Source organism: Mya arenaria, chromosome 10 (assembly GCF_026914265.1).
Source record: "Mya arenaria isolate MELC-2E11 chromosome 10, ASM2691426v1".
In the NCBI taxonomy this organism is placed as follows: Eukaryota; Metazoa; Mollusca; class Bivalvia; order Myida; family Myidae; genus Mya; species Mya arenaria.
The window spans coordinates 32773530-33061887 of NC_069131.1; the positions used below are offsets into that span (position 1 = coordinate 32773530).

General features: G+C 33.2%; 5 protein-coding genes and 1 long non-coding RNA gene across 7 annotated transcripts; 3 read left to right on the plus strand and 3 right to left on the minus strand.

Annotated features, from left to right (window-relative positions):
* The first annotated feature begins 11462 nt into the window (after window positions 1-11462).
* Window positions 11463-14118, plus strand: LOC128204602 (tyrosine-protein phosphatase non-receptor type 20-like). Its single transcript, XM_052906006.1, has 6 exons — window positions 11463-11562; window positions 11821-11897; window positions 12129-12263; window positions 12876-13033; window positions 13329-13464; window positions 14035-14118. The coding sequence occupies exons 1-6, from the start codon at window positions 11463-11465 to the stop codon at window positions 14116-14118; spliced, it is 690 nt and encodes a 229-aa protein (XP_052761966.1).
* A 15423-nt stretch (window positions 14119-29541) lies between these two features.
* LOC128206777 (receptor-type tyrosine-protein phosphatase alpha-like) lies at window positions 29542-38442 on the minus strand. Its single transcript, XM_052909472.1, has 12 exons — window positions 38363-38442; window positions 37822-38034; window positions 37065-37218; window positions 35810-35945; window positions 35245-35376; window positions 34277-34379; window positions 33128-33204; window positions 32375-32494; window positions 31966-32094; window positions 31590-31747; window positions 31310-31445; window positions 29542-30764 (listed from the first exon to the last, which is right to left on the minus strand). The coding sequence occupies exons 4-12, from the start codon at window positions 35843-35845 to the stop codon at window positions 30666-30668; spliced, it is 990 nt and encodes a 329-aa protein (XP_052765432.1). The 5' UTR covers window positions 35846-35945; window positions 37065-37218; window positions 37822-38034; window positions 38363-38442; the 3' UTR covers window positions 29542-30665.
* A 36-nt stretch (window positions 38443-38478) lies between these two features.
* Window positions 38479-48990, minus strand: LOC128206759 (platelet endothelial aggregation receptor 1-like). 2 transcript variants are annotated; one of them, XM_052909441.1, is made up of 10 exons: window positions 48885-48990; window positions 42693-44120; window positions 42171-42279; window positions 41957-42042; window positions 41564-41710; window positions 40962-41125; window positions 40703-40790; window positions 40440-40504; window positions 39094-39130; window positions 38479-38953 (listed from the first exon to the last, which is right to left on the minus strand). In XM_052909441.1, exons 1-10 carry the CDS (start codon window positions 48943-48945, stop codon window positions 38757-38759), a joined length of 2382 nt encoding a protein of 793 aa, XP_052765401.1. In that variant the 5' UTR covers window positions 48946-48990; the 3' UTR covers window positions 38479-38756. The 2 variants fall into 2 exon arrangements, with proteins under 2 accessions (XP_052765401.1, XP_052765399.1); XM_052909439.1 differs by having other exon boundaries at window positions 42171-42291.
* A 25771-nt stretch (window positions 48991-74761) lies between these two features.
* LOC128204603 (E3 ubiquitin-protein ligase RNF213-like) lies at window positions 74762-175338 on the minus strand. Its single transcript, XM_052906007.1, has 71 exons — window positions 175241-175338; window positions 173889-173964; window positions 171373-171599; window positions 170523-170745; window positions 169385-169443; window positions 168438-168633; window positions 163533-163622; window positions 162361-162468; window positions 161916-162114; window positions 159992-160105; window positions 159458-159703; window positions 156487-156704; window positions 156171-156320; window positions 155246-155413; window positions 153822-153888; window positions 153077-153307; window positions 152694-152832; window positions 151887-152029; window positions 151299-151373; window positions 150714-150820; window positions 148183-148327; window positions 147858-148050; window positions 147316-147559; window positions 147102-147226; window positions 137817-138014; window positions 136907-137029; window positions 136549-136669; window positions 135888-136126; window positions 134274-134379; window positions 134022-134132; window positions 133649-133741; window positions 133165-133310; window positions 132665-132847; window positions 132208-132430; window positions 130918-131088; window positions 130690-130752; window positions 126881-126990; window positions 126399-126542; window positions 126003-126165; window positions 124819-124880; window positions 123751-123892; window positions 121322-121515; window positions 120808-120963; window positions 119483-119600; window positions 118809-118983; window positions 111024-111174; window positions 109409-109574; window positions 107236-107416; window positions 105630-105802; window positions 104723-104953; window positions 103914-104095; window positions 99896-100025; window positions 99089-99363; window positions 98194-98302; window positions 97772-97891; window positions 97078-97173; window positions 96292-96345; window positions 89600-89697; window positions 89086-89236; window positions 88678-88852; window positions 82655-82765; window positions 81915-82105; window positions 81647-81752; window positions 79492-79578; window positions 79087-79276; window positions 78504-78717; window positions 77261-77335; window positions 76948-77127; window positions 76565-76663; window positions 75836-76041; window positions 74762-74933 (listed from the first exon to the last, which is right to left on the minus strand). The coding sequence occupies exons 1-71, from the start codon at window positions 175336-175338 to the stop codon at window positions 74762-74764; spliced, it is 10605 nt and encodes a 3534-aa protein (XP_052761967.1).
* A 53591-nt stretch (window positions 175339-228929) lies between these two features.
* LOC128206789 (uncharacterized) lies at window positions 228930-234639 on the plus strand. Its single transcript, XR_008256569.1, has 4 exons — window positions 228930-229056; window positions 232697-232804; window positions 233685-233728; window positions 234426-234639. It is a non-coding gene; the product is annotated as an uncharacterized LOC128206789 (long non-coding RNA).
* A 33254-nt stretch (window positions 234640-267893) lies between these two features.
* Window positions 267894-275431, plus strand: LOC128204604 (receptor-type tyrosine-protein phosphatase epsilon-like). The gene is made up of 7 exons (XM_052906008.1): window positions 267894-267992; window positions 269156-269304; window positions 271630-271765; window positions 273817-273948; window positions 274257-274414; window positions 274674-274809; window positions 275318-275431. The coding sequence occupies exons 1-7, from the start codon at window positions 267894-267896 to the stop codon at window positions 275429-275431; spliced, it is 924 nt and encodes a 307-aa protein (XP_052761968.1).
* The last annotated feature ends 12927 nt before the right edge of the window (window positions 275432-288358 follow it).

Sequence of the window (288358 nt, forward strand, 5' to 3'; positions counted from 1 at the left end):
TACATCTAACAGTTTGAGTCATTACAGTAAAACATGGATTATAAGTGAATTATACGCGTAGGAGAAGATTTTCTGTCGAAAAAACTAATGTCAACAATCAGCATGGAATTGGGATATTCGTATCAAAGTGCTATTCATGTAAGTATCCGTGAGTAGTTGTGTAAGTTTATGTGTTAAAAAATGTTTGTTTTTTAATTTCTTTGAAATTCTTAAATCATTTTTATTTCAACGTTAAGACAGCGTTTTAATATTTCTACATGTACTATAAATATACATGTTACATACTTTACATCTACTTATAATGCACCAGTCAATTGTAACCAAAGCCCCACCAGGTCCGATGAATAGCTGGGACTTTGACTTTCTGTCCAGCCAACCCCGGGTAAAATCCTCGTCCTGCGGGGACGAACTGATGGTCAAATCCTCGCCATATGCCCCGTACCCCAGGGAGCCTAGGTAAGACATATTCCCTGCTATATCTGGAACAAAGACAAAACCACCGTATTCACCCGGCACTGCGAGGCCACCTGAAAGTTAAAAACACAGCCCATTTCCCCGGCATATCCCCAGACCCGGAGGGCCGTGGTTACAATTGACTGGTGCATTATGTACATGTTACATATTTTTAAATGTACTTATGTACATCATTTATGTATATGATATGAGTATGTAATCTTTTATTTGATTGTTTTATCTTAGAAAAATATTAGACTTAAAAGAAAAATATTAGACTTAAAAATACCCATTATTTGTTTACAAACTGCATATTTTCAAAATAAACCTGTATTAAAACATGTACATGGTTTCGGGCTGGAAGCCACAACAGCTTGGACACAAGCGACATTCATTTGCTTGGTGTAGGTCTCATTGAATCATTATCAATTATATGCACAACATCTACACATTTGTGCCTACCAACCCTTACTCTTGGCTAAAACGGATATTAGTGCAGAATGTATAATTAATACATGTGCATCTGTATTTTACGGTTGTAGTTTCTGTTGGTTGATAATCAGAAGTCTAATTTCTTTCAGGCAGGAAAAGGACTGAATATTACTATTATATGAAGAAATCCAGCCTGCATTAATTACTTTGTTGGATCATTGAGACAGATTTGACATCCATGTCTATCCACATCTGATAGAGATGATGTGAGTATTTCATATAAAATATATTTGAGTTGGTGTTTGTTGTTTTATAAACTCACTGTTTTCAATAATCCAGTGGTTGTGGTGGTGGTGATGGTGGTGGTGATGATGAATTTTATTGATAAATTTAGTAATTTTCTTTATATCATATACATGTATGTATCAGCTTATTGTTGTTGTTTTTAAATAATGTTGAGAAATATTAAACTGTTAATATTTTATTTTGTATATGTATGGCAGTATTATTATCTATACAAACTAGTTAGAAAGTATTTTTTTTTCTTTTACAGCACTAAACATTCTAGATGGGTAAATCAGCATTGACTCAGCATTGAGTAATTTTCATCTGTGCAGACACTACAAGTACAGACGCATGGGAACAAACCAAACTTCAAATGTTGAAGAGTGAAGAATGATTGTGAAAAGTTCTAAATGTTAGAATACCATTGACTAAATAAAACAAATAGACATCGATTACCAGCAGAGACTGTTTACATGTTATAATATTAAAAAGACATTAGTTGAGAACTTTCACTCTGACATTTTTGGAGGGGCATTACCGCCTACTTAGTGTTCTTGTTTCTTTACATATTTTAATTTAAAAGTACATTCATTGTTTTTAAATCTGAATTCTGAGTTAGTATCATGAGTAAAATTCATTTTTTGAATGATTACATTTTATGTATAAGTCCAATTGAGCTTTTTACAAGAAAAAGGTTGATTTTTAAGCATTTTATTAGTTATAAAAATGTATAGTTACATGACATTATGTATATTTTCTTCAAAACTGAACGTTAAACTATCATAAATTGTCTTTTGAATTGTTCATTAGACATCATAGAAAATATTTAAATGATTTCAGCAGGTTGTCTTATTATTAACTATGTTTTATGAATTTATAAAACTGCTATATATTTTCAAACATCGAAATCCTGCTCTGTTCCGAAGACTCACAAGATCAATCAAAATGATATTTTTCCATGTGTATCAATAATATGTTCGGTTGAACGTATTTTTTCTGTTAACTGAAGTTTATTTTACCAGAAACTGTTGTGTTTATTTCATAATCTCTGATAATGTGAAAAAAAATCAAATAAAGACAAAATATTTTTAATTAACAATAAAAAATCTTCAAAATTTGGATTAAAGTACCATAGTGTACCATGATAATAACTATGTTGTCAGTAAAAGCTTTATAAAAGTGTGTATTACTTATACCTTAATTCAGTTCAAATAATTATGGCCTTTAAGGATTTGTGTTTTCATAATTATATAGATTTCCTGTTATATTGAGCTTTGTCAATTTGTGTTGATGTTTTGTTTTATGTACAATTACTACTTCTATTTCCTAACTTTTGTCTCATTTGTCAAATCGAATTGTTACATATTTAAGTGAAAAAACACACACACTATTTTTTAAGATGCACTCTTACTCCCCAATAAGATTTATGATAATTAATATTATTGTTTTCATGTTTCAAAATGGGTTGATAGATGTCAACAACAATGTTTCTAATGAAGGAGTTCAATTTGCTAATAAGAATGAACTTAAAACATGGTATTTCTGCCTTGTGATACTATAGTAGACCACAGTAAATCTTTTAGCAATCACCAATTGATCATTTTATATTTGTCATGCATTCTGCTATTATAAACAGGGTGACAAGCTTGTTATCAGTAAACGATATTTCAGTAAATGCATTATTTAGTAAGTAGTTATTGTTTTTTCACTCAATTTGATGTGTGTTATATATGCAATTATATGTATTGATTTCAAATAAGAGTTTCACTTTAAAGATGCTCATTTAAAGATAATGAACAGACACACAAAACTAGACACATTTGATACTAATTATACGAATGATTATTGTTTTATATATAGGTGACCTCTGATTTGTTTTGGAGATATTCATAAATGGGTGTTATTCTTTATTGTTTTCAGTTTCTTATACATTTAAGGGTTTTTATAATTGCTTTTCTTGTATATATTACAATGTAATTTAATGCAAATGAAAACACACTTTAAACTGGACACATTTGATACTAATGATATAAATGATATTTGTTTACATGAACTCTTATTTGTTATGAAGATATTCATAAAGGGGTGTATTTCATGTCATTATACATTTTGGACTTGATTTAGTATTGCTTTTCTGGTATATATTCATTTAATGCACAAAGAAATTATTTTAAGTGTTCAGTATCACTTTCACACATTGTTTACTATTATTTTTTTTTGCATATTTGGCCTATTTATGCTTATATGTGCATTGTTGTATTTCAAAACCTTTGTGAAATATAGAAACAGTATTATTTCCTTCATACATAGTCTGATACATATTCAGTTTGAATGCGTTATTTTTATCATATTTGAAAAAATTGCCATTGTCCAATAAGGCACATGCTGTTTTTGTGTTAATATCAACTAAAACATCCATTTTCTACTCTTCTTTACTATGTAAATGAAGAAGTTAACATTAGTGTTATTAAACAGCTAAAAACAAGGCATGTTATGCTATAAATGCATTTCATCTAGTAAACAATGTTCACTTTTTATATAACAGTTCAATAATTATGTTCTATTTATGTTTGCAACTTTACAGTTCAATAATTATGTTCTATTTATGTTTGCAACTTTTGGACGAAATGATAATGTTTATTAAAGTACTACACAAATTGTTGAATTGTTATTTCATATCACTTCTTCATGATGAATGAGGTAACGTATTCTTCCCTACAAGTTGTCATTCCAGCATGGTGACGTTGCCCATTCCCCCCTATATGATTAGAACTGCAGTGTACATGAACAATTACTCTATTTCAGCGTATTGCAAGAGTTATTCCCTTTGTATCTTTTCCTGTCCGGAGCATAACTAGAAAACTACTTTTTTTGGAATTTCATTAAACATCATTCAATGGTATTTAGCACAACGAGAGGAAGTGCAGTGCACAATGACTATAGCTGTTTTTAAGCTAATTACATAATTATTGCCCTTTGCCGCTTTTTCTTGACCAGAGCATTACTTTAAAACTACTTATGGTATTGAAATAAAACTTGGTATATGGGTATGTGGCAATGACAAAAAGTACAGTGCACAAGCACCCTAATTCTGTCGTGTTCATTAATGTACCCCACCCCTAATGAAATGTTCAACTTGAAAATCTTCAATTTCAATGCTTTTGCCTATGTTGTCATGCAGAAAACTACAAACATTTTGAGAATTTCATAGATGCGGTTCAATGCACCATAATATGCTTGTTGGCCTTGACATTCCTTGTTTGTCAACATATAACAAGTGCATAAACTATTAAACGGCGCCCTTTGATGCTTTGCATCAATGGTCTTTCTTGTATTATTTGTACAGGAAATCCAGGTGAGTGTAAGAATTGCGGTTGCTGCGCTACCGGACGATCGAATAAATGTAGAGTCGGAGATTACTGCAATTATGGCTGCGTAGATGGATATTGGGGTAAAAAGTGTAATAACAAATGCAGGGACACTAATTGTGCCAAATGTGTAGCCAATAGAGGACAGAGCTGCCAAGAGTGTCAAACTGGCTATTATGGCTTTAATTGTGGAAATCGGTGTGGTAGTCAGTGTAAAACCTGTCAACAAATGACAGGTTGTACGGAATGTAATACCGGATATTACCTTGATGGTGAATGCATTAAATGTAAAAACACTGGATGTACATGTACGATTTCCACACAGTGTAATGGGTGTGTTCAGGGTTATTACCTTAACCCAGAACTATGTTCAGAATGTCCTAATTATTGTACATCGTGCATTAGTTCTACACAGTGTACTTCTTGTTCGGATGGTCGTTTTGGAAATAAATGTCAGTATCTTTGTAAAGAAAACTGCGTTCACGGTATTTGTTTGTCAGCGAAAGCTTCTTGTCAGTGCAATATCAAATGTGTCGGAAATAAATGCGATTCTTCAACGGGAAGATGTCTTCAAGGATGCATAAATGGATATTGGAACCAAACATGTGACAGAAAATGTGAACCAGAATGTTTATCTTGCAATCAAGCAGATGGTTCGTGTTCAAAATGCAAGAGCAGTACAAGATATGGACCTGGATGTAGACAGGAGTGCAGCAATACATGTAAAAGATCAGAATGTGGCATTTATGGAACTTGTTCAAATGGATGTGTTGCAAATACTTTTGGAAATCGATGTGAACACACATGTGAAGTTTATTGTAAACCTAAGGACAATAACACTCTTTGTTCTGAAAATACTGGAATGTGCTTATACGGTTGCAAAACTGGATATAGCGGGAGGTTTTGTCCTCAAGGTACAGCACTATTTCATTGTTCAATTCATTGTCTGTACATTATAACTAATAGTATTTGTCCGTTTTCTGACATGAGTGTTTTACGGTTGTGTTTTATCGCCCAAAGATAATGTATCTGTTATGCTCGGTATAACATGCATAGTTGATATTTCATTTACTTTTCGTTTCTCCCCTTTGTTTGAAACAGAAGCGGACAAACAAACTTCATCAACTGCATCACTTGGTTTGGGTATTGGCGGAGGAGTTGTTGTTCTTTCTGTCATTGTGATTGTTGGACTGTTTTTTATTCTACGAAGGTAATAAACGAAATGTACACATTTGTTATAAGCAAAGAAATTGCATGCATCAATTAATCATACATATCTTAATAATAATAAACATACAACGGTTATGAAATGACCATGCATTTTCAGAAGAGTCAATTTGAGAAATAGAAGCGAAACGCCCGTCAGAGAACCTGAGAATTTGTCCGTCTTCTACGCAACTGTGAGCAAAGGAAGTACGTACGTGCTCTGTAGAGTCAGTAATGATATTATTGTGTACTCGTAATAAAATTGAAAGATTCTGTTAGGATTTAGCACATTATGTTTACACTAAATAGACAATAAGAGATCATTTTATTATTAAAATAGCTTTGCTGTTGAATGAATAATGATGTAATATAGCAATCAAAAACATGTTTATAACACAATGAACAATCTAAATAAGTATGAACGTACTCCAACCTTTATTTGTTTCACTAGGAGCTTCCCAAGTAGGGTATGCCAATGGGGATACCAACAATTTGCACTTTGTCAATAACGTGGAAAACCACACTTACCAGACTCCACCTCCGAGAAGGTTTGTCAAAGAAAGGACTCCTATCATTTCAGAAGAAAATCTTGAAATTGGTAAGATTGTTATCTAATTAGTAAATAGGTAATTTAATGTTTCTACAAAGCTTGCGTTAAATCAAACTAACAATTTGCAAGTCGATTGGTTTGCCTTTAAATTATAAAGCTCGTATTTAATTAATCTTAATATATCAAGCATGACTTGTGTTAAATGAAGTTGCCAGACGGGTATTTTAATAAAGCTTGAATAAATCTGAAACTAACGAGATGCAAGACGGATAGGCGTTTCCATAACTCTCGTGTATAATCAAATAAATGTTTTTGCAGACAAATATATAAAAAAACATATTGGCTGAATATTACAATATTGCAGACGAAGATGTTGCCTTTTCAAGGGAAACTGCTGTAGTATATGAGGACAATTGCCGTGTTCATTATAACAACGCTAACAAAGTGCATGTAGCTGATCTAGCGGAATATGTTCAGACTCTATTGTTTAAGGACATAGAAGAGGAATTTCAGGTATAGTGCACCCCGTAGACGCTCATTTTTCTGAATATTTTTTTTTAAGTGACGAGTTACGTGAAAGTATGTCATATTGGGATGTTTACTTAATATACTCAATTATAAACGAGTTGTCATTAAATTAAAATCTTTAAATGTTTTTTTAACTTGCATACAATTCCATATGGTCTAGCGAAAGCATATGAAGTTTCACAAATGAAACTCAACATGCACAAAAATAGGTACAGAAATATCTACCCATGTAAGAAAACCTATTTTTTACATTAAATTACATGTGTTTGCATTGCATAATATTAACATTATCCTAGTCATTTTATGTTCATACTGAAAATGTCAAGCAGTTATGATTCCATTGTTTATCTCAACATTGTGCTCTTATGATTTTATGTTTAACGTGACATTGTTTAGCCAATAGTGCATGCAGTAAGACTTATCGTCATTTCCTTTATACAAACGCATTTTGTCGAAGACATTGGAGCACGCTTGCAAATATCACTGGATATGCGAGCAAATTCTAAGAGTTCTGCACCTTTTTTGTGCGTTGCAGTAATTGATCAGAAGCCTAACTTGTTAATTTTTAGATGATGATACGCGAGTGTTAGTTCGCGGTGGAGAAACAGACTACATCAATGCAAGCTATATAGACGTATGTTGTTTCTGAGTATTGTAAATTGTATCTGCTACGCTGTGTGTCTCTTGCTAATTGTCTGATAAGTCAGAAACGTATGCCTCTATCGCTGTCGAATTGTTTCAGCCATTACTTCGGTAACAATTTACTGCATATTTGATATGGAGTACATATCAGCCAAAGTATTTTACTGTAATTATATTTACCTTAATTTACATTTCATTTCAGAAAGCGGAATGCATATATTGCTACTTTGGGTAATATGACGTACTCCAATAAGCAAAACCATTAAGTCATGTCTGACAATATGATATTAGAAATATTTATTTGTAAATGTTTACGACCAATTTTGTGGAAAAATAATTAAGCTCATATTCAACCGAACTGTTTACGATTTATAATCTTTCATGTGTATATAAATACTAAATCAATAATGAACTTATAAGGTCCAATGGCTAAGCAGCTTGGCGATTATGGCCAATTCTGGCAAATGGTCTGGCAACATAAAGTGGAGAAAATTGTCATGATGACTAAATTGAAAGACGAAAAGGTAAGGGGATATCAACATGCATAATGTGACTTTCTGTAAAAAAATTGCAATGTGGTTTTAGTTGATATAGGTTGAGGCACGATAACAGTTTAATTTAAATGGCCTATTTAGTATGTTATGATTTTGTAATGATCTGAAAACGAATAAATTTGAACTCTGCATGAACAATAACGAACTGAAATAAACAGCAACGTTTTAAGCTTTAATTTTCCGAATATGATTCCTCATATATATAATTAAGTATAATTTTCTGCGCGTTTAATAAATATAAAATACGTATGAAATTGTTATTTTACTGAAGAGCCTATTTCTTGTGTAAAAATACTTTGGAGTTGCGTCTCCTTTGAGTTCATAAACTATTTGGTCCATGTATTCAACAGTAGTTATTATATGCATATATTTCTTTGCAGAAAACTCTATGCGAGCAATATTGGCCTGATCAACATCAAAGTAAATTGTACGGCGATGTAGAAGTCGTGTGTAAGGTTGAAAAACTGTACGCAGATTTCATATGGAGACATTTCACGCTTTCGAGGGTACATTCAAATTGGATACTATGCATCGGTCAATAAACAGATAATTAAATAAAAATTAAAGGCGGTTAATCGGTGTATTCACACCTGGACTCAAATGACCAAACGTTTTCCATCACATATGAAGTGCAATTCAAAAAAGTAGTCTAATATTGTTATTTTCAAATTTTCTCTGGAAAACGCAAACAACAGCATAAATGACATATACATGACATTTATACGAAGTATACATTCGGCTGAACGTAATGAGTTCAGATGTGTCATCGACAACGCATACAGTCGAAACCCGTTGGTTTGATATCGCTTGCTCGAATTCCTCGTTAGCTCGAACTTGATGTAAAATACCGATTTATTACTCCATGCAAGCATGACCTCTTTGCATGAGCTCGGAGTATATTGACCGATCCCTGGGATATCGATTCAACTGGTTTCGACTGTACATGTTATGTAATAAAGCGAAATTTGACCAGTAAAAACGTCGTTTTTTGTACTATCTAAGGTACTTGAACCATGTTGAGTTCATCGTTTTATGGATATGTTTTCAACAATGAAAATGCAATAGGATTGTTAATTGGTATTGTACATTATCATGAGATTTTACACAAAATCAAATATAATTTAACAAAATAGTACTCTAAATTAGATAAATGCAATTGTAATAGCTGAAATAAACTAAGGACAGTGTTTTAATAGTTGCCTAACCATGCACTTAGCCTCTTAACGGGTGCGGAAATTTATCGTTTTATACATTATATACTAGTTATGCTTTGAATAAACTTCCTTTTAATAAAATAGATAAAATATATCATACTTAAGTTTGACTATCGATATTTCCCGTTTACCGGATAAGATGTTAATTGTGTGTGTAAGTGTATCAAGGTTTAATGATATCAACTAAGTGCTTTATGAGAATAATTTCCTTAATGCTAAATATTGTGCGTTAATTATAGGTAATACATAACTCCTGTTGAATTAAGCTCTGAAAAATATATTATTTTACTTTTGTAATGAGTAGAATGTCCCCTAAATTTTACCTAGGTATTTTGAGGGGTAACGTTAACATCTGTAGATGCTCTAAAGCGCCCAGAGAGCTACCCGCCAGAAAACAATGTCTGATCGATAACCACGAAACTAATAATGATGATTTTTAGTTAATTTAAATTAGTGCCGTTTTTATTCTTTGTACACATTGTCAGCTTATGAACAGACTTGTAAGCATGTTTTATTTCAATATTAATTAGGTATCACTAATCAAAGCAAAGGCATGCATCGTCGATATAAACATATTCATATCATTTTAAACATGTTATTCATATCAACATTTTTTTAACTTAATACTCTTGTTCCCCAAAAATGGAAACAGAATTCCGAAGAAAGAAAATTGCATTATCTACAGTTCACAAGCTGGCCAGACAATGGCATCCCTGACGACGTCACATCAGTTACAGAGTTTAGACAAAGGGTAAACGCCTTGCCGAGTACCTTTGACGGACCAGTTCTTGTACATTGCAGGTTTGATTAAAAACTTTGGGTCAGAAATACTGATTATAAGCGTACATTTCCCAGTTTAAAGCGAATGAGATTGACAATGAATAATCGAAAATAATATGAAATCAAAACATAATAGGCTCATGAGCTTCAGTGTCGAGGTAATTAGATACAAAACATTTATAATAATATGTAAACGTTTACAAAAATAAGGCCAACAAATAAGTAAGAAAATCAAAAGAAACCCTATAGCAGAAATCGAGCCGTACAATACTTAGCCATAGGTCGAGGACCAAAACAAGATGCACCACTGTAAACATTTTTTTTCAAACGTTTTAATCTTAAATGAAAAAAAACAACAACAACACAATTCACAAAATCATTTTGGCAGAATATGACATTAATGCAGCGGTGGCTGTCAACATTCAAATATATAATGCTCTCTTTTGTTTACCAAAAATAATTTTGAACAAATTTATTAACATGCTTCCCTTCTAATCATAAAGTTAAAAATACGTGTCCCAGAATCGTCCTGCAAGAAGTAATTCATTATTGGTTTGAATATAGAAACACATTCACTGATCATAACCAAATTTTGGAGGCAACATATAAAAAAGAAAAACATATACTCAGTGTTTATAATATAAATCCATGTCTCATTGTGCCTGTTTCGTGAAAGCAGCATAACTTCTTCATGCAGATTCCATGCTGATTATTTTACAAACATGTTTTTGTCATAGGTTGAATTTGTGAACTTCAGTGCTGGCGTAGGAAGAACCGGAACCTACATAGCTCTAGACATTCTGACCAAAGAGGGTGAGGTGGAAGGTGTTATTGATATCCCGGGATGTGTTCACAACATGAGACAGAACCGACCCAACATGATTCAGACCTTGGTGGGATGATTACTTACGTGTATATTGTATAAGATTAGTTTTACCTTATGACGTCTATTTAGCACACCTCCCTATAAGTTGAAATAAATCATAATCGGGTCCGTTCCAGTGGTAAAAATACTTTAGCAGCATTCGAGCCAAAACATGTTTAGTTCAAAGGTTGGCATCTATACCACGAGACAAGTCTAAGCTTTGTGTCAGGATTACATCAATATTTATATTGATGCTACACTTATAGGTAGAACATTACCTGCATTCATTCATTGTCCGTCAAAGTGCCGCGCAACAAGCCTTGTTTATTCATTTATGATTGCTATTTTAGAGTCAATACAAGTATCTTCACCACGCGTTGGTCCATACATTGACTCTTGATTGTTTGACAATAAGAAGAGAACATTTCAGTGAATATATGGAGAAATCAAGCAAACAGGAGATACAGAAGCAATTTGAGGTAAGATTATTTTCAAAATATTGAATGTGAATACAATGCATCAAATTATATACAATGCATTATCATAATTCAAACATAATGTTGCATTCGGAATATACTTTAGAAAATGCAATTGAGTCATGAGAACAAGTCGGATAAAGAACTACAAGCTATTGCAATGAATCGTTTGATGACAAAGAAGAACATGAAACATTCGGATGTACCAGGTACAACTAGTGTTTCGACAGCACTTTTATCTATCTTTGAAGTATACTTTTTACATCCCATTCAATTATGCAAAGAATAAAACACAGTCATAGATAGTTAATTTGATAGTCTTTTCTATAAATTCAGATAAAAATTTTGAAACTCTAATAATTCGCGATTAACATGTTTTGATTTATTATTTATTTATCAAGCTTTGTTTTTTGTAGTTTTCATAATATTTAAATGATTTATATTTTTTTGTTTCTGTGTATTGAAAGGTGATTCCAACGAACCGCAATTTAATCTGGTTCTGAGAACAAGCGAGTCTGATTGCATCAATGCGATACACATCAACGTAAGCGAATGATTTGCATTAAAAAAAGATGCAATGTACAAGTTTGCTTTATTACTATATGTTAGTTATCCAGTCCATTGGCTTTAGAATTATACTACAATGTAAAGTATAGAGACAATCCCATAAATAACAGCTAAATCATACAGGTATAAAGGCTCAAGAAAAGGTCTATAAAACTAAACGAGAAAAAAGCAAAACCTATAATGAAATTTTGACACATCTCTTTTTCAGAGTTTAAAAACAGAACACCGCTTCTTGGTTGCGCAAACACCTCTGCCGGACGCAGTTGCTGATTTCATTGCATTTGCTGTTCAAGAAAACTGTTCATGTATCATTAATATGGAGGCACAGTTGGAAAAGCATCAGGTAAAAATGGACTGGGCAGATATTTTACTAGAGTACAATGAACTTCGGTTGGTACTTTTGCAATAACCCTTAGGTGGAGTTTACAATGAGTTTTTATTTTATATTATTACTACCTTTATACAAAACATGACGTAGCCAGAGGCGGATCCATTAATTGACTTGCGCCCCTCCCTTAGTACTGAAATAAATTTGGTTGAACGTTTTGAAAGGGTGGTATATGGGTCCTCCCCCAAGCAAATTTTAGCAATTTCTATTCTGAAATGGTGCATTTTATTTTGGGCGTATGCTATTACTTTTCGTCTCCTATATTGAAATAAAAAATATTAACTTGGACGATTTAAGGTTGTGCTTCCCCCAGAATCTGCTAGCGGTAGCATTATGGGATAGCATCTTTAGATATTGTATTAGGCCTAGGAATCATTTGTATGGCAAAAAAAAAATTCTTTTTTTTATTGAAATTTTGGAAAAACACGTAGTTTGTTGTATGAACAAATGAACAACAATAAAAACAACAGCAAACATCACCGCAAACAACAGTAACAACCAATTATTCATTGGCGGAGTGGCTTAGCAAACGTTGTCTATATATAGAATGTTTTCATTGGAATATAGATCAAGAGAGATGTGACAATTCCACACTATGACTATTTGGACTGGGATACGAAACACAATGTTCCTATGTCGGCACAACACTTTGTTGACTTCATCAAAGAGGTTGAAGACGTATCCAAAGCATCTCTCTTGAAGGGACCGATACTGTTGCACTGTCTGTACGTTGAAATTTTGCTTTAGCTTCCATACGTCTTAAATTTCGCCTTAGTGGAATTATTATCAATGCCTTCGTAGCTTCGTTATCTCTGAAATAAAAGCTTTAATAACAAAAACCTATGGATATTGCATAAATCGAATCTCTTGTTTGTGTGGTAAGATAATTACTAATCCCATCTATGCAATAAAGGAACATTGTACAGATATTGAAATGCATACATTTAAAGAGATAAAAAAAGCATTTGGTGTTACTTTCTAAGATTATTTTCCTGACATGATATAAACTTTTTGTGATAGAAATGGGGCTGGAAAAAGCGGCCTTTTTTGTGTGGTCTCGACATTACTTGAACAATTGAATGAAGATAATGAGGTCAGTGTGGTCAATGCCGTGCAGAAAGTCAGAGCTAGAAGACCACTCGCTATTCCAAATAAGGTAAATATAAAAAACTTCTTCAAACAAATGGTTCATAGTGCATGATGAATTAATCTGCTTGGTAGTTGGTTTGTATTACAATGATACAATTAAAACCACAGCGACAAACGAAGCAGGAAGATAATTATTGATGAGTCTATTAAGAGGGGTTCAGGGTTTAGCATACACTGAATAAGAATCACAATTAAGCTATACTTGTTCTATATGAATGATCATGAATCATATAAATATTAAATGAACAATAATAAAGAGTTTATTTCACTTTACCTTTTTCGTCCTACATGTATGTGATATATAACTTAATATCTGCACTTAAAGTTTTCAACGGCATATTTGGTAGTATTTATGCCAAAGTAACCATTAAATTGTTTAATAAAATGTAACTTTGTCGGTTCAAAGTCATGACGTGCTGTTTTTAAGACGTTACTAATTCAAATGTATTCTCTCGCTTTTATCTGGTAAAGACTAGATAAAGTCGATCAATATTTAAAAAGTGAAAGTTTTTTTTCATATTTATAATCAGTTGTTCATAACGTAAGATATAATTGCATTGTGTATGTTATCTTTTAGGAACAGTTTTACTTCTGCTACGAGTGTGTTCTCCATTCCGTGAACGCAATGGATAACGCTGTGTATTACAACATGAGGGTATAACCAGAGGGAAATAAACAGGCTGACAAATTCGGAACAATGACACACGTAGGGTTACCTGTGACACGAAAACATAAACGTTTACATTGGATAGTAATGAAAAAAAAGGTATGCTAACATAAAGTGCAACCATGATGACAAGTTTTTCAACGTAACTGTATTGCCATTCTGCTTCACTTTTATGACCTGATAAAAAGAACAGTAGTATTCCATCAACCAAATATCCATAAATCTTTGTGGTGTGAATATTATTGTAATTATTTGCATATAGTAATGCTTTTATTATTTTTACCATATTGCTGAGTGTTTTCATGCTGTTGCTTTTTATGATTCTCTTATCAGAACGTTTTCAATTATGCGAGACTTTATGTGCAAGCGTTTAGTGTAAATTGATAAGTTACAACTCTATTTCAATATATGCACGCTACTAATTGCATTGTCTATATGTAACATAAAACATATAACATTAAACACTCGTGAGTGAAATAATCTAAAGCTTTGCGCTTGTAATATAAAATTTCAATCTAGTAATGGATGTAGTGGATGCAACTTTTTAATATATATATAATATGATTGAATTGTACATTATTATTATTATTATTATTATTATTATTATTATTATTATTATTATCATTATTATTATTATGATTATTATTATTATTATTATTATTATTATTATTATTATTATTATTATTATTATTATTATTATTATTATTATAATGCTGTTAACTATATATATATAATTATATTCCACTGTGTTTTGTATTGCCTACATTCAACTTTGAATACACATTAAATTTGAAATATGTAGAAACATGTCATAACGATTTATTTTTTGATACTTTCTGTAATAAATCGAGCTTAGAAGTATGATTGTAGGTGTTGTAAGCGTTTATAAGTAAAAGAGCATTTATTTTTAATCTTCGTAAGTGTGTTCTTTTCAATCTGGAAATGTGTTTAATTATATGAGCAGATTTGAACGTAATTGGGCATTGCATTGAACATGTACACCTGTGTATTTCTAGTGTGTGGTATTGTTCCTTTACACCTCATATTACTATTTGTATAGTAGTTTGTTTCGTCTGTTTTGTAAGATATTATTCACCTGATATCCTTCATTTTCTAGAAACTTGCATTAGCCCAAATCATGAACTAAAGATGATTTCTATAATTAAGTAAACTATAAATAGACAGTCTCTCAGTGTTCAAGACAGTCATCGATAAAACCAAATACATAACATATTGATTTTATTTCTCAAAATTGTATTCATTTGTATGCTTGATCAGCGATCATTATGACATCATTAGAGCCTATTATTATTATTATTATTTGTTTTTCAGTTCTCCCAATAAAAGTTCTCTTTCTGTGTTGTGTTTTAAGTGACATTGAAGGTTAAAATGTAAAGCATAGCATTATTTTTTGCGGCTCATCTTACTGAATAACACCCACCCGACCTGTAGTTATGTGACTTGAGCTGTTTGCACAGCTTAATAATTAATAAACCACAAACTATCAGTTCAATGTAATCAGTCGTGGTATGTTGCAATATAAAGCTTTCAGTGTATGTAATACTTTAAGGTATATGTATTATCAACTTTTATCTTTAGAATAGGTAACGAATATGTTTTATTTTCATTTGCGACACATGCTACGTTTTCACGACTCAAACAACATGATCATTTAAGTAATATATTGAGTACCGATCATGTTGGTACATGTTTGCTATACTTACTTAGTACTTAGTTTATCCTCTCCTTTGTGTAAAATTACATGGACTTGAAACTTAACTTTTAGGTTATTCATGGTGTTATCTACGTTTGTGTGTATATATGCTTAGATTTACTTGCAAATTTCAGTGTATTTCACTAAACGAACATTACCTGATATTTGAAAAACTGAAGGTAAAAGATTTGAACGTATATATTGCTGGCTAAGTCCCTAAAATGAATTCAGAAGGTGAAAAAGCTAAAAGGTTTAATATTTTCTTGTGGTATGTTATAAACTCAGCCATGGTTGTTCCAATTATAGTATTTCACTAAAGAAGATATTGAAACATTCATTTTGAAACAAAGACGTGCCTATGAAAAAATGTAAGCTGTAGTTGAGATTTAATCGATGCAAATATGCGTCGAAAAACAGTCGAACTTAAGTACATTTCTGGATTTAGTTGTAAGCATCACAATAATAATGTTGTGGTCAATAAATTGCTATAAAGCCAAATGCAGGTTGAACAATAGATTGCATTGAAACTTATTCAGAGTTAAATATGTTTATGGACTTCGTTAAAGCTTCATTTACACGCACATTTTATGCCTTCTCAAATGTATCACATTTCCAGGTTTGTTACATTTATTTATAATAATATACAGCACACTAATCAATTACGTTTTTAATAAATATAACCACACTACAACACTTATAACATATTAGAATGATTTTTCGCTAGTACAGGTAGTAAAGTCACCATATGGGAAGTATAAACAACACAATCCATTGTAACCATTTATTCTTCAATATGGTTAATTTAAATGATTTCATATATTTCATAGACAATCAACATTCACATTATATGTTATGGAAGTACATTTATTTTAACCTTAGTAAATGGTTTTTATTGTGTTTTCTTTATAATATACAGGCAAACTTTTTCACAGTCACAATTCTTTGTCCTAAGAATGACACAAATATAGGAATGTCACAATATAAGAACGTCACCAACATTAGAAATACGTCACCCTAGCAATGTCCCAACACTATTATAATAAGAGAGACACTTGCATAAGAAGCCATGAGAGTCTCATCACAACAATAATGAGAGAGACACTTGCATAAGAAGGCATAAGAGTCTCATCACAACAATAATGAGAGAGACACTTGCATAAGAAGGCATAAGAGTCTCATCACAACAATAATGAGAGAAACACTTGCATAAGAGGGCATAAGAGTCTCATCACAACAATAATGAGAGAGACACTTGCATAAGAAGCCATGAGAGTCTCATCACAACAATAATGAGAGAGACACTTGCATAAGAAGGCATAAGAGTCTCATCACAACAATAATGAGAGAGACACTTGCATAAGAAGGCATAAGAGTCTCATCACAACAATAATGAGAGAGACACTTGCATAAGAAGGCATAAGAGTCTCATCACAATAATAATGAGAGAGACACTTGCATAAGAAGCCATGAGAGTCTCATCACAACAATAATGAGAGAAACACTTGCATAAGAAGGCATAAGAGTCTCATCACAACAATAATGAGAGAGACACTTGCATAAGAAGGCATAAGAGTCTCATCACAACAATAATGAGAGAGACACTTGCATAAGAAGCCATGAGAGTCTCATCACAACAATAATGAGAGAGACACTTGCATAAGAAGGCATAAGAGTCTCATCACAACAATAATGAGAGAGACACTTGCATAAGAAGGCATAAGAGTCTCATCACAACAATAATGAGAGAGACACTTGCATAAGAAGGCATAAGAGTCTCATCACAACAATAATGAGAGAGACACTTGCATAAGAAGCCATGAGAGTCTCATCACAACAATAATGAGAGAAACACTTGCATAAGAAGGCATAAGAGTCTCATCACAACAATAATGAGAGAGACACTTGCATAAGAAGGCATAAGAGTCTCATCACAACAATAATGAGAGAGACACTTGCATAAGAAGGCATAAGAGTCTCATCACAATAATAATTTTTAAAGTTAAACTATGTATCGCTCATGTCACTCTGTCAAGCTGCTGATGGTGTAAAGGATGATGTGATTTGTTCTATCCTGACTGGTTGTAGTATAAAAATAAATATGTACCTGTAAGTAAAACATACCAGGAGCTTAGGATAACTTGAATGTATTACCGTTGCTCATAGTCAACACAAGCTTAACGCCTGAAATCGTACACTGAAAATATTCAAACTGTTAAACTTGTCTTATACTTGTCAACAACGTTTCTCAACCAAAACTACTTTTTATAAAAACTCTGTACGAGACGGCAAAAACATCTTATGTATAAAAAGGTATGATATAAAATTCAAACAGGTACATTATATACACAATTTTATTGACAATAAAGTTGCATACGAGTCATTGTTGATTGATATTTCTTGGCAACCTTTGCAGAAATAACACTCCATAAAAATGTTTATATTGTCAAAATATTTTCCCTCCCTTGCAATCACTACCACTTTATATTGTTGATGATAAACAAATTCAGGTGTTAATTCAAACTCATGCTGAATATGGTGAAAATTTGTCAATGTATCAGTATGTTGAAAGCAAACCGTCCCTACACGTCGTTGTAGTCATTGTTAGTGATTGCGATTGGGGTGAATTGTTTTCAATATTTCAGAAAATTCATTAATAATAGTCAACGCTTTTGATTTTTTGCAAATCTCTGTTAACCAACCCTGGTGCATATATCACCAGGAAGTGGAGGTATAATGACTCTTGATTTATCTCAAAATAAGTTTATTATACTTTTTCTACATTATATATATTTCATTTCAAATGATATACATTGAATATCATTAGAAATGTAAAAAAAATTGATTGCAAGGTGAAACTGACATGCCCGCTTCATTTCGTACAGGAAATACATCATAGCATTCAAAATAGCAAGCTCTGTCTGAAACAACTGTGAAAGAGGTACCGCAGGGTTTTAATACCGAATTTTAAAAATTCACGCAAAGAATATAAAACAATTCACCGTTTAAACATAACAGAAATTGAGTTAGCGTATGTATTATAAGTTGTTATCAGTTTGGCATCAGTCGTAAATTTTCTTCAGTAATATGTCGTAGACTGACAGGCACATTGCTCGTGTAGTTACACAAATATAAAGGATTGTATCAGACAAACGTTAAACGCCTTAGATATGTAAAACTCAAACTTTCAATTCAATTTTATTTGGCCTGTAGACAGAAAATTCTCATAGTTTAAACCGTTAACAGGCGTTCATCCTAAATTATTCAGCGAAAATCTAATGTTGTTGGGTTAATATTCAAAAAGATGCATACTCTCTTGTCGAAAAACTCTTAGTTATCTAACGTTTTAATAGAAATGGCGTCTTTTCACAAAATCTAAATACGCATTTTTTTTAACTACTCGGTTTGTCTGTTTGCTATAAAATTCATTGAATTCATTTGTAGGTATTCTGTACCGGCTACTACATGATTGATTCTTTTAGTAAAAAACATTGGAAATGCCAACATATTTGATTTTATATCAAGCATGTTAATAAAGCATTTTATTAGTAGTCCAGTTCGTATGTGTTTACATTTAAAACGAAGGTCATCCAAAATAGCCGTTGTAGCCGATATTTGATTGACAGGCAGTATATTTCTATGTATCTTGATTATTCGGCGTGTGATTTCCGGGTATAAAAATGTTTATTTTCAGACGCAAAACAAAATTCAAATGTGGAACGATGTGATGCTGATGTCCCATACACAAACACACATTTGTATCGAGTACATTTATATACATACAATTCAATATAAGTCAATCTTTACATTGTTAAAGAAATTTGTTTAATCAAACGTATTGAATTATGTGAACCATATGAAGACAACTTTATTTTATAAAAGATATACATGAATTGATATTGACTGAAGTGTTAAGAACAGTTACAATCTGAAATGTGGCAATGCGGTGTAAATCATTTATTAATTCCAAAAGTGTATAACCTTGCCAATGGATTTTACTATTTGTTCATACTACTTGTTACAAAGTATTTACGAATTATTATACAACTGTTTTACAGAAAGTCGGAGCACATACACCCCGATAATTGTGGATGTATATTGTTAGGGAAATTTACTACTAGTATTATAAATGGACGACTTTTGCTAATATTTAAAAAAAATAGACAGCCCTAAACTGGGTTTAGAAAGAGGCACTGTACCAATGATAAAACATTCATTTTGATATGATTGATACACAGTTAAACAAAAAGAGGCGTTTAATCAATCTGAGGATCAAATATCGCCCTAGTAGGTAGTATATTACTCTAAGCATCAATTACATGTTTACCTTACTGAACACAACATCAAAAAATGCTGTTGACAACTTAGCACTGTTTATTTACTAGACTTTAAAATAAAAGAAATAATTCTAAAATAACAAAAATTGTGTAAAGAACACCATTATTTAAAGTTATTTTTCATAAATGTATATATTGTTTTACTTCTTTGTTTCTGATGCTAAATATTTAAACATGATATTATATGCATATTTATCATGACATGTTTTTCAGTTAAATATTGAATTTGAAATAAAACTTGTTATCACCCTTCAGCTGTTATTGTGTAAAATTTATATGTCCATAATGACTGCTAGTGTCGTTGGCCTTTATCAAATAGAATACTTGAATAAGTTAAAAAAATAAAGGTATTGAATGTGTGTGTGTGTTCGATTTTGACGTCCTTGTACAATAATCAATTGTGCTCAAAAGAAAGATGGTGGACTAAAACAGGTTGTTCCAAAATGCAAATAAATGAAAATGATAAATGTTGTTGAACTACTCACCATCATGGAATGAGTTGTTGGTATGTAAATCATCATGTTCCATGTTTGACCTTCGCCTGAAATGAATCATTTGTCAACATTTGTTTACTCGAAGACAATATAGTTTGCTTTATACATCTGGGCTTGGTACATTAAAAACTACCAGACACCGTAGGATGTTTTTGGAAAAAAAAATTCAAAGTAGAATTGATATTGTTGTTAACAAACTCGCGTGCTTTGCAGGACGTCTGTAGATTACCATGTTAGAATAAGAGACTGAAAATAAAATACACGTCAATGACGTCATTTTGTATACATGCATGCATAAATGTTAGATCTCGTTTATTAAGGGAAAATCACTTTATGCGAACCGGTTTGATTAGAATGCTTGTCAGCGTAGCATATCACCGTGAAGAAATTGTAAAAGTGCCACCTACGACATTAATGAAAGTTTCAAAAATGAAGTGTCTTACATTCAGGAGCATTTGGAAACATACTAAACGTTAGTGAGCTTGTCCAGTTCATGGCAAAAATCATTTGAAGAAGGGCATTTTCGATGAGACATCTGAAAAGCAAATTACTGGACCATGTTGATGATAATATACCAAAAGGTACTCTCGTAGAAAATGAAGTCAATGTGAGTCTGAGAAGAACAATTTCCAAATTGCTGACACGCATTCTAAAGATGAATATGGGTCCGATGACGAAACAAGAAAGAACATTATACTAGACGCAGCAAAAGTTATCAAAACATTATTGCAGTTTGAACGAAAAATACGTTCTTCCGAAATTCTTGTTCCAATTTTTCTACTGAATAGAACAAGAAGTATATACCCGAAAGTCGAAAATGCTTCCTGCCGTCCATGTTCTCAGCTTCTGACGCTGTCAAGTTGGCTTCCATTGGTCAGACTATCATCCAAGCATGTCGCCCAAGAAATTTTCTTGCCCCTTACAGCTATGCCTAGTGGTTCAATACATCATAGGTTTGGATCAAGATACTTGGTTGATCTTCTAAACAAGGTGGGATTGTCTGCATCGTACGCTAAACTCCAGCAATTTAAAGCAAGTGCTGAAGCAGGTTTGAACACTGATTGCTTGATATTTTTTCATGGACAACTGTTACAATTTGTAGCTGACATTGGTGACCATAATGCATGCACATAGGATAGTCATGGTAAAACCAATGAATATGCATTTTAGCTTGTACAAGCCCTGTATCAGCTGTAAAGATGCCAATACCAAAAAATAAATCCTAGTCTTTGTTGTTTTTGTTTTTTTTATTTCATCTGAATTAATCATAATTTATCTTTTTTATGAAACACTATACATATCCTAGCCATTTGAATTCATCTATATAATAACGTGCTCATTTTAATAATTGTAACTGTAACGAACCTTTTACGAAACCAAAACATTCCAAGGACTGCAATGATTACAAGCACCACAAAATAACCAATGAGACCCCATTCAAGATATGCTGACAATGTTGTCTGTTTTTCACTTTCACTTGTATTTCCAATATCGGCTGAAACAAGATTTTAATATCAATATACATTTTTTTATCTGAGTACCATTCAACAAACCAGATTATAAACAATGCTTTCTCTTTCTAAAATATATCCACTCTAAATAGATGACTATATTTTTGCATTGACATTTAACTCATTTGTTATCAATTATTGCAGTATATTTTTATGTGTACAACAGAGGCAAACGAATGCATACGCTTTTAAAGAAGAAAACACATAAACGTTCGTTTGATTTATTTAGCAGTAGACCAAACAAACAAAACACATGTATTGAACAGCATTACTGGTAAACCAGTTTTGGACAATAACATTTCAAATTATTTCCACTAAAAGCAGTTGATTAATTGCGTAGGAATCGAATATTATACAATATACATCAAAGTCAATTATAAAGCAGCGGAATAATATGAACAATAACTAATAATTTATCTCGAGGACAAATTTCTCTTAAATTGTATCAAAAAGCTTTGCAAAAGAGACACACTTTCAAAGATGGCACTAGCAACAATCAACGTCAGTTGCAAAATAGGATGTTTTTGTACATTTGCTGCAATCTTTAATTGACACACATACCTGTTATATGTGTACAGAGTTTCTGTATGTTTGAATATCCAGGTTTACACTCGGAACATGACCCGTTCTGGTCACATGATTTACATAACTGCGGGCAATGTTACAGTATCCTCCGAAAAACCCACCTCTACATGACAAACACGACCCACTCCCTTTATTGCAAGTACTTTCCTGACACCCACCAGGACAGTGTATTTGACAGGATTTTCCAAAATATCCGTCATTGCATGATGTGCAATTATAATCGTTTTCGCATGAATAACATGTATCAGGACATCTTTTCTCACATGTTTGACCATGATGTCCGGGTACACAAACATCACAATAGCCTGTTGATGGTGTTGCAACAAAACTATTGCTTATGCATATGCAATGTCCAGATTTGTTATCACACTTGGCATTTACGCAGCTTTTCCCACATCTGAGTTGGCAGTGATCACCATACCTTCCAGATTGACAAAATGTACAGTTATATTCCCCAGTGCATGACAGACAATTACTATTACATTGCTCATTGCACATGTCTCCAAAGTATTTATCGGCACATGTGTCACATTTATCCCCTGCCCAACCGGATTTTCATGCGCATGCCCCGTCAATCCGATTGCACCCGTCAGAGCAGCCTAAAGAACACCTCTGTGTGCAGCCGTTACCATAGTACCCCACCAAACACTGGTCGCATGTCTCACCTGTATAATAAGCATTGCACTGACAAGAACCTGTCGTTGAATCACAATTACCGTGTACGCAGTCATCGATACACTTATACAGACATGTACTTCCAAATCGACCATCCGTACACGAAGTGCACTGTGTAGGACTGGTGCACGATGTACAGTAATTTACACCACATTGAGTTTCGCAAGTGGTTCCATAATATCCATTTTCACATGCCGTACATCCGTTCTCTTTATTACAATTAGCACAATGGTCTCCACAATATTTTTCACATTTAGACCCAAAATACCCCGTATTACATTCTGTGCAGCCTCCCCATCGGAAACACGTTTTACACTGATATCCACATTCATTGTTGCAACTCTTTCCCCAGTATCCATTCACACAAGAACTACACTGACCATCTAGTCTTTGACATCTTTCACAATTAGGTGCACATGACGATCAACACTCATTGTCATAAAAAACCATTCTTACACTCAGAGCAGTTGAAGCCATCATTCCGTGCACATTTTTTACAGTTGATATACTGGCATTCGATATAACACCTATCACCCCGATATCCATCTAGGCATCCATAATTGCAGTAACCATTATTACTGCATGTTTGTACACCGGGCACACAGCAACCACAGTTTTGACACTCACTTGAAATGCCTGTGCAAAATAAAGAAAAACAAAACAAAGGAAGATCAAACATTTTTAATATTAAGATAATCCTTAACGTTTAAAATGTACTGTTTGCATTGGACGTCTGTGACATTCATTTCAATATGTGTGCATGGGTAGAATATATTCAGCCAGCCTAGGAACAGTTACATCAGAATTTATGCTTGAATGAATATTTGGTTGTTATATTTTATTTCAAACCTAACTTTTTTAAACTCAAATTTATGATATTCATAAAACTTTCAAATAGAGCGGAAAAAAGAAACAAGTTTGAAAGCAGTAAATTGCATAACTGTATCTAGTTTAAAAAGCTTGTACATGAAAATGGTGTTCCTCTTATATTGATGTGTATTCTGTTTTTTTTAAAAAGCAAATTAACAGATTTATGTGATTTATATTTGTTCTCTGTTCAATAAAGTTTTTGGTATTATAAAAATAAATACATATATATATATTTGATAATTCATCCGATTATAGCTGATTAATCGAAAAAAACAACAACACATATATACTTACCATGAACTTGCACATATATCAGACAAAGAACCATCACAATGTAGCATATCCCCATGATTAAGGTATATATAAAACACAATTAAAACTTTATGGTCATGTTTTTAACTTCATTACGATTTTACAAAACATCACTATCTAAATATATTTAAAACCAATCTAACCCAGACAAGATCTAAATGTTTTGCTGACGGATAAGGAAGTGATTACAGATACGTGTATACCTGTGTACACAAACAAAAATATAAGCTTAAGTGGTTTATTGGTATTCTTTATCACTCTGTTCTAGAAATATTTGATAAAAATTTAAACATGTGAAATTGAAATGAATGATTTGATGCGACAATGTCGTATAGCCATATATAAGTTCATTCTAACAATCGATTGTTGAAGTTGTTTAAGTCAAAGTGTAAACAAACCACTTACTGAGCCAGCCGCTATTCATACTTACCGTTTAACATGATTAAAATCATAAACGGTTGCCAACTGATTGAGTGAAAAATATGTATCGGAAGACTTGAGTAATAAAGCCTTCTCATAGGGATAGATATAATGTTGACCACTCATATGGGAAAAATGGCTTTTTATAGAAATTAAATGCAATTACTTGGATTGACGATGGTATAAAATATTATCATTATAATTATGGAAATAGTCTTGGTTTATTTCGAAGGTTTAAAAGTAACTAACTTTAATAATAAAAATAGAGCAGGATAATTTATATTTTCAGAATAATTGTTTTAGGTAAATTGTATAAATAGAAATGTAGTATGGTTGGAAAAATAGAAACGTGTCCATAAGGAAGATTATTTGTAACGTATGGTTACATGAAAACATAGGCATTGGAGAACGATAACTCAACCTTAGATCATGATAAGCCACGAAGTTTTACTTCTCTTTGCTGAAACCGTCGCGAACGTCAGGATGATACGGATGAAAATGGGGCGTTGAAAATCAAACAAAACGAGTATGAGATGAATTTCAATTTTGTTCCTTAACCGTTGAAACCTTAAATGCCTAGATTATTTATTTGTAATAATCACTTAAGTATGATTTAATTCAGGTTCGATATCATCCTTACAACACATTCACTTAAATGATATGTACCAAACTATTAATCATTTTCTGTCGATTTTGGCATTCAACCGAGGATGTCTTTTGGTCTGTAAAGCAATATTTTTGTCATGAGTAACTTATGTTTATTAAGCAAAAGAGAAAGGACAATCTTGTTCAAACCGAAATTTTGTAAATTATCACAAGATCAAAAGTGACATGACAATACAGGCATGCCAAAATTGGTTTGGATGAAACAAGATGCAGCAATGACTTGTTTTAGATAAGTTATTCGTACCCATGACGTTTGTCATATAAAGTTCTGACTGGAGCGTAATAAAATACTAAAAGGTGTCGAAGACGATATTAAAAACTTATGAACAGAACAATTTCTTTTGGCTAAATAAATTTTATGGTGTTATTACGGTACCATCCCTGGAGTAGGTCTTTGTAATGGAAGTTGAACGTTATTCAATTCCATTCCTCGTGGATACCGGATAATTCCGTTATTCATGTCGCTTATTTCAATCAGTGAACATTAAAAGATAAGTAACAACTATGTAGTTGCTTGAATGTTTTACTAAAATGCAGAGTTGGTAACTTATTACCCTATATGAAAAGGGCGTTAACTGAAACCTGTATTATGTTGTAAGAGCTTCGTATTTGGCAGCAGACGATCATGGACAGCAGCATCGTATCCCGACAATAGTTGTCATATATTGTACTGCACCATAGACCTGGTACAAGTGTGCCTCGGTGAAAAAAACCTTGTTTAAAACACGAACAATAATGTTTCGACCAAGGATCGTCAACACCATCTTCGTCACCGGATCGTCGAGACATATATGTTGTACTTTACTATAAAAATTGTACATAAATAGCCTCGATAAAAAGAGTCTTGTGCAAGTCATCTACAATACTGTACTAGCATTGTCATGAACTGTTGGAGAGTTTTTATCAGCCATAAATGTTTTTTCCCATTAAATTGCCAGACATTTTTGTTGGGAACCACTTGAAAAAAATCAATTAAATATAATATACTTAGTTATGAAATTAAAAAATACATATATCTCTGTAAAAGGAGAAAAATAAGACCATCCTTTATTGGTTTAAAGAGTAGTTTAAAATTTGCTTGGAATATTTATGAAAAATCAAATATTAATGAAACAGAACTTAAAAATTGGTCAGTTGTAAAATTGTTTATCTAGACCACATACGTTTTAAAAACAGTAAAAACTTATATACTTTGTACAAGAACATAGTATTTATATTTTCTTTACTTTTTTCACCTCTTTGCTTTGTTTATATATTAATATAGATATATGTTTATGTGTGTGTATGTGTATGTATGTGTGTGTATATATATATGTATGTATATGTGTATATGTATATGTATATATGTGTTTGTGTATGTATGTGTATGTATATGTATGTATATATATATATATATATATATATATATATATATATATATATACTTAGATGTGTGTTCACCCTTTTAGTTATGTCATACTTGTTTTAACATCTGAAATAGAAATAAAAAGACAAGGATGTAATATAATAATTCAAATTATAGATGATGTTTTGTTTAAGATGATATCATTATTGATAGAACTGAAATTTAATACACTAGTATGTATAAAATTCCCTATCTTTATGAAATGTGTTGTGAGGTATGTTCATGTGGTGTGCCCCGAACCACGCATACCATAAATGTACGGGGACAATAAAAGGTAACACACTAAAAAAAAAAAAAAAAAAAAAAAAAAAACTGTTGGAGCATCCAGAAAGCAGGAGCTGATTTATTTGGGTGTTTAAGTTTTCCTATCTAATGAACTATAATTAAACTTAATTCATTGGATGATGAGTTTTTCCAAATAATTATCAAATAAGCATTGCTTTACTAGTAAAATATTTAGCAAAATGGCACCGATCTCGGTAGCGTTTATAATCATTTCAATGGTAATTTAACCTTTTTAATCATATTGATAATGATATTAGGAGGGAGTTGTGTAATCCACTGAATTAATACCTTGATAAATACATTTGGGACAAGTTATTGTTTGTTGTGGGGGACAGATTTGAATATTAATTGACGGCTTAAGACAAACATTTTCGTGTTATTTACGTTTCCCGGTCGTGGCAAGGTTTTAAAATGGGATATTCTAAATTGACATGGTTGAATAAATTTCTCGTGGACCTCTTGAAATAAAATGCACTTACATTACGCTATTACATGAAATACGTATAACAGGAGTGATCCGTGAGACTATATACAGTCGTTCGTTAAAGAACCTGAGAAGCTCTTACTATGATTATACTGTATAGGCATACGATTGCCAATGCCCTAGCCAAATATATATTAAGTAATACAACAACGTTTAATTTACCGGTAGCGTGAATGTCGACCGAAATACATACAGAAACACGATTCACAAAAGAAAAACAAGTTGATCGAACAAAACACATAATTAGTATAACTATTTCTGATCTTGAAATCAGTCCTGTATTCCAAGGTGTTTACTTAATCAAGTCGATCAGTTTGAGGATGAGGGATTTGAGAGGAAAAGTTTAACCTTGTTTAATTTATTGAATTTGAATTATTCCTGAATAGGAACATTTTCATTGTGTATTCATTTATTTTGTTGCTAAGATCTATATTTAAAACATAAAGGTGAAGCGTGAATTATGATTTTTATCAGCGGTCCTTGATGGCCTTATATTCAAATAATTTACAGAGCGGTTGTAATATCCTAGCATCCTAATATCCTAGAATTTTCTTACATTAAATATCTTACCTATCTAATGTGCCAAATTGCAGAACCACACATACGTCCAATTTTTATTTTTGACGTTCTAAAACTGTGTTGAAAATTAATTTGTTGTCGAACAAGAGATAAACAAAATTCATTTCAAAATTTAAAGCGGAATATCGCTCGTCTCGTCCTAGGCGCAAGACGGTGGTGATCAACATATTAATATTGTATCGATAACACAAGACTATACAAATAGAGACTTATAATAGCACACACATTTTTGGAAGACCTCAATCCCACATACTAATTTAGGGAGCGATATATTACAAAATGATAAAACATTGGTATTTCTAGAAGCGGTTATTTTGGTAGTTGAAATGAGTATGGAAATCATACCACTAGACACTGTAGCTAAGCTTCAAGAAGATTTGATAATTAATTAAGAAGTTATTGCCTGAACACGATATACATACATGTCGATGGGGAACAATTATGGAGTTGTTTGATTTTACCTTTATAAAATGACGACTGATGCTGCATATTTTGCTGGCGCTGCCGCATTCGGTCAACACTGTTGAATAACGTATTGTGTCGCATTTATAGACGGGGGAAAAAACTAAATGTCGCCTTAATGTATTCAAAATAATGTTAAGAAAACCTTAATTTGCACAGCTTTATAGCAAAACTCGACATCAAAATCAGTAAAGAAATAAGTAGTAGTTACGGCACCCACAAACAGAGTTAATAAGATTGCACAGGAGTGTTTTCGAACAGGTGTGTGCCTTCAATTATGAGGGCTTCGGTTTTGTACTATGTAATAATTAACGTGTTGTATAACTTAATGATAAATCGACATAATAATATATATTAGCAGTGGACCGACAAACATGCTTATTCGTCTATTTTTTAGGAATACATTTATTTATAACATGATCACATATGATATAGTTATAATGGTGTATACAGCTTTATCTATTTAAAATCAGGCAATGTATTGTATCAAGAACATACTTATTCACTTCCCGTTTTTTTATGTTTGTCTTTACTTGCTTCAAGCTAATCTTTGAACCTCAGGAAGTGTGTTATTACGTCATAGACAAATGATCTTGATCCAACAAGTCACATAGAAGAATATATTTTATTCGTTATAAAAATATATACAACATATTTTTTTGAATAAGGTCAATTTGGAGCATTATAAAAACATTTCAATACATATAATGCTTTAATACAATGTAAAAAAAACAAACGTAAATAAAGTAAACAGACAATACTCCTGTTTTCAGATTCATCCTTACACTTTAATATTCATGTCATATAAGTTTGAGTGAGACATGATGTTTTTGTACCATTGGACATGTTGACCATTCCACGTTTTGCCTTTTGATAAATGATAACACTTTTATTCATATATCAACTGTTTTATAGTATACATATTATTTGAAGCCAATGCAAGTTGGTAGAAAACATAGATTACTATCAGAAAACTATTTTTAAATAAAAATATAACTTCTATAAAAATATATATATATGCAGTTATGCAAATGCTTAAATATTTAATAAAATATAATGTTACGTGCAAATCTTCTCGTACAAAACATTTTGTCAATAAAAACCTTATCAACGCCAAAAACATTTAAAATACTTAATGGCTCGTTTAAATACAACATTTTTTTTTATAAAAATGAAATAAAAAATGTTTAATTGTATGACGTCTTTGTAAACGTTTCGTATTCATTGTGTATTCAAAGTACCTTCTACATCCGGCATAATGCAACACATATGTAATGACAATGATAATGTACAATGCGTTCATTAATCATTAAAGCAGCACTAACTGCGTTCTTACATCAACTTAACGACTGAAAGTATACCCCACGCGCACATTGAATGTCGCTGAATCTTATCAAATGTTACCTATTGCGCGATAAGTTTGCATTTATGCCTCTCCTATGGGATCTCGTTTCGATCAAATACAATACACTACAGTATGACTCAAATAATGAGTGCAGTAAGTATGCAAATATTTACAATGACAGTCAAAAAACAATGTTTAGATATACATATAAACACTAGCGTTTTGTAAATTATGTGATTACGGTGATGCAGAACTGCAATCATTTTACGTTTACATAAGTCAACATAGCAAATTATACGTAATGAAGCTGAAGATTACATATCTATCCATGATGTTAATATTCATGTGTTCTTGAAAAGGGCAACACATCGACGTCTTGTATCACAATGGTCAGTCGTGTTTACTTCCTCTTGATATTCGCACTTGTGTTGTAGTACACAGCGTCATCTGTTGTATTCAAGGATTGGAGAACACACTCGTAGCAAAAGAAAAACTGTTCCTGAAAAATAAAACCTGTATGCAAAAACAATGATCATTATGGATACACAGTTTTAAAAATATAAAAAAGACGAAAACTTCCAATTTAAATATGCGAATCGATAACAAAAACAACGTCATAAATAGGATACAATCTAGGCGAAACAATAGCAACGTTACTTATTTCATTATGCAATCTGAATGCCAACTTGGCAATTACACTACCAAATATGTCGACCTTGAAAACAAATGAACAAATATTAAGAAGTTTAACAAACAAACATATGATGGACTCAAAACGTCAACCGATACAAACTATTAAAATTTATTCGTGTGCAATAAATATAAATATCATTCATGGACATTCGTATTAAAGAAGCAGTTGTTATTCAATGTGTTTCTCGAACAGTGTATGTTAGGTTTTGAACTTGGCGCCTCTCTACAGGCTTATCGTTAAAATAACTACTGGTTAGTCATCGTGGTTTCCATTGTGCCATTGTGATGCAAAAATAATACCAAGTATAAATTATATAAAATGATTTGGTTGAGAAAGTATTTTATATTTACCTTATTTGGAATCGAAAGCGGTCGTCTTGCTCTGACTTTCCTCACCGCATTGACCACACTGACTTCATTATCTTCACTCAGTGTTTCAAGTAATGTCGAGACAACACATAAAAGTGCGCTCTTTCCAGCGCCGTTCCTGTCACAATGATATTATGTCAGGTAAAGATTGGTATCTACGACCGTATTAATTAGTTATTTTCTTGTGATATCAAAGGTATTTTTAATATTAACACTAAGACAAAATCTGAAGGCGACTTTGCTAATAAAAGGGTGTACGTACATACAATGCACCAATATCGGTCCGTTCAAGTGAGATGATTTGGATGCGTCTTCAACCTCTTTGATGAAGGCAACAAAATGTTTTGCCGACTTTGGAGTATCGTCATTTCTATCCCAGTCCAAATATTCATAGTGTGGTATTCTTATCTCTGGCTTGGCCTAAAATCCAACGAAAATACTAATGTTGTTGTTGTTGTTGTTGTTGTTGTCGTCTTAAGTGCTTTTGTTATTGCTGTTGTTTTGGTTTATTTCATACTAGAAATCACATATTTATTTCCACATGAACAATAAGAAACTTTTAAAATTTCAACTTTAAATAAAAGAGAAATTAGCATTTGCTGTGTTTTCAAAAATAATCATACAGCCCTCAATCGAACCTTTTCGTCGGGTTCAAAATGCAGCTTTCTTTTAACAAAGTGTCTTGAACTTTGATCTCTGGCAGAACGTATGGAAATCACACCTTTCTTCATTGATAGGTTGTCACCAGGAGCATATAAGCCAATCCCCTGCATTAAACAATAAAAGTAACAGGAAACCCGTTTCTTCATCTGAATAATATACAGAGGATTTTACATAACTGGCAACTCGATACCGCATTTATTATGTTTTAGGCTTTATCGAAATGAACAAGTAATGAAATAATAATAAGTGCTTCTACATAGACATAGCTAAATAATGAAGAGTATAACTTAACACAAGCTATATATCGCTTTATACGTGTAATATCGTACTTTCATAATTGCTACATTATTTGTTGTATGAACAAGATAATAACAAAAACAACACCTGTGCCTCCATACTGACAATACAGGAACAGTTTTCTTGAACAGCAAGTGCAACAAAATCGAAAACTGTGTCAGCCAGAGGTGTTTGTGCAACCAAAAAGCGGTCTTTTGTTTTGAAACTCTGAAAAGTGATTTAAAGTGACAGAAATGTATTAATAGTAAGAAGGGAGTTTTGTCGCTCTCGTTTAGCGTATGTTAGGCATTAACGTTAGGCCTTTATAAAGAGTATTATAAGATTTTTTGTCTTTACGTTCTCCCTGTAGTGTACATTGTATCTTTATTGTAAAAATGAATAGTCCATTTACTGAATGTAATGGAAATTTCGTTTCAGCGAGTCAACAAATTGTATGCAGACTATCCAAATACTTATAGAGCTATCATTTCAATTCAAATACTTTTAGAGCTATCATTTGAACATGCGTACGGCAAACTATCGTAAGATCAACAACTTCAATAAAAGCGTTTGTCAGTGTTACTATTTCAGTTAGATACTGTATTTCCGTGATAAAGCATACAGACTCATATCACTAATCATATTCTTAATATTTAAAGTTATTTTATGTGTTTTTTATGTTTCTTATATGTTACAAAATTTGTTTGAATTGCAAATTTGTTTTTGTTAATATTGTTTGATTTTGCAAGTTACAATTTCAATTTCATGTGTGATAGCCATTAATTAACTGAAATTCCTACGTACGTCTGTTGTTAAGATTGAGGCAGAATTTATGATTAAATATTCATCCTACATACTTACGTTGATGTATATCGCATTGATGTAATCAGATTCGCCTGGTTTTAAAAACAGATAAAGTCGTGGTCTGTTGGAATCACCTAAAATACACAACACTAAGAATAAAGATCATGTGAACAAAAACCACTTCAAAGGACGGGATTTTCAAGTTGACAGAAGAGGGCGCTTGGCAACAGCAGACACCTCCGACACGGAAACAGGTGGCAAATCAAAATCAAAGGAAATATTTTACCAACGGTCATGAAGACGGGTACCGGCCCTTTGAAAATATGGCAAACGTAATAAAATATTAGCACAGTTAAATGCATGTGGCTGGACTAACGATAACCGAGTTTTGCGAAAATACGGGATGAGGATATGGTTTCTATTTGTGAGACACAATTTGGAGAATTTGGCGCTAATTGAAGAAAAATAATATACATGGCTAGGATATAATAAATTGGAAATGGGGTTACAAAACCGTCTGGCGCGATATGGCTACTTGGTAAAGATTGTGGTTATGTGTAATACAATTCGAGAATGAAATTTAGTTTGTACTGAAATGTCCATTAGATGTTAATAATTAAATTCTCAATAACCCTAAAACCAAATCAAATTAACTCAGGCATTTAATGCCAATGTACCCTAAAGCAAATGCTCATTCATTGTAGCTGCATTCTTAGGGTACAAAATAGCATTACAATACATATGTTTAATCAGATTATGGATTCTAAATCATTTTGCCTATACAAATCGAACATAAAATATATAGAAAATGAATTATATGGTATAGTTTTTGTTTTAGAATTCCATTATGTTCAACTACTTTTACACAATCAGCCAGTGTTTAAGTGTTTAAACTTGGTGATTTTTCCTTTGGTCCGGGTGTTATTATTGTTATCTAGTGAGTCCATTTATATGTATTTGTATGATCATGTCTGTATAAAGCACATTTAACGTTACTTACTTACTTAATTTTAATGTTTTAAAATTATTGCCTCAAAATCTCTTAATACCTGAAGAGAAACTAACCTGTCATATTTTGTTATTTAGTGTATGCATATATGTTTATAACATGTTTATTCGTCTAAATAGGCGATTTTGAGATAAATGCCTTTTATATATCTAAACCATTTAACGAATGCTGCACTTTTGCAATAAAAATAGTGGTACCTGGTATGTCTGCGTATTTTCTGTTCTTTTTTGTCAGAAGCCGATTTCTTTCCATAGCCTGCAGTTCCTGTTCTGACTTTCGCTCTTGATTCAACTGCATTTTCTAACGAATAATCAGAACACAACATTATATATGCATAATATTAATGTAAATTTTGATACGAAGTAGTTACATTAAACATTAAAACACCGTTAATCCGAACACCGTTTATCCGAATTTATCTTTGTTTCTTAATTTTTATTGGTCCCGATTTTTATCTTATTTTTTTATTAAAAATTTGATCAATTAACCAAATTTTTCGCTCTTTTAAAGTCAAAACTACTGTCCTAAGTTTATATCAATTATCTTTCGTAAACTGAAATCTTGAATGGAGCCTGTCGGTCATCTCATAGTTTCACAAGATACTGGGATAGCATGTGTGCTTCGGCCTGCGGTGATAATGTAGCATAGTAAGGTAATACTAAAGAATGGCATTGAGCACTGGTATGTAACATACGTCGATGTCAGATAATGAGCGACTTATCTTGGATGAGTGATATTTGTTTATAATCGTTGGTTTACACGGTCTTAATATGATTTAAAATATTTATCTTACCGAATGCAATCGCCACATTACTCTCTCGACTATCTGTCGAACTATCCGGCGATAAGTTCATAACGTTTTTTAATAAAAAGTTAAAAAAAAAAGTTTGGCGTTCTTTTACAATAATTCAACATAACTGTATACTGAAAACAAACATTCATAAAAAATGTTGATAATGTGTAGCCGACATTGCAATATTAACCACGACATATTTTACGTCACCAATGATTTACGAACGCTGTCATTGTCGAAAAAGTGATAATCCGGATTATCGTTAGACGGATATCGTTTATTTAGGTCCCGACGACTTTGGATTAACGGTGTTTACATTAATTTTAAACATTAATTCACTATAACCTTTGATACCTTAAGTAACACTCCTACCTCAAACTGCTTCTGTATCTCCTGTTTGCTGGACATCATATTCATATATTCATGGAAGTGTTCTCTTTTTATCAACGAGCAATCAAGTGACAATGAATGGACCAAAGCTTCGTGTAGATACTTGTATTGACTCTGAAAGTAGAAATCATAGTTATTAGATAAAGAGTGGTTTTAGTGTATGGTTTAGTTACTTTCGGGCGTACTGCTGGAATACTTTATAGTATGCATTAATGCCACACTTCCTTGAACTGCATTTAGCATAAAAATAAGATGTAAACATTTAATCAAATTGGTAATGATTGAAAGAAACAATTAACTAGCAAGGAATAAAATATAAAAGAAAATATTCAATCTTTCTTTTGTCCTATAAATGCATAAATTTCATTTATATGGACACAATCGCACTTTTTACCTTCTCATTATAAAATAGTATTTTAGAATTTATTCCGTGAAACCAATGAATATCGAACGCTGCCCTACTGCGCTTATCTATTAACGGACCACGCCTTTTTGCGCCTATTCATTTAATAATCTTATACAACATATACATTAGCAAACATCTAACTAAAGTCTGAATCATGCTGGGTCTGTTCTGTCTCATGTTGAAAACACATCCCGGGATATCTATTGCTCCTTCTGTTTCACCCTCTTTGGTCAGAATGTCCAGAGCTATGTAGGTTCCTGTTCTTCCTACGCCGGCACTGAAGACATATAAAGCTCAATGACTTTCTATTGTGTCTGCCAAGAAGAGAGCATAAAACATGCATTCTTTTACTCAATTATATTAAGTTTGATTTGCAAATACCATAATTTTCAATATGTTTAATTTAATACTTTTTTTGACACTCTACGATAGTGTACCTGTTAATCTTAGAATGTATCTGTATCACTTTTTCTGGCGTCATCATACTCAATACACTCAGACTCTCAGACTAATATGATGTGATAAGTAAATTATTTGCATGAGGGAAAGCAATTTAATTCACAGACATGATAATGCTTTTTATACTTTTGTATGACAAACTATGCTAAGGTAAGGCCGGTGACTTTTATAAATACACGGAATGCAAATGTACGACTTTGATTGCGGTTTTATATCAAATAGTTTGAGGATACGTTTTAACTACATACGTTTAAGACGTTATCAATCTTAGTTCATAAATGCACTTGTCATTTCGTAGTGTAGTGCAGTAGTGGTTGCATCGATCCCCGGAAATGTTTGATGTCAGATCAAGATTGCTGGGACAGTCCTCGTTATAAGAATATGTCTTATAGTATGTCTGCTGATTTATTTTGCTAATAGCGAAATGTAATACCGTTTAGTAGTCTCTATACCGATACGATGAGAAAATACTAACTTTTAACTTTCACATCACGTATTTATATATATATATATATATATATAAATATATTGCGTATGGAATAGTTTTAGGAGATTACGTTATCGAACGATCCGGTTATTAATAACAGAAAAAAACGGTCCAATCAAAAGTGTAATGATAGCCAAATCATTGCGGCGTATTTGAAACCTAGCACCAAACATTTTTCTTGTTTATTTTAGTATACATCAAATTCAAATACACATTTCCAAGCGAATGCTATCTGATTGTTATTTTATTGTCTTTTACAAAAACCTTTTGTTTTTTAAACTAAATGCACTGCAAAATCAATCAAGAATCTCATATGAATCGCTTCTCATGTTGTGTTTTATTTCGATCTAAAATGCTTTAAATTGATTTCCAAACATGCATTTATTTCATCAATCGTTGAAGCTAAAGGATGAACGGTGAAATAAGATAAACCACATCTTGACACCCTACCTGCAATGCACTATCACTGGTCCATTAAACGTACTCGGCAAGGCGTTCACTTTCTGTCTAAACTCATTGAGGTGACGTCATCAGGAATGTCCTTGTCTGGCCACGCTGTGAACTGAAGGTGGTGCAGATTTCTTTCTTCGAAATTGTGTTTACCCTGATTTGAAATAAAACATAAATATAAACAATGCACACTGAAATTCGTTTATCATGTAACTTTTCTTAAAAGAAGACAAGTTTGTCTTTGTTGAACACATAGTAGGTCGAGGAAAGAATGCAACTAAATACATAATACATTTGTACATAATTCGAGTTCCTTTTCATACGATAAATGATACGAAAGCGCAATGTAAAAGTATTATATTTAAGATAAAAAATCTCTACAAATGTAAATTATATTAAAATGGATATGGCATTTAATGATTGTTTTTGTTGTTGTTGTTTTGGGGTTTTTTTGCATTTCGTACTTTGCTTATTACTGACTATCATGTTTGCACTACTGTTTTATTTAAGTTTGTTTTCTTAACTAATAAGATAATAAAAAAGCCAATGTGGCAAAGAAATCGGTTAAAACGCAGTTTTGTGCTTGAAATATATTGAAGTATTTACAAAGAAATATCAACCTTTAAGGAAGTCATTAAAGCGCTTGTTTGATCCCGTAATACCTTAAGGGCACATACTTAATTCGAGATCTGATGGAAACTTATTTTCAAGTGGATGAATATGAAGTCAATTGAAATAATTAGATGTTTTAGCCTACCTTCCTGAAATCACACTTATTCAAAGCAGTGTTTCCTCCATATTTCATTGGAGAAACTTCCACGTACAATAAGTGATGACATCTTAACTTTAGAAACTATTTATTAAATCTATTTTATCTGAGCTTCTTCTGCCTAAGTTTCTTTAATAGTAAGATGTATAGTGGAGGCTTTGCACGCTGGAAGCCACATGTTGAAACCTAGACCGCCTCCTCCTAAAGACAATAAATATGATATATATCCTTTACCTGACGCTGAGCTTTTGGGGGGAGTACTTGAAAACTTTGAGTACTCAGTACTGATAACTGATTTACAGGTGAAGGATGGAGTGTCATGAAATGGGTAAGTTGTGCGAATCCGACGATGCGCTATAGTACTCCAAGTCACTAATTGTGTAGTCATTTGTATCACGTATAGGTTATGGTAATATTAATCAGAATTTGATTATTTGATTATTAATAAGCGTAGCTGCACAAACTCCATCAACCTATGTTTACGTTTATACTCAAACTACTGGCGGTGTCCAAGTAAATTAAACTTTACCTTGGATAACGTTAACTGTCTCCAAATGAAATCTGCGTACAGTCGTTCAACCTTGCACACAACTTCTATATCGCCATATAGTTTTCTCTGACTTGATCTGGCCAATATTGCTCACATTTGGTTTTCTGCAAAGAAAAAAACATTAACTGATTATTAACTATATTGACATAACGTTGCACTTCAGAATTATAATTATACGTTATGTCAACGACACTCTAATGCCAGAGAGGTAAAAGTGAAAGTATATGATTTTTCAAAATCATTCCCCTCTTTTTCAATATTCTCAATCCCAATAGAACATGATATTCCTACTCAATAATGTTGATGGTATTCATAATAAAATACCATATGTCAAATTATACTGTTGTTGCTTTAATCCTCGTTGTAGTTATAACTATATATGTATCATTTTCACTTGTTGTCCATTCATCACGAAGCAACAACACTCATAGAAGGTCATACACTTGTCAATTGAAAACCGCCTTACCTCACCCTCTACGAAATGTGTCACCATGACAATCTTCTCCACTTTCTGTTGCCAGACCATTCGCCAGAATTGGCCGAAATCGCCCAGCTGCTTAGCCATTGGACCTTAATAGTTCATACTATTTACCATATACGTTTACATTATTATATAATTAGCATTATTTTGAAAGTTTATTTGTTTAAAGTTTGTTTTAAAGGAGCTAATATTATTATAAAACAAACGCTAAATACATGCATCATATTACCTAAAGCAGCTATGTATGCATTTCGTTTCCTGAAACCCTGAAAAAAAGAATTTGTGTTAATTATACCTACGGTAATTCGATTTAATGTATTTTCAATTTGTATTCACAAATGCCAAGAGTTCAAATATTACGTTTGTAATCAGAAACAGCGATGGCTTAAAACATTACGTTTATACGAATGGACTTTTAAATTATGCAGCTGTAAATGCAATCCAATATCATGTCAACAAGAAGAGCAGACACAATTGCAATACAACTACTTCTTCTATATCTGTATTACTACAACTACTACTACTACTACTACTACTACTACTACTACACCTATTGCTACTACTACTACGACTACGACTACGACTACGACTACGACTACTACTACTACTACTGCAACTGCTACTACTACTACTACTACTGCAACTGCTACTACTACTACTACTACTACTACTACTACTACTACTACTACTACTACTACTACTACTACTACAACTGCAACTACTACTACTACTTCTACTACTACTGCTACTACTACTACTACTACTACTACTACTACTACTACTACTACTGCTGCTGCTGCTGCTGCTGCTGCTGCTGCTGCTGCTGCTGCTGCTGCTGCTGCTGCTGCTGCTGCTGCTGCTGCTGCTGCTGCTACTACTACTACTACTACTACTACTACTACAGCGATGGCTTAAAACATTACGTTTATACGAATGGACTTTTAAATTATGCAGCTGTAAATGCAATCCAATATCATGTCAACAAGAAGAGCAGACACAATTGCAATACAACTACTTCTTCTATATCTGTATTACTACAACTACTACTACTACTACTACTACTACTACTACACCTATTGCTACTACTACTACGACTACGACTACGACTACGACTACGACTACTACTACTACTACTGCAACTGCTACTACTACTACTACTACTACTACTACTACTACTACTACTACTACTACTACTACTACTACTACTACTACTACTACTTAAACTACTACTACTACTACTACTACTACTACTACTACTACTACTACTACTACTACTACTACTACTACTACTACTACTACTACTACTACTACTACTACTACAACTGCAACTACTACTACTACTTCTACTACTATTGCTACTACTACTACTACTACTACTACTACTACTACTACTACTACTGCTGCTGCTGCTGCTGCTGCTGCTGCTGCTGCTGCTGCTGCTGCTGCTGCTGCTGCTACTACTACTACTACTACTACTACTACTACTACTACTAATAATAATAATAATAATAATAATAATAATAATAATAATAATAATAATAATTATTATTATTTTAAAAATAATAATGGACTTACGTCTATGTAACTTGCATTGATATAGTCTGTATCTCCTCCACGTACTATCACACGCGAATCATCATCTTAAATTGACATTGATAATACAATTAAGCACTAGAGGCCATTGTTATCGTGTTCAATAACGAAAAAATGTTATGAACGCCTGAAACATACAGAAAGTATTCGGAAACAAACTAACAGTGTAACACTTCTACAACCGTACGCATCTAAGAAAACAAACACAAGTCTCCTGATTCAGAAAAAAGGGAAGTGGTTCTTACAAGGATATATTCCATTGTATCTGTTTCTGTTCATGTTTAGCTTCGTTTGTGAAACTTCATAAGGTTTCACAAGACCGTGTGGTACTTTCTGTAAATTGAAAAAAAAACACACAAAAACAATATATAAATTTAAACAATTAATATATTCAAAATTGAATACGTAAATGTTTACATGAATGTGTACCTACAACTAAACTGACTGTGTTTCCTGTTTAACGACTAAGAATCGTGAATTATACATCAAGGCAGTGTACGGTACCTGAAACTCTTCTTCGAGATCCTTTATCGATTTGTTTTGTACATATTTAGGTAAATCGGCCACAGTCAGTTCGAATTTGCTGATTTCTCTTGCGTTGTTGTAATAAACACCCCCATCTTTCTCAATCATGTTTGTGAATTCCCGTGCACAAAAATCTTCGTTATCTGAAAATCGTAAATTCAAGTAGAAATTGTTATTGTCAAATTACATAGAGGATAATTGTTCGGTTCAGTGTAAGATCGTAATGTATTCCAACGCGCACCAATTCTTACATTACGAGCAACAAAATTGAAACAAATATTTTTGCTTTTTATTATAAGCTTAAAAAAGGAATTAAAAAGATGATAATTAAACGGATTTAGAATAACGCGACAATTTGTATGCGCACGTAACGTCATTTCAAATATTACGTCGTTGAAATTGTGTCCCAGCCCTGAACGCGCTGACGTTTGATATGGAATCGAGAGTGGGTTTAAATTTCAAAACAGTGAAAAAATATCAAATTGATAGTTTTACTATTTGAAACCGGTTTATCTGATAAATCTTTATAAACCACCGGAAAGCATTTAATAAAAAATGATGTTACAATTACGATAACTAACCAATTTCAAGATTGTCCTCCGTTAAAATAGGCATGTTTTCCTTCACAGAGCTCTGCGGTGGTGAACTCTGGTAATTGGTGTTTTCTATGATAGTGACAGAGTGAAGATTGTCGGTATCTTCATTGGTATAATCTGCTTGGGAAGTTCCTATAGACACGTAAAAGCTTAATAATATTAACAAGACCTTCCTTTTAAGGTAATCAACATCTAGTGGTCCTTTCAGTTAGACATTTTACTAAGCGCACAACAAAGTACATGTACATGCTTTTTCACCCGTGTATGTAATGTTTAGGAACATTAACATTTAATAACATATTTCATACACATCCGTCAGAATATTGCTATGAATATACAAAATACATCATCAACATGCTACACATAACGCGTACGTACTTCCTTTGTTCACCGTTGCGTACAATGCGGATAAGTTCTCAGGTTCTGTTTCAGGTGTTTGTCTTTTATTTCTCAAATTGACTTTCCTGAACATTCAAGAGATTCTATTTCAGTTTCAAGTTTACAATCATTAATAATAAAATAAACAGTTTGATTATTTAAAATGCATGTAATTTACTTCACTTAAACCATACGTATATAGTTAGTTCATTACCTTCTTCGAAGCAAAATCAGTCCAACCACCAGAATGGCAGCAAGAGCTGCAGCTCCTCCGCCAACTCCCCCAACAAAGACTGCTATTGAAGATGTTTGTGTTTCTGCCTCTGTTTTAATAACTTCGGACATTCCAAAAAGTATGATAAAAAATAAACCATGCATATAATATGTTGAAAAACACTTAGTTTTGTACTTAAAATGTTTTACTAACCAGAAATCTTATTACTGCATATAAATATATTCTAAAGTCAATTATAGTAAAGTTGCAAATAAAACCTTTTGGACCACTTTATTCAATTCAACAATATCAATATCATTGTGTCATCTACATTGTAAGATGTACAATTGTCCGTCATTGATTATGTACTATTGCTAAGGTTTGGAGAAGAACTGTTTAAGATATATTTATCTTTCGTTCTAATACTTTTCTATATTGTACATGTATTTTCTGTTTGTCTTTATGTTTTGTTTAAATACGCTGATGAATAAAATATGTTTAAACTAAATAAGACCTTTTTACCTTGTGGACAAACTCTTCCCTTGTATCCAGTTTGGCAGCCGTATAAACACATTCCAGTTTTTTCAGAACAAATGGTTCCGTTGTCCTTCGGTGAACAGGAGCCATCACACTTGTTTTCACATTGCTTTCCAAACGCATTTTGAATGCATCCATTCATACAATTCCCATTATTGTCACACTTGGAGTTCTTACAGGTGCTGCTGCATTCGCTTCTACAGTTAGGTCCAAATTTTAAAGTGTTCTTGCACCGTGTACACAATCCATCTGCTTGACTGCAAGATAAGCATTCTGAATCACACTTTCTGTCACACGTTGGGTTCCAGTATCCTTTAATGCATCCTTGAAGACATACTCCAGAAGATGAATCGCACTCTTTATTGAAACAATATGCATTGCAAAGTTCACACTTTCCATTAATTTGAGGATAGTATCCTTGTTTGCAAACTTTGCAATTAACAGTATCCAAAGCCTTAGAGCAGGAAACACAATTATCTACCCTACATAAGCAGCAGACACCACTATTTGCATAAAAAGAAATATTTGAGCATAAGTCGCAATCAAACTGATTGACGCACATGTTCCTCTTACATTCAGTGCACGGATGACCCCAATATCCATATTCACAAGATAAACATCTGCCGTTCCATTTATCGCATGCTAAACAGTGATGACCACAGGGTTTTTCACATGTGTTTCCCCAATATCCTGAAGAACAGGACAAACAATTACCATCCGATTTACTACACGATGCACAGTTTTGCGCACAGTTTTCATTACATGTACTTCCCCAGTATCCGTCATGACACGATGTACACCCACTTGAGCCACACTCTGCACAATGATAACCACAAGTGGTGCATTTGCGATAATAAAGGTAGTATCCAGAAACACAGGACAGACAACGACCCGATTTTTTACAAGATGCACAGTTTTGGGCACAGTTTTTATCACATGTTCTTCCCCAGTATCCGCCATGACACGATATACAACCTCCTGAGCCACATACTGCACAGTGTGCACCACAAGCGGCACATTTGCGATTATAAACGTAGTATCCAAAAGCACAGGACAGACAATTACCATAGTATTTATTACACGAAACACAGTTGTGCGTACATTTTGCACCACAAGTGTTTCCCCAGTAGCCGTCATAACACGAGTTGCAACCGTATGAAGAGCATGATTGGCATTGTGGTCCACAGTCATAACAGTTATGGTTTTCCAAATAGTATCCGGGTATACATTTTAAACAGTTATTACCATAATGTTGATCACAACTAAGGCAATTCTGAGAAGTACATTTGTAGTTACAAATTTCTCCATAATACCCGTCTATGCATCCGTTATTACAGTAGCCTCTACTAGAACATTTTGGGTGATAGCCGTCTGCACAACACTGACATGTTGAACACTCCTGTGTACAGACAACTGTGAAAAACAAAAATTATTATTAAATTGGAATTCTTGATATTGCTTTTGGGTGCTGTATATCTTTCCAAAATAGCTAGAAATTAAATTAAAAGGTTTGAACTTATCACAAACGCATTGCAAATAGGTCTTTATAAAACAATGATAAATTATGGAAATAATACTTGTAGTTCCTCAGAGAAAAACAGTGTTGTTGAAATAAAATAAAAATATTGATCCAATGTATCAGATAATTTATACATCAACAATGTTACTCTAACTTAAAAACGTTTTTAATTAGGTGTATGTTTTACAAAGCATGTGTTATTATCAGTAGTTTTAGTTGGTATTATTTCGTTCATATATGGACCATTACAGGCAACAAACGAGTGACGTGCCTTAGTTTATTACGCACTATACGTCGTATATGTTCACTCAAAATAATCACTAACCTTTAGAAATCGGGATAAAGTCAAATGTGATTATACATAAATGAATTTCGAACAGGTTAATAAATGAATATATAAATTAATTTTGGTCTTTTTTCGTTTTCATCAGGTATGACTGCACAGTCTGATGGTTAGCCATTGTACGTACATAAGGTAAGTTTGGACATACAAAATCAAATAGCTTTATTTGCTGGATAATATGATTAAATTTTACATTACAAATCATAGTTCAATAATATATGCACTTGATATTTTGAGAAACAATCGCATTTTGTGTGGATTTTTGTTCAGACCTGGACCGGGATTCACATACCATATATGTTTTGAAGAAACAAAATATGTTTGACATCTGTATGTGTTATCTTTTTATTTATATATACAACTAAAGGGCTTATGTTTAAACATTCGGCTACATAACTTGTTTCTGAAGTAGTTCATATAAATAATATTACAAATATAACGTCCAAAATATTATGTATGGTTATATGGTTTTAAACTGTAGTTTAAGAGAGTGTCAAGGTATTTTAAATTGTGTATTACCCTCGTCTATACAGTTATATCAATTCATCATTTTGTTTTATTTACTCACGACAGCATCATTTCAAATGTCTTAAGGACATTTCAATTTTAACTGACAAACTAGTATGTTCATTCGGTTAGTTTCGGTTTCCCATAATCCTTTGCGAGCGCACGACTTCCGGTAAAATGTCTACCCTAGATATCGATAATGTATGTGTGTGATGTTGACCAGTGAAAAGGAGAGCATAAGTGGCAAAATAGATTGATAGGTGAGTAAAACATGTTAGGAACATCAGTTTGTATGTTTTTCTATAAATTTCAACCGTGTTTTGTAAATGTCAATGAAGTTTTCGACGTTTATACCCAACTTCAGTACACATTTAAGTGGGTGGGATAAAATAACAAATATAATGGTAAATACTTTCATAGCGGTTCTTAAAGGTTCAAATACATATTGATTGTTATGCATAAAATTGTGGTTTGTTGGGTTTGTTATTAAATTAAATGAATAATATTTTGCAATTAGTGTGAAATTGTTAAGATATGCAGCTTTAAAGCAGTCAAGTAAATGAAGCTTAAAGCATAATGTGATTTTGAAGGGCATTTAAATGTTGCCTGCTGTGCTGGTATAAACAATAAACAGGTCTTAGAATAACAGCTGATAAATAATGTACTAGTAAATTGTAACTATTTAAATATCTGAATGATTTTAAAGCTGCACTCTCACAGATTAAACATTTTGACAACTGTTTTATTTTTTGTCTTCGAACGAGCCATTTATGCTAACGTGCAATAAAACCAGTGATATAAGGCTGCTGACAAAAAAGATCGGATCACAGATGTTCATATTTAAGTAAAAACAATATTTAAAAACATTTTTCTTTAAGCTGCACTCTCACAGAAATACCATTTTACAACTTTTTTTTTTATTTTTGTCTTGGAAATAGCAAGACAACAAATAAAAAAAGTTGTCAAAATGGTAAATCTGTGAGAGTGCAGATTTAACAGCCTCTGTAGAGTCTTTTATATTTTATTTTTCTGGTTCACTTGGATGATGATATAACTATTTTATTTAATTTCAGAGATGTTCATTGTGGCTGTTTGAGTCTGCCAAGTTGATGCTGAACAGGAGTAGGCAGTTAATATGATTGATCTGATAGCAGCTATATCAGTGGTTTTACAAGATATTTTTGTGCAAAACACAAAAGACTGAATTCGGTTCAAGAGCAGAGATAAAATAAATGAAGTGTGTCAATATGAATGAAAACTTTCCTTGACTGCAAGGACTAAAGAAAAAGATAACAGCCGAACAAGCTAGAGATTTTTCAAAAAGAAGCAAGATGGTTTTTTTTAACCCTTGGCAAATGAACCTTTAAAGGGATTATTTCATACCAAGGACAATTTTTATTGTTATTTAATTATATAATGGTATTATTAAATTGTAAAAAATGCTGTTGTTATCAATATGATTGTCTATGTTCTTTTTATTTCAATGACTGTTTAACTCCCATGGTAAATATTAAAGACATAAAATCGAGTTAACGTTTGTGGGCAATAACTAGCCAACCGGTTCACTTAGTTTGTAGGAATGCTGTGCTAGTATACCGGCAGCCCTTGGTTCGAGCTTTTTCCTATCATTAGTTTTGTTATAGTCAATAAGCCTAGGTGTCGTTAGCGTACTGTAGGCCGAATATTTTCTTGGCCCAAATTCAAACAACCTTGAGATTTAAATTAAACTTGGTACACGTGCAAATTTCCGTAAACAATATGCTCATGTCCAGCAAGATTCTACATAATATTTAAAGACTTGAATGATTAAATACATCTGCTGCTACTGTATTAAAATTTTCATAACTAAGATTGTTCATCATTGTAAATACAGTGCTCAAGTTTAAAGCTGCATTCTCACAGACTGACTGTTTTGACAAAAAAAAAATGTCTGAAAACCAGTGATATTAGATTGCTGATAGAAAATCAGGGAACATTTTTACATATCTTGACCGTTTTGACAAAACAGTATGTAAACCAGTGATGTAAGATAGCTGATAAATCAGTTAATCTGTGAGATTGCAGTTTTAAAGGTGCAGGTCCCTCAAGGTCAGTTAGTAGGAGATCTCATCAAATTCAACGAAGAATCATACATTCAATGATGCAATTCAACTTATTCATTTTCATAAGAATCCGCATATAATGAACACCATGAGCTCTGTTTGTTTTTTGTTTTTTTTGTGTGTGTCTTTTTTTTTTTTGGGGGGGGGGTAGGATTATGACAAATTTATTATTTCTGTAGAAAATGTCTGATACTTACATACAAATTATAGCAAAACAAAAACAAATGGTTGTATAGAATCAAAATATTAATATTTATTTAATTATCTATATAATAGAACATTATAATGCACATTGTAAAACGTAAATGTTAAACGTAAATAAAGTACAAGGACATAAAAACATTTAATTATATATATATTTATATGATTATTAAATCAAAATATCTCTTATGATAATAATAATAATAAACATAAAAAATGTGTTGAATACTTAGCACATAACATATTATATATGTATGAATATCAATAATAACAGTCAAAAAAACAGTTCAACCAACAAAAGAGATCCAACAAGTACTAGCATCCAACAAGTACTAGCAATGGGAATCCAACCAATATGACCTGACAACCTACAATAGCGGTTCAATCATCACTTCGTTGCAGTCAAATCAGGCTCAACTAGATATTCATCCATTAAATGCAGTCCAACCAACACTTGTGGTCAAACCAACACTTCTTGTCCATCCATTGAAAGTTGTTCAACCAAAACTTGTAAATCAACTGATTATAGCTGTCTGATAAACAATAGCTGTCTATCCAACAGTGATTCAAACAACACTAGTTGTCATCACACATTCTGTCAAACAAGCAGTCCAACCAACGATGATGGTCCAACCAACACTTCCGGTCCAACCATTTATAATTGTTCAGCCAACACGTATGGTCCATCCAATATAGCGATCCAGTAAGCAACAGATGTCCAACCAACAATAGTGTTTCAACAGGCACTAGCTGTCCATCACGTTGCTACCAATCTAGCAGCCCAACCAATTGTAGTGATGTTCTTCATTGAAAGTAATGATCTCAGAAGATATCATCAGCACATTTGAATCATATCTGTAAAGAAAGGAATGGATCATAAAAAGTATATTTTTTATAAAAAAGGTAAGTTACTCACAGACTTATTTATGGATGGGTTTTAAGACAATTTAATTCCAGGCCTGGGTGTATGCGACTAGCCCGGTGGCCATCATAATATTTAAACATAACTAACTAGTTATAAATCATTCAGAAGACTACACAGGTGACAGGATAACTTTTATATAAATATTCAATTTCATTTACGTACATTCACAACTCGACATATACGAAATCTGCTCTGCAAATTTACTCCACCCACTTAATAAATCTAGGGTGTGATCGTGTACAATGGGTTAAATCTTTGATTTCTTCTACAAATATGAACTATTTATATATATTTTATTCTCACCATATCGAAAGGCGGTACTTTGATTGGATTAACTGCATCTCTGCTGTTGTATTTCTTCAAATTTGCTAGCGTCATCCTTATTTACATTTTACCGGAAGTCATGCGCGCGCAAGGGATTATGGGAAACCGTAAAGTCGCGAATAGGCAATGAAGTGTATTGGGCTATAATACAAATAGTGGCTATACATTATCAAAGATTTGCAATATAAAAGCAATATCTACATGCATTTAAAAATATTGAAATAGATATGAGTTTTATGACAAGAAAAAAACTTACCTCGAACAAGTAAAAACAGAACAGCAAACGTTACCATTTTGCCCGGGATCATCTTTATCATAAGTTTTCAAAACTCCTGATTTAAGGTAAGTTAAATAGTCATAACACTTCATTTTCATCGTATGAATAAACATTGTTATAACACAAAGCTTGCAGGCCAAGTATGAAATGTAAACATATCACACACGCATCTAGACACGCTATTTAATATACAAACCAGGAAGTTCAGTATACCCATGACTACATATTAACTGAAACAAAGACCTGTTGTATTTCTAAACCATGATTTAAAAATGAATTAATCCAAAATGCTTCGTAAATGCGCGACTGTTGAGTCTCTTTCATTCTAGTATACTACGACATTGAAATTTGGAACCAATGCGAACTTTTCAAACGATTGATAGTTTATGCTGTAAAACTTCAAAAAGATGACTGTAAGTACACGACCTAAGGAAACTTGAATTGACTCAACGTTGTTCACAAGAGGCCTTAGTAAATTACTTCTGAAAAATGTCAACGCGACAAACACATATAGGTGTAAGTTAAATTTTCATCCATGTTGTCAGTAAAACAGCATGCTCTTAGTTAGAGGCTACTCGTCAGTTTTATAGAAAAACAAATCAAATATCGAGCATAAACGTCCAATGGCTTTACCAAAGTCAATCATACAAAGTAATAAATTAAAGTCATTCAAAAACATTCTGTCATATTGTCGTCAAAGAAAATTAAAGGTCACACAAATAAACGATAGATAACAAAATGACCATGTCCTATTCCAAAATATATATTTACATATTCAGGCTCATGCCTTTGCCAAAGTAATTGTCAGACTTATTCACACTTAATTGTCGGTTTAATGATGCAGATTTCAACCGCCAAATTTCGATTTCGATATTAATTGGTTTTACCTAGTTGGTTACTTAGAAGCTTGCCCATTCGCTAGCTAGTATTAAGCTATTTCGGGCTCAAGACTTATAAAATAAGTAATACTATTTTGAATAAACACTATCATTAGCAGATGATCAATTGAACAAATGGCGTTCCAATTCCATGTACATATATGGTCATTTTGAATGTGTTCTCATATCTTGTATAATATCTATGATAAAAGACATCCGGATAACGTTCCATTGAATCTGCTTTCTATATATGTGTTATCAATAAAAAAAGCCATGACTACAATAAGTTATTTCAAACCTTATACTCAAGTAGAAATTTAAAAACAAAATCGATGTTTTTGCTCAAAATCGGTGAAACAATTTATGTAGAAAAGTCTCAAAATACTGTCGCTGTATATAGCGGCCATATATTCCAAATATATAATGCTAATGTTGTTGTCTTGATCGTCACTTTAAAAGACGAAGACACCGCCATACCCCTTGAAACCCGTGTTTGGACTGGAATCCAGAAAACCGCTTAATATTGATCTGGAAATCGGAATACTACACATTAATAATAAATATAGAAAAAGTATTTTTCAGTATTTAAAAGTCGTAGTACATCAGGACAAACAACATGTGAGTGCCTAGCATGGTAGAAGTATGTTCACGTGAGCCTGAAATGAAAATAGCGTTGTACGTCAGTTTGAGACTAAATTAAAATCTTTCCCGGCTTAATATGATCTGATAATTTAGCACAATCATGAATGAAGAAGTTTAACCTTGTGTTGTGTTTAACCATCGTGTATTTTTCTGTATTACTCATATTTAATGTCACTTTCCTGAAACTATATAGGTCATTAAATATATAACTCTGCACGCCTGTAAACAATCTAAATGGAACAACTTCTTGCTCAATTGGTACAATTTAAGCCAGTCGTCCGTTCATTTCTCATTTAGTCTTATGATACTTTGATACAATGGTTCATCATCCATTTTAATCATTAGAGGAAAGCGTGATTATTTCAACTGTTTTCCTCGAGTTGATAACTTTTCTTCAATTAGTTTATTTTTCATTGTAGACAAAAGGTCCGAATTGAGTTTGATCTAGCGATTTCTGTTTTGTGTCATGATTGATGGTATATGTTAGCTTAGATATAGTAAACACAAAATAACATATAAAGCCAGCCAACGGGAACTCTGGAACCCCGGAATTTTTATGGATTGTAAGTATGCATAGTAATTTTATAAGTATGTCTGAACTAATATCTTTTTCTCTCCAGACTGAGTATATCTGGAGAAATCAAACAGTTTGTATTGTATCGCTATTTTCGTTTTTTGTAATTAGATCTATAATAAGAAAATCAATGTTTAAACTTAAAACAATCTTAAAAATAAAATGAAATCGAAATTTAAGGATGTGTCGAACGCATCACCTGAATATGCAATCACGAGAATTTTTTTATTTGAATATTTCAAACCGTTTTCTGAAATATTAAAGTTAGATTAATCATATAATATTTATCATCTAAAGTACCACATTGCGCGTTCCACATTAACATAAAAAACTATACCATTTGCATTTCGATGATTTTATTAACTAGATGTCATTTAATACGATTTTGTAAAAAATAACTTGAATGTGATTTCGTGAGAGAAGTTTGTACTTGATGAATCCAGTCTTCTTCCAAATTCGTCGGCGTATAACTGAGGCATTTGCATTCAAGAGAAATCACACATCCGAGTGTTCGTCAGCTTTAATTGTTGTATATAACCTTTAAAAATATTTTAAAAACAAGTCATAGTTAATATGACTTAAAATATTGTTAGGGGGCTACCTGAGATCCGCAATAGTACTTAGTAATAGACATAAATTTTAACTGCAGACACCAGCTACAATCGGCTGACCATTTCAGTAAGATTCCACTCTAGGCTGACCACCTAGACTATGCTCTTAAAATGTACTTCTTTTGATAGTGGTGCATTCGACAGTTATATAGTATGTCCTAGTTCCAACTTGAACGCAGCTTGTAAGCTTGTATTGAATTCAGGAAATATATTAATTGAAATAGCACTTGAACTGAAAATAATTACTCAAATAGTATTATATCCAGTTAGACCACATCTTGTATTAAAGATCACATAAAACCATGTCCTTTATTCTTGCGCACATTCCATAAATGTCGAATATTAAACGATATTAGTTCATGCTTTTCTGCTATGGGCACTCTTAGCGTGATAAAATACACATGTCAACCTACTTGTTCATAATTGTTATTGACCTTGGTTACCGCTTATATCCATGTTTACTCTATACATGTTATATACACAAATTTTATCAAAATTGGACGTTCGTAAAAATAAAAGTAAAATGTATATTTTTTACACATTTAGTATTAATTGTATTTGTTAATGTCAAGCAAATATAAAATGTTATCGTAGTAATTACTTTGTTTATTCTTGCCTGTACCAAACGTAACGTGGTTCTGCTCTGAACAATGGCTTGAATCAAACTCCCTTCCATCAAGTATCATGGCGTTTTTATACTTGTGCATCTAACGTAAGCTGGCGAAAAGCTGCTGCTTCGAAAACATGATGGCAGTGCCATCGAATATTGGCAGTGCCAAGCAAAATGATTGCAATACCAACACATTGAATGGAAGACTTGTGATCGCCACAACAAAAGAATGTTTGAAATAATTAATAATGGCAGCCATCTTGAAAAAGTACGCAACTGACGCAAAAAAAGGCTTTGAATAAAGCATTACGTTTATAAATAAGTATAAACATTAACAAATGTAAAGGATGAGTCACAGTATATATGACTGATCTTTATCTTAATAGAGGAAGTTGCACATAATTACACAATGACTGACACCATGCGGTTGCAGAAATCGTACGACGGATGAGGAAAACAAATGCATTAGAACAAAATCATACCCACGGAAGCTATGAATAACCGTTTTATATCTTGGAGCATGCTTAAGTTGAATATAGGTTCACTTCATGCTTGTCACTACCGGGTGGGGTGATGTCTATTTGGAGAATTATAAGGGACCCATCAAAGTATGAATCTACATTCTGTTTCGTGCGATTCAAGACATATGCATACTTAATAACCGCATTTGTATATAAAACATGTTACTGTAAGTCATCTCAACAGTTATAAGATATTGGTCAACTATCCCTTTGCAGATACCGTTGCATACTTTACCAAACGATAGCAATTATTAGTTCGAGTTCACAAAACTATTTTATCTAGGATAAAATGGCCAACCTTATCTATAGATTGTGTTTAATCCTGTATGTCTATACACAATAAACAACATTGAAAACATAAATCCAAGAATGACGCCCCAAAGTCCCAATAACTTGGATATGTGTTATGAATATAAATGGGGTGTTCAATTTGCAACCAATATTACCAGCGACCATTTATTTGTGCCAATATCAATGATATAACAAACAAGGCGGTTGTAAGATCCTAACTATAATGCAAAAACATTAAAGATTTAACCTGTCGAGGGCATCAGTCTTTGCCCATTGCCACTAAACCGGGTTTATGTTTTAATTTTTTGGTACTGAGCATGTTTCTGTAGCGTTTTGCATATATGTTGTCAAACCACATATACTCCAAATCTTAAGGTAATGGGAGCAAAACTTTGTTGTGAATTAATCATGGTGTCTGTTTGCTATCGCCAAAACAAAAAGAAAGCCCACTGTATTTCAATGTATACATGAAAAACGCTAGTCTTAAATCTTAAATAGGGGATATAATGATAGGACATTTTTCTGGTGACCTGTATTACGTCGAGTTCGGTGTGTAAACACGTATCCATCGATACCGCAACCATTATATACCTGCTTATTTACTTCATCCTTTTTAGTTTTCGGTTTCAATTTGATTTAAATTTACAACCATCTGTCAAATGCGCGTATGAATTTGAATTTGTTAAGTAGTTATGTGTAATGAAGTCAAGGGAGGCTACTACAGCGAAACGAAGTTAGAAGTTACAAAATTCACTTTATTGAGCCAAATAAGAACAAAACGAGAACAATAATTTAATGTCACAGCACAAAATAACAACAACAAAAAGGTACTTATTTTACGAGTATACATTAATCGTCATTTCATGTAGCCGTAACGCGGCCATTTTTAACAAAAAAATAATCATGGGATTTTTTGACGATAAGCAGACTTGAGAGAGTTCGTGAGTCAATCGCTATTTCTCTCAATGACGCAAATTCGCCTTCTTCTTTGTATTGGCGAGATGCTCATATTTATGATAATATACATGGATAATGCAACAATTGATGGAGTTCGAAATGGCAAACAACTAGATCACTGAAGTAGCTGCCTAGGTACATTGGAAGTGTTCACTGCTTCATGCTTATCCTCATGGTTCTTTGAAGAACATGACAACAATTTTCCTGAATATTTACGTCATTCTGGAGCGTAAGTATAGTTAGATAATTTAATGTATTGAAAAGTTGACAGGTATTTTTTTGGGGTTACGTTATTTTTAGCAACGCGAAAGTAGTTCCGAGATTACACACGGTACTCGCATGATACGGAATCAGAAAACGACAGTATCATGATACGGATTTTTCAATACGGCGAGCTGTTCTTCACTGTTGGATATGCAAACTGAATTTGATTGGCATATAAAAAAATGGTTAAAATTGTCCAAGAACGTTTTCTGTAGGAAGTTGAACTATGCCAATATTAAAAAGAATGCACAATTTTAGACTTTTATTACCACAGATATTTTTTAAGGAGGACCATAATCCCACACACCACACGTCTAGAGGCTTTATCTTTGATTCCTTGGGAAGGTGGTAGGTGGAGGGCGTACTGCCTAAGTTTCGCACCTCCAAGTGGTCTTACGTACCACCCTGGTCCACCTCAGTTACTGCGGTATTGCAATTGACTATCTAACTTGATGGTGATTTTATGATCCCAAACACTGTCACCAAGCTTCAAGATGAATACATAATAAATAGCTTGTCTGTCGAAGATGTAGGCCCTTTGTTTGTTTGTATTTTGATTTAAAGGGGCATAATTCTAGAGCTGTTTAGTTTTAGTAATAGTTAGGTGACATGATACTTTAATAATTAAGATTTGGCGGAGTGAGCGTAGCGAACGAGCCCTCCGTAACCATTAAGATGTTACTTCAGGTCATTAAACGGACTAAGAATACAACTTTATTGCCTGACATATTGCTAATCACACAGGGAAAGTGTATCGGATGAGTTGTAGTAGGCAGATAAACACCCACGAAAGTCGAAATAATTTATGATTTAGCATAATACTTAATGAATTGCAATTACATTAACTGAATATAAAGGTTGTATTGTAATCTTGATTAGGTAATGAATAACTCTGCCCACATGGCTGAAGCTCCCAGCCTGATATAGAAATTAACAATAAAACCAAACAAAGAAAAATATTAAAATTGTTGAGAAAGGGAGACGTACTTATGACATCTTCACACTTTATGATAGGAAAACAATGGAATTGTAAATTGTATCTAGATATTTACTTATTGTAAAACATGACAAGTGGTTAAGATCACGGAAGCGTTTTGTGCAACATGCATCGCACTCCTCTAATAACTTGTTTATAATATTTTACCACACTGAACTACCTACTTCTGCAATACAGCAATCTAGAAGCCTTATAATGGAGACAAATGATAAATGCCGCCAATTATAACAAAGTAAATTAACGGTCAAACATTGGTCGCGAACAAATAAACCGAGCCCGGGACCAATTCTGAATAAACCGAATAGGCTAGATTTGATTGTTGATCATTAAAAACTGACACTAGGACGTTTCAGATAAAAAAAATACTCTTGACCTGCATGAGATAAGCTACTTTTGAGTTTAAACGATGTCCCAATAAAACTTACAACTCAACCAAAAAATATAATCGGTATCAGCCAACTAGGCATACAAACAAACAAAAACTCAAATGAGTAGGACTCGTACTGCTTATATGGACAGGAGGTAAATTGAAAAATTGATGACCTCAAAAACAAATAAAAACCTGCAAAGGAAGAAATAGTAATACATCAAAATATGATAGGTTGTGCTTAAAATGCATTCTTAGAATGACAGTGAATACAAATTTCTTCTCGTGTGCCCTAAATATACTGCACTTAGACGAAACACATGCGACCACATTATTGCCGCCTTTCAAATCATCAAAAAACAAATGATAACTTATTAATACAAAAGATAGTTTAGTGAGATTCATAAACTATGCAAATAAACTAAGAATTTATAATCACAGTAGATTTTCTGAAAGGAAATCATCTCTAAATGCTCAATTACAAATCGTAAGTGAATTGAATTTAACCTTTTATTGTTTTGTCAAGTCTATGAGCAAAACAACAGTAACATTTATATCAAACAAAGCAATATTAAAAGCTAATGACAGAAGCATAAAGCAATCACAGTTTTAAGTTATTTCCCATACTTTTTGGTACTGAATGTGTATCAAAGTCTAAGTAATACTCTATACAGAAAAATATTTATACACCTATTATAAATCTTCATTGGTCCTACATTATGTGACAAATACATGCAAAATATCATGTCGTCACACATTCCCTCTGTTAACCAATCCGAGCAAGGCATTTGTCATACATATTGTTGAGTGTTGCAAGCAACTGTGAAGCCTCGTGCCGTCACCCAACCCGTATGTTCACCCATTAGAAGTCATTTCAGAATGCTCTGAATCATTTTAAGACTCTGAATTGCAATACAAATACCTTGACACATTAGTACATCGTATGTTTCTTAACGTATGATAAGGTTGGCAATTGGGTCCTTGAAAGCATTTAAGGCAACGGTTGCACTTTTTCTTCTTCGATAAACATGAACATTTTCCATCTTCATTGCAAGATCCACCCAAAACATCCGTTTGCAGAACTGAAACCACACAGGTAACTAAATGTTTAAAAAAGCTTTTCAACAGAAATACGCTTTATGAACAAATGCAGACTTCGTTTTCACATGTGTTTTTTCAAGTTATATATGGACCGTAGAATTCCTGTTTACAGGTTAGACACCCTCCGGTATCTTTCTGACAAGTCTGGCTGATTGCCTACCAATCGTGCATACAGCGCCGCAATTAATAACCGCAGTTTGTTATACAGTCTTGTGAAGTGAATTGCTGATTAAGACAATGAGGTTTTTATTATAAATTGGAGTAATTGGTCAATAAAGTAAATGATATAAAGCATAAAGTGTTACTCTTTGGTGTTTAATGTGTACCACCTCTTATCATGCATATAAATGAGTGCACATACGTTAAACGATATTTTATTTTACGCTCATAACTTATTAAACGCTTTTTGTAAGCCCTAGTTATTGAAAGTATACATCTTTTAATCTTGCAACACTTTTTCTCCTCAACTGTATTGGTTATGTCTTAAAGAATGAAGAAAACACTGTATATCATCTGTTGCTGTCCGGATATAATAAAACCGAACCGAAGTCACGCGCGTAAGCCGGTAATGATGCTTGCCTATCCGGTTTGAAGACAAAAATGCAAATGTGTTGTTGTTTTGTCTAATATGTTATACAACGCTAAACTTCTGCATTTAAATAGCAAAACTTTATGAGCATAAGCTTTTAATAGTGTACACTTTACTTTTATCGTTAACATTTCATAAAATAACTACATTGGTTTGTTTCCATAACGTATTGCATGTATAAATTAGCACTTTCACAGATGCATCACAAAAACACTTGTAAAGGGTTGATGTGCAAGTATTCTCTAGTGCATACTTGATATTTTTACTTAAATGTTGTCTAGTTCAAGCTAAAAAAGCAATTAGGATCGACAACCAGGAAGACATTTTTTATTCAGGAAGAGAATAAAAGCTGTAACGATTGCTGCAATTTATAGATAACGATCCAATCCCTCATCAGTTCATCGTGATGTTATTATGACTGCATTGCCTTTAAAAATAAATGAAATTTAATATTTTCTGTAAGATTCGATACATACACTATGATATAAGGTATTACTTACGCACATCGTCACCACATAATAAGCATGCTTGCCGCAAAAATGAGCATACTTGAAATTGGAAAATATTTGAATGCTTCCATCCGACAATCACCAAGCTAATGAACGCCCATTATTTAACAAGCACAATGAGTGATTGCAAGCGACCAGGACGCTCCAGAGTGACAAGGCCAAATCAACATTGCTAAAGACGTGTGATGCATTTAGTAGAGAGGTTCGAGCCAACAGCAAGGAATACACTTGAGGTTAACAACCACAAATAGCTGCCTTAACAGTACGCAGACATTTGGCTAGTTGCGACTGATTTACTTACCGCTTGAACTTGTTGACACATGAGCGTGGATAGAAAAGCAAATGTTACAGCACGAATTATTCGGGTACCATTTTACCCCTCTAGTAGTCGCAGCAGACGCAATGATAGTTCGTGGTATAAAGACTACTCTACTACGGTTTGTAATAATTCACCAAACATTCACTGTGTTTAAGCAGTACAACGTTCGACCTCACTTTGCACGGAAACCAAATTCAATGTCTTGTCATTGCCAAAGATTATCCCGATCCTATGGAGCACATTTAGGACCAGCCATGTTTGACGATGGACGTTACATTGAAAACAGCGCCAAAGTCGTCACTGCCCTCACACGAGAATGGTCCCCATTTTGAAAAATAAACTCCAACGACTTACTCGGAAAATGAGATACCGACGCAAGAGTTTTAGGACATAGACGATATTTACGGATTGTAATTATGTGTTATTAAAAAACGATTTTATAGTTGCAATTAAAACGATCTGCATTCTTGATTTATTTCGTAATGATATCAATATTATTAATGAATATTAATATACAACTCATGCTATTTGTCTCCTTGTTGTAAAAAGTGGTCTGTTTTCTCACCCTGAAAAAGTAAAGTGTTATGTCGTCATTAAAAGTATAATTCAGTGGTAAAGTCATGATTTATAAAGCAAATTCCTTTCAATCCAACAGTTATTGTAAGCGTTAAACTTTTTTCTTTGTATTGAAACATGCTATATGTTTTTGTTCTTTTGAAGTATAGCGATAATTTGTTTTAAAAGAGTTCGATGCTAATTTCATTAAATCAGTTCCGGAATATTTGTCCTAACCCAAGTTTACATTGTCTGTTTAGGCGGTGAATAATTTTCTATATAATGAATGTCGATGTGTTTTTCGCAGAGTATTTAAGGCAGTGGCTTTGGAACAAGTGTCTGTTATGGCCGATGTTTTCGCATTTAGGCAGCTACAACATCTGCTAAACTAGGTGTTTAAGAATGCCAAATTCAGGGAATGGGTCAGTGGTACTCATGCACTTTAACAGTAATTGCATAACACATAAACAGGATTACGTAATAGACGGTACAACATAAGTTTCGACTCTGTTACATGAAGTTTTTAAGGGCTTGGCCAATTTAATAAACAATTTTATCACAATTACATCTATGGTTTCTGTATTTTCATAAATATGAATTTTGTTCGTGAATATTTTATAGATTTAGTTGTTGTCGTGTTCAATAAGTGACTTATACATGATTTAATTTGAGAAGTTTGTGGTATATATCTGTTTTGTCAATAATAATTGGTGTAGTCAGCAAACAGTTTACACTTGATAAAACATGAATGCTTTCCAATGATGTCCATTTCCCAGTAACATTGTCACTACATGTTGGGAGTGTTTAACAAAGATAAGTTGTGCAATACATGCTGTTGGAACACGATCTAAATTTGAAGATATAAACACCATTTTTCAAAATGCTATTGCTTATAATTTCCAAATCAATAATTTCCATGTGTATGCGTTTCCTAATTCGGTACAATCTATACGGTTTCCTTTGCGCATGCTTTTAAAATCATATCAGGAAAACTGTTAAGGAATATTGTTTTACTGCTTTTCGCTGTCTTTGTTTACCTGCTCAACAATGCTCAGTTTGGAAATCTCCTCACAATTTCTAAAATAAATTCAATTATCAAATGGAAAAATCCTAGGCAATATTTTCAGAAGTTTCAAGAAAAACATATCTGATGATAATCAGTCCTCGATTTGTACTGGCAAGCCACGAAACAAACGCGTACAAAAAGTACGCGTTTGTTTCGTGACTTGCCAGTACAAATCGTAAATAAAGGAATTGAAAATCACTGATGACTGACGCGGTACCAAACTCATACCTCTCGATGACGTATAGTGTATTATATTTCAATGTATTTTGTTATTCATAGGACGAAAATTCTTAATTAATTTTAAATCATTAGAAGTTATGAGTCTACTAAACAGCGATATGAAAATATATTTACTATAAAAGATTCTTTGATGTACAAATAATAGTGCACACTATTAAATAGTTAATAAACATATTATTATATTATTACCTTACGTGCTTTAACATATTGAAATATTAGTGGACAGTATTCAACAATGATTGTTACTACACTGATGTTTACAATATATAAACTACACTGATTGATACATATATCAAATTTGTATTGATACAAATTGATATTAGTGGACACTTTTCAACAATGATTTATACAAACTTATCAACAACACTGATTTTACATATATTTATTCATATAAGTGCACATTATTCAACAATCAAACATGAAATATATTAACATGTAGCCATTACTTATTATAAACATACATTGCTTACTCCAGCCTTGATCATTGTTAAAGAGAACACTTTTGTATTGTTCAATATTGAAGATTTCATCAACAAATCCCTTTTGTGGCTACCTTTTTTGAAATACGCAGAATTTATAGAAAAAGTATTTATGGAAATAACTTAAAGTATGTTTGTATCTTGATGTGATGAGTTATCAGTTACACTGCTATTATAATAGAAAATGATATTTTATCGACATATATGGTTTCATTTGCCCACTTTGTACACACTTTGTACATTTAATACGTAACAATATTTAAACAAACTTTAAGTGTTCTTACATAATAGTTATGCATTAGAGCTGTATATTGATGAAAAACAGTTTCCAACATCCTCCAATATAATTCCTCAACGCGATGTTGCTTATTTTAATCAGGTAGAAAGATTGTTAACACTGACTACACATTTCTATGATTTATAGGCCTAAATCGACTCAGATTTGAGCTGAACCAGACAAATTTGATATTAATTACCATTTTGCGATTCTAATATTTAGCACTGCCATGCATTAACATGGTAAACTAAATTGCGAATGAGTTGTAGAAAGGGCTCAAGTATGTTTGTGATATAAGAGTCAGTGTGCTGTAACCCCATCAGCAACCAATTAGTTATATTTAACCAATAATGCATGTCCTTGATAAGATGTATGTTTCAGCTTATGGTAAAGGTGCTTTGTCAATATCTATGTAGAGGATAATAGTTTGTTTCAGTGTAAGATCGCAGTATATTTCATCGCGAGACCACCAAAAGCTTTATTTAGCCACTCGTTAAATATTTACTGTGATGTTTAGTAGATGATTTAATCTGATATATTTTTTATGATCAGCGTGAGAGTTCTATCTTATGACGAAGATTAACAAATTGTCAGTTTCTTAAAAGCCCACGTTACGAAAATGTTTGTATAAGTTGAGTTTATTGAAAAATCGCGTGATATATAAAACTTGTTGACACCATTTCAATGCCCTCATTTCAAACATGTTCACACCGGCATAATGGACACTAAAACATCTTTATTAAAAAAATGAAACAAAGTTCTGTGCAAGCAGATTAAATATCAACTTAAAATTTCCACTGCAGACTATAGAGGAGAATTGTTTATTTTAGGAAAAGGTCGAAATATATTTCACAGACTGAGAAGCAAAAGCTATGTTTCTCGGTTTGCATGAAAACGAGTGAAATATTTACTCATGGTGTACACGGGGTGAGACATATTGCGATTTTTCTATGTAAACGTCATATCGGAAATTACGTCGTTAAAATTGGCTCCAATCCCTGTGCACGCTGACGAACAATTCGGAAGTGAGAGCGGGCTTAGATTTCAAAAGGTGCAAACATATCAACCTATTTTAATATGGGAAAGATCAGAATCCAGTGTTAAGAAGCATATGGTTATTGGTTTACACTTAATGAAAGGCGCGAAACATCATAGTAAAACACATACGAAATATATTGACATGAACAATATTATCAAACATATGCTGTTGTTGCAAAACGTTGAACATTACGATCAGAACGATCATTAAAATCAGAAGTTTGCGATTTTTCAGGCACAACATATACCAGTACATCAATCTATTTAGTGTTTAAAGGTTTTGCGTATTTGCAAGATTCATCGTTAGCGTAAGTTGTTGCCCCTTCTCCGTCAATTCCGTCGGCGTTGCTAGGGAGCGCACTTTCGCCCTAACTGCCCCATTGAAATAAAAACACCATAAGAAGGGGACATTGGAACATCGCCGTCCAAGAAATTAATCAACCAATTAAGCCAAGCCATCCAGTTTGTCACACAATTTTATGGTCAGTTGTCCATCTAAATCTACAAGTTGAAGATCTTAAAACGAACCAGATCAGACGTGTTCGTTTTGTTATAATTGTGAAGGATATATAAGATTGATATCAACAGCAAATAATGGATCATCCGTGTTTGGATCATCAAATTATCTCGAAGTGTTAATCAATTTCTGAAAATGGTCGAAATCGCCAGTTTTGGACATAATAAGCATTTATTTAAAACTAGTTCTAAACAGTGTAAAATATATCTGCGATAACCATGCATAGCTAGCTGCTAAAAGCATATCTATCATTTGTCTATCTAACACTTTCCAAGAAAATAATCATTCATGAAATAACTATCTTGCGGTTCACATGCATCAAAAGGTGTTGGCCTGAGTGTGGTCCGATTCATATCTTTTTTGTTGAAAAACAGGGATAATGAATTGTCATACGTTATAATTCAGTTCATAGAATACAGTGTTTTAAAGATGGTATTCAGTTCCTAATTTATATAAGCTTTTATTTTTAACTTCTGAAATCTAGTCCAGAATATTGTTGTCAATAATTATATTTTGATTTGATTGTTTCCATTCCCCTTTAAAGCAATAAAAAGTGTCATTTTATAGCATCAGTCCATGTTCAACGTATTGTGAATCTATATCTTACGTATCTGATGTTCCTTTTCCCTTTTGACACGTGTACATAGTCAGATGGTGAGTGAATCATCCGAAACACGAAGATTCCCATACGTAAGATTGTTGAGTTCAATATCTCGAAAGATTGTTAACTACTGTTTCATAATTCATTTGGTCTGAAACATACATATAGTTGTTGATGTTATTGAACCTGTAATACGAATTTGCATCCCTTACCCGTGCTATTGTAATTATACATGAGCTCGAAGTATATAAGTGAATAGAGTTATATTATATTCGAACGTAAGTTATTGCACCTTTATCCAAACTACTGGTTGCAGCGACTACGAGAGTTAATAAATGAGCGAAAAAAAAGACAACACTCCCCATTATGGTACAAAAACCAATTTCTGCTAAAACAAAACACATGAAGTAAACAAAAGCTTTCAATGTATATGAATATGACGTTGGCTGTAATATAACACGCTTAATACATTTATTACAAACATTTAATCGCATCTTAATATTTTGATATCGTATTCATATGCTTACCTCCACTCACAGGGGCGTCTAAATGTAGTTCATTTCGTTCAATGTGGAACAGTCGCCTGAAATGAACCGATCATTTAAATCAAATCGTAGAAAGCATTGTAGAAACACAATATATTCTTTTTTGTCATATCTCTTTCCTAACGTGTACTTACGTGTTCCTAACGGACTTTAAGCTACTTTTAGTATATTTAGGTAAATACACATTTATTTGTTCTATCCAAACCTTCTTCGAAGCCAAACAAATCACAGCATCGAAACAATGATAAGTCCCGCAATGCCACCTCCAATGGCTCCTCCAATGCCACCTCCAATGGCTCCTCCAATGCCACCTCCAATGGCTGCTGCCAATGTTGTCGTATTATTCTTTTTATTCACAATGTTTTGACTCGCCATATCTCAAATACGAAGCGTATTAGTATTTATGCATCATCTAGCATAAACGCATGTTAATCATTATTAACTTATAAAACGGTTCGAGGAAAATATGTCTGTATTTTAATTCTAACAAAAATGTACTTTCTAATTAAGACATGTGTTCCTTTCATAAATTTACCTCTCAGAGTTTACAAATGCTTGTGTGTTTTATATGTACGTTCAGTGTCGTTCAGGCCCTTACCTTGTACCTCAAATAGGACTTTTTCTTGATTGCTTGACAACTTTGCATGTCCATATAATATTCATTATAATAATACAGCTGTAACATATTATGTAGTTCACGCATTACCTGGTTAACAAAACTCTCCTCGGTATTCAGCAACACAGCCGTATAAACACATTCCCGTTTGTTCAGAGCACAGAGTGGCGTTACCATTCGATATACAAAGACTATCACACATGTTGTCACATTGCTTGCCGAATGAATTTGTAATGCATCCATTTGTACAATCCCCTTGTATGTCACACGCTGAGTTATTGCATGTCTTTTTACAATCCAAACTGCAATAAAGTCCATATTTGGAACTGTTCTTGCATTTGATGCACATTCCATCGTTCTTACTGCAGGTGAGGCATTCTGGTATACACTTGCTCTCACAGGTCATGTTCCAGTATCCATCAATGAGAGCTTTCTATCATTTATTTTTTAATGACCAACGAAACATATACTAGAGAAGAAATAAACATGAAAAGTACGCTACCTCATACTTTAATACCACGTACGAAAAACGGAATGAATATTTCGTTATGCAATGAATACCGACCAGAAACACGATAACATCATTAAGATACTTCTCTATTAGTTCTCACTGCTATTTTTGCTTTGTATGATGTATAATACACATATTAAAAATACTTACATCTCATCCACAACATTTCCAGCATGTGGTACATAATCCTGACCACCGATTTGAGCTCCGCACCCCGTACACTTAGCAGCCGTAATGGCGCCACCACACTGATGAATAACGATTGTTTATAAGTAAGTTTTAGTATATATAGAGGGTTCGTGATAAGGTAGTAGTCAACCTCAAACTGGTTATATATCATGATTTACAGGTCCTCCACAATTAAACGTTACGATTTCATCAACTGCTTTGTAACACAAAAACCTACAAAACTTATTTCAAGCATTTGTACATATGGATAAATTATGTCATTTCACATAATCTGCTAAAACGTCAATACATGACTTTAATTGCAAACACATAGAATATTTTGGCTGTGATTATACATAGGGTACTTACATTTCCAATCACATACGGGTGACCATTTGGACATCCTACAACAATGTGAAAGTTAAAACGAAATGTTTTTAAATAATAGAAAGACCTAAAACTCGAGTTTCATTATCTGTAAACAAGGATATATTTAGGAAGTTGTTTTGTTTGTTATATACGAAAGATTACTTATGAAAAAATATTAAAAGGAAAAACATCAAAAGATGACTAATGTTAATATTCACTAGTCGTCTGCAATATTCATATAAATTCGGAGATTCATGAGCCCGAGTTCATCTTCATCTCTTTTCAAGACAGCTGTTATAAACGATTACACTTGTAACTTAAGTAAATATGTTAAAACAGAAAAGGATACATACACAGAAAAAACCTACACTTACACTTCATAATAAGAAAAAACAAGTGTGTTGAAACTTAAAGCGTAGTGACATAAAAATGAAATGATTATCCCAGGTACCGCTTTGAAACATTCTGTCTCACGCCAGTGTTTGACGAATTCTGTTAAAGATAAGGCATGTATTTAAATGAATCTCTTTTATACGCCACGTAACGCCTTTACTGATGTTGTGTAGAGTACAGATGACATCGATCCAAATAACAAAGATTATACAAGGTATTTTTCGTTGAGGCGGTTGGATTTAAATGTGTAAACCATATGTGTTCTAGCATAGATGTTCATAGAACGTTAATTCTAAAAATTCTTATTCGTAATTAAAGGCTAATGCATGCCGAAATAGTGATTATGCATGCGGTACAGAAGAAAAATTGCGAAACAATACTACTTAAAGTTCATGTACTTTTTAATATTTCAAATATTAACAAATGAAACGTGCATATCGCTTAAATCGATGGATGCTCCCGGGACGCACATGAAACGGCAGCAATTGTAATTTAAATATTTCCTTAGAAGTTGAATGGTTACAGGTTTAGTTTTAATAGGTTGAAACAACTTAAAATATGCACATAGATTGGCACATTTCACAATAAATTTCAAAAAATGAAAACAAACATATAGCAGCAACATATATAGGTAAACGAGAATTCGTGCTAGCATGTATATATTTGAATATTTTACAACCTAAAATAAATTAAGGATACACTGCAGTATATAAACTTTACAGCAGATTAAAAAAAAAATCACCACTTTAACCATTATTAATTGAGTATGAATATAAAAAAGCAGAAATGATGTTAAAATACCATGGGTTACTGTTGTAATTCACGATATGTATGCATATATGTATGTAGGACTTATTTCTGTTCTGTATCGTATGAATAAACTGAATAAATGCACATTTAAAAAGGCATATTTAAAAAGCCAGCGTGCTAAACAGGATTATGGTTCTAGCGCACTGCACTTCTGCATAATGCCCTTTGTTATTTCATTTAAATCTAACAAGTCGTTTATTTTCCGGAAAATAGTGTTACGTGTACCAGTCCATACTTATTATGGTAGTGATGACATAATTCAGCAAATATGGAAGGTAGGATTAAATATAGAAACATAGATTTAAGTTCTTGCGCACTTAACTTATTTTCTATATTTGAAGAACGTTTAATTTCCTTTAGTTTATGTTGGGATATGATTCAGGGAAGCATCTTCCTTACTCCTAAAGGTGGAGATCATTCAGAAATGACAGATGTAGGAGAATTGTTATTATGCACTTGTTCTGGTAAACGACAATGTAAAACTTGAGTCGTACACCAAGGAGTCCTGAATCCATGTTGGATCTGGTAACGTGCATCATTAACCGTGCGAATTTCAGGCAAACAGACCATTGCCATATGGTCGCCGTCAACATTGGAGTTTGGCTACCCCTATTCGTAACCTTAGAATGTTGATGGAAAGGCAAACGTCAAGTAAACATTGAGAAGCTGCGGTAAAGGATTTCGACCATTTAAACACAGGACAGCACTGCATAGGGAGTGGAATGTCCCTCGAATACACTGTTTGACTTCGAATACCATGTATGTATGCCTCGATAAAGTGCCATTAGTGGGTAACGTCACTTCAGAGTCAACGTATATCATTATCCTCCTCCATAAGTCCATTTACATTAGCCTCGAATTGTGACTGACACTTATCAAACGCTTCCTCAACAATGTCTTGCCAAGGATCAATATCGACAGAGTCCTCAGAGGTAACAGATACGTCATCGTCTTCGTAGTCGCTGCTATCGGAAACGGTTTCGGGGACAGGTCCAAAAATATCCTCTTGAACACTAGTATCCGACATCGCGTCTTCTTCAGAGTCCACGTCGGAATGAGCAGACTTTTTGTGTCGTAAAATATTATCTCGCCTTCTAAAATATTTTAAACAAATATCGCACTGGTGCATTGTCCTCAACGTCTCGAACGATACTGAGGAGGAGTCGGGACAGCATTCAGCTTAATATTTCTCAAATGGTTGTGATGGACTCAGCTTGTTGGAGTTCTGCCTGGGCTTTACTTCCTAAAAGGACGCCTTTTTCCTAGATCGCTTGTTGTTCTTCTTACGAAATCTTTCCGACTTGGCCCCGGGACATTTGCGATTTCGTCTTTTACTGGCTTCCACCATTGGCTGTAACTCCAGATCTATCAATGTCCGGGTAGGCTTTGACTGACGTTCAAGCATACTCTTGGCGATAGCCGTCGTCTGCTCAGCTGGTAAAACCATTCTTATAACAATTTTAGAATAAGGCACCTGATTTGTTTTGCGAACATTCTTTTTAAACTTCCTGTTCGCCGTCTTGTTATTTTTATCGAACAAATTCATTTTTAAATACACGTCTTTACCTCTCGACATCCGCCAGTATTGTGTCACGAGTAATTAGTTTCCAATCTAAGTTTCAAATGATCAAAAATGTTCTCTTGAAACGTTTTATCACAGCATACGCATTTATTAGAATAATACGCGCTAGTATGCCATATTCTTAAATGATGCAAAACATTTCTCTAAAAGAAGAACAGGTAGGCGCATTTGGGACATTGAAATATGCTATTTTCTTGCGCATTTCGTTCCATTTCTGCGGACGTTTTCTATCCCTCAAAAGTCCATCTCATTGTTATGATGAAACAATGAGAAGGCAATGAGGAGGGATGAGGAGGCAATGAGGAGGCAATGAGGAGGGATGAGGAGGCAATGAGGAGGGATGAGGAGGCAATGAGGAGGTATGAGGAGGCAATGAGGAGGCAATGAGGAGGGATGAGGAGGGATGAGGAGGCAATGAGGAGGGATGAGGAGGCAATGAGGAGGTATGAGGAGGCAATGAGGAGGTACGAGAAGGCAATGAGGAGACAGGCAATATAGAGCCATGCCTCGCTTCCTGACCTCTCACTCCTTAACTAACCTTATGCTTCCTCATAAAGACTAAAAACGTTTTATATAACATAACTGAGAAACGTCTTCGTTAACGGGACTGAAAATGCACCCTCCTCATACATGCACATAATTGGTAAAACTGTAGCTGTAAACATAAGATCAGATATCGTTACTGTTTTAAACTAATTCATCTTTGTATGCCCTTTGTGACACGATTAATATCGCGAAATCAATGTTAGTTGCGTCATTCCATCATGTTATAACATTAAAAATAGGAAAACCGAGAATATTATTAGGAAATTATGAATTGAATACAAATGACTATACGCGCGAAAACGAAATCATAAGTATCGTTGAGTCATGAAAGCTTATCACGCGAATATCATTCTGAAATACCAAATACTCGATTCGAAATGAGACGTCTGATTTGGTTAATTTATTATTAGTATTAACTTTAGCCTAAGATACGTTTTAAACAGCTGTATAATTATGTTCCTTTATTATACATAAACCCGGAAATAATACCCTTAGGTTAATTTAAAACGGCTGTTTAGATTCCACTATTATACATTGCATTTTCCCGTTGTTAAACGGGAAACAATCGCTTATATTTTACCATAAACATTAATTTATAATAACTCGTTCAATCCCTTTCAACCGAATCTGGTTTTATCAATGAGTAAAGAAACTTAACACTGTTAAGTGTTTAAAACCAAGGTAAATGTAACCGTAAAAAGTAGTATGAATAGATAACATGACAACTGGGTCAATACACATTTTACAAAGTATGACTAATACTCAAAATACTATCTCATATTCTTCAACCCTTTGCTATTGTATGACTTCGTATGAAAAAAGTATCGCATCATCGCCCTCGTTGCCTCTTAAAATAGTTTCTTCATAGCGCTTAAAACCCCTTTTGCAGTCTTCCTTTTTAGCGGTTGCACCCAAAGCCTTCTCGATAGTATGTCAATTGCACAAAACAAATATCGAACGTCATCATTCTGCTCGGCTAGGTTAAACACCGACAAAAGATCTATATCTAACTGACACACGTACATTTGCTGTCTTAAATTTATAACGTCTCGGCCTCTGGAGAGAATATGCATCCGGATCATTTAACCATTGTTTAATGTACTTCTTCGTAAAAATTCCAGGATGCTTTTGCTCAACCACGTCAAACAGCTTCTGAGGTCCAGCAAATGCGGCAGGGTTTCTACTGTTAAAATAATACCGTCGTAAAATATCACCCCTTTCTGTGTCAGCCATGTTCAACGGTATAATGATGATATTGCTGACTTATATCCCAGTTATATACCGAGTCAATGAACAGTAGAGCTCTTAAGCTATATGATCTAAGATAAGCGACTCTATCGCGCATAAAGCGAAAACGGAGTATCGAGTTGCCTCCCCTGGTATAGCGCTCGTCATGTATGACAATAAACACCCCACCTCTAGGGTTAAGGTCGAGGTTAAGGACTCGAGTAAGGGTTAGCTCGACTACGTCAGTGGAGATTTGCTTTAAAAAAATCCTGGTTTTCGGCCCCTGGTTTATGGCCCCTGGTTTATGGCCCCTGGTTTATGGCCCCTGGTTTACGGCCCGTGGTTAATTTACCCCCCCCCCCCACTTCCTAGCTACTTTAAATATAATAAAAAATGAATATGTATATAGTCAACAAATAACTAGATGTATAAATGTTAATATTGTTCTGTTCCTAAAATCAAAAATGGCCTGGTGTCTGTACTATGCTTCATTTCATAGATTAACAAAAACTAGAGTATGTGCGGTATTTCGTCTCGTTTACAAGATAAAGGCTAGAGGTCTGTACTTGGTTTAATTTCGGACGTAAAGAATGGCAGTATCTCTGAACATGGTATCATTTTTCACGCACTGAAAAGCAACACGCAACAGAAATACCTTAAGTTCTGAACTTCAAAACCGAAACTTATAACTGCTGAATCGTTTTCTCATGAGAGTTTTCCAATACCATATAATCCATTGTGTGATACATGTCGGTCCAGCTTCCTCATACTTAGAATTGTCCTACTTATAATAGAAACATCACATACATTTTGTTCCGTTTATTATAGTTGGATTTTGAACTGAATTTTAAAGGGAATGAGCATTTATCAATATCATTAAAACGATAGAAATGGCTGTCTTTCTGTATAAATTTGCCATTTCATTGAAATATATACGAAAATGAATTATTATATTGTAGTCAAATAATTAGATGTAACAATTCAAATAGTGGGGATATAAATGTTCTGTTCGTAGGTGTCTGTTCTATGCTTCATTTCATAGATAAATAATGACTAGAGTGTGAGTTGTATTTCGTCTATGTTTATAGTATTAGTGAATAAACGATGTTTGAGTTGAGTTGAGTCTCGTACAAAGGTCAAGGCTAGACGTCTGTTCTTAATTTAATTTCGGACGTAAAGATTGGCAGTATCTCTTAACATGGTATCATTTTTTACGCACTGAAAAGCAACACGCAACAGAAATACGCTTTTAAAAGTTCCGAACTTCAAAACCGAAACTTATAGATGCTGAATTGTTCTCTTATGAGTATTTCCGAATACCATTTAATCCATTGTTTGTAAATATCGGTCCAGTTTCCTCAAACTTAGAACCATTAACCAAAGCATATGTCTTTAAGTCAACCAATTTCAATCAAATCTATGAGTCCGTCTCACACGCTTAATGCTAAACAACATTCCCATGACGAAACAAGTACACATGTCAAATACTTTGGAGATAGAAGTACGCGAGACAAACTGCTCCTGAGAAGTCTTTAAACATTTTCGAAACGTTAACTTACTGAAACACTCTTGCAAGAATAAAAACACACAGCTAAATAATGCGAAACGATTTATTGTAAACATCAAACATGGTTTATATGACAAGCTACAAAGGAGGACATGCTAGCATATTGCTATATAGATATAAAGAATTGTTATCAAAATAAAATCTAAGGTGTATTACAATTGCTTGTCTTAACTACAACATATGGACCAATACGTAATATATAATGATCCTATAAAAGTACAAATACTTAATACAGAAACATAGTCTTTATGATAAGAAATGTCAAGTACAGCTTCGACACGCACAATAATACAAGTCCTAAGATTAATATAACAAACCATAGCATACGATTTATCGATTCGATGCCAGTGGTGAGCTTATTTTGACAATAGTTCTTATGATTTAACAATACACGTCTCTTTGAACTATGTTGACACATTTATGTATTCAATCAACCATGCCTGTGAGTACAAGTTTAGATTGTTAAATGGGTTTAATTGTATGTAATCATTGTTTTACAAATATATGAAAATAAAAAGATAATACATCGCCAAATGTGTATCCTTTACCATCCCTATACATTTAGCATTAGACATGTATACTAAACCATTTAAACGGTTTGTGAAATGCATGCGCCTATACTCACTTTGCTATACAGATATACGGCGTATTTATCATTAATACACTAATAAGTGTGTTATGTTCCTTTATTTACATTGGACAATACACCTCACCAGTGCGGTACATAAACCAGCCGAACGATGATTTAAAGATATTATTATAGAAATTATATATTATTATTATAGCAATCTGTTTGTAATCTAAATTATATTCAGCCAATCTTAATCTGCTTTCATACGACATTCACCTTTATTACTCTGTCAATCAATATCCATTCAATTCGATAATATAATGTGTAAACAGTAATCTATTTCATTAAATAAAAGAATTATAAGCTAGCGGAATTTAAACAAACTATCAATATGCGGTTACAAACAACGTTTAAGAGTAGATAGCACGCAACCATTGCTAATATAGCCACAAGCTCTGATATAAAAGAATCACGCGGATCGAACCATCATAGCTTTCTACAAAAATAAAACTATCGGCGTACATTATCTTCATTATATATATGTATGGCCAGGTTACTGCTAAAAATGTATTTATATTCCGATTATATCCATAACCATTGCCTTTTCAGCAAGAAATAAAGAAAAAGCATAAATATATATGATATTTAAAACGAACATTATATAACATAATATACTTAATTAAAAGTGTCACTTTTGTGCTGTAAACAAGCGACTGTAAACAGAAAATGACACTTTGTCTATGCAAGTTTGTTCTGATTATATCTCCAATCACGGACATTCAATGTAAAGCATAGTGAACACACATTCAAAATTCATTTTAACTGTAGGTCTATTACACGATACTGTTTTAAAAATACCTTTTCTCAAATTCCTGCCAAATTCCTTTCAGAACATATGAAAAGCATTACTTATTACAAGTAATATCGAAATAAGTCAATTTACATGTCATTATTTGTCACTTATATACACAAAAAATATTCTTAGAGATACAATTCTTAGATACACCTCTGTCTTTCTGCTATTCACACAATACCATTTTCTCATTCAGCTATACACTAATATGTCTTTCTCATTCCACTATATCGAAAATATGACTCATAAAAACGACCCCATCTGTAATCTATGTACATTGCAAAATTGCAAACAATAGTGTTAAAACAAAACGATCTCATTCAACATAGCGGCATTGAATGCATTGCATACGGCAGTTTAACAAAGGCAATGAGATTTGTACTAACGGAATTATATTAATGTTATCAAATTTAAGGCAAAAAATGTAAACACTGATTTGCATCTATTTGCAATTCCTAGACATTACTTTTATGAAAAAATATTTGAATATAGAAACATGTCAGAGACAAATAAAATCATTGTATTCTAGATTACAAGTGATTCATACATTTAAAGTGCAATGGCGAGGATCCACTTTTCACACAGTTAGATTAGCATTTCAAGCATATGCATGAAACAGAGCAGGTGTAAAATTAACAAACTGTCAAACAACGTATCTTTTTTAAATTGATAAAACTACATATTACACAATGAAACACATAGTTGTAGTTATTCAAGAAAGATCATACAAATAAATATTCAACAAACAACACACACACATGTTACACACACGCTTATTGGAATGCGTATAGAAAAAAAAAATCCTCGCCAAATCGCCTCCGGAAAAGTCAATACTTAAATTTGAACTGCAACCCTTTAACGAAGTACCCAACTCTGTAGTTATTGACTTAATGATATGAATTTGACAATATACACAACAGAATTTAAGTGATACAACGAGTAAATAATATTCATCGTGAAACACAATATTCATTACAATTTCCGCAAAATACAATCAAATCAAACTTCAACATGGTGAAAATATATAGCCAATTCATAACAATATCTGTAAAATACAATCAAATAAAACATCAACATGGTGAAAAAAAAACTGGAAAATTGTTAAAATATTCGCAAAATGCAAACTAAGTATACGTCATCATAGTGAAAATGTCTGGGGAAAAATAAAACTATTCTCAAAATACCACACTACATGGCAAGACAACATCACCAAAGTGAAGAAGTCTGGAAAAAATAAACAACATTTGCGCAATACCACATTACAATGAAAGGAAACATCACCATGGAGGAAATATCTGGAAAATTCATAACACTATTTGCACAATACCACAATACAAGCTAGTATAAAATCATCATATTGAACAAGTCTGGAAAAATAATAACAATATTCGCACAGTACCACACTACAAGCTAAGAAAACATAACCAAAGTGAAGAAGTCTGGAAAAATAAGAACAAAATTTACAAAATACCAAACTACACGCTAAGGAAACATCTGCATAATGAAAACGTCTGGAAAATTCATAACATTATTCGAACAATACAACAACACAAGCAAGTATAACATAATTCTAGTGAAAAAGTATGTTAACTTCATAACAATATCGCTTAATACAATCAATAAAACATTATTATGATTAAACAATAATTTGATAAATTAAAATCAATGCTAACAAAAATAAATCAAATCAAACATTACCATGGCGAAAACAATCTGGAAATGTCAATAACAATACTCGCAAAATGGTTCATCACAAGCTAGTTAAGCATCATCATGGTGAAAAGGTCTGGCAAATTCATAACACTTTTCGCACAATACCACAATACAAGAAAGTATAACATCAGTGAAAAAGTGTGTACATTTCATAGCAATATTCGCACAATACAATCAATAAACATCATCATGATTAAGAGATATGGAAAATTAAAATCAATATTAACAAAGTTAGATCAAATCAAACGTCACCAATGCGAACAAAATCTAGAAATCCATAACAAAATTCGCACAATACCACAACAAAAGGTAATACAGCATCATCGTGGTGAAAACGTCTTGCAAATTCATAACAATATTTGAAATTGTATCCTACTGGTTTTCAGAATTTTTGCACGTGTCGTCTTGTAATATACAGTTTTTGATTGTGTGCAATGTACGCTTTGATCCAAACGCAAACTGTATGGATGTTCAAAAGCCCTTCCGGAAGATTTTGCAAAACCTCTTCTGAAACATCTGGAGTATCTTTGTAGTATGTCAACGTGTCTATGAGACTGCAATGAAATGAATCACGTTTGAGGCAGAAATTTGAATGTTATTCAACGTGACATTGAAACATTTTTACGGCCCAGCAAACAAATTTAGTAGTGGGTACATTGGTGTTAAATATGTATGTTTGTTGGACAGGTGGTCTGGTCAAAAAAGGTTTGTGAAATCATCCTAGATATTTAAAATTTGTTGAAGCACCCTTTCATTGAATTGTACCTAAATGCAATATTAAGTTTCTTCGAACGATTTTTCCACAGGGGGATTGGTCAAAGTCGTTTCACAGACACATATTATGATTTGTTTTAGAATTATCACTTTTGAAACTGGTACCTATTGTGACAATGAAGTGTACACGTCCAGACGATTGCAAACAATTTTCAGTTTTCCATTTTATGGCATTTGCTTGGAATCCTGACTTACTTTACTTATGTGTATGCCACATCTTTACAATTTTGACAGTAGTGCCAAAATTTATTGAAGTCCTATTATATCATTACATTTTACATTCTGGCCTACTGTCTTATTTCGATCCTAAATTATTTATAAATATACATATCTTTTTTACAGTTTAGTAAAACAAAAAAAAAACTTATTGACTTTGACATATTTTTTTGTGAAGCTATTTTTTCTTGATGTTTTGATAACTCTGACATCATTGCATATACATCACTAGTATTATTTTGCTTTATTAAGTTTAAAGCATCTTGAGTTATCATTGTTCTTTTAAATGAGTTAAATAAATTATGATTTAAATTTTAACATCTAGCTGCACACATAATAACACCCTGTCTACAGGCGGCGTGTGAAGGTAGTCATCACTTGTAGTTCAGCTCTATTTTAAATTGACATACAACCTAGTCACAAATGAATCAAAAATTACAATTGCTCATAACGGTAAAGCATGTACCTTTGTCCAGATGTATCATAAAAATCCTCTGGATCAACCCCACGAACATCTGATGTGGCAATGTGTAGTAAGAGACACTCATGTAGATACGACACAAATTTGGCATGCGTGTCCTCTGGAAGTCCACTAACGTAGGACTGGAACGCATGTGTCAAGTCCTCTGGTATAGTTTGGTGATATTTATCATCGATATGCTCAAAAACCACCTATATAAAGTAGTATTGCGTAAATAAACATTAACATCCAAGAGAGGTTTACTATGTTCCTTGTAAGACATGGCATTCGTCGATTATGTATTTTTGAATGTTGCGGAGCTGATTTTGTACTTTATTGCCACGGCGACTTATCTTATTACAGCATGAACAGAAATACAAACTCAAACTTTGCTTATCCTTTGATGCTTATCCTTGTATGTTGAACAAATATTTGTCACAGCATTACAAATATAAATACATAAACATGATCAATTGTGAAATTGACTTAATTTCGTTTTCATTGTATTAACAATGTAACAGAGAAAATAAAAATAAAATTTGATACTTGGGTATTTTTCAATATAAGCTTAACTTGACGTTAAAACTATCTAGCCAAACACTATTCGGATTGTGTGGTATATATAGCACACGTTTACAGTACAAACGGTCACTAAGTTTTTACCTATTGTAAAGTGGCCGCCTTGAATACCACCCATAACGTAAACAACATATGAACATAAAAAGAATTGCTTACCTCATGTTGAAAATGGCGATCAACCATTAGCTTCGACTTCCGAAGAGAAAGGAGCAGCCACAGAGATCGTACATGTCCGAGTGTGCATACTTGTCTTGCCTAAAATATTGCATATCCATGCGTCAACTTAATACGTGTGATCCGTCAAAATACGCAAAAGAAGTTTCTTTAAGTCTGAGATATGGAATTGGTTTAACGAAAACTGCGTTTATAATAATAATAATAATAATAATAATAATAATAATAATAATAATAATAATAATAATAATATTATTAATAATAATAACATGTGCCCCTTATTTATATTTAGTGATAGTTAAATGTAACAACACGACTGTATAATTGTTGAGTTGTTTAACATAATATAATGCATGTAAATGAACCTTTTGGCTACATAATGCAGTTTTTTCCAATTGAAGCGTCTTGGTCATGAAAGCGTTCAAAAAGTTGTCTGGATTACCACCCATTGTCCTTAGGAAGCTTATCGTGACCGTCAGTTGGTCTATCGAGTTACATAGGTCTGGTAAATCGTGCAATTCATCGTTGATAGAAAGCATGTGTTCCTCTTCTAAGTCAACCTGATCAGGGAGACAAATGTGAATTTAGATATTTCTTAATAATAATTATTAATAAGGTATACATTTGGTTTGGAGTCATGCGTATGAAAAATGCCATTCACTTCCACTTCCCACTTACTTGTGGTATTTTATCCTGTAAGGCCATGAACACGTCCGCCCTTGTTACTTCCGTGGCATACTTCATCGTCTCGATCTATAATATTTTTCGGATACAAATTAAATAAATGTGCCTAACTAGAAATGAAATAATGGCATGAACGCATTACTGTAAAACGCAATAAATGTCTGGTTTGCATTGATATCAAATGGGAACTTCTTTATTAAAAAGACAGTCGATACAACTTCAAATGTTTTGGTTCAGCTAGTGGGCACAAGAAAACATTTTACTTAATATATAAAGTGTAAGCCCCAATGACCACTGCAAAATATAATTAAAATACATGTTGAATTCGACATGGTTGTTTTGTTCTGTTCAAACAGATTAGTCCAAAATTAACATTATGTATAGGGATAAATATGAAGCATTTTGTGTAGTTTAACATAAACTTTATTTAAAGCTAGTCCAATTTTCAATTCATTAAGATTGTTAAAAATAAGAACTATTAATACGCTAATTCACTACAACATAAACACAATATCGCGTCAACGTCCAAAAGCAAAAGTTTTTATAGAAATGTCATATCAAGATAAAAGTTGACAAATGTAAATGAGTAAACTGTTCAAAAGTAATCTCTAGAAATGTCTATTTCCCAAATTGTAGAATAAATAATTTAAAAAAATGAACGAGATTCAACGCCAAATTAGTTCTTCTTCTGTTCGATTTAACGAATACATTTCTCATTTTTTTTAATTTAGAAATATAAGATTGATACAAATGAATCGATACCAAAACACAAACTCAAATGTGAGAGTTACACAGTAATGTGCATAAACTGTAGAATTTATCCTAAGCTTTCCACTCTCATAAACTTCGTCAACAACATTATGTGCTATCGTCTTGTCAGAATCATTGACATCACATTTTAATTCATTCACAGGCGTTTTACTCCGCACGTATACTACATGCATTTTCACATGCATTTAAATGTTGTTTACCTCTGAGTGTTTCCATAGTGTAAGCTATCAACTTATACATACAACAAATTTGTCGATTATCCTTCAGACAAGATTAAATCGGTAGAGTTATCTTAACATGGCCACCAAAGGTAGAATAGACACTATAAGTACATGTATCTAAAATAAATAACAAACATATCAATTTTAGTTGATGTTAATCGCATTGATCTTTAGTGATCAGTAACAGTCAAATCTTAATTTAGAGTGTTTTGTACGACAAATCACGACAATTGTATTCGCCTTACCTTCAAGTATGGCTCAAATTTGACCTTGGACTTCGATATCAGATACTGATCAACAAGCTGCCTTTCTAAGCTTTCGAAGTCGTATTCAATTTTGTTTTCCTGTCCGACTTTGAATGTGCTTTGACAATTGGCAAGAATCAGAGGTAAAATATCATTTTCATGGTCATAGCTGATCAAATGTGCAGTTGTTAAACCAGTTGGTTTTACGCTTTCCCTAAAAACACATTAAATTAGATAAATTTCAAAACAAGATATTTCTATAAAAAATCTTTATTAAATCCAACATAAACTGACGTTTGCGAAACTGCAACGGACAGTGATGGAATCTTTGCAAGGCATTGGTTTACCTAAACTATTGAAGCAAAACAATAATTTAACATCGAACCGACATCTTGACAGCGATTAAACCCTAACAATATATAATGATCAAATTATGTTGGACAAGTCAACACTTAATCACTATTTTACATGATCATGATTATTAACAAATGGCTCCAATATATCAGTCTATTTTTCGTGTTAAGGCACCGCGTTTACGCAAAACCCGACAAATATCAAGTAAACAAGATACAACCCTCGATACCTTTTCCCAATTCCACAATCATCTAGAAATGCATTTTGACTCCGTAACAAAAAATCGAGGAGCGCATAGGAGCAAAGTCCCTGACCTTTTGTTTCCGGAAGGAATAATGACAAGGGCGTGTCATCTGTAATTGGCTTAGCACATAAAGCCAATTGAGCGACAACTTGTCCTTGGTCTTCTGTGTTACACACTGTAATATGTATATTGAAATATAATTGAAAATGGTGAACAGTGGCACAATATATCGCTGAACGTCACATTCAGGTGTGCAGCTGAACAATACAAATTTAGATCGCCCTACCCAGTGTGCATTTCCCCAATCGGCGGAGATTATCATATCTATAATTGCATTGATAGAAAACTGATTTTTTTAACTAAATAAAAGTCAAACACGATTCAACGTACAGTGCTTTTGTAGGTAGTGCCTTGTAATCTCCCATGCGTCAGCAAAATCTTTTAGAAGTTGTTCGGTATCTGGCCCAGCTACCTTGTCTGCAATATATTGATTGATTGCTAGTTGATGAACGTTTTTAATAATTATGATGAACATAACTTTGAATTGAACGCAACGTGATAAAAGGAATTTGAGTTTCAAGCAGTGTATGTTGTCCATACAGAAATAATTACCGATTTGCTTATACTACTTATTACCAAATATGTACGGTCCAAGATTCACTTTCCGAACAGCAATTGTATATTTGGCAATAGTTTAAAAAGTAATATTTCTATTGTACAGTGTTTCTATGACACCGCACTTGACTTTCTTGTGATTTGGAGAAAGTGGTCCTTTTAAATTTCTATATAACGGGTTCACGAGGTTCGGTTTGGAATTCTGAACAAGCCTTTAAAATACATTATACAATAACTGAATTTAAAATAAATATATATATATATATATTGTGAACATTATATAGTCTATTGTAATGTTAAAAACATGAAAATGATATAACGTCAAAAATATAGTGTAATTCGAATCATGCAAAGCCTTAAAATTTTCATATCTGTAGAAAAATTTGGCATTCCATATATAAATCCAGATTTGATAAAACAAAATAGTGCCTCATCAAAAGTAATAACATGCATATTATTAATTTTAACATTAACTTAAATATAAACTGATATCGAGACAAAATTGTAATCTATGAGAGACACCATGTCACTCATGATTAATTTAATTCAACACACGCCATCCAATGCGAACCTTATATGTTTTTGTTTATTGAAATACGATATGGAGATTGGTTTCAGGAAACGGTTAGTTTGAATTTATAATTAATTCGATTAAATTAGTGGAGATAATAAATAGTTAGCAAGTTATTAGATTCTAGTGTTTAGCAGTCTTTCTAATTGTTGAAACTTAAAACGCTACCATAATAAATATTACAAAAGCTTTCACAGTATGTGACGAATGCCCCCAGAAACACCACATGAGACCCATGCATGGTCACTGTAATATGTCAGTATTGTTGTTGGTCTTTTGCCAACAACACCAGAGAAATACATATGGTCAAAATCAGAACCTATTTTTCAACAAAATTTCACTTTGACATGACGAAAGAATTTTTTTGTATTTCTTATTTTTGATCTAAATTTTTCACAACTGTTGCTTCTAAATAATAACTTTACCATGAATAAGGTTTGGGTTTTTTGACAATCGTTTTAAAGCTTTACATTTTGTTATATGCATAGGAGGATAGAGAGATAGGTCTGATTTAAGACACTATTCAGAGTATTTGTTTTTGACTTTATGCAAAACAAAACTGTCAAGATTTTGAGAAAATTCTAATTATATTTTTGTGAAGAATGGAGTTTCGGTTTCGATTTTTGAGATGTTTTTTAATTCTGAATTATTTATTTCACAAACATTAAGTCAAAACGCAAAATAAAACGTTCAATGACCTGTCAGTCATATAATTATATGTAGATTCAACAGACGGATAGCTCAATATTGATTCCATTGGTGAATATCACATCATATTTGATAACTTATAATACCATAAGTGTATATTAAACAACATATTGTTAATATGAACAAGCTTAGAGGGATGTGCGATATAATCGATAAACCCATATATTGTGATAGAGAACATAAGTGATATGGATCGATACACAGGAGCAATAATATCGAGATTTTATTCTCTGTTTATGTCGTTTGCATACAATTTTTGATGTATTTCAACAGCTAAAATAGGAATATTTATTGGCATATGTATTATAATGAACAAAATAAACAGTTTGTTTATAGTACCTGATTAGTAATTGTCGTAATTTTATCGTTATTATGTATCATATGTACAGAATTATAAACACGTATTTTTAACAAAATGTGATATAATGATGATACAACCGGGTTCACGACATTGATTAACCTGCGTTATATATGCTTACTTTCAAACAATATAATGCAATACGTAACACGATACGTTAATCTTATATCCTACCACTGTTACTTGTTTGCCAAAAATACCCAAACCCTAGTAGCTAAATAATAACGATGCTGTTACACGCGTAACTAAACAAAAATACAAAAAAACACCTGATTTCATGCTTTGTAATGTACGTCGTTTCGCTGCCGCTCTGTCGAGTCTCATGTGATACTTTTGTAGAAGAACTCGATGTAATTTCAGTATGGCTGGTACAAACCGAACGGCTTGCAGTACATGGTCCTGTAATGAGGATAGTGTTATTATTCAAAATAATTTACATGCATGTATGATATGATATTATCGTATTCATCATTTTGACATATGCACATATCTATGTACAATCCAAGTCATAAGCCCATGCATGTATGTCATCATCAAAAAAGAAAAAAACGTAAAACCAACCTCTTTAAGAAAAATGCTCAAAACCGTAAAAGACGATTTGTCTGCAATCCTCTTCTTTTCTAGCTCTTGTTGAAGATGTTCCATCGAAACAGGAGTTCTGTAACGCCACGTCTTCGATATTTCAGCAATTTTAGTCGGGTCGTCCGTTCCCTTCGTCCTATCAATGTCGTGAATGATGCAGTGGAATGGGTCTGCAAGAATCAGGTGTGTGTGTGATTACGATCCAAGAAATAATCACATTTGATAGGTATGTTTTTAGACAAAGTTATATGCTTGATATAATACTCTGCAATATATGTTGCATTTAAAAAGTGGCAATTTATCTACCACCATTAACATTATATGAAACATTCTTACATACTAAGTCAAAAATGTTTATTTCAATCCATATCACCGAAGGTGAAAGAACACATAAATGTCAGAAAAAACAAATTACGAAATACTAAAAACAATACCATCAGCTGCAAGCTCTTTGTTTAATCCCTCAAGGATTTCGTTGGCTCTCTGAAGAAATCATCATAACGATTCGACAAAATGCCTTAATTGGTAGCATAATTTCAGTCATAAGTACCTTTCAATTAATATGCCAACGTAAATAAGTATAACATAGCGCCTTACACAACATACTTTAAAAGAAGGATTATTAACAAGTGCTGATGTTTTTAAATGTTGATGCAGCTAAACATTCACAGTATGAGAATATTAAGCATACAAGAACACGAAATGTATATTTATAAAACCAGAAACCGTCAAGTTTTCATCCAAGACAACACTGGTAAAAATTATTTCCCATTCCTGCCTGTCCTTTTTGTCAGTAAGTAATGCTTTGTTTGGACCAAAAGCTCCCGATTCTGAAAGTAAGAAGAGAAGATACTGGATATAACAGCATAAGTTTGCAAATCCGTTTTTTTAATATAAAATCTCATTTTCAAAAGAGGCGAACAGTTTGTTTGCACGGTAATATAAAATATTTTTAGTAAAATATAAAAAAAAAGAAATGTTTTAAGAAATATGAAAAATTTAATTCCATAATTGATTTCTCCCGTGGGATTTTTGGCAAACTCCAATTGGAGCATTTTCCATATAATCCGAAATTGGGGAAACAATCTGGAAGAGAAAATACTAATTATATTTATGCTATTAGGACTCGATTATTAAACACTATTCAAATTTATACGAAAAATCAGAAAATTTGATTTTGTAAAAACAGTTCTCCAATAGGGGAAAATTCTCTATAAGAGAATTCCTCAGGCAATTTCTGTAGATTATATCTACCAATTGGATATAACAGAATTTGGAGATTTCCACAGTATCACAGCTGCTGGGGAAGAATAAAGTTGGGGGGAAATTAAGTTGGGATATCCACATAATATTGATTGTTAATTACATGATGGAGTGTTCTTAGACTATATATTTCAATCACTTGAATCAAGTTAATAACAATATGTAAGTTGTAATATGATATCTAAAACAGTGACACTACATACAGTTACATTGTATACAACTGCGTCAGATTTGCGATAAGTGATGCTTTTCTAAAGCCTTATGGTCCTAGATGCACGAAAATATTACATACTTTAATAAACAATAAATTTTAAACCTCCACTTCCTGGTATGCTCACTTCATGACTTTAAGATAATCCAATGAACTTAAGAACACCCTCTAATTGTCACTTGGTATATTAACTTATGTTGACTTTGTGCCAAACTTTTATTCACTCCCAATTAAATGAAGATTTGTTTTCTTTTCGTTCTATATCCTTTAACCTATGCATAAGTAGCTTCTTTTTATAATTCACATTTCATCACTCACGGTTTATTGTTTTTCGTTAAATATTCTGCCTTATCCATAAAATGAGTACATATGTATGTTATCACGAATCTATATAGGTCCGTGATGTTATTTATGAATGTCCTGTTCAAATGTGTATTAACTTAATACTTCGTAGCAAAACAAGATAAACTATCATACTTTATTTTAGAAATCGCCCACTTGAAATGATTCAGTAAACAGGAGCCATTTTCTCGATTAACTTATTGTCAGGATTTAGGAGCCTTAGCATTGACTCTAATCTTCGTGTACACTCTTTAAAAGGTGTGCTTATTTATATTGATCAACTGCCGTACTAACTGAATTATAGTTTTATATTTGTAAGAACTATTTTATGTCGATTATCACCCATTGTTGTAGTATTTCGGGTATATATTTTGGGTTCCAAGCGACAATTTATATTTATAACTTGTTGCAAAGTTGTAGCTCTTCACGCATTAAATAAAACTTAAATTCATGTCTTGAATGCCATTATCTCAAAACAATTATATGTTTTAAGTATAGGAATGAAATTGTTAATATTGTTTAGTTTTGCTTCTTGTTTGCATGTTGTTGTTTTTTCGTTTACTTAATATACATATGTACTTTTCTTATTATGTCCCTATTCATGTATGGAGGATAAAAGTAATAAAGATTCAAAGATAAATAATAGAGGTTCAGAACATAAAACACGATGATAAAATACTAACAGATTTTTAAATCACATTAACACAAGTTTAAGAAACATTTTGTGATGGCTTACATATTTGCTACAGTAGGGGAGGTTACTGCGTAGGAGATAAACAATTTATAAAAGCGGTTTAACAGTCAAACCAAGTACGACTTACTCAGAAGACCAGCATAACAGACGAGATAATTAGTGTTAAATTTGTTTTTAGGAAAGATTGAAATGGACAAGCATAAAATTTTGCATCGTGGACTTACTGTGAATACTGTTTGGTAAGTCTAAACGCCTTATGTTTTAATGATAGTTTAAATAATCAGATGTTTTATGTTTTTTGTTCACGGAACAGGTATGCGGTGCATTGTTTTGATCACCAAATCCCCAACCCCTTTATCCCCCTCCCCTACGAACCACCATTTGTTTCCAAACATATCTGATATCATTTAATAAAACATCACACATTAGTGATTACACCTATCTTCTGACTTTCACCCATCTGTGACAAAGTAACATGTGCCAACGACATTCTAGCTTGATTCAGCAGATCTGAATGAGTTAGCAATAGCCTTTGGTGGCGTTTATTGAATAAGTTTGATAGATAAAAAAATACAATTATACCCCACGTGCCCTGTCCGTGTTAAATTCCCATATAAACGACATATATCAATCCGTACTGTTACCCTGACATAACGCTTTTAATATTTTTAATATTACCTTGCGTGGGTCTGAAAATAGATACTTTGAATTTCAATTAGATCGAGTCGACTTTTTGCAGAAATAAACTTTTGGACCCATTTGGAAAAAACGACTGATTGTGAACTGATCAACAAACGGGTCATATGATCTGTCATTAATCTTAATATTTATGAAATTACTCATGTTGTTAAATATTCTTTTTAAATGAACCAGTAAATTTGTTGAAATTGAATATGTACACATATACAAAAATGAGCGGGAGGGATTTTGTCGGGGGGAATTTTGTCCGCCTCCCGTTAATGATATACACAGAATTGTGTCACTGTTTCCCAAAAGGATCATGAAAACAATGACAAGAACTTTTCAAGGAATGAGTTCTATAAGCAATATATAATTAAAAGAAAAAAACACTTGTAGAGAGTGTTTATATAATTGTAATTGTTCACCCACTTTAAGGTTTAAATGACATACTATTAGTTATTATAATTAATAAGGCTATTAGAGGTTTCTTAAGTGATAGTAACCTAATAATGACCACACTTTAATATATCAAAGTTACGTGCAGTTAAAACTTATCTTTAACAGTGTATTTCAAATCATCAACATTGCGTTGTATTATTGAAGCTTATTTCCCTTTCTCATTCATGGATCTTAATTTTCTCTGGAGCCTTTGCTGGTTTTGAAGTGTACAGTCACAAAACAAGTTGTGTAGACTAAGAATAATGAATAAATTCGCTAAATTTCAGCATGATACAGCTTTTTGATCTAAGTAAATGATTCTCATTCAACTGAACTTCAGAATTATGGGGACTATAAGGTTTGGTTGAATTTCTTAATTATTAGTCACAAGATTTATAGAATAAACCATCGTTTTTAAAAGAAAACTATAAAAGTACTGTCTTGCAAATGTCTTTTTTGACTAAGTGGACATTTTGACACTCAAGCAGAAGCATTTTTTTTTCGGAGGTTGTTTTGTCCTACAATGGTTGAAAAGGCAAAGTTTGTGTACAATGTCAAATGACTACGTCATCTTTTGTTTTTACTGCAGTATATATGCAAAATGCTACAGAAACATGCTCATTCCCACCAGGGGTACTTTCTCATGACCTCTTAAAAATAACACAGTACAGGTGATGCTCATAAAACGGACTCGAGAGTGATCTTATAGGCTATTCGCTTTCGTCACAATGCTAAAGGAACCATGGAGTCTCTACGAAAAGAGCTTGGACCTTCCTTATATCCCACCCTTCTCTCTTCCGCGTGCGGTCCTTCGGCAAAAACAGAGTACCACGTTGAAAATAAGTGCTTGCACTTTCAAGGGTTATCTTTGACCGAGAGATCTAATGAAATAAATTCATTGTTCTCTAACCTTCAATCGATTAAAATACAGTTTCAGAAGCGAGCACAACATGAAGTGCTGATGAATAAATGTGAAATTAAGCAAATAATTTTGATTGTTTAGATTTGTAAGGGAAATATGCATTTGGTTAAAACAAATTTTAGAAAACAAATAATAAGAGTATACATCTGACACAGTTGTGTATAATAAAAATATTTGATTATTTTCTTATTTACTATTTCCCCAATTTTGGCTCATATGGAAATTGTTCCAATTGGAGTTTGCCAAAACCCTGCGGGGGATCTAAAATTCAATTGGTGGCCAACGGGAGAAATCAGTTTTGGAATTAAAATGTTCATACTTCTAAAAACATCTATTTTTTTTTTTATTTTACTGAACGTATATCATATTAACCATGCAAAGTTACTATGCGCCACTTTTGAAGATGATCATAAATAATAAAAAATAAGTATGCAAATAAACCGGATTTGCAAACTTATACCGGATGCTGTTTTATCATATGAGATAATATATTTCATTTTTGCAAAACGAGTTCTATATAGCGCGAATATACTACAGTTAATATGCTTTGTATGGGCCGTCTATAAGGGGAAATTGGTATATCGTATACCGGTAGTAATTTAATTTGCTCATTAGATATTTACCCGGCCTGTTCTTAAAAGGGCATAGTAATAATTATATTAACTTAAATTAGTGCAGTTGTCATGTTGCATCGTCGATGACAAATTCAAATAGAAAAACAATTATGAAACGGGTTATTAACATACATTTCTTACAAGAAGATTTTTGCATAAACATAAACTATAAATATTTATGAGGGTTATACCAAAGGAAGATGGACTTTTATTATGAAATCTTTTTGCGTCTTTCTGATTTTTTGAAATTCCCAATGCTTTACATTAAGACATTTGTTCAAGTTGAAAAAACAGACCACACTTTACACCGTGTGCTTAAAGATTTGCGAATGTTTGTGATAAAAATTCAACTTGCGATAATGGATTATTAATGGATATTTGTAACGGTATAGTTAGCAATCTGCACTAGGTATTGTTGCATATGACAATCATAAAAATGATGTTTGACGTGATTCTTAACAGTGATCTTATTTTACAAAAAAAATATAAACTTTAGTAAATTAAACAAAAAATGTAGTAGTCAGATCACAATCAAAATAACAGTGTTTTGAAGATATATTGCATGACTTTCAAATTGAAATTCAATCTTATAGAGGAATTTGCATAATATGTCAAACTGCCAAGCATTTATAATTGGCCAGGAATATGAAAAATGATAAATTGTTATTGTAAGATGTTTGTGCCAGTTCCATATTTGAAAACAAAAATTGAATGTGCTTGTGATCATATAAAATAGGTTCAATCATGGAATGCTTATGTGAAATACTACAGAAACAAGCTCAGTAGCCAAAAGTTTAAACATAAACCCCGTTTAATGGCACAGAGTAAACGCGAAAGACATAGAACACAATAACAAAAAATCACAAACAAGAAACATGGAACAACAGCACAAAACTCCACAAACAGCACAGTGCATAATATACTATGTAAAAACTAGGTATGTTTATCAGGGTTTTTCGATACCGCCTTGGAAGTCAAATGACCTTAACGTTTCAACTCGAGGTAAGGAACATCGACTCGGTACTCAGGATATTCCGGTATGATTGTTTTTTTTTTTTAAATTAAAATTCGTTTTTATCAACCATATTGAATGATGATGTGCATACCTCTGTTATTATAAAGTCTTCGTAGTCTTTTGTTAACCCGCGTAAAGGGATTTAAAAATCATCATAAGTACTTACTATAATTATAATTTTGTCAGAGCTCCTATTTATGTAGCATTGGATGTATACAACAATTAATATATGGTTCATGTTCAAAAACTGTGTTTAAAATAAAACAAAATTAGATATTTTAATGGTATACCTTAAGCATATATATGGATATATGCCATATGTAGATATGCTGACATGGTAACTATTATACTAAGTAACTATGAGCAATACGGCTCAAAAAAAAATAAGATGTTTCAAATATATTCCTTTACGGATATATGTCTTTACTAAATTCATATGAAGCAATATCGATCGGATAGGTAGATGTTTAACAAAAACAAAAATAACCAATTAAATGCATCTTGTGTATAGTGTTTGAAAAGAAAAGCAAACGAAAATAACACAAAATATAAAATGACATACCGCTTTGTGATTTGTCTATCATTGAACTGATCACTGAATGCATCAATAGCACTGCATCATCGAAACTTAGCCTTGTAGTTTGCCGTAGGTCCTCAATATCTTTCTGAATGTGCTTCCAAAGAAAGTCCTCGACAGCCGTTGGGTCGATCACAGGCTTAATGAGACTGCATATCGTCTACAACAATAACACATTTATAGCAGGCACAAAACCTCTGCATAACAATTACTTTATTAAAATGGTCGGTTCTGCAATGCCAAAGGCTAATCCGGCTTTTGATTATGCCAATCAACAATAAAAAACAATCAGCAGAAGACTATCGAAATCGATAAAGGAAATAAGGTTGGGTAACTGAAATTGCATAAATGTAATGGTACACGGTTAGATGTGTTTTCAATGAGATCAATTACCTCATTGTTTCGACCTGCTCCTCCTAAAAGAGCCATATGAAGAAATAGCCTAGTGATCGAAAAGGCTGTCGCAGTCAGATTTCTCTCTGGGATAGGTGGTCCCCTATTTTCTGCTGCTCCAATGACGTGACCCGGTTTTGTTTGGTCTTTCCTATTTCAAAATGAATAAAAACAAAAATAAACGCAAACCGTATGCATATATATATATATTTTTGTTGTGAAAAAATCACTTATATCGTATTGTTATTTGTGCAAAATAAAGTTCGAAAAAATCGTCGAGAGCTTTCTATCATTTATTTTTTAATGACCAACGAAACATATACTAGAGAAGAAATAAACATGAAAAGTACGCTACCTCATACTTTAATACCACGTACGAAAAACGGAACGAATATTTCGTTATGCAATGAATACCGACCAGAAACACGATAACATCATTAAGATACTTCTCTATTAGTTCTCACTGCTATTTTTGCTTTGTATGATGTATAATACACATATTAAAAATACTTACATCTCATCCACAACATTTCCAGCATGTGGTACATAATCCTGACCACCGATTTGAGCTCCGCACCCCGTACACTTAGCAGCCGTAATGGCGCCACCACACTGATGAATAACGATTGTTTATAAGTAAGTTTTAGTATATATAGAGGGTTCGTGATAAGGTAGTAGTCAACCTCAAACTGGTTATATATCATGATTTACAGGTCCTCCACAATTAAACGTTACGATTTCATCGACTGCTTTGTAACACAAAAACCTACAAAACTTATTTCAAGCATTTGTACATATGGATAAATTATGTCATTTCACATAATCTGCTAAAACGTCAATACATGACTTTAATTGCAAACACATAGAATATTTTGGCTGTGATTATACATAGGGTACTTACATTTCCAATCACATACGGGTGACCATTTGGACATCCTACAACAATGTGAAAGTTAAAACGAAATGTTTTTAAATAATAGAAAGACCTAAAACTCGAGTTTCATTATCTGTAAACAAGGATATATTTAGGAAGTTGTTTTGTTTGTTATATACGAAAGATTACTTATGAAAAAATATTAAAAGGAAAAACATCAAAAGATGACTAATGTTAATATTCACTAGTCGTCTGCAATATTCATATAAATTCGGAGATTCATGAGCCCGAGTTCATCTTCATCTCTTTTCAAGACAGCTGTTATAAACGATTACACTTGTAACTTAAGTAAAAATGTTAAAGCAGAAAAGGATACATACACAGAAAAAACCTACACTTACACTTCATAATAAGAAAAAACAAGTGGGTTGAAACTTAAAGCGTAGTGACATAAAAATGAAATGATTATCCCAGGTACCGCTTTGAAACATTCTGTCTCACGCCAGTGTTTGACGAATTCTGTTAAAGATAAGGCATGTATTTAAATGAATCTCTTTTATACGCCACGTAACGCCATTACTGATGTTGTGTAGAGTACAGATGACCTCGATCCAAATAACAAAGATTATACAAGGTATTTTTCGTTGAGGCGGTTGGATTTAAAAGTGTAAACCATATGTGTTCTAGCATAGATGTTCATAGAACGTTAATTCTAAAAATTCTTATTCGTAATTAAAGGCTAATGCATACCGAAATAGTGATTATGCATGCGGTACAGAAGAAAGATTGCGAAACAATACTAGTTAAAGTTAATGTACTTTTTAATATTTCAAATATTAACAAATGAAACGTGTATATCGCTTAAATCGATGGATGCTCCCGGGACGCACATGAAACGGCAGCAATTGTAATTTAAATATTTCCTTAGAAGTTGAATGGTTACAGGTTTAGTTTTAATAGGTTGAAACAACTTAAAATATGCACATAGATTGGCACATTTCACAATAAATTTCAAAAAATGAAAACAAACATATAGCAGCAACATATATAGGTAAACGAGAATTCGTGCTAGCATGTATATATTTGAATATTTTACAACCTAAAATAAATTAAGGATACACTGCAGTATATAAACTTTACAGCAGATTTAAAAAAAAATCACCACTTTAACCATTATTAATTGAGTATGAATATAAAAAAGCAGAAATGATGTTAAAATACCATGGGTTACGGTTGTAATTCACGATATGTATGCATATATGTATGTAGGACTTATTTCTGTTCTGTATCGTATGAATAAACTGAATAAATGCACATTTAAAAAAGCATATTTAAAAAGCCAGCGTGCTAAACAGGATTATGGTTCTAGCGCACTGCACTTCTGCATAATGCCCTTTGTTATTTCATTTAAATCTAACAAGTCGTTTATTTTCCGGAAAATAGTGTTACGTGTACCAGTCCATACCTATTATGGTAGTGATGACATAATTCAGCAAATATGGAAGGTAGGATTAAATATAGAAACATAGATTTAAGTTCTTGCGCACTTTACTTATTTTCTATATTTGAAGAACGTTTAATTTCCTTTAGTTTATGTTGGGATATGATTCAGGGAAGCATCTTCCTTACTCCTAAAGGTGGAGATCATTCAGAAATGACAGATGTAGGAGAATTGTTATTATGCACTTGTTCTGGTAAACGACAATGTAAAACTTGAGTCGTACACCAAGGAGTCCTGAATCCATGTTGGATCTGGTAACGTGCATCATTAACCGTGCGAATTTCAGGCAAACAGAGCATTGCCATATGGTCGCTGTCAACATTGGAGTTTGGCTACCCCTATTCGTAACCTTAGAATGTTGATGGAAAGGCAAACGTCAAGTAAACATTGAGAAGCTGCGGTAAAGGATTTCGACCATTTAAACACAGGACAGCACTGCATAGGGAGTGGAATGTCCCTCGAATACACTGTTTGACTTCAAATACCATGTATGTATGCCTCGATAAAGTGCCATTAGTGGGTAACGTCACTTCAGAGTCAACGTATATCATTATTGGTGGTCTATAATTGAGACACTCTAAACGGGGTTGTAGCTAATTGTCATTTGAGTGTCATGTGTTCAGTGGAAGGGAAAGAAGCACAGCATTGTCCGCCTTTGTCGCGGCGCTGATTCCCCTATATGAAGTGCATGATTACGGCCCTTAGTGACGTTCCGGGTGTATCGGGAGGGGCTCATACACGTTGTTGTTAAATAAACTCCTGGATACATTTTCAAATGTGGCGTTTATTAGTTATCATTCACTGCAACGCTGTAGAATTCAGAAAGAGATTTGCAATTTACACCTCTTAAATAATAAACAAGACCATTTGGAACATTTTACCCTTTTTAATTATATGTTGCATGCTTTTGGACTTGACGGAAGATAATTCGAAAGGCGTGTCATTATTGTATGGTCATTAAGTATCGAAACACGATTTAGCCACTAGGCGTCGAGAACTAGCCCGGTCACTTTTGGGATAGGAGTAGCTCTTTCTCTTTCCCTACATTCATACCAAGGCAAGCTCATTTGGAAGTAGTCACTTGTCAATAGTCCGAAGAATGCATCGATAAACAATGGTCTAACAAAAATTGAGCTGTTCATACACTAAATTGTCCAATGAGCCACTTGTGTTGCGGGGAAGGGCTTTTACTATCGACCCGTGATCATCTCGAGTACAGACTTTGGATGGATATGTTCGACCTACCTAAAGTGCATCATCGGTTAATGATTTTGGTTTATGACCAAAACACATTATAGTTGTTTTCCTTTCACTACATTTTCTGGTGCTCATTTATGTTCTAACGCCAAAAAGTTTATGTTTAGAGAAGGATGTGGACGATGTTTAATTGCTTTTTGCTTTTGAAGCGCTAAAAAAACAGGTCATTTTTTGGTAATAACTGTCATCATTCGAATTCCGACAATGTGAGTATGCGGTGCATACTGAAAAAAGGTTAAGGACAGAGCCCGACGGCCACAATAGCACACCATGAGCACGTATGACCAGGTGAGATGATAATCGGACAAGTAACTGACCTAACAAATTTCCATACGATGTTATTTGTATGATTTCGTCGATCTAAAGAAAATTAAAATGTGAGAAAACTGCTGCACTAAACCGTTTTAAAAGAGGTGATTATTAACTGTAAACAATTAAATTATAGTTAGAAAGGTACTAAAGTGACAATGCACCTGTACTACAACAAGGCACTGGGTTGAATAAGTGTTTTAATAGGCATCTCAAATATTGAATGCGAAATAATGGAAACATCAAGGTTTAAAAACAACACCAACTAAACCTTTCTTGGACCCAAACGTCCATATAAAGTAAATGTAACTCTTTAAGGGGTATACATATTTACTTTTCGAAAATATGAAATATCGTTTAGGTGAATGACGTCAATGTTGCTTGGCTCTAACCTCGCTGAAGTTATTTTAACAGATTATTTGCTTGAATGTATAATAAATAACATATGTGTACGCACGGTATATTTTAGCATTTTCGCCAAACCCTTGAATGGCCTTTTTCACATCTTCAATTTCATCTTGCGGCATCGTCGGTAGGAATGTTGTCTGAAAATAAACAGTACAAATTGGCATCCGATTATAATCTTCCATTTTAATATAATCATTTTAACTATTGGAGAATCATCCTTGATGTGTTTTTTTTTTTTTTTTTTTTTTTTTTTTTAATCTGTGTTTATATCTATATTCCAGCCATTTCAACTATCTAATGTTTGAGGTTTTTTTAAAAAAGACATGTTGAACAGGTTTTTTTGTTAAATATCATAGCCTCTGAGAGCTGATTTTCAAAAGACTACTGCCTATGATCTAAATCGTCCTGTGCATTGATATATTGTCTTTAATACATTATAGTTGATAGTGGCCATATCATCATTTAATTTGATCTTGCATTATTTTGTGGTCAAAATTTTCATAAGATTTTTTACCATGACTTTGACAATTGACGATCTACAGTCCGATATTTGCAAACTTATATTCCCGTTCTGTTGCAAACTGAACAAAATATCAGCATCAACATGGGCATTATTAACTGCAAGGTTCTCTATAGATGTTTTGAAAACAAAAAGACCTAGACCCCAAAAATACCCCTCATGATAATTTGATCAAAATAGTATGAAATCAACGCACTATAATTAGATCATTTCGATGTTTTCCCCTATTAAAATAATCAGGTTGATTCGCAAATTATTAAATGTTGGTATTATGTCAATCATGCAAAAGTAAGTAAGTTATGGCAATCAATACTTAATGTAATAGACATGAAAATGATTTAAATACACTGCGATAAATATGCACTATTATTAATTAACTATTAGATATTTGACGCGATACGGGGACGGACATTCGGTACCAATACCAGACAATTGAAGACAATATATGCCAGAACTCGCTCAATATCAACCAAACTCGGCCAATATCAACAAAACTCGGCTAACATGGGTTTCCTCCGTTTTGATTTGCTACAAAACTCGCCTTATATAGGATCTGAGAAATGGGTCATTTTCATTGGTGGTCGAAACTCGCCTAATATTAAAAATATGCTGGAAATTAGTGTTAAAGGTAGCCATTTTGTTGTCCGTTTTCGGACTGTTTTGAAAAATTGTGCTTCGTATAAACCTATTTGGAATACTTGAACCTACTGAATGATTGAACCACTTTGTACGGTTTGATATTAGAGTTGTATTTAACCCGTTGGTGGATTTAACGACTATTATGATTTTGTACACCGACAAAATGGACTACGAAGGTGAAACATTTGACGTTTTGGCAAACTATTTACGAAATAAAGACGAAAAGACATCCTTCCTTACAATGTACAGTGCATTATTCATAAGTATGTGCAATGTCAATTTAAGGATGCATGTCAAGATCAGCAAAGTGAAGTCTGGAAAAGCAGACACTATGAATGAATAAGGGATAAATACGGCTTCAATGTGAACTAAAGGTAAGTTATTAGAAAGTTTTTAACCAAAATGGTAATAGATAATTATTAAAATACTTATTAATTAGGTGATTTCATATTGTCCAAGTTATTTGTCCTCGGTCAGCTGTATTTGCCTTTGCCTTTTCTGGCAGGCAAATACAGCTAACCTCTGACAAATACCTAGGCCAGTATGAAAAGACCTAATTAATAACATTATATTATAATGCAGTACTCGCACACTATTCACAAATAATATTTTCATTTTACGTTTGTAGCAAAAGTGTCGGCATTGCCTGATAAAGTAATTCAAATTCAAACCTGTATTTTTCTCTCCGCTTTCGAAAGTAAAACAAATGTGTACATAAAGGTTCCTGCCCATTGAACATTCTCCAGACTTTGTAAAAAGTGTATAATCAGGCATTTAACACCCTTTGTTTTAACACTTTCATCAGCCTTTATGCGTAGAATCTGTGGCTGCATTTCGTTTCTCAATACCTTCAGTGAACTCTCCTTTATGAAAAAAATATGTGCAAACAACATTTTAAAAAATTTAAAAGAATTTTTATGAATTGTAGTTAAAATAATAACAGTGTGATTAAAAAAGGAAAACATATGTACAAACTCGAAGAATGGTTTTGAAGCATAAACCACAAAATCAACTTTGTTAAGCAGAGAATAGAACTAAAAATATAAACTGTTTAGAAGTCATTACACTTGTAACGTACCGTGTTCGATGGATAAGTATTAGTAGCATGGCGAAATCCATCAGCATATAATTATGCTAAAATTATTGATTCTGTTTTACTTTAATTAAGATTTTAATCCGCATGTTCAGGTACTTTTTTGCGAATTGCAATGAATTTAAAGTTGTCCAGCGGAAGTAAATGTTATTGTGTAAACAGAGAACAATTGTTAATATTTTATTAAAAATGTCCTTGTCTGTTTAAAAGCATTGCTACCTATAGAAATGCTTTAAGCAACTCATTGAAAATAACAAATGTGTTGATATGTTACTTCTATGATGAACCGAATATAGCGACTATACTATTTCTGTCGAAGAACTACTCGCCTTCTGGTAGTCAAAATTATTTTCGATTTTCTCTATTATCCTTACTGCAATATTCCACAATATTAATTGATGAATACATTCATTAAACCCGCTATAGTCTAAAACCAATCGTTCTCGAGACCAACTACTAAAAGCCTGTTTTTGAGGGTTGTTTCCAAGTGAACGTGCAATTGGTGAGGATAACAACGCACGATCTTTGGATGAGAGGCAATAATAAAGAACATTATAACAATATTCAAATTCAATTTCGTTATAAAGAGGTTAAATAGCATTTACCTTTGTTTCCGAAGCTTTATCCCCTTCAATGAAGTCGGTCAGCTGCTGAACTCGCTTAAAGAAACAGAAAACCGTTATTACTAAGCAAATCCTTTATTTAACCTTCGGCCTTTCAACAATATAAAGACCGCCCTTGGCTGTTACAAAGACCTTGAAACGGTGAAAGAAATCTGCTCAGCCGGAAACCGACTTTTTGGTGAGGAACAATTTCCAAATAATATGTGGAGGGTAGGGATTTGAGTTTGCATATAATATTGATAGATAAGTGTTAATTATATGGCAATTTAATTTAGCAATAACGTATTACACCCTTTGATATGGTGACATTTTCTCAGCTCAAAACAATTGAAGACATGTTCAATACTGCCAATGCTCCTACATGCAATTGAGAACCTGATATTGACAACAATGCCAATGAACATTATTTTGAAATATAAGAATTGACATAACTTAAAGCATCCATTTCATATCTGAACAAATTTAAAAACTAAGTATATTTTGTCAAATCATCAACTTTCAAATAACAAAACATTCTAATCATGTTAAACCTTTGATTGAAAGCATCCATAAGTACTTGTTTGTCGTTTTCAACAAGTTAATATTACAATTATGTTGTGACTCTGTTGAGTTAATGAAGCATTTGTACAACTAGATGTATAAGAGTGAAATTGATATATATTTCAGACAATTCTTTTATCACGTTTCAAAAAAGATGAAGTCAAAGGTTTATCAAAATAATCAACGACTGATCGCAGTACATTTTCTTTAATGGCATGCATTCCATACTTCTTTAACTGTTTCATCGATGAGGACACACGTCACCTCCTTAACTACAGATAATTGCACGAACAAGTCACGCAGACTGGAATCTGTTTCAACTGCCTGCAAAGAAATATGAGGAAACACAGTTTAAATATGTGTATATGATATGTTGCGAGTCATATCATACACATATGTTATTAACGAGTCTAGACAATGTGCTAGTTAGAAAGCTTTTGGTGATCTTATAAATGTTTCCACCGGAAGAGTTGAAAACAATTTGTATTTAATGACGACTATGGTTTTGCTGTACAAAAATGCAATCGAACCCTTATCGTTTGCATCCTTTACCGCTACCACCAAGCAATGCCGTAATATTACAAATGAATGACATTTGCCTCTAACTTAGATGCTTTTAACACATTTTTAGCGATATATATTCTAACAAATAGAAATAGAGCCAGTTTAGTTATGATACAGTTTTGCTATACAACAACTATCATTATGGTTGTATTTAACTAACTATGACCAAAGCATCTACCTGATTGCATGAATTAATTATGTTATAGATGCCATGTCTATAACATAATAAATTCGTATGCAAAAACCATTGAATGATTTCGAATAAAGGCAAATTAATAAAGCATGCATGAATAAAAATAACGCCACATAACCATTTTACCCTTACGTTGTTTTGATGTAAAAAAGATCATAATTATACCGAAACGTCACGCCATGTGTCTTCTAAACTCCTCTCGCCGTGCAGAAAGCTTAAAAGGCATTTTCGCACTTCTTTGTATGGCTCACCACAAACGAGAAATCGGTCTACGGAGATTATGTTCTGAAAACATTATGAACACTAGTTAAAGGTATACTAGTTATTGACTGTTTTGTTGACTGTTCTTTTAATTGGTCGATTTATGTTATGCGACATATGCATCATTAAACCAGAAGTTTCAGCTGTAAGCCGATTCAAAGACATTAATGTGCCAAGAAAGAAAGATATAAGTATGGTGGTAAAAATAAAACGTAATAAAATCTTTTCATGGTGTCGTTTACAAATTACACTGGATTGAAAATATGAATGCGATAGGTTTCTATGTTTGTTCTGTCAGGTAAGTTGGTAAATAATTATAAATGTACCTTCTCCTCGTGTATCTTAATCCATTTCAAAACGTCTGCATTTGAATCACATAACGTCATGTAACTATCAAGTCCATAAGTTCTGCACATGTACTTGACAAGAAATCGCCTATAATAATATTAAACATATAAAGTAACTATGCGCTGTTGTTTACATTATTATACCAAAAATGACGTGTCCATCATTCTAACATAATGTTTCGAAGCATACCTAGTGTCATAACTGTTCATGTGACGTCATAAATGAATAGCGTAGATAATTTGGGCGCTTTATAACGAAGATATATGGTGACGCTTCATGTAGTTACCACTCTAATTATAAAATACGTATTTATGGTATACATATATAGAATATCACATTCATGGTCATTAAATACGAAAACTATTAAACTCGTTTACTTTAATTAATAAAAAAAACAACACTGATCTTGTTTATCAAATTAAGAAAAAAATAATCAATAAATTCTGTAATTAATAAAAAGTGATGTAATATCGCCCATGCATTAGCTGCATTTTTCATGTAACCAAACAAAATATTTAATTTCCATGAGCATGTGAATTGCATTGATAAAGTAAGATTAAAACACTGATTTATTATAAAGATTAAAATTCTAATGTATTTCAGGATCGTATGCCGTCTAGAGGATTACTACAATTTAGTTACATGACACGAGCTAAAACTTAATACAACCACACACAATACAAATATATTCAACGTGAATAATAAAAATCATTGTTTACACAAGCAGCATTTATATCATTTAATCATTCAATGAACATATACTTACATTGAACAAGCTCATACTCAATGAATAAATAGATTTTTTATTTGGCGAAGGAAATATAGCCCGATTTATTAACCTAATAACAAATAATTAATAAATTACAATTTTACCTTGCATGTCCCGATTTTTGGTCGTCACACAAACGACTTGCTGTAGTACATAATCTCCTCTCTGCGTCAGACAAAAGCGATTCACTAGTACCCTTCTGTACTATTCCATTCATGTGATCAGCAACGTAACGCAAGCCGAGTCTAGCTTTCGCAATGCTGTATACTTTATCCACATTCAGAATGCTATTGTTGATGAATTTTCTAGCACCATTCAGCAACTCTTCAGCGTATGCAGATCTATTTTCCTCCATAAACGCCTTTTGTATAAGTGAATCCTTAAAGAAACACACCGGATGCAGTTATTTTCTGAATAACGTTCTCACAGTATATATAGCAAAGAGTATATAAATACTCTGTAACATAGCGCTAATCGGATTAAGAGGAATTTATGTTTATTAACTATTGAGAATAAAGTGTTTTAATGCGTATGAATTGTTGATTTTAATTGTGTGCTGAGTTAATCGTGTTCAGTTTAAACTCGCTTTTAAATTAACATTGAAAAAACACAGCACGAAAGGTTTAAAAACATGCATTTAACATGCGGAACAAAATCTGTTTCAATGCTGGTCGTGACACACTTCATATTCATTCAATACTGTTACACAATTTCATTAACGTATGCCTTAGTATAGACAGTTTTGGTAAGTAAAACTTAAAATGATTGAACATAACCTTCTCAGTCAAATATACAAATTTGTTATATATATATATGTATGTATACATGTTGTTAAATGCTAAGTTATTTTTTGTTTCCTTTTATAAAAAAGGTTGTTGTTTTTTTATTAATTTTACTATGTACACTTGTACCTCAAAACACTGTATAAACAGTAAGCACAGTTCGGTTATATCTGTCGTCGAAATATCATCACCGTCACCTTTAAGGTACTCTAAAGCTTTTTCAAAATACTCTTGCAAATGGGAGGTTATGGCTTCTCCACTAAAATGATAAAATAAAATAATTACAAAATATTGACTATGTTTAATTTCACGTACAAGTATAATGTTGTAAACGAATTTCTTACACATATTTTTTACACGTTTAAAACCACGCATATGCATAACAAGTTAATCGGTTACATGCTGCAGTCGATTTATATCAAATACATGTCGACAGTGTATGCATTACAGTTCGAAATCATTCATATGACAAAAGAAGGTTATATTTCGTCAACAATTACTAGCAAACGCTTGTATTGTCAATAAACGGGATCATATGCATAATATAAATTATATGTCAATGTAGTATACAAACCTGCATCGAACAAGAAGCTGTATGAGGTAGGATCTGAAGATTGGGCTCCTGTCAATTCCTGTGTTAAACATGGACATTTCCTTTGTAAAGTGTGCTTGCCCCTTCTTTTTCGTACACGTAATATATCCGAATATTTTTTCAATAACTTTCTGACAAGGTACTTTGTTTTCCAAAAAACAAAGTTGTGATATTACAGCCATCAGGAAGGAATTGCATTTTTCTTGATAATTGACAAGTTTCCGCTTTTCGTCACTGTAATTAGTGAAGATAGTATACGAGACCAAATTTACTCTATACTATTCACAACAGATTTAATGTGTCATATTCTAGAATGCAATTTATTCAAATAGTTTCTAAGATTATAGTACAGTAGAAATGCATGTATTCTTTATAGAATGCATACCCCTGCTTTATTAAAATCATGTAATGTTATTTTATGCTTTTCGATGGTTTATAAAATGTTATCAGTAAAATAAAAATGATATTTCACAGTTTCAAATTAAGCCCGTTCTGCTACTCAAATCAAATATCAGCGTAAAAATGGACTGGAACACAATATTAATGACGAGATTTGCAAAATAACGTTACTTATACGGATTTGCTCATTTTACTCATAAAATGCATTTTAATTGTCTTTAAATACCACTTGTATGCATATAATAAAGTAATTTTGTTTCAGTGTAAGACTGCGATATATTTCACCTCGTGAATACCAAATATGCATTTATACTCGAGGCTACGCCACTCGTGAAGAATAATTTTTGGTTCCTTTTCGGTAAAGATATATTACGGTCTTCCACTGAAACAAGCTATCATCGTCTATATCATTATGCATATATATATATACGGAATTTAATTTACCGTTTTTGTTCAATGTCCTCAGGTTCCCAGTCCTCTGAAAATTCTTGGTTACACAAGTTGCACCGATTGCGGTTTAATGCTCGCATATCTTCATAACAGTTGTCGCATAGTAGATGGCTTTTCAAACAAGGTAGGAAAACTGGAGGAGTTTCAACTGCAATTTCGCACTCAGTGCACTTTTTAAAATCAGTTCTGAAAGGGGACGATAACATCTGCGAAGGTATTCACGTAATATATTTTCAATGTTTCATTTCTTATTTCTGCTCGTTAGCATATGCTGCGTTAATATGTCCAATATTTGCTTTTTTAGATCAAAATTTGTATCTGGGTAACAAGCCAACGAGGATAATTTGATCCTGGTTATTATAACACGTTATTTGGCATTGAAAATAAATCATAACTTCAAAAGTGTAATGTATATTTTGAAGCTTATTACAATAACGGAAATAGTTAAATTAGACGAACACTTTGTTTTAGAACACGTAACTTACATTCTAAGTAATATATGTCCGAGGAATATTGACAAAATATTAAATTAAATAAAACATTATGTATTTTATAACAATATTATTTCTTTGATATTGCAATTATGTCAAATATCTACTTCAATACTTTTCCAAAATCGATATCGCCCCTGTTTATATTAGTATTTCCATCAAACATAAACTATCCATAGGGCAAATTTTATCGATAGTAAATTTACCTTTAGGTATTTGCGTTTAATTGCAAATAAATGCAGGTGGGGTTAAGTGGCCAAATGGGATACATTTTAATATATACACGTGGAATTATAATTTCAACACGTTTGCATATAGAAAAAATACGCAAACGTATTTTCACTCGTAAACGATTTACAAACAACATATGCCGATGTTTACATGATTATAAGCACATTTATACTGGAATAAATCTGTTTTCTTTCAAGTATAAACAAAACAATTATTACATCTGATATTTATCAATCGATTCATTATTACTGATAAATACTCTAAGTGTTATATAGTGTGTCTCCAGTTTTGCATTTGTCATTTGTTTATAATCTATTTTGCCGCTAAACATAGTTATATAATTAATACATAATTATATCATCATTTCCAAGATAATGGTTCAACGATTGAACAAACGGCGGATGCAGCGATTTTGATATCTTGAAAGATTATTTCTTAAGAATATATATTGCGAAAAGTTAAAATATGCTTGAAATTTACTGCATTTTGCAACGTGTGTATAACAATACCAAAGTTCTATTTTACCAGGTAAATCTCCTTTGAGGCGAAAAAACACCACATAATTAACCGATACAGAATTTATAAAAGCTTCATCATTATAATACATTATTAAACCATGCACTTGCTAGTAAGAAACAAACAAACAGAGAACATTTGTTTTAAGACAACGCCATTACGCATTTAGCTTTCAATTTTATAAAAGAGCACTTTTGTTAAAAATTAAACATACCGTTTTCGACCTTTATCGGGAACGTACAAAACGTACATCGGACGTACATCTTCACCATGTAAATTGTTTACCTGATCATCCACATTAAAATCACAAAAAAAAATCAGAATTTCCGCCGTTTGTTCAAGTCAATTGAACACAATGATTAATGTTACATGGCGTGTATCTGTTGTGTTTCTCTATTTCAATACAATACCTAACATTTTCAGGGTAGGTTGACCATATTGGTGTATGCGAGCGTATGAATAACGTTTTCGATACACATTTAAACCTATAATGTATTGACTATCCTATAATAATTACAAAATTGACTCTCCGTGTGTTTTAATGAAAAGGGAGCTGAATATTGAAGGACATCCTAAAATGTATATTATGGTCCAAATTAGTGAATGCACCGATTAATGAGATGTTAAATGTCTCCCTATACTGTTGCATTTCTTTATTTTGTTGAATATATGTTGTTATGTATTGAATGTTAATAAACGCTTTTATTCATCCTAATTGACATCTTAAATAACTTTTTCGACGTACCCATAAAAGAACTGGAAAGCCTTTCTGTTGCAAATCGTCAAATACCTTTCAATTTTTTCAAACGACTGAAGTGTTGTGAAGTCTAGGTCTCCTTCTAAAAGCTAAAATAAATAAGAAGTCACATTGAAACCAAGTTCATGGACATAACGTATGTCACAGTACAAAAATAACTGTTAATTTGTGCAATCAATAAAAGCAATAACTTACAGCCCATAACAGGCTACATCGTTTCCATGTAATCGTACTGTCAGTGCTAGCATCTAGTGGGATGCAAATGTGCTGCATAAACAATTTCAGTGCCATAACCCGATTCCAAGTATGTCTAAAATAATTGATAATTCATATTGTCGTACAAATAAGGCATACATTTTTGACACTTTCCATATTCTTATCCTAATTACAAAGTTCTTTATCGTATGATCTAAGAAGTGTATGGATACATATTAAAATTAGTTTGACAACTTTAATTGAATTATTTCAAGTTTTTATTTGAATCAAACAGTAATTATTTATAACACGTATCGGTGTTCATATGCCATTATAATTGAGTATTACATATTTGTATTGAATCACACACGTAAATAATTAATTTGTAAAACACATAATGTTTCAAAATGTCAAAGCAATGCTAGTGTTTCTGTCTAAATCAAATAGTTATTGATTATAAGAACAAAAGACAGCGCTAGCGTAATTATACGAAACATTTTTTGTTTCAAACCTTACTTTGCCTGATTAACAACGGCGTTGCCCTCTGCAGAATCACTTTTCTGAGAACTTTGCACTTTCTCAATAACCGGTCGGACTAAGTTTACCCTATCTAACCATTGCTTCCATGTGTCAATGTGTTCTTGTTCGCCTGGCTTTGGTGTCAAGCTATCGATCATTAAACATAGCGCTGGAAACACCTAGAAGCAATTAATTATTTATAGTATGTGTTTCCTATTTGGATCTAAAACAACAACTCAAGGGTACACTGTCCATGTTGACGCTAAATTGTTCCTCGAAAATGATTTACTTAAATAGTTATATTTTAGTCGTTTCATTTTTGGTGTAAAACTTGTGTATTCAGCTGCTCTCATCTCAGATGTCATGACTTGTTTGTTTAAATAACTTCATAATACGATAATCATGAAGTGGTGCGATGTTGCGTTTGATTTAGCTGGCATGTATGTGCCAGACGAAAACATATTCAGCACGGTCATATTAACCGGAAATACCTATCAGGTGTAAACGAAATAGGGTTATTTATGTATATGGAGTATTACGCAGGCAAAAGAGAATTCTCTAGAAATAGTTTACTATGAATAAACCGAACCGAATTGCTTTGAATGTGTTAAAAACCTAGCACTGTTCGAGTTGACACTTGATACGCCTTTGCTATGCATGTATGTTTGATCGAATACCCGGATCCAATAGGACAAGTCATTGACTGAATAAATGTTAAGTGTATAATTAATTGTATTATTTTGTATTTATACCGGGTATGGCTCATAATGTTTTTTGACAAAGCAACATCATTGAAACCCACTTACAATTCCATGTTCTTTTGAAGAGAGGAAATGATTTGGATTTTCCGCTCGAAAGTTCTTTAGTGATGAGCTGCATTCTGGCCATATGGAGTTAATTGATCTATAATCTGCAAACGAAAAAGACACCTTTTCGAGGGCAAAGTGAGCACAAACAAGACCGCCAACAATGTCCAGGTGAATCTTTGTTTCTTTTATCGTGTGCAAAGTTTCCTCCCAGAGGACCTCTGTCACCATCTGAAATGATTTGGTGTAGTTCATGATATTGGAATTCATAAAAGCTAGTATTTCATTGTGATTGGCAAAGACATTAGACCGTTGTAGTTATTGATTTTCAGAAATTGACATGTTTTATACATTCGTGGTTAGTGAATTGTATCTAAAGTCTTGACTTGCAAATACGCATTGTGGTTATATGTAACATTTTCTCGAATTGTTCTGTTAAAAGGGTTAACGACAATAATTATTGCCGAAAAACAATAATAGTCAAAATAGGTCAGTGATTTATACAAATAAAAATATACATGCAGAAGAAGAAATTTATTTTTGTCAATCTTGGCTTCAGTCGTTATAATAGTTAATGCCTCCCCCCCCCCCCCCCCCCAATATAATAGAACCAAATTTTAGTTTCATCATGTTTATAATATAATTTTAAGAAGACGTATCTCAGTTGTTGTTTTCGATTCATCGACATAGCGTACTGTGATTGTAAAACTTGAGATTTTGTACGCAACTTCTTTAAATGGAATAACATTGTGTAGGATGATTGGAATACACAATAAAAGTGTGGAGAAGCTACTTAAGTAGCAACAGTCATATAAAAAATTGTTAAAAAAATCGATAAAATGCAACTAACAAAACTGTGCATGCATGCATGCTATGTATAAATAAAACCCTATATTACATATGTTACCTGAAATTCAGTAGCATCGAGTCCATTGTACGTCGTGTGCAAAAAGTCTTCTACATAACTATACACTATGCTTTCATAGTCTTCATCATCAAATTGCATGTCCTGTAATGCTTTCCCCACACCATGTTCCAAGACTAAAGTTTTACAATCCATAACATTCTTTGCCATGTCATCTGGTGGGATGTAAACATAAATCAAACACAATAAAACACAAAAATCCACTACAGATAAAATACAGATTCGCCTTTACAAATCAAACACACGACGAGCTTAATCGGAATAGTGCAATGTATTGGTATACTATCATTACACGTCCTATCCGCATACGTAGGTTACGACATGTTTCTTGTTCATGTACGTGTACGTTTGCATTTTTATTTTGCTTTGCAATGCATGTATGTGTACATAATATGCGATTGATGTTTTTTTTTGTGATATATAATAATAATGGAAAAGAAGCTCATATTGTATCTATATATGAATGTTTAAATGGTACAATATAGTCCAATGTTCGATATTTATTTATAACCATAATGAAAGTTGTTACAACACTGAATGTCAAAGGGAGATTAAACCATTAACAACGTGGGGACAGAAAAGTTCTTAAAATTATACACGTTAACAAAACTCACACTATGAACACTTTAATGAATGTTACATCAATATGACGTTTTGAAAAACATGTGTGTTCAAATACATATTGCAATCAACAATTACTTTAATACTATATATCAACATATATGAACTTATACGAACAGCTTTGTATCCGAGAATATGGGTTTAATGGTGAAATTTAGTAACGATTTTGAACTGTCTTTACATATTAAATTCCATCAACCTTTTTTTTATATCCAGGCTCTGTTTCACATTCAGTCATTGAAATCTATTTGATAAAAAGGCAAAACTACATCGCTGAAGTTCTTAAACAAGAGTATTTGGCCATAAAAGAAGAAAAAAACTCAAGTTTAAAGAGTAGGCGTGTAATTTCTCCTCTTCGTTACAGGGTTGGCAAAGGCACATTCAAAGGAGAAAGCAAAACTACAAGTATTTACCTGTCTAACGTTGAACCATCAAATATGTCGTCTTTTATTGGATCGTAGTATTCATTTTATTCCTTAAGAATTGTTACATTTAAGTATAGTGTTTTGCCGGTATTCTTAGGCTAAATATGTTAAACAATCTATAAAGTGCTAAAATGCACAGTTGTTTAAGATATAAACCTTCTTCCTAAATATTGTAAGCCCAATGAAAGTCATTTCCTCTTTTTGCAATATTTTTCATAATTCGTCAATATTTCAACAAGAGTAAAATACTATGTCATAATGAAATTTATTGTAAATCTAAGGACATGTATAATGCTGATTTATTTGATTGTTGTAAAGTTATCATCAGAGCATATTAAAAGATGACTGACAAACGGTCGAGCCGTGATTACAAACTAGTGAACAACAAACATAGGAATAAATGTATGGGGTACGTTTCACTTACATTCCTTATGTTATCGCGTATTTTTGATACGGACATGATATATACCCATTATGTAAAATGTGAGAATATTGTTTGAGATCTATGAGCTCCATCATGTTTCTGTTATAAACTAATTTACCTTCGCTTCCACTTAAAGACTCGTTTTTGTGCTGCAATTTCGTTCGCATGTCCTCAATGTACCGTACAATCAAGCATGAAAATGGGAACTTTGCCCTGAACGAATGTCGTTCGTATCCAGAGCTCCCTGCTGTGATTTCACTTGAGTTCCCATCTTCTTGTGTCGACCAAAAGTCATCAAACTGGCATATATCAACACAAATTCATTTATGCATGCATGTTAAAATTACTTGTTACAATGTTCCTTATTTTTTTTCAATGTTCCATTGTACGTCAAAACAACAATGCATTCGGATGTTTAGAAAATTGAACACCTTATTGTGTCATTTTATCCGATAAAATTGTTTTCAAAAATTATTAGAGATATAGGAGTTATACGTGTAAAGGAGAACAGTCAAATATGATTACACAAATATCAAATTGTACGCACTAAATCAAAATTCGGCGAAAAAATATTTCGATTGTAACCTTTCTTTCTAAAGCAGTCCTAACCAATATCTAAATATCGATAACATCTTTACGAAGCAAATCTCTCTTTTTATTGGTCTTTAAAATAATAAAAAAAAAACAGATATTCACCAATACTTTATCTTTGCTTATACGTGTCTTCAATCTTGTATTTAATTAAATTATTTGTGCGGATTACATTTCTACTTTTTATGGAAGTGTTCTGAAAATTGCTGGATTTAAATAGTGCTCATATAGAGTGCTCAATATTTCATGAGGATTTATTTCTGTTTGTTTAAAAAAATACATGGATCAGTAGAGATATTTTTCTTAACATTCACTTCATTGAAGGTATACAAATTTTGATAATTCTTTTTGTAAAACTTTCAAGAAATAGTATGCATTGTTGTTTTTAGTTTGATGCTGCTTTCTCCGTCTCTGTAGCATTTTAATGTCGTACCACACTTTATTTCATTACAAAGGAGCGAAATAGATTACTTATAAGTATTTATATGTTAAGTTTATAATATTATAAACAATAAATTTTAAATAAGTCATTACATCCATTACGCTTTGGCTGAGGATAATATGTATTAACAGTTCTGTGAATTTATATCCATTGGAAAATGTAATTTCATTGCTGGCAAGAAATAAAGACAATTGATTGTTTCAGTGTAGGATTCCCTTGAGTTAAAATATATTCTGTTTGTGTTCAAGATACTCTTTATGTTAAGTTCATGTTTCAGTAATTAAACAAGAAATTTATTTGAGATGCAACGGAAAATTGGCCGAAGATTTGCTTAATGACGGCATACATTTTTCCTAGTGGAACAGGCTATCACGTCAGAAACAGTAAAAATATTATTTGTTAACTGTTGTTTGAAATTCCTAGTTTATCATGTAATAAGCCAACTTGATTTTTGAAACAAGTGAACATCTTGAATGAAATGTGTACACGATAATTTCCGGAAAGGTTCGGCTTAGGAGGAGTTTGAAGATTAATTAAAGCGATTACAATACCGTACCTTGCGCGGCTATTATCAACATTTAAACTATTAACACATATAATGAAATATTACGTAATAAAAGCGAATGCATCAAAAATCCTTTCAAAACCTTAAAACTATAGTATTTGTTCAAATAGAGTCAAACCTTAAAAACAGTTCTGTGCAAACAACTGAAGGATCTTTGTAATATTCTATGTAGTATGATGTAATCGGATCAAATTCATACTGCTAAAATATAGTTTGAACCCAAATAGGACTTGGTAAAGACACCTCATACGTATTCAACTTATCTCGTTAGATTAGATAGGGGCTTGGTCAGTAATGAAACTATTTTGCTGTTCTTAAAAAGATTTATCAGTGAAATACAATAACATCATTTTAATAATATATTTCATTGTTGTCTATTTAAGCCCGTTGTTAAGTACGTCCAAATCAAAGACTGGGATACATCTTCAACGACGCTTTTTTCGAAAATACGCTACATTTGCATAAAGTTTAGCGAGCTTAAATAATGCAATCGTCATTTCATGTCCTTTTAACGCATATTTTAAAAAGAGCAATTTTTCGTTTCCGTGTATCGTCCTTTATTTAACCTTGTGATACCCCAAAAGTAAATATGTTTATCGTGAAATATATCTTTTGGTACTCACTTCTGATAGCGAACTTACACCGAAACAGACACTTATCATCTTTACCATAATATTGAGTTTTAGTTCAAACCTTAATGTCCGTTGCTCCTGGTGTGTTAACATATTGTATCCACAACTTTCTTTTCCAAGGTTCCGCTGCTTCAAGTAAATCTAAGTTGCTGTCTGTATCCAAATATGCAATCAGACCAGCAAACAGTGGTGTTACTTTTTCACATAGGACCTGATGGCAAGAGCTCCTGGAAAAATAAAAATAAAACAATGTACTAGTGTTTTTATACATTCATGCATATTTAGATTCAGCTTTCTGACATTGTGTTTGGTTTCGACGGTTTTATTATACAATTGATACTAAAGGGACAAGAATAATTGTCAAGACCAATACCCGGTTAATAAGCCATTTGAGCTACAAAAGCGGTGCAAATATCGCTCACATGAGTACCTGAAGAAACTAGTGTCAATGCAAAAATGTTGACTTTCGTGACAAGGCCAATTTTGACCCTAGGGTCATAATTTGAGCAATCTTTGTAGAGGACCACTACACGATGTAACAGATATAATATCGAAGTTCTGGTACTTGTGATTTTGAAGAACATGATTGTTTATCTTTTCTGTTGAAAACACATCATTAATAACATTTGGAAGGATTAATCTGTCAAGTGTAGTGAAATTTTATTAATCGAAATACATGGAGATGTTGGTTTTAAGAATGTGTGGACCACAGCCGACGGACGACAAACGCTGACAATCCACAACAGCATGTATCTCCCTTAAGCACTTCCAGCTCAGGTGAGTTTAGACAAATAAAAAAAACTATTTTCATGTACAAAGATGTGCAAATGAATGCAAAATATTATATCATATAACATTAGATTTCAGAGTGAACGACCGGAAAATCATTTCATCGAACCAACAAGTGTACAATAAACATGTTCAGGAAATTTACTCATGTGGCTCCTATTGTAATTAGAATCTATAAGGGACATTCTTTAGAGGGACAAATAACAAATAATATCCAAAGTTTGAGACAAAGCCGTTTCATTTTTTATAAAAACAGCTTATTGACGGCAATGAAATATTTAAAATTGTCAATACCCCTTGACTTAGGCTTAGGCTGTTCTCTAGTTTCAAGAGTGAAACATTAAATGATTCCGAAATAACACTTCAGACTGTTTCAGTGTTTAAGAGGACGTCCGACACACATATATTATAATTTGCATAATTGATAGATATAAAACTCAGCAATAAAGTACTATTACATGTGAGCAAATCATTCAAACCTACGTATTTTATCTGAGTTATGTGTGATAAATATCAGCAAACATTAAATGATGAATACAAATACAGTATACAAATCATAAATTATATATATTATTATTATTATTTCATAATTATTATATATACGTCTTAATCAGGAATGAACCACTTGCGGTAAAGTCGTGCGATTAATTGTACTGTAAGCAAGATCGAACTAAGGTAATCTAACCTACTAATTAGTTCATTCAAAATAAAACAAAAGTACATGTCCAGAACGTAAGTTGCTGGACAATCAAAATGAACACATTTGTGTTTCCCTGTACGTTCGTCATATATCGTTTTAAAAACAAATAATGTAAGGCAGTCTATTTTAGCTTACTTTGATGACTTAAAGTGTAATTATTATTTGACATATGTAATAAATACAGAACCTGAATGTCCCTGCTTTATTTATTTTTCCAGTCGCTGCAGCTTCCTTTGCCATCCAGGCTTTTGCTAGACTGTCTATTCCAGTTGACTGTTCCTTTTCGGTCAAAAGTTTTGCAAGCATCATTTGCACTCCGTGAAGAAAATCGTACTTGTCTTGAGAAAAAAGTTAGAGGCGTATAGTACAAAATTGTCAATCCAATCTTAATAATAAAACTGATTTAATACATGGGGACAAACTCATTATACTTAATATTTCGCAATAAATTTGAACTATTACACCCTACCATATCCTGTTGAATTGTGAATATTTTTCAATAATATGTCAACTCTTCTCGCACCACGTGACGTGTCTAAAAGGTCTCTGATCAATGCAACTGACGATTGCACACATTGAACAACAATTCCTTTCACTCTTATTCTCGGCACCATCTCAAAACAATTATCGATGTCGTCTACGGAAACTTCCTCTCCGCCTTCAATCGATTCTTCATCTAAAGATTGTCCTTCATTCTTTAATGTTTGCATTGATTTTTTATTATTCATTTCACAGTCTTCCAAACACGAATCAGTCTTTAATCTTTCTTCAGATACAAAATCACCGTTTGGTCTGTCTTTAAGTTTGTCTTTTTCATTATCAGCTCCTTGTTTATGCTGTGTCATTAGAGAAGGTCTTGTAAAGTTTTTAAAATTGTCTTCGAATTTTCTGCAAAATTACAATTTATATTTTCATTTTTCAAAACAATCAACAATAAGGAAATACTGATTACTGCTTCTTCAAAACATTTAACACAAGTTGATCACGGTTTGCCTCTAAGAATATGTGTTGTGGCTTTGATGGAATTAAGATTTGTGATTTAAAGAATGCCAACATCATCATATATTATATATCATATATGCAAACTCGTTTTTATTACAGATTTAGGTCGTAAATAAATGTAAGCTTAGTGTCATATTCTCGATCATTTGCTGTGAATGATTATTTTGATCTTAAGCTAGTATTTACGTTGAAAACAAGTAAAGTAAGCAAAACAAAGAGTAGTTGCGATCTTTGAGCTTCCTACAGAGCAAGAAAGTAAATTGATCCACATAACACACATTGGATGTTTTTTTCAAAATATTCATATGCACAGAAGCCACATCCGTCGCGATCTGTTACACACGCTACTTTGTTAATATATCAATCGCCTTTTCCGGTGTTTATCATGCTAAATTGTTTGTCCGTTATCAGCATTTCGACTTAAAAAGGGCGGACATATACAAAAAAGAAGTTGATTATAAGTGATTGAATTTATTTCAAATTGTAAGAGTTTAGGGTCGGAGGAATTGTATTACTCGTCTGAACAAGTGCATGTTTTTGTATAATATCCTTTTCATTGAATACTCTTCATACAGAAAAAAATAGTAGCTTCGAAATAACAAAATGTACGTACTGAAAAAAAAACTAATAGATCAGCAAGCTAAAAACTAAAGTGCGACACTGCAGTTGCTAAGGTCATTGCTAAGGATACCACCGAATAATTCACGAATTGAATTCATAACAATCGTGCACTAGTCAAAAGTGCTCACTTTATATATATATTTAGGTGTGATTTTGGCATCGGATACAACATCATCCCACTGATATTTTCAATGGACTGCAGGACATGAGAGTATGGGAATGTTGTGATAATCAATTGAATCAATATCAACTCTATTTGCGTTTGCATACCACTGTTTGTAGAACTTTCAGAAATATCGAGATAGCAATGTACATCAGGCTTGCGGCCATTCATACAGCACTGTTTATTTCTACTTAAGAAAATGGTGTGACAGTATACTTGAAAATGCGTGTTGTTCGTGTTGGGATGTGTGAATTGACTGCAATATGGTTTGGCATCACCGCACCCCTCAAGTACGTTAAATAGAATATTGTGAGCCGAAAGTTCAAAATGTATCTGTTTTTTTTATCAAAGTTTAAACCCTTAAGCTTGATTAAATCTTTATCGTTGCATAACGGAGAGAAGAGAAATAAAAGGGTCTTATAACGGTTAATTGAAATTAACCTGATGAATTTTGATATGCCAGTCTATATTCCACTGATCATCATTTTACTTGACGTTTTTAAAAGGACATCAAAGATTGTTTATCATTAATGCTGAAAATATCAGTATGGTAAGGACTCGAACATGTGCATTGTTGTACAAAAATAATTTGATTCTGCTTAGCTGAAGTGGTTACATAAAGTTAATTTAAAGTGGAAAGCTTATTCAAAATCAATATATACACATGCATAACAGACATAAATTTTGAGTGATAAACCTTTAACTACTTACTAAATGATGCATTTATGGAAAATATTAATTACTGATGACAAGATTGTAACCGTGTATTTGATAGCTCAAATGCAAACATATTAAATAATGTATGAGTGCTAAAAGTTTTACTGTTGTCTACAATTATCGTCTCAAAAGGTAAAATTACCGTGTTTTCAGCACCTTTCTTTCAAATTTAACACGGTATCCTTCACAAGAACCACTATTTTCGACATTTATTCATTCTTGTTGTTATATTTAAACAATGTTTTAATTGTGGTGAATCTTATTTGGGAACTGTAGGGAGGCACCATTGCAGCACATACTATTGCAGCTACTTTGGGCCAACCTAACAAACCAGCATTGGTAGTAGGTCGTGCGTTTAAGGGAAGTAACGCAACGCTATCTATGCAGGAATCGGCAAGAAGACAGCATTGAAAACGTGGGTTGTATTTTCTAATGTCACTGATGTTTTCTCGTTACTCGCTGCCGACCCTCAAAGTATACTTGTCAGCACATTTGGAATTCTAGAGAAATACGTTATTCCCTTGTACGAATAAAACATGTCAACTGACAGGAATAAATGAAGAAAGGCATCATTTCTTTTACACGTCGATCTAGAGCCTTGGAAAATAGCCCTCTAACAGAGACCAGCCTATCTATCATAAAGGGCATGTTTGGGGGCAATCACTAAAAGTAACCCATATATCAAGTCCTGCAAACTGGGGATGGCACCAAAGTGATGGTTCATGGACATCGAAAAGGACCGCCATTGGTCAGACAAAAGACGTGTTATGAACTAATAAATTGTCGCAAGGCATGCTGGGGTTTGTACGAATGCAGCAAGGCTAGTGTACGGCCTCCAGTGTACGGCCCTCTGTCGGTGTGGAGGCAATTGTTACCAAGATTGACTATAAATGTATATGTTTGGTAGTGATATAAACTTTAATTCATGACACTTGTGAGACGTACAATAAGCGACGAATGCCGTATGTATGAAAACCCTAAGTATAATGTTTTCACACAATAACTTGTAATGTTGCTCGTACTGGACGTGTATAGTATTAAATCAACACTGTTATTTGCTGGGGCAATAACGATCCTTTAACAGTTCGTTATACCTATTTGGTAACATAATATGCATATGTGGAATGATTAGTTGATTGGCATATCTCAAATAGTCCTTACTATTTTCACTACTGACAATAGTACACTGGTTGTATAAATGGCCATTTTAAATGACCTAAAAATTATCAAATTATGTGTGTGCCCAATGGATTTCTTGGCCTAAAATCTGTATATTAAGAAACCATGAATATGTGTCTATGACATTGGTTATAAAGATAACAGCATTTAAAGAAATTGGCGGACAGCAGGGGCGCTGCTGATTAGGGTTCATATCTTAATATGGTCAGTAGGGGATGTTTTATGTGTGCAAAGTGTCATGCTATAAATCAAAAATGCACGACTTACCAGAATTGGCCCTAAACAGGCCCACTAATAGAAGTTACGGGGCAAGCATCGCTTCCGCAATATATTTTCTTCTGCAGTACTACTCGAACCAAGTTTATTGAATATTTAACCAGCTTAGTTTCTTTCAATGAATTTGTTTTTTTTAATAAATGACACACTTTTTATTTAAGAAGTAAAAAATAACCTTTTTGGCATTTTTCCAACAGAATTTCCTTCGATTGCGATATGTCTTGCTGGTAGTATTGACGCCTGAAAAATCATGCTGACGGACTTTCCACGCATTTCATGGAGTTGTGGCATTTCTATGTCTTCTGAATGCAAGTTATCTATGTGAACGGACTCCCAATTGCCACACTTGAAAATGTAAAGAGGAACACTTTTGAATACGAACATCGGACATTTCAACGTAAGTGGATGTTTATGCATTTTAAACACAATCAAAATTATTTAAGGAATAAATTAATATGTACCTGAAATCCAAGGAAGCAACCGCCGGGTTTTCTTCGAAGCTGAACGATGATAACACAATGTACAGTGCCTTTGTTGTGCATGTTTTCGTACAATTTGTCCATCTCACCAAGGACGCAAAATCTTGCGCAGTCAATCAGATTGGCGTTTTGTTCACCAGTAGCACATTGGATCAATATCAAGCTTGGCTGATTGCCTTGCTTTAAGAGGTGTTGTCTAAACACATATATTATATTTTAAATACGTATGTGAAAAACTACAGAAACAAGTTCAGTAGCCAAAAGTTTAAACATAAACCCCGTTTAATGGCACAGGGTACACCCTAGAAACAAAGAAAAAAAACACAAACAATCTCAAACAAGAAACATGGAACAACAGCACAAAACTCTACAAACAAAGTAAACTTTACGGGCCTCTATACCATTTAAGGTTACATATACCTTTACATAAGGGTCAGAACATTGAAGCATTATAACTTATATTTCGCGAGGATTTCATTCGTTTTGTTTCCTTCGATAGATATATTTACGTAAACAAACGGATGTACATTGTATTCAATAATTTAACCCTTTCAAAAAGGAGTTACTAAAATTTGTCGATGTGAAGGGCAAGGAAAACGCGGAAAATGCATTTTCCACGCGCCAATCAAAACGTATGCTACCGTAGGCTTTCCATCCGATACAGTATTAAATATAACCAAGAATAAGGTGCCAGATTGACGAATACCTTTTAATGGAAGTCAACTTTTTATAACTGTCAATTATGTTTTTGTATTTTTTCGGGTTGACGGAATACGAACCCTAGTGTTCTCCATTAGTAGAATATGAAATTCTAACCTCCGCATCCGGATTACTTTTCTGTACTAATAGAGGGGGCAACACCCTCAATTCTTTACGTGTCGATAAGGTATCTTATCTTCCAAAGTTTGACTTTAAGTAAAACGTTTGCTTTGATATTTTCTTTTTGTCGACTCATATAATAGTTCTATTGTTTTCATCCGTGTATTGACTATAATTCTATACTTTGGATTCAAATCAATTGGCAAGCAGAACACTCACTTTACATCACAAACATTGAAAATAGATTTCAAAATACTTTTTGTGAAACCACTTTGAATCAAAACGTTGATTTAACACTTGTAATCTCCGGAGGATCAAGACGTATGTACGGGTGAAATAAATGTTCGGATAACAAGGCATTATGCAAACCGCTTGCTTATTACATGTTCATCAATTATAGTTTATATTGATTTAACTTATTTCGAACTGTTTCTAAGTTTTCATTAATTATTTTTAAACAAAAGGCCACGTACTGAATTCTTCTTGTAAACTGCTGTTCGGTTTCCAATGAAGACAATGCCTCGATGAATAAAATGTTTTCCAGTTCGATCCCTGTTGCATCTCTTATCGTCTCTTTGTGATGAATCCCAGACAATAGTTTCGAATGTGTGGTTACCTAAATAGAATCATCACAGTAATACTTAAAATTCATCGGAGATATATATTATATATCCTACCTGTGTTTGCATCAAAGTTTGATCCAGGCCTGGTCATAGCACTATTTTAATATAATAAAAGAGATAGCGAGACACACTGCACAACATTTTTTTTGTAAGAAACAATTATAGGTTTTACCGAGCATTAGCACCATCATTACATCATCAACCAAAAAAAAATGTTAACTGTATTAGAATTTAATTGCATATGTAAACTAGAAGCGAGCTTAACAATTGAACTTGATTAACATTTTACTGTGCGTTTGTTGTCTAATGTTTAAGTCTCGTTAGTAACCTGATCACAAATATTAATATGTCTCAATAGTTAGGGTTAGGGTTAGTGTTTCATTATTCTGGAATATATCGGACCGAACATTGTCGTCCACCGACCTTTTGTATTGTTGAAAATGTGAAAGTAGAGTCTGCTTTAAGAGAATATGCAAAGAAAACTAAATAGTTTAATCACAGGCGTGGCTTGGACTGTATAAAACGTTATTCGGGCTTACGAAAGATTCGAACATATTTTGGTCTTATGTAAGGTTACATAGTTCGCCTTACGATGAAGTAGATAGCAATATTTTCTATTGTATAGAAATGACGGTATGTGTTCTAATACTTTTGGTACAGCTACTTTGTTTGATGAAAGCGACAATGTATTGCTAGTGGCAACCAATTTATCAATAGTTTTCCAATGACCTTATTTTTCAGCCATGATACTACGATGTGTAATGCAAGATAAACTCCATTTATTTGTTTTTAAAAGTAAAAATGACATTAAATATATAACATATAAACACCGCTATTTCAATCACCCTTAATCCGAGATTATCGCTACTTTGAACTTATTTTTCAGTCCTGATTTTATTTATTCTTTGTCTAACTAAACTTTTAATTAATAATCATAAATCTCTTTTTCGAAAAAATCATTAATAAGAAGTAAAAATTACGGTCCCCATTCGATATTTCACACCTATTTATTAATCCTTATTTCGAACTCGGGTGCCTCATAGTTTTTCACACCATACTGCGAAAGCACTCGGGCATCTGCTTTGGGTAATAATGAAGCACAATTAGCGCTTGTTACAGAATGACATTCAGCACTCGTTTATTACAAACATCGATGACAAAAAATGAGCGAATTATTTGGGTGATGTAGTGTGTATATAATTGCTGTTTAACAAAATCGGAATATGATTTGAAAATGTATAATCAAAGTCGATCGAAACATTACTCACTCGACTCGCTACCGAACAATCCTGAAAAGGACCCGGTAACCAACGCGGGAGTATATCTGGATCGGTAATTAAAAGAATGGGTGTTAAGCGGCGCCAAGATTCGAAAAGCTACCGGGATAAGTCATTTATTAAGAAATATTTCAACAAATGTGTATATTGAACGATCACCAAAACCAAACACAACATGTTGGCAATCTGTAACCGATGTTGCGATCTTCACGGCTTAATATTTTACGTAATCTATAATTCGCTAACGCTCTTATTTTCTTAAAATAGCATCCGAAATATCGTTATATCGAAATTTTTATCTGGATCCCGACAAATTCGAATCAACGTTGTTTAAATGTATATTAAGTGATGTTTTAATGTACGCTCATGCTGTTACGAGAAGTATGTACGGCTGTGGTTTAGATTTTGGTAGTACCCGTTCACTTATGTATATCTATTCGGAACCTAACGTTGAGTATGGAATCTATTTGGCACTGTTTGAAGAAGCACAAAAATACGTTATATCTACAAGAGGAGGTCGTGTGTTTATAAATTTAGCAATCAGCGACTGTGTCAGACTTGTAACGTACAGGAGGCAGAAGATCAGTTTTACTTTCCTTTGTGCGATTAATGGAGAAAACAAGTTAGAATTCTCTATCGTGTCAATCAAAGCGAATAATGTCAGTGGTATTATGTGCTTATAATTTATATAATATGTTTTAATAATAAGGAGACATTATTTATAAATTATGGCAATAAATGTTCTGTTCCGTACGGTTCATAGAATATGAAAAATATCATTCGCTGGATTCTACAATATTGCTTGTCATTGCTTACCTGGGCTAGAACTGTTTTTTTTCGTTTGTATTTTGGCAACAAGGAATCCAACTAGACTGTCGTGCTTCTGACTATCAAAATAATATCCAGCAAGTTGTTTTTCTTCGCTCTCTTTTCGGACAACGCATTCAGGTGTTGCAGAGGATAGAAGAACTAGTTTCGATTTCTCAATTATCTGTGAACACCAACAAGTATTTTATTACTTCCACTCAAAGCTAAGTACCATTATATTTCAACTGTCCTTTACTTTGGGTTTTGAGAATATATTTTGATTTCTTATTATTCATATTACTTTTTTAAAAATAATATGTTAGGTATTAATATTCTGTCTGTGTAACTATATATATATTATAGTCTTACTATACATTATGGTGTGCAAGAAAGTCTAATCCGCTTAGACTATGCTTAATGTATGCCAATTTCTTTTAGCGATTGTGACGAAAGCTAACCAGCTGATAGAATCACGCTCGAGTTCTTTTCCTGGGTAGGAACCAATACTGCTGTTCATTTGAAGAGACTATGGGAATGTACACAAGCTGGGTATTGAACCCAAAACCTTGGGTTAAGAATGTGGACACCTATACCATTATACCACTCTCACCCAGACTATAATAAAATGATATTCGCCTAAGATTGTACCTATGCATTTTGAAACATAACACATTATTACTGACTTCCTTATTTGTCGCATTTTGATTCTCAACAGATATGCGCAAAATTATTCCTGAACATGTATCTTCATTATAGCCAATAAATCCATCTTCAATTTTCGAACATACGCTGCCTCCTGACCTATAAATAAATATAACTCAATATATGCTTTTAACATTATAATTAAAACATCGGAATTAATACAGTACCTTTAACATAAATTATTGCTCATTAATCATACAATTTAATCCAATCAGTTAAAAACACACAATTTGAATATGTGTAAATTTACCTATACTATCATAAACATAGTATCAGATATAATAGGAATAAATGTTGTGTTTCTAAAGGAGAAAGAGTCTGCTAAGAAAGGCATTATTTTCAATGAAAATCATTTTTTAAATAATAAGTAAATGTTTGATAAGGGAGTCATCAGTTGTTAAGGGAGTCATTAGTTTCGAATGATGCCATTTGTTGCTATTGATGAAGATGCTTGGTAAAGAACTCATTTGTTGATGACGAAATCTATTGCTGTTTAGGGTGTTAGCTGTTGCAAATTAAGTAATGAGCTGCTTAGGACTGATATATTGACTGTTAGAATAACGACTATTATTACTTATTCATCTACTATTGGTCAACATTAATTCGCATATTTTAGGAGCAGACTCGATAAATGTAATCGTAAAGAAATGGTCCGCATGCGAATGAATATAATTGTAATACTTGTTTTGCATAAATTAGCAATATTCACAGCCGAATAATTTTCTATGTATACTCGCATATGTTCTTATAATTATACACATGATTATTTGTTATTATGGACATATTACTATTATATGTTAAACAATATGATATTCAATTATCGATTGGTGGTTTATAGCGCTTGACTTGATGAATAATTACGTCTGTATATGGAACAATATTATTTATAGTTAATACCAATACTGAAACTATCATTATCTTAACTATATCGATTGCTTAAATTGAATTATATTTTGTTTGCTTCAAACACATTACAATTAATTTCTAAACCTGCCGAAAATGTTGAAGTCAAACTTGATCTTAATTTGTCAGCACTATGGTCGGTGTGGCAATGTTATGAACGAGCGTACGACAAAATTTAATTATACGATACGACCGTTTATAAGAGGACCACTGTGTGTTTATGCTACTTCAAGACACAATATAACAATATGAAAACAAAGTAAATGTAATCTAGCAATGAAACTTAATCGTCCAAGGAAACGTGTATCCTAGCAGTATTCTCATTTAAACATATTTAAACATAAAAGTCAGATTCGGGTTAAGTGTAAGTACAATATATCAGCTTTCAGTGTAACAGACTTACACGTATTTGAGTGCCCACTTCTTTAGCATGGTTGATAATTTTTGCTGTCTGCAATCAAGCAAGCAGTCACTTGTAAGAAAGTGTTTTTCCAGCCGATTGATGAGTGGAATCGGAAATCGTTTGTAGACCGTTGACTTTTCAGCTACTACAATCAGTCTGAAAGAGAGAAAACAAGTTTATTTAATTATGTCACGTTTTAATAATACAAATACACAATTGCAAATAAAGCTATAAATAAGACTAAGCTAATAATGACAACCTTAACAAATGTACAGCATCATGTTGTTTGTAATAAGTATTGCCTTGTGCATGTATAAGTGCAGGAAGATTGCTTACGAAAACATACACAAATGATAAACAGGTGTAAATGTCAGCACATATAATTTAAATAATGTTTCCATGAACTGGCTGATTTCTTATTTTTTCTTCGTATAAATGGTTTTCTTTTAAATCGTAACATGTATCTATAGAATCATTTTAAATTTAGACAAAAGTCTAAGAATGAGTCTTATACCTGAAAAACGGATGGACCTGACATTTCACCCGATGTGTTCCGAGTCCAAGGTCAATAAATCGCTGGCCACCAAAGTACGTATAGTACTGATTTAAGGCGTCATAGAGACTGACATACAGGTTCTCCAGATTCAACAACACTACAGTGTTTCCAGTTTCCATGCACACTTTTATCTTGTTGATATTTCTGCATATCTAAACACGAAATATTCAATGATGAACATGTGAAATTAATTAATTTTAACTGATACTATAAAAATAAAAAGAGACTTGTTATTTTGATATATATACGTTAAAGCTTTTTATTGACTGAGCGAGATTCCCGTAAGGAAGTGACGCTATTCCCGCTATGATAACTTAAATTACTAAATCGATTAATTTAAATGAATAAAACAACAAATGTATGTGAATTTCGTATGCTTGATGATCCCTTTTAATTTTGGTTTCATTTAATACAAAATTGTGTGCACAAAGAAAGAGTTAAACATTTACAATATAATATTTTGGGACCATCAACGGTTGCAAAATATGTCATTTATGTCCAATTTCAGTTGACAATAAGTTGAATATATAGAGGATTCACGTGGAAATATGTTTTTTATGACACTTGTGAAATAAAATACGATCTTACACTAAATTAGACAGATGTTCTGTTTCTTTTATGCTTATTTTCCTACTTTTATATTATTTCATTTTTTTTTCTAAATTACCCCCCTTTTTGAAAAGAGTGTTATTTACGCCGCTATCCGCGGGACGCTCCTCACGAAAGAATGTTGCTGGTGACGTTGCTGTCAATTATTTATTTCCGGATTGTTGAGAAATCGTTCTTTGATATTATTTTTTTAAATTATCATTCGCTCGTTTTTTAGTGCAAATACATTATATAAAGTTATAAATAAAGTATTTTAAGTGCATTTATGTTCTAAAAGTTAACGAAAACATTTTTATTTTAAGCGGGGCATGATTACATAACCAAATTACTGCGCCGCCATTTATTGAATGAACATTTGAAAGGCCGAATGTGTTACCAAAACAATTGCGGATAATCATTTGATATAATCTATATTTCTTTGTTTTAGGGTGTTTCATGATACATGGATATTCAGTTATCTTACTGTCAGAGACCAGTCTGTTTCGCTTGAAGACATGTCGTTTTTCAGGTAATGATGAGGACAACGCTAGGTTGTTGACAAATTTTGAGGCGTGAGTTGGGTAAAGGAAATAAGTTTATCTGTACTTGGTTGTGTGAATTTTCCGGGAAGTTCGTATTACCAATTATAACGGCACAAAGTTCAAAATATATTTGAACGATGATATAACATTCTATTTATGTTCGAACAGTTGTTTTCGTCTGTAATTTGTTTGGTATGAAAGCAAATGTTTGAACACTCAGCTTCAATATCAAGAAAACGTTTGAAAAACGAGATAACCATTTTTCTAATAAACGTTGTTTATATCCTAATATATGTTTATTTAACTTTGCATTTTAAATATTTTGCCATCATTTTCTGGTTTAAAGTAATTTGTTTTGATCAAGTGAAAGCTACTACAATGGATTTTAAAAGTAGTTCTGAAATTTTCACTTCTTATTTTGCAGTGAAATTATTGAACTGATATTTGCACTCTCGTTACTTCACTGATAAAACGATAATTTTATCGAAAAGCATGAAAGAAAAACTAGTTATAATCTAAAAGTTATAATCTAATGTATCGTGTACTTTCGGATTCCTTAAAACATACAATAAAGTTATATGACCGTTATATTAAACTGGTCACGTATGCAATGCCACCCGTCCCTTATATATATATATATATATATATATATATATATATATATATATATATATATATATATATATATATATATATATATATATATATATATATATATATATACTAGGGAGATGGACTAACATGTAGACTGCAAGCGGGAAGAATAACACACTTTTCTCCATATCATGGCGTATGGGAATTTTATGTAAAATACGGTTGCAATTTTCAAACAATATACAGCGATTTTGTTGTTGAACAGAGTAGGGAAAACTGCAAACACATTATATAATATATGCGGCATGCATACACCGACGTAGTCAGCATATAACTTATTTATTGTAGTATTACTGTAAATTTGTTATCGGTTATATTGTGTTACGCTCGCTAGTGATATAATCTATAAAATTTAAAATATGAACGATTACTTATACATACCGCTTTATATGGTCAATAAATCGTGACGTACACATAAGACTATAACTGCATGCAATATGAATAAATAACTGATATATTATATATTGCAATTAAATATGTTTAACATATAAACCTGGGCGTTGAGTTTGTACAGCAACGTATGTACTGTTCGTTGCATTAACATAAGGATTAAGAATAAACAAATTTATATCAATGTAAGATTAAACAATACTTTATATTTACTTGTGTGTATTCCTGGTCGCCCTTGAAACTGCTTCCAAATATATAACAAGGCCTCAATCCTTTTCCGCTACTTAAGATATGTTGCTGCATCAGCGAAACGGCGCCAAAATTGTCAGCCAACAAAAGCGGGTATCGACTTTCCCTACATTTTTCAGGAAAAGCACATATTTTGCATATTTGTCTCTAGCAGTTTATAAAACAAACAGTTATGATTATGATTCATCTCCTGGAATGATAGCTTTCCTGTTTATTGGAACATTTAACAAGTTAACTGTTCTAATAACATTGATATAACTAGGACCAAAAATTAGTAGATAAAAAACAAACACAATGTTTTACTATTTAATTTTAAGAAATGCTCTATCATTATTGCTATAATATTATAATGGTAGTGAATTTCTAAATATTAGAGTTACTCGCATATAAATTAAAACCAGTCCGATACGAAATTGAATTTACAGGTCACCATGTCATAATTACACCATCTCGTTTATGTGCGTGTGAATGTCGTGAATACAGTCTGCGGATTATTATCATTTTCGATGTCTTTAGAAGTTGATAGTGATAATTGTCTTCAATCGTTAAATCAGAATTGTCATTAGATTAGGGGTAACCGGCGCTAATTTGCCAAATAACATTGTGGGACTGTGCGAATATGAATATTTAAACGTAAATAAATATTGGTGTTTTTGGGATTGCGGCGATGAAATGCGACAAGATTGCCATCGGCACCGGCTCCACCAATTGGAGAGACGGAACGAACAGGTTTCGAAAACATGAACAGTCCGATTGTCATAAAAGGCGGTGAGTTTTATATCTAATAACTATTTTAACCGAAACAAGTTTAAAGAAAAACTTGACAATACGAACTGAACTCACTGGAAATCAAGCTTTTCAATGCTTAAAATTGAAGGAATATCTTAAGCCCAACCCTTCCACGGCCTCTATCTTAATTTGCTTACTTCGAGACTGAATAGCATAAGTTAAAGATGTATTTGTGAATGCTAGCAAAGGTTTAGTTTTTTTATGTATCAATACAAGTTGGTTATACAAATGATTGTTACGTACCTGTCAAAAATGCACGCATTTATAAGTCCCGAATGGCTGCAGTCTGGATCTGTTTTCTGGGGCTACACATAAAGTTATAATAAGCACTATATATGTTCATAAACTTTGTCGCATATTGTAATAAAAGATTAACATATTGTCTTAGCCGAAGATAAATAAACTGTCGAGAGTATGCTTTTACAGAGTACGCAGTTACTAATGCTTATAGCCATTGCGATCTACAGAAAACGACCATTAGTCAAGAAAGACAACTTAAATTTCAATTTTCCTTAACGCATTAACTGGAATAAATTTAGATCGCTAAAAAGCACAATAATATGTGATATGTTAGCATGGTGCATGGGTAAATGGGAACTGGTCGACTGGTCAAATAATATTTAACGACCTCCAATTTGTGTTTGCAAATCCTAGATTTCGCAAACTCAAGTACCCTTTAAATACGCTGTAATCGAATACTGACCTATAATTTAGTTAGAAGGCTTCATTAAGGTGTGATTTTGGTGTTTTTTGTTTGCGAAATAGTTTTGGAAGTTTGTCTAATTGACCCACCAACTTCGGGCCCCAGCGGGGTTTTTGCAGAAAAACACGGGGTTTTTCACACTCCCGCGGGATTTTTCTCCCGTTTTTCAAGAGCTGGGGAAAAATCCCGCGGGGTTTCAATAATACACGATTCAAATTATTTTAGCTCAAAACAACATCTTATATCAAAAGAAACATTATGCTTCGACACCGGAAGTGAAATAACGCGAAACAAAAAAGCCCGCTTTTTAGTACGGGGTTTTTCTCCTGCGGGATAAAATTCCTACATTTTAGCAAAAAAAGAAATCAATTCAAGCTTTATGTTTTTGAGATTTTATACATTACTTTAATGTAAATACTAATTTGAATGACTATTCTAGAGTCATTTCTTTCATTTGAGAAATCTATTAATTTAATGCATATTTTAAGGGAGAAAAACCCAGAAAAAATCAGGAATGCTATTTTCCTTCAGTAAAACAATTTCAATATATTCGAAATTTCAACATAAACAGAAAACAATCCGAAAAATATGTGAATAATAGACTGGTTTTATATGTTCAAAACGAAATTATAGAAGTTGAAATCAATTTGGTTAATTTTACACATAATGAAACACTTACAAGCTTAATGTTCAAGTATTCAATTTATCAAAACTGTGTCCTTACCTTTTTACGTATCTGTATATGGCGATATAAGCGTGCTCTAAAACGTTTGACTGAATCCACCTGTTGCAGTCCCCCAAAATTACGTTTTATGCAGTGCTCCAATTCAAGCCACGTTGGCTGACTTCGTGACCGCTCGATGAAGGCAAATACCATCTTAACCAAGCTGTCACAAACGTTTGAATATTAGGTAAGTCTATATTTCATATGTACATTTTTTATTTTAAATACGGTTGTTCATTTGTTGCCTAACGGTGTAGTCAAACATGGCAAAGCAGTATTTCAATTACATGGATTAAAGGAACGGACAGCAAACAAAAAGGCTGTAGCTGTTTTAGATACCATGTTAAGTTCCAGTTTTTTGTATGTATAAAATAATACAATTAATTTAACAATTACCTGTAGAAGTCTCGCAGTCCAAAGAATTCCCGCAGTACACGTGTTGCATCATTGTAAACTTCTAGGTATGACTCGGCAAGTGGTTTTATCAAAGGCTGCATTATTCGTTGAAGGTCCTTGTCATTTGATGACGCACATATCCCTCTGTAATATGAAAGGATTATATACTACTCCATTGGATGTTATCGAAACAAAATATTATTAACGAAATTTTATGAATAAGGTAATACTAAGAAAACGATAATGATTATTTGTGCAGGTTAACAAAAGTGAATATAACTTTTGGTGAAAACATGAGATTCAAATTACAAATAATCAACAATATGAGTTTTATATGTTACGTTTGTGCGATTCCGTTTTTTCCTTACATTCTCTCTTCAGTTATGCTGGTATTTAACCATAGCAATTGTTATCAGGTCAAATAGGACAAAAACAACAAGAATATCACAACAACACACAGCAAATTAAAACAATAATTGTACCTCGCCGTCTCAATTAATTCCCGTTCGTCAGGGACATCACGCTGCACAAATATTCCACGATTCATTTTGGCTGGATCCAGAGCCCAATTTGAGAGGCCAACAAAAGAGACCTGTAAACACATGTTTTTGTTATTTGTTTGTCACTGTGAAATTAATTCAACATTTAGGTTTACATACAACACTTACATCTTGAATGTCATACGACTTGTTGTATTACACACTGTATAAACATTACTATTTTAACTTTTCACTGAGGGCATGCTGTTTTAATGACCACGTGTTGTGGTATGCATGTTTTTTTCCGATTTTCAAACTAAGCTCATATACTTCTTGATGGTGTTACTTGAACAGAAGTATACACACAGTGAATAAAATCTATAGTGCAGAAAAATATTTCCTGCTCTGGTGTAACGCCGATATTTTGATGTAATTGAAAGTGTAATTGTTGATGTCTTATGGCGGTGTTTATACTCAATGTTTCATCTATCGGTGTATACCGTCTATCGATGTAATCCGAAACATGCCGAATATCGATCACGTGAACGGGTACCTGCACTTCGGATTGTTTATATTCATTCGAGAGAACTGTCAGCTGCAAACATTTGAAGATCATGTCGTTTCTACGTGTAAGTATAACCCAAAAATTAAAATATATACGTAATTACTTTTTTTTCTATTTTCTAATTCAACTTTCTAAGTGTAAGCCATTGCTATTGCTAGAATCTCGCAAAACCCAGATCGGATTTTCCGATTTCATCTAATTATATATATGCTGATGACGTCACTGACAGGTGCTTCTTAACAACGTGCATACTCGCGGTCACGTTACCTCCATGTTTGGTATTGTTATATACTAAACTTTTGATGTTGTTTAATATTTTTTTATTCATAGGTATTTTTTTTTAAATTTGAAATGAATTGTTAATTTCAGTTTCCAACTATTTACAAAGTAAAGAGGCGACAACATGATGTTACACTACTTAACAGAGCTTTCAGTGATGTTAAAGAAAAGGAAATGTCAGTGTACAAGGCCAGTAGAGTGTATGGGGTTACAGAATCTACACTAAGAGACAGGACACATGGACTGCAGCCTACTGGGGACTTGCCATATGCCGGTCCTGGGCCCTTGTTTTCTAAGAATGAAGAAAGCCAGCTTGTGGAACATGTAGCATATATGGCTAGGATTGGAAACGGCTATTCACGGCAAGAATTCATGACTCTGGCAACAGATTATGCCATCAGTTTAAAAAAAAAATGGAGATGGACTCAACACTTGCTCCTTTCTGGTTTAATGGTTTCAGAAAAAGAAACCCAGAAGTGACAATGACAAAACCACAGAAATTGTCAGTAATTCGGGTAAAGTGCACATCGGAAGAAGTTCTAAATAACTATTTCAAGGAGCTTGACAAGGTGTTGAAGGCCCACAACCTTCATGAAAGCCCTGAATCTATTTGGAATATTGATGAAACTGGGTTGCAGACTGAGCATTCCCCAAGGAAGATCCTCTGCATGCAGGGAGAAAAGGCAAATACAGTAACTTCCAACAGAGGCCAGACAGTTACCTGAATAGGCTGTGGAAGTGCTGCAGGTGTGCATGTCCCCCCATACTATGTCTTCCCTGGGAAAAGATGGAACGATAACCTGATGGATAGGGCTACCCCAGGATCTGCTGGCACAATGTCAGATTCTGGATGGTCAAACTCTTCAGTCTTCCTCAAGTACCTTGAGAATCACTTCCTTCACCACGTCAACACCAGAGATCGCGCAGTGCTTGTTTTATTTGATGGTCATAAATCACATGCCAATTTAACACTTGCAAATTTGGGAAAGCAGCACAATATTGTATTTTTTGTACTGCCTCCCCACACGTCACATGTAACACAACCCCTGGATGTTGGCTGTTTTGGCCCTTTGAAAAGCTTTTACAATTCGGAATGCCAAATATTCATGAGGAAGAATCCTGGGATGCAGCTAAACCGGTACAATGTTGCAGCCATATCGGGGAAGGCGTATAACAAGGGTGTTGCAGCACAGAATTTAATATCTTCATTCAAAAAGGCTGGAATTTATCCCATGAATCGGTCTCAGATACCCGTAACAGCAACAGCACCATCAAAAATTTACAAAGAAAACACACCTCCCGAATCAGAAAGTTTCTTTGATAAAAGAATGATAACATCCATTAGTCAAGCTTCAACAAAAAAATGAAAATCACCTCCTACAATTCAAGGAAACCTTTTGTCTCCCACAAAACAGGCACTGCTGTCTGAGGCCCCACATTTGGTCACTGATGCCCAAGCACCAAAAAAAGCAAAGAGGATTATCTTTGAACCTGTCCCTAGTACGTCTGGTCTAAATGTCAGTGTCCACAATCATCATCTGATTCTGAAGATTCAGAGGAGGTGCCTGAAGAGGACCTTTGCTGCATTTGTAAAAGGTTCAGCCCTGCCAGCAGTGCCTATCAGCTGGACATTGTTAACTGGGGCCAATGTGACAAATGTAGCCACTGGACACATTTAAAGTACTGCACCCCAGTAAGGTGTTTGAGAAGGGATAGTGAGTTCCTGTGCACTCATTGCTCCCCATAAACATATGATTACCATTGTTATTTTGATAGAAATGTTGATATGTTCCATATTTCACCACATGTTCAACAGTTTTGGTGTTTGCAGTTGTTATCTTGTTATACTGTTGTTATATTTTACTGCATGCTTTATTTAGTTGCTATTTAAAAAAAATACTCACTCAAATATACACCCAAACCTTATAAAGTAGTTGTTATTTATTCGTTTGTGTCAGAGTTTAGCAAGAAGTTCGGTTCAGTACCTGATCATGTGACATGGGTCAAAATGTCATATACACCGGTTGATTGTACATACGTCACAAAACAAAATGGCCGACCCCTATGTCAACAAATAGGTCAGGTGTCGGACATATACTATAGAAATACTTTTATGGCCACATAATTTTAAAGGTAATTAAATCCTCAACATATATGTATTAAAAATTATACATTTATATCCACTTCGATTTAACAATATGCAAAAGAAGTACACCGATAGATGATACACACAGGCTATCTCTCGTTTGATGTAGGCTTTGTTTTAATCCTTCTAATTTATTTAAACATGATACATTTCAGGCTTTTTGTCTTGCCCTTGTAGCTTCGAAACAAGACACCGATGCTAATGGGCGTAAACAGTATTGCAAACACAATCGATGTCAATGAACGTTAATTTATTTGAGTATTATTTGCGTTTGGAACATTCTTTTTTAAATTATATAAGACAAAATTAAGTTACATGCTAAAGTCACTGAAAAAACATGTCCAGAACATTTTCATCTACCCAATTTAAGTCTTATCCATAGAGAAGTGATTTAAGTGCATTTTCACTGTTAGCAATATAAGTATTCTTTTACTTCTAATAATTTAATATACTTCATATATTTTGTAATTGGTTCAACGTGAATAAGTAGCATTAATTAGCACAAATTTATGTTTTTTTTTCTGTAAGGTTGGGCTCAGCAAATTTCAAAACCTTTTCCCGATACTGGAAATTAGTCCTTAGAATGATTGCCTATAACCTATTTGTGATTCGAAAGATTTGGGTGTCAAAAACATAATGCTAAATTGAATAACCGTAGTTTTTTTGAAAAACTTAAGTTTTGATACAATCTACAATTATCATAGATAAAGATGATAGTTTTGGTTCTAGGTAGTGAGCTACTCGTGTCGATTTAACGTTGCAATAATTATATGTAGCTATCAATAAAGTGGAGCCATATTTATTGCAAACCAATGTGTATACCTTCATGTTTTTTTCGGGTCTTTCATCACCTTGGCAGCCGTCCTCAAGGAGTGGGTGCAATGTCTGTAATATGCAAATGAGCTTTTATTATTCATTTAAGCATTAAACCACATGATGATGGGTGGTTTTCTTTTCAAGTAAAAGATAAATGTGTGATCTACAATCCTACAGAAAATATAATATGACAGGCTGAAACTATTGAACCGGCTGCGATGGCTTATGTATTACCTTTAGAGGCATACGCGGACTGTCCTCAGCTAGTCCAACCTCATCTAGTACCACTGTGGACACAAACGTGGATAAGTTCCTATCTTTTTGGAATTGTGCACATTGTCGGAATGTTGCCACTATTCCTTCTGGAGATGATAACGGACTGCATTGGAAGGACACCATCCGGGTCTGTGTGAATCATAAAGGTACATTCATAGTGCCATTGAATCTAACTAAATGTTGATTACAAATAGTTGTTCCTGTTAATTCTTTATATTGACATATGTACCTACTTATTTTAAAGTTGCTTCTTTCGATTCTTTACATTGAATTATACCAAAAAATTATTGATAAACATACCAATTATTTATGTATATATATAGTATTTATGCACTATGCTGTTTGTAGAGTTTTGTGCTGTTCTATGTTTCTTGTCTGTGATTTTGTGTTCTATGTCTTTGGTGTTTGACCATTGCCACTAAACCGGGTTTATGTTTAAACTTTTTGCTACTGAGCATGTTTCTGTAGCTTTTTGCATATGTATTTATATAAAGTTACGGTCTCATATTTTCTTGTTAATAAAATTGTCTAGATGTAGTACAATCGTGTTATTTAATTCCATCGTTCTCAATAAGTTAATCGAATTCAACGCTTTAAAATTGAAATTTCTGTTTCAATTGATAAGCACTGAGAGTTGAAAGTCGTTTACTGATGGATAAAAGGTACCAGCCAACTACTAAACTGCATTATTAGAGTTGTGGCCTTGCACATTGTTCACTATGGTGAGCCCTAACAAACAGATCAGAAGGCGTTTGGTGTTTTATGTGACACATCAGTTTCATGAAGCATGCATTGATCTCAAGTACGTAAAGTGTTTTCTGTTCAATATTGGCTGTGGAAAACCGCTTAGTATGCCAAACCAGATTTGTTTAATTATATGATTGAAAATACATGACTATAAAGTATTTCATGATACTGCAATAATTCAACTCCGATAAAAAGGTCAAATAAAAATTCACTGCTTAAAATTCTTGATTTTAAAAACGTATACGAACATCATTTAAAGTAACAGTGGCAAAATTAGAAATCACATATTTAACCTTCCATTTCTCATTGACACATTTCCAAAAGAGAAATATGTATACCCATTTATTATTGTAAACCCATTGAAAGGCAATGAAAATAACACATTTAAGACAACATCACTGGCTATGCTGTTCGTAATGTTGCTAACCATGCAATAAAACACTGCAAGGACACGTGTGAATTTTGTTGTACAATAAGGATGGTTTTAAAATTTTAATTTACCTGTTTGAGACTCTTGAAAAGATTTCTATATGAACTTTTCCCTTGCAAAGTGTCAGATACGATTGTTTTTGCAACAGATTTTGAACTTCCGGGCTTTCCGACAAGAAAGAGGGGAATTCTGAGTTCAATGCAAACTACCATCATGAACACGTTTTCCCTCAACGCAGCATTGCGCGCAATATTTCTTGCCAGATTCACGTTGTTCAAAATTGCATGTTGACAGCTGCAAGCATTTTAGGTAAATATTATAACAAAGAAACTTTAATAATGTCCCACTGCATAAAACAAACATTGCAATCAGTGCAACGTTCAACTCATTGTTTGAATCAAACGTTCTAAACATAAACATTCAAGGGAAGTGTGCCATGAGTTTTACCAACATCAGGTATTGTCCGATTCCACTAAACTGATACATAATGACTTTTCACTATACTAATTGTGATATGTAAACACCTACTTTTCAATTTCATGCAGTATTTGACTAGCGCCATGATGTCTTTCTAAAGCAAATGGTGCTCTAAAATGTTTTTCTATTGCATGTCGGTACATTTCCCTGGACTTCAAGCGAGCATGATAGCAAACACCAAGTGAAAGTATTAAAGACCTGGTGAGTTCTGTAATGTTCTGAAAATAAACAACGCTATCTTCAAAAATAACTATTATTTCGTGGGCTGCAACGGTCCATTTAGTGGGTTGAAACTATTCATCGGTCGTCATAGCAGTTTTTGAACCCATTAAAGATATGTATGCATTCGCATGATTGTACCTAACGTACAACATGACGATGACGATGATACTTAATCATTAAGACTGATGAAAATTAAATCAAAATTTAACAAGATGTTTTAAACATTTATTTTTCGCTGCATTACATTTGCTTTAAATTGTACTTGTTCATGCAATTTATGCAGATAATACACACAAAAGGTTAAGATATGAACACATAACGGATAATACCGTTTGTTCAGTGTCTTGTGTGTGTAATTTACCTTATTTTGCATGTCCATTATTGGAAACAAAAACTCGCTCCCTTTTGAGAAAAACCATGACATGACAAACAAAGCCCTCTCAACGTCTCTAAGCGACACGAAGCTGCATTCATCCTACCAAAATACAATTAATTGAGTGTGTTATACTTCATGAGTTTTACCGAAAGTATGTTTCAGAATGAAACACTGGTATTTTGATAAACTTTTAAATTGTAGAAACAAAAAAAGTAAAATGAGTCACGTGTTATGTAATGATAAATTGGTAGTTATTACGTTCAATAAAACGGCTACTACGTGTATGGCCTTATCTATTAGCGGAAACCTTAGTAAGCGAAAGAAACACATATCATTTTGAAAAAGCCGTTTTTGCCATGATTTCAGGGCTGGTTAGTTCCATCATTTCAATTGACGAAACGAGCTTATTTTTTTGCAAGGGACTCGATTAAACATACCCTCTGTTGGCGCATAAAAGTCTGGGATTCCGTCAAAATTTCACTTAATACAGGGATCAGGTTATACGTTTCTGGCAGCTTTCCTTCACTTACCTGAATACAAACATATATAGATATCTTTAATATACTGAAAATCTAAGAGAGAGAGAGAAAGTGTGTGTGTGTGTGTGTGTGTGTGTGTGTGTGTGTGTGTGCGTGCGTGCGTGGGTGCATACCTATAAAAATTAAGTTTATGTACGATATAAGCTCATAGTGAGTTTGAGAACATATGTTGTGTTTTAATATTGGTTTTATATTCAGCAACGACATGTGTAAAATACATTACCACACTTAAGCTCAAGTAGATAAGTGCAAGAAACAAAGTTATACTCACATAACGCTTGACCATTTGCGTAATGTACAATCCTTCAACGTCTTTCGTCAACTGCCCAAAATCCCAGACTAACGACCAAAGACTTTGAGGTAACGGATGTACTCTATAAACCTAGAGGGAAGTATTTTCATTATTAAGTGCGTGAACATTTTAAATTTACCATTACTCGTTTAATTTGACATTTTAATCATGTTTTGGTGTGTGATAGATTCAATTATATTGAAATTGTGATACATAACACTATATACTTACAAGCCTTCTCAAAGGAATTTGTCCAAAGGTGTCTGTTGTTTCTTCGGCGTTTACGTGGTATCCAAGGCCAGCTTGTTCTAATTTCTCAACAAGTTTCTTTGAATGCCTGTACATAAATACAACCTATTAATTATGCATAATATTTTGTTTTCATAGAAAAAAAATACGTTGAAGAAAAACATTTACACGTTCCTAAAATATTTGCAAATATCCTTGGCCCCTGCGCCCATGGCAAGTATAATATAATTGCCTTTTCAAGAAGTGGGCATTCAGTGTTACGTCGTGTATGCTTTTCACGGAAAGTACAATCAACGAGATAAACTTTCACACTACTTCTGGATGTCCGATCACAATAAGGTACCATCAAGGTTACCGAGACCCAGCGTTTTCGCCTACTTTCAAATATCGGATGTTGAAATGCGTTGTCACTGAACGTAGTTGCGTCGCGCACAACCGTGATAACGCGTGTACAGATTATTTGGGGGGGGGGGGGTTCTAGCGAATTTAGAAAATTAACTTGCAAAACTGTTTCTAGTTTTTTTGTAAAGTATGTTTTTTAATTAAATTTAGGGAAGTGGAATATAACACAATTTGATGTCATTGAAATATAAGGTAACCTACCATTATTGACAACTTGTTTTATGTTTCACAACTGATAATTTCACTGAAAAGGTGGTTTTTACTTTCAATTCAATAGATTTAATGTGCTCTATAATATATTAATAAATAAATTGGGTGATGTGCACTTGAAACTTGTAAGAAATAAATATATGGCTGACTTGGGGCTCTGATTAATAATTTTACTGGTAAGACATAACTACGCTAGTGATAAAGCCTTTAATTCAATACCGGTGTTTTAATCAGTCAAAGCCACCGAGCTCCAATATATGACCATTGAATTAATTTTAAATACCTATGATAAGCGATATCAATAAAACATATATTTTTAAAGATATTTAAAAGATTTCGATTGTGTTCATATACTTAGTGAGTTTAACATTAACGTGGTGTTATAATATGAACAAACGTACTGTCCATTTCAAAATAAAACATTTTGGACCAAAAATGAAGTCATATTTTAAATCAGTATCGAATAAAACACGCGCTGTTGTTTATTCAATAGTATGGATTATAAATCTGGGTGTTTTTTCTAAAACTACCTAGCGCCGGTAACATCTTTCCTTAATTATTCGGTTCATTCCTAAAACTCGTCTGAACTAAATCACGAATATTATAACGAACAAAAATGTCACACAAATAATGGCGGTGTTGCGTACCTTATATATTTTCGTAGCGACAGATAAGATTTTTTGTGTGCTGACCTGGAACTTTGAATAAGGATATTTGTGTCAAAAGACGTAATCATTCAGTATGCGCATGTACTTAAATGAGTCTAAAATCAAATCATTTAAAGTACTTTGGAGTTGGAGAGAGTGATTGTTTGTGTGTATTATTTATTATTGGCCCAAGACTATCCAGGTATTTTCTATTTCTTCAACGACCCCGTGATGAAAATATGCGGATTTGAAAGATAATGTGTTAAAGGTAGCCTAAACCACAGTGATTTCCATCATATCCTCTACAAGTTATTGATTTCCCCAAGATTACTTATACCTTCGATATGGATTGCACGCGGCTACGATTTTCAAATTTGGAGAAAGATTTAGCGGAAGTCCACGTAAAGTTCTGTCGCACATAATCTCCTTTAATAGACCTATCGCCTCTGTTGTGTTTGCCTCGTCGAAAAAGAGCACAGTGTAGATATTCAGTCCGTGCTTCGAATTTTCTCTTGCTAGATTGTCCGCTTCGTTTACTTTCCTTTCGATATCAGCGTATGTTGTACCTCCATGAACCTACAAATAATTTCTAAAGAGTAGCATACATATCAAATTGTATTGGATTATGATAATTATGATATCATTGTTAGAACGGTAAAAACATGCATTTGAATGCACCAGACTGTATGCGCTTTTGGTAAAACCACAAAAACTACAACAATCAATATTTTGTTTTAGTTCAAAATCCAGCCTTTGCATTTGTGATTGCATGGGTTTAATCAGTGGTAAAAAAAGAAAAGCACGCGATTTTGACAACTCATGACGGATGATACTGGACATGCATTACATTTGAACAAACTTAACATAAATTAGTTTTCATATGCTTCGCGTTTGCTATGCTATAAACGCAACGTTTATTTCTAAAATGAATACAAGGCACACAGTGCTGGAAATATATATATGACCGTTGTATTAGAGTATACATATGCCGACAACACCTTCATAACAACTGTATTTTGAAGCTGTCGATCTTCCGGAACTTGCAACGAGCACATGAACTTGATTAACCGAGTTTTTCCGCAACCAGTTTCTCCCATCACAATGACTGGAATGTCGCACCTGAAAAAAGAAAACATATCCATATACAAATGTAAAAGTCCTGATTTGGTATTTTATTCCTTCAAAATCTTACTATTTCAATCTTCATGTCTTTTTTTCATCAACAGTTTTTCTCATAATCTGATAAAATAAACTATGCTTATTATTTCGAGATGGTAGTAAACGGTTTTATTTTTGGAATGTTGCACACTATTAAAAAAATAAATTTGTTAATACATTTTGTATGATATAACATACTTGAAACGCATGAAAATTGCAAGTATTTTCTTAGCGTTGTCTGTTGTAAGCTCGTAAGTCGGGTCGGGATCTTTTATCCTATAACCACCCATAACGTTTGCGAGTTTTTCAATTCTGTGACTCCTGAAATAGGAATGTGTATTATTTCTTCCTATTACGTACTTCAATTACAACAACTTACATGAATTCAATTAAATATACGTGTTATTACAATTATTCACACAGTGCGCAACCTTAAAGTTAAAATATATTTATAGAAATATTTAGAAAAGAAGAGAAACAAAATAGTGTATACGATTGACATAACACCTGAATTTGAACGGATTCCGGGTTTCATGATATTAATAACGCCATTGTCCATATCAAGTATTATTTACCATGCATCCCAGACCCCAGTAACTTTATATTTTTCTGACCATTCCAAGGCGGCACCTAACAATCCTTGATAAACACCCCTAGTATTATTTATTATATGTGTAGTGTGTCTGTGGAGTTTTGTGTTGTTGTTCCATATTTCTGGTTTGTGATTGCTTTTTGGTTTTTGTCATTGGCGATTACCCCGTGCCATTAAACTGGGTTTTTTGTTTAAACTGCCGACTACTGGACTTGTTACAGTAGATTTTCATAAACATATTCACGTACTTCCGATACATAATGGAGCAATCAAAATTGAAGCATCAGTGTCAGCATTGTTGACTCAGTATATATAACATTAGCTGTACAATTCGATACAATAAAGAACATATTTTATTTTGGGGCCTGTCATAAAATATCTTAGCATGCGGATGAAAGGTTTATGGGCGAATACACAGGCATTAAAAATACCCTTTAATAACGCAGTTCTTTCGCGCTAATACAGATTAAAACCATCATTTAAAAAGCAGTATTATTAAGTTAAAAATTGAATTACCTTGGTAGTTTATCAAAGTTTTCTTTGAGATCTACTTTATTTCTAATGAGAGCTCGAAATAAGCTCTCATCCATTATGTTTTTCTCCAGTACGATTTTTCTTTGTTGATCAATTAGATTTCCGCTATATGGGTCCACATTGAATCCAAGAAAAGTGAATGAAACCCCATCACTGTTGAAAAACAGAAACGGATGTGGGCTGAAATAATTAAATATAGCGTGTTTATATTAATTCAAAATATTCTACCTTGACCATTAATTTGCCTTAATAGTCCATTTAAATGTGAGTCAAGTTCGGTCAGACCATATGTGTTATTCCCGTAAAAGAATTTAGAACAATACAGAATAAGAACATAAAAAAGAACACAAATGAGCTTAATACTGTAATATAGTATAACTTACATAAGTATGTTTATTCTTTTCTTTAATAAATGGGAGCTAGCCTTTAAACAGTGTTATTTTAAACATGTAGCTAAGTGGACCTTATAAATAATATAGGCCTACTGAAGACTAAGGTATGTGCAACCGTTATGATTTAACAAGACAATTGTTTTTACGAGCTGCCAAAATGCTGTCTGATTCAAGTCGTTCGAGTTTAAAAGTTAATAGGAAGAACATAAAGACTACAGCAGCAGATATAGATACAAAAAGGACAAACAAAGCAACAAAAAGTGCTGAATCAACATTCCGCCAGTAGGTGGTAGAAAAGGACAATGACACTGACTTTGACAACTTTGCCTGTCAAACGTTGGATCGAAAGTTGAGGAAATTTTACTCAGACCTACGGTCCACCGAAGAAGAAACTTACACAAGAAGTGTAATGCTTGCAACTTGAAGTGGTACCTAACCGGTAGCGTAAATGATAGCTTAATTGAAAGTCATGATACAACACTACTGTATTGCGTAGAAGGTGTATGGCCGTTATTTAAAAAATGGGAGTTGACATGAAGCAGCTGTATTAACCTACTATTATGGCAATATTAACGATTAATAGCAAAACAATATAGGAACATTATCAGCTAGTAGTTTTGGATTGCTAAAATCGCAATTTATTGGTGGAGCATTCGCTTTGGATGCAGTCGCGTCAAAGAGTATTTACTTTAATATTGGATTATTTCCGAAATGTATATATGCTTAAAAATATAAGTATAAGGTTTCTTCAATATTTGTATTTGGATGAGGTATGGAATTGTAGCTATTTCATTTTCTTAATACATTTTTAAGAACGCAAACATCCAGTGGGAATTATTTCCTGTAATTATCTATAAAAACAGTTATATCTACAAACTGACAACTATCTAGGTATAGATGCGTAAAGCAATATATACCGTTGCATTTAAGTTTCTCGTCTTAAACAATGTTTGCAGACTTTTGAGAGTGTCTTGAAAATTAAGCTCGATTAAGGCAGGCCACAACACCGTTGATAATGTAGATTTGAAAATATGTTATATAACACATGTTTTGTAAAAAGAACAAATTAAATGATGCCTCATTAATTTTTGGAATGTTTTAAAAGTTCTGAGAGAAGCAATATTTGGCATGTGTGAAGCTTCAAAAGAGTCAAAGCAAACTTTTTTAAGTACATACGTCATACTTCTGTTGAAACACATAAAATATGAACTGAGGTCGTATTGATTAAATACAGAACTTTATTGGTCTAAAGCGGGCTGTTTATGATTTTTTATTTGTTTTCCCTTTTTTATTGACGCAATAGTTAAATTTAAAAAAAAGTAATATCAATGGCAAACAGTTACATCCATGTATTGATAGTTTGTTTTACTTATGCTTGGTGACGACGTAGCAGTATTGATATAAAAGGTAGTAGACTTTCATGAACTGAAAAAATAGTTAAACCGTTCCTTAAGAATTGTCATTATCCACGTATGACTTACTTTTACACCTCAGTCAGCTTTTAATTGCATGTCTCATGAACTATGTATAAGGGTAAACGTGTTCTAATATCATGATTAATAGAAATAAATGTGACCAATTTATGGTGCACAACTATGGGACGTCGGAGAATGAAATGCCATCAAAAGTGCTGATATCTATTTATATAATCATTTGTGTGTGCAACGCTATTTACATCAAAACTTATGATAATGATTAGGTGATTGTGGTAGGTACCAATTATGATATGATGTAAAATGACGACTTCCATGGAATAACAAATTAAGTAACACAATAAAGTATGTGTCTACAATCCACAGAGTTTGGATACATTTTAAATAACCATCAAATTGGTTCCGACATATTTTAGTAAGGTCGTTTACAAATCGGTTGTGTATAAACAAAACTGATATGTTTTAGTTAGTAATATTAGTTTTTATGTACACATTACTCTATAAATTCAATTTTGTCTATACAAAAACGTTACGTTTATACTTAATATTGTTGAAAATGTCTCAACATATTGTTTTCATTCAGTTTAAGAAAAGACTTGATAAATGGAACTATCAACATGATAGTATTTATCCCTTTTATACTACTGATGTTTTCATATTAAACCAAAAGTTATTGTACCGTGGCTCATCCATCATATCATATTGTATAGTTGTGTATATTGCAATGGACTTGTGACCTTAAACCGAATTCATGTTTGTCATTGTCTGTGAAATGAGGACAACGTATCTAATATATATGTTTGTTTAATAACAATCGTTACAATTGTATTGGTCTTCTTAACGTTCTTTTCGAACTATATATTTCTGAGAAAAGATATAAATTCATCAAAATGGAAACAATCTAAGCCTGTCAGTTTTTATTAAAAATTACCTTTTTTAGATTTCATTCGATTATCAGTAGCAGGCGCTGGAGCATCATCAGTACATAATTTAGTCGATTGACAACAGAATGTCAAAGTTTAAAGCTATTATTTATATTCAAAGAAAGACATTTTTGAGTTCAGTGTACGTGCTCATTATTATGCTGATTTATTAATGAATACGACCTATGTACGGACATATTCATTTCATTTGTCTGAAATTGAAAAAAATACCAAAAAAGCCGGTATTCCATGTTCACTGTATCCGCGTACACTCTCCGTTAACATAGAAACAAACGTATTAACTATCGTTTAAGATATATGAGATAAATACCGAAAATCATGATCGTTAAGCAAAGGATGCAGATTATAAACCTATATTTGTTTATAAATATGTTTGTTATACATAAACATTCTGATAAAGCCTGTTTTGCAAAGCATAGCAAGTATGTAGAACTATGTTTTTTTGCGATTATTGCAATACAGACATTACTAACAATACTATTTTTTTTGCCAACATATAGTTTAGGCGGTTTCCGTTTTGAAATGCAGACACGTAACACAGATGGGAACTACGGATGCGAAAAGTGTATACGTGGAAATCCGGTCTTACATTCAAATACATGATCACTTGTTTTTCAGGGTGGTGATCAATCAGCTTCTCTCAGCCCTTTGATCTTTGTGTATTCTCGTACGATCTTAGATATGCATATGGTGAATTATGTTAACAGCTTATTCTATGCAACATATCAAATACATTATACATACATTCATAAATACGTTTTGAAGCAGTTTGCTATATATACCTTTGAAACACACACACACACACACACAAACCTGCTTTCCCATTTTCTTCTGAATTCATATTTCCCTAACTCTGTCCGTTGGTCACCAGCGTATGATTCGTCACATATATTCAAAGATCGATTGGAGAAATCCTAGCATATGAAAGAGCTATGGTCTTAGTATTTGTGTCATTTATCACATTATCTTTGTTTTAAAACATTAAGCGATTTAACATAACATTTTTTATTTGACATCCTCACCAAGAGTGACTATTATTAAAAGTTAAATACCAATAAAATGATTAAATACCTTTGACATCAGGATTAGAAACCTTAACACAAATTGTCCGAAACCAGGTAAATCTCTGACCGCAACTTCTCCGACAAATGTGTTATTCTCAAATCCAACGAGTTGAGTGTTAAGGAACCATACAAAGTGATGAAGCTCTGCCCAAGTGGGGTTTGGAATTCCGCAATGTCTAAACATAAAGGCAAAAACTTCAAAATATTCACAAAATAATAAATAAATAATTAGATAATTAAAAACAAATACATAAATAAATTACTCAATCAATAAAAGAATCAATCAATAAATGAATAAATAACTAGCTAAAATAAACGAATGATTGAATCAATGAATGGATGGATAAATGAATGTATGAATGAATGATCGAACGAACGAACGAATGAACGAACGGACGAATAAATAAATGAATAAATAAATAAATAAATAAATAAATAACTGTCTTTAATGGTGTGAATAATTACTGTATTGCTGAATGGTTCAATATTCAATCGGCATCACCTTAAAAGAATCCCAAGACATTCAGACTGGTTCTCTATTTGGGTTGAGGTTTTAAACTTTTCAAAGTTCAATTTACTATCCAATTTACTATCCAATCCTTTAAGATAGTAGTATGGCCTCTGGAACACATCACTCTTGAATTCTTGTTCATCAAATCTTTGGACTGCAAATGAATAAAATGTTTCATTAGTTTTTAATTAATGAATGTTTGCATTAAACGCCTGAGTGTATTCAAAATCTCATACATATAAATGGGTACAATTAAACCAACAAATTTATTTTTTGCTATCTATCTGCATTACAATTGAGGATTATATGTCAAAAGTAGAGTTAAAACATACACATAAATACTTCATTATAAAAAAAATGATAAAGCAATCGGCTAATGTTAATTATACGGACATTTAACAGTTCAATATAAATAAAACAACTTCTGTTTCATAAGCCAAAAATAAATTCTTATATTTCGATAGTTGTTGATAAAAAGGTGAATTAATGTATGATTGTGTTAAATATGTACAATGCATTTTATGCTTATTGTTTTACAGCTTAACGTTTTGCCGTGTTTATACATTGTATGATGTTAACGTCATTAATTTGCTATGGTTGTTTTGTTATCTTTAAATGAAGCCGTTTCTAAATGATTAGATAAAAAAAGTTTCAAAATTAACGTGCTTGGGTGATTTTTTATATATAGGTATCTCAAATAATAATTATACTCACACAAATGACAAATTAGTTATGAATTGTTTTGAAACACTAAAATAGATTAAAACGTATGTGAGTATATAAGTTATTGTTTCACATTTTGCTTTTTTTTTGCAGAATTATACGCGATTTCGGCCGGCGCAAGCTCGATATATTGTTTTCGTAATGGGCGAGTGCATTAGTGGACCTGCGAACGAGGTGTCCGACTACAATAAATGTTACTTCAATGTTTTATCGATCGAGAACAGATAAAAATGCAACTGACAGGTAATAAGTTTTCATCATTTAACTCGAAGGTTACCGTTATCCGGACTGAAGAAATAGGACAGTTAACACGACAAGTTTAAACATTATTAACGGGTAGGTGCAATGACCAGAAGAGCTGCAAAGCGACGAACCTAGGTTTTCATATTGGCAATTAGGAATTGTGACCATTTCTTTTGTTGTATACGTTTGAAAAGAGCAGCAGCCTTTCTCTTTACTCTGATGAAAAAAGACATGACTGACAAAGTATGCTGTTAAGTATCCCCTGTGTTAGATTTCGCTGCAACAGTCATACTTCGATTCTTAGTTTTTTTTTACCTTGACTCCTATCCCTTCAAAAACAATCCAAGCTAGCTCTTGAAATAAGCTATATACACACCATTTTCATAACTATCCACCAATCCTAACTTGTTTTGTTGAACGGAAACCACTTTTTCTGTTTTAAGTAACAATAACATCGACCCCTCAAAGCAATCCTCCGCTACTTCTTCAGAAAAGCTAATTCCACACTAAATTTAATCAATCCTATCTACAGCTATTGGTCTCAATTTCTTGTATATTCCTAGTTATCTTGCCATTTACCGTGGCCCCTCAAATGCATTTCAAAGCTAAGCATTCACAAACGCTACCTGTACATAAAACTGTTCATCAGCAATTGGGCGAAAAATATCACTTTTTTTACTTTAAGGTACAGTGACATTCACCTTGAACTTGACCCTTACCATATGAAATCAATATTAAGCTGGTTCCTCACCTTAGCAAAGTATACCCAACATAACCATAGTCATGTGGCGGATAAAAGTAAAAAGTAACATTGACCTTGACCCCCGGCCCTATAAAAAGTTAAAATTAATAATAATACAATCCAAAGCTAGCTCTTCACATACATAACACACACATCAAAGTGATACACTTATACCATTAATCCTAACTAAAGTTTGGTCGGAACACATTTGTTTTAGTATCCTTGACCATGATCTTGATCTTACCCTACTAAAAAGCAAGCTCTTCACAAAAGCTACCCACATACCAAGTTTATCACTATCAATAAATCTTATCTAAATATAATTGGCGGAAACCATTTTTTTCTGTTTTAAATAAAAGCGACCCCACCTCCCAAAAAAGCAATTTCAAGCTAGTCTTTCACATTATCTACATACACACCAAGTTATTGGTCGACAAACTTTACTAGCCACCTTTTTAGCAACCTTGACCCCAGTCCCAACCTTATTTTTCACAAAAGCATCATACTTCCAAGTTTCATTAATATCAATCCAAACAAAAGCAATTGGTCGAAAACCATTTGATATTTTAAGAAAAAATGAATTTGACCTCGACCCCGACCTTCAAAAAAGTATTCTTAAGCCTAATCTTTACATAAAGTACCTACGAACTAAGTTGCATCATTATATATCAATGTACACTAAAGTTAAAGGGTGGACACGGAGTTTAACGCCCGACCGTGCGCCTGGCCACCTCCTTCATCATTGAAATAATTCGGTTCTTGTTGAAAACCTATTTATAATGAATTCTTGCAAAGATCCTGAAAATTCGACCTTAGAAACTGTAAAACTGTTCTTTAGAAACGTTGTATTTAATGAGTTGATATCAAATTATTTTCAATGACGAAGCATAAATGCAGAAATTTAAGTAAATTTCCGAAAATAACGTCTAGATCCACTTTATACAACAAAAGGAAAATGATAATTTCAGCACGTTTTCATTCACAACACGAATAAAAAAAGGAAACGTGAATTGAAAGTTTATGTTTTGTTGCTCCTCGCCATTATGCGACGATCGTTTGCGGTCATCAAATCATTATTGAGATCTACGTGTGATTATCGCATACTTGCGAGTAGAAATCAATCGTTGATTTCAACGTTTTAAAAACAAAAAAACAATTACTTAATACTACAACAAGACTAAATGCATAAAAAACGAATGTTAAGCAAAGGTTATACCTGTTCTTTCATCTCTTTCACTGATGATAAGACAATCGGATGGGGATAAGCATGTTACTTGAGGCAAAATGCGATACATCATCTCAGCTTTTGGCAAATCATCGTCCTTGATAAAGATATAAAGAATTTTTTTTCTACAATTTCATAGATTTAAGGTCACCTCCAACAAATCACACAACATTTGTATTGAAAGTGTTTTTGAACAGACAGCTCAGTGTCAAAACAAGTAAAAGTAATGCGAAGGCTCTATGTTACGAAAACTAAACATGTGTATCGAGCAGAAAGATTATACGATTGGAATTACAAACACAAGTACAGCAGTAAAATATTAAGCTATGCTGTTTTTTAAGTGAACGCTATTAAAACAAACAAAGATATAACCTCAGATACACTCAAGCAGAGACACATGGGGCCAGAAGACAATACTTATTGGTTAAATGGCTTAGTGGTGTTGCAAGGTATCATAGACGCAGATTCGTTAATGACCTTATTGGGGACGGTATGTATAGTCATAACTTAGGTCCATCGATTATTATCACTGTTGAACAGTGAAAGTAAAGGTCAATAGTTTTTGGATTTGTGACAACCGACTGATTCAAATGCTTGAACAAAGTATAATTCCTTATTAAAGATATTTAGTATTGAGTTATGTTCTTTTTTATCAAATGTTGACCTATTTTGCGTTGTCTGTTCTTGACCATTTTACACCATTGACTTATATGAAATGATTTACCTTTTAGCGCTCTTGCGATGCTTCAGTATATACCATTAAACTCAATATTCGTTTCCCTTACATTTCCATACTCCAGACTGACGAAAGTTTTTATTTATGTGATCTTAAATATGATATACCCAGCCCATCTTATAACCTAGACTGCACTAACGTCAAGATATGAAACATGAATCTCTGTATCATCCCATGGCCATTTAATCATTAATGAAGATAGTTTTCTTTACCACTTAACCAATTATATCTGCCTCTCAAAACATGACAAATTCGGTATCATCTTACTATTAATAAAAAAATAAACTTAAAGTTTACTGCCTCTCCATAGTTACTAAAACTCCGTCAGCCGTACACCATAAGTTACACAGGTTTAATGTGTTCAATGTTTGAAATACTGTACTAATTCAATAGGTATTTTTGTGTACATCAGTTTGATCTTTTTTTTATTTTAAAAACTCCTATTCTAATGTTAAACATTGCTTTCTATCCTATTTTGTGTGGTCGTACACGAACAATGTGCGTTTAATTAAACTAAAATAAAATGCATTTATTTGAAGTTGGTTTTATTCAGATACATTTACATAAGTTATGTCATCATTGTTTATTATAGTATTGCGATCCGACTGAATTAGAAACCAGTCATTTAAAACAGTTTTGTTTGAGACAGTGTGTTAATAACTTTTGTCTTAAACAAAAATATTCATAGCCTAAAACGCATGCACACTCCTTGCCTCGTCAAATAAATGCCACGTGTGTTTTCCTTTTATCTATGTTATCTAAGATCGTCCGTTGACATGTACACGTTTATTTCTTACCAAATTTCAGCGAACAATTATTTGTGAACATGGTCAATTCGCTTAACTTTGACAACCATGAAATGATATTATCATTTACAAATGAAAATCAATATACCAAAATATTGCTGGCAATAAATTATTCAGGCCCGTTTCATTAATGGTTTTTAAACTTAACTTTATTCATCTTTAATCTATATAAACGGCAGAGATGGCAACACCATTATTTATTATATCTAATATAGCGAAATGATGAAAATATGACTCTAGAATTGATTCAGATCTTTATTAAAATGGCCCATAAGTTAAGTTTGGTAAATATCTGTACCTGATATTAACCTAATACCTGTTCAAACATTTATCAGTAATAGTATCAACTGATAAGTACAGCATCAATTTGTATAAAGCAAAACATAAGGCGACCGTCAGCTGAGTTTACTATAATATTTAGTTTATACTGACATTTCCAGCGCTATACATCCTAGGCATGTGCTCAATTAGGTATATGTCAGACACGGAACGTTTCCATACTAGCCCCGATTCGTCCTTTAAGGAGTTGAGGACGAGCAGATTGAAAAGTAGATAGTCGATTCCTTCTTGTACCTGTAATATGTAACGTCAAAATGAAACTTCCATAATTAAACACTTCAAACAGATTTAAAGATGTTCTCAGTAATATTGGATGTACGTACCTCATGTGATATATCGATATGAAACAATCTGGCTGTTTTAATCTCTGGTTCAGTTGCATGTTTAAGTAGACTCTGAGTTACATATTCCATGTTCACAGACCTTTCCTGAAGCGGCACTGTAACTCTCTCAAACGTAGTTTGCTCTTGCCTTGCAACATGAAAACGTAATTTTTCTTCAACCCTTTTCACAAACAAACTCTTTCCAACACCTGCTCTTTCTGACAAAACGATTCTGGTATTCGACCTATTGAAACATATGCATACCAATGACATGGTGTGTTTTTTTTCGACGAATAACTGATGTGGTTCGCATTGTGTTGCCTAACGCTGCCTATCTTGCCACTACAATATGTTCTATTTACTTATTTCTGCAGCTATTGTATGAAGTGTGTCTCTCGTTCAGTGTCTGTAAGGACCTAACCTTGCGTCATTTAAACACGTTTGGACTCCCTGGCTGGCCTATGTTGTTTATAATATATTATGCTTTATATATAATTGGATATGCGTCGTAGTTGTTTAATTTCAAGACTAAAATTGCTTACTTTTCAAAATCCACATCTGAAGCAAACGTCTGATCCGTTCCGGTGTTTACAGCAAATTTGGTCAGCAGATACTGTGACAGTTTTTCTGTCTCAACAGGTATGGCAGGTCGGATGTACTTTTCAAGTGAAGACATTAAAGGGGATCTATTTTCGTTTTCGCGACAGCAGATTATAACCATCCCGTACTTGTTCTCTACAACGATAACATATATATTAAATTGATCAAATTCCAATAACGAGTAAGTGTAAATCAGAACATCATCCTTTTGTCACCGATCATTTCCTTCTGCTTCGTGCATAAAATAATTATATATAAATTACATACCTTTTTGATAATTTTTTTCTTGGTTGCATTCATCAATGAAGTGACCAGCAGCTTCACTGACATCAAAATCAAGAAGGTCTGCGTTTACAAGACAGTGCAATTTACCCTTTTCCCCAAACATCGATCTTCTGATGAATATTTCAACCTGAATGACAATGCGAATATATTCTTATCAATTAATAAAGTTCATTATTCGGGACATTTGTTATTCTACTTACTTTTATCTGTCAAAGAACATGTATGCTTCCAATTAAAAACAATACGACCACAAGAACGTGACCAATGCCTCCGAAAGGCCTTATTGGATAGATAGCCATACGTATTCTGGCCAACATTGACAAAAAGCATTAACGAAAATCTCTACCATTAAAAGCAATTTACAAACAATGATCGCTAATATTTTTAGGACTAGACACGACATGATAAGTCAAAACAAGAGACAGTTGATGTCAATTCATGTATTGTGTACTTATTTTATTGGTGTGCATTATTGAACAAGTATGCATGTGCTCGATTTTCCATAATGTTAGAGGTATTTTCCAGGTTTCAAGTTTGTAGTAAAAACAAACAAAATGTTATGAACAGCCTTCATTTTAACTGAATCATGTAGGTACGTTACTTGAACATGATAACCGCATCTAGATCCTGCTATCCATTATTCACTGTCAGATATAACTGTTGTGAGGGTTGAAATATTGTTACTCTTATAGATCTGTTCTACATGGACCATTAAAGCTCAAGACTTACATGTCCCCTACATATCTCATAATAAATAGAGGTCATCCTCAGGAAGTTATTAGACTGCCTACCAAGTAAAAGGCTCATAAGCAGAAGTGTTCATCCGTTACCTTAACCCTTGACCAATTGACCTTTTCACTTAATGAAACGGATCCACATCTCAAGGTCACCACGGCCTAGACCCTTGAACCATTGACATCAAAGTCGTTCAACTACTGGTGACCAATGTGAAACAATCGCCTTTAGAGCAACTTGTTCATCAATTATATTTACTTCCCCTTGATAAAAACTAAACACCTGCACATTTTGCAAAAAATATGCACATGTTTATTATAAAAATAGTTATCGTGTTTCTCTCGAAACAAATTACAGACGAAATAAACTTCCCAAACCCAAGTTCGATGTTATTTGCTATCAAATATCTCTTTACAAAGTATGACATTGTAGTACGAACTTCCCGTCAAATTCACACAACGATTTACTGATATATGTTTAACCCCACCACGCCTAAAATATTTTCAAGAACAAAGCGTTGTATTATCTCTGTATATCGACAACGACCCGTCTTCAAGCGATTTAAACTGATTGCTGACATTGACATTTGAATACAAATTGATCGTGAAACAAATTCTAAAACTTGTGAAGATATTTTAAACAAATGTTAATCCGCATTCGTTTTGCTCAAACATTTGACATTTTAAATGTTATTTCAGTTAATTTCGACCAGAAATTTTACCTTTCGTGAACCAAGCCCTTTGTCATGTATTCATTCCCTATTCCATTGAAAATAATCGTTCATTTACCGTCATTATTTGGAACAAACATGCCTTAATAAAAGTTCATTGATGAATTTTCATAAAATGTTTACTCGAAAACACGAGTAAATGATGTAATACAAATAAATCTTTGAAAACAATTTCTCCACGAGCCGACTTAAAAATGCCACTTATGTCTTCTGCCATTAAACTTTTGCGCGAGGGGCGTCCCACAGGTGTCAACGTAGTTAATGCTTTTTCAAAAAAGGGGGAATTAAAATACCAATAAAACTCCAAAAATCAACATAAATAAAACAGAACAAATGTTGATTTTCTCTGACACCCGTGAAATAAAATACAATCTTATACTAAAATCAACAAATACCCTCTACATCATAAAAACGAAATGAGCGACGAATTCAGTAGATTTTATTGTATTATTGCTTAAATATAGCAAATCATGCAATCCTTTTTGTCCAATTCACTGCTGACAAACATTCAGAGACAAATATATTCTGACCAATAGCAATATAGCCATGCTATTTTACACATGTGTAATACAAACGATACGTTATGAGTATATACAACCGAAAACAAGGTAAAGCATATGGCACATAACCATATGCGTCGTAAGCAATCTATAGCTTAGAAAGATTCATTTTATAATAAAAGCGAATCATGTTGTTCTTTTCATTTCGCTCCACAATTTGTATATTTCGATTTAAAACATAGCTTTTAGTGTTTTCACAAATCAAACGTAACTTTACAGGTTTTCTGTTTACTTGTATCTCGAACATAACTGCTGTTTCATTTTATCTTCTTTTGTATTAAATTCATTAATGGGGTTTGAAATAAACCATAAACCTCCTGTGATGTATTAAACTTTAATTAAACTTTTATCTTTATGTGTACGTAGCATACTGATTAAAAGCCAATCGCGGCAAACCTATATAATCAAAACAAAATAGTCAACTATTATTTTTAAACTTATACTGACTTTGAAGTAAGAATAATCCTACATTAAATATCATTTACTACCTCTTCCTTTTTTGTTGTAGATGAACATAGCAATACTTCGTCCGAAGATGGCAGTGGCTGCTCTTTACTCTGCATGTATATGGACAACGCTGTGGTAATGGTTTCATCTAAAATGAGATATAGCTATGAATCACATTGTTGGTATTGGGTATTTTGAGTTAAAAATGATTAAACATTTCAGTTAGATATAATGCGATGATTAGAGAGTTTGTGAGTTATCCATGCTGGTAGAATCATCATATGAATTGCGAGCTTGAACTTCACTTGTTACCCAAGAGAAGCTTCATGCGTTTCTAAGCATATGATATTTGGTTCTAAGACGTAGGATGAGACGCAAAATTAATTTTAAAAAAAGATACATTGATCATTGGCATGAGTCTTGCAATTCGAGGGCGGATTTGTAATGTGTCCTTTAATTTGCACTGTGTGAGGTATATGAAACGGTTGTTGTATAGTCAATATATTATGGAAGTTATCCGAGCCGGTTTGTTCAGTTGGTTGAGCACGTAAACTGCAAGAAGGTTTTTTGGTTTTTCATCCCGACCAATTGCGTTTATTAATGGGCTTATGGCGTGTATTACGTACCAGATTTACAAAGAATCAAATTAGGTTCGTTGTTAATACTGAAGGCAGGAAGCTCCCTCTTCACTCTAACGTCGTCTGAAAACAACGCAACATTAAAATACAGCATATATAATAAGTATTGTTATGTGATCTAAAAAATATTAAAGTAAGCCATGTTCATTATTCGTGCGCATCCGAATTTCACAATGTCAGTAACATACAAAACCGGCACAGGTACAGTAGCCGTACGTATATGTGAAACTTTCTGTGTTATAATGAAACATGCGCCAAAACACTTTCCTTTTCCCCGTACCCTATGAATATCATTTTAACTTTGTTCCATGAATGGAATAGTTTCAATTATTAACAACATTGCTACTTAAAGGCTGTTTTTGTAAGCATTTATTACCATTGTTTGCATATAGATATTTTAATTCTTGTTTAAAAAAAAATTATACTACGGGTTTAACTATAAAAATGCAACAAACTAAACATCATGATAGTTTCAGTTAAATCGCAACTGCTTTTTTCTAACTTTGGATGAAATTCCTGCATTCAAAGCATCTCCCTTCCATAATGTAGTTATTTCATTTTTAACGTGACACTTACTTCGTGCATCTAAATGTTTCAGAATGATCCCAAGGTGAACAAGATTAAGGTAATCGCTGGTTCCTGTTGAATCGGTTATCGCGGTCAGGAAAGATCCCCAAAGGTCCTGCAGTGTTTCAATCAAAGCACCTATACCATGTTCACTGAAACAAAGCAATTTGTATCAATAGCTTTCAGCCATAATTGAATGCCATTAGACACCATATATATATTTAAAAATGTATTCCATATCCGTATTTCTGTAGTTCTCAAACTATTGACAATAATAATTATTTGTATCGCCATTGACAAAAAGCATGTTTAGTATTACTGCACTTCTAGATGCGTTTTTTTGTTTCTTAAAGATAGGCGTATAAGATTTATTGTCGAAGCCATTTTTGTAGTAAACTCTTTAACATGTCTATTAGAATATGCTTTCCTGTTGTACTCCAATGTAGCTTTAGTGTTAATTTTCATCACATCTAATGCTCTTAACAAATAAATTCAAATATGATGTTGGGTGGTGTATGTAATAGGCTTTTCAAGTATATAATACTTTAGACAGTCATTTGAATACTATGCCCGTCTTTCAATAAAATTTGAAACATTTTCAAAGTTTGGCTGTCCTTTGTATAGCGTTGCCATGTACACAATGTTTGGTTAGGTAAAAGATTTAGTGGAGCGGCAGATAATACAACACTATTTAAAAAAGAAAGGTTCCAATTAAAATATGCATACTACAAGTATAATTACTATATATATACTATAACATTTTCTAAAAAATTAAACTGTTTCCGTTGTCTTCATTGAGTGATGAATTAGAATCACCTTGAAGAATCATAGTGTTTTATTTTTTCATTCCATATGGATGACAACGTTTGTCCTTCTGAACACCATTTTGAAATTTCTTCAGCAGCAGGTGTTGTTTCCGCTTCCTCATTCTGGTTTTCCAAGCACCAGTAGATTCCTGAAATATGTAAAAGTTCACTCTGATATGTATAATGCTGATATGGTTGATATATATATATTGTGTTTTGATGCAAATCTGTAAAATACCAAAAGCTTCTATGGTTATGAAATTTAGCATGCCACAGACTGTTAAGTTTTAGAAAACAATGATGTTGATGATATTTAGACTATAACATAAAAAAGACTTCAGCGATTTCGTTATCTGCTTGCTTGAGAATATAACATATTATGACAAATAATACCGTCATCAAGTGAACATGCAGTTATATCTTTCTGTTCGTCTACATATCGCCTCACAATGTCTTCACTTAAACGTGCCTTTTTTACAAGATTGTTCACAAATTCCTCTCTTCTTTGCATATCTATTTCATCTTCCTCTGTTGTTTCACCTGTCTTTCCTAATTTACGCTCTTTCACTTTTTCCATTGTTTGTATATCTTTCTTTGCTAAATCCATGGCTTTTACAATATCAGCTAAATGAATCAAAAATAATGTTGATTATATAACGAGCAATTGACTTCAATTAATTGTAATTTATAAAAAAATCAACATTACTATGTTTGAATTTCCTACGATTTCATTTTAATGCAATATCCCTGTTCTCAAATGAATTTAAATCCAGTGTTATAAAAGAAATGTTTAGTTTTTGTCATATATTAAAAATTATAATTGTTACAGTTTATCGTTACAGTTACAGTATACAGTTCAGTAGGGATATATTCAAAATCGTATTACTAATTGTAGTTATCATAAGGATAAGCTTATCATAACCTGCATGGTGATACACAGTGTACCTAGTTAACATACCAAGACAGCAGTTTGACTTTACAATGGAAAGCAAATGATATATTGCTGACATCGGTTTATCCGTTGAAGAAATTTGTATCAGCTCCTTTTGCAGAATCACCAACTGGTCAATTGTGAAAAAGTTCAAATGGAAATACTTCTTTCGGGTTTCTTTGATGTACTTATGCCATTGTTCAATACACTGCTCCATAAATTCCGCCAAAGCAGGTATCATTTTGTCCAAACTGTCTTCATCGCCTTTACGTCCCTGGAATAAATCGGTAATCTATTTGTCAATGTATTCAAGTTTATGCTTATACTTTGAGGTATGAAATCATCCCTTTTACTTGATTGTCATTGTGTGAATCTAGCAAACTGTAGCAGAATATTCCCTCTTATTCAGTAAATTTAATATATCATATGTATTGCAATGCAATGAAGTTAGAAGAAGTTGTGCATCATGAATCTAATTGACTGACATATACAAGACCACTAATAACAGTAAATTACCTTTAGGATAGGATGGTCATATTGCCTTCCGAAACGCAATGTTAAACAAACAGGTTTCGCTTTGTTACAACAAAATGTTGCCTTTAACTCGTTGTAAAATACACATCCGGCAGAGCACAATTTGATGAACGCGTTTCCAAGACGGAAAAGGCTGTTCAAAATCTATAAAACAATATCACAAGTTGCTTAGTCATACATTTTGGTTTACACAAAGAGTGAAATATCAACGTCCTTCTTTTATACAAATAAGAAACACCTTTGTTCGTCACCAAAATATATTGTTCAGGAACAAAACAGTTCAAATGAAAAAAAATTAAAAGGAAAAAAAAATACACTACATGAATGTACATACAATTACATGTAAACTTCCAATTAAAATATGTATGATTATATAAAACACAAATATTTGCAACTTTCTATGCAAGATAGTTGACATACATACAACAATATTGTGTACGTTGTAACTAACGATTATAAACGGTTATACAAATATGTTGCCGGCATCCATATTATATGCTACACTGATATATGCATTTATGTTTCCTATTATTAACAGAATGTACTCTTTTTCATTGAAATAATAAATGAGTAATCAATTTCAAAATTAAATATAACCTTAAGGATATGCTTTCATGTACCATTTAAAATCAGTGAAATTAATTGATTAACATTTGCTAAAATAAATAAGCTAATTACGCTAAAAATATGTGTCGTGTCGTTAAAATTAGTATACTTATTGAGCATACGTTTCACTTTTGCTATGTAACAACTAGTCAACTGTATGTACAAGAAAATATTTATTGAGTCACTAAAACGCTTTTGAATTTCTTAAATGGAATGTTGTCTGCCTTGAATATGTTTAAGATGAAGATACTATTTTAAAAGTTTATCACATATTTTGGACCGATATCGATAGCCTTAGAGCTGTTATCGATCTAAACATATAATAATTTAATGGATTAAACAGTCCGACTCGGGACAACAAATTTGATATATTTGAAAATAAAAGGTTATCTCATGGTTTACGCACGAACAAGGAAACGGTCAATCGGATCTCTTTAGAGCCACAATAGTATATGAGTTTGCCTTATAACCCATACAATATAAAGCCTTACGTCTACAAATTTGTCAACATCAGTGTTGCCCGCTTCCGTTTTCCCCATAACGAGCATCAGTCTGCTTTGAAGATCTTTAATATCTGAATATGAATATTCCTTTACTTCATGGCCTTTCTTCACATCTTTGTCCACGACAGTAAGATTGAGCACGTTTTCGACTGTCATCTGCGAAATACATACACATCAAATATATGGTGTGATGTTCACCAATGGAGGCAACCCAAGCCATGAATATCATGTATCTATATATGTCATAGTTTCAGTCTTACTTACGTGTCTTCATAAATGATGATGATCGCCATATCCTAAAAGCAGTCTGACATAATTATAGTTAAGGTAAATTTGTCAATAGCGATAGTATCTCATACAAATATGATACTACCGCTTATGCATGCATGCATGTTTATGTTACATCTTTTTTTTTAAAGTTAACCTTCTTTAGTGCGTCAAATTGACAAAAATACATATTGATACATTTTAGATTAGAATATAGTTCGAATAGAAAAAAAAAACTGGAGTTAAACGAATCACGCCGGCTTGTCCGAACAATTAATTCCTGAAACATATTGAGCCGATTCGTGTTGGAAAGAAATAGAGCGTTTCTAAACCAATACATAAATTATCGATGGGTAAATACAAAAGCAATAAATTATGCAACATTTATACATTTTAAAGTGTGCACGCGGTAAATTCGTCAGTATTTACTTATATTAATACAACATCCATTTAGCCCAGATATTATAGATGCAGATTCGTGATAAATCTTGTACCTAACATATTTTCTCTGTATAAATTGATTTTAAAAGTTTGATGTGGTACTTATAACTCGTAAGTTATTGGTCAGAGGCTTATTATTCATGATCAATTCAGTATTGTTATCTTGTACGAAAACGCATCGCTGAAAGCTCTGAAATTAAAATACCTGATGGTATAGACCGTGTGGTATGCCGGCTTCCAAAACGTATGTGCCATATTTGTTTATAGCTTCGGCTTGCATAAGCGATGTAGTTTCTACAGCTCCATGAATGTTGCGAATTTCTTCAAGCCAGTGTTGTTGGTGAGATGTATCCCGCTAAAATGTAGAGCATTTGTAATACTTATTATGACAGGTATACTTGTATTTCCAGTATTGAATCTCTTCTATCTAGTGCATCTATATACTCGTACATCGTTTCGGAAAAAAGTGTTAAACAATTGTATTTGATATAGTTGATACAAGAGTTAAGATATAAAGTTACCAGTTGCTTCGGCATCCTTGGATTCTCATCGACGTTCTTCCAAACATCTTTGCACTTTTCTATAAGTTCCAAGTAGCCGAAGTGTTCTTGCAATTGGAACAACAATGGAGCATAGCCAGTGGCAGAAGAATGCAAACATTGAACCTTTGCAATGTTAATTGGCTCCTCGCCAGCGGACATCATGGCAAGATCGACAAAGACATTTAAGTCTCTTCCACCTATTTGTTTTTATATGATGTAATTACTGACTGAAGTAAACAACTTGTTAACTAGATTTTTTTCAGAACATTTTTAGCTATTTGCGAGATTAACTTACAATTCAACCTGAAGAAATCAGATGTGTATTCCGAAAAATCATACATACTTCTTCAACAACGACCTCCTTTCTTTGAACACACGCATAACCATATATACTGTCTAAAACAAGATTTATTTGTCCAACATTATGCCCAAAGAGCGCCGCTTTGTCAGAATAATGTAGACTAATGAATAAAGGTGTTTCAAGAAGGAATGCATTTATTTATTCAGGACAGTAAAGACAAACATTTCGACCTTTGACCTGCTCATTGATTGTCACAAAACTGTTGAAGTAAATTTGACCTTGATGTACTTATCCCCTTCCTACAAATATTTTTATATACTGGTCAAGAATATACCGCATCGTTCTAGTTCAACCATTACTCAATATAGCTCGTGCACAAAATTCATTTGATCGTAAACTTATTATTAAATATTCTGACTTCAAAAATAATCGGAACATCTTCAAGTCGAGGAAAAACAACCACAATTAATTCATGATCCAAGAATGTTGACTGACCTTGATATTTGACCTTCTGACCAAGAAAGCATTAGGAGTCATCTTCTGGTCGAGTTCAACCTTCGACTGAATCTTCATAGTCATATATTAAACCGTTCTTGAGTTGTAATGCGGACAAGACCAACCCTTTTGCAAAACCTTCTTCACATTTTAAAATAGGGCATTAAAACGATAAATGATACCTTCTTCCATCGTAGAGCGAATCCATTGTACAACTGTATTGCATTCAATAAATGCCTGCAAACATTCTGCTTTAGTATCATCAAACAACTCTAGAAAATTGATCACGTCTGGTTTTTGCCATTGTTTCATTTTCAGCTTCGAGTAATTCTAAAAGAGATTCTGGTCAAAATCAACAAACAAAATATCATAAGAAATTATAGCGAACTAGTCCAATGTTATAGAGTAAATATATAATGGCGTGCATTAAAATGCAATATTCCATAGCAGACGCTTTCTAGTGTTCACGGGGTCTAATCAATTTCAGAAAATAAATGAAGAAGACTTTAAAGAATCAATATAAATATATCAGACAAAACCTAACGTACAAGTGTCACACAGCAATTCGGACATGATAAAACTATTTTGTTCGTGTTTGGCTCTGTGGATAATTATGATATTATAAATCATGGTCTTGGAAGTTGTATAGTATCATGTGGTATTGATTAGTTTAGAAATATTCACTAAGGCGATGTACATAGGATATTATCAACCATGATATTAAAAACAGGTACATAAGTGATTAAGCAATTGATTTCATTCATTTTTCAGAATGACAGATTACTTGAGACAAAAAGATTAAATTTATATCACATATAAGTCCCATTATAACGACAACAACTAGTAGAGTATGTACTCATACTTATATCATTAGCGACAACAGGTTTAAATACATGGACAACTGAAAAGTAAAATACTTACCAAAAAAATATGTTATTACCAAAAATGTTCACCTTATCTGTAATTTATGATAACCTATACTTCCTATTTTTTATGACTATTTCTTAAGTAAATCAAGCCAAAGGGTGAACACGCAAAATATGACAAATAGCAACATTAACATACCAATGACAACGTGCTACGTTCTCGTAAATAATAGTTTGAAACGAAGGGGCTGAACGGCGAGATGTTTGAAATGAATTAAGATACCAAACTTTGAGTTATTGAAGAAAGGAATTACACAACAGTGTTTTTAGGTATAAGTTATTTAAAGCCACACAATTGCCTTTGTTCATTGCCGAAAAAATAACAACATTAGGCCCGATTGTGAAAATGTCTTGGAATAAAAGTTGATTTGTTTCAAAAGTATGTTTTCTAAATTTCTACAGGATAAACATGAACTTTTGAATGTTGACAACTTAAGATGTTTATAAATTCCGAACTTCATCTTGTGTTCTTAATGTCGATGTATGTGAATATCAACATTTCGGAAATGTTTTATTCATAACACTGTAATGTATGTGTGTGTTTTACTAGATGTGTTAAAATGTGATAATTTTCAAACATGACAGATTGTTGTACTGCCATTTTATTTTGTTCAACGTTTCAAAAGTTTAAACGTTACATATATCTGATGAAGTATGTGGTATTTATATAAAACCTTTAGTATTCAATATACATGATAGCATCAAATCTCATAAACTAAACTAACCGCAATAATGTCTTCAAATGGTTTGAAATCTCCTTTGAGATTGTTTTGTTGACGTATTTCAATGATGATTCGTGCAGAAGACCTGTAGGTTACCATATGATTCTTTTCAACAAGTTGATGAATTCTCTGTTTAACTGTCGATGATGGAATGCCACACATCAACAGTTCTTGTTGAATCAATTTGGCATGTTTCAGTGGGCTGATGTATTCCTCAAAATCTTCAAATTCGACATCCCCTGATTCAATTGCATTTTTCATTTGAAAGTATCTTAAAGAATAAAACAGTTATATAAATTTGTGTCGACCAACCTTTGGAAAAAAATGCTATAAAACATAACATAGAATACTGTAACGAAATTAACGAGTTTGTTTGCGGGACGATATGTTTAATCGTATATATAGTTACGAGGTATATCTTTATACAATTTAGATCATATAATGCAGGTTGCCTACTGAAAAATAGTACCTTTCGGAAACAGGTCTCCATATGCAATCTAAAATACCATCAATAGAATCTATGCTGGCACGCACTTGATCACATTTGAAAGACCACCATGCTTTAAATAATCTTCTTGTAGAAAGTGTTGCCATCTGGGGTAAAACATCTAGCAATCGCTGATCTGCCGTGAAGTATGTGATGTTTGGATCTGGAACCATTTCATTCTCTACTCCCGACGGCCTACACACTTCATCCAAGAAAAGCACTTCACTGTACTGTTTATGCATTCTTGAAACGTCCTTTATTGTTTCTGAAACCCACCCCAAAATTTTGCTTTTTGAAAAACAGTGCGTATACGATGTTATCAAATACATACCCAATTAGCGTTATTTCTATTAAAATATCATTTCAAAGATTACGGAAAAAAGACCTTCGAATTGATAGCAATGGAGAAGAAAAATCGTGATTCTGTCTCGCTGAACGTTGCATGCATTCACTTCTTTCATTCGTGTATCAAGTGTTAACTTAACAGAAGCAATATCTGTTCCGCACACAAGCGAAATTACTTCAATAAGTGTTTGTTGTTTTTTCTGCATACTCCTCAGTGTCCTTATACGAATATGGCCGTTCAGCAAGTTTTCCCACACTTCTTTTACTATAGACTCGGATAAGTGTGTTTTGTTATCCTTGCCCATCAAAAGGGCGCCAGCTCCTGCGAAAACATTATTAAAAGTATTTGTATTACTTTCGAATAAATAAGGTTGTGAAGGAACATTATCTTGAAACTTAAGTAGTGTGGCCAATATGTTGCATTATGAAATAAATATGTACATCAATAAGGAAGTTATGAGACAAGGAAGGGTTAAAAATAAAGTTTATGGATATAGTCAAAATCTAAATTCGTTTTTAGATGGTTATTGCAATTTAAATGAAATAAAACAGAATAAAAAGAGACGAAATAATGTCGATTTGTGCATAGAGATATATTCTTCTTGATTAACACATTGAAATTTTGGAAATAATTATATTTAGTTAAAAACATCGCAAGCAGGCACAACCACCCATCTGTTGATTTATCACTGACACTTGCATTATTCCAACCAACCCGAAATCCTATGAACATGAGCTTGCTTAATACCAGGTTTATTACACATAGTTCTTAACTAAAGTTATTGAGCAAATTGCTTTCCAATCTGTAGTATTGCAATGGCCAATTTACCAAAAATACAAATTCAAAATACGTCTATACGCTTTCTTTTATCAGAGTTTTCAAGCGATTCAACAAAATTTTATGTTCTATATTTATAGCAATAGGGACTTTGTTCCCACTTCATGCCTTTATATAATGATAACCTACGTCTCAACTTCCTAAAATGAAATTGCATCACTATACCCCATTCCTTTTTTTGCAACAAAAGTGACGTTTACCTTAACACCATCACCTCAAATCCACTTGACATGAGCTAGCTATGTTCCAAGGGTATATTAATTTCTACTCTAGTTATTAGGCAGAAACCGTTTGTCTAGTTAAGTAACAACATCATTGAACCAGTGACTGCTAAGTCTATACACAATAGTATGTAATTTTCACAGGCCCCTCTAAGATTCCCAATGTTATCACCACATGTTATTTACGTCAATTCGAATTATTGAGCGAAAAGCTATTTTCTACTGTAGTAATTGTACACAGCAAGTACACACCGATATTGACTCCACAAACCGCTGCTACGACATACAGAACAATGTTCACATCAATTATATATATAGTGATTGTATATTCGTAGAATATTAGGAATACATTCACATTGAAGCTTCTGACGTCAGAAGCTTTCCAAATGTATGTGCTCATATAACCTTCCTTCCCATTAAGTTTCCTTACTTTTCGTCAATTTTAACAAAGGTTATTTAGCGATAGACCTATTCTCTTTTACAATGACCTTGGCATTGATACCAGTTACCCCAAATGAAGTACAATACAAACGTGCGTCTCCACAACGACTAGCTATAATTCTAGTTCCACTAATTACACAGCAACCTTGTTATAAAACCGTCTAACCCAAAAAACAGTTGCAAGGTACAAATTTCACCACGAGCCATCTTTTTAAGTATTGAGCAGAACTCAAATGTCAACAACTTATTGAACATTGCTAGACTTGTTTATGTTGTCATTGTGGTTGTGCGTACAGTGTTTTTGTTTTGTTTTTTTCATCGAATGGGCATAACTTGACAATTTTTTCAACCAAATATATTTGCATTACATTTGCACTTAAAATATGGTTTTCATGTACGAAATAAAGCAGTGTTATGTTCACATGATCTCAAGTCGAAATTTCCCAATTAAGAACACTTTTATATTCATTGTGGTCTTACATTGAATGCAAATTCATTTAAACAGCCTTTCGATTTTGAAAATGTATATCTCGACCATTGTAAACCAATCAGCAATCTTTGACAACACTCGTTTAAGACAAGATAACACGCAAAAAATATTCGTCAAAGAACAGCAATACAAACATCCATACCAAGGCTTTTGTAGAACAATATCATTTCAGGCCATTCGCGCACTTGCTGCAATATTTTGTTGTGAATGTCGGAATCCTCCTCATACCCAATGTTTTCACTCCATTGGCGTTTAAAATGAGCTGACAAGGTTTGTTGGACTTGATTTGCTAGCTTCTTCTGGAAATCGTTATCATATGCTAACCGTCCAGTCTTAGTGGCCTGTAATTATAACCAGACAAATATAATTTCTTAATATTGATTTACGTTTAGTTTCTTTGAGAGTCGTCAAAACTGTATGCAAACACCATATCCATCTTTGGAAGCATATACCATGTTAAGTCGGAAATAATACTAGGTTTTCGCTTGATTAGATATATGAATATCAAATGCAAATGAAGTAGCAAACTAGCCTTACTCTTTTTGTTTCATTATGATAAAATTCAAGCTTATTCATGTGTGACAAACCTGACACGCAATTCCTGTCAATATTGTTTGAAGTCTATTGCTGTAAGTGCCAAATTCGCTGCAAAATATTTTCAACAGTGAGTGTTCGTAACCGTGAACTTTTCTGACCTGAAAAAAGGCATTTGTTTCAAACATTTTTTTTGTAATAATATTTGGTATGGTTTTAACGAACGTTTTATAAAAATGTCATTATAACACATATACAAATAGGATAATTGTTGTTATATTTTTAGAGTGGTATCATATTTTTATCCTATGCTTTACCTTATCTCCGACGTAATATAAAAGTCACGTATTTCTCTGTATAACAAATTTGTAATAAAACAATTTGAGTCCGCTTGTTTGTAAAACATTGACGCAACACTTGCTTGATTGATATTACGCAATTTTGCAACGAAAAGCACAAGCATAGTAATCGAAAAAAACAACATAATCCCTGTTTAGGGGCACAAGGCCAGGGCCCAAATGACAATTAACTGACGACACAAACATATTAACATCACATCATAATGTTACAAACTAATAAGGCATCTAAACGGGAGTGACGTCAATTATATAAGAAAGGGAATTTCGTTAAAGGTATAGTGTTTATGTTTGATTCGTACTTGATATAATCTCAGTTTTCATTCTACTTATAAATGAATTAAAATGATCGGGTATACATTTTGTTTTCAATTTGCCGGGTACTACATCCCAGCAATGCTTGTAGCTCGAGAAATAGCTTTGCTTTGCCAGTTTATGGTATTCAGATTATCATCAGCGCAAATGAAACTGGTACTGTCTTTTTTGAATAACAAATCATGTGGAACAAGACCACAACACTCGTTATACAATTTCATTCAACTTGTCTACGAAATATATTTCCTCATCTCATCATCAAAAAAATGTGTAAAGTATGACAACTCGTGATTGATCCTATTTTGATGTCATAAGTGGTCCTGTAAGAAGCAAAGCGTCCTTAAGAACTTCTTGATTTCATCTGTGATGTTCCACACTTATGGACTACCTTTTTCATGTAGGCAAGACTCACTTGCTTGCATAAAATTCAAGTTTGCATTCGAATTAAACATAAAGCTTTATTGACTACCTGCCAAACAGCAAATCCTTTATAAAATGGTACGTAGGTTACAGTAGCGACGTTAATCATTTTTGATTATCAGATTAAAATATACCTCTCTGACTACCTCGGCTTCGATATCTCTGTTCCATTCCTCACCTAAGTTCATTTTCAAATCATTCCGACAGATAAAGGCATCGACATGCTGAAATGTATATGTTATTTAAAAATGATGTAATTTAAAAACCAAATAAAAATCCATTGTCAGCGATAAAAATTTGCTATGCTATGGAGTGATGACTTAACTTTCCCACGTTATGGAGAAATTATATTAATTTGAAAAACATTTAATTACTATTTTTTTTTTTGCTTTTTAAATGTTTAAATAGCAATGAGACAGTCAAAAGGGTTTGGAAGCAATTAATTCCCGTTTTTTAATATCCAAACTTTGAAAAAGTTATTAAATGTGCGTTCCAGATAAATACTCCATCAATGGGAAATTAATATCTAATCAAGTGAAATGATTCACATAAATCGTACTAATACTACAACAACAACAACATCAACAAAAAACAACAACAACAACAACAGTAATAACAAAAAAATAATAGAAAGGATAATAGAAATAATAATAGAAATAATATAGAAAAAAGTAATAATAATAGTAATGAAAAAATAAAAATTATAGAAATAATAATAATAATAATAATCATAATAATGCGTAATAATACAAAAAATGGTAATAATCAAAATCATTTTTACATAAGTATTTTAACATTTTAGGGTTTTCCTGTCATTTACACTTAGATATACGATACAAAGACGGTCCTGGTTGGTACATCTTTACATTTAGCTGAAATTCGTTGTACCCAATTTGGTGAATCTCACAAACGTTGTTAAGTTTGAAATAAACTGAAGATTACTTCAATAAAACTTACCTCTACGTTATATATCTGTTAACGTTTACCTAATTGTTGTTGCCAAGAATGACTCAGTAAATAGTTCCAAATAAAGATGGATTGTATATTACTAGCACTATCATGAATTGTGAACAATTGTGTGATAATCCGGAGTTTTAAGATACATTGTACTAAACTTGTAGTACGAAATGTTGAATGTTTTATTTTTCATATTTAAGATTTTCTATTCCTGGATATAACCGAATACACTCATATTGTTATGTTCACTATATATTTTAATTTCATGTTTTCCTGTTGTAGATTCGTACCCCTATTCGCCGACATGTTTTTATTTCTTCTTTGTTTTATTTCTCACACATAGTCAACACATATTTTAACTGCTTAGTCGGAGAGATTAATAATAACGAATTATACTATTACCTCCAAAATCATATATTTAATCACGAGAACGCATGGAACCCAATCCAACTAGAATATGTGTTTAATTGGACAATAACTTTCAACTTCATCATTAGATTATATTATCAAAAAAAAAATATGTATAAATAAAACACACGAAAAAAGGAGCATTGCCACAATGTCAAGTACGATCGGGATTGGGTCCAAAACCTAACACATATTTTCAAAAACTTATGGAGCAGACCAAGGATTTGAATAAGATAGGGCTCAAGTTTTTGCGCACCTTTAGATTATGGATCTAGGCGCTGTTTAATGGATGTTGGGTGATCGATCCCAATAAGAATATTATTAATTTTAGTCTTAATAAAGTACAGTAAAAACATAAAATGGGATAGCATGATTATGCATATTCAATTATCTGATGGCATGTAAGATTAAGATATGATGTACAAAATGGTGAATACTAAATAAATTAACATCATATGACAAGGAACTAATAAGACTTCACTTCATAATAAGTAAGTAATAATGTCAAATGTTACAAACATGTATGGATATGAACAAATAAGTAAAATTCACAAGTTATTGTGTTTTCTTAGTTATGCAATCATCGTTTACTCTATATTTTATGTTATATGTCGATATTTATTTTCGAGTAACTAACATGAATAATGGACGTTAAGGACCACCAATCACTTCCAACATCACTGGTACTTTTCAAGATATGGCTTGGACATGCACTCATTTTTTTATTAATGATAAAGATAACAATTAATAATGCAAAGTAGAATATAATTATTGGGCACTACACTTCCTCTTTTGCAGTCTCTTTACATTTAACGTTCACACCAGTTGTCCAAGATACAAACATCCAATTAAAATTATTTAATTATTATGAAAAGGGAGATAACTTATCAACATTTGACATGATAGTGGTTCTTATGCAATGCATGTTAATCCCTTAAGAACCTTCAATGAAAAGGCGCGGACAAACACCGATTATGACTAAAGGTTGAAAGGGAGATAACCTTATAACTTCGCATGATAATTGTATGGTTCTTTTGCACTGCACTTACCCTCACTGCAATCTATCGTTTTATTTCAATACCATCAGTTCCTGTTAACGTTTTTCAGCATATGAAACCCTTTTGGGAGGTTTTAACACTTATATTTGAATTGAAAAAGGTGTTCAATATATTAATCTTTAAGGGCCTTTAGTGATAAGTGTCATTATATGCAAACAATGAACGATTTAACTAGAACTTGTAAAACATATTCCACAACCATTGGCTCAGATAGTGAAAGGAATTCTCAATGTAGTATGATAATTCCATTTATTAGTGATCATTTAACGGTGTTTCTTCAAACGGACATTGCTATCCGCAGACCGAATTGCTGTTATCCTCACTGACAATGTTTACGAAGCTTGAAACAGTCTTTAATCTATCTCAATCTATTTTCATGTCAATTAGGTTGATGAAGTAAGAATTAAACAACGGACAGAACTCTGGATAAGTGATTATATCTGTATGTCTATTAAAAATAATCTGAGACAAAATTTCATTGTATTAAACAGTTGAGAAACAGAACATTAGATCTTATCATAAAGGGTAAACACAATTATTTTACAGCTCAATCGGAAGAAAACAAATCCCATTCTAAATCTTTCAGGAAACCTTTATATTAAAAGAATTTGGTCTACCTTCAAAAATAAAATAAAATAATACTTCGTCATGTGATAGTATTGGTCTAAAAATAATGATGATATTTGTCGGGGGAAGTAAAATGTAGAAAATCTTTTGTTTAACTTCTATACCATTGTACACTTTAAACTTATTGAGAAACTATCATTGCCTTATCATAAATCGAGTATTTTTTATCAGCATTCACAATGCTAAGGATGTTGAACCAAATAGTTTTTTTTCTTAAACATTACAAAACAAAGTTTAAAGTATTTAAATAATTGAAGTGCAAATAAAGCTTCTGGTTTTGATGGTTTTCCTTCCCAGTTTGTTATGGATAATGCTACCATAATTGCCTGCCGCCTTTCGCATTTAATAAATTCAAGTTGTTGTTTTTTAAATTTGGCAAATTTTGTTTTCATTTATCGACCAGTTCCCATACTTAGTTTTATTTCGAAAGATATTGAAAAGGGTAGTTCATAATCAGGACGAACAGTATGTTAAAGATAAAAGGTTACTGTGAAAATTTTAATCTGGCTTCAGAAGTAGTTATTCAACAGACACCTGTCTTAAAAATATTACTGGCTTTATTTCGCTTTAAATTGATAAGGTTTATTTTGTAGACATGGTTCACATAAACAAACATGCTTCTTCTGGATCTGCAAAAAGCTTTGGATACTGTAGACCAGTCCAGTATTCACATGAAATTGGAAGCGTAAGGACTCGAACACAATATTATCAGATGATTTTAATAGTATTTATCTAAACGACACCAGCTTGTGAATGTTGCTGGATATTTTTATCATTTCCTAATAATTTATAACATGTCGTGTTCTGCAAATACATATTTTAGGCCCACTGTTATCTTCAATTTATGTCTGCAGTGGTAAAAAACATTTTTATGCAGCTGATTATGGTTTAATTGTTGCAGGTAGAACTATGTATTATATTGAACAGGTTATTTCAGGTGATCTGGAATAAGTAAATAAATGGTTTATTGGTAATAAATTGTCTTTTCTCTTTGGAAAAACAGAGTCTATGTTGTTTAAACTGGACCCTGCTCTAAGTATTAATTACATTGGCACCCTATCTGTCAAAAACCTAGGTGCTATTTTACATCAAACAATTATTATGTGAGTTCGTGACCCGTTTGGTTAAAAATAAAGCTAATGCAATCGTAATGGTCTTTGGAACAACCTACAATCATTCATCAGGAAAATGAGTAAAGGTGAGTTTAAGTTTGTCTTTAAAAGACACTTGCTAAGCATTTAAGCATTTGTATTAATTATCAGGTAACAGATGAACATTTGTATTTGAATTAATTTATATTTTAGTTTTCCTGTCTTTTTATGATGTGATAAACATTTTGTTTTAATTCTGCTTTTATATGGTTTTCATTTCACGTTAAAAACTTTATAACTATTGTTCATTCTTATGACAAAAATAATTGTATTTGAATTGTTTTGCCTGTGATGAAATTTTGGATATTTTTGTCTGAGAAATAAAGGTTCATGCCTCTCTTTTTCATGCTTCCCATAACAAGGACCACAATGTGAATAGGGTATATTGTTTATGTAGTTTTCCTCCTTTAAATAGTTCCGCTAGAACGTGTATTGTTATGCATATTTTATGTGTTGCTTTCAATAGTTAACACAACCAAATCAACTCCTTATCCTAATGCACATCCCGAGGTTGGCCCGGGAAGACGTACAGACAGACGGACGTACAAAGCGGTAACAATATGTTTCTCCCCTCTGGGACATAATGATAGATTGGAAGGGAAAGTTTTCATTCGATTCAGTTTTAAACGATTGTATTTTAGATACAGTTTAAAATGGTTATGTTCTCACTTATAATGTATCGCTAAAAGAAAGTGCATTCATTTATAATGACCTCAGAAAGAAATTATTTACCAGAATTGCATGACATGAGCATTCGATAAAGTCCTTTTTGGCATACCTTCAGATAACTCGGCATTGAATGTTTCGCTGAAGAATGTCGTTGAATCCAGCCGAATACCTTGCCTTTTACAAACTTCACAGTTTCGCTTAATTCGTCTTTGTTCTTTTTGGTGTACTTCATTGAGTACTTTGCAGTTGAAGCCAGGAATATGTGCAACCAGTTTACAATACTTTCTAACCTGCTCAAATTCCGCGCACTCTTCATCACACCATCAAGAGCCATGTGGTAGGTCATTTCCAATGAAGAGGACGAACTAAAATATAGTAAAACATGATGACATGTCTAAAACCAATATAATAATATTTTGAGCCCAAATAACAGACTGCGTGAGTAAATAGGTGTTGCAACGTTTAACAAACTTAGATAAATACGATAATACGACATTAACGGTTACATAATTAAGTGCGGTAAAGTTCAAACGATCCATCACATCCATTTAATTACATATACGTAAATTAAAGCTTAGAGTTAGTATTGAGAATCTTGTGTCTATTTGTAAACGAAAATGTTATGTTCACGGAATCACAAACAATACATTCAGAACAATCATATCACTACCAGGAATTCATTGGTTCAATAATCAATACAAACAACGAAAGCCGAGACCTTCCATAGCGATGTCGTTATTTATGCATATAATTCAGTTTACAGTAGACAACTTTACTTTATTGTAAACATTAATATGCGGGATGTATTGTATAACTTATCATGGGATTGTCACGCATCGCAATGCTCTTTGCAATATTAACGCAGGAAATATAAGATATATCCGTTATGTCTTTGCCTGAATTTGAAAGTTATGTCTTTGCCCAAAGTTGTAGATGAAACCGGACCGGTTTTGATGGGATTACTTTTTTCGGCAAGTTTACATTATTTCGCATTCAAAATCTTGTTAATTTTCACTAGATTACAATGATTTGTTAAAAAACGTACACATGCCTGTTATAAATGTTTCAGTATGGTTCTTCAACAACATAACACAAGTATTCTTTAATATTACTTACAAATATTTGATATCTGAGAAAAGCCGATTTCGCACCTTATCCAAGGATTTGTACAGCGCCTAAAAGTAAGAACGTGTTGCAATAATATGGTACATGTTGTTTTTTGGAGTACAATCGTGTGGGTTTGTATTCATCGACACTTTAGTTTCAACAGATTAAGGTACGTGAATATTGAATATGCACCGCAAGGGCAATTTGAACGGTCCTCAATGAGTTCATTTTAAAATTAAAGGTTCAGATCGTTGTATTTGCCAACCCCTAGTTTACCAAAAAGGTGTTTACTGCAAATAAAAAAATAAAACTAAAAAATATGCAAAGTTGAAGAAATCTCAAAATTTGCATGTACAATATATTGACAAATAAACACACGGTTTTTTACAGGAATAAAAACATCACACAGATTGTCCAGTTTAAATAAAGTTATAATCGCTTAACACATCACTGAACCGCAATATTTTGAGATAAATGGCCCTCGTATCGAGAACTTCACAACTACATATTCGGCCAGTGTGTTACTTTTGAACGTAACAACCCGGCTCCGCCATATATCTACCTCTAAAAATGGCTTGAATTGTTTCGTTGGCTACACACCATTTGAGTACATATACCCCAAAAATCCCTTTTTACCATTTGCAACATAAAACAATGGTATTGTTCGCTCAAGCAATACAAATGGTGGGTGATTTCTGCAATCTGCTTAGTAAGTACAAGAACGAACGACAGAACGACAACATAAAGCACGAATGCGCCATTTTTGTTAGGTTTTTAAGTCTTGCGTGTATTAAAATGTATTATTGACGATCTTATTTAAATCGGGCGTGTTAGTGAGGTGGCAGAAATAAGGCACGACGTTAAACCTGTTTGGTTAACTTGTTTATGATGTGAAGACTGTTGGCCTGACTACTGGAACTACACATAAATAAAAAAAAACATTTCTAAAAACTTCTTGAAATACCCTGTTTTTTTGGACGAGATGACATTGAATGATCACGACCTTGCCTTAAAATCAATTGATTTGCAAATCAATTGATTTGCACAAGAATACATATTTAGTATACATTTAATATATGGCATTTTTATCGTTGCTAGTACAAATTTATAATGACTAATTATGTTAATTTGATAAAAAGTGACTAACCATCTCATGAACGGTGCCTGACTGACCTAAGTCTGCGGTAAACCCTGGTTTTAAAATGTCAGTCCAGAAAAAAAGCGAGGCACAACAGGCTTCCAATGACAGCCAATCTACTCCAACAACATGCTCTAGCTCTTGTGGTGTTAAACAGGCAAGAACGCTTCGTGACAGATAGTAGTCCAATTCGAAATATGGCTTCAATGTCCGAAGAACTTCATTCATTGGTCTGCAATTACATTGACAAGTGTAAACAAAATACTAGTAGCTTAGTAGAATGTTATTACTATGATATCCGTTAGTTCACTTTCAATATTTTATTTCATAAAAGGCATTGTATGGTACTTACATACACCAGGCATCCCTTGACTTTTTGAAGCATTGGACTGTAACATCTATTAAAGTTGTACCCGACCATTTAAGAAAACTGTCCTTGTGGGTCAAGTCGGTTTTAGGCATTTCGTTTGGTGCACACAAATTGCTGCTAAAATGCAACAAAGGCAGGAGATACAACCACGATGGATCCTTACCCAATCTTGAATATCTTGTGATGTATGTAACAAGTTGCTTTCGTAGAAATCCATCTCTGAAACGGACAACTTTAATGCATAAAATAATGGAGGCTTGTTTTCTAACATTTTGAACGCCGACTAAAATAAGTGTGATTTGTTACGAATTTAGCAATGAAGTGAACATCTAATATATAATATCGTCCAAATGGTTATAAGGTTAAACATTCCTGCGTGTTATATATATATATATATATATATATATATATATATATATATATATATATATATATATATATATATATATATATATATATTATATGGCAGTACACTATGTCTGGCATTACCGTTCTTGTAAGAAATCTAATACGTCATTCAATTCACTTGGCTCGTTCACATCAGGAAGAAGGCACTGGCATAAAATCCCCCGCTCTTGAACACTTAGAGTGACATCCACGTTGATGCAAGCGTCTAGTATTGCAAGAGCTCTGAACTGACTATAACTATAGTCATCGTCACTGTGTTTCGTTTTTCTCAGGCTAACTATAGCAGGTTTAAGCAGTTTGGAACATATCTAGATTAAAAATAATGACTTGTATTCAGTACCAAATTATACAACATGTATGCTTTAATAAGGTCAATACGACCCAATGATTAAAACAAAGCAATCAATACAATGAAAGTCATATGTTTGCTTGATGGACAGACGATATAACTTTTCATAGAATGTTATGCTTTATGAAAGAACTTGTTCATTTTACATTGTATTAATCAATAGTTATCAGTAGTACAGGCTCAAAATCCAGCAAAAAGCCATGGACTTTCAGGTCCTTTAACGGTCCCTGTATATAAGGGACTACTTCCATTTTTTGGCGGTTTGTTGCGCTTTAAAAAATGGTCACGCTAGTGAAAACCAGAAAAAAATTGTCATTCTTTATTCATATATGGCATGCAGGCCAGCAACAAAAGTGTACATGGTCAACAACAAAAAAAGATTCAAATCAATACAAAAATATATATACAAAAGGTTATGTTGTCAAGAGCTCTAGTTTCAGTCGGTTTTATGTTTAAATCCACTTCAACATATTATGAAACATATAAAACACAATAGCTTTTGCCATAAAAATGCATTTCTAATAACGAGTTAACAAATTACCGAGAATTAGTTTGAATAAAATAAAATTTGTATGAACTAAGAGTCTCAACGACTCCCAAGCCAAAATATGAAGAGGTCGTGGCAATATCGGACTCCAAGCATCAAGTTAGTTTCGAATCTCGGGAAGACTTCTTGAAAAAACTAATGATGCTTCCGAGAAATTCTCTATTCGACGGCTGTTCGGACACAAGCATTGTTATTTTTAGTATCAATTTAGTTATGTAATGTTGATCCATTTTATTTAATAGTAACCTTTTTCAGTTTATTTAAGACACCAATTATGAAGATTTGACAACTATTTTTTACTTAAACATTGCCTAGGAAACCAAAGGTATGAAACACGGCACGTCGATGTGTTGAGGTTATTCCGAACCTATATCCCTTATACCTGATCCGTTTTACATATGTCAAGAATGTCACATGGTTCCTCCAAATTAGGTTTAAATTATACCCAATAATTATATGAAAAACTACAGAAACATGCCAAGTAGCCAAAAGTATAAACATACACCTCGTTAAATGGCAAAGAGTAAACGCCAAAGACATAGAACACAAACACACAAAAATCATTATGCATAGTTATATTGTATTAATCCATTATTCAGTACCAAAATACTACTTCAATGACACATGTGCATGTCCAAAAGATATTTTTATCTGAGCGATCATTGGTAAAACGAGCATTTTCATCACTTACTGCCATATAAATAGTTTTCTCCCTAGCAAAAGTTTTTTCGATAAGAGGAGTCAATTTGTTTAAAACTATATACTGCCGAATAGATGTATAAAGCGTTGAAAAGTCATAAGTATTAAGCACTGAGAACTTATATCGTCTACTTTCAAAGTCATTAACTACATGTAAAATGTGTTGATGACCCAAAAGAGATAGTCCAGAGTTCTCATAAACTTTGCTATAATAATTATGTTTCACATGCATTTTAATCGCAGTTAAGCAGGATGTAAGTCAAATCGAAACCTGTTTAGTAGAACAAGAAATGGAATTAACTATCAATTGTGATCTATACCTTTTATTATGCATTTTATGTAACCAGTGTATTGTTGGAATGTTTTATTGATCATCATTCAACACAACTTGAAAATTAACATTCGAATCAATATGATTTTTAATAAAACTTTGTTAGTCGAGTTGGCCAGGAAGGTAAGTTCTAGAAGATTGTAACTCTTCAATGATAGTATTTTGCATAATGTAAACGTCAAACTATGATTTCATTAACAGCTGCTTTTTCAGCTGAACGAATAACAATATTTATGTAGGGATTTGATATCATTGATCATAAATCTACAAATATTTATTTAACGGTTTAGGGAAATGATGCTGATTCAAAGCCTGCACCCTAGGTATAGGTTTTTGGTTTCTTTTTTAAATATTGTATTCATTAATTTTGGTAAGAATAGCCACCTAGTTTTATAGAACATCAATATGCTGTACATTATGTTAGTTTTGAACCAAAAGTTATATCATCTTCAAACAAGGAACACAAAAGATGAATTTGATGAAAATTTGACTTACTACAGTTTTTCACCTCAGAAGTCATATTTCAGCAAAGTATATATTTATACACTATTGTAACTTGACTTTCGACAGTTTTCCACCTGATGTTATTTCAATTTGAGAAAATATATTTTGGCAACACTGTAGCACGATTTTTTGATAATGGACAACTTTTATATATGAACCATTATTACATCCATGTAGTGCATCGAGTTGAATAGAGGTGTAACTTTACACCTAGATAATGGGGAAGGGTCAGGCTGTATGAGCCTTAAAACAATGAAGCATAAATTAGAACAAAACACAGCATGACTGTATTACTTTTGAACATACTTTTGAAGATGCATGATTTATTCATAAGTTCAAAAGCAGCTTTAATTAACATCATTTTCGCAAAGCACCATTTCAAAACTGTTATTTACTTTTGAAATACATTTATTTTATGTTCTTTACTTTATAACAATAATTCCTATATAACAGACAAAACTCCATCTGACTGTCCAATTAAATTTCATTTAAAAATCAGCAAAAATGTTTTTAAAAACATCCGAAAAATTAACTTTAAACAGAATCTAATTATGACAATATTGACCATGTTTTTAAATGTTTGGTTTGTTTCCATAAAGGGGAAGTTCTTATTGTTGTACACAAGTTCACTTGTCCTATGAGCTCTACTAAACTGGTTCATAAACACTTTAGGTCATTGCCAGAATTTATGTTTTATTCAAAGCAGCATTATACCAAGTAATGCAAGAAAAACAAACTTGCTTCTTCAGATGACTTTGAAAACTTATGTACAGTATATAAAATGTGTGGAAATCAGTTGTTTCTAGCATCAATACAAGACAATAAATAATATTTTCTAATTTGACATGGCTACCCTGGACTTTGACACATCAAATGGGAGTCGGAAGCAAAAGGAATGGTGAACATCTGGAATGATCTGCTTTTTGCACAAGCTTATCTTCCTAAAACACACATCATCATCATCATAATCATCATCATCATCAACATTAGCATCACTGCCGTCACCCCAATCAGCATCATAAAAATTACTATCACCTCCATCAAAATCATTGCTATCAACTAGATCAGGATCATAACCATTAACATCTCTCCCATCAACATCATTGTCAGCAACCAAATCAACATCATATCCATTACCATCTCCCAAATCAACATAAACGCCATCAACCACATCAGCATCATTATCAATCAACATCATTGCCATCAACCACATCAGCATCATTACCATTAACATCGATCTCCCCAATCAACATCATTGTCAGCAATCACATCAGCACCATAACCATTAACATCCCCAATCAACATCATTGCCATCAACCAAATCAGCACCATATCCATTAACATCTCCCCACTCAACATCATGTCTATTAACCACACCAGCATCATTACCCATTAACACCATTGCCATCATCCACATCAGCATCATTATCATTAACATGACCCTCATCCACAACATTGCCATCAACCACATTAGCATCATAACCATTAACATTTCCGCATCAACAGCATTGCCAGTTACCACATTAGCATCACAACCATTAACATCTCCCCGTCAACATCATTGTCATCAACACCATCAGCACCGTAACCATTAACATCAATCTCCCCAATCAACATCGTTGTAAGCAATCACATCATCATAACCATTAACATCTTCCCCAATCCAAATCATTGCCATCAACCACATTAGCATCATAACCATTAACATCTCCCCCATCAAATCATTGCCATCAACCACATTAGCATCATAACCATTAACATCTCCACCATCCAAATCATTGCCATCAACCACATAAGCATCACAACCATTAACATCTCCCCCATCAACAGCATTGCCATGAACCACATTTGCATTATAACCATTAACATCTCCCCGTCAACATCATTGCCATCAACACAATCAGCACCATAACAATTAACATCAATCTCCCCAATCAACATCGTTGTAAGCAATCACATCATCATAACCATTAACATCTCCCCCCATCCAAACATTGCCATCAACCACATAAGCATCACAACCATTAACATCTCCCCCATCAACAGCATTGTCAGTTACCACATTAGCATCATAACCATTAACATCTCCCCAATCAACTTCGGTACTGTTTCGATCTAAAGTTCCACGCATTTGATGTTCCTTTACAGTGTATACAGAGTCCAGAACATCAGGAATGTCATCTGTTGATCTGTATGGCCTTTATAAAATTGACATTGCTATTAAGTTTGTCACCCCTTAATATCAAAATTTCATCCACCGTTTGTTCATTCCAGCGTGTTTTTGGTTGAATTGTATAGGATGTTACTAATGCACACAACGACTTTGCTTCACAGTGTCTCCCTCTGCCACAAAACACTTTGTTTGATGCCTAGTAGCTTTTGCTTGGAGGATGATGTAAAATCTGAAGACTGATAACAAAAGATTTGACAAGAACTGTATTTGAATCAGCTTTAATTGATCCCTAATCATTTTGACTTATCAAGTTCAGGGAGCAAAACTTCTTATTTAAATCACAATATTTTGCCATAGGTATTTTTTCGACAATATTAGATTTCCAATACCACATCAGAAATGCAAGGTACTTTCACTACTAAAGTTATAGTGAGCCTCATTTATTTATCAAAATGCTACAATAAATATTCTATAAGTTCCATAAAAATAAGTTATGGAAAAAGTCAGTATAGAAGGCTAAGACTTCATTCACTTCCTCAGTAAAAATGTCATTGGAATACCAGTGGAATACCACTTCATCTCAGTGGTAGTCAGAAATGCACTGGTACTGTTATTGCAATGAAATACCACATAACACCAGTGGAATACAACTGAATTTCAGTAGAAAACATACTTACAATGGTATTACACTAGTAAGTAATAATCAGTAGTGGTAGATGCTACTGAAATAACCTCTATCGCCACGGAATATCAAATATTAAGACAATCACTTTACTTATCTAAGCACAAGTTACAATACATAATAAGGACAAGAAATATTTATAAGTATTTAAAAAACAAAACAAATAAAAATACTTACAAACTGTTATCTTCAGATGTGGCGTAAATATATATTAAAAATTCTTTGTATTTCATATTTTTACATGTACATGAAAATGTTTACTGTTGTTTTCTTTTCTGAGAAAAATGACATAACATCACTATAACATCATTGTTATGACATCATTTTGTTGAAATTCATTGAGTTACTACAGTGTTGCAATTTTTTTAAATCAAACTAGGCATAGTTTTCAGTGCCACACTGTATGTTACTCCAGTTACGACAGTGTTGCATAAATGAAAATTGTCAAATTAAGATACGACATTTGGACCACTTCATTTAAAGTACTTAAAAATCAATATTTTCATGACAAATGTAAAATCGTTAAAACATGTGGAAAATGCAAAAAAAAAATATTTTTTTTTTAAAAATGAAGTTACGACACTATTGCGTTTAGCACTCGCAATGTAACTATGAGAAAAAACTTCTATTAAAGTATTATGTAGCTATGCCCGGATTCCTAAACAGTGTGAACCGACTGGGCCCGACTCTCAGTTGTTAATAGGATGTTAAAACGCAACACAATCATCACCTATATGACCAGATATGTTTAAGTTATGATAAATTAGTAGGGAGCATTCAATTTAAAGAACAGACAATGTTTTCTTACGCTACCATTATGAAACAATACACATTTAATGGCACTTAAACGTGTGTTCTTAAAAAGTGACCTCTCAAAAGAAAACGATTTTGAAACAAATCTTCTATGGTTACAGGTTGATGAGTGGCTATGGGTTAATTTATTTAAAGAAACTTTTGCTGATGCGCGAAATTCATTTCATTAATTTGCACCAGTCAATTGTAACCACAGCCCCAGTGCCGTGGAATAGCAAGGACTTTGACTTTGTTTCCAGCCATTCCCAGATTAAATCCCCGTCCTGCAGGGACAAATTGCTGTTAAAATCCCTGCCAAATGCCCCTGCACCCCAGGTACATCCTGAAAACAAAACCACCACATTCACCCGGCACTGCGGTGCCACCTGGAAGGTAAAAACACGGCCCATTTCCCTCCCCTGCTATCCCCCCGGACCTGGGGGGGATTACAATGGACTGGTGCATTATGACCAGTGACATTGTGGCGCATGTTGTCGAACCAAATGTTGTCCCTTATGGAAGGTGTCTGTAACATATTATTTACAGGTAATAACTTGATGGTGTATGCTGGTAGCATTTCAAACAAAGTTGTATGTTGAATGATAATGTAGCAAAACAATTAGTAGTGTTAGTCAAAGTGGTCTCTAAATGATATGTTGCTTTAAATATAAAATGCCTGAACTCATGGCATTTACTGTTGCGTATATTGTTTAAGTTTTTGATAGATTGTGAAGACAGCTCTGTGGCCTGTTTTAATCTCTCGAATCCGCTCCTTTGGAAGAAACCATTACTAGTGTCCTTTTTGTGAGGAGGCCATGTGAAAGTACCCCTGGTGGGGAATATCCTACGACATCTCGTGTTAGAGACAGGCATTTATCAATTAGGACACTCTCATATCTCCTACAGAAGCTATGTTTTAATTTAATTTCTTTTTCAGATACACGCCTGTGAAGACAAAAAATGATTTGTTATTGTAAATCGTTGGACTGTTGCAATTTTCTTTCATTAAACATTATTTAATATGATTTGTCTTTCACTGTGTCAGGCTTGAGAAAGAAGCTATAAGGCGACTAAATGGGGTTGAATGATTGTATTCTATGCAAGGTTACTGCAGATGGGGTTGTTCTTGTTCCAGGTTTTAAAGATCTACATTTTTGTAACGTTTCAGACTAGACTCATGTAAGTTGGGCTTTTATTTACGATATGATATTTATTTTCCTCGGTCAGTGTCCGTGTCATTATGTAGGCATATGCAACTCGAGAAAAATATTTCTCATCAATCTCTAACGTTTCGTGGTAGTTACTTGAATCATAACACAATCGTTTCGAAACGTTAAAGTCTAAGATACATACCAGTCTGAACTATGGCTCTATTGTAAGTGTTATTTTGGATTAGAAGTTACTCTATCAAGTTTGATATATCTTATGTTTTTATCTTATTAACGAGCTTATTTCAATTGATATGCTGCCGGATGACTCTCGTCTTAATATTGCCTAACAATAACCCATACAGTGTTTCCATGACGCCACACCAGTCTGATATATGGCTCAATTGTATGGTATTTGTGTTAGAATGTATTCTATCAAGTTTGAATATATCTTTTTTTGTATCTTATTAACAATATTTTAATTGATCTGCTGCCGGATGTCTTTCGTCCTAATAATGCGTAACAATGACCCATATAGTGTTTCCAGGACTGGTCAGTCAGACAAACACGATAAACTTGAGTAAACAGAATATTTATAAATCAACTATAACGAAACTAGAAGGAACTATTTGAGAAGTAATATCATTTAATGGTAACAACATGCTATTAAAATCCCAAATGAGTAAAATATTATAACAACATTATAACAAAATGAAAAGTCAAACAAACTTTTTTCAACTGAAGAAGCTCATAAAATGTGTACGTCCAACTGTCACATTGCAACTTTGTCAAATATAAACGGTATTGATAAGTGCATCATACTAGAGACACATATATCACCGCAACATAACATTTTTATTTATAGCTTATTTGATCTGATTTAAAAAGAAAACCTTTGTTTGCAGGACAGGATACATGTTCTGTCTTGTTGTCAAATTTATATATGTTTCAATAAATTTACGTGAGAAAACAAAACAATCTTTATATACTGTCTGCGCATTTTTTTTATAGATATATGTACCATTTAGTGTAAGACAAAATACTACTATGGACCAAACTTATTTAAAAACAACAAGTTTTTACTTGCAATATTGTAACACTAGCACAAACGGTATGGTGATACAAAAGTATTTTTATTTATAGAAATGTGTGGAGATGGAGATGTTCCTAGTTCACAATCATATGGTATTTTTATTGCACAGTTGATAAGATTCGCTAGAACATGTACAGATGTAAAAAAGTTCAGCTCTCGCAGTAAACTTATGACAAAAAAACTTCTAAAATAGGGTTTCACATATTATAATTAAAGGACAACTCAAAATTTGTTAATGGTCATTTAGATTGTATATCAAAGTGCAATAGTAGTCTTAAATCGCTGATGGCTAGTAGTATTGCTCATCCCGATGTTTATGGTGATGTTTTAAAGAAAATTCGTAAAATTAAAATGTTTCCAGAAGGTAGTTGGGCCGATAGACTAAAATAATTACTTGGATTTTATTAAAACCGTGGATATAAAGGCAACACTTTGAAGAGTACCTGCCTTCTAGTTTTTGAAAAAGAATTCCTGAAACAAAATAAAGGGTTGAATATAGCATCCTTATAATAACTAAGCTTTCAGTCCTGTGATTTTATGAAAATTTGCACATTCATGTTATCTTTAAAACCTTCTTTGGCTGACTCTACTATTATGGCTTTCAGTCCTTCGATTTTATGATATTTTTGCAGGTTCATGTTATCTTTAAACCGACTTTTGTTGGCTCGGAGTGTTTTGGCATGTGACCTCTTTTTCTTCATATATTTTACATAGGTAATCATTTGGAAGAAAATATTATCTTATATATGTCGCTTTTATTTTTAATAATGTTTTCTTTATATGTTCCCAGTTTAAGTACAATGATGCTATGTATTATGAAACTCTATGATCACACAGTTTTAAACTTTTATTTTATAAGACAGACTAGTGTGATGCTCAGAGTTTCAAACAATGACTGCATCGTATCTTTGAAAGGATTTGCATTAGGTGCTCTGAATTGTATTATTATGTCTGCAGATAGACTTGGGATCTGTAACCATTGAAGTACTTGGGGTTTACCTATTCGTTTATTATTACTTTTTTATTATTATGTTTCCTCAAATAATGCATACTTTGAACATATTTACGTTTTACGTTTTTTTTTCTTTATTAAGGATTGTTGGGATAAGATTGCGGTTTGTGCACGTAAACTGGTTGAAACCCTCAGTAAATTTCTATTAACAATCCTTGATAAACATACTTAGTTGTTGGTTTATATAGTAAATATTCACTCTGCTGTTTGTGGAGTTTTGTGCTGTTCTTCCATGTTTCTTGTTTGTGATATTTAGCTCACCTTAGCCGTAGGCTGAGGGTGAGCTATTAGGATCGATAATTGTCCGTCGTCTGTGGTCCGTCCACACTTGGTTTGTTTACACTCTAGGGGTCGCATTTTTGCCTCAATTGTCAGGAAACTTGGTCAGGATATTTTGCCCCAGTAATTACTCGGACGAGATCGAACATGGGTCATCTGGGGTCAAAAACTAGGTCACAGGGCCCAAATATGGAAAAACCTTGTTAACACTCGAGAGGTAACATTTATAGCCCAAATATCCTGGAAATTTGTCGGAAAGTTTGTTTTAAATATTTCTAGCTCGTGTTCTACGAGTAGTATGGGTCATTTTGGGTCTAAAACTAGGTCACAGCCCAAAGATGTTAATACCTTTTTAACACTCTCGAGGTAACATTTCCAGCCCAAATATCCTAGAAATTTGCTATAAAGGTTGTTTTGATGATTTCTAGCTCAAGTTCGAATAAGGATAATCTGGGGTCAAAAACTAGGACACAGAGCCCGAATATGGAAATACCTTGTTAACAATCTAGAGGTAACATTTTCAGCGCAAATATCCTATAAATTTGTCAGAAAGGTTGTTTCGATAATTTCTAGCTAAAGTTTGTATATGGGTCATCAGGGGTCAAAAACTAGGTCACAGAGCCCAAATATGGGAAAACATTGTAAACAATCTAGAGGTAACATTTACGGCCAAATATCCTGGAAATTTGTCACAAAAGTTGTTTCTATGATTCCTAGCTCAAGTTTGGATATGGGTCATCTTGGGTCAAAAACTAGGTCACAGGGCCCAAATATTGAAAAACAATGTTAACACCCTAGAGGTAACAATTTCAGCCCAAATCTCCTGGAAATTTGTCAGAAAGGTTGTTTCGATGATTTCTAACTCAAGATTGAATATGGGTCCTCTGAGGTCAAAAACTAAGTCATAGAGCCCAAATATGGAAAAACCTTGTTAACACTCTAGACGTAACATTTTCAGCCCAAATATCCTGAAAATTTCTCAGAAACGTGGTTTCAATGATTTCTAGCTCAAGTTCTATTATGGGTCATCTGGGTTCAAAAACTAGAGGTAACATTTTCCGCCCATATATCCTGGAAATTTGTCAAAAAGGTTCTTTTGATAATTTTTAAGTCAAGTTCGAATATGGGTAATCTGCTTTTTATTGTTATTTATTGTTTTAAAATCATTGAAGGTACCAACTTCAAACTTCATGAACTTATTTACAGTAAACTGTGATTTTTGTGACGAGTTATATAAAATCCAACCAAAATATTGTTAGAGTTATTGCCCTTTGTATTTTTTTAAACAAACACATATTGGTCATGTGTTTAAAAAAAGCTGGATATATAATAGTTCCACCTATGGTGTATGGAAGGGCAGACAGGCACCATCCAGTATGTAGTCCGATTAATTACTTTTTAACGCTTTGTTCAATCATGACCAAATTTGGTCTGAATGTACATGGACGTGTTTGATAAATAACAAAATTGCTGTAGTTACCCGAGAGTTATTGCGGTTTAATTATAGAAATTACCTAAAATTGCTCTTGTCCTATCAATAACTTTTTTAGCATTTGTCCAATCATCACAAAATTTGGTGAGAATGTGAATGGGCATAATACATCAGAGAAGCCAAATCCCTGTTATTGCCCTTTAATTATCAACAAGTCCATAGCACAAAGTTTTACTGAGGTGAGCGATATAGGGCCATCTTGGCCCTCTTGTTTGTTTTTGTGTTCTATGTCTTTGGCGTTTACCCAGTGCCATTAAACCGGATTTATGTTTAAACTTTTGGGTTTCTGAGCTTGTTTTTGTAGTTTTTCTCATAAGTATTAATCATTGCAAATGTTCTAAAATATGATAAATAAGAAATTGCTGTAAAAGTTTGTGTTGAAAGCTCCGGCATGAGATAAATTTTAAAAATCAATATTGGTTGGGAACTTTATGGTAACATTTTTATGAAAACTAACGAAATGTTTTCGATCTTGACACTTTTTCTAAATGCACTAAAGAGGATTTTCATAAGCATTACGCAACCACGATTTATTTTACAACAAAGAACTTGAGGACAAAAACGAAAATAAAACACACACGCTTAACATGATATGTGAATAACAATTAAAATGATGGAAAAAAGCATCAGTAAGATACAGCATAGTAAGGATATGTGCAGATAACAGTCTTTGAATTAAATTGTACTTTAAATTTCGACGCAATGAACTGTCAAAGTGTTCCGTTCCAAAAGGGGTGGCTTCCATTCAGTAGTTTTTAATGAAATATCGAAATATATTTCTTTGTCACAAATATATTGCCCGATGTGTTATATTGATAACATTTATAATATTTGGAATAAATTTACTCCTGTCCACACACTTTACCAACATATATCGTAATAGTACATGCAACGATTAAGATTTGACTGATAAGGTTTATTTCACTGAATGGTCTAAAATGGTTTATTCTTTACTGTGTGTTTCAAAATTGTTTATACGGGAGGTGAACGCGTCTCAATCCCTAGACTCCAATCACGTATTCATAGCTTTAAATGAAAAAGAAGCCTAGTGTTTAGTTGAGTATAGTTTCTATACAGCTTTAATATTGGTAAGGTACATATAATGTACTAAACACATTTACTGATAGTTAACGTGCACTTGTATGTTTAGTAATATAAACAATAACATGGAAACTTTAACTTAAAACATGTAATTGCTGATTTTAGCATAAATCACTTTCTCGTGCTCGTACATGTATTTTTTAATTTCTACAGTTTACATAGCCCTGGATGGCATAGTGCACAGATAGCTGTTCTTACGTACACGGGTCCCGTACAAGTAAAGTTTCGCAACCTCTAGCAATACCAGTTTGATTTTTTTGTCATAGAGGAGCACTCTAACAGATTATCTTTCATTTAAATTGATCTTTTATTTAAAGCATTTACCGAAACTCTCGTTATATATAACGTTTCCAATGTACTTGAATGTTCACAAAACTGTTACTTGTAGTGATTAGTACAGTTCTCTACTGCATTATGATTAAATGCAAGAGGCATTGTCTGAACGTTATAGATTAAGACTTCAAATACCGTCACCAAATATAATATTAAACATCTGTGTAAAGTAAGAAAGGTTTTGTTAAGCTCTACATTATCATCGTAGAAGACAGGGTTCTGTGAACAAACTAGCAGTTGTTAACACTTGCAAATTTTCGAAATCCTTTGACCTGTAACACAATTTGAATTGTGGAACTGTGGTGACGTATTAACTCATTAAATGTAAGCCCCATTTTTGCTCTATTAAATCAACCTATGAGGGGGGTCTAACCTTATTCGCATGATAATCAACGCCTCGTTAAAGACCTTTTATTTTCTTGATTCTAGTCAAAACATTTTTTATTTTTTTAAATCTAAAAACCCTTCCATCCCAATAGATAGCTGTGCTAGCCTTTGTCTAATTTGACACAGTTTTAATGTATTTTATTCAACAATAATTACTTACATCAGAGACTAAAGATGCCGTGTCATTCCATACTCTGTTGTCTCTGTAATAAACCTTCTTCAGCCCAAAGATAAGACAAATCATTTTTTCGGACGATTCCTCAAATGACTCGGTGAAAGTGAAATCAGAACTGAATTGTTTCAACCAAGACGGACAAAACTCCACTGCAAACATTAATGCGTTTTCACGCAGATTTTCAGATCGAGGTTTCCTCTTTGTAAAAAAAGACCTCCAGAAAGATGATGATGTTGTGTCAGTTGTTGCTTCACCATCAAATTGGTGCCACACAGCTGCATAAAAGGGAGATGAACGACATTGCATTTCAATATTGCATAAACATCATTGGAAATTCTCAGAAAAAGGATCTAAAATAAAATAATACAGAATACACGTTTATCTTATTAGTGTTTTCATATTTTAGTAAAGACATACTAGTATTTGAGTTATATTTAAACAATGTGTTCACCTTACCCATTTTTGTAGTTATAGGTAAAGGGCCTATACACCTTGTCTGTTCCTCTTGGTCCTTAAAATAGTAATCTTCCTTGAACGGTTTTCCACCTTTGTCGACAAAATAATTGTACCTTACGCTGTTGTTGGAAAGAGTTGCTCTTTTGATCTCCATTTGAAACTCAAATTCAACATATTCTGTGTTCACTGATCTGAAAAACATAAAAATAAAAGTTTGATTTTCACATAATGTCTCTTCCGTTATGAAATAAATTTGTAAATTCATCTTAAATGGTGTTTCAATACTATATTATACTATGTTAATTAGTATTATTAACAATGTACTATAATCTTTACGAATGAGATGGGTTGTACATGTGAATCTACACACACTGTAGTACACTCCGAGACACAAGTGTGTATGTAACTGCAAGTTTTTGAACATGTTCCTATGAGCGGCTGAGATTCGCTTGATAAAGTCAGTTGGTCACGTGACCAGTTATGCGGACTATTTTAGAAAAAAAATAATCTTGAAACATTATTTCGTAACCAAAAACGGAACCTAGCAATAAAATACACGTTTGAAAATCAGGGACAAGCATAGTAATAAAAGAAAACCTTTACCATTTGTTTTGTTAAGAGGCCCACATTCATTTCTATCTGATTACATTGAGTGAATAGGCCAGTTATCTCATTTGCCTGTCGCAGTAAGAATTCAGCGTACATTTTTCAAGATTTTCAAATTTCGAGGTGATAACAGCCGAAGAGTGGAGTATCCGTTTTATTTCTAAAAAATGTAGATATAAATGTAGATATGAAGCCAAATAATTACTGGAAAACTACTTAAACATCCTAAATGATGCTTCGAAGGTGAGTGTTACGTGACAAGTAGTTTTATGTTAATGTCAAAAATTGGATGAATTAGTTCTTGCTTTTATTTGCTGGGTTTTATCCAATTGTTATCAATTGCTAGATATATTTTGCGATATCGACACTTTATTGACTAAATACTACGGAATTATGTAAGTATATTGAGTTTAGAGCATTAAAGGTACGTACGCTATATATAGGAATATCTATCTAACATGATTCAGCTTTAAAATTGTCAAATTTGCCGAGCTATTTCTTTACAAGGTGTGTACTATTTTATAAAAACAATGACTTTAAAAACTTATTTAGTTCATTCAATGTTTCGTTGAAATAGCATATTTGATTTGAAACAAATTGTAAAAGGATAAATGGAATAACAGTTTTTGGCTCAACCCATTAATTCCTAGGCAGTGCCTGATAACCACTATATCTAGGCACTAATATGTTATATTCTATATTATATTAAATGGACAAAAGTTAAATTGATCCCAACAATCAACGGGTTTTGAACTACTACATGAAGGTTAGAAAAATTATTGCTCTGTATGATGACATTTATGTTATGAGTATATGATTTTTATCTGTTACTCTTTTTTTAAGGTTTATTTTGGTCACCAAAAGTTACATTGAAATAAGCAGGACTAAAATATATTCTTCTTGTATACGCTATTCAGTAAGATCGTATAGCTTATGTTCTTATTAGAAATGGTATATACTTTCATCTTTATCTATAATATTTAAGTAATTTAGTCCTTCTTGAACATTGATGTAAAATCATTTCCTCTTAAAGGTAACACAAATTAATAGAATGTAATTGTAACATAAGTGTATGTGTGTAACCGGCAATACAAAGGCCGACACTTTGACTGACCAAGGTTTTATCGAGAGTCATTCATATATAAATATGAAAGGACGATGCACAGAACTATATGGACGCTCAAAGACTTTTAGAAGAATCGAATATCCTTAAAACTAGATTCTCAACTGACGCTTTACGCAACAAATCATAAAAACGGGTACCAGTGCAGATCGTCAAAAAGACATATTTGCTTCTTATAAACAATTTTAACTTTTTATCAACAAATGCTATTTCACAGCTGTACGGTGAAGCCTCCGCAGGATCAAAAATAAAATGAACACAACAATTACAGTTGAGCCTTGTCTAGGGGTAATGCATCGCAACGGACGTAAAAACGAGATAAAGACTAAACATATTACCGAATTCATCAAACTGATGAAAATAAGATAAGCGTTGTATTTGCCAGTAAACGTTTCTATTATCATATACTTGAAGAAAGCAAGAATTTTATAATGAAAAAAAAACATGCAAACTCAACAGATACACACGCACGCATACACGCACACACATACAAAAGTTACAGGACCATTTCGAAAAGTGTACAAATACAAGCAACCTTATGTGCCAGATACCGAGCTATGACCATTATTTCGGAATTAAAACGTTAAGTACAAAACACATGATCAAATTAAGAAACTACTCAATTAGTACCTTAGAAGAAGTACAAATTCCCTTTGAGCTCACCAGAGCACAAAGTGCTCAAGGTGAGCTGTTGTGATCGGTCTTTGTCCGGCGTCCGTACGTCCGTCCGTCAACAATTGCTTAAAAACATCTCCTCTGAAACTACTTGGCCAATTTCAATGAAACTTCACTGGAAGCTTCCTTTGGTGACCCTCTACAAAAATTCAAAAAGGGGTCACGATTGATCAACAACAACAAAATGGCCGACTCCCTGTTTTGCTTTACAAAACATCTTCTCTAAACTACACTCCAATTTCAATGAAACTTTACAGGAAGCTTTCCTGGGTGACCCTCAAAAAATACAACAAAGGTCACGATTGATCAACAACAACAACAAAAATGGCTGACTTCCTATTTTGCTTCAAATTCTATGTAGCTTTACAGGACGTTTCCTTGGGTGACCCTCTACAAAAATACAACAAGGGATCACGATTGATCAACAATAACAAAATGGCAGACTTCTTGTTTTGCTTTAAAAAACATCTCCTCTACCAGTCCAAATTCAGGAAATTTTACAGGAAGCTTCCTTATCTAACCTTCTACAAAAATACAAAAAGGGGTAACGATTGATAAACAACAACAACAATAAGGCCAACGTCCTGTTTTGCTTTAAAAAAACATCTCATACCAGGCAAAATTCACTGAAACTTTAGAGGAAGCTTCATTGCATGACCATCTACAAATTTACAAGGCATTGAGATTGATCAACAACAACAACAAAATGGCCGACAAATCTCCGAAACTACCAGGCCCAATTCAATGAAGATTTACAGGTAGCTTCATTACATGACCCTTTAGAAACATAAAACAATGCATCGTCATCAGTAAAGATATGTTTAAATTGCAACATTTTTATAAATGCTTTATCACAGAGTTGTGGCCCTTTCCTTAGGTTAGCGTTTTAGGGCCATCATGACCCTCTGTTTCATTGGTAACCGGGTAGACACCCTCAAAAATACCCATTAAAGCAGGAATACTATTAATTTGGACAAAACTGCAAAATAAAGATTCTAAAAAATCATATTCAATGTGTTTTGGTGCCAAGCTTAACTTAACCGCAACTGACAAATGGTTGCGAAATGTAATAAACTGTAGTCTTTCATATGATTGTTTAAATTTACACGCAACAGCTGAAAACTTGTCACAGCCTTAGTCAAGTAAATCCTAAAAGATAAATTCACATTAATAAATAAACACTAACAAATTGGTATAAAAACGATCAGATATTTCAAAAGTGAAAACAAGCAGAATAAGTCCTAAGAATTAGACCTTGGTAACGAGATGTATTCATTATTGACATGTAGGGACTTCTAACAAATTTTAACTAAATACTTTTGTTCTTTACTTGACCGGTATTCATAACACATGTTAAGTCGTTTCCTAGCTTTTTGCATTCAAGTTTCTCACTGGTCATTTTCATTAAAACTTAATTATTTCTGAAATGTTTTATCTTCACTGACGTATACGTTTTGTTCAGTTTGACTAAGAAAAATTAAGGAAGTCATATTTCCTCCGCTAAATTGCATTGACACTTCTTCTTTCCTTTCAAAATTATTTCTTAGGAATAGATTTCACAACTCTTGTAATCAGTTTATAAAATAATTATATGAATCAAATACCTTTAATTGCACGATTGCATGATTACCGTTTATGATTATCTTTAACAAGAGCTTCCACAAAAGTGATGAAGACCAACTCACGCCGCCTAAACACAGGATGATTTTACTGAAATCATCCAAATTTTGAAATGCAAATCAGAGTAAATGCTTAAAGATAATATCAGGAAAAAAACACGATTATGTCCCACATTATCAACCTAAAATGTTCAATAAAGCCAAAATGTTAAACTGATGTTTAAGGACATATAACTCAGACAAGCGCGGAGAACTTGAGCCAGTCATGCCAATGACCTTGATCTTAAAGCTTTAGAACCCGGGTGTCTTGTTGAGGTTCATTTTGCCAAAATTATTTTAGAATTCAACCATGCATAGCAGTTATGGACTGAAAACAAACCACTATCATCATTAAGGCTTCTATAGCAAAACTGACAAGTTATCTTTCCAGAGTAACTAAGTATTTCCAGTTTTTATACGAATTACGGTTCCTTAAGCTTGTTATAATTATTTTATTTATTAACAGCAAAATAAGCAACAACAGTGTACGTAATGCAATTTAGCCATTTTTCATTATACATATTATAACAAAGTTATATTATTCTTTTACAGAATATTCTCGGAAAACAATAGAAACAGGACAACACTAGGTAGATTTTGAAAAACATTACCCAAAATACATGTTTAAGGTCATAACTGCCGTGGTCTGGGATAATCTGTTTTAGTTTTGTCTCCAGAAATTTAGAACCAGAGAATGATGTTAGAGCATACCTGTCAGTTTAGCACCATAATAAAGCAAGCAAGCAGGGTCATTATACTATGCAAAACATACTTGCCTCTTATATTGCATCCGCTCAAAATGATCATTTCCAGGTCCGTCTAATTCCAAATAGATGAGAGCGAGGTTGTTGTTTCCGAGAAATTTTGAAGAGAACAAAACGTGAAATATAACCGTGATTCTGTCAGTGATCGTCCTACAATGAGAGAAATAAAATGAACTTAAATTAACCAGAATAACAAAGTAATATGTAACATTTATGCGTTTGTGACCTGTACAACTACTACATTATATTATATTTGTAAAGAGTATTATTCTTTAACGTTCAATTGATCAAGACCTTCTTGCAAATGGTATAATCTAACTCACAACACGTTATTGGTTGTTCTCTTAGAACCAGTAAGACGAATCTTACCAAAACGTTTTGATTCTGAATATATGATTTACAATAGCTGTCATAGAACAACATAAGCCGCTTTGTCTTAGAAATGATTGAATAATGATGCATAATGTGCCGGTCAAGAGCAATATAAAAAAAAGAAAACAAGAAACGGCACCATGCAGCGACATCTGTTTTTCAATGAGTGACAGCAAACAGTAAGCCTTATTTGTGAGTTTCAGTTTCAGCTTATTTTCTATGTTTAGGAACAGTCACTTTGACATGGACCCTAGGGACCCTTAAAGCAGTACCAAGAAAGGGTTCTATATACTCTTACGAATGAAGAGTGCTGGAGATATAAATGGAAATTCAGCTTGCTGTAAAACCTTTGTCGGACGCTGACGCCGACGCTTGGCCAAGTATTATAGCTTCCCTTATTCTGCAACTAGTCGAGATAAAGACAAATTACTCAAACAAAATTTACTAAACATCTACAAAAACAGGGGCATTGACCTTTACTGTATTTGTTCGAGACCTGAATGAAAATCCAAGCTACGTCTACATGGTCTGCTATATACTAGTATAATTAGTAAACACAATTTAAATTATTGGGCCAAAACTGTTGTTCTATTACAGACGAAGAATCCAAATGTATTTGAAAGATACGTCTTTTAGCATAGCTCGCAGCAAACCAAGTTTCAGTACTACAATTCTTTTCATATTGAGGGTATCGCTGTTACGAGTTAAATCATGAGACAGTTAGTTGTATAAAATAGCGGTTCCTTAAGGCATTGTTTATACAATATAAATATATATCATGTGTTTCCGGTACGGATAGAAAAATCCAACCCGAGGGCACACGCGTAAATCAGTAACGATGCTTGCCGAGTTACCGGTCACGCAGCGTGCCCGAGGGTCGGATTTTTCTATCCGTACCGGAAACAAATGATTGATATTTTTTCATGCAAACTCAATTTATGAATTTGTCGAAAAATTGACATAGAAAACGCGCTTTTGTACATTTCACCAAAAAGCGCATGCGACGTTGTGTACTGACGTCATAAAGCGCAGTAATTTTAAATCACTATCGACGTCAAATAGTTCATTTAAAACTCGCGCTTTTGCGATTATTTATTTTCAATTTTAATTAAAAGCATTGAATACTTATATTATTGATTGCGCTTTATTGAAATTTCATAATATTCTATTCATAATCCATCCAATAAATGAAATGGCGTTTTGTTGCGCGTAACTCATCTTGCATGGGGGGTGTAAGACGAGTGTTTCCAGCACCAGTCACATGACTGGAAACACGCGTCTTGTATGCAAGAATAAACAATATGAAATTCCTACGAAGTAGATGTTACAACTTATTCATGACGATTTCTCGACAACGACCTCGCATCAGCATTTGATATAGAATATATTCTTACCCCACAATGTGCTTGTATGGTGGTTTGATTCTAGCCTGAAATATACAATAATAAGCTAATGGACAGTAGTCATGAGTTAATTAAACACATTACAATTTAATGCTAGCCTTTTACAAATACAATTCAAAATATATATTTATGCAAAGTAATTACAATCAAGAAGATATTAAAACTAATTTGTTTTATGAAAAAGGAATAACAAACATTTGTAAAACAATACACGCGAGTCAACAGCGTCCGTAACTTGGCATTTACAGATCATTAGCAATAGTCCTTGTGCTTTTCATATTTCTCAGGGACGTTTCGTTTTGAAAACAAGATCATATAAAGGGCTTTCCGCTGTGCGCAAGTTGTTTGAAAAATTACATTAATACAAGTAAACAAATTAAATCCACAATCTTTATTTACTTTAATTGAATATGTTTCTTATATCAAAATAAAATACACTACAATACACTGTTGATTGAGTAGTAAAGGGCATTTTGACACAAAAACATATCTTCAGCAGACTTTTCCGAAAGAAAAAAAGTAAATGCTGAAGAGGATTGTTCATCAAATCTAAATAAATCATTAATATTTTAAACATTTTATTTTTGTTATTTTCAACCACATCTGCACTGTAAAGTAGTACAATGCTATCAAATTGCGTCAATATGTGCTAAGCATAGGATGGTATCAATTCTACAGATATGCCAAAAATTAGCGTTGTTTTAATAAGAATAAAAATAACTCATTTAAAATCCGAAAACAGAGTCGAGGATCATGAGGGCCCTAGATGAGTAATTTGAGGAGGTTTATAGGGAAGAAGTATTCTGGTATATAAATATAATATAAACATGAATAACTCGTAGTTATTTTCCTCTGATATGAATGAAAGGAGTCTACACTAGCAAACAGTAGACGTCAACCCTGATATATTAAGTGGAATGCCTTTGACGAAATCAGTACATAATCTCTTACTTATGAGTTTCATAGACATATACTAATTAGTTTTCAACGAAAAGTCGTTGACGAAACCGTTGACAGCAGGCAATGAATAACGAACTGGCGGTACAAAAAGAAAGGAAATAAAGACTCTCGCTCGTTAACTCATTAGGTGAAACAGCGACAAACTTTCCTAATTGGTAACCTAACCTTTTTTATGAAATAATAATAATTATTCAAGAAATCAGTCATGTTTGTATAAGTTATGAATGTACAACACATTGCTGAAATTTTAGAAGAGGATTGTTAAGGTATTAGCCGCGTAATACACACTTTTATAAACACTTTAACAGACAACATAGATATAATCACGGTACAATATGGGACTTTAATCCAAATTTTAAAGATTTTTTACCGTGAATTAAAAAAGTTATTTATGTTTCATTACACCCACCCCCAAACTCAAAGGGCTACAAAGAGCGACAAGTAAATATTTTGTCTATATTTGATTTATTTTCGCATTATTAGAGATTATGCAATAAACACAACAGTTTCTGGTAAAATGAACTTCCATTAACAGAAAATTTCAGTTCAAACGAACACATTATTGATACACTTGGAAAAAAATCATTTTGATTGATCTTGTGACTCTTCGGAACGGAGCAGTTTTTCGATGTTTGAAAATATATAGCAGTTTTATAAAAAAAACATAAAAAATAGTTAAATATATGGCAAGCTGGTAAAATCAATTTAGATATTTTCTATGATGTCTATTGAACAATTTAAAAGACAATTTATGATTGTTTACCGTCCAGTTTTGAAGAAAATATACATAATGTCATGTAACCATACATTTTTATAGCTAATAAAATGCTTAAAAATCAACCTTTTTTTTGTAAAACTTTAAAAAAGCTTAATTGGACTTATTCATAAAATGTACTGTTTCAAACAAATTAATTTTACTTATGATTTTAACTCAGAATACAGAGTTCAAAGGAATGAGTGTCTTTTTAAACTAAAATATGTGAAGAAACAAGAATACTAAGCAGGCGGAAATGCCCCTCCAAAATGTCGGAGGGAAAGTTCTCAACTAATGTTATTTTAATTTTATAACATGTAAACACTCTCTGTGGGTATTTTGATGTATATCTGCTTTATTTTGTCATTGGTATTCTAACATTTAGATTTGTTCACAATAATTCTTCACTCTCCAACATTTGTAGTTTGGTCTGTTCCCATGCTATGTACTTGAAGAGTGTGCACATATGATAACTACTCAATGCTGAGTCAATGCTGATTTGGTTTTCCTGCCCCTTCAGGTACTTTACCCATCTAGAATGTTTAGTGCTGTAAAGGAAAAAGGTTGCACTTAAAGCCTTTCGAACTAATTATTATAGATAAATATACTGATATACATATACAAAATAAAATATAAACTATAAATGGGTATCTACATGTATTATGGGATGTTAAAATTCGGCACGTACCAAAACACATCATTTTTAAACACAATTTAAAGTCTCATATTTTTCTAAGATAAAACAATCAAATTAAAGATTACATACTAATATCATTTACGTAAATAATGTACATAAGTACATATAAAAATATGTAACATGTACATAAGTACATGTAAAGATATCAACATACTGTCTTCACATTTAGCTAATCAAAATGATTTAAGAAATTCCAAAGATAAATTTAAAAACAAACGTTTTTGAACACATCAACGTACAAAACTGCTCAAGGATACTTACATATATAGCCCTTTGATACGAATATCTGAATATCCCAGTTCCATGCTAATTGTTGACAGTTCGTTTTTTCGACAGAAAATCTTCTCTTACGAGAATAATTCACTTATAATCCATGTTTTACTGTAATGACTTAAATCGTTAGATGTATCGTAATCAACTGTCAGCGTGCACTTTTAGTGTTTATTTATTTTAAACGTATATTCATGAGAAACACATCAACGACATTCCAAATACTGCGATGTAGAAATTCCATTATTGACCTAAAAATAGTAACATCCAGTACAGGCCGAATACGCCCGATGTTAGTCGCGATCTGTTACGGCGAGTGGCGATATATGTCGATGTTATCCGATGTTTCCCGAGTTGTATTACATGGCTAATACCTTAAATCTATAAGAGAATTAGTCTTTTAAAACCATAATCCCCATAAACCAAAAGTCGCATAAATCATGAGTATAATTGAACAAAAGAAAAAAAAAGCAGATTAAGCAAATAAAACAAAAGCATGGTGCAGGTGTAGAATGAACTTCTTCAAACAAAAACAACATTTTGCAATTTCTGTTGATTTGACGCTATACCTTAAGCTTATTGAACTATGAAAATTGTTGGGCAGATTCATGCTTAAAAGCTTTCCAAAATATAAACAGATAAGTTATAAAGAATGAATAAAGATTAGTTATCAAATGGACATCGGTGTAAAGGCAGGATTTGGAAAGTTTCATTGAGCTGATAATCACTGATAATTCTATTTTAAGGCCTTATTATTCATTTTGTTTTTAATTTAAAGCAAGGTTATTCAAATATTAAGTAATTTGACTGAAATTTGATGATGTTAAAGTACAATCCTCTCCGTTATTTCGGGAAGCCATTTTTTACAGGTAAATTTAAATTTAAACTTCTTCTCAATTCATGGCAGATTATTAAATTGAACTTCCAATTTAATGCAGAAGTGAGTGATAAATAACTCCGGTTTTTGGCAGGTACGCGCCAATATATCCTTAGGTTTGCGACGGTAACTTCATGTCATTTCGTTAATATTATTTATAATGGAATTTTAAAACTGACTAATTAGAAAAGTTGTTGAATGTTAACCCAACTTTTATAACCATTTAAACTTTAGTATACTACTAAAGCTAGATATTGAGCTAGTTAACGCCCCTATCATAAAATGCGTCGGGCAACCTAAAATACCTTTTTTCTGATTTCTTTCCACATAATTTCGTCTTTTGCCTTATCGACCCGAAGGAATTTGTCGTATAACGGAGCTGGTGTACTGTCGACGCCATTTTTAAAAACATTTGTGCAGATGACGTCTGTTTCCACATAACTGATATCCTGCGTGGCAGTCTTCAAACCACTAATGTCCTCTTCACATGAAGATTCGTATAAGCTTGCAGTTTTATATGAGTCATCACTGTCCTCAGATTCAGATCCGTGTGGAGTTTGGAAATCGTCGTCATTGTTAGATTTTACATCTTGAATATTAGTTGCTTGTGATACTTGCCTATCTACATCAAGTACATTTTCAAATTGTTGTTCGTTTTCAGCATGTTTTGACGAATTATTTGTTACTTCCCGATCTAATTGGAAATAAGATTATATTAACTATTACAAGTAAGCATGAGCAGTACTATTCGCATTTAAACACAAGCCATATTGTTTTTGTAAAGTACTCAAATTGTTCCACTGTGTAAACATCACAAGGATACACTTTGAACTGCAGGTGTACTATTGGTAATACACATATTTTTGTATTTAATTAAAATACTCGTTCTCATTTTTAACATTACACATTTTTCATTTAAATATTGATTGATTCAGTGTGTATAAAGATGCAATACATAGTGCAAACCAGTTAACTGAACAAATGTTTCTTATATCAAAAATCAAGAAGTAAAATTCTTAATTATCGGTACACATGTATTTTACAATGATCGTTATAAAATCATAGTGAATATCAATTAAAAGGAGTTGTCGTAGGACAGCACGCTGTACTAAATGCCGCTGTGTCTTAGACACGAATACAAAAATGATGAAATATGTGCCTGTGAAAAGAATTAAAAACGTAAAATTTAAAAGTAAAAAAGATACACTTCAGCCTAAATTGTGGGATTCAATTTCAACTGTTTATTTTTTTTTCAACTTTTATTAACAGTGACCTTGACCTTGACCCTAGGGGCTTCAAACGCAATCTGAGAAGAGCTCTCTATAAAAAAAATCGTATAAATCGAGTTTGGTCACAATATGTCAATCTTACCTAAAGTTAAACAGTACCAAACGGTCCATCTTCATTCAGCAACAGTGACCTTGAACCTTGGGGTCACAAGTCCTCTATAAACTCGTCCTATATACCAAGTTTGGTCATGATATGTTAACCTTACCTAAAGTTATGCAGTACCAAACGGTCTATCTATATTCAGCAACAGTGGCCTTGACCCTAGGGGTCACAAACGCAATCCAATGAAAGCTCTTCAGAAAAAATCGTATAAACCAAGTTTGGTCACACAATATCAAACTTTGCTTAAGTTATTCGAAACTTTCAATTCAAGCAACCGTGACCTTGACCTTGACCTGAACTATCGGGGCCCCAAACACAATCCCATAAAAGATATCCTTTAAATATTCTTATATACCAAGTTTGGTCGCAATATGTCAACCTTAAATTAAGTTATTCAGCAGAACCAACCAGTTTGCTACTTAAAGTAACAGTGTCATTGCTCTTGATCTTAGGCTCTTAACGCAATCACATGAAAGGTCTCCATAAACTCTTCCAATAAACCAAATTTGATCACTGTATGGCAAACTTAAATAAAACTTTTCGATACCATAAGTGAGTTTGACGCCACCCTCCCGCCGACCAACCCAACAGCATTTCAAGTCATTCTAATATACAGGTTTCACTTTGTGAAAAAAAGTGCTTTAAAATAAAATCAATAACGAAGTATAAAAGGGTAAAATATGTTAACAAAAAGTCAAACAAGGGCCGTAATTTGTATTTGGGTTGATATGGAGTTAAGTAACGTAATGTTCGCCGGGGCGAGTAGTAAAGCCGCCTTCGAATAGTCAATATTAAAAGGTGACACGTAAAAAAAATCATAAAACTCAATAATTATGGACATGAGCTGTTTTAATTTATGTTTGAAAAACTGCTTCTTCAAGTAACTCCATCTATACAGCAATTTGTTTTGCAATGCTTGATTTCTTTCAAAACGAATTCACATTTTGTGCAGGTGTTACCTTCTGGTGGTATATCCCTGATGACAGATGCATTGCACTGTGGACATTCTTGGTCATCTTCGGTGAGTTGTGCGTTGCATCTATTGCCTTCCTTTAACACTCCATTGCAAACTAATTGTCTCTGGGATGTGGCATGGCTATCGTATTCTGGGCATTTTTCCGACTCATGTGACGAACCACAAATCGTCCGCTTCATAGTTTAGAGTACCATATCATATCTCAAACTGAAGAAAACAACAAAGACGTATTTCGGTATCAGTTTTGCAAAATTATCAAAGGATATCCCCTGACATGTAAACATGAATAATAATAAGATGATATGTGAACAAAACTAAAGTACTACCGCAGAATCAAGAAGAATGTTTTAAAGCTTAAAGCTTTCTATCGGTTCTGTAAAATACCGTTAATGTTGGTACACTTGATTGTTTGAAGATATAGGAACTACCATGTTATACACATGACGTATTTAATACTTTTTTTAAAAACAATATGTGATCCAATTTTGACTTAAACTTCTTCTACAGTAATGGATGTATATTTGATAGAAAATTCAAGCACAATAAAGAAAAACTAGAGAAATTTCCCGAGAAACGTACATATATTTTCGATTACTTATAAATATAACAGGGGTCAACAGATCCTTTTTTATTTCAAGGGATCCTGCAAGGAAACCAAGAGTTGAAGTGTTTTTTTTATTCTAACGTAAATGGTCCATACGACGTTTTTTTAGTTGGCTTTGTATTTTTCTGAATGCAATTTGTTTATATTGGTTTTATAAATAATAGTTGTCCTTTGCCTTTCGATGTTTCAGTATATTAAAGTTACCTAAATGTCGGCTATATTAGTCGAAATTAACTTGTATATTTGGTTCACATCAGTTTTCAGCCTATTATTTCTAGTGTCCCTCCATGATGCTCGGTGTCCTCAATTCCCGGGACACCATATATGTCAAAAATTAATAAAAGCGTGTGTCTGCGTGCGTGTTTTCGAGTATTTCTCGTGTCATATACAATATATTGTCGTTGTTTATTGATGTTGAGTTACAGATAAGGTGTCTATTTGCGTAAATACGCAATTAAAATCATAGAAAACGCAGTTGTTTTCAAAATCTATGAGTAACAAAACCTCTAAGAAAAGGCAGAATACGCAATTAATCTAAAAAGGGTCGAGTAATGAATTAATAATGAGAATTGGAAACTCATTTTGTCTAATTCGACGAATTAGATTAGGTCAATTTTTTAACTTACTTAAAAATTGATAATGGTTTCCGTAATTGGCCGATCATTTTCCGGAAGCAAGCCGGAAATAATCGAAGACCTCGGGGTTTGACTAAGTTGGTTAAAGCGTACACTTGTGACACAATTTCTGGCCAGGAGAGTCCTTGGCAGTAAATTACACTCATGTCATAATTCTGCTACAATTTACTGAATAAAAAGCTATAAATAAACATGTGTTTTTCGATGTATGGGTTAACATAAGTTTGAGAACGACTTTGAAAAAAACTAATTTATTTGACCCATAGAATTGAGACAACAATTACAGGTATATGTGCATTGTGATGCATTTAAGGAATGTTAACATATAATTGTTTCTTGTTTGTTGTTACATGATTTATGCATAAATAGCAGTTATGTAGACAAAAAAGGTTTGACTGGTATGCAGTTCATCCAACAATAATAAAAAAAATAGTTACAATACAATGTAAACGATATACGAAAAATGTCGTGAATGTATTTGCATTACCGTTTAAGAACGTTAGTGTTTATTGTTTGTGCACGTACGATACATTCGGCTGGTAGTATTAACAAGCAAATTGTAGTATTAAAACTCTACATAATGTAATTAGTTTTATAGAATGCGTTGCGACTTCGGGCTTAAAGCGTTTTTTGCCGAAACGCTTTAGTTCCTTTGTTTTATTACGTTAAGAGTGAAATATCATGAATGAATGTAAAGCGTTTATCCTATGCTAATTATACCTGAGAGTACTTCACCATTTTCTATAAAAAGAGGTTTTGTTGACTATTTATTGATTATCTACACAACCAAGGGTAATAATAGTATATATATATATTTATATATATTTTATTATTTTTTATTCAGCTTTATCATATTATATATATATTTAATATGTAGAATAATGATGTCATCAGTGAATATAGATAAACAACGCGTTTTTCGGCACTATATAAGAGAGTTTCTGTTAAAGCCTATACATTATCCATCATTTGTTGGGCCATTCATTACAAGTTGAATACTATTCACGACATTGTTATACGACTGCACAAAAAAAATCAAACAAAAGTAATTTTGGTTTAATACTTTATTAAGAAAAAGCAGAACAGACTCAAAATGAAGTACTATAACGCCTTAGTTTTTGGACAGAAGATACGAATTCAACAAAGGGCAATTCATTTAAGAATTCAGAATTGAGATATGGGATTTGTTTCTATAACAGTATCAAATATGTGGTAGTGTGCCTATTGTGAAACAATTATTGATTAAATTGTTTCCACTGTGAACAATAAGCCTAAACTGTATTACTAATAGTGTGTGGGTATAACAACATATATACAGTAATGGTTCCTGTTCACTTCTAGTCAATACGTTCTACATGAATATGACGTTTGACTTTGGAAGTAAAGATGCAAACAAAACATATTGACATTCAACAAAGGGTTATAATACAAAACATATCGAAGCCATAGAAATAGTTTCTGTGGCGTGCATTTTCCCTGAATATGATATATATTATGTATATGGAGTTTGTAATAAAAACATAATAACCTTTTTGAGTTTATCGTCCGGACAAAAGTAATGTATGAAATAAGCAATGGACAATAGTTATGAGTTGAAATTCATTTCTTGTGTATTCATGCGTTCTTTAATGTCACGCTGAAATTGGCAATTCTCGTGAAGCGCCCCTGATCCTTAAATTGACATATTTTCTGCACACTTATTGTAATCCAGATTTTCCTGAACGAGTAACGAGTACGTTACTCTACCATCAATCGCATCACACCGATGCTATATTATCATTATGCAGTAGTTATGTTAATATATTGTTTCGAGTTGTTATCCTTATTTGATCAAAAACAAGATATCTACCTCACCCATTTCATTCAATGGCAGCTCATATCTTTCTTAAAAAGAATTTTTAAATACTTCAGATTTTACTTAAACTAGGAAAGTGACTTTCGAATGCGGACAAGTGCTCATACGGTGAAATAAAAACGGAATAAAATGAGATTGAACGAAGTTATTCCATTTAAGTAGGTAACACGTTTTTTTTGTTTGTTTTTTTATAGTATGCGTTACCGTATTAAACGTCACGTCACTAAACCTTTTTTATGACGAAAAAGGAAATACTTTATTATATCGCAGCGTTTGTTATGGTTTGACAGGAAGCGTGTAATCCCAATTCGCGTAAATAACTTTTGAATAATAAGAAGGTCGCTTAAATTATTAGGACAGTGATTCGCCGGGGACATTCATGCGAAAATGGACGTCACTTCATTTTAACAGAAAAATCTATAGAGTGAAAATTTTGGAAAAAAAAATCGCACCAATAGTTTCGTTTTATATGTTCTGCATTCCTTCTTATTAAAATATGTCTGTATGTGTGTTTTGGTGGCAGTACCGCAACAGAGCTCCGAACAAATGTTGGGTATAAACATTAACAGGGTATTATACCTTATAATATAAAACAGACAGATTAATACTTCATAGTTTTATGTACTTCGGTTCTTTTATATATGATATGTTTGAGTATGAAGATTTAAATTATAACCTCAAAGTCGTTTGGACTCAAGCTCCGGCCTAAAACACAACAACAGAAAAATAATGGCAATAACTAAAAACATTTTTTAGGTAAAATATCCTACTAGTGTGCCAAATGTCACGAAATAAATCTGTTTTGATGACACAAAATTTGTTGATAAATGGTTGTACGTTAAGCCAAATTTAGGGGGCTGACACTATAAGTACAGTTTTTGCCAATTCAAGGGTCATAAATCTGGAATGACTAAGGCGACTTAGCTGGGTATCGAAATTTAGCGAGATAATTTGCGTATTAACATTCCGACCAAGTGTGGTGGGGATTGAACATAGGTATCTTATGTAGTTGATCAGACAAGACCGATTGCAAAATAATTTATATAATTATAGAGCAGTTTTTCTGGAGTGACTCAAGCAATATGCGTTTGATACATAATATTCTGAAATTATTGATCGAGCAAGACCAATTCGAGGTAATTTATATAATTCCCCCCGAGTTCTCAAGCAATATGGCTGGCTTTCGAATTGTCCGAGATATTATGCCGATACACAATCGGGCGAAATATTCGGTGGTGTTTGGATAAAACCTTCAAAAGTTATTGAGACAACAAGAACGATTTAATGTTATATATATATTAAAGGGCGATAACTCTCACGTTACTTAAACGATACGGCTAGTTATCGAACTTTTTTCATACACATTTTGACCAAATTAAGTGATGATTGAGAAAAAGCTTCTAAACTTATTGATTGGACAAAACCGATTGTAGGTAATTTATGTAATTAAAGGGCGATTATTGCCGAATAACTCGAACGATACGGCTGATTATCGAACTTTACCGCGAAGTTTTGTCCATACACATTCGTGCTAAATTAAGTGATGATTGGACAGAAGTTTTTGATCGGATTAGACCTATTTGAGGTTATATCTGTCATTACTTGGCGATAACTCTCGAGTGACTAAAGTTATGTGTCAGTTTTTTTTTCGACATATCATGCCAATGCATATTCTGACTCAGTTCTTATCACCGTAATAGAAACACAACTCTCGAATTACTTAAGCAATTTGACCTTACAATCAAACTTTAACGAGATGTTTTGCCCACAAAAACGGTCACAAAACTTGTCATGATAACATAAATAGTACTTAAATTGAGGTCTGCATTTGACTTTTTAAATATATATGGCTAAATAAAATAACGTGGTTCTTGGTAACCGACCGACCCTATTTTAAGTCCCATCCCTACTGATTTTTGGTAACAGTATCATTGGAAATATAAACCAAGTCGCATTGTTTTGTACACGGCGATTTAGTTTAATTGAATTGTTTCTTGGCAACACCAGCATGTGTATGTATGTTTACTATACAATAATATATACACTTTGGCCACACTTTAATAATTATCCAAAACAAGATTTTCCTTATCTATTTAGCCTGATTATTTTCAGAATGTTCCAGGAACCGCTACAATTCTGTTTGGAAATAATGGAACTTGACCGGGGCATCTTACACATTAAACATATCACCAATCATTTAACTTTCTACGGATTTACTAAAAGGTGCATTTCTTTGGAAAAAAAAGAGATGATAAAAAACACAAATAAATGTTACTGGTTGGATAATAATAATAACTAAGCGATTGTCTGCGACACCGATGATGTATATTTATACATTCTTCTCCGTGTTCAAGGAGTCTTTCCTTAACATGTTGGAGTCTCACGTCAAACAATCTACAGTGCAAAAATCTAAATCTGTAATTTTAATACAACGGTAGTCTAAATGGAGGTTTAGCGTGGCAACAAGTAGAGAATTCACATATCAAAATGTTTACTGAAAATGAAGGTATTGTCTCAAAATCATACATTGGGTAGGAGCAGAATGGGTGTCTCCTTACGCAGTTTTAGGGCTTATAACAGAGTAGTGTGTATTTATGCTACTTAAGAGGAAATTAGATGATATGAAAACTCTAGCAATACTATTGTGTCCATACTGAGTAAACATTTAAGGAAGTGGAACAACTGCAGTTGTGTTTCTTTCAAAGTTTTAAAAATTCAACCGTTCTTATTTGCATTCTCATTCATGAAAGGTTTGATCAAAATAAATCTAACCACTGATTCAAGCGCTGCAAAATCGAGTGCAAAATAATGAACAGATCATTTCCTGACATCATTGTTGGCCAATCAAAACGCTCGTTACATTAAGCATATTTTACTATTGACCACTGACCACCGATACGCTGCTTTGCGGCTAATTTAGTTTACATTAATTTTGTTTTAGTTAAGCACTCTGGTCAGATAATAGTATGAGATTTTTTTTAGCAAATATCATTTTAAGCGATTTTCCATTAACACACAATGCAATCAGGTCCATTATAGTTGGAGTGTTCTTCGTGGGTAGAGCTGTGGAGGTACGTATATTGACGCTGTCACGATTAATGGTACACACTCACTAAAGATACATATTTCAATATTCAAATATCGAATCGAGACACACAGACATTGAAATTTCCGCACGTATTATTCGAATTGAAGGAAAAAAATATATATATATAAAAATAAAGCCATAGGCGCACAGATACGGTCAAGGGTAGATTTTATTGAAAAAGGAAAAACTAAGTCAAAATATTTATTAAATCTTGAATAATCACATCAAAGAAAGAAATGCATTAATTCATTCAAGATAGATGGGGCCAGAATACTTAGAACTGAAGATATATTAAATGCAGAAGTTGAATTTTATAAAAAAAATAATACACATAAAACTTTAAAAACGACGAACATTATTACCAGTATTTAAATACATGTATCGAATTAGATTTTACATTGGATTCTAAATTAGCCGATAATTGTTAGGGAGAAATTTCTTATGAAGAAGCTACAAGAGCACTTAAAGGGACTGTACACCAGATTGATAACGAATCTCATGAAAATTATTTGATAAAATGTTTTACTGTTTGATATCATAATTGTAAAAAAATACCAACATAAAAAATCGAGTCGGAGACCGGGTTCGAACCGATGTCGTCAAAATTGCAGTCCAGTGTTGTACCCACTGTGCTACGAAGGCTTAACCTACACAGTAGGAATATTTAAGCTATATACATTGCTTGGTAATATCATTTGATAATATCGACTAGCCAATCACGAATAAGGAATGAATTCTACTAGGTAGACATATTTAGTTATCTTTTTAATGGAAAAATACGAAATAACTGCGAAAAATAAATTAATTGTAAACTATGTGGTACTTCAGTTAGTAAGTTTCAATGCATAGAACATATCGATACCAAGCTTATGTCAGTTTTCGACAATTTTCTTTTTTTTTCGCTATTTCATCATATGGAGTACAGCCCCTTTAATGATATGAAACTAAACAAAAGTCCTGGACTCGATGGTTTTACGGTAGTTTTGTCAAACGTTTTGGCATTTAATTGGATACCTAGTTATTTCAGCTTTAAATGAGAGTTATGAAAAAGATGAATTATCTTTTACCCTAAAACTAATTGTATTTTCAATATTATATTAACAACAGCTGTCGTAAAAAAGCGCGCTCGACTACGCCGCTTTGACTTAGAAGTGAATACAATAACGATGTAATATGTACCTGTCAAAAGCAATACAACAATCAAATTAAAAAATGAACAAGAATCGCGATGTGACATAACCGGGTTTTTAATGATTGGCAGAAGAGATTCAGTTTCAACTGCTTTGTTCTATTTTTTGTAACAGAGACCTTGATCCTCAGGGCCCCAAATACAATCCCATGAAAGTCCTCCATAAACTATACCTATCAAGTTTGGTCACAGTATGTCAATCATAACAGAAACAGTAATCTATTTTTAGAAACAGTGACCTTGACCCTAGGGGTCAAAAGGCAATCCATGAAAGCTCTGCATAAACTTGTCCTATATACGAAATTGGTCACACTATGTCAACCCTTACTTGAGTTATTCAGTACTAAACATATTAATAGTAAGCAGCGGTGACTTACACCATAACTCTCGGGGCCCAAAACACAATCTCAGGAAAGGTCTCTATAAACTCTTCCTATATACCAAGTTTGGTCACAATATGTAGACCCTTACTTAAGTTATTCAATACTAACCCCTTTTCTATTAGTAGTAACCTTGACCTTGATCCTAGGGGTCTTAAGCGCATTCCAATAAAAGGTCTCCATAAACTCTTGGTATATACCAAGCTTGGTCTCTTTATGTCAAACCTAGCTAAAATTATTAGATACATATGGTGACTTTGACGCCCTAAAACTTTAACCTAAGTCAATCAGGGCCAATAACTTGTACAAAGTATAATGTGGAGTTATGTAACCTCATTGTGTGATGGTCCTGAACAATTGTGTAAAGTATTAAGTCAATTGAATGAAGGGTATAGAAGTTATCAATAAATATCCAAACCTGCCCTTAAACTTTAACCTAAGTTCAATCGTCAATCAGGGGCCATAATTTGTATGTAGTATTTAGTCAATTGAATGAGGGGTATTGGACTTTTAAGTGAAAATTTCAACTTGCCCTAAAACTTTAACCGGACGGCGACGCCGACTTTGACGCTGGGGCAAGTAGTATAGCCCTCCTTATTCTTCCAATAGTCGTTTTAAAAATGTGACACAGAAAACCTTGAAAACTGGCTACCTCTCTTAAATTTTAATTATAAGTTAGCAGCAAAGGTAGTAGCAAAACGACTTCAATCTGTTCTATCAAGCATCAAAAGTCAAGACCAACAAGGATACATAAAAAGTAGAAATATATGTTTCAACATTAGGCAAATAGATGATAGAATTGATTTTACGGATTTAACTGATTAAGGTCTATTTGATACAGTAGAGTGGTCTTTCCTGTATTTTTTAATAAATATGGATTTAAACCTTCCTTTCTTAATTGGGTGAAAACGCTGTATTGTAACATAACGTCAAAAATTGCAAACAATGGATGGATAACAAACTCATTAAGACTACAACGTGGTGTATGACAAGGTTGTCCCCTTTCTGCTTTTTTATTATAGTAGCTGAAGTCTTATCAACAGGTTATCAACACAGTTAAGAAAACGTGAAAATTATGAAGGTATTAAAGTGCAAGGGAAACATCTGATATTATCGACCAGTTTGGAAATTATTCTGGATTGAAATTTAATAGGGAAAACCTACAAGGCCTTTGGATTGGAAACTCAAAAAGTAGTATAAGTAATATTATGAATAATATAAAGTTTACGTCAAGATACGTTTAATCACTTGGAGCATATTTTTGAAATGGTTTGAATGTATAAATTTTAGCTGGAATGAAAAAAATAGATAAATGTAAACGATTAATAAATAATTGGAGTAAACAAAATATTACTGGTTTTGGCAAAATACCTGTTTTAAAATCTGTACTGTTTCAAAATCTTGTATATCTTTCTAAAAATATAAGAACGCCTGATCGAATTATAAAGACTATAAACTCCATTGTTTTTGAATTTCTTTGGAGTGGACAAAGTGACAAAATCAAACGTAAAACAGTTATGGGGAACAGACTTGAAGGTGGTTTAGCAATGCAAGACTTTGAATATTATTCTTAAACAATGACATTAAACGGGATGATTAATCTGCCTAATAAAGTTGATGCGAATTGGAAAATTATACCATCAGTGAAATCCCTTTGTTCTATAAAGCACTTGTTATCAATATGGATTCAGTTTAAACAACTTACAGTTAATCAAACGAAAAACCCCAAAAGTTACTTCAATATTAGAAAAGGAATAATATGGGGTAATATATTCACAAAAATGAAAAATAAAAATCTTCTATTTAAGACCTCGATTGATTTTAATCAATCGCATTCAGGCTAATTGTATTCTTAATAAGCTCAAAAATAAACAAAATTGTATTGCAGAAGTAAATATTTTCAAACAAGCATTCCTAACAGTTGGAAAGAAACTCTTACATCGGATATATCTACAAAAACAAACGTCAATCCAAAATTACTAATTACTATCCAAAATAAACCTTCTAAAGATATGGCGAATAAGCAAATATATCAAATCTATATAAAGCAATTTTATGAAAAGCCTTACATTCACGTTTATTGGGAACGACGGTTACAAGAGCATGTTTGCTGGAACTCTTGGTACTATATTGTTCATAAGTGCATTGTGTATAATAAAATCTCGTAGCAACGAATTTAAATTGATTTACATGGAAAATGAAGGATATCCCTTTATCTATTTATAATAATGAAGTAGAAGACTACGAACACTTTCTAATTAACTGTCCATTTTTGACAACTTTCTCGAATGCTATACATGAGATTTTATATAGATGTAGAATACAGAAAGAAATTAAGAATTTAAGATATATAGTAATAGGATACTTAATTGACCAAAAAGAGTATACTATTGTAAACATTGTTTTAAGTCAGATTGCCTATTGCATCTATAAGACCAATATAAATATTATGTACCATTTATATAATGATTTGAAAGTTCGTCAGACTCACTTGAACAATAAAAGCATTTCTAAACGTTTTTTGAACGCTTTTATTAATGAAATTACAATACAATGTTAAGGCATTTTCAAAATGTACTATTTACCTCATTTATTAAATTATATTGTTCCACTAATATATATATAAATATTGTATATAATGTTTGTTTAATAAAAAATAAATCAACGGTTTGTCATGAACTGACGATTCGGAAAATAAAATAAAAGCCTGACATTACTTATAAAACAAAAGTGCATTTGAAAAAAACAAAACAAACAAACACGTATAACGATCTTTCAGTCTCCTTGTATCATAATATATAAGATAATTTGAAAATCATATATGTTTAATATCGAAAGACAGATGTATATATTTGTCTCGTCTAACACCTATGTATCGAAGATTTTCAAAAAAAACTTTAAAGAACCAAAATGTAAATATCACATGTACATTAAAAACGTTTCAAATGAAATAAGAACTATTGTTCCTATCAGTATCAGAGGAAGTTGGAAGATTATAAATAAAGGAGCTATATAGGTTTAAGTATGTTTTCCAATATGAATTATGTGTGAGCCTAACAGTAGGATGTATACCGGTACTGCAAAATTTCGTCGTCGCCGCATTATTGAAAATTAAACAGATTGAAGATGTTAATACAAACATTCTGTTAACGAGTCATATATATATACAACTAAAAAAGACTTCTTTTTAAATGTGTTTGTTAGGCTCTTTATCATTGGCTATACGCAATCGCCACGGTTTACCGGCTCCAAGAGAATCTATGGATAGATAAACGGCGTAACGCCTCACTGAAATGATCGCTGTGTGCACTCAAAATCGGTGCGATTGAACTAAGGCGTGGTACGCATAGCATCATCACGCTGGTGGAACAGAATGCTTATGTGTGATATGGCTAAATCATATTTGATATAATAAAGGCAATACAAGTCTGGTTAAATTGGGCTGAACTAAACACTTATCTTTGAGAAATATATGTATCATGATATATGTGTTTTATAGTCATGTCCCTATCATTTTGTTTTCAGATAAAACTTATGTGTTAGAAATATGTCTTAAAACTAGATTTCTTGAATGACATTGTTCAGATCTAAGTACTGCTACATTATAAACCTATTAATCAATGAAAACTAATTTGAAAAATAATCTTACTATGATTGAAAGTATTACCGTTTCGTAAACATTGTAGTTCTCGTAAAAGTTAAGATAATAATTAAAAAATTGACCTGTGGTTATTCAATTTTAATAAAACATTAAGTATAAGGTTGTAGAGGTTGTAAGGTAAGGGTAATCTAGAACAAATACCGTTTCTTGTTATAATGTAGTAAATATCGTGATATTGTTTGGAAGATTTAAGGTATTAATCATGGCGTCATGTTTGTTTATTTAATTTTTACCAACATCGGAAAAAATGAAGGTATTGTCATAGCACATAGGTCATTAAGTATGCTTGAAGTTGAGCAAGAATGCGTACATTGGCTGTGCTATTAAAACATGGAATATTTTTGGTACCACTGGATTGTCAAACAATTTCTTAACCGCTGGATCACTGAGGCTTCTTTATTAAACAATGTTTTGACTATACTCTCCTTCTATGATCACATTGGAATTTGATTTGAAAAACAATGATTAATGTGTTTGTATAAAGGTTAAGTTAACATACTTTTGACAACGTTATCTTTATTGTCATAACTTCGCATAACGTTTGGGCAGAATTTTACTAAGAAGCGTTAAAGAGGCATAATACAAACTGTATTGTGTTTCTTCATTCATAATAATATAATGTACTTAGGAAAGCAGAAAAAGTGACTTTCGAAGTTGAACGACAAGGTAGACTAAGAAATACTTTGTTGGCGTTTTAATTCATTTACTTATTTTTTTTGTTTTCTAACAAACACATAGCAAATATCCCTTTTGTTCAACAATTTTGGAAGGAAATTAGACATTTGACTTTTGTATGTGTTTTTGTCAAACCATTTGATGGCTTAAAATAGGTATTTCAGACTTTAATAGGATGACAAAGTATAGTACGAACAATTATTACGATATAAGTATGTGTATATTTCGTTAACTCTGAATACAAATAGGGGGACTAGAATCACCTTTGTATTTTCTATTGTTGTCTGTTGCTGTTCTGGTTAAAATAACTTTTATTCATGCATAATAAACCTTGTCCGTTTTTGTTTTATTTTTATTTGATACATACCCAGTAATAAACCCTTTTTTATTCTCAATAATTTATTTTAATGAGTTTCTGTTAAAAGAAGATTACAAAAGATAACAATGTAAACACCTTAAGTGTAAATTTTCGTTGTCCTAAAGATAGATAAAATGTAGATAAATGTATTATATACTCAAAATGAGTTAAGGGACTTCTAAAGAAATGATAACTCTCAATGGATGTCAAATATAGGTTCATTGAGCACATAAAATAAAAGTAAAAAAGCAACATTATTTAGACTCATCGACCATTTAAGTCTTAAGAGTCCCTTCAGAGTTTGTATATATTTAATTTAAAACGCAAGACTCGTTTAGAAACTATCTTTGAATACAATTTACAAACGTCTGATTCCTGCAGCTTGGCAATATTTGCCATTTATCTTGGGACTCGCTCATGGTTTAGATTAAAATTTAGTGTTCCCGATATGTAACTGAAAACACTTTTTGATACTTTTCAATATTTGACTATTTGATATTTCAAATATTTTCGTTTTAGTGGGTTGGGAACCCAAGCCGGTTAAGACATTTTTAAATCGACAGATTGAACACCTAAGGCTCCTTAAATTATGCATGTAGAGACAGTTTTTTACATGCATGTAGTTGTTTTACTATACAGTCAAATATGGTCATAATCGAAAATCCTTATTTTTTGGGCATATTTGTCTATGTTTCGATAAATAAAAATCGTGACTACATTATTGCAATAATCGCGTAACTATAAACCACTTAATTTCCACGATAATTATCTAGCTATCTAGATAATATTCGCGATACTGTTTTGGTAAGACAAATATCATAAGACTAAAACACGCTTAAAAAGGCCCAGAACTGCCACCTATTACTTTTTAAGCTTAACAACATTAACAGGTAAGGTTATCTAGGTATGGTTTGGGAACTCCACTTAACAAATAACATACTAACTGGTTAAAGTAATAAGATTTGTGTCACCACTTATCTATATATACATTTATACAACTGGTTATCTACTTATGTTTTGCGAATTTCACTAAGTAAGTGGTTAATAAAACTTAAAATTTAGTGATTAACACGAAACAAATCGCCAACTTTAAAAAGGGTATCTTACGACAGTTGTAGTTGTGTGCCACCTAATTAATAGCTTCTTTTTAAGATGTTGTTTGTATTTAAATGAGGGAAGATTAATTTGAATTTGACAGACTTGCCGCCCTGTGAAAAGGTGCAATTCACACCACAAATGCCATCATAAATACTAAAACGATATTAAAAACACCCGAGTTGCATTGTAGCTATTGTTATATCACCGTTGATATTTTCGATGGAATACTAAATCAAACAGATTTGTTCATATATACTTTTCTAAGAAAAATCATCACGTTAGTTTTTTCAACCCTCACAAAACCTGCTTTATATATATAAAATTTGACAAAAAAATGTACAATTCACTGTCCAGTGTCTCTGTTTATGACATTTTTTGCAGCGGCTTGTAGTAATTCAAATGGATTTGTAAAATAATATTATATTACCTGTTTAACATATGTGCTCGGTTTGGGCTAAAACAACTGATGTCGGTTTCTAACTCTGAGGTAGGTACGTTTAAAACTGAGCCTTGTTAATTTGTAAACTTGTTCATCTTTTGGCACACTGTAATCGTTCAATTATACCTTGATATTTAAAATATAGAAATTTATATATATCCTAAAGGTAATTGTGTTTGGAAGATGAGAAAGGACATCCATAGTTAAAATTTTATGTAATGTTTTTATTATTATACATAATGTTTAGTGTTATTAACTCACGCAGAATCATCGAAAATAAAATGTCTGTTTCTGTATTAAGTTTGATTTAGTCATAAAATCACAAATGATTATATATATACGTAATATTATATATAATGTATATGTTTATTACCTGCACTCCATATCCATTGCTAACCGCCGGTATCACACGCTAAATGAATTGTACAACGAGAAATTCCATGACAATTTCAGAAAATAATAGCAGAAATAAATTAACTGGTTTAAATGGCTCACGTGGCGAACGTATGAGATCCGATTGATGAAAAAAGTCACCAGTTTTATTGTTGTACGATTCACAAATAGATACACGAATTTCGTTCAACTATTTTCTGAAAATTTGAAAAAAGTATTACTCATCTGCTTTGTTTATTACGATTTAGCTTTGAGATAAAGAGAAAAGTTTATAGGCACAGCGCAAAAGTATTGTATAATAAAGGTGATTTATGTTTCGTTATCACTAAAGGTTATCAATCCCGTCCAAAACCCAGTTTGCATATTTTTATTGCTACGTAAAACTACATAACGAATGGAACAAACACAATATTTTGATATTTGTTTTGTATTCAATGTCAATTAATGGATTCAATCGCACGTAACATCAAATAAAAATGAAATCCGCGGGTATGAATACATTCAATGAACTTCTGCTATTTATTATGAGGTCAAACTTAAAAGGCGTAAAGTAGATTTAACTTAAGAACAGACTTAGAAAATAGTATAATATGAATGTTTAAAAATCAATTTTGAGAGTTTCTAAAACCTTGGTTGACATTTAAGTTGTGTTTGCAAATTCCGGATTTCGTAATGTCAAGTTCCCTTTCATTACGATGCTTTATTGTCGATAGAAGGCTTCATTAAGGTGTCATGTTGGATGTTTGATGTTGAATGATTTTGTTCGCGAAATGCAAGTAAGTCCCTGCAGAAAAAACATAGTGTTTTTTTTTTTACTTTTTTTCTCCCTTAGAAAAAAATCCAGTTGGTTTTCAGAAATCCACTAAACAGATAATACAAAACATCAGTTTTCTTTTATAAAGATTAACGTTAAACAAAATAAAAATGTATTTCATTACATGGGTTCTTTAGAAGTTTGTATTACATTTGCATGTTTATTTAACCGTTTTAAACAGTATTATAAACTAGTAATTTATTTTTTATAGCAAATACAAAATAAATACAACAAACGAAGAAAATAAATGAATATTATTCTTGTTAAAGGCCCAACAACCGATCAGACTATCGGATGTAAATGAGCTATAGAAAAGGGGTGGCTTATCAGTTAGGGTCAGTACCTGTGATGTATGTTTAGCTCAAGAATGTAAATAAACATAACTCATATCTGAATGAGTAGCTACTTTGTTGGAATGCTTTCAGATGTTGTAAGATAACTGATATATAGGGGCTCAATTAACAGATTATATAAGAAAGTGTTTACAACTTTGGCCTAGAAATGTTCCAAAATGTGAAGTCTTTAGCCCTGACCAACTGACCTAGGCCAATAGGAACAGTTCATATATTATATGGGTGGTATTTCTTTCGAAGTAAAATTGCATTTTAATATTAAGTTTTTTTATTGCTTTAAGACGTAACACTCATATCTACAATCTATGTTCTTGAACATTTTCAAAGAATGGTTATTATATATTGACACAATTTTTCATAATTACTCTAAAAAATAACTCATGTAAAAGCAACCTACCCTATTATATTTCGATAGGAAAGTTTATTTCTGGCGGGATGATTTTGGCTCCATTTTATTACTCTCACAGTCATTCTTTTGGATAACATCACATTGAATATGGATGAAAATAAGCAGTTTGATCTGTCAATTTTATTAAACGAGGAGCAAATATTAACCATTAAAGCATAATTCAATCACAATAATTGGGATTTTGTTAAAATTGATAAATAAATAGATGTAAATGGACAGTCAAAACAAAAGGATGTGTTACATAATAATTTAGAAAAAGAACAACAGCTGAGAATACATTGCCTTCGACATCCGAAGGAGCATTTTGGAAAATAATGTTATAATATACAGGAAAGTGTGAAACTGATGAAAATGATGTTAAAGATGGAACATGTACAGAGTGTTTATGTTCACTATGTGTGACAACATATGAACAGGCAAGGCTCGGTGTAGAGTCAACACATGAACAAAATAGAACAGTTTGCAGAGTGAGATATAAAAACGTTCTGGTCAATGTTAGATCACGGTAATGCATGAAACAATCAAAAGTATCTAAAACAGAAAGCTAGACTAATGCAAAGGGACAATGTTGATTTTAAAGTATTCAGAATGCAAAGAGATATAATGCCAAGATGTGAACTTGAATTGGTCTGATCAAAATACCCAAATACAACTGGCATTACCATAATGATAACACTGTGTTATGCTCACTGGATTTTATTGTCCCTGTTGTAAGAAAAAAATTCAGCTTAACTCAGTAAGTTTATATGCATGCCATTTTAATACATTATTGAAATTCTGATTTTAGATAGACCTGTCTAACATGTGCTCATGTTTACAAACAGAAGATCATATAATCAAGCCAGTTTGTTAGCTTCTCCTACAATATTCAAATTTTGAAATTGAAGATATGCATTTCTTTTTATCAAGACCATTTTTTTACATAAAACTATGATATATGTATACATATTGATTGACACACTTTCAAACTACATGCATAAATTTTATGGGATGTAATAATTTGATTTAAGGTTTAAATTTTGAAAAAATGTTTCCCTGATTTGAAATGCTTTCAAAAAACAGGGGAAAACATCCACCCGCCATTACCTCCCTTTTATACCCCAGTTAGGTCTTTAATACACTCAAGCAATATAAAGCTGTAAGACAGATTTCTTCAAAATTATAACAGATAAATGAATAATAAATAGTTAAACAAAACAAAAATATTTGGTTACAAGGTCACATGCAACTAATATTTACAGTAAAATGAGATCGTACTTAAAACCGAATGATGCACTTTAAAACTATATAAATCTCTGTTTATGACCAATAATTTATTGTTACATTTTTATTGCATTATTGCATTATACTTGTCATCGCCTGTCGATGGGAAAGAATAATAACACAACAGTGAGCTGAGCTTGATTAGTATGATCATTCTTTATGTGTACATGCATAGTTGGTTTTAAAGCTGCAAGTTGCAATACTAGTGTACACTGTAAGGGCAGAAATAAATCGCCAATTTCTTTAATTTGATGTCAACCAATAGTATATATGAGAACAAACAGTTTCAATGATTACTTTGATCAGAATATATAACAAATGAGCCTGACTAATTATGTAAATTTTATAATTAGCTGGATTACACAAATTGTCTTCGACACCATCTATTTGCTTGCTATTCTCCAATACCAACACAACGAGTTAAAATACATATAAATGAAGCACTTTGACAATAGTTAGCACTTTCCTTAAATATTGTCTAAAAGGAAATATAACCAATGTATGGTTGCTTTAAGATAAAGTGTACTTAAGATTTACTTAAGATTTACAATATGCAGTATTTGTATCCAGTTAATACCTAATAAATAACATATCATCAGAGATATAAATAATGTCGTTTATCCTTTCGTGAAAGCTTAATATACCTTTTTTCGCTGAGATAGTATTTGTATAAGATTAAATTGAAACAAATATATATGTCACAGTGGATTAGTCGAGACGTTTCATGTGGTTCAGATCTTGTCATGACATCTTAAAAGACAAATCTTTTCAGTCCGGAAGAAAAAAAACTTTAATGCTCAGTATTACTTTAATCTAAACGAAGAATTGATGATAGGTATTATATTCTCAGAATTTATATTGCATTTTAGTAACTGGCAACTACATCAGTAAAATAAAAGCTGAACACTAGTCTTGCTTAAATGATAATTGTATCGTCTTTTGCAAAAATAAAAGAATAAATGAAGGAATTAATATATAACGAAGTTAATGAAGAAATGAAGGGATGAATGATGGAAAGAATGAATGAATGAATAAATGAATGAATGAATAAATGAATGAATGAATGAATGAATGAATGAATGAATGAACGAACGAACGAATGAACGAACGGACGAATGAATGAATGAATGAATCAATCAATGAATCAATCAATGAATCAATGGAACAATCAATCAATCAATCAATCAATCAATCAATCAATCAATCAATCAATCAATCAATGAACGAAATAACGAACAAACGAACGAACGAACGACAAACGACAAACGATTAAATGAATGAATGAATAAATTAATTGATAAATCTATTGAATGAATGAATGAATGAATGAATGAATGAATGAATGAGTTAATTAATGAGTGAATGAATGAATGAATGAGTGAGTGAGTGAGTGAGTGAGTGAGTGAGTGAGGGAGTGAGGGAGTGAGGGAGGGAGGGAGGGAGGGAGGGAGGGAGGGAGGGAGGGAGGGAGGGAGGGAGGGAGGGAGGGAGGGAGGGAGGGAGGGAGGGAGTGAGTGAGTGAGTGAGTGAGTGAGTGAGTGAGTGAGTGAGTGAGTGAGTGAGTGAGTGAGTGAGTGAGTGAGTGAGTGAGTGAGTGAGTGAGTGAGTGAGTGAGTGAGTGAGTGAGTGAGTGAGTGAGTGAGTGAGTGAGTGAGTGAGTGAGTGAGTGAGTGAGTGAGTGAGTGAGTGAGTGAGTGAGTGAGTGAGTGAGTGAGTGAGTGAGTGAGTGAGTGAGTGAGTGAGTGAGTGAGTGAGTGAGTGAGTGAGTGAGTGAGTGAGTGAGTGAGTGAGTGAGTGAGTGAGTGAGTGAGTGAGTGAGTGAGTGAGTGAGTGAGTGAGTGAGTGAATGAATGAATGAATGAATAATCAATTAATTAATTAATGAAGGAATGAATGAATGAATGAATGAATGAATGAATGAATGAAGGAATTAATTAATTAATTAATTAATTAATTAATTAATTAATTAATTAATTAATTAATTAATTAATTAATTAATTAACGAATGAATGAATTAATTAATTAATTAATTAATGAAAGAATGAACGAATGAATGAAGGAATTAATTAATTAATTAATTAATTAATTAATGAAAGAATGAACGAATGAATGAAGGAATTAATGAATTAATTAGTGGACGGACTGACGGACGAATGAACGAATAAATGAATGAAAAAGGGTTTGATATTTCCTTACTTTTTCTACTTCTTACTTCATAAAGTGTCTGACATTCTAAACAATCTGGAATGCATAGCTATGTCAAAGTAAATAGTTGCAGCGAGCAACATCCGGAGGAAATGTTCAACCTTTAAGGTCATACGTCACTTGAATTTATGACATATGACATCAAATCAAACAGCAGGAGTGTGCATTCAATAGCTGATAAAATTATCTAAATACCTTCCCTGACAAGCAACATGAACATGAAGGCACTGTCGAACTAAGATAAAGGAAGTCACAAATCTTTAAAATACAACGTGCTGTTTTAATTAAATATTATTTGTTTGCATTGATGCTAAGATTATTGACATCTAAGCACAACTTGTATTTCTGATTTTTACACGACAAGAATACAGTTTTTTTTATCGGGGTATGGGCAATCGTTCATTGGAAATAAAAGATAATAATTATAATATAAACGTGGAAATCAAATGATCTATGATATATATAATAATGGTCTCTTTGTTTTCTTCCAAAAAAACTGCCCCTCATTAACTCGACTTTGTCAAATGTACAGTGCGTATTATACGATGTACTACGGAATATATTGCTATTGTGACATTCGCTATTTTATAGATAAAATAGCACTGATTTCATAGAAAGTTACAGTCACAAACACCGCTAGTAATCATTTAAAGCATGTAAAATTACCCCTGGACAGTTTAATGCAATAATAAACTGGTATATCAACCGCATTAATAAAATGGCACTTAATAAGTTGAATATACAAACATATTTGCTTTATGAATACGGCATCTTTTTCATAATGTTTCTTCTAAAAATTAGCTAGAAACAGTAAATGGTTTAATATTTGTATTGTCTATTACAAAAAATCCTGAAATCATCAACCATCTCATTATTGTTATTTGCCTACCAAACATGGCGGGATTATGGAGAGGGTAAACGTTAACAGAGGAGAGGCGAGTGGAGACAAGATTGGTATAAATATGTTTATATTTCGTTAACTCTGGAAATGAATAGGAGGAATAAAGTCACTTTTGTACTTTCTATTGTTGTATGCTGTTTTTCTAATTAATATGAATTTAATTCATGCACAATAAACCTTGTTCGTTTTTTTTTTTATAAAATTCGTAACTCAGCAGCAAACCATTATGTATTCTCACTTCATCATTTAAATGAGTTTCTGTTGAAGATAGGTTTCAAAAGATAACAACGTAAATACCTCAGTTGTTAAGTTAAGATTTGCTTTTAAGACAGAAATATAATGTATTTACTCATCAAATTGTGTTAAGGGCCATCTAAAGAGTGATAATTTTCAAATAATTTTAATCGAGCACATACACTCAAAGCAAATAAAAATATTATCCATCGACCATTCAAGTTTTATGTGTCTCATCAGATTTTAATGATTCCATTCATGTGGCTGATGTAATAGTAAATTAAAATATTTGACCGAATCCACTTACAACCAGAAATAATATGGGCATCATCAAGGTAACGACACGTTACGTATTTTTTAATACAATAAGGAGTATGCCTGCGTCCTACCGACAAAGGATCATGCCTGCGTCCTACCGCCAAAGGTAGGTACCCCCTTCCGCTTTAAAAGCACATAAATCATAATTCTGGGGTTGATAATATTTAATTTTATAACGCAAGACTAATTTAGAAACTGTCCATAAATACAGCGAAACTCTAATCCCTGTTGCTTGGCAATATTTGCCACATGAACATATTGTTTAAAAGACTCGCTTATGTTTTTGGACCAAAATTTTGTTGTCCTGATAATGCATCTGAAAACACTTATTTTATCATTATTTTACTCTTTGATATCGAAATTGCAGCAAAAGTACAATTAAAGTATTTACAAATGTTTTGGTTTTAGTGGGGTGCAATATATACTGACTTCTGTGAGCGAGTAGCTGTTGCGTAATTGGTTAATTGACATGATCATGTGAAATTATCAATGTATTGTTAAAACTTCAAAATAGCTCTCACTGTTGTTTAACTTTTTATGGCCTTATAATTAAAACCGACTATCATGCAACAGCTTATCGCTCAACGACGTAAGTAAAGCTTATGGAAATTGTTACGTTCAAAGACGATATTTGGGTTTCAGCTATCAGTATCTTAACACTCCTACTGATTTGCTACACTTTATTTCGTTACACAAAAACACAAACTAAGACTAAACTTAAATTATCATCTATGCTAAATGTATATATCTTTAACGAATTTCTGCAGATTTAATGAACATTAAAAATGCTTTCCTCTGATGAGGCTTTTAATCTTAACTTTTTTACTGATGATGAAGTTATGGCCATAGGTTTGAGTCGACAGTAGACTCCCTTTTTCTAGTGAACTTGTGTTTCACTGACTGTTCCATGACGGTTATCCCATCATTAATCGCTAAAGCTATTTTGATGGGTGTGTGATCTGTTTGTATTTATTTGTGTGATGTTTATACGTTTGTTTCTCTTGTTCGTTGTTGTTTTGGCCATTTGATTGTGCAAAGTTAAGTCGAAGTTTTGACTACTAGGCTTCTCACTGTAGTTTTACTTGTATTATTGTACTTTGCCAATCTCGAAATTTTGATGGGTACCTTTTTCGCTCCCATATTCATGAAAATAGTACAATATAATATATGACACTAAAACGAAAACTGCTAATGAGCATTAATCACCCCAAAAAGGGAATGCACGTTTTACTTTCTGAATGAACACAGTTGGAACAAAATAACTGTTGAACAACAACCTAATTTCACACCTTAGACTCTTTAAATCATGCCTGATATAATTGTTTAAGTCAGAACGGTTCATAATTTAAGTCCGAATTGCTTTTTTGGGGGATCAAAATTGCCTATTCTTCGTCATGTTTCGATATATAAAAATCGATGAAAACACATTTATTTATTGCTTAATTGTTATCACAAATCGCGTATCAATTATTAGGTCATTTTTGAGATAGTGTTTGTGTTAAAATGGGAGAAGATTATTTTGTATTTGGCATTTTTTTGATAAGGTGCAATTCACATTACAAACATCAACTTTCTACACCAATGTTGTACTTTCAAAGAACTGCATTCTAGTTGTCGTTATATCACCGTTGATTTATTTCGAAAGGAATAATAAATCAAATATTATTGGTCATAGATACTTATGAAAGAAAAAAACAACAACATAATGTTAGTCTATATGAACCCTCGCGATACCTGCTTAATAAATATAATTTTGACATAAAGCTGTACAATTCACTGTCCAGTGTCTCATCTTAAGACATTAACTTTCAACAGCTAATGGTAATACAATTAGGTTTATAATACTATATTATAAAACCGGTTTCACAAATGTGCCCAGTTTGGACTCGAAACACTGACGGTCGGTCTTTGACTCAGATATAGGTACGTTACACACTGAGCCTACTTGTCAATTCGTTATCTCAACGCAAACAAATCTCGTTAAATAATACCTTTATATTTAAATAATCGGAATCTATATACCCAAAACGTTATAGTGTTGGGTAGTTGAGAAAGGAGATCCATAATTATTTTTTATATCATTTCTATATTATTATACATAACGTTAAGTGTTATAAACTCACGCAAAATCATCGAAATTTAATTGCAAACTTCTTTATTAAGTTTGATCAATTTGCCACATAAGTCATACATTTACAAATGTATATATTTATACGTATCACTTTATATAATGTATTTGTGTATTACCTGCACTGCATATTACAAATGCTCCGTATCCATTGCTCACCGTCAGTATCCCACGCTAAATGAATTGCACAACGAGAATTTCAATAATGGTTTCGGAAACAAAAAGTAGAAAGAAATACACTGGTTTAAACGACTCACGTTTCACATGCATGAGCTCCGATTGGTGAATAGGAGTCACATGTTTTACTGTTTTGCATTTCCACGTAAAGATACATGAGGTTCGTCCGACTATTTTCTGAAAATTTGACTGAAGTATTATTCATCTGCCTAGTTTATTTCGATAAAGGTTTAAAATATAGTGGATAACGTATTTGCATACCGCAAGTGCATTGTATAAATTATGTTTCGTTATCACTAAAGCACTTCTAGTATGCATATTTGCACACCCACGAAGAAGTTTATAACGACTGAAACAACGCAGAATATTTTGATTTTTGTTTTGCATTCAAGGTAAAAAAAAAGCTGCACGTAACAACAGTTTTTGGTTGGCTTGAAATTTCATGTTTTTTTCGAAAAATGATAATTTCGTTGGTACTTAAATTCGTGGGTTTTCATGTTTTCAAAAAGGTATCGAAACTGCGATCCTTAATCGTCACCAAATTCACCATGCGCCGCCCCCGTGCTATGTATTATATAAGCTATGCAGTTTATGACACTAAAATGTGACAATATGTCAAATATCGCAGATCCCCATTATCGCTTGATTGGTATTTTAAGGGTCATAAATAAAGATGCACTTCATCTAGGATATAAAATAGTTAAGCCATAGAGCCGGAAGAGCGCTTGATTAAATTCTCGATTCAATATTTGATCAAAGAAACAAAATCGAGTGGCGACGTTCAGAATATTGATAATCAGCTTGTTTTAATGTTCTGCAATGACTGACAATGTCATACAAAAAACTTCATGTAAGTACTAATAACTGACTTTTATTTATAATCATTGAGGTTAAATAATATATATTTATAAAACACATTAATAGTAAAAAAAACTATGAATTTAGCACTTTCAAGTTGTATACCGTGACCATGTACTTCCATGTAAATACATGTATACCATTTATACCTAGCCAATATGATTTCAGAATTCAAGGTCAAATTAAACCAACCCACGAAATCCACGAAAATGAATGTCCCACGATTATTTATGATTTCACCGTATGTGGTCAATCTAAAGCCTCAAAATACATTGAACATTGGGGAGGGGAGGGGAGGGGAGGGGAGGGGAGGGGAGGGGAGGGGAGGGGAGGGGAGGGGAGGGGAGGGGAGGGAGGGAGGGGAGGGGAGGGGAGGGGAGGGGAGGGGAGGGGAGGGGAGGGGAGGGGAGGGGAGGGGAGGGGAGGGGAGGGGGGGGGGAGGGGAGGGGAGGGGGGGGGAGGGGAGGGGAGGGGAGGGGAGGGGAGGGGAGGGGAGAGGAATACGCATCCATGGATATATATGTCAGGAAACGAGTAGAATTTGCATATTTCAGGGCAATAAGGGCAAAACTTTGTTTAAGTATGGACGTAACAAAATGAAAACAACAGGTTTTTCTTAAACTTTTCTGAAAACAAGACCTTACTAAATAATCATAAATAAAGGATTAGAAATAATATGCAGGTAAGTATTAGATGGAGTTCTCGTTGATAAATGACTGTTATCTTTATGTAGGTAGACATAGATGTCAAAGATGGCGTCCAAGATACAATGATGCTTTTTATTATGAAAATCTATGATCACACAGTTTTAAACCTTTTATTTTATAAGGCAGACTGTGTGTGATGTTTTTGGTTTCTAACGATGACTGCATCGTATCTTTAAAAGATATTTGCATTAGGTGCTCTGAATTGTTTCCCTCCGTCTTTAGATAGAGTAAGGATCTCTAATCATTGAGGTACTTGGGGTTTACCTTTTTGTTTTTTTTTATTATTATTTGTTTTATTGATAAGTTTCCTCAAGGTAATGAATACTTTGATAAGATTTACCTTTTGCGTTTTATCTTTATTAAGAATTGTTGGGATAAGAGTGAGGTTTGTGCACATAAACTGGTTTAAACCCCCAGTAAATTTACATTTTACTGACCGTTCCAAGGCGGTACCTAACAATTCTTGATAAACATAATAAATATTTATATATATATATATATATATATATATATAAAGTATTTATGCACTGTGCTGTTTGTAGAGTTTTGTGCTGTTCTATGTTTCTTGTTTGTGATTTTGTGTTCTATGTCTTTGGCGTTTGCCCATTGCCACTTAACCGGGTTTATGTTTAAACTTTTTGCTACTGAGCATGTTTCTGTAGCTTTTTGCATATATATTGAATAGGGTTGGATATTGATTTATATGTTTAGTTTGTTTAAATAGGTGATGACAGAATTGTCAATTGTATGTTCTGTCATTTATAACGATAGTTTAATGAAGAGGATCTATATTATGTTGAAAACGTCAACATACGTCAAAGTTCGTAAACATGGGGATATCTGGTCTTTTTTCCTCTTTTTAAAGTTTACTATGCCATGGTCATTTAAAACGTGATTTTAGAACTGGTTATTATGAACATATATTTGTTCAATAGTATGTCAGAGAAAGGGTATCTTAAAAAGAGTTGGTGCCGTATCAGTACACGTTGAAAAATGAAAGTGCAGAAATTGGCTTTTCCATGTTTTTATTCACCGTTGAATTATTGCATATATACATATGTCTAAAATGAAGGAGTGTTTCGATACAAATGAATACTTAAAATTTCATATTTACCCACATGACTGACCACAACACGGTCAAGATCAAGTTACTCATTACACTGACTTAAACATGCAACATATACACACTTCATGGCTTACAAAACAGCAGCCAATTGTATAAAAGTGGATATGTCCTAACCAGCGTATAATTTTTGGTTATCTCCCTGGTTTGGTCAAGTTATCCGAAAACTGATTGTATAAAAATTAAGTTATCCTAACCAGCGCGTGATTCGGCTAACTTTTGGACAAAATTTAACCGACCTCTGGGAGTATGGTTAACTGACTTATCCAAAACAAAGATGGCGGACCAGACATAAAAATTCCCAACTTATTGCGACGATTTTACAGACACATGGACTCTGCCTAAATAGAAAACAAATGGTATAACACCGATATCCATGATAGTCATGATTTAGAGGTAAGAAAAAATCAATTTCTTATTTGTGACCCAATTTATGCATGAAACTTATCCACGGAACCTTAAAACAAAAACAGTGACAACAAGCTTAATTTTGAGAACGATATTTACCTTGCTATAGTGTGCATATTATTCCATAATCTTACACAAGTCACGACTCTGGGTCGAGACCAACAATTGCTTGCAGGTCTCGACCTTACTGTGTATAGATATACCCACGCGTTAAGCATATTTTGTTTCATTTGCACATATTTACAATCAAAATAAACCGCGTGTAAACATTGAGAAAAGTTGACAGCAATGACGTCATTTTCAAGGAATCTAACCCATTCTAAAGTCTATTTCTACAACTTTCTCTTAATACACCATGGTAGAGGCACCCAGGAGGATAATTGCTACTGTCCAGTAGTATGTAATTATATTATTGAGAACACATAAAGAAGTGTGTGTGTGTGCGTGCGTGCGTGCGTGCGTGCGTGAGTGAGTGAGTGAGTGGGTTTGCACACACCGCCAACTGAGGACAATCCTTAGAAATAACAGCAACGATTGAGACCATTACCGCCAACTGAGGACGGTCTCATTTGGCATTTTTTTAAGGTAGTCTCAAAGTTCGTTCTATGACTTGAAACTAAAAATAAAATCATAAAAATGGACTGTCCTCAGTTGGAGGTCAGAAGGGTCAAGTGTATGGAAAGTGCGTGACCGTTCGTAAATTTCCATTTTTTGCCTCTTTTTTGGTCACACTCCAGTGGTCTCGATTGGCGGTGTTACGCGCATCATCAAGTGAGTGAAACATCTTTTTTTCAATTGTTAATTTATTTTATAACAATATTTTATCGTAAAATATATGTTTAAAGGTGTTATCTTATCGGTATGATACGGTCATGACCAGACGTTGTTTACTTCGATTGATTTTTGAGAGTGTCATATGTTTTCGCGATGTCTGACCCGGAAACGGAAAATTTCATTAAATGAAGATACAGTGATGGTTTCTACAATTATGATGTGCCCATAAGCTGTTTATATAAGAAACTATATACTTTTCTTTGAAATAGAAATTTATTTAAATTTATTTCATTTTTTTTATGCTAATTCAAAGAATTATTATATGTCAATACGACGAGTTTTCGGAGACATTCAGTGTATCCTGGTAAAAATGAACAAAACAAGTTGGTCAGATGTTATGATTAAACACCAGCTATTCGCCAGTTGTTATTTTTGAATGGTTTAATTTATAAAAGCTTATGTATAGATCTACAAAAGCAGTGCATTAAAGCATTATGCTTAGCATACATCTTAGTCCAAATAATTGTACGTTGATGAATGTTAGCTTCAGTCTTCAGAGACGGTTTTTATTTGGCGACTCTAAGCGTCCATGTCCCATCTGTTGTTTTCCTAGCCAAGAATGACAGAGCCCAGCGCTAAGTTAATTGAGCGGAAAGATAAAGGGCACCTGCTAGGTAGTTTAAATTGGTGATGCTTTGTTGACAGATCAATATGAATTAGCAACCCTTGCATTGGAAAAATGTCTTCCGGGCTTGTTAAAATTCTGAATTTTATATAGCAGGGCTTGTTAAAAAAATTGATGCCAAGCGAAAGTTTAAGAATTCAGGCTTGTTCATCCAAAAGTCTAATATCGATGACTGGTTTCATGAAACACTTATGCACCAGCCAATTGTAACCACGTCCCCCCAGGTCCAAGAGAATAGCTGGGACTTTGACTTTCATTCCAGCAAACCCCGGGTAAAATCCCTGCCTTTCGGGGACGAACTGATTGTTAAACGCCGGCCAAATGCCCCCCGCACCCCAGAGACTCAATATAAAGGCCCAATCTCCGCTAAATTTGGTGTTATGACTAAACCATCGCGATCACTCGGCCCTGCGGGGGCACCTGGAAAATAAAAACACAGCCCTTTTCCCCGGCTGTCCCCGGTATACCCCCGGACCTGGGGGGGGGGGCCGAGATTAAAATTGACTGGTTCATTAAGTGTAATAAGACTTAAAGAGAAAGGTATTGTCTAAAATAATTCAAGTGTAACCATTGTGGTTTAATTTAACAATGCATTGTTGTTAAGCTTGGCATAATTGTAGTCTGTGTTAGTCAAGTTTCGTTTTATTGCAATTTAATGCTTTTTTGTGCAAAATATATTTGCACTTACATGGTAAAATATGAATATAAACCTTTATTACCTACATGTATTTCAAACATAAAATTATTCTCGAAATAAAATTTCAATACGTTTCAAAAACCCCCTGTTTTTGCACAAACCTGTTTAGACGTTAGGTATTGGAAGAATCGTGTATAACACTTCTATTTTTTTAGACTAGCATTCAATCATGCTTGTAGCTAACAACCATGCATGAACTTCATCAAACACGTGATTACAAGAGCCGTCGTACCAACACAAACTAGTACTACTATGAAGTCTCACCATATATATAGAGATGTCGCCCCGCATATGGATTGTATACGGTAGTACATATTATTTCTGTCAAATTTTACAATATTTATTGGATATCTTTTTTAAAGGTATTTTATTGATTAAGAATTTATGATGATGATATAAAGTCTATATGACAAGCTACTTATATGAATCTACCCATACCGCCTATATAATACATATGTGGGCGACCTGTCCGTATATTGCACGACTCGTATTGGTGCGAGTTTGTGTTGGTACGACTTCTGTTAGCAATTTTGAAGCCCTCTGAAAAATAAACTACAACTACAATATGATTTGAATAGTTTTTCAAGACAACCAAACCCTACCGACAAAGAATCGTGACCCGATTATGTTTTTTATGTTAAGGTGACTGTGAATGCAAAATTATTCTGTTTAGGGTACAGTGACTAACCTTAACTTTCTAATGTTAATGTTTAAGTCAAGTGTGGTCATTAGGAATTAAAACAATAAAAATCAAAAATAATATAGATCTATATGTCCAAAATTTACTGTCGCTTATGCTCAGAGGTTGTATGTGAATTGATGTGATGTTAAACACTTATCTTTAAGATACATGGTTGTTTTGCAGTCAGATTTATTGTTAATGTAGCAGAAGTTCAAAACAATATCATATTTAACGGCGTACATTTTGTTTAATTTCATCTTTATAAAAAAAACTCCAAATACGATTGAATATTACCACTAGCCGGTTGAAAGCAAGATATGATATAATGTATATTTTTTATTTCTTTTAAAAAACAATCTAAGAGTCTAAATCAGTCTTTACCATATATATCCGATAAAATACATAAAATTCAACTTAGAGTGACTTACTGTTATATATAACAGTTAAACGGTATATAAATAGCAACAGCTTTCCAATTACAGCCAATACCTAATCAATTGATTGTAACCAATAATTGATTGTAAAATAGAATACTGTTTAAAACAAGGAAGCATAATTAAAAAAAATGCAAAATATAATTATTATCAAAGAAGAAATGAATGTAAGTGATGATGTGCCATATAAACATTTGCATTCACATATTTTAGTGGAGGCATAATTAATTATTTTATTGCAGACAAAGTTTTTTTCTTGGCCAATTTTTACCTGATTTCTATCAAATGTTTTTTTCATAAATAGGAAAATCTAAAGGAAAATATTGTCGCAGAGTTGGGGAAAATACATACTCACCTATTTTACATGTATAACAGGACATAACTTTGTTGGCAGAAAGTTATAGTTCAGGCCCCAGCATAAGGTGTTAACCAATGATTTTTTAGCTTGATTATTCAAAGAATAAGGAGAGCTATCCTAGTCACCGAGTGTCGGCAGCAGCGTCGGCGTAACCACTTATATTAAAGTTTGTGTTAGTGATGAAACGATTATCGAGTACAATCGATTAATCGTCGCTTACAATGCTATGTCGGCGACAATCGATAGTGGTTTTCCAAAATCTATGTCGCTAATGTTACTTCTGGTAACTACGTATTGTTTTGTTTTGTGGTACAAGTCAAGAAAAGGAGGTTTTTCTTTCAGATAAATTCTCTTTGAGTTCATTTTATTAAGGGCGGTAACACTCTTACACAAGTGCGGTGAATGTTAACACTTTTGCTTAAAAACCTACAACCTCTCCCAAAATTACAAATTAGTCTTAATTTTGTATATATTTCATACAACATTCTTCAATAACCTGTCTCTATGATGTAGTGGGTCCGGTCTTTTCTGTAAATACCGGGGATTCCGGCATGATGTATTCTGTTTTTAAAACCGTTTTTGGTTTGGTTTGTAATTAAATAAATTACGTTTTTGTTGAAAGTTTTATGAAATTAAGATGTTCTAATTAAATGTTAAATTTAACAGGTTCACAGAAAATATTATGCATTGACATGGATGAAATATTAATATAACTTACATGTTCCAGTGTGCAGCATTTTGCAGTATAATGTGCAATTATTAAGTATGTGTTGTGTTGTGATGTTTTGTGTTTTTTGTTTAGTTGTTAAAAGACAGAAAGAGGTTATGGAATTTACATTCTGTTGCAAAAAGCATGTCTATAGCATCACACGTACTGAATCCAGGTTTAACCATTTAAATGCTCGTGCTACTATGTATAAATAATGTATTCCTAACTGATATTATGAGCTTTCGATTATTGTCCGATAGTAAATCGAAATGCTTGGTCCGATTCGATTCGATTATCGATATCAAATGGAGTCCGATTTTCAAACACTAGTTTGTTTACCACCTCAAATATTTTCAAAGTCCATTGACATATGGCTTGGAAACTTTGCACACCTGTTCACCATCATTCCCCCAACCTGTACACAGGAAGAGGTAACTTTATCAAGCATTTTGAGAAAATTATGCCCCTTTTCTTCTTAGAATTTACGTTAAAGTTTACGTACCACCTCAAATATTTTCAAAGTCCATTGACATCTGGCTTTGAAACTTTGCATGCTTTTACCCCATCATGCCCCAACCTTTATTTTAAATAAAGAGTAATTATTTGGTATAACGTACATGTTTTGTTTTCAATTAAAATTACTAGAAAGTTTTTATTTGCCGTCAGTGCAATTGGTAAACTCCAAGGTTGCTCTGTTAAATTGTATTGAATTGTCCCCTGGTTTGAGAAAGCATAAATGATTGAAGATTTTTGTTGTCTATGATAGGCTTGAAATATGAATATATACGAAGGTGTTTGTGCTACAATTGTCCTCAGTTGGAGGTCATTTACACTGCACTGTATTCAGTAGTTTTTCTTATATGGTAAATACCATAATGTATAATCTTGCTCTGTTTTTGATGCTTTTGTCATTTTTCAGTGATGTGATTTTTTGCATTGCAGCTGGACAGTGCCATGATGTGGATACTGTTCATACTGATGATGTGGATACTGTTCATACTGATGATATAATGCTGATAATGTGGATATTGATGATGTAGATGCCCCGGATGATCAACCAGGGACTAATAGAGGTACGCTTTTTCACTTACCTTTCTACTTATATGAGATGAATGTTTGCCTGATATTTAAGTAAAATTGCAATTTATTTTTTTTCCATTATAAGTCTTGAAATTTGTTTTTTTCTTAAAGGTCTAACAGTTGCAAAGTGTTAAATATTGGTCGTCAGTGGGTTTGCTATAAAACACTTTAAGTAGAGGTGTCTCCAGTCTTATGAAACGGAACTGACTTTGAAGTGCCTAGCATAAAAGGAATAAGATACTAGAGACTTATACGAAATATTTTTATGTGTTGTCCAAAGGTATTAACTTGTCCTCAATTGGAGGTGTTTGTGCTAGAATTGTCCTCAGTTGGAGGTCATTTCACACTGCACTGTATTCAGTAGTTTTTCTTCCATGGTAAATACCATAATGTATAGTCTTGTTTTGTTTTTGATGCTTCTGTCACTTTTCAGTGATGTGATGTTTTTGTATTGCAGCTGGACAGTGCCATGATGTGAATACTGATGATGTGGATGCTGATGATGTGGATGCTGATGATTTGGATGCTGATGATGTGGATGCCTCCGTTGATCAACCAGGGATTGAAATAGGTACACTTATCTTTCTTATAATATGAGATGAATTTGTGCCTGATATTTGAGCAAAATTGCAAAAAAAAAGAATGAGAAGCCTTGGAATATAGTTTTTAGGTCGATTATTCGAAGAATTAGGAGGGCTATACTACTCACCCCAGCGTCAGCGTCCGGTTAGAAATTGAAATTCAGGGCAAGTTGGGATTTTCACTTAGATGTCCAATACATTCATTCAATTAACCTAATACTTAACATAGTTGTTCATGACCATCAAACAATGAGGTTAGATAACTCCATATTATCCTTTTTACAAATAATGACCCCTGATTGACTATTGAACTTCGGTTAAAGATTTAGGACAGGTTGGGTTTATTTATTAATAACTTCTATACCCTTTGTTCATTTGACTTAATACTTCACACAGTTGTTCAGGACCATCACTCCTTTGAGGTTACATAACTCCATATTATCCTTAATACAAGTTATGGCCCCTGATTGACTTGGGTTAAACTTTTAGGGCAGGTTAAAGTTTTAGGGCAAGTTGGGATTTTCACTTATTAGTCCAATACCCTTCATTTAATTGACTTAATGCTTCACAATTGTTTAGGACCATCACACAATGAGGTTACATAACTCCATATTATCCTTAATACAAGTTATGGCCCCTGATTGACTTAGGTTAAAGTTTTATGGCAGGTTAAAGTTAAAGGGCAGGTTAAAGTTGTAGGGCAAGTTGGGATTTTAATAAAAAAAACGTCTATACCCTTCATTCAATGCCCTTAATACTTTGCATAATTATTGACGACCATCTTAGAACAAGGAACATAACTCCATTTTAACCCTTAATACAAATTATGGGAATGATTTTTTTTTCAATTTTTCTTTTTATATCCTTTGAAAGGCACATTTTTATATATATTCTTAACCACATTTTCATGAAGGGAAAACAAGTTATTTGAATGTCGACTTGCGTCATTGTTCGGGCGGCTGGTGGGAGGCAGCGTCAAAGTCACCTTATGAATGGAATAATTTTAGCTAGCTTTGAAATAAATAGACCAAACTTGGTATATAGGAAGAGTTTATAGAGACCTTTTCTGAGATTGTGTTTTGGGCCCCTAGAGTTATGGTCTAGGTCAATGTCACTGTTGCTAAAAATAGAAATATGCTTATACTGAATAACTCAAGTAAAGGTTGACATAGTGTGACCAAACTTGGTATATAGGACAAGTTTATCCAGAGCTTTCATGGATTGACTTCGCCCCCCTAGGGTCAATGTCACTGTTACTAAAAATGGATTACTGTGTAACCGAACCTCAACAAGTGGTAGTAAGCCGCACGGGCGGTTACAAGAACCCTCAGGTTCGACACAGGGCAAAGGCAGGGAGGTTGGGTGTGAAGAACAACTGAGATGTTTGCATTTTTTTATACAATCTATTCAAGAATTCAAGTTCATTAATTAAATTCAAATGGAAATAACACTGTAAAAACCAAATAACTATGAAACTAATAAATGCCTTAGATATACCTAGCTGCTCAGGCAAGCCATAATGCAACTTTAGGCTGTAAGTTTGAAACAATTCTGTCGAGTGTCAAAAATTGACAAACACAGTATAAAAAAATAAACTCCAAGTAATTTATTTCTAACTATCAAAAATCAGAGAAATTTAACATCTCAGGTACAATAATCAAGTTTTTAAATTGGAAAACCTATATGAAAAAATGTGAGTGGCCCACAGGGAATCCACGCACTACCTTAATAGAACCCAGGAAAGTAAAAATGGTGAAGGTACCGTCAGAGGACAGATAACTTACTGAAACTAATTCAGTCGGTCTTTAAGCAGTAAGAAAAACCAATCCAAATAAAAGTAATGAACTTCTGTAGCACAGTAAAATGTAATAACTGTTATGGTTGACATACTTTGACCAAACTTAATATCTAGGAAGAGTTTGTAGAGGACTTCCATTGGATTGTGTTTGGGGCGAATTGAATCAAGGTCACTGCTACTAAAAATAAAAATATGCTTGAATATCTCAAGTAAGGGTTGACATAGTGTGACCAAACTTGGTATATAGAACAAGTTTATGCAGAGCTTTCATGGATTGCCTTTCGGCCCCCTTGGGTCAAAGTCACTGTTACTAAAAATAGATTACTGGTTCAGTTATGGTTGGCATACTTTGACCTAACTTAATATGTAGGAAGAGTTTATGGAGGACTTCCATTGGATTGTGTTTGGGGCCCATGGAATCAAGGTCACTGCTACTAAAAATAGAAATATGCTAAGTACCGGTACTGAATACCTCAAGTAAGGGTTGACATAGTGTGACCAAACTTGGAATATAGGACAATATACAGAGCTTTGATGGATTGCCTTTCGGCCCTCTTGGGTCAAAGTCACTGTTACTAAAAATAGATTACTGTTTCAGTTATGTTTGACATATTGTGACCAAACTTAATATGTAGGATGAGTTTATGGAGGACTTCCATGGGATTGTGTTTGGGGCCCATGGCATCAAGGTCACTGCTACATGTACTAAAGATAGAAGAAAACAATTGAAACTGAATCTCTTCTGCCAATCATTAAAAACCTGGTTTTGTCACATGCCGCTTCTTGTTCACTTTTTTAATTTGATTGTTTTATTGTGTTTGCCAGGCACATATAACATTGTTATTGTTTTGACTTTTAAGTCAAAGCGGCATAGTCAAGCGCGCTGTCTTATAACAGCTCTTGTTTCTTAACTAGAAGTTGCAGAAGTTTTTTTATATTGGTTGTCAGTGGGTTTTCTTTAAAATACTTTCTTTAAACGTGCCTCCTGTCTTAAAAACTAAATTGTTTGAAGTGCCTAGAGTTGGATGATATTTGAAACAAGATATATTTATGAAATAGTTTTATGTGTTGTTCAAGGGTAATAACTTGTCCTCAATTGGAGGTGTTTGTGCTAGAATTGTCCTCAGTTGGAGGTCATTCACACTGCACTGTATTCAGTAGTTTTCCTTCTATTGTAAATACCATAATGTATAATCTTGTTCTGTTTTTGATGCTTTTGTCACTTTTCAGTGATGTGATGTTTTTGTATTGCAGCTGGACAGTGCCATGATGTGAATACTGTTGATACTGATGATGTGGATGCTGATGATGTGGATGTTGATAATGTTGATGCCTCCGTTGATCAACCAGGGACTGAAATAGGTACACTTATCATTTTTATTATAATATAAGATGAACGGGTGCCTGATATTTGATGTTTTCATGTATAGATTTGCCCTTGTTGTAAAAGAATTAGTCTTGGAATGTAGTTTTCATAATGGGTTCAAAGTGATTGGAATGAAGTGTCTTCATTTGGACATCAATGGGTGTTCGACCAAATTCATTGTCGTTTGAGGTGATGACTACATGTAGAAATTTGCTTAACAAATAAGAAATTCAAACCACCAGAGATATTAAAATCAGTTTGACATCATTCTAGTCGTAGGTTGAAGGTCATTTCACAATCTTGGTTGTACATCATTGTATGTAAATAACATTATCATTAACCGAAATGTTTAATATATGTACCTGTATGTGCTTACAATCAGTAAAGCTGAATACTTTTTTTCAGTATTATGCTTACCACAGAACAAAATCAAAATACCAGAGGTTCAAAAGACAAAATACTATGTCATTTTTTTTGCAACATGTCTCTTTTAGCCTAGTTGTGTAGAGATAAATTGTCTCCCTATATGGAGGTTGGTGTGTGTGTGTGTTCGAGATAAATTATCTCCTGTATTAAAAACACTACACCTTCAATATTTCATAACCAGTACTGCATTTTAAAATAATAGGCATCAAGGAAATTTGAAATACCTGAGATCTCAATACAGGCATGGTGTCTAATAAAAGTAACTGGCCTCCATTGGAGGTGATATGTTTGGAAAAGTCCTCAGAAAGAGGTTTTGTTAATGTACATCAATTTCATTCAAATAATACTTGTCGAGAGACACCTGTTTCATTATTATTAATAGCATTAATTGTTAGCGTTAAGAAACATAACAGACCTATTTGCGTATATAATAGGTTTTTGTCTCCATAGGTCAACTCGAAGCAGTCGTAAATGCTGGGATTGGCACAAACCATGTAAGAATCATTTTGAAATTTGTGACAATTAGAATTTTCTATTCTTAAAGCAAATTTAATTTAAAAAGTGTTGTTTCTGTAAAGGAGTAAGTGCACTTTTGTGATCAGGCTTTTCTGTTGTCTTCCTTAGTGTACAATTAATTTTGTGTAACAACCATACTTGTAATCTTAAAAAAAACCTATTCAGTGTTTAAATTAGCCAGAATGTGTGTCATGTTACTGATCAGTGGAAAAAGTTACAGTGAAAATATCTAATTGTATTTAACAGAAAGGCCTTGAATTGAATTTCTACATATCAAATAAAATCCTGAAGTCAAACATGTTTAACATGGACAACAATGTATATTATATAGCACTGTAAGACATGTTGCTCAGGTCAGTGCTACAGAAAAATGAGTTTGCTTACCGTGCCCATTTTATTGTACAAATTCAGAAATCAAATAATATAAAGGTTATCAGTGAAAACACATCATCTTGAATACAGGTTATATTTATATATTGACTTGCAGAGGCACTGTTGCTAATTCCTAGACAACTTCAAGTGATAAAACGTGTTTTAATATATGATTATATGTGTTATGGTTATTTGTCCTATAGAGGACTATCAAGAACACACTTTCATATGTTAGTGCTCAAAATAGATGAAAATATAGTGATTTTTTTTGTCTATAAAATAGCCTGTATTTCTGTGTTTTAGGAAAAACGAACAGCCACAGTCAGAACACCTTGGAGCTAGGCTGAAGAAGACGTGGTAGAAAATGGCCTTAAAAAGTGTTTTAAGCTTAATACTCCACCAAAAATAAGTTAGAATGTCTTGAACTTATAAAGAAGTATCCAATTCTTGCCAGGCGATCAAGGACAATGGTGAAAGGGTACATTAGAACAAGGCAACTGGCCTTGCAATAGGCTCATGAAAAACCAAACAATTAAACAAATAGATACTTTAAATTATAGAATAGACTAGATTGCATTTTGATTTAAGCTTTATATCTGAATACCATTAGCGTTTGACATTTTCTTTGGATATTGTTATATTTTTATTTATTTATTAACAATTAAAAATTTGAAATTGAATATGGTAATAACTTGTCCTCAATTGGAGGTGATTTTGCTAGAATTGTCCATGATGTTTGTGGTCATTTACACTGCAGTGTATTCAATTGTTCTTTTGTTCCATGGTAAATAATGGTGTGTGGTATTGTTTTGTATTGAATGCTTTTGTTACTTCTCAGTGATGTGATGTTTTTCGTGTTGTTGGATAAATTGATGAAATGCAAATGAAATATCATCATGTATGAACATGTCAAACAAAAATGTATTAACTTTCTTCTGTTTGCTATCAAAACGTTAAGTATTTGTTTGGTTGAATTGTATCTAGACCCAATGAATGAAGATTTGTTTATTACTGAAATTTGATATGCATTAATTTTTGTAAAAGAAAATTTTTCAGAAAAAAGTATCTTGGTATTGTGATATGCCTTGGCACCTGCCAGGGCTGTGGGCATCATGCAGTATTTTAACTAGGACAGTAACTAAATCACTTCATATTTAAATAAAACTTGGTTAAGATGTTGCCAGGGACAATATGCATGTGTACATCAAGGGGCATAACTCTGGCTTTAGTTTGTATTGAGTTATGCCCCATTTTCGAAGGAGAAAAAAAACAGACGAGCGCTGGTGTTCTCTTCATGGCGCTCTTGTTGACCTTGGCATGATCAAGGTTCAATGTTGAAATAAGATATGCCTTGTAAGTTATTTTAACTATCAGGGGAAAGTCTGACAATCAAGTTTAGATGTAATAACTTTAAATAGCTTCAGAATAGTGATTGTGGTGTAAATTGGACTTTCAACATATTTTATCATATAATTAGAAGTATGAATTCTGCTCTTTAGAGCTAAAAATTATCTACTTTCCGGCTATTGATAAGTATGTACTTATTTCACATATCCGAGCATGGTATGTATCCGAGGTTCTTTTGACATGTATTTGTATCCATTTGTCTACATTATACTGATTACTTAGTATTGATATATTCGTATTTAATACCTGTCTTGTAATGATCAACTATATAAATATATCCATCCATCTGAAGATTCTGTTTATTGGTACTTAACTATTACAGTATTACAATCGGACCAATAAAATACTTCTGAAAACTTTACTGACTTGCTGACATTATCCTTGATGTATATGCAAACAGATATCTGTGTCACATCCTTAAAGTGCAAAGGAGTCATTTTAGTTCGGTAAGATGATGCGTTGTTCGCATTACATTACAGTATTAGTCCCATGTAACACACTGGGTGATTCAGTTTTTTAAACGCAGTCGTTATCACACGCTGAAATAGCCATTGAAATTAAGGGCAGTTAGTATGACTATCTGTTTTACTTCCATATAAGAGTTACAATATGCAGAGGTGTTTTTAGAAACGAAACAGTGAGAAAGATTTTACCAGCTTGACCTATAAACGCACCGACAACATTTCTGTTCTGTAGTACCGTACGAATTCGCTGGATTGATACCCGTCGGCGTCGCTAAATTAGGCATTTTTCATGCATCAAAAATGCAAAAGGTATGGTCTGATCATATATTCAATGAATAGCAAAAACAACATAATAAAAGTATTTCACAAATACATTTAAACACCCTTTCCAAGTTCTATCCATTTGAAGGCAGCCAGAGCCTACTCGCCGAAGACAAAAAAATATTTCAAGTAGCAAAGAGCCTCAACATTGCTTAACACTGGTGGATTGAATTTCGTTTAAGGACCAGAACTAAGATACATGAATGGCTCCGCATGGTGGAAATTAACTGACGAGTCCGGATGGAAGGGCGTGGTGTTGGTGGTGGGGGGGGGGGTGAGTAGGGGCCGAACAAATCAATCCATGTGTTCTTCTTACGATCATATCTAGGAACAAAAATAGAAATGAAGTTTACAGTTAGGAAGATACCAAGCGGGGTATCTTTCAAAACGAACACATCAGGCGCAAAGGACTACAAATGACATTTGGTCCGCAGAAGGGATGGGCTCGTGTCACGCCCGGGTGTCCCCTCCGGTAGAGGTTGTTTTTTTTTTTCAATTGTAAGCATTGAAAGACTCGATTTTCAGTGAGTTCAGGTTTTGTTTTCATGATTTTTCTCAAAACCTTTTTACGTTTCAAATAGTTGTTAGATCTAAAACTAATATCGTTTGGTAACATTTATTCACTGAGAAAAATTGCTAATATGTTAAAACAGTAATACACATGTTATGGACACGTTTGTAAGTACACATTTAATACTAGTATTTTCTATTTCTGTACCAAATACAAACAGTCACAAATTAATAAATCACACACATTAAATTCATTTTAATCAATTAGAGTAATCATGGTGACCTGTATATTCAATATCGTGTCAGACATGTATTAATCTATATGCGCGTAGCTTCATTTGAAATACAATTTTTAAAAAAAAATTGGTATCAAATTTTGCGGCCCAATTGCCGTTACTAGCTAGAATATTGGGACCGCGGCCACGGCCCCTGTGGTACCAGCTCCTACGCGCCTGAACAAACTGAGAAAATCTCGAACAAACATTACATGATTTTTCGAATAAGAGTAGAGCAATCGAACAATGGATTTTTGAAAGTAAAAAATGGGTAATTTATCTGCCTGATATTTCTTAGCATTAAAGGGTCTGCAACCCTGTTATTATAATGAAGAGAACTGGTTATTAATTTGCATTATTTTAATAATCATACATAATTATATGCATGAATTTACATTACATGCACCCTGACGATGATTTACCAAGAAATCGCCCCATTAAATAAAGTAACCCTTTGCCATGACACTGATATACATTGGAGGATTGTTCATAGTTTCATTATACATTTATGCTTGGTTTCACCATAAGTAGGACACTGAAGTATTTTAGGCTTTAGATAATGTCAAAGATTCTTATGCTGGAATTTCTGATGTTTTGAAGCACAGAATCTATGGTTTTGGGTCACAAAGGGTAAATTTTGGTAATAAAAATAATAACTTGAAAAAAGATTTGCCGTCAAACCTACCCTTTTTTAAAGATGCACTCTTATACCCATGTAAGATTTACCATAACTAATACGATTGTTTAAAAATACCAAAAAGGATGAATAAATGTCAAAACAATGGTTCTTATGAAGGATACCGAGTTAAATTTGAAAGAAAGTTGCAGAAAACACGGTATTCCAACCTGATACGACTATTGTTAATCACAGGAAATCTTTTAGCATTCACCAATCATTTAATATTTTTGCGTTTTTAGCCATTAAATACACGATAACAATCGTGCTATCAGTAAGTTATACTTTCCATATATGTATTATTTAGTAAGTAGTTAAAGTTTTATCGCTTAAAATGTATGTTTCTTATACATGGGTATGAGTGGCAGGTGACCGGAGACAGAGCTTGTTTGCCTACCTAAAACTTATACCTTTTAAGTTATTATTATGGTGTAAATATTTGCAATAAAAACACATGTATCGACTTCGTATATAAACACAAATCAATCGCGGTACTCGATAAATATGGCATAAGCCAACCATCACAAATTTCGTGCAACGCAACCTTTTACAGTAATCAATCGGAACACCTCGGCCATCGTTTTATGGCGGAGATGGTCAGGGTGTTCCGATTGTAAATTAGTGTAAAATGCGGCCCAAGTAAGGCCCTATGATATTTGTATACGGAAAACACGGCCCTTTCGGGGATCCTGTATAATGTTAATTATTTCTTAATTCATTGTTAAATTTCGTTCGAGTGTTCCGACCGTAAACTTATTTGGTAATAGTGTGAATAACTGTACAGGGTAAAACACCGCCCTATTGGGTGATATAAGACTCTATAGATATATTGAAAAAAATCTTTATTCATTGAAGTTCAGCTTATGAAAAAGAAAACAAAATGCATAAGAAATTCCCTACCAATACAGCTATCAAAGTACAGTATTAAAATGCTTTAAAATATGCAAGTTTGAAAAATGACCGTAGATTTCACAATCTTTGGCGACAAAGTTTTTCAAATGAATATCCCATGGTTCTATTTGTTTTATCTAAATTTATTTTCGAAATTAAGAAAAAAGTTAAGGAAATATATTATTCAAAATCGTAGAATGCTGGCGAAGTCAACCATATATAAGAATATTTATAAAGTTGTCATGGATCACGGCTATATTTATGCTAGCTATTCATATGCCATGGCCCAAAATGATGTTTCTATTTGTGTGAATCAATTTCTAATCACCCACTATTTAGGAATCAATTTTATGATTGCCTTTGTGTCGTTCTATTTTCGGCTTTAAATTTAATATCTTATATTTCTTTCCCGCTGTTCACTTTTTTATGATATTGCTTATTATGATGTTAAACGTGTCGGAAAATAGCTCATTTGTTAATACTCGTGTATTACAAATAAACATTTCTTGCCTTGTTCTGGTGATACAAAGGAAAGTCCCGGTGCTTTAAAGAACCAAGCGGTTGCATGCCTCGCACACGGATCTCTTGTCACGGATCACTCTGTTTCTTCAAATGTTCATACAAATTGACTGAGAAGTGCAGTCACTGCTATCTCATCTTACTAAGTTCATTAACCACAACACATGTAGTGATAACATCATGGCAGTTCAAAGTCATAATGCAGCTAATGATTACGGGCAGAACTTGATTAAATAAAAATAAACATAAGCGAAATCTAGCGAAATTCCATTGAACTGTTTGATTTACATACGTACAACGCCTTATCTGGTCAATTACCTAATTGATTTACTAAGAATAAGTGTCCGCCCAGTGTTATCTTGTATATTGACAGCATAGTCTGACCAAGCGCTTCAAAAACCACGGTCCCAACCACGGTCTTCAACGACCAAGTCTATCTTCACACGACCAGGCGCTGGAACGAACATGACTCAAACCCCGCGAGCCTATGTTTCAACGACCATGACTCCAATCCCTCGACCTAGCGCTCCAACAACAACGTCACTCATCACACGACCAAACGTTCACACGACCATGACTACATTTCCGGATCCTAGCGCTCCAACGACCACGTCTCTCATCACACGACCCGGCGTTTCAACGACCATGACTCCAATCCCGCGATCTTATGTTTTAAAGACAATGTCTCTCTTCACAAGACCCAGCATTTCAACGACCATGATTCCATTCCCACGTCCTAGCGCTCCAACGACCACGTCTCTCATTACACGATCCAGTGTTTCAACAACCATGACTCCATTCTCGCGACCTAGCGCTCTAACGAACACGTGTCTCATTACACGATCCAGTGTTTCAACAACCATGACTCCATTTCCGCGACCTAGCGCTCTAACGACCACGTCTCTAAATGCACGACCCAGCGTTTCAACGACCATGACTCCATTCCCGCGACCTAGCGCTCTAACGGCCACGTCTCTCAATGTACGACCCAGCATTTCAACGACCATGACTCCATATCCGCGACCTAGCGCTCTAACGACCACGTCTATCATCACACGACTCAACGTTTCAACAACCATGACTTCATTCCCGCGACCTAGCGCTCTAACGAACACGTGTCACATCACAAGCCGATGGTTTCAACGACATTGACTCCTATCCCGCGACCTAGCGCTCTAATGACCACGTCTCTCATCAAACAACCCAGAGCTGTAACGACTCTGACTCTAACCCCGCAACCTAGCGCTCAAACGACTACGTATCTCGTCACGCGACCCAGCGCCGGAACTACCATGACTCCAAGCCCGCGACCCTGTGTTTTAACGTCCATGACACCAACTCTGCAATCTAGCGCTCCAACGGCCACGAAACGAGTCCCATGGACCAGTGAAAAAAACACAACGGAGAAACAATGTCGACTTTGACAGAATAATGAAATCGAAATCCAAAGTCCATCTAGAATGAACATATTTGATAATGTGCATCCTGAACAGGTTCTGGGATTTAGAAGTTGTTATTTGTCGTAAACAAAGAATATCGAGGGATATATGTGGATCAAGGAAGCAAACATGTAAGAATGACAGACGGAATTTGTTAAAAAACGCCATGCAGAATGTTAAACAAATGAACCAATGAGGTCGGTGTAACCCCCGTTGGGTTCTTCGTTGTCCGAGTATATTTTTTTTTCTTAAATGAGGGTTTACGGTCAAATCATATAACGAACAGGTATATTCCACCAAATTTATTAACCACTTTAATCGTAATAGGTACTCTCAATCATTCTATATGAATGCTCTGGAAAATAAACACACCTAAAAGGTATAATTCACATTTCAAACTTTAGTAATACGATGAAACCCATGCCATATTTCATTCATTTTGGTTGATATTCGTTTAAATACATTTAAGGCGTAGCGCTTAATTCATATCCACACAAATGCATAAGACCGTCTGCATATAATTTCTAATTATTGTTTCTGCGTAAGTGTGTTTCTGTTCCCACGAATCTTAGCTGTAGTTCTGTAGATTTCGATAATATTCACAAGTCTGTTAAATATCTGTTATCAAAATACATACCTTTGGTTGTATATTCTGTAATTCTCACCTTGAGAATAAATGTTTGCAAACCCAGTAAAGATTGTACAACATAAATGTGAAACAGTCGATATTTGGATCGCATTATTTATATATTACTTAGTCCCTGTCTAAATGGTGAAGACTATGAAAACGTTGGAACTTTCTCCTTAATATACATGTCCTTTTTAGTACTGAACAATTTAAGAAATATAAATTTCTCATTCCTTAAGGATGGTGAACGAGAGTGTCTAATCATAAGTAAATTGTATGTTGTTAATACTTGTTGAACATAAATAAAATGTTAATATATAATCCCATGCAGGTGCCAACTTAGAGATAATCCTTTACAGAAACGCGGCATTGTATACGCAATGCCCTGCATAAACACAGGATGTATGGATTCCATGCACCATCCTTTTTCTTAAAGGTTACAGCAATAATTTTTTTTTAAATTTTTAAAGTAAACGTCACATATAAAAATCATTATTTAACCACGAAACAATACCAATGCTGTCGAATGAAGCAAATTATTATCTTACGAAATAATGAATACTTAACACCGCAAGCACTGCCGTAACCCGGCGTTTCAACAACCATGACTCCATTCCAGTCTCCTAGCGCTCCAACGACCACGTCTCTAAATGCACGACCCAGCGTTTCAACGACCATGACTCCATTCCCGCGACCTAGCGCTCTAACGACCACGTCTCTCATCACACGACTCAGAGTTTCACCAACCATGACTCCATTCCCGCGACCTAGCGCTCTAACGACCACGTTTCTCAATGTACGACCCAGCATTTCAACGACCATGACCCCATTCCCGCGACCTAGCGCTCTAACGACCACGTCTATCATCACACGACTCAACGTTTCAACAACCATGACTTCATTCCCGCGACCTAGCGCTCTAACGAACACGTGTCTCATCACAAGCCGATGGTTTCAACGACATTGACTCCTATCCCGCGACCTAGCGCTCTAATGACCACGTCTCTCATCAAACAACCCAGAGCTGTAACGACTCTGACTATAACCCCCGCAACCTAGCGCTCAAACGGCTACGTATCTCGTCACGCGACCCAGCGCCAGAATACCATGACCCAAGCCCGCGACCCTGTGTTTCAACGTCCATGACACCAACTCTGCAATCTAGCGCTCCAACGGCCACGAAACGAGTCCCATGGACCAGTGAAATAAACACAACGGAGAAACAATGTCGACTTTGACAGAATAATGAAATCGAAATCTAAAGTCCATCTAGAATGAACATACATGATAATGTGCATCCTGAACAGGTTCTGGGATTAAGAAGTTGTTATTTGTCGTAAACAAAGAATATCGAGGGATATATGTGGATCAAGGAAGCAAACATGTAAGAATGACAGACGGAATCTGTTAAAAAACGCCATGCAGAATGTTAAACAAATGAACCAATGAGGTCGGTGTGACCTCCGTTGGGTTCTTCGTTGTCCGAGTATATTTTTTTCTTAAATGAGGGTTTACGGTCAAATCACACAACGAACAGGTTGACGTATAACGTTTCCCGAACAACCACTTTGTTTTTTTTTTTCTTCAAATTTGCCTGGTAATAAATTGTCCTCATTTGGAGGTCGGAGGCAGAATGTCTTTGGTTGGAGGTGTTTCGTTCGCATTTTTTGGGTGTGTCAATGACCCTGGTTGGCGGTGTATTGTTTATAAATGTTTACGTATTTAAAACTCTACCCAGATAGCTTTAAGTCCATTTAACACATTGACGTAATTATTTTTCAAAATTACACCCTGGAAAATGGTGTCCTCATTTGGATGTGAAATGTTGCGTGTCCTCAGTTGGCGGTGCTTGCAAGTATGTGTGAGTGAGTGAGTGAGTGAGTGAGTGAGTGAGTGAGTGAGTGAGTGAGTGAGTGAGTGAGTGAGTGAGTGAGTGAGTGAGTGAGTGAGTGAGTGAGTGAGTGAGTGAGTGAGTGAGTGAGTGAGTGAGTGAGTGAGTGAGTGAGTGAGTGAGTGAGTGAGTGAGTGAGTGAGTGAGTGAGTGAGTGAGTGAGTGAGTGAGTGAGTGAGTGAGTGAGTGAGTGAGTGAGTGAGTGAGTGAGTGAGTGAGTGAGTGAGTGAGTGAGTGAGTGAGTGAGTGAGTGAGTGAGTGAGTGAGTTTGTGAGTTTGTGAGTGAGTGAGTGAGTGAGTGAGTGAGTGAGTGAGTGAGTGAGTGAGTGAGTGAGTGAGTGAGTTTGTGAGTGAGTGAGTGAGTGAGTGAGTGAGTGAGTGAGTGAGTGAGTGAGTGAGTGAGTGAGCGAGCGAGCGAGCGAGTGAGTATTGGTTCCTTGTTTGTGGCTTTTAACCTGTACTGCTAATATGTTTTTATCAATGTTGGGACAAGTGCGAATTATGTCCATTTTATTTAATCAAGCTCCCAGAAGACTCTTCTACAAATGAACTCATGTTTTACTGACCGTTCCAAATACAAATAATGGCCCATATATATTTTCATTATTTTACGATTTTGGGCCTGCAGCAACTTTACGTATGCCTTGATTACCGTTGATACAAATTAAAGTAATACTCCACACACTTTTTCACAGATATAGCTCAATTGCATAACATAGTTCCATCTCATCCGAGATACAAATTATGGTCTTTGTGATTAAGCAAGCTTTACTTAAGGGCAAAAATGAGGATTATACTCATATCCAAAGTACCGTTCATTCATGGACTTCATACTTTTCCTCGCACAATTGTTCAAAGCCATAACACAATTAGGTTGTATATATAACTCCTTAGTATCCTGTATGGCCCTCGATAGACTTTGAAATTATTTTTAAAATGTACGATCATTAGCTGCATTTTATCAACGCATGCATCGTGTGATCACTATTTTGAATTAAAATATCTGAGTAGTTATACTATTTCGAAAAAAAATATTATTGGTAAGTTGAGGCAAACTGTATATGTTTTTGCAAATAAAACACACTGTTTGATTTCTGACACTCGCTAAGTGGTGAAGTGAAATACTCGATCTTACGATAACTTGTCGTACGATCGTTGATAAGATTAGCCCATTTATACATTCATTTCTAAGAAAAAGCGGCGGATACTTACACCTTTACATAACTATTGGGTTGTATTTTTAAGTATGTTAAGGCCTCCCGTTTCAGTACAAAAACTACACTTGTATTTATTTGATTGATGTCCAGCCAAGATTCATACCTCGCTGGATGTTATGCAAAATAAAAGCTTGCGTGCAATAACAACATCTTCTAGTTGTGTTCGTGCAACAACAAAAGCACTTGAGAGCAAAAACAACAAAACTGCGTGCGACAACAAAGTCACTTACATTTCTAGGGAATAATTTGTAAAGTTTGTATCGGTTTACATTTTCAGCCATTCAATACCATTTTCTTTCATCCCATGAGAAACAACGAAGCCGTGATAGGTAATTACCGTTTAATTGTGCGCAATTTCAAGTGTGTTTTGTGAACGGGAACAGAGTGTTCCCATATTTTAAGTTGAAATCAAATAAAAAAAATCAAATTACACTGAGATTTTAAGGGATAAGCTTTATTTCTATTAATACAATATTTAATTATCATATGTTAATCAAGCATAAACAATATTACAGCTGCCAGATTCACCATGAGTTTTGACACAATGTTCGATCGAAACGTCAAACATTATGCCCTACATTACTCAATGAAAACAAAGGCAACATATTTACGGGCATGTGTAACGGCGATAACCTCCATCAAATACACTACAAATCCTAAAAACATTTACTAATTCGTACTTAAGATATATGCAAAAAGCTACAGAAATATGCTCAGTAGCAAAAAGTTTAAACATAAACCCGGTTTAGTGGAAGTTATATTGTTAGTATGTACGTGAAAGGAGTTTTGCGATTCCTTCGTCATCATTTTGAATACATCAGCATTGTGTTGTAAGTAGTAGCTTTGATCAATTAAGTTGGAATTTCGAACTAGGATCTTTGTCAACATTAAGCTAAATGTATCAAATGGACTGAACAATGAAATTGCCTTACTCTTATATGTAAGAATGTACACACGCACGTCTACGTAAGAAAGGCTTAATTGTCAATTTAACGGTAGTACCGTCGTTGCTTGGGAAAAACTGTCAAAATATTTTGTTTACGACAATTATCAAAAATATAAACGTGTAGCCTTTCTTAATCTGTGAAACCTGACATGACCAAAAAACAACAACAATAATAATACACATATGTTTATTGAGGCATATATCTCACAACATGAAAAGAAACATATATATTGTTTGTTTATACATTACTTAGCGGAGGGATATACTTGTTTTAACATAAACTTTATATGATTACTAAAGTACACATATGATATAAAGCCATAAGGAAATGTCAGAATGATTTCAAATCGGGACACACTTTTTTAAACAAAACGATGGTATAATGCAAACTTTAAATTTGTATCGACACGTAAACGTTCCATATCACATACAGTCGAACCTCGCTATGTCGACGTCGGATAAGTCGATTTTCCGGTTATGACGACTTTTTTTTCCGGTCCCAAATTTATTCCTTCTTATTCTATATAAAATAAATTTGTTTGTGTCGATTTTTTTATCTCGACTTTTTCGCTATGTCGACCTCGTTTTTCAGTCCCAGTGGCCGAATTTCACACATTTCCTATGTTCTTTATGTCGGACTGTATATCGAGACGTAGGTGTGAAAATATTTATGACGGTATGCGGCATGTCGCAAAGTACCGTGTGTGTCAATATAACAAACTGTCATAATTGGGGGATACAAAAATGTAATTGGTCAGTGCGAATAATTAAAGTTGTTTGTTTATGTATTTAATTAAAGAGACATTTATTGCTCAAGCTCTTTGGTATTGTATAAAACATGAACATTTTATTGATTAGATATCCATCCCGAATGGGAACAGAAAGAATAACTTCAAAATGTCAAATGTTAGTTCCACTGCTCTTGTCGACCAATTCAGAGTAGGACCCGGTATAAAATCTTACAATGTACAAATGTATGCAATTGTGGTTTTATATGTGTTTTGGGTGATCCATAAATGCAAAAGAAATACATTTCACACAAACAATTCTTCTTTTGTTTCACTTTATTTTCCAATAATATGTAGGCTGTTTTCACGACGAAAATATTTAACAGGACCGTTCAATTGTGGATGTAAACATCGGACAATCTAACTCAAACTTGTTGTAATTGGTGATATTTTTTTTAATTCGGATAAGTCGACTTTTCGTTATCTCGACTTTGTTCATTAGGTCTCGAAAAAGTCGACAAAACGAGGTTCGACTGTATTTCAATCAATAAATACATTAGGAACAAATACAATGTTGTTTATTCTATTGCTTTGTTTAGGATGTTATTATACTAACTGTACGCTTAATGTTTAATCGTAGTATTTTTGTAATATTGGTAAATTGGGAAAATTTACTTGCTATAATCTGATCAGGAATAGATTAGCCGCTAGTGTTGTTGATTATGTTATTGTCAATTATGATATGTTTCAGTTGATCGATCATTTTGAAATGATATGTTTTCACGAAAAATTATATAGCCAGACAGAGCCCCTGGTGTTTTATACCGCGGTCTAAACAACGTAGTTGACACGGTGTGATTATGCCCCATTTTGTAGACGGGATAAAACAACAGTGGTCCTGCTAAGCTTTTATACATGTACATGTATATATGATTATTGTATTTCGTACTATTAATCAGTTATTTCGAATTCCTGTACCCGATTACCAATATTTTAACATGCGTTTTTTATATATCCTTTTCATGTTGTTGCATACATTGTAACCTGAATTAGTAAATAAAACGAGTTTTGAGTTGAGTTGAAGTGCATGAACTAAATGATTTTCGGACCACTGTCCATAACCTTTTACAATAAATCTAAACAATATGAAAAATTGTTCATTTGATAAAATTATGTGGGATGTTTAAAAAAAGGAACAATTTTTATCGAAACTAAATGATAGTAAGCCTCATTTTGATAATATTGTTGAAAATTTATTAAACGACTGTGTAGATATAAACACTTGTATCGATGATTTTTCAACCTTGATATATGATATATCATTTGCTGTACACGGTAAAACCATTCGTATTACAGGTACAGAAATAGTTCACCAAACAGAAAACAGTCCCTTTGGTTTGATATAACGTGTAAGCAACGTAAAAAGGATATTTAAAATTGTAAAAGGCTGTATACTGAAAATCCCACACTTGATAACATATTATTATTGTTGAATGCTAAGGCTTTGTATTGTAAAGCCAAGCGTAAAGCTAAAGAAAGGTATTCATATATTGAAGAATGTACATTAGCTACACGTGCTAGATCCTTTTGGAAATATATTAATAAGTATAAAGGTAAAAACATACAAATTCTAATGACATAAGTATTAATGAATTTGTTCAGCATTTCAAACATATGTCAAATACACCCCATCCCAGAAATTTCGATGTTAACGATTATCCTGATTCTGTGAATACTATTGAAACCAATGAAGTGGATTGCGACTTCACTGTTGATGAGATATGTAAAATCATTTCAAGTCTGAAACGTAAGAAGAGCTGTGACATATCTAATGTTGTTGCTGATTTTTTCATAGATTCCAAAGAATTTATTGCTCCATATTTGACCAAATTATTTAATTACATATTTCAGAAGGATGTCTATCCAGAAGCGTGGAGTAAAGGGGCTATTGTCCCAATCTTTAAAAAAGGTGATCGTTCTGATCCGGCAAATTATAGAGGATTAACTTTAGTTAATATTACTGCTAAGATATTTTCATTGGTTCTTAGAAATAGAATTTATAAATGGTGTGAGATTTAGAAATAGTCATAGTACTTCTGATTGTATTTTTATCTTACATGCATTAATTCAGAATACTATTCTAAACAAACATGAACTATATTGTCCATTTAGTGATTACGAAAAAGCTTTCGATACTGTTATCAATGATGTATTGTGGGTAAAATTAGTAGAATCGGGAGTTAGTTCCAAGATGATAAATATGATAATATATATATATATATATATAAGTTTTAAGGCTTGTATTAAGGATGCTAGTAATGGGTCCTACTCTGATATGTTTGATATATCACTTGGTGTTAAACAAGGGGAGCCATTATTCCCCCTATTATTTATTTTGTTTATCAATGATGTTAAAGACTTTGTTGACTTTCACAATTTAACTGAGGCAGACATTGATACACTATCTATTTTTATGCTGTTGTTTGCGGATGATATCGCATTATTTACCTATGATCCTGTAAGTTTACAGCATGAGCTAAATTCTCTGTATATGTATTCATGTAACTGGGGTTTAAAAATCGACATTTAAAAAAAATATGTGTGTTTAAAAGCAGGAAAAGCCAGTGTAATTTTAGATGGACAATTAATGACGAGATTGTTGAAGTGGTGGATAACTTTGTTATTTAGGTTTTTATCATATTCTTATACTGGGAATATGAATAATGCTGTAAAAATGCTGAATGAACAGGCTTTAAAAGCATACAACCATCTCCTATCTGTTTTTTAGTAGATTAACACTAGATATTAAAACTAAACTATCGTTGTTTGATGCTCTAGTTGTACCAATTATTTTATATGGATCGGAGATTTGGGGAGCATATGATCATAGCGAGCTAACATATTCTTGGTGTTAAACAACAGACATCTAATGCCGCCGTTTTAGGCGAGCTAGGACGGTTTCCATTGTCAGTTATATGTAAGGAAAGGGCATTAAAATATTGGATAAAAATTAATATGAAGCTGAATTCATTAATGCACCATTTGTTAACAAAACAATCCAATATTCATCATAATAATTACATACGTCCTGCTAGTAAAAAACATGGCACTCAGCTATGTCTGATTTGTTGAAAAGAATTGGTTATGGTAACCTGTTAGTTGAATTTAATACAGATTACAATTATTTTCCTTTGTTAACACAAAGAGAACGGGATCAATATGTTCAAACGTGGTATAATAACTTCCCAACCAAAAATGGAATACTATTGTAGATTGAAAAAAAGAATTTTTATTTGAAGAATTTTAACGTGTGTCAAAAATGATAAACACCGAAAAGAATTATCAAGATTTATACTGTCATCTCATTCACTAGACATAGAGACTGGCCGATAAACGAATATTAACAGAGACAACAGAAAATGTAAACTTTGTTCACATGACACTGTGGAGTCTGAATACCATTTTCTACTTTGTTGTACAGCCTATTTCAGGTCTTAGAAAAAAATATCATATTAAATTTAATTGGCTAAATATGGCTTAATTTAAATATTTGATGTCAGTAATATGGGATATTTTTTTACAAAACATAACTAAGTTTATATATAGTGCAATGAAATTAAGACAAGAAAAGCTAGAATTTTAGCTGCTTCTATTGGTTATATTTTCGTATATATTATTAGGATAGTTGTACGAACTGAAATGAAGGATAAATAAAACGCCGAATAAGAATTCTTACTTAAAGGATTTCAGCTGAAATTTGATATATTTATTTTGTTTTCCTTGCGTTTAATAGAGCCTGCAGTCGTGTGTATGTATTTCGTTGTCCTGGGAAACAAGGCTACGCCTATTGTGTGTTTATTGCAATTATGAGTCAATAAGCTTTGCACACTGTTAAGGTCATTTTTTTCATAGACACAAATTGATGATGCGCCTGCGCTATGAATACTTTACTATAGAAACAGTCAAATGTTAGAAAATGTAACTGAAACTTTTAGTACTCATTTCATTCACAGGAAGTATAAAAATAATCGAATAGTACACATGGTCATGAACTTAATGTTAGCAACAGGAAGTCGTGTCGCATTAACTATCCACACGCTCATAGTCCATGTTGTTTGTTTGCAATTCGGTGTACGCTTCATCTTGTACTCTAGCCGTCGTATTATGTCGGTCGCTCAATTGTTGATAGTGCCTTTCCTGCTCTGAAATACACAGAATACGTGAATCAATGTTCTTGATTTAAAGAAAACTTTCATATGATGTTATCACAATCAGTATAAAAGTACATTTTACTGTATTTCATGATGTTGCCTGTATCAGGCGATGGTATTTTTTCTTTTAGCATAATTATATATCCTATAAATCAGTTTGATACTCAGACGCTTATTTAAACACAGTAAATGTCAATCCAGTTGGTGTAGGTTAACGTTATCATGGATACACTTTTGCTGCTCGCGTTATTTAAATAAGATAAACATTAACAAAATCAACACTAATAAACATGCTTTCAAATGTTCATATCATAAAAGTATAAAACACTATATATCACTCATACCTTCTATTATAAACGGATTAGGGTTACGGACTCGAAGCTGGCTTCCACCTTCAGATTGTTTCTTTTGTTGTTTTCTATTTCATGCAAAGAAAATGAGAGTATGTTATTTCGTTTCATTATTTCGAAATAATAATGTTCTTTTACTGGACTTGTTCCGTTAAGAAATCCGGACACAACCTAAAGTTGGCTACATTGCAGATTGATATCATCATCTTTTGAAAGCATATTTTATATTAAAGATGAACTCTTATTCCCAAATAAGATTTACCCCAATTAATACAGTTGTTTTGATACCGAAATGGATCAATACATATCAATAACATTTGAGCCTATGAAGAATATCGAGTTAAATTTGAAACATAGTTGCAGGAAACACAGTATTTCTACCCTATGCGACAATAGTAAATCACTGTAAATCTTTTAGCAATCACCAATCATTTAATATTTTTGGGTTTGCAGCTATGAAATGCATGGTTACTATCTTGTTATCAGAAATTGATATTTAAGTTAAGGTTCATCACTCAAAATTTATGTTTGTTATACATGTGTATGTTTTAATTTTGCATAAGGATGTCACTTTAAACCCAAAGATTTCTTTTAAAATCGAGCATATACAAAAAAGTATAAAACGTATACAATATCAAACTTGTTCACTGTATCCTTTACAGTATATTGCACAAACCTTTGTATGCACAGAACAATTCCGATAATCAAAATTATAATTGTGCTCGCACCACCAACAGTTCCTCCAACTATCCCAGCAGCAGATGAATCGCATGTGCTCGTCGTTGTTGCTGAAATTACGGTGTGTTATTTTAGTGAACGTATCAGATAGTGTTGTGTGAATGTAAACATCTTAAAATACATCTCAATATCTTTAAAATCGCAGACGTTCAAAGAGATAAGTTTGACAAACAGTTGTACGTTTTAAACAAAAGCGACAACATGCGTTTACTATTTACACAGGTGATCCCGTTGTATCCTTCAATGCAACCATGTAAGCATCTACCATAATTGTCACATCTTGTTTGGTTTGGTACGGATGCGCATGTTGAAGGGCATGCTAAATCGCATTTGTCGGCGTTAAAGTTGCGAATACAACCTTGAAGGCATCGGTCTGTCTTAGCATCACACTCTTTGTTGACACAGGTTTCACTTCATTGTACTGCACATACACCATCTGTGTTTGGGGTGAGCCCGCCTTTACACTGAACACAGAAATGCTCATTCTGACTACATTTTGTGCATTCGTTATCGTAATCTGTACATAAATCTGCACAGTCAGCACCGGTATATCCGTCATCACAGCCATTCAAGCACTGGTTCTCTGACAAGCATTGTTTATTTTTACAAAGTTTGTTACATTCACAACATGTACCATCAAAAGTGTAGAACGTGTCATTCTGGCATGATGGACAAAAATTGCTATCAACGCAGAACTTCTTATTACATTTACAATCCTGGCTTTCCAGTATGAATCCATTTATGCACTCATTACATACTCCATTTAATTCACATCGGCAGTTTGGAATACAATTACAACCAGGCCCGGTAAATCCACCAGAACATGATGTGCAGTGTGTAGGATTTGTCTGAGAGCATGTTTTACAAATGCTTTCACATCTGTCATTGCAGGTTTCCCCTGTTAATCCATCCATACAACCATCCGTACAAAAGCCATCATCTTTTGTACATTAAGATCCCAGACAATTAACCGAGCAGTTGTTTGAGCAGTCTAAATCATAAAATCCTTCTTTACATGCTAAACAGTTTTCAATTGAAGAGCAATTATAACAGCGATCGAGGCAAGGAAAATTGCAATGAATACCAAAAAAGCCGTCATTACAAGTATCACATATTGCACCTTTGTAGTTAAATTCACAATCACATGTGCCGTCGTCCCTGTTACAGACGTCGCCTGTACAGCCTTGCCCACATAGTTTATCACAGGTATCACCATGATACCCTGCATCACAAGTTTCGCACATTGGTCCTGTGAATTTGGGTAAACAGTTACAAGTTCCGTCTTTATTGCACGTTCCATCAATGCAACCATTTGTACATGGAGTGATGCAGTTGTCACCGTAATATCCAGGTTTACAGTTCTCACAGGTACTTCCGGAAAATTGCAATTGACATGTACAGTAGCCTTCATCGTTACAAATATCCTTACAGCCCACGGAACACTGTTTAAAACAAAAAGGAGAGACGTCAAAAAAGCCTTGCTTGCAGGAAATGCAATCGGTTTTGTTTGTGCACCTGCAGTTCTCGCTTAAACAGTTTTTATCGCAATGTACCCCGTATTTCCCATGAACACATACTTCACATTTATCACCTTCAAAATTGGTGATACAGCTACATGTGCCGTCGTCCATACATTTACCTTCACTGCAGCCTTGTGCACACGACGCCTTGCAAAACTGTTTAGCATTGTAAAACCCGTCGAGGCAAAAATCGCATTGAGTTTCAGAACATGCACATGAGGTGTGGGTACATATACTTGAGCAATTGCTGGAAGTTCCATAAAACCCATGCTTACACGAAATGCAAGAACCATAATATTGTTCGCAAGTCTGACAGTTTCCGGGACATAGCCATGTACAACGAGGTTGGTAATATCCGTCCTTACACCCATCAATGCATACATTTTCCCAGCCACTTCCTTTTCCTTGAGTCCCAAATCCACAGTTATCGTTTAAACAACATTGGCAAATACCCCCTGGACAGGTACAAACACCTGTAGGTTAAAATGCAAGTCTTGCATACAACTATCATAGTTACAGAAACAATGCGCCTTTTAATGACATATAACATATTTCTCACAGAAGGATAGATATTTGGTACTTGCAGTCACTAGTTCGTAGTTGATGTTATACGAGTAACACCCCGTTGTAATAATAATAATAATGCATATACGAGCTTTTAATTTTATTAAAATACTAAAATAACAGTTGTCTGAATATCGAAAATATTTCCTATTATAATATAACATATTTAATTATGTATAACTGAGTAGAAACACATTTTCCCCTAAATGCCATATTCAAATGTCGCGATAACAATGAAGTTGCACTTACAAGTTATACATACATCAAAAATTAACGAGAAAAAACAAACATTACAGTTGCATTAGAGCCTGGCACATTATTCACCTTTCAAAATATGGAAAAAAAACGACTACTGCGGTCATTCGGATAGTTTTCTGAAGAAAGAAAAAATAATTGAGTAAAAGATTATCAATTCTCAATTATAAGTTTTCGCTATTATGCATATTGGTTTGACTGAAGAATTAATAATGTAGATTACAGACCGTTTAGAGCGCCCTCCATGCTTTGAATCACGCAGTGATTTTATTTAAATAACGAATATCTTTGCCGTAACTATTAGGCAGTCCGTACCGAAATCAATGAAAAGAACGACCATTACAATTCAAAATTGCAAAGTCGAGCGTGAACATCGTCTAAATAGAATTCATTATAAACTTTTATATTTGTTTACTCTGAAATTTTACCTTATTAAAGTCCATGATTTAAATCCCCCCACTAAAAGTATTCACAAGACGGCAGAATTTAAACTCGTTTCAAACACAGGACGAACATGTTAATGGCAGATTTGCTTTAAATAGTACAAAAGGTTTTGTTCGGGAGGTGAATTATGCATTCAAAGCGTGGCAAATAATTTAACTACGAAGACAAGCCCGCTAACTAACACGTTATAACGCGGGTATAACTTGTTAAACTAAACAATGAGGAAAAAATGAAGTAATTACGAGGGTGAACACTTATTGCACAATGTTGCACAAATCAAATAATCACCTTGGTGAACACTAAATGCACAATGTTGCACAAATCAAGTTATCATGTGGGTGAACGCTTAATGAACAATGTTGCACAAATCCAGTTATCATGTTGGTGAACGCTTAATGCAGAAAGTTGCACAAATCAAGTAATCACCAGGGTGAACACCTAATGCACAATGTTGCACAACTCTAGTTATCATGTTGGTGAACGCTTAATGCACAATGTTGCTCAAATCAAATAATCACCAGGGTGAACACTAAATGCACAATGTTACTCAAATCAAATAATCACCAGGGTGAACACTTAATGCACAATGTTGCACAAATGAAGTTATCATGTGGGTGAACGCTTAATGCACAATGTTGCACAAATCCAGTTATCATGTTGGTGAACGCTTAATGAACAATGTTGCACAAATCAAGTAATCACCAGGGTGAACACTTAATGCACAATGTTGCACAACTCTAGTTATCATGTTGGTGAACTCTTAATGCACAATGTTGCACAAATCAAGTAATCACGAGGGTGAACACTTAATGCACAATGTTGCACAAATCCAGTTATCATGTTGGTGAATGCTTAATGCACAATGTTGCACAAATAAAGTAATCACGAGGGTGAACGCTTAATGCACAATGTTGTACAAATCCAGTTATCATGTTAGTGAACGCTTAATGCACAATGTTGTACAAATCAAGTAATCACGAGGGTGAACATTTAATGCACAATGTTGCACGAATCAAGTAATCACGAGTGTAAACACTTAATGAACAATGTTGTACAAATCAAGTAATCACGAGGATGAACATTTAATGCACAATGTTGTACAAATCAAGTAATCACGACGGTGAACATTTAATGCACAATGTTGCACGAATCAAGTAATCACGAGGGTGAACACTTCATGCACAATGTTGCACAAATCAAGTTATCACAAGGGTGAACACTAAATGCACAATGTTGCACAAATGAAGATATCATGTGGGTGAACGCTTAATGCACAATGTTGCACAAATCAAGTTATCACGAGGGTTAACATTTAATGCACAATGTTGCACGAATCAAGTAATCACGAGTGTAAACACTTAATGCACAATGTTGCACAAATCAAGTCATCACAAGGGTGAATACTTAATGCACAACGTTGCCCAAATCAAGTTATCAGGTGGGCGAACGCTAAATGAACAATGTTGCACAACTCAATTCATCACAAGAAGAAGAAGAAGAATAGTTTATTTGGATTTAAACATACAGTTCATCATCCATCAACATGATCATACATATATACAATAGTCAATATACCATTTAGTATTACATTTAGAATACATTACAAATATATACTATTACTAAGGAGAACATGCATCAAAACATATTATCAAAGAAAATGTTATACTTGTATCAATGATAACAAATATTCAATTTATGAGCATATAGCATAGTTTAAAGTCTTATTTTTATGAAACATACATGATACAAAAAAAGCAATATCAACGAAACAACAACAACACATCATTGAGTTAACAAATTAGTTCGTATTTTACGCGCACAATTTATGAAAGTCACTATTTTTTCAGAATTAGTGTCTCATTTCTTGTGTTTATCAACTCTAAAAATTTTATCATGTTAGGTCTTTCAATATAATATTTGGGTAAATACCGCTTGCGTATAACTTTATATTTATTACAAATGCACAAGAAGTGATACTCATCTTCTATGTCCACATTATCACATAGTTCACAGTATCTTTGATTTCTGTCAATGCGATTTCTTCCATATCGCCCAGTTTCGATTCTTATACTGTGACATGATATTCTCATTTGTGTAAATAATTTTAACAGATAGTGGGGAATATTACTATTAAGATAAATTTCGTATTCAAAGCTAACCTTAATTTCCTTGTACACATTTAATACTGAATTTTTCATTATATCATCTCTCCAGTTTTGCATATAACAATCATATAATCTTTGTTTAAAGCTTAGTAAAAATATATCTTTATCAACTAAATATGGCTGTTTCCACACCTCACCAAAACCATATATATACAACAAGTTTTTCACATTTGACAACCAGTTATTTTTGTTATTCAGTAAATCATTCAAGGAACATACATATAATGTTTTCATTATGCAATTCTCTGAACACAGCAACTTAAACCAGTACTTTATTATTCTATAATATCTATTTATGAATAGCGGGCGTCTTCCCAGTTCACCATAGATAGCAGCATTACTTGCAGACAATTTAACACCTAAAATTTGTTTGCAGAAACGCAAATGTATACGCTCAATTTCTTTGGATTTTGTAAAGCCCCAAACTTCTGATGAATAGTTGAGTATAGAGACTACAAACGCATCAAACAATTGGCATTTTGTCTTCGCTGTAAGACTAAACTCTTTTAAATTGAACAACAGCACGTTTAATGCCTTCAAGGCCTTTCCACACAATAGATGTACATTTGAATTGAATGACCCATAACAGTTAAAAATCGTTCCTAAATAATTAACGTTGTCTACAATCTATAGAGAAGTGACACCATACATCCAGTGTTCATCATTTCGTAAACGACCGCGACGTCTAAACACAATAATATTTGTTTTATCAACATTTACTCTTAGTCACCATCTATCACAGTTTGCCTTAAGATTGTCCAAGCTGCGCTGCATGTCTTCTACTGTTTCGGCTAAAATCACCATATCGTCAGCATACAACATTAAAATAAGACTGATTTCCTCAATTGTAATTCCACTATCAATGTTTGACTGTAAATATAGTTCCAGGTCTTCTATAAAGATGGACCAGAAAAGAGGAGAACAAATATCACCTTGCTTTAAACCGACCGATATTTCGATAAAATCTGAATATTGATTGCAATGTTTAACTTTAGATCTAACAAAAGCATACATAGATCTTACAGTTCTAAGCATTTTACTATTTATTCCTATTTTAGACATCTTTAACCACAGAGCATTTCTGTTCACGCTGTCAAAACATTTCTTCATGTCCACGCATGCGCAATACAGACGACGTCCGTTATTTAGCCTCGTATCAATTAAGGATTTTAAACAGAATATGGCGTCAGTTGTTGAAAAACCCTTACGGAAACCGAACTGTGCATCCGTTACTTTGTTGTATTTCTCACACCAACTAGTCAGTCGTTTATTTATTAATGAGGAATATATTTTTGCTAAACAGCTCATAAGAGTTATTCCCCTGTAGTTGTTAGTCACCGCGTCGTCGCCCTTTTTAAAGACAGGAACGATCATTCCTTCCATCCATGGTGTTGGAAAATGACCCGATGAGAAAATGAGATTAAATAGGTCTGTCATATGTCCCGCCATTATATCCCGAGATTCAATAAAATATTCATTAATAAGCTCATCCATTGATCCAGCTTTGTATCTTTAAAGGTTGTGAAAAGGGTGAACACTAAATGCACAATGTTGCAAAAATCAAGTAATCACTATGGCGAACATTTAATGCACAATGTCGCACATATCAAGTAATCATTAGGGTGAACACTTCATGCACAACGTTGCACAAATGAAGTAATCACTACAGTGAACACTTAATGTACAATGTTGCAGGCATTAAGTAATCACTACGGTAAACACTTCATGCACAATGTTGCACAAATCAAGTTATCACTAAAGTGAACACTTAATGTACAATGTTGCAGAAATTAAGTAATCACTACGGTAAACACTTAACGCACAATGTTGCACAAATCTAGTAATTACTACGGTAAACACTTAATGCACACTATTGCAGAAATTAAATAATCACTACGGTAGACACTTCATGCACAATGTTGCACAAATCAAGTAATCACGAGGGTTAACATTTAATGCACAATGTTGCACAAATCAAGTAATCACTACGGTAAACACTTAATGCACAATGTTGCACAAATCAAGTAATTACTACGGTTAACACTTAATGCACAATGTTGCACAAATCAAGTAATTACTACGGCGAACACTTTATGCACACTGTTGCACAAATCAAGTAATCACTACGGTAAACACTTAATGCAAAATGTTGCACAAATCAAGTAATCACTACGGTAAACACTTAATGCACAATGTTGCACAAATCAAGTAATTACTACGGTAAACACTTAATGCACACTGTTGCACAAATCAAGTAATTACTACGGCGAACACTTAATGCACACTGTTGCACAAATCAAGTAATTACGGGGGTGAACACTTAATGCACAATGTTGCACAAACCAAGTTGCTACCACTAGAGAAATCAGAGGGGAAATACCCCTTAACCCCATCTCAACACTTTAAACCAAAGTTCGGTTCAAAGACTGGGGCGCTAGTCAAAATGTTTTTCCCCTCTTGCGTCAAATCCTGGATCCGCCCCTGACTACGAGAGTATAGACTGTACAATGTGTCACAAACAAAGTAATGTTCCGGGAATACACTGATTAAATTGCGTATTAATGCACATAGCAATGATTAACGCGTGTAAACATACAATTGCTGAAATGCATATAATTGCATAAGCCAAGTTAATACGCATGTAAACACTTTTTAAAACGCACAATGAATCACAATCAAAGTTTTTTCCGCGAAGGTGCGCTTTTTAAAATGCACACGTAGGCACAATCCAAATCATAACGCGGTATGTTCTTTTTTAAATGCACAATAAGGCCCAAACTTTGCCACAATTAACGGGAAACACATTATTGGTTTTATAGATTCAGTTCAGATGCAAATTGTTCTACATTAGATACTTAGATATATTTTATTTTGAGCATATATAACTGATGCTAATATTTACAAATAATTTATATATAATATAAATGATTATTATATGCTATGTTTCAATTTTTGTTCATTATTTTGAAAGTATCATTTCTAAAACATATGTTATGACTAAAAACAAATCAAACACCAGCATTGTTTAAAATAGATCACATAGACTAATATACATTTTCTATTCTCAAATGCTGATGGAACTCATGACACGAACATACACATTATGACTGTGTTACCCCCTTCCTCCTTGAAATCCGAAAAAACAGGTTATCTTGAGACCTGAATTGTAGACCAAGAAACACTTCTATTTAAGGCCGCGCGTAATAAGCGTGTATCGCTTAGTAAAGACAAAGAAAACATTAATTCTGGTAATATTTATCTTAGTGAAACCTTCTAACTCAGAGCAAATTTTATGAGTTTCTATATACTAAAAGGAGCCGGTGAGCTCAGTCTTAGGTATCTATAGATTATTGAAGACAGTATGGACGATTGCTATTCTGTAACAACGAAACGAAACGTTTTGATACAGAGCAAATTTGATAGAAATAATTAATTATTTAACATATAATTCTGATTATTTGGTGGTTTACAACCTGCGGGCGTTGCATGTTTCAACGAGAAATTTAACTCGCATTCAATAAAAAACGCTTAACTCAAATCAGTTTAAAAACATTTTTTATAATCGCCATTTAATTTGTTTTAAAAGAATGTCGGAGACGCGTTTAAGATATGACCTCACCTGAATTGGTCACTTATCTATAAATGTTACGATTTCTGTTTTGCTGACGTCTCGATTGCGCCCTGCTCTCATAAGCCAGAAGCTTGTTATTTATACAAGTTTAATTTTCATCGCGTCTTGCAAGGCAACCTTTATTTCAACACTCATAAGCATGGAGATCATGACACGAGCATCCTCCAAAATCATCAATCTTCGTTACTGATGTTATGTGATGATTTTGACGTTAAGGTAAAACAATATAAAGTTAATTACTAGTTATGTAGCATCACATTCCGGTTCGAACACACTCAATATCATTTAATATCGATCATTCTAGAAATTTCAGTCAGGTCATCATAATAAGTTGATATACGTCAATAACAAAATATCACGTCCATCTCATTCATTGCTAGAATAAATATCAATGAAAAACGTAGGTCAGTCCTGGGAAGTGCAAAATGAGAACATTGAGGTGCATATAAAAGACAATGAAATATAGATGCTAAAATCAGTTAAAACATAAATAGATATTCATTAACGTTTTACCTTCATAATATTCAACATAACTATTTAAAAGTTGATGTTATAAGAAGTTAAAGAGCATATAGTAATGTAATATATTTTTTATAATTCATATTTAAACAGTGGGAGAGCCTGATTTGATTCTTCATGATACTCGTTTGTGATTTCGTCGAAAGTATTTTACCATTGATAATTTAAAGCTTTTCTAAATCGAATAGCTCACAACCAACCAGCTGTATAATATTCTCTCATGCTAGACAATGAAACATGAATACTCATTTGAAAATCACAAACGATATAATATAACAATTGAAATATCCTCATTCGATAATAATCCAACGATTATTGATTAACATGCATAGTGATTAATTCAATGTAATTGAGCTAAGTAAAGTCTAACAACCAAATTGGTTTTAGAAATCTCCGTTTGAAGACGAACCGACTATTTCATCATTGTACGATTATTAGAGGAGTTAATTGATCAATTATCGTACCTTTTTATAAATTGATAATCTAATTTTTAGTATCCATCATTACAAACATTTTAATTGCTAGTTAAACGTGCGACTTGACTGTCCTCATTATCATCAGTGACGACGGAAATTAACGGAAATCACCGATTATCGCTGATCGAAGAACTGGCGGAATGTCCCGGTACTCGCCGAGCGCGCTAAGGGTGTTAGGTAAATTATTATGTCTTATCGTTTAACCGATATTTGGCAGTTTCCAATCCATGGTGTATTGGTTAGTGCCTGAATGAATCGTTTGTTCATAGTATATCGCTATTAAATGATATTTGATTTAAAAAATCTCCTTAAATTCTTATGAAAGCAGAGTGTTTGTTAATGACAGACAGCAAAACAGCGTATCGAAGGTCAGGGCCTAGATTAAGCTTTCTATAAGTGACCCCCCCCCCCAAGCCGTGTATTAAGCACAGCTGCTGTGTATTGAACCTAATATTGATCTCATATTTCAGTATCCAGCTGTGCAGGTCTGGGGGTCTTATTATAGAAATTAGCTGATATTTATTTTGTTAAAATTTTCAAATAATGACAATAAAATTGTTATCACAATGCTGTAGAATGAGAGTAATTGTGATATTATACATGTATGCTAAAACCTATATATAATAACCCATTCATATGATTAAACCATGATGCTTAAGAATCTAGATATTACAATGGTGACCATGCATTTTAAGTGGACCGAAATATATCAGTTAATATATAATATTATTTAAACAGTTATAACTCGTATTTGTTTATTATATGTTCAAATAATAAATACATTTCCTATGCATGTTTATATTTGTATAACCTAGAAAATGAGATTATCTACTCCAAAAGTGTCAAATCTAAATAGCCCTGAGACTGATAATAAATACTCAGGGAATTGAGCCCCTGTTGTTTCACCAGTGCAATCAATAAAAGATGCACAGCAGGGAATTATCATGCCAAACATTCCCTTGAAATAGTCTTAAAGTATGTTTAATGTTACGAGCGTTTTGATTGGTCGACGAAAGAAATCAGGAAAATGATATATTTATCGTTTTGCACTCGATAATGCTGCGATTGAATCAGAGCATAAATTTATCAATATCAAACCTCTAATGAATGAAAATAGATTCTTGTCGGAGACTCGTGTCAATTTATTATTAACCTACTTCCGGTACGCGTGTATTAGTCATAGAAACTTTGAGTGAAGCTAACTAAATATTCAGTTTCGAAATGTGCCCTTTTACATTATATGATAGTATATGTTCCTGATTGTAATGACGTAAAGTATAACAACATTATGTTAAAAGAGGATTTTCTTGTGTCAAAATGACTAAACATGTTGTGACATTGATGATAATAATAATCATATACTATAGAAACCATCGTTATGCTATAATTCATTTAATTCCCAACAACAGTATATATAAAAAAAACTGTAAAATCTCCATTTTTATTCCAATATGTACAGGCACTTTTGCTTTTGCATAAGAGACACAGTATATGCTTAAATTACAGTGGTCTGGCTTAACGCTTGTTAAACTGGTATATCTTCCTTTTTCAAATTAAAACGAACGCAATTTAATTTCAACGACTCGCTCGTTTTCAAACCCGGATATTCAAACAAGTAGAGATATGCGTAATGTAACGAGACCATATTCAATTCAACTTCCTGATTTAAATTCGAACTGTATCTGCTACAGGGAGGGTATTTTGAGTCAATGTTATAATTGGCGTTCTTGTTAAAGCTAAAAAATAAAAATGAAAATGTCAAAACGTTCTATCTGGGAGAGTGCAGCTTTTATAGATAAATTATAAGACAACCAACTGGCGTAATTGTCAGTGTATTTATTTTTCAAACAAAAACCCAATGTTTAAATTAACGAATTCATTACAGATAAAACATCTATGAAATTACTCATTTTTAACAGAAAGCCTGAAAAAGCATCTACTTTTTAAACAAAATTTTAATAACAGTTTTGAAACAACAACAATCACATGCTTCTAAGAAAGTTATCCCAACACAGTTAAAATGTACTTAGTTTAAAATATAATTGTCTAATGTTATTAAATTTCAATTATAGAACTTACCAGCTATCCGTACAATGATTTGAAATAATTAAGAATTGATAGAAATATGGTTATTGTCCGTGTAAGGGATACAATATTTCAACAATCGGTCAGAAAAGGCAAGAAACATCGGAACACGTTAAGTGTTTTAAAATATGCCTTCTTCGGGTCCCGATGGTATACAAACATCTTACTTTTGATAAGTTGTAAATAGCATCGATGACACAAAATGCAGTAAAGGAAATAATAGACATTGTAAAATTAAGTAAACGTATCACTCAATGAAAATGTTGCCGCCTTTATCGCATCTAATAATAGCTAGCATACAACTTTCTCGGGCTTACACATTAAGCTTCGTAGACGGGCGTACACATTTCTAGAGCGTCATATGTTCACGCTCTTAAAAACTTGTAGTATCCATAAATTTCCTGTCACCGACCCGCATGGGTCCTTTTTCAAAGAATCGTTCATCTCGCATCAAATAAACGTGTTGTTATGGTTATCTGACTTAAGCCAAAAATACAAACATTCGCCAGGAAAAGGACGCACCAAACAGCCTTAAAAGTACAGTGGATAAAGACCTTTGAGTTCGCCATTAATGAGCACCCGTTTGGGAGCAATTGATCAAATGGCACAATAACAAAAATACAAAACAACGGGACATTTAATGTTGTATTCCGTTAAGTCGACGATATAATTATAATGAATGCCGGTTATATTTGGCAGTATCGAAATCTGGTGTTGTTTTTCTTTACTTTAAACCGCGAACGGAATGTTCGTCTTAATGTAAACGATATATGTAATAATAATCATGATGACTTTTTATACTTTATCAAAATGACTGCTGACATTTCCCCTATCCAAATAAGTATAACAACATTCCCATCAACTAACAACAATTACTCGGAATGCAAAACGAGTAAAAGAACTGCCACGTTATATTCATGATTGCGAGATGATCATAGTAGAATCATCGTGTACTACGGTAGTTGTGCTTTTCATAAATAAAGTTTTGAGTTGTTTTCTTCACAAGATGAACAATGTTTTTATCAACAAGAAAATCTTTAGGGACCTTTACGTAACATGGGAAGGCAATAACGTTACGTAACCTGAGAAGGCAATAACTAGTAGGTTTATGGAGCCCTAGCCAGCGTGTCTTGGTTTAGCCCAGAATCGTTTCCTTACTACCGCTGGCTTATACTAGGATATATCCTAAGGGGATAAGAAAATTAAAAACTAGTTTTAAAAGGTAGTACGCTATGGAAAAATATTAAAAAAGACTGTGTGTTCTTTCAAGTGTGTACATGTTGCTGAGTTGAATTTTTGAGAAATTGTTTGTACGAAAACCTTAAGGAATACACGGTTGTCATGTCATTGCTAACATTGGGCATGATTTATCATTTATATGTAATATAACCCAATTCCAATATAAAACTCAACAAACCTTTATCTTGGTATTTGCTATCAACGTTCAAAACTATCTATACGAAGTATTTGAATGAGCAGTATGAAGTGTCTGGTCAGATTCTACAGAAATACTCGTGATACAAGATGCGAGTATGATTTCAATTTTAGCCGCACGTGGCATAGCTATATCCGATAATGAGTAGCATTATATTTATTTCCCATAATGCATCAGGACTTCAATGCGAGAAACCAATATCAACTGGTAAGTAAATTGTTGAAAATTTGAAAACAGGAAACGGTAGAAAAGTGTTTGAACTGTTTTGCAAATCAATACTATTTCTAGACCAGGAGACAAGAGCCAGTGTGCATGCTCATGTATACAATAACTTCTTTTTGGTATTTGTATGTGTTGGTTTTTAGATGAACGAGTGTTTATTAAATTTCAATTCTGTTCTAGATGGGAGTGTACAAGGCTGAATGTTAAGGCTATGTATGATTTTGATGGTCCATCATCGTTATGTCAGCACGGATATAAACTACCCAAATTATATGTTTGCATTGGAGGTAATGTAAACGGGTATTAACGCGTCTTAATATTCAGGTTAATTAATCGGCACAGGGAGTCTGATATTATCTCCTTTTTTATAAAATACCAAGGAACAAAAAATTATAGTCATACTTGGTTATCACAGAATAATAAACCAATTTGATGGGCAAAACAACTGATCTGCTTTATCTTATCTTTAAGTATGCATGTTCTGTTCGTAAATGATGTAAACGAATCACGAAAGACATGTCCATTTGCATAAACACTTGACAAAATTATACGTACCCAAATTTTTTTTTTAAATCTTTCTAAACATCACCATCTTTCATGCCGGCACATTGTTAAAGAACGGTTGTTCTTGCTCATACAAATTATACTAGAACCATATAATCATTTAATGTTAAAATTATCTTCATTTGCAGAAGAAGGGCGTAAATAGTATATATCTACTTGTATTCATTGTAGAGGTGTTCAGTTTACGTGTGGTAGCGCCTATGCAATAAACTATTCGAAAAGCTTTAGCAAAATCATTGTAAAAGAAAAGTACCGAAATAAATCTGACACATATTCAACTATATAACTGGGTATAAGTAAAACATTTAAAAGTGACGTATGATTCAATTTTAATACAATATTAAAGCTGTATTTTTTCAATTTTAGACTGACTAAGACTTATACTAAACAACCTTGTAAAAGTAAAATAATAAACGTAAATAACTTTATACGTGTTTGTATCCTTATTCAACTTTGTTGTTTTAAACATCACTTGCTATTGCGGAGATGTATTTAAATAAAATGTTTTGTTTTTATGCACTCTTGTTTAAGTAAACTGTGATACATAACATACAGGTACCAATATAAATCGATCAATAAACGATACCTACATCATCGTATACTGCATCCAGAGAACTTATATTATAAACTAAGGTGCTGCCTCTACTGGCTTGAAGTATAATTGCCGGTAATGTTATACGTAAAGTGTACCAATTACACCAAGTGTGACACATACATATTCTGCTCAAGTTATTCTCCGAATAGACAATATTGCTGTATTGCAAGCTCATGTATATTAGTGATGTTATCAGTAATCAGATGTAGGCAACACATTTGACTTCACCATTTAAATGGGTAAATATGAAACACTATAAAATGAATTATTAAAATATGAATTTGTCCTTCCCATTTTAAAATGCTATGCATTTGTTACAGTACGCAATTGCATGATATTTTGATGATATTTTTACAAACAGGAAACAGAAATAATATATCGCATAACACTAATGAATACAAAGACGAATAAAACATTCAAGAGTCATTTAATTTGAATGTTTTTTTACAAGAATTTAATTCACAATAAGTCAATTAAAATGAAGGAAAATCATGGACAAATATTTACTCCATTACTAATATTAATGAAGTAAAGTGACCCCTAACCCTAAATATATGGATTATTGATTGAACAAGCTCAATGAACTATTTTAACCATTCCACTCTGACAATACATCTCCAAACATATCTCGGTGAGAATATATTTGTAACATATAAAATAATGTTACTGATACCACACCCTAGGGACTTAAGGTGTATGCACTTAGATTGCATAACATTTCTAGCACGTGCATAACCTGTCCAATACGCCTATGCGTTGTGGTATATAAAGGTCGGTATGACTGCTAGTAGAGAGGTTTTTGGGTCAGGGAGATAGCACGAGCATCTCACTGTGTTACGATCCGGCTAGAAGCGTGAGGTTGTTTGCCTTGTCAATAATGTAGTTCACTAGGAGCGGGCGTTTGTGGAGTTATGCTATAATATTACATTCTTAGTTGTTTATGTTCAACTAAAAGCAAAATATAAAAAACTGTTGCAAATTGTTCAATATGAAATAGGCGTTAAATAAATACAAATACTGTTATCAATAAGACCAATGCAGCAATAAAATATAAACTATAAATTATTTTAAAATGTCTTGCTGAATGCATAATAAGAATAAAATTAGTTTCAATTGATATACATTTTACACCGCCTTATTAAATTCAGGTATAATTATGCATAAACATAGTTATGCATTTTACATATTAACATGTTTTTTCTTAACAAATTTAGATTATCGTTAATAAGCCTATTGTCTTGCCTTCCAAAAGAAGGTTTATTTTTGACATGTGATGGGCAACAAAATTTAATATGCATGAATCAGTACATGTTAAAATGTTCAATACCTTTAAAGTACGAACTTAATTGTCTATCAAATACGATTTGAGTCAAATGTCAAAACAGGGAGCTAAGCTATTTCAAACGTGTACTGACATTTTAGGTTTTAAAGTTGTAAGTAACTATACTGGAGTACACTGTAAATGCAAAAACACAAAAAACAAGCGCAAGTTTATTATGACATATTTTGATGTAAACCATTGGTATGTACGAAAACAATATGAACGGTTACAATGATTAGAATATATATAAAACTGAGGCTGACTAATTATGCATATTTCATAATGAGATAACACCCAATGACAAAAATCTTTTCTTTGGTTTTTGTTCCCAAAACATTAAGACATTAAACGAAATCCAATGCATGGTTGCTTTTAAATATCACATTTTCGTAGATAAGACAAATGTGGTACCTCCTATTTTGAAATCTTAATACTCAACTCTTACTTTTAAGAGAGTACTCATAAATATAAATTTTGTCAACCAATGGCTGTAATAATGTAAAGCATAATTTACATTTCCTTTCAGGGATTCAGAAAACAAAATGCATATATTGCTACTTTGAGTAATATTACTTACTTTCATAAGTAAAACCATTTAATTATGTCTGCCGATATGATATTAAAAATAATTGTATCTTAATGTTAACGACCAATTATAACGTTAATTAACTAAATTTCATATCTAACCTAATTGTTTACGATTATAAATCTTTGCTGTGTATATAATTGCATAATAAAAATCAGAATTAAACTTATGAGGTCCAATGACTAAGCAGCTTGGCGATTTTGGCCAATTCTGGCGAATGGTCTGGCAACAAAAAGTGGAGAAGATTGTTACGTTGACACAATTGGTAGAGGGTAAGGTAAAGAGATATTAAAATGAAGAATGTGTCATTCTGTAAAACAGTGTATTGGGTTGGAGTGTGGAATGTTTAATTTAATTGGCATTCTTAGTATGTTTTGATTTTGTAATAAAATGACAACGAATGAATTTGAAATTAAGATGAACAATATTGAACGAACTGGAATAAACAGCAAAAATACATCTTAAGTTTTTATAGCAATCCTTTATGCTTACTTTGTTAAATGAACATACAATTAGCTCGTGTTCTTTGTCTATTGATCCTATGCCATGTAGTAAAGAGAAAATATCCATTAGAGTGACGTCGCCTTTTAGTTTATAAACCATTTTGTCCTTACAGGCAATATCAATTTAGATGTTTCTTTTTTGAAGAAAACCAAATGCGAGCGGTATTGGCCGGATCATAATCCAAGCAAAATATATGGCGATATAGAGGTTGTGTGCAATGATGAAAACAAATACGCAGATTTCAACTGGAGGCAACTTACGCTTTCAAAGGTATTTCAAATTGAATATTACTTATGACACTACACACGTTTTCAAAAGCACCGATGGAGTTTGGTTCGAAAATAGTATATGTTTAAATAAATACTTATTATTTACACAATTTCGGTCGGATTACAAAGATACAACTGGGAATGCGGAAACAAATAATTATTCTTTAAATACATTTATACTGGATGTGAAGGATTTTGATAATTTATGATATGATGATCAAATAAATCTTGTCGGAATCAAAAGTATTATCTTATTATCTCATTCCGTCTGCAATGATCCGTTTCGAGCCTTTTAAATAGGTAAGACTGATTTTGAAGGTAACGTTAACGCCTGCGGATACTACCTAGCGTCTACCCGCAAGAACTTACCCGTCAGAAAACAATATCTGGTTTATAAATATAGAATACCTAGGGCTGTTTTATTTGTTGTTTTAATACATACAAACTTGTACCTTTTGAAGACAAAGTATTTGTCAAGCTAATGTTAATTCATGTCGTTCAAATTCTTTGATTACACTGCCAACGTATACACAGGTATTATATCATTCAACATTAGTATGGAATGCATAAATGATATGCATCGTATATATGTGAATTAATTACATTTGAAAACACTCATCTACAAAATTCCCTTTTTAACTTTATTTTTTCCCAAACATGGTACCAGAACTCCAAAGAAAGACGTTTACATCATCTGCAGTTCACGAGCTGGCTAGACAAGGACATCCCTGATGACGTCACGTCAATTATAGAGTTTAGACAGAGGGTAAACGCCTTGTCGAATACCTCTGCTGGACCAATAGTTGTACATTGCAGGTTAGATGTCACATTGTATTTCGAAAATATTGATTTAAGCGGTTAATTCCAATATTGAATCAAGTGTTGAACAAAAATGAATAATGAATAGTAACTATAAATTAAAAAAACATAGGCCAATTAGCTTAAGTAATGATATAATCAAAAACATATATTTTCTGACTTCTACTAAACAAAACATCAATGTGATAAGTTAGCTTTATAAAAATAATTATCAAAGAAAAAAAAACTCAACACAATATTGTTGCGCCGGTATACATATGTTATGTAGGGTTAGCTGAACATACATTTCTACAGTTGTTATCTTTTATTATATTTTTGTTTTGCTACCAAAAACGAAAACGAGGACTTAATGGCTGTTATGAATAGTAAACAATCTCTCTCAGTGTGTAGGGTAACCTTTATCCCTACCCAACGTCATCCCCCTTTTACGGCGGTCCTCCGACGACGTAGTTCGCATTTCCCAAACCATTAGGTGCAGGAACTATTTTAACCACACCGAGATTCCATAATCATCTGGAAAGCACCCCTGTACTCATTTTGCTTTCTTAGTTTGTTCTAGGATCCATGCACAAGCTTAAAGTATATGAAAAAAAATCTTACATAGAAAACCCAAAAGAGTAAGACATGCTTTATAAGAGAAGTCCAGTCAATGATTTTCGCGAAGAAACAACAATATAATTCTCTTCAGGATTACGGAAGACTTAACTCCATTTCCTTCAGATTATACTCTAAAGAACAATACAGAAAGACTTCTTAAACAATATTACGGAATTGCCTGAAAAATAGAGCATAGGACAAGGACACATTTTGGGCAAAGTAACCAAGGAGTTCAACAATAGATTCACGAAAGTCAGCAGGCAAATACATTCTAAACCAGCCGCAAATTCCTACGAAACGCAAAGGTTAAGCAAACTTTTTCCAACGGAAATAGATGACAGACGAGGACGCTTATGCTAAGTTTTACTCATTCTTGCCGCGTAAAAAAGTAGATCTAGTGAAATATAGACTATACGAATACCATTCCCTATATGAGATAGAAACAGCTAATTACATTGACACACGCGGAGATCAGCGGTAACAGCGACCATTAAACCCGACGCAAGAAAGTGAGCAGCGCGAAAAATAGAGAAACGCTCCTTCAAACTACCCTCCGCGCCATTTCCCTCCATTGCCTGGTCAACGAACAGGCGTCCCGAGAAATTATCAGCAAACGCATTGTTCACAGTTTACTCCAAGAGCTGACTCTCTCAGCCAGCATTACATTTACTCCTTGAAACTATTTGCTGACAATGAACCTGCTGTAGAAGATCTCACAGCGACGCGATAATTACGTTACCGCTCGAAAACATCATTTCTTAACGTCAATCCAAAGATGATTCAATTAATGTCATCATGCTTAACAATCAGGTAGTCGTATTGCACCTCTGGGACCTCGATGACAGCCCTTCAAAGAAGGAAATACGGGGATAATGTAATTTAGGTGTTATTAAATGAGTACAAGTAATATTTTTAAAGTACATTCTTAAAATGACAAATTCATCACCAATTCATATGGTTGATTACGAAACTTGAACCACACCAATAATTTTAGAAATCGATTTTTTTTTATACTGGACACGTTTTTATTATCATAATAACTTCATAAGGCTCTCTTCCGTCATATGTAAATGCAAGTCTCCGCTATAATCAAACTTATAAAATGTGGATTTAATACCTGATATAAACAACAGTGGTGCTAAATGGCTTTAAGTTACAGTTTAGCATAATATATCTGCTTTTAATAACATGGTATTCACATATTAAAAATGTAAGCACTAGTCAAAAAAAGGAATGCTTTAAAATATCATTGGGCTATGAAAAGTACCTTCACTTCATTCCAGATTTATGACTGTATTAACTCATAATGTATAGAACAAAAACAACACAGACTACCAATAGAAATAGGAAATCGGAATACAACTCCAGAAAATGTCAGATATGTAACACACTTGGTGACGAATATCATTATTATTTGAATGTCTTATTGTGACAATGAGCAATAGCAGTACATGTATATTAAACAATATTTGACAAACATCCAAAGAATGCACAAATAAAACAATTGCTTAAAAAAATGGACATTTTGAATATATGTAAAATGTCATAAGTTATTGCCAGACATAATTGTTGAATTTTCCAGCCAGAAATTTATTGTTTTATTCGTACAAATACACTGGTGAAAGGTGGCACATTTATATTAGGTAGCTATTGCGCTGTGTGTACCGTAATCTCTCTTCTGGGCGGTTAAATTACACACACAAAATGAGTCTTGTGTAACTTCAGTGCTGGTGTAGGCAGATCGGGAACCTATATAGCTCTGGACATCTTAAGCAACGAGGGTGAGGCAGAAAAAGCTATAAACATTCCAGGATGTGTTTTCGACATGAGACGGAACAGACCCAATATGATTCAGTCTTTTGTGAGATGATTGCTTTTCAGTCTAATGTTTAAGATTATATTTGCAATTTGAATCTTTGTATTGATTTAAATATAACGTAAATATAGCTATAAGCTGATTAAATTTCGATCGTGTTCTTTCCATTGGTAAAAGATGCATATATTTCCTTCGAACCAGCGCACTACTTGGTTAGCATCCACAATACGTCTGCAGTTCATCGCAATAATGCGACGTCCGTTAATCGATAGGCGCAGTATAGCGGCGTCCGTTAATGTAATGGGGCCATCAGTTAATCGCTAGGTGTAATACGTTTGAAAGACGAAGTTTTAATTATCTTTTTAATTGAAAACATGTGAACACACGTTTAATTCAACACACGTTTAAGTCATGCTATATTGACCTCAAACCTCCCGCTGCTTAGTCGGACACCCTAACCACTAGACCACGGGAATGGCTTATCATGAATACGTAGCGTCTTAAAAAGCATTCCATTTCATTACATATGCTTGTTTAAAAAATGCATTCATTGGAAAGGCTGTTTTAAAATATATATTTTTTAATTAAATATGATTTATTTTACAGAGTCAATACAAGTATCTTCACCAAGCTTTGGTTTATTCGTTAACTATTGAATGTTCGTTGATAACGAGAGAAAATGTCCATGAATATAAGGAAAACTCCAGTAAACAAAAGATAAAGAAGCAGTTTGAAGTAGGTTTGTTATTCAACGTAACAAATATATGACGTTATACATCCACGTTTGAACAATTATGCTTATCCTTTGTATAGAGTTGGTATAAATTGCATTATTATAATTCAAATATAATCTTGCATTCGGATTCTACTTTGGAAACTTCAATTGATTCGTGAGGAAAAGTCGGATAAGGAACTTCAAGCTACGGAAAGGAATCGGCTTCTGACGAAAAAGAACAGGAAACAAGCAGATATACCAGGTATGCTTATTTTTTGGTTTAAAAACTTGCAATTTTACATAAATTAAATACATATGTTACATATATATAAAAAGAGATGACTTAGACAAATACACATATTATAAAAGTAGTATAGAGGTACTCTTCTTTTTATATATTTAGAGAGTTTGAAGTTGTAATCATAAACGATCAAAATGATTCATGTCATTTTTTGTTGATGAATTCCTTATTAAGTTATGTTTAAGATGTTTTTTCTTAATCTCACGATGACCCTCATATTTGGTTTTATGTATTGTTAGGTGATTCCAACAGACCACGTATTTTTCTCTTTTTGAAACCAGGCGAATCTGATTACATCAATGCGATATATAACGACGTAAGTTTACATTTTATTTTGACGTGACAGTTTCCTTTCAATTAATTCCTTGACGAGACTAGTCCATCGCACACTTTAAACGGGCAAGCGACAACATATAGTACGATTATAATAAAATTAAAATAATACCCTGTATAAAGGCATAGAGGTAAACGCCGAAAAACAGCAAAATAAAAAATGCATTTCTTAAAATATTTCTTTTTTCAGAGTTTGAAAAAAAAAAACCGATTCCTGGTTGCTCAAACACCTCTGCCTAACACCGTTTCAGATTTCACCGCACTTGCTGTTCAAGAAAACTGTTCCTGTATCGTTAGTATGGAGGCACGCTTAGAAAAGCATATTGTAAATAGTTGAATGGCCACATATTTTCATGACTTTATGATTGTACAATGACGCTTATGTGGGGTTTAAATTATGTTTTTTTTTATTAAACACTATTTCTTATCTAATTTTACAAATGACTAAGCCTTGATAACGTCATTATGCGTATATTCTGTTAACTAACGTTATATGATCTAAAACAACGTCATTAATGAATAGCGTTGCAATAAAATATACTAACAATAATATATAAGCGTTAATGTATGTAGCCCTTCAAATATCGAATCATTTTCATTTTTATTAAAGTATAATAATAATAATGATATTATTAATTTTATTAAAGTACAATAAAATCCGCATTGCAAAACCACTTATGTAGCAGTTTCTTTATCTCATTCAAATTAAAAACACTGGTTTCCTGTAACGTATATTGTTTCATGCAGGGAATGGTTGGCTTATACTTTCCTGGTGACAATCGAACAATAATGGAGAGTTTTGATTCTGTACCATCAAACCACGATCAAAGTGCAAGAAACTTTGTAAAACGATTGCTACATATTGAAGGCGAAGGAAAGGTAAAATGTAAAATTTGTGCCTAAATTGAAAATATGTCATTTAATTTCTCGTTTGCAAATTGATATGTATTTTAGTTCGTATGTTTATCAGAAATTAAATATGTGATTTCTCGTATAAAATGACTGTTGGACTCAAACATAACACTACCAAAAACATCAACATTATTACAACAACACCTCCAACAAAACAATACGAACACTACCATAACTCCCAACACAACATTTTCCAACAACACAGCAGCAATAATTTATAAGCATATTACATCGCAAGCATTGCCTGTTAATATTATGTTTTTAATGGATTAAAGACCAAGAAAGGTGTGACGATTTCACACGATGAATACTTGGACTGGGATACAAAACTCAATATTCCTAAGTCGGCAGAACACTGTGTTGCCTTTATCAAAGATGTTGAAGACGCATCCAAATTATCCCACCTGAATGGACCGACACTGTTGCATTGCCTGTACGTACAAACTTTGTTTTAGTTTCAATTCGCCCTGAAATCATCTCCAAGTGTAATTATTAACATACCTTCTTAACTTTGATATAACAATATACCGAGTATCTCAGGTATATTAGAGATGACCTGAAGTTTTTGGTACAAATAAATAATAAAAGATAGTGCGCAAATTTGATATATAGCATAGACGAAATATGTAATAACAAAATCCATTTTATTTTTACGACACCAGTATGTAAACGACGTATTATTTTTGTCACAGAACTGGGGCTGAAAAGAGTGGCCTTTTTTGTGTTGTCATGACATTACTTGAACAATTGAGCGAAACTTCTGAGGTCAGTGTGGTCAATGCGGTGAGCAGAGTCAGAGCTAGAAGACCTCTTGCTATTCCAAATAAGGTAAACAATAATCGTAATTTGAAACACAATGTTACAATGGAAACCACAGAAACAAGCCCAGTAGCAAAACAATTGAACAATGAGCGTGTTAAGAGGCAAAGGGTTCAAGGGTCTAACATACACTTAACGAGAGACATAATAAAACAAAAGTTTATTACGAATGTCCATGAATCATATATACATTTAATGAACGGGATAAACTCGTTTTATCACTTTATTATTTTTAGTCCAATCATGTGACTTGGTGTAATACTACTTAAAATGTGAACTTATAGTATTCAGATGTTGCATCTTTGTTAGTATTTAGTCCCAAGTGATCATCAGATTATAACGTCATTCTTGAATCTTCATCACGTCTCGCTATTTATGGAGTTTTTTATAATTCAAATGCACTTTCTTGCTCTCGTCTGATAAAGACTAAATAACGTCAAATCGTGTCTTGAATAATAATAATACTAATAAAGATAATGATTAAAAATATCCGTTTATGTATGATTTGATATTTTAGGAGCAGTTCTACTTCTGCCACGAGTGTGCTTTCCATTCCGTCAATGCAACGGGTAACGACGCAACAGATGACGATGCGTTTTATAATATAAGTGGGAATATACAGACGGGATGAATACAGCTGACGAATTTAGTTATGATTTTTATAACGTGCGGACAAAAGGACTATGATTTAGTTTTAAATTATTGCAATTCTGCATCACCTCCATGACATGACATAATATACAAACAATAATATGTTATCTGTCAATGTTTACAATATATTGTAAATAGTCTAAATACCATTGTTGCATTTATCATTGTCTTTATTTTTTACCTTATTAGAATTTTTCAAAAGTGTGGCTTTGTGATGTATAATATTATCCACAGCTGTACGTCGATAAAATTAACATTATAAAATTGGACAATGACATTTGAGACATATTTATACACAAAACACAACCAAATCAGGATTTACCAGAACGTTTTAAAATACTTCTTATTTATTAGAACATGGTACTGGAAATAGTAAAGGCTTTATTTGTTCCTGGTTTTCTTGTCAATTCAATACGCGCAATGCAAAATTTTATTTTATAATCAGGCTAAGTTTAATCTTAACAAAAAAGTATGAATATTTAAAACATAACGTTTGTTTGATTGCTGATAGTATGGTTCTTTTGATAATCGCAATTAAAATTGCAAATTCCATTTAATTATTGAAGATATTTTCTCGGTTAAAAGCATTCATTCATAAAGTTAAAAGTATTTATAGAATGGTTCGTTCGTACCGGGCCAGTTTGGTAAATTACCGGAAACTTCCTTCGCTCAGATCCACAGCTGACCTAGAAATATATAAAAACTACCTGGTTGTAAAGATAACGCATTTTTTCATTCGACCCCAAGCTATAAAACTGTATCACGTTCGTTGGCACGACGTTATCTGAGAGTGTGGCCTTACATTTATCAGTTTTCACACAGCGGTTACTTCCCTTTGTCGTACGAAAGTGTTGATGCCATAAGTTTTCCATTTACTTTGTTGTGCATTGCCTACTGCTATTTGGACATAGTCAGATGATGTTGTAGTTAAACATGCTGTGCGTTAATAAGTGAAATAATGAAATAGTCTAATGCTTTTTCGGCAAAATTGTTGTTCATTTCTTAGTGAGATATTGAATCAGTGTTGTTTTGTGTATGTTGGTTTACGACTTGATTTGTTCCTGGCTCGGCTCACGCATTCAAACTTTCAATTATCAATTCTATAATGTGCACTGATTCTACTAGTTATATATTCTCGTTAACATACTACGTATATAAAGCATTCGAGTTGAAAATACAACTGATCTTACACGAATGATATATTATACAACTTTTTACACATGAAATAAAACCATCTGTATGCATGTGTGTGTGTGTGTGTGTGTGTGTGTGTGTGTGTGTGTGTGTGTGTGTGGGTGGGTGGGTGTGTGGGTGGGTGGGTGGGTGGGTGAGTGAGTGAGTGAGTGAGTGAGTGAGTGAGTGAGTGAGTGAGTGAGTGAGTGAGTGAGTGAGTGAGTGAGTGAGTGAGTGAGTGAGTGAGTGAGTGAGTGAGTGAGTGAGTGAGTGAGTGAGTGAGTGAGTGAGTGAGTGAGTGAGTGAGTGAGTGAGTGAGTGAGGGAGGGAGGGAGGGAGGGAGGGAGGGAGGGAGGGAGGGAGTAAGGGAGGGAGGGAGTGAGGGAGGGAGGGAGGGAGTGGGTTTGAGTGAGCGAGCGAGCGAGTGAGTGAGTATTGGTTTCTTGTTTGTGGCTTTTAACCTGTACTGCTTATATGTTTTTATCAATGTTAGGACAAGTGCGAATTATGTCCATTTAACTTAATCAAGCTCCCAGAAGACTCTTCTACAAATGAACTCATGTTTTACTGACCGTTCCAAATACAAATAATGGCCCATATATATTTTCATTATTTTACGATTTAGGGCCTGCAGCAACTTTTCTTATGCCTTGATTACCGTCGATACAAATTAAAGTAATACTCCACACACTATTTCACAGATATAGCTCAATTGCATAACATAGTTCTATCTCATCTGAGATACAAATTATGGTCTTTGTGATTAAGCAAGCTTTACTAAAGGGCAAAAATGAGGATTATACTCATATCCAAAGTACCGTTCATTCATGGACTTCATACTTTTCCTCGCACAATTGTTCAAAGCCATAACACAATTAGGTTGTATATATAACTCCTTAGTATCCTGTATGGCCCTCGATAGACTTTGAAATTACGTAAATTACGTAAGAAAGGCTTAATTGTCAATTTAACGGTAGTACCGTCATTGCTTGGGAAAAACTGTCAAATTATTTTGTTTACGATAATTATCAAAAATATATACGTGTAGCCTTTCTTAATCTGTGAAACCTGACATGACCAAAAAAACAACAACAATAATACACATATGTTTATTGAGGCCTATATCTCACAACATGAAAAGAAACATATATATTGTTTGTTTATACATTACTTAGCGGAGGGATATACTTGTTTTAACATAAACTTTATATGATTACTAAAGTACACATATGATATAAAGCCATAAGGAAATGTCAGAATGATTTCAAATCGGGATACACTTTTTTAAACAAAACGATGGTATAATGCAAACTTTAAATTTGTATCGACACGTAAACGTTTCATATCACATACAGTCGAACCTCGCTATGTCGACGTCGGATAAGTCGACTTTCCGGTTATGTCGACTTTTTTCCGGTCCCGAATTTATTCCTTCTTATTCTATATAAAATAAATTTGTTTGTGTCGATTTTTTATCTCGACTTTTTCGCTATGTCGACCTCGTTTTTCAGTCCCAGTGGCCGAATTTCACACATTTCCTATGTTCTTTATGTCGAACTGTATATCGAGACGTAGGTGTGAAAATATTTATGACGGTTTGCGGCATGTCGCAAAGTACCGTGTGTGTCAATATAATAAACTGTCATAATTGGGGGATACAAAAATGTAATTGGTCAGTGCGAATAATTAAAGTTGTTTGTTTATGTATTTAATTAAAGAGACAGTTATTGCTCAAGCTCTTTGGTATTGTATAAAACATGAACATTTTATTGATTAGATATCATTCCCGAATGGGAACAGAAAGAATAACTTCAAAATGTCAAATGTTAGTTCCACTGCTCTTGTCGACCAATTCAGAGTAGGACCCGGTATAAAATCTTTAAATGTACAAATGTATGCAATTATGGTTTTATATGTGTTTTGAGTGATCCATAAATGCAAAAGAAATACATTTCACACAAACAATTCTTCTTTTGTTTCACTTTATTTTCCAATAATATGTAGGCTGTTTTCACGACGAAAATATTTAACAAGACCGTTCAATTGTTGATGTAAACATCGGACAATCCAACTCAAACTTGTTGTAATTGGTGATATTTTTTGTAATTCGGATGAGTCGACTTTTCGTTATCTCGACTTTGTTCACTAGGTCTTGAAAAAGTCGACAAAACGAGGTTCGACTGTATTTTAATCAATAAATACATTAGGAACAAATACAATGTTGTTTATTCTATTGCTTTGTTTAGGATGTTATTATACTAACTGTACGCTTAATGTTTAATTGTAGTATTTTTGTAATATTGGTAAATTGGGAAAATTTACTTGCTATAATCTGATCAGGAATAGATTAGCCGCTAGTGTTGTTGATTATGTTATTGTCAATTATGATATGCTTCAGTTGATCGATCATTTTGAAATGATATGTTTTCACGAAAAATTATATAGCCAGACAGAGTCCCTGGTGTTTTATACCGCGGTCTAAACAACGTAGTTGACACGGTGTGATTATGCCCCATTTTGTAGACGGGATAAAACAACAGTGGTCCTGCTAAGCTTTTATACATGTACATGTATATATGATTATTATATTTCGTACTATTAATCAGTTATTTCGAATTCCTGTACCCGATTACCAATATTTTATCATGCGTTTTTTATATATCCTATTCATGTTGTTGCATACATTGTAACCTGAATTAGTAAATAAAACGAGTTTTGAGTTCAGTTGAAGTGCATGAACTAAATGATTTTCGGACCACTGTCCATAACATTTTACAATAAATCCAAACAATATGAAAAATTGTTCATGGATTAAAATTATGTGGGATGTTTATAAAAAGGAACAATTTTTATCGAAACTAAATGATAGTAAGCCTCATTTTGATAATATTGTTGAAAATTTATTAAACGACTGTGTAGATATAAACACTTGTATCGATGATTTTTCAACCTTGATATATGATATATCATTTGCTGTACATGGTAAAACCATTCGTATTACAGGTACAGAAATAATTCACCAAACAGAAAACAGTCCCTTTGGTTTGATATAACGTGTAAGCAACGTAAAAGGGATATTTAATTTGTAAAAGGCTGTATACTGAAAATTCCACACTTGATAACAGATTATTATTGTTGAATGCTAAGGCTTTGTATTGTAAAGCCAGGCGTAAAGCTAAAGAAAGGTATTTATATATTGAAGAATGTACATTAGCTACACGTGCTAGATCCTTTTGGAAATATATTAATAAGTATAAAGGTAAAAAAATACAAATTCTAATGACATAAGTATTAATGAATTTGTTCAGCATTTTAAAAATATGTCAAATACACCCCATCCCAGAAATTTCGATGTTAACGATTATCCTGATTCTGTGAATACTATTGAAACCAATGAAGTGGATTGCGACTTCACTGTTGATGAGATATGTAAAATCATTTCAAGTCTGAAACGTAATAAGAGCTGTGACATATCTAATGTTGTTGCTGATTTTTTCATAGATTCCAAAGAATTTATTGCTCCATATTTGACCAAATTATTTAATTACATATTTCAGAAGGGTGTCTATCCAGAAGCGTGGAGTAAAGGGGCTATTGTCCCAATCTTTAAAAAAGGTGATCGTTCTGATCCGGCAAATTATAGAGGAATAACTTTAGTTAATATTACTGCTAAGATATTTTCATTGGTTCTTAGAAATAGAATTTATAAATGGTGTGAGATTTAGAAATAGTCATAGTACTTCTGACTGTATTTTTATCTTACATCCATTAATTCAGAATACTATTCTAAACAAACATAAACTATATTGTGCATTTAGTGATTACGAAAAAGCTTTCGATACTGTTATCAATGATGTATTGTGGGTAAAATTAGTAGAATCGGGAGTTAGCTCCAAGATGATAAATATGATATATATATAAGTTTTAAGGCTTGTATTAAGGATGCTAGTAATGGGTCCTACTCTGATATGTTTGATATATCACTTGGTGTTAAACAAGGGGAGCCATTATCCCCCCTTTTATTTATTTTGTTTATCAATGATGTTAAAGACTCTGTTGACTTTCACAATTTAACTGAGGCAGACATTGATACACTATCTATTTTTATGCTGTTGTTTGCGGATGATATCGCATTATTTACCTATGATCCTGTAAGTTTACAGTATGAGCTAAATTCTCTGTATATGTAATCATGTAACTGGGGTTTAAAAATCGACATTTAAAAAAAATATGTGTGTTTAAAAGCAGGAAAAGCCAGTGTAATTTTAGATGGACAATTAATGAAGAGATTGTTGAAGTGGTGGATAACTTTGTTACTTAGGTATTAACTTTTCTTATACTGGGAATATGAATAATGCTGTAAAAATGCTGAATGAACAGGCTTTAAAAGCATACAACCATCTCCTATCTGTTTTTTAGTAGATTAACACTAGATATTAAAACTAAACTATCGTTGTTTGATGCTCTTGTTGTACCAATTATTTTATATGGATCGGAGATTTGGGGAGCATATGATCATAGCGAGCTAACATATTCTTGGTGTTAAACAACATACATCTAATGCCGCCGTTTTAGGCGAGCTAGGACGGTTTCCATTGTCAGTTATATGTAAGGAAAGGGCATTAAAATATTGGATATTTATAAAAAATAATATGAAGCTGAATTCATTAATGCACCATTTGTTAACAAAACAATCCAATATTCATCATAATAATTACATACGTCCTGCTAGTAAAAAACATGGCACTCAGCTATGTCTGATTTGATAAACATAATTGGTTATGGTAACCTGTTAGTTGAATTTAATACAGATTACAATTATTTTCCTTTGTTAACCCAAAGAGAACGGGATCAATATGTTCAAACGTGGTATAATAACTTCCCAACCAAAAATGGAATACTATTGTAGATTGAAAAAAAGAATTTTTATTTGAAGAATATTAACGTGTGTCAAAAATGATAAACACCGAAAAGAATTATCAAGATTTATACTGTCATCTCATTCACTGGAAATAGAGACTGGCCGATAAACGAAAATTAACAGAGACAACAGAAAATGTAAACTTTGTTCACATGACACTGTGGAGTCTGAATACCATTTTCTACTTTGTTGTACAGCCTATTCAGATCTTAGAAAAAAATCATATTAAATTTAATTGGCTAAATATGGCTTAATTCAAATATTTGATGTCAGTAATGAGGGAATTTTTTTTTACAAAACATAACTAAGTTTATATATAGTGCAATGAAATTAAGACAAGAAAAGCTAGAAGTTTAGCTGCTTCTATTGGTTATATTTTCGTATATATTATTAGGATAGTTGTACGAACTGAAATGAAGGATAAATAAAACGCCGAATAAGAATTCTTACTTAAAGGATTTCAGCTGAAATTTGATATATCTTTTTTGTTTTCCTTGCGTTTAATAGAGCCTGCAGTCGTGTGTATGTATTTCGTTGTCCTGGGAAACAAGGCTACGCCTATTGTGTGTTTATTGCAATTATGAGTCAATAAGCTTTGCACACTGTTAAGGTCATTTTTTGCATAGACACAAATTGATGATGCGCCTGCGCTTTGAATACTTTACTATAAAAACAGTCAAATGTTAGAAAATGTAACAGCAACTTTTAGTACTCACTTCATTCACAGGAAGTATAAAAAGAATCGAATAGTACACATGGTCATGAACTTAATGTTAGCAGCAGGAAGTTGTGTCGCATTATCTATCCACACGCTCATAGTCCATGTTGTTTGTTTGCAATTCAGTGTACGCTTCATCTTGTACTCTAGCCGTCGTATTATGTCGGTCGCTCAATTGTTGATAGTGCCTTTCCTGCTCTGAAATACACAGAATACGTGAATCAATGTTCTTGATTTAAAGAAGACTTTCATATGATGTTATCACAATCAGTATAAAAGTACATTTTACTGTATTTCATGATGTTGCCTGTATCAGGCGATGGTATTTTTTCTTTTAGCATAATTATATATCCTATAAATCAGTTTGATACTCAGACGCTTATCTAAACACAGTAAATGTCAATCCAGTGTGTGTAGGTTAACGTTATCATGGATACACTTTTGCTGCTCGCGTTAATTAAATAAAATAAATATTAACAAAATCAACACTAATAAACATGCTTTCAAATGTTCATATCATAAAACACTATATATCACTTATACCTTCTATTATAAACGGATTAGGGTCACGGATTCGAAGCTGGCTTCCACTTTCAGATTGTTTCTTTTGTTGTTTTCTATTTCATGCAAAGAAAATGAAAGTATGTTATTTCGTTTCATTCTTTCGAAATAATAATGTTCTTTTACTGGACTTGTTCCGTTAAGAAATCCGGACACAACCTAAAGTTGGCTACATTGCAGATTGATATCATCATCTTTTGAAATCATATTTTATATTAAAGATGAACTCTTATTCCCAAATAAGATTACCCCAATTAATACAGTTGTTTTGATACCGAAAAGGATCAATACATATCAATAACATTTGTGCCTATGAAGAATATCGAGTTAAATTTGAAACATAGTTGCAGAAAACACAGTATTTCTACCCTATGCGACAATAGTAAATCACTGTAAATCTTTTAGCAATCACCAATCATTTAATATTTTTGGGTTTGCAGCTATGAAATGCATGTTGACTATCTTGTTATCAGAAATTGATATTTAAGTTAAGGTTCATCACTCAAAATTTATGTTTGTTATACATGTGTATGTTTTGATTTTGAATAAGGGTGTCACTTTAAACGCAAAGATTTCTTGTAAAATCGAGCATATACAAAAAAGTATAAAACGTATACAATATCAAACATGTTCACTGTATCCTTTACAGTATATTGCACAAACCTTTGTTTGCACAGAACAATTCCGATAATCAAAATTATAATTGTGCTCGCACCACCAACAGTTCCTCCAACTATCCCAGCAGCAGATGAATCGCATGTGCTCGTCGTTGTTGCTGAAATTACGGTGTGTTATTTTAGTGAACGTATCAGATAGTGTTGTGTGAATGTAAACATCTTAAAATACATCTCAATAACTTTAAAATCGCAGACGTTCAAAGAGATAAGTTTGACAAACAGTTGTACGTTTTAAACAAAAGCGATAACATGCGTTTACCATTTACACAGGTGATCCCGTTGTATCCTTCAATGCAACCATGTAAGCATCTACCATAATTGTCACATCTTGTTTGGTTTGGTACGGATGCGCATGTTGAAGGGCATGCTAAATCGCATTTGTCGGCGTAAAAGTTGCGCAAACAACCTTGAAGGCAAAGGCCTGTTTTAGCATCACACTCTTTGTTGACACAGGTTTCACTACATTGTACTGCACATACACCATCTGTGTTTGGGGTGAGCCCACCTTTACACTGGACACAGAAATGCTCATTCTGACTACATTTTGTGCATTCCTTATCGTAATCTGTACATAAATCTGCACAGTCAGCACCGGTATATCCGTCATCACAGCCATTCAAGCACTGGTTCTCTGACAAGCATTGTTTATTTTTACAAAGTTTGTTACATTCACAACATGTACCATCAAAAGTGTAGAACGTGTCATTCTGGCATGATGGACAAAAATTGCTATCAACGCAGAACTTCTTATTACATTTACAATCCTTGCTTTCCAGTGTGAATCCATTTATGCACTCTTTACATACTCCATTTAATTCACATCGGCAGTTTGGAATACAATTACAACCAGGCCCGGTAAATCCACCAGAACATGATGTGCAGTGTGTAGGATTTGTCTGAGAGCATGTTTTACAAATGCTTTCTCATCTGTCATTGCAGGTTTCCCCTGTTAATCCATCCATACAACCATCCGTACAAAAGCCATCATCTTTTGTACATTGAGATCCCAGACAATTAACCGAGCAGTTGTTTGAGCAGTCTAAATCATAAAATCCTTCTTTACATGCTAAACAGTTTTCAATTGAAGAGCAATTATAACAGCGATCGAGGCAAGGAAAATTGCAATGAATACCAAAAAAAGCCGTCATTACAAGTATCACATATTGCACCTTTGTAGTTAAATTCACAATCACATGTGCCATCGTCCCTGTTACAGACGTCGCCTGTACAGCCTTGCCCACATAGTTTATCACAGGTATCACCATGATACCCTGCAACACAAGTTTCGCACATTGGTCCTGTGAAATTGGGTAAACAGTTACAAGTTCCGTCTTTATTGCACGTTCCATCAATGCAACCATTTGTACATGGAGTGATGCAGTTGTCACCGTAATATCCAGGTTTACAGTTCTCACAGGTACTTCCGGAAAATTGCAATTGACATGTACAGTAGCCTTCATTGTTACAAATATCCTTACAGCCCACGGAACACTGTTTAAAACAAAAAGTAGAGACGTCAAAAAAGCCTTGCTTGCAGGAAATGCAATCGGTTTTGTTTGTGCACCTGCAGTTCTCGCTTAAACAGTTTTTATCGCAATGTACCCCGTATTTCCCCTGAACACATACTTCACATTTATCACCTTCAAAATTGGTGATACAGCTACATGTGCCGTCATCATTGCATTTACCTTCGTTGCAGCCATATGCGCACGATGCCTTGCAAAACTGTTCAGCATTGTAAAACCCGTCGAGGAAGAAATCGCATTGAGTTCGAGAACATGCACATGAGGTGTAGGTGCATATACTTGAGCAGTTTCTGGTAGGTCCATAAAACCCATGCTTACACGAAATGCAAGCACCATAGTCCTGTTCGCAAGTCTGACAGTTTCCGGGACATTTCCAAGTACAGCGAGGTTGGTAGTATCCGTCCTTACACCCATCAAGACAAACATCTGTCCAGCCACTTCCTTTTCCTTGAGTCCCAAATTCACACTTATCGTTTAAACAACATTGGCAAATACCCCCTGGACAGGAACAAACACCTGTAGGTTAAAATGCAAGTATTGCATACAACTCTCATAGTTACAGAAACAATGCGCCTTTTAATGACATATAACATATTTCTCACAGAAGGATAGATATTTGGTACTTGCAGTCACTAGTTCGTAGTTGATGTTATACGAGTAACACCCCGTTGTAATAATAATAATAATGCATATACGAGCTTTTAATTTTATTAAAATACTAAAATAACAGTTGTCTGAATATCGAAAATATTTCCTATTATAATATAACATATTTAATTATGTATAGCTGAGTAGAAACACATTTTCCCCTAAATGCCATATTCAAATGTCGCGATAACAATGAAGTTGCACTTACAAGTTATACATACATCACAAATTAACGAGAAAAACAAACATTACACTTGCATTAGAGCCTGGCACATTATTCACCTTTCAAACTATGACACACGACGAAGAAAACGACTACTGCGGTCATTTGGATAGTTTTCTGAAGAAAGAAAAAAATAATTGAGTAAAAGATTATCAATTCTCAATTATAAGTTTTCGCTATTATGCATATTGGTTTGACTGAAGAATTAATAATGTAGATTACAGACCGTTTAGAGCGCCCTCCATGCTTAGAATCACGCAGTGATTTTATTTAAATAACGAATATCTTTGCCTCAAATATTAGGCAGTCCGAACCGAATTCAATGAAACGAACGACCATTACAATTCAAAATTGCAAAGTCGAGCGTGAACATCGTCTAAATAGAATTCATTATAAACTTTTATATTCGTTTACTCTGAAATTTTACCTTATTAAAGTCCATGATTTAAATCCCCCCACTAAAAGTATTCACAAGACGGCAGAATTTAAACTCGTTTCAAACACAGGACGAACATGTTAATGGCAGATTTGCTTTAAATAGTACAAAAGGTTTTGTTCGGGAGGTGAATCATGCATTCAAAGAGTGGCAAACAATTTAACTACGAAGACAAGCCCGCTAACTAACACGTTATAACGCGGGTATAACTTGTTAAACTAAACAATGAGGAAAAAATGAAGTAATTACGAGAGTGAACACTTATTGCACAATGTTGCACAAATCAAATAATCACCTTGGTGAACACTAAATGCACAATGTTGCACAAATCAAGTTATCATGTGGGTGAACGCTTAATGAGCAATGTTGCACAAATCCAGTTATCATGTTGGTGAACGCTTAATGCAGAAAGTTGCACAAATCAAGTAATCACCAGGGTGAACACATAATGCACAATGTTGCACAACTCTAGTTATCATGTTGGTGAACGCTTAATGCACAATGTTGCTCAAATCAAATAATCACCAGGGTGAACACTAAATGCACAATGTTACTCAAATCAAATAATCACCAGGGTGAACACTAAATGCACAATGTTGCACAAATGAAGTTATCATGTGGGTGAACGCTTAATGCACAATGTTGCACAAATCCAGTTATCATGTTGGTGAACGCTTAATGCACAATGTTGCACAAATCAAGTAATCACCAGGGTGAACACTTAATGAACAATGTTTCAAAAATCAAGTTAATCACGAGGGTGAACTCTTAATGCACAGTGTTGCACAAATGAAGTAATCACGAGGGTGAACACTTAATGCACAATGTTGCACAAATCAAGTTATCATGAGGGTTAACGCTTAATGCACAATGTTGCACAAATAAAGTAATCACGAGGGTGAACGCTTAATGCACAATGTTGTACAAATCCAGTTATCATGTTAGTGAACGCTTAATGCACTATGTTGCACAAATAAAGTAATCACGAGGGTGAACGCTTAATGCACAATGTTGCACAAATCCAGTTATCATGTTGGTGAACGCTTAATGCACAATGTTGCACAAATGAAGTAATCACCAGGGTGAACACTTAATGCACAATGTTGCACAACTCTAGTTATCATGTTGGTGAACGCTTAATGCACAATGTTGCACAAATCAAGTAATCACCAGGGTGAACACTTAATGCACAATGTTGCACAAATCAAGTTATCACGAGGGTTAACATTTAATGCACAATGTTGCACGAATCAAGTAATCACGAGTGTAAACACTTAATGCACAATGTTGTACAAATCCAGTTATCATGTTAGTGAACGCTTAATGCACTATGTTGCACAAATAAAGTAATCACGAGGGTGAACGCTTAATGCACAATGTTGTACAAATCCAGTTATCATGTTGGTGAATTCTTAATGCACAATGTTGTACAAATCAAGTAATCACGAGGGTGAACATTTAATGCACAATGTTGCACGAATCAAGTAATCACGAGTGTAAACACTTCATGAACAATGTTGCACAAATCAAGTAATCACGAGGGTGAACATTTAATGCACAATGTTGCACAAATCAAGTTATCACGAGGGTTAACACTAAATGCACAATGTTGCACAAATGAAGATATCACGAGTGTAAACACTTAATGCACAATGTTGTACAAATCCAGTTATCATGTGGGTGAACGCTTAATGCACAATGTTGCACAAATGAAGTAATCACCAGGGTGAACACTTAATGCACAATGTTGCACAAATGAAGTCATCACAAGGGTGAATACTTAATGCACAACGTTGCCCAAATCAAGTTATCAGGTGGGCGAACGCTTAATGAACAATGTTGCACAACTCAATTCATCACAAGAAGAAGAAGAAGAATAGTTTATTTGGATTTAAACATACAGTTCATCATCCATCAACATGATCATACATATATACAATAGTCAATATACCATTTAGTATTACATTTAGAATACATTACAAATATATACTATTACTAAGGAGAACATGCATCAAAACATATTA

What these genes read in the sequence shown, in the direction of transcription:
- LOC128204602 (XM_052906006.1), top strand. Translation starts at nt 11,463, where the DNA reads ATGCAATTGAGTCATGAGAACAAGTCGGATAAAGAACTACAAGCTATT. An exon ending in GAAACATTCGGATGTACCAG is followed by an intron (nt 11,563 to 11,820) that starts GTACAACTAGTG and finishes GTGTATTGAAAG; the next exon opens with GTGATTCCAACGAACCGCAA. An exon ending in CACAGTTGGAAAAGCATCAG is followed by an intron (nt 12,264 to 12,875) that starts GTAAAAATGGAC and finishes ATTGGAATATAG; the next exon opens with ATCAAGAGAGATGTGACAAT.
- LOC128206777 (XM_052909472.1), bottom strand. Translation starts at nt 35,845, where the DNA reads ATGAGACAGAACAGACCCAGCATGATTCAGACTTTA. An exon ending in AAAATACGCAGACATACCAG is followed by an intron (nt 33,205 to 34,276) that starts GTACCACTATTT and finishes TGTGTATTTTAG; the next exon opens with GTGATTCCAACAGACCACGA. An exon ending in CCGATATTGGTGCATTGTAT is followed by an intron (nt 31,446 to 31,589) that starts GTACGTACACCC and finishes TCATTGTGACAG; the next exon opens with GAACGGCGCTGGAAAGAGCG.
- LOC128206759 (XM_052909439.1), bottom strand. Translation starts at nt 48,945, where the DNA reads ATGATAAAGATGATCCCGGGCAAAATGGTAACGTTTGCTGTTCTGTTT. An exon ending in GGAGGACAATCTTGAAATTG is followed by an intron (nt 41,126 to 41,563) that starts GTTAGTTATCGT and finishes TACGATTTTCAG; the next exon opens with ATAACGAAGATTTTTGTGCA. An exon ending in ATCTCGAAGAAGAGTTTCAG is followed by an intron (nt 40,791 to 40,961) that starts GTACCGTACACT and finishes TTCAATTTACAG; the next exon opens with AAAGTACCACACGGTCTTGT.
- LOC128204603 (XM_052906007.1), bottom strand. Translation starts at nt 175,338, where the DNA reads ATGTTGATTGGGGAGATTGATGTTAATGGTTACGGTGCTGATGGTGTT. An exon ending in TGAAGTTTGTAAAAGGCAAG is followed by an intron (nt 163,623 to 168,437) that starts GTATTCGGCTGG and finishes TATACATTTCAG; the next exon opens with CATGTCGATGCCTTTATCTG. An exon ending in AAAAAACAGTTCTAGCCCAG is followed by an intron (nt 111,175 to 118,808) that starts GTAAGCAATGAC and finishes TTTTTTCTCAAG; the next exon opens with ACAAGTACGATTTTCTTCAC.
- LOC128204604 (XM_052906008.1), top strand. Translation starts at nt 267,894, where the DNA reads ATGACTAAGCAGCTTGGCGATTTTGGCCAATTCTGGCGAATGGTCTGG. An exon ending in CCAATAGTTGTACATTGCAG is followed by an intron (nt 269,305 to 271,629) that starts GTTAGATGTCAC and finishes GTGTAACTTCAG; the next exon opens with TGCTGGTGTAGGCAGATCGG. An exon ending in CCGACACTGTTGCATTGCCT is followed by an intron (nt 274,415 to 274,673) that starts GTACGTACAAAC and finishes TTTTTGTCACAG; the next exon opens with AACTGGGGCTGAAAAGAGTG.